Here is a 238,818-nt window from a genome sequence, read left to right as displayed (position 1 = left end):
AACCATTGGATTTATCTTTATGTATGACGATTTTTGAGCCACCCACGATCAACAGTCCAATTTCCAACTAACACTAATGGCGTCATAATTTTGTTCTTGTTTTTGTTTAGCAACCGTATGTGTCATGTCATATGTCTCGAGTTTTCTTGATTAGTAATCATCGACGTGTGATTTTGTCATTTAGATGCAAACTTAAACACCTAGTTGATTAGCAATTATCGACATGTTGCATGCCTTGTCAATCACTTGTAAATTGTAATTTTCTAACATTGTTGAGTCCCTTCTCAACTAATACAAATTTCCCTTAATGTTATTATTCTAATGTAAATCCAGTTAAACAAAGAAAAACAATAAATATATGAGGGTTTCGATCAAGGTGCTTGGTTTGTGATTTCATCTAAATTGAAAAAAATGATTTTCTCACACTTTTTTTTATTTTCAATTTTTAAATTGCATAGATTAAAAGAAAAGAAAAAAAACGTAATGTGTGTAATTCATTTTATTGTAAATATTGAATAAAGTAGTGGATTGGTGGGGTTCGTGAATTATTATTCTTTTATTATAATGATGATAATCTTATTACTCCATCTAAGAATAAGATTCCTCCTTCATGCGAGTGCTAGTACTGATAAAAATACAAATTATGCTCACAATAGATAAATCACGATAGAAAATATGTAATTACTAATCTTTTGAAGTGTGAGAGATTAACTTAGTGTGGATGACATCAGCACAGTAATAAAAGGATTATATGGACAAACTAGAGTCATTGACTCCAAAATAATGGAACCTAATCTTACACAATGTTGGTAGAGCAGTGAAATTTTTTTTTTGAGTGTGATATCCACACACTCCTTTTTATTTCTCTCACACCTTTTTTATTTTCGGCAGTCGGATCGGATGAATTGAAGAAGATCAACGGACAAAAATTAACAAGGGGTGTGTGAGAAGTAAAAAGGGATGTGTGGATAGCACATCCCTCTTTTTTGTAAGATTCTCTCTTTTTTTTTTTCTTTTTTTTTCCATCCCTTCCTATTTGAACAATCATAGTTAAGTAGGGATGGCAATTCTAATCGTTTTAGTGGATAACCGCCTGAATGGATTGGATTGGGGTATGAAAATTCGGGTATATTTTGGATATGGGAAAAAACCGTGAATATTATTCGGTTATGGTTTTGGATATGGTTATAGAGGTCTCCAATCCGTATTCGTTTTCGAATCCGAACCGAATATATAATATAATAGTATTATATATATATATATATATTCATTATTTACCGAACTCATTACTTTAAGAATACAAAAGTTGCATTTTGTGGAAAAGTTCAAAAGTTTTGATATGAATCAAAATCTATGAGAATTCAATGGTATATCAAACACAATCACAACATTATCAATGTTTAGCTCTAATTTTTATGCTTCACAAGATCCATTCATTAAATCATCCTATACATCAAATATTTAATAGCGAAATTAATATTTACTAAATTATTATGCGTCAATTGAACAAATAATTTTTTTGTATTGATGAAGATGGATATAATCATTAACCGATGGGAAATCCGTTACCCTGTGGGTATGATTATAGATAATACCCGATGGTTAATTTATGGTTATGGATATGATTAATTTGCGTGGTTATGGGGATGTATATAGTATTTCCGTCCCCAAACCGAACTATTGACATCCCTACGGTTAAGTCACGTCAACATCTTATGTAATTTTTTTATAAAGAGAAAGGTAAAATAAAGAGTGAGAGGAGGATAGGGAAGGGAAAGGGGGAAAATCCAAGTTCGAGATTTTTAGGCCCTTTGCAAGTTGCAAAACTTGGGTCATCAAACCACTTCACTAGCTGACTTGGTCCAATCACTCAATGAAATGGTGATACGTCTTTAGTTTTTTGAGGCTTACACTTTTATTGACAACACATTGATTATGTTGTGCATGGCAGCAAGATATACTGAGGACACGTTGATGATCAATAACGTGTCAATATGCTTTTGAAATTAGATGGTGTAAGTTGTAACCCAATTCTCTTCCTTCTACGAGTCCATTGGGGAGGGTGGGTAGGTAGCATTGTTGGAATTTAGATTATTAGTTTTTAAATAAGTTGTCTTGCGGGCCAAGGATTAATCACTTGCTCATTAAAGTTTAAATTACTTTCTTGTTTTAGTCTAGGGTTTGCTTTAGGTTTTCACTATTTAAAGGACTCTTTGTATTTGGTTTTATTTATCTATCAATAAAACAATGTTTTACCGTAGGGTTTAGGTGCCGTATACTGTTCAACATGGTATCAAGAGCAGGTTCCCTGGACCTGTCTCGGTGCCGTCAGCCTGAGTGATTTGTGAACCCGTACCAGATCAGTCTCCACCACCAGCACCAGATCGCCCCTGCACCACTGCACCTATATGGACGCTTCCGACTGTAACCTGCCTGCACCGGCTTGAATTCTCACCTGCTTGAATCGCTGCAATCATCGCAGCCAACTGGACCACCGCACACCGCTTCGCCGCCCTGCACCTTTGTATTCTCGAGTTCGTACTTGCATCACTTGACTTGCAGCTTGACACGCAGCCTGTCATCCCTCGTGCGCATAAGCCTTGAAACCCTCGCACCCACACCCATTGAATCTGCATCGGCTTGAACTTGCATCAGTCTGCACCAGTACCAGATCAAAACCCGTACCCGTTTGTTTAAGTCGCCTGCTTGCTATCAGGTATTTTTTTTTTTTTTTTTACGGAGTGTTGTCATGGCATCTGCAAAGGATGATTCCCTACAAGCCATTGGTGTGAAATTAAATGGAAATAATTATGTGTATTGGGCGTATGTGATGAAGAATTTTTTGATTGGAAAAGGATTGTGGGGCTATGTTTCTGGAATGGTTTCTATTCCGAATAACCCTAAAGATGAGAATCATGTTGAATTGTTTGCTGCATAGGAGATGAATAATTCAAAGATTATTACTTGGATTAATAATTCTGTTGATTTGACTATTGGAATGCAACTTGCTAAGTTCTCAACATGTAAGGAAGTTTGGGATCACTTAGCAAAGTTGTATACCAAGGCCAATTTTGCTAAGAGGTATCAACTAGAAATGGAGATTCGTGCAATCCAGCAGGGTGATAAGAGTATTCAAGTTTTTTATAATGAAATGACCAATCTTTGGGATCAACTTGCATTGACTGAACCTAAAGGACTTGGCATCGTCGAGCTTTATTGTCAATATAGAGAAGAACAACGTCTTGTTCAGTTTCTAATGCCTCTTCGGGATGAGTTCGAGACACTCCGTAGCTCCATCCTACATCGAACTCATCTTCCATCTGTTGATTCTGTTCTTAATGAGTTACAAGTCGAAGAAGTCTGTGTGCAGTTGCATAGGCTCTCTTCGTCGTTGTCAAACACTTCAGCATTGGCTGCGGCAATTGGGCCAAGACCTCGTAATAAAACTGGTGTTGCTATGGATGAGTGTTCTTATTGTAAAGGGAAAGGGCATTGGAAATCCCAATGTCCCGAGTTATCTCAAAAACATGGATTTCCACATAAACCACCACATGTAGCCGCAGTTGTGCCTTCTGTTTTGCATATTGCAAATGATTCGGAATCTGAATCTAGAAAGGATGATTGGGCATGGTAGCTTGAACTTGGATTGGAAGTTTGCACTAGCATTAGTATTTATCTTGCACCGGCACTGGCACTGGCATTGGTTGGAATCTTGCACTGGTACTGGCACTAGCATTGGAATCTTGCACTGGCACTGGCACTGGAATCTGGGATCTTGCACTTGCACCGATGGAATTTCGTATTGGAATTGGCATCGGAAGATAGTATAATGGAGCTTGCATCCTCATCACTTTGGCAAACCCATGTCGTGTACCGCCATGAGTTTGACGAGGGGTGTTGGAATTTAGATTATTAGTTTTTAAATTAGTTGTCTTGCGGGCCAAGGATTAATCACTTGCTCATTAAAGTTTAAATTACTTTCTTGTTTTAGTCTAGGGTTTGCTTTAGGTTTTCACTATTTAAAGGACTCTTTGTATTTGGTTTTATTTATCTACCAATAAAACAATGTTTTACCGTAGGGTTTAGGTGCCGTATACTGTTCAACAAGCATAACAATCAGAAGAACAAGCAAACATACACAGAGCAAAGGGAAGAAGATTAAAAAGTTGATATCTTCTCTTCTCGTTAGGGAGGCAGCATATGTATAAATCAATTTATATATTTCATTTCATCCCATGAAGCTGCTGCATCTGCAAGTCTGCATGCACGTTTAGTTTGTTAGTGCTGTGATTATTATTATCTTCATCGAATAAATGGGATATACAAAAGAAGGACAGACATGAAACGACCAATCATTCACAAGAATAGTGTCTCTCTCTATCTCTCTCTCTCTCTCTCTCTCTATACATTATCAAAGGTAAACCTTACTTAATATTATTATTATATATTTAAGATGATGGATTTTTCTGCAAATGGGAAATGTCCCAGCAAATGGAAACCTCTCTGATTTGAAGTACAGATCAGCATGCGCACAAAAATGGAGAAGATAAAGAGACTATATAATATCTTGCTACTAACTCCTCCTACGTAGAGTCAGACATAAAACAGAGGCCAACATATCACTACTCACTTTATTCTAACCTCATTGGATAATTCGATAATTGGATTCCAGTTTCACTCTTTCTTTCTACGAATTTTACAATATATGTGGCCTCTAAACAGATAATTACCACACAAATTGTTTGTTTTCCTAATATCACATCACATATGTATATATAATTATGGGACACTTTGGATGCGGTCCCTATCTATCAATATTCTTTGATTGAAACCTTGTTAGTTTTTAGTTTTTGATTAAGGTCCCTGATATTAATGTAATAATGTAAGTTACTATATTTTTTAATTAAAAATTAAAAATTGAAATTTGTAATTGTTTATATTAATGAGATTTTAAATAAAACCCATAATTTATGGGATTAAAAATAATAAAATATAAATTATTCTCTCTATTATATTGTGTGTGTGTGTGTGTGTGTGTGTACATACATATATGTATGGGTATATTAACCAAAATTAACAAAAAAAGTTATTGTACCAAAATATGGATACATTCTCAAATCAACGAAAAAGAATGTACCCATATAAGTTTAAACATGGATTAAAAAATTTGAATGGATTTTATATTAAAAAAAGGGTACATTTTACATATAACGAATTGATATATTTGAGAATGGGTACATTTAAGATTAAAAAAATTGAAAAATTATATGAATGGGTACATTTAAGATTAAAAAATTGAGAATCTTTTTATATATAAAAAAAAACTAATAGGTACAAACTTAATTTAATTTAATTTTTTATTATTTTGAAAATGTTTGAATTGAAAATTAATTAGAAGTTTAATAGAGGTGTGAGTATTAAACCCTAAATTAATTACTAATTTTTATATTAAAAAAATTATATAATAAACATGTAAATTCATTATCACATTAATGCTAGGGACTTGAATCAAAATTTGAGAACTAATAAGGTGTTAGTCAATGAACAGTAAAAACTAGGGACCGGATACTAATTTTTCCTATAATTATTATAGGGGACAGATCATGTCACCACACTTTTTATACAATTTTTGACACGTATGTTCATGGACCTACTTAAAAATATTATTTAAACGATCTGAATTATTTATTTTTTAAGTCTTCTTTCAAATATCATATATGCCAAAATCACTCAAATCTAAAATCATATGACCGTTTTTTTTTGTAGAACTATATTCGTCTATTTTCTTCACTACAAATGAATGTCTTAGTAGTTATGGATTTGTCTAACTTTTTGCAAGTATGCTCTATGAATGATATTATAAAAGATAGACAATTCAGATCGTTAACAAAACGGGCTCCACACGTACGTGTGTTAAAAGCTGTGTAAAAAAGATAGTGCCATGGATCCACGTATTATATATACGTGCTTATATTCTATTTCTCTATTGGTTTTTTTTCTTTCCTGAGTTGGGTAGATAACTAATAAAATTGGAATCGCTTATATCCTAACCAAATCCTGTATCCAGTGGATTCAGAAGGCTTTTGCACCTTCACAAAGGTGTTCCTCAGATTATTTTTTTGGGAAATACCCACAACTAGGACAATTTCTTAATCTTGTGACAAAAATAGGACATTTCAAATATGCACATGTCATGCACAACAATTGGACAGAAATAAGAATTTTCCTACACCTTGAAATGACCAAATTGTCCTCCCATATAAATGGGTTATCCAGAAATTCCAACTCTCATTCTCATTTTGTAGAGAGAAACAGAGATGACCTAATTATAGTTCAAAGCTCTAACCCACTCATCTTCTTCATCCAAGAGCTCTCTCTAACCCACCCATATTCTTCATCCAAGCTCTCTCTCTCCTCTCTCTACATTTTGAATAAGCACAAGAGCTCTCTCCCTCTAACCCACTTATCTTCTTTGATTTTTACCTTTTCATTTGTAGGTTTTGTGACTTGGGTTTGCTTAATTTTACTTTTTGATTGATGAATTTTTGGAGTTGAAGTTGATTGGTTTGATGTTTCTTGGAGGAGACCCAAATCCTTCAATTTTAATTTTTTAATTTTTTTTTATCATTTCTCTTATTTATATGTGGGTTTTCATTTTTTTCGTCTTCTCCCTCCCTCAGCTCCCTCTCTCGATCCAAATTTACAAGCACTAAAATAAGGTTTGACTTTTGCTGCAATTAAATGAAAAAACGTATTAAGGGTAAGTTGCCTTTTGGAGAAGAGAAAAAATTGAAGGAAAAAAGAGAAATCAGAGTGGAAAGAAGAAAGAGAGAAAGATATGGACAAAATTGTTTCGCATACTCGTTCTCTCTCTTCATATTAAGCTCAATCATACACTGTATGTACACGATATGCACATGACATGCACATGTTATGCTCACATATCTGAGCTCAACCCAAAAACTCATAACTCACAACTCTTTCTTCGAAATCAGAAAAATGATCCTAAACTTTATATGAAGAATCGAAGATTCATTAATTTGAATTTGGTATCAAATTTGATTGGATTTAAATATTTAAAGGATTTGAAAAAATTGCAGTTTTAATGGGCATGAAAGAACCTAACTAAATCAAAGGAAATTGTTTCATGAACTCGTTTGTTTTTTTTTTCGTATTTGCAGGGTATGCCTCTGAATCAAAGGAAAAAGTAGAAAACTACGTTACAACAACAACAACAAAGCATTTTCCCACTAAGTGGGGTCGGCTATATGAATCCTAGAACGCCATTGCGCTCGGTTTTGTGTCATGTCCTCCGTTAGATCCAAGTACTCTAAGTCTTTTCTTAGAGTCTCTTCCAAAGTTTTCCTAGGTCTTCCTCTACCCCTTCGGCCCTGAACCTCTGTCCCGTAGTCACATCTTCGAACCGGAGCGTCAGTCGGCCTTCTTTGCACATGTCCAAATCACCGGAGCCGATTTTCTCTCATCTTTCCTACAATTTCGGCTACTCCTACTTTACCTCGGATATCCTCATTCCCAATCTTATCCTTTCTCGTGTGCCCACACATCCCACGAAGCATCCTCATCTCCGCTACACCCATTTTGTGTACGTGTTGATACTTCACCGCCCAACATTCTGTGCCATACAACATCGCTGGCCTTATTGCCGTCCTATAAAATTTTCCCTTGAGCTTCAGTGGCCTACGACGGTCACACAACACGCCGGATGCGCTCTTACACTTCATCCATCCAGCTCGTATTCTATGGTTGAGATCTCCATCTAATTCTCCGTTCTCTTGCAAGATAGATCCTAGGTAGCGAAAACGGTCGCTTTTTGTGATCTTCGCTAGATTGCTCCGGTCATTAGTGTGGATAAGTATATAAATGGATAGAGATAGGAAAGCAAACACAAGATGTACGTGGTTCACCCAGATTGGCTACGTCCACGGAATAGAAGAGTTCTCATTAATTGTGAAGGGTTTACACAAGTACATAGGTTCAAGCTCTCCTTTAGTGAGTACAAGTGAATGATTTAGTACAAATGACATTAGGAAATATTGTGGGAGAATGATCTCGTAATCACGAAACTTCTAAGTATCGGAGTGTGGTGTCGTCTTGACTTGCCTTAATAGTCTCATAGGTAGATGTGGCATCTTCTCTGGAAGTACTTTTCCTCCATCCAGGGGTGGTATCTTTAACTGGTGGAGATGCACAAGGTAATGTATCAATTTCACTTGAAGCTTACTTGTAGTTTCAGGCTTGGTCAAGCGCGATACAAACCATGTAGTAGGAGTCCCCCAAGTCGCCGAGCTAGGGGGTCTGCTGAAAGAGGTGACAGACAAGGTAAGCAATCAGAGCTCCGACTGATTGTTCACCTTCTCCCCATCTTGCAACAGCATGAAGGATAAATAGAAGAAAAATGAGAAGAGATGATATGAGATACTTTTGCTTTTGAAGAAGTAACTTTCCACAAGCTTATTCTTGAACTGAGCTGGAGGGTTTTCTGGTTTCTTCCAGAGTATAAGGCCGACTGAAGAATTTGAGGGTCAAAACAAGTCCATCAAATCTAGAGTACGTTCCACCCTGCTGATATGGGATACTTTTGCTTTTGACAGAGTAATGGATGTATCGGCACGTGTGCTGTTACGCTTGTCTCCACATGCTTCCTTGTATCCTTCGCACTTGCCCTATCTGTTCCTCAAGCAGATGCGGAATCTTCCCTGGAAACATAAGATGTTGAAGATGAGTACTCGAGAGCAATGCCAGGTAAGTAATCAGGTAAGGGGTTCCAGGCAGTCAGTTCCTGGCTGGAAGCTTGATTCCAAGTGCTGACTGATTGCTCTCTTTCTCCTTGTCTTACAGGTAAAAACAAGGCCAAAGGAAAAGACAGGGAAAAAGCATGATATGGGATACTCTTGCTTTTAACCCTGATGATATGAGATATTCTTGCTCTAGTATAGCTTGTTTGCAGAGGTATTATCGGGGGGAAAGAAAGCTGAATATTTCGAAAGGCTTCGTTGGGAGTGCCCTCTCAGATATGATGAAGGGTTGAGCATTTTTGTAGGTCTGCCTGTCCGTTGGGGATGAAGGTCGACATATATAGGAGTCTCCCTAACAACAAGTAGTAATGCTATTCCTTTACCCTGCTTGGCCATAGCACGGTAGTGGGAGCTGTCAGTTTCACATGTTTTAACTCTGTCAGAGCACTTTGAAAAAGTGGTCTGTGGTATCTGGCTCTCGAGATTCGGAGAACGATGCCTCTTCGATTTTTGAGAAAGCAATCATGCTGGGGGTCTGGCTCTCGAGATTCGGAGAGCAGTGTCTCTTCGATTTTTGAGGAAGTAATCATGTTGGGAGTCTGGCTCTCGAGATTCGGAGGGCGGTGCCTCTTCGATTTTGGAGCAAGCAATCTTGTTGGGAGTGTTGTCTCGAATGTGAGTAAAGGTTGGGCATGTTTGCTAGTCTACCTTACCACGAAGCACAAAGGTTGACACACAGGGACTTTCCAATTATCCAGCAATGGTACTGTTCCTTTACCCTCTCTTCGATTTTGAGAAAGTAGTCATGTTGGGAGTCTGGCTCTCGAGATTCGGAGGACGGTGCCTCTTCGATTTTGGAGCAAGCAATATTGTTGTGAGTGTTTTCTCGAATGTGAGTAAAGGTTGGGCATGTTTGCTAGTCTACCTTGCCACGAAGCAGAGAGGTTGACACACAGGGACTTTCCAATTATCCAGCAGTGGTACTGTTCCTTTACCCTTGTGGGTAATAATATGGTAGCTAGACCTTCAAAATTTATGTGTCTAAACTTTGTTAGTGCTGTTTCTTTGCTATTTTTTACCTTTCTTGGTCAGAGCGATTTAGTGGGAGCTGCAAGCTTCACGTGCTCAACTTTGGCAGAGAACTTTGGCAAAGTTATCTGTGGTACCCATGAGCTATTGTTGCGTGTGGGAAGTGGGTAATTGAACAGTAAGATTCATGTGCTTTCTACTTCACCAGAAATCTTCGACAGAATGCCCATAATTTCTGCAAAGCCGAGTGTGCGTGTGACAGGTGCTGACAAGGCTAGAAAAGTAGGTGCCTCTTCGATTTCTGAGATCGGCCCTCGTGGTCTCTGAGCAGCCCAGCTTTTGAGAAAGCGAGCGCCTCTTCGATTGATTCGGAGAACGATGCCTCATCGATTTTTGAGAAAGCAATCAGGCTGGGGGTCTGGCTCTCGAAGATTCGGGGAGCAGTGTCTCTTCGATTTTTGAGAAAGTAATCATGTTGGGAGTCTGGCTCTCGAGATTCGGAAGGCGGTGCCTCTTCGATTTTGGAGCAAGCAATCTTGTTGGGAGTGTTTTCTCGAATGTGAGTAAAGGTTGGGCATGTTTGCTAGTCTACCTTGCCACGAAGCACAGAGGTTGACACACAGGGACTTTCCAATTATCCAGCAATGGTACTGTTCCTTTACCCTCTCTTCGATTTTTAATAAAGTAGTCATGTTGGGAGTCTGGCTCTCGAGATTCGGAGGACGGTGCCTCTTCGATTTTGGAGCAAGCAATCTTATTGGGAGTGTTTTCTCGAATGTGGGTAAAGGTTGGGCATGTTTGCTAGTCTACCTTGCCACGAAGCACAGAGGTTGACACACAGGGACTTTCCAATTATCCAACAGTGGTACTGTTCTTTTACCCTTGTGGGTAATAATATGGTAGCTAGACCTTCAAAATTTATGGGTCTAAACTTTGTTAGTGCTGTTTCTTTGCTATTCTTTTACCCTTCTTGGTCAGAGCGATGTAGTGGGAGCTGCAAGCTTCACGTGCTCAACCTTGGCAGAGAACTTTGGCAAAGTTATCTGTGGTACCCATGAGCTATTGTTGCGTGTGGGAAGTGGGTGATTGAACAGTAAGATTCATGTGTTTTCTACTTCCCCAGAAGTCTTCGACAGAATGCCCATAATTTCCGCAAAGCTGAGTGTGCGTGTGACAGGTGCTGACAAGGCTGGAAAAGTAGGTGCCTCTTCGATTTTTGAGATCGGCCCTCGTGATCTCTGGGGAGCCCAGCTTTTGAGAAAGCGAGCGCCTCTTCGATTTCTGAGATCGGCCTTCGTGGTCTTTGAGCAACCCAACTTTTGAGAAAGCAAACGCCTCTTCGATTTCTGAGATCAACCCTCGTGATCTCTAAGCAGCTCAGCTTTTGAGAAAGCAAACGCCTCTTCGATTTCTGAGCAGGCGCCTCTTCGATTTCTGAAGCTCCGTCGAGTGCAGATTTTTATAGGGGCTGGCATTAAGTTCCAAAGCACACTTGAATCTCCACCAGTAGAAGCTTCATTCTTGCACTTCTAAGATCTTGATTTGTCCGACCTCTTCTCTCTTCAACACCTTTGAAAATGTCTGGCCCCTCCGACCGTCGTTTTGACTTGAACCTTGTTGAAGAGGCAGCCCCGCCTTCTCCAGACAACATATGGCGCCCATCCTTCGTCTCCCCTACTGGTCCTCTTACTGTTGGGGATTCCGTGATGAAGAATGATATGACCGCTGCGGTGGTGGCTAGGAACCTTCTCACTCCCAAAGATAACAGACTACTTTCCAAACGGTCTGATGAGTTAGCTGTTAAGGATTCGCTGGCTCTCAGTGTTCAGTGTGCAGGTTCTGTGTCTAATATGGCCCAACGCCTATTTGCTCGAACCCGCCAAGTTGAATCATTGGCGGCTGAAGTGATGAGTCTCAAACAGGAGATTAGAGGGCTCAAGCATGAGAATAAACAGTTGCACCGGCTCGCACATGACTATGCTACAAACATGAAGAGGAAGCTTGACCAGATGAAGGAAACTGATGGTCAGGTTTTACTTGATCATCAGAGATTTGTGGGTTTGTTCCAAAGGCATTTATTGCCTTCGTCTTCTGGGGCTGTACCGCGTAATGAAGCTCCAAATGATCAACCTCTGATGCCTCCTCCTTCTAGGGTTCTGTCCAGTACTGAGGCTCCAAATGATCCCCCTCCGGTGCCTTCTGTTTCTGGGGCTCTACCGACTGCTGAGACTTCTCCTAAGCAACCTTTGTGAAGGCTCCCTCTTGTGTGTTTATTTTGACTCATGTATATGTACATATTTGTAGCTTATCGGGGATATCAATAAATAAGCTTTCCTTCATTTCAACGTATTGTGTTAAATACACCAAAGCCTTCTTCGCTAAGTTCTTTGAATTTTCTTTTGTTGAAGCTTGTACGTTGAAGCTTTCTGAGTGGAGCATGTAGGTTGGGGTAGTGTTCCCTTAATTTCCCGAGTGAGGAAAACTTCTCAGTTGGAGACTTGGAAAATCCAAGTCACTGAGTGGGATCGGCTATATGAATCTTAGAACGCCATTGTGCTCGATCCTGTGTCATGTCCTTCGTTAGATCCAAGTACTCTAAGTCTTTTCTTAGAGTCTCTTCCAAAGTTTTCCTAGGTCTTCCTCTACCCCTTCGGCCCTGAACCTCTGTCCCATAGTCGCATCTTCTAATCGGAGCGTCAGTAGGCCTTCTTTGCACATGTCCAAACCACCGTAACCGATTTTCTCTCATCTTTCCTTCAATTTCGGCTACTCCTACTTTACCCCGGATATCCTCATTCCTAATCTTATCCTTTCTCGTGTGCCCACACATCCAACGAAGCATCCTCATCTCCGCTACACCCATTTTGTGTACGTGTTGATGTTTCACCGCCCAACATTCTGTGCCATACAGCATCGCCGGCCTTATTGCCGTCCTATAAAATTTTCCCTTGAGCTTCAGTGGCATACGGCGGTCACACAACACGCCGGATGCACTCTTCCACTTCATCCATCCAGCTTGTATTCTATGGTTGAGATCTCCATCTAATTCTCCGTTCTTTTGCAAGATAGATCCTAGGTAACGAAAACGGTCGCTCTTTGGTATTTCTTGATCTCCGATCCTCACCCCTAACTCGTTTTGGCCTCCATTTGCACTGAACTTGCACTCCATATATTCTGTCTTTGATCGGCTTAGGCGAAGACCTTTAGATTCCAACACTTCTCTCCAAAGGTTAAGCTTTGCATTTACCCCTTCCTGAGTTTCATCTATCAACACTATATCGTCTGCGAAAAGCATACACATAATATGTACAATACATGCACATGATATGCACAGAACGAGATAAACTTAATGACAATGTATTGGTACAGTGGATACAATTAAAACATAATTGTTGTGTATATAAAGTTGCAGTAACAGTTTAAAAAATCTTATTACGTATATCAAGCACCGCTTAACCGTGCACGTGGAAAACTTGATACTCGTTGTCGTTATTTCATGGACACGTATAACCCTTAACATCATCTAAGTTTTTTCTTAATTTTGTTTTTCGTCAATGTCAACTAGGTTGTGGTTATACTCATTAAATTCTGAGGCACAACATACGTACATCATAACTAGTGAACGTTCCCACTTCTCATATTAAGATGTAACCATGCACACCACATGCACATTACGGAAAAAATTTCACAAATTTCTGCAATTGGACACTTGAACCAGAAATTGTTCAATCCCAGTTTTGTAGCACGTCAAACAAAACTTGAAACTTATTCCACAACCCATATGCCCCAACACGAAACACAAACTTTAATTTAACTTGTAAGTATTAATTCATCTTACAAACAACCCATTTATTCCATAAATCATTGATGAAGGAACTTGGAACTAAACACCCTACCTTACTATGTCTGCAATCGTCAGAAAAATGGAACTTTCCGACCAAAACATAAAATATGGTACAAAACCTAGCTCACTCTTCTCACCTTTCTCTCCATCCATTTGTTCGAAATCAGGTATGAGGTGAACCCAAAACCGAGTTCACTCTTCTCGCCTCTCTTGGGATCTCTTCGAAATTGAAGCTCAGAGATCTGAGGAAGGGAGAAAGAGTAGAGAGAGAAAGTGAGAGAATAGAGAGAGGAAGGGGGAGAGAGTAGAGAGAGAAAAATTAGAAAATGGGAGAGGGAAAGTGAGGAATAACTCATTTATACGTGGGTATTTTAGTAATTTGACTTTGTGCATGGTGTGGATGGCTTGTGCATGACTGGTTTGTTCTATTTAATCCCAAGATTAAGAAATTGTCCCATTTTGGGATATTTCACTATTTTTTTAGTTGTTTTCTTTTAAGAAAAAGCACCCATTGTATTGTATAAACCCATGACTCACAGTACAAAAGATTTGAGGAATCTTTAAGTCTTTGTTTTTTTCTTTTGTTGATTCTCCAAGGAAGTCAAGGCCTAATTCAATGTAAAGAAACTATAGTATGGACTACACTTGCAACAACTAGAATTGTGAACTTGTCAATGTAATGGAAGTGCTCAGTTTAATCGTAAATAAAACTAACCTGCTAAAAATCCAGCTATCATATCGCCAAAGAGACAAAGGGGAAGGTTGAATAATGCACCCATGAATCCATCTGCTTCACCAGAAGTCTGCACAATTGCAAATTCCATCCTTGAAATGATGAAACCAACTCACGTCTCTTGCAGTTATTTCTCTCTTTGTAAAAAGATCAGTGATCATGAACTTTATGGCAACATGGTAATCACCACAAACCCGCAAATTCTTGGTAACTAAGATCGATTTGCCCGGGCTCAGACTAAGAATTGCATAAGCAATGGCTAGTTTCTCACAGTGGTAATGGAGGATTCTTTCTTTCTCCTTTTACTCAACACCTTGGAGAACAAAAACTATTTTCTGCACGGTATCCCAGCTGTTTCATATCACAAAAACTATTTTCTGCACGGTATCCCGGCTGTTTCATATCTACTAGTAGTTCTTCTACCTTTTCATGTATCTGAGCTGATTGAGGATGAGACAGATCTGCACCTAAAAATCCATGGATAACACCATTGATCTCAACCCAATTGCATCCTGGACTCTTCTTAAGGCCTTGGTCCTTCTACTTGATTCTGACATCGGCTGCATCATCCCGCCTCCCAATAACAGCGTATAAGTTAAAGGACCAAATTTCCAGTACCTGTAAATCCTTTCCCTTGAATTTTCTTGGATACTTTTTCCCGAGTTCCATATTATTATATGGACTCTGCATGCATCATGCAAGCAATGCGCTGCACACATGATCATCATCCTAAAACGGCATTGTTTGGATGAAACTTTGTGCCCCATCCAAAAGTCTAGCCCGGGCGAGAGACACCACGCATATGTACAATGTTCCATCCATGGGGTTATGTTGAACTCTTGACTCATTGCACTAAACCAGTGTTTGCCTTCAATTACAAGCCCCGAATGGCTGCAAGCAGATAAGAGGCCAATGAAAGTCACATCATCGGGCTTAATACCAGATGCCTGCATATGATGAAACTGTAAAATTGCTTCCGTGCATGCTTCCATCCTAAGGCCATGATTCCCATAACCAACTATCATTGCATTCCATGAAATAATGTCACGCGCAACCATTTTATCAAAACTTAACATCTCCCTCATCGTTCTCTACTTTCACCTAATCACTACGACTCTCAAACTGTAAACACAAGTTAAATTGGCTTTTGGACAAATTAAGGAATAAGGTTTCAACCAATAGTAAGGTATGTATAATTAAAAAAAAAAAACTTTAGGTGGCATTTGCTGTGGACAACCACATCATTTGAATTAATCAGATTTTTAAATTTAGTTCATTATTTAATAAACTAATAAATAAGAAAAATTAGTTAATTAAATGATGATTGTGGTATACGAGGAGTCTTTTTCCTTCATTTCCTTGGATTTTGCAAAATTTTCAAATGATGTGGTTGTGCACATCAGATGCCACTTAAGGTGGTATAGAAATGTGGTATAAAAACATGGTATGAATAGCATTACCTAAAATAAATTTTGGCCCACAGATTATGTGCTTAGTTTTGGGGGGAGAGATGATAAGATTTTTGGTTGTTAAAGAAGGATTGGATTGGTTTCTTGGCATTATCAAGGTACGAAATATGTGGTCAAATTAAAATTTTGGTCTTGCTAACATTACCCTTCTATAAGGTATAGTTGTGATCAATTTAGAGATAATTTTGCTCATGCTATTTTAGTAGATGAAAATAGGTAGTATGAGACTTACTCTTCTCATGCAAATAATCCTTATGTTTATTTATAACGTCTAACATACAAAAGTTATATAATACAAAGTGGTAACCATACACCACAAAGATCCACAATAAGCCAATAAATCTGATCCAGTAGTTAGACTCTATAAATAATTCTAGATAAATAGATGTGTGTGTTGTTTAGAAACTCGTATGTATTTATAAAGAATTGGATATCTTATACTTTGGAAGTAGTTTTGTCATTCCACCTTAAAAACGAGGGGGAGGGCCGGGCACATGTCCCTTGGTCCTTCTTCAGCTTCGTCCTGATACGTGAGTATAAACACATGTATACGTGTATTATAACATCTAATTGATAATTGGAGAGATGGTCTTATAACTTATGAATGAAGCCAATCATGTTTTAGTAAACTGTGTCTTGTGAAACTCATGACATCACACGATCTATGTCTAAAGTTTGATATATAGATTTTGTAGTGACTAATAGCTGGTAAAAGTAGAAGAGAAACAATCAAAGACAATAAAAATATACTATTTAAAGGTGAATGGAGATGTCAAATATATAATAGCCTTGTTTTGTGTTTTGTCCAGTAGTAGAGTATAACTTTAGCTAATTTAGTAACAACTCAACTCATTGTCAAGATCTGATAAGAGAATATTGTAACTGTAACTTATAAAAGGGCCTTCGGCCAGAAAGGGATAAGGGGATTGAGGCTTGAAAAAACAAAAGTGAAATTAAGCTACCAAATTAATTAACAAAATATATGATCGTTTTGTAATAACGAGTGACACATTACACTGTGATGTGGCGAATGTTTGAATATATATGACTCAAATTCAGTCTAACAACAATGTATTTGACATAAAATCATAACAGGAGAATATATATATATATATATATATATATATATATATTTTGACAAGATCTTAACATGAGAATATATATAACATGTATGAACACACACACACACACACACACACACACATATATATATATATATATGATTTTTGTTAACAAATTAAACAAAATTGAAAGATAATAAGCAAAATTTAAAAATATTCAGTAAGGCAGAGAAGTGTCAATAGGAAGAAGGTTTTGTCTGAGAATCTGGAAAAGGAAAAGTGAGGTCCTGATGAGGAGTGAGGAAAGACCTTAATACAAGGGACTTTCGGTCCTTTTTATACCTCTATATATAACATGATCATGATGCCATAAATCACTAGCTAGCTAGCTAGGAGGAGGAGGAGGAGAAGGACGATCGATCGGTCGCAAGGAAACAATCAGTGACAAAAAAAACTAGCTAGCTTGCGCCGTGCGTTCATATCAATTATATGGCGCCAGTGGGATTACCTCCCGGTTTTAGGTTCCACCCGACGGACGAGGAGCTGGTGAATTATTATCTCAAGAGGAAAATCAACGGCCAAGAGATTGAGCTCGACATCATTCCTGAAGTTGATCTCTACAAATGCGAGCCTTGGGAATTAGCAGGTCGTTCATCGAACATCATTTGAGTACTCTTACAAATCAACATCATTATTATTCAAGCAGTATACCAATCATGATACTTAACTTACTCGTTAGCGTTTGAGCGCTATATGTAGGATACATACAATGCAAATTATGTCATCTATATTTACATGTATAGTTGTATACAATTACATATTTGATTGGTGCATCAATCAATGCAGAAAAATCGTTTTTGCCAAGTAGAGACCCGGAGTGGTACTTCTTTGGACCGCGGGATCGAAAATACCCTAATGGCTTCAGAACAAACAGAGCAACGAGAGCAGGATATTGGAAGTCGACTGGAAAAGACAGGAGAGTGACGTGCCAGAATCGAGCGATCGGAATGAAGAAAACGCTGGTTTACTACAGAGGCCGAGCTCCTCAGGGCATTCGGACTGACTGGGTCATGCACGAGTATCGCCTCGACGACAAGGACTACTACTGCTCCTCCGACCCCGACACCTCCTCCTCATCTGCCGCAATTCAGGTACTTTGTTCTCCATCAATTTATACACGCATTGTTCGTGCTCTAAATTAATTAATAATGCATACATATGTATTATTATAATGGGGTGTGATATCCACACACTTCTTTTTACTTTTCACACACCTTTTTAATTTTCAACCATCTGATTGAATGAACTAATGACGATCAAATGACATAATTACATAAGAGGTGTGTCGGAAGTAATTAGGGGTGTGTGGATAGCACACCCGATTATATATATAATGTCCACATGTTAATTAGTCAGTTAGGAGGATTAAGGGTTATTCTCTTTGTATCTGTAGCTCATTTTATTTGTCCCAAATGATTCTCATCATTAAATTGTTGAGTATGGTGGGATTCAATCAATATTAAGTGCCACTGGGACTTATAAATTTAAGATGATCACTCTCACTATTTTATTGAATAGAACTAATTAAGATGATCACTCTCATTAATTTATTGATTAGGACTAATTATGTGGTGATCAAGAAGGAACTCACTGTTACTGATTAGCTGATGAAAAAAAAAAGATGATTAGAATAATTATTGTGAGTTTTAGTTGAGGGAAGTATAACTTCACTTGGTGCGATGGCAAGTGCCTTCGCCCATGAGCGGTAGGTCTCGGATTCGAGACTTGGGAGCAGCCTCTCCATAAATGGGGGTAAGGCTAGCCGACATTCACCTCTTCCAGACCCTGCGTAAAGCGGAAGCCTTGTGCACTGGGTACGACCTTTTTATTATCTCTACCAAAATCGCACAGAAAGGAAACCATAAGACCATTGTTTCAGAGATTAATCTTTTTTTCGAATCAGCAGACTATATTTGACCTAAAAAGCATGAAGTTCGATGCTTGAGGCAGGGAGAAAAGCATTTCCTTTTTTTTCTCGTACTTTTTTATTTTAATTTCTACCTCTTTTGCCCTAAACTTAATTAACACTCCAATTATAAATTAAAGGATTAATTATAGAACATAATGACCATAAGCTATCGTGTATAATAATGAAAAGTAAAACTATCAACGTGAAACTTGCATGAGTTTGGAATTGCATGCATGTAATTTACGATATTATACTTTCGCAATATATAAATACTGGAATAAATAAACACATAGCTGACATATATTCGTTGCTTGCACTGGATCGCTTAAATCTCCTTTTCCTTTTTATAATCAGACAAAAGTACAATCCTCCACAAGATTCAGATATGAATTAATATCCCTTAATTAACTCCAGCTTAATTAAGAACTAAGGATTATTATACTCTACTTATGTTTGATCATATAACAAAGGCTTTCAAACTAAAATGATATCTGGCATAACTCCACACTTGTAGAAGTGGTCCATGATTTTGTCCACTGTAAATCACTTTAGTCATTCCATAAAAATCTATCAATATCTTACTAAATTGTCACGTGAACAATCACATGACCAACCTTTTATATATATTTTTGTCAAACAACCCCCCTATTTAACAAGGAGATTTTTCATCTCGGAATGATGGATAACCGTGCTTGCCACCAGTTATCCCCCTTGAAAAAGAAAAAAAAACAAGAAGATTTTTCACGAATAACTAAAATGTTTACCGTAAATAAACTTAAAGATAACTTTTATCGATTTTTATTTTTTGAGAGATCAAAATAAGAAATTATTCTAATCTCAAGACCAGCCTACCACTAATTATAAAGCAGCCTAACTACACATCGATCACTTTCATTTGTGTAAGAAGGTGTCGGGGACTTTTTACTTTATTCCAAAGTCCAAAATAATTAATACGCATATATTGTTATCAATTATATAATATTTTATTCCAACTCCTTTTACACTTTGACTAGATAAATTAATTAACTAGTATGAATTTATATGCAGGATTCTTTTGCATTGTGTCGCGTGTTTAAGAAAAATGGCATTTGCTCGGAGATTGAAGAGCAGCAAGGCCAATCAAGTCATTTAACACTAAACAATATTCATGAAAGATCACAGGGTGTAAACAATGATCACTGTGATCAAACCCTGTCACCGGAGAATCCGATGGCATCGTCATCGTCAATCTCATGCCCGCAGGAGGAAGATGACAAAGACGATTCGTGGATGCAGTTCATCACAGATGATACGTGGATGCAGTGTTCTTCTAACGCTGGTGTCAGTGGTGAAGATCAGCTCTCTCATGTGGCCTTCACAAACTAACTGATCAATGGAGATGAGTATATGGATGGTTACCGGAATATTGATGTTGGCGGTAAATAACCTGAAAATGCATGTATGGACGGATGTAACTTTCAAACAATAAAATACAACATATATACACGATTTCATGAAGAACACGAGACAAAGTTTGTAAGGCTTGTCATCATACCTTCATTAATTGGTAGATTAATTATCTTTAATTGGCTTTAGTCATTTTATGACGGTTTGGTTTGGTTTGGTTTAGTTTTGTTGGCTGATTCTCTAGTGAGTCAATATCTCAGATGACCAGTCTAGAGATTTTGTTATTAAACTCTTTCCTGAGGTGATTTGGGTGTTACTTGTGGAATAAAGCTATATATATACATTTTTAACAAATCGAATTTGATGTTGTACCTCTTGAATGGCATGTTAATCTTCACAGTTTCCACTGCTTGAATTCTGCAGAGCCTAACATGAAGGAACTAGCATTTCGATGCCCACCGCCTCCAAATTCCTGAGAAGAAAATGCAAAACGCGTTTTAGCTTTTTCCAAATTACTACATATATGTGCCAGTTAATTCCATGTTTAACAGGCAGAAAGAAAATCCATGTGATGACAGAACAACCTGTGAGATGAGTGTTGTGTCTTCGGTGTCCACACTCCTAAGGCTTATTTTTAGCATTTGGTCATTTTCAAGCTCAGGCACTCTGTATACAACAGCACCAATGCCCCTACAAAGAATTTAAAAGAAACAAAAAACATAACTAAAGTGTAAAATGGAAGGATGGCACTGATTAAAATACATCTCAAACAAGTTACCAAATGTGCATTGGATTTCCAGATGGGTGGAACAGTTTGAATTGAGCTCAATAAAACCATGCTTGGAAGAGAACAACCTCAATAAACAGGCATAAAAAACCGATTCCACAGAAAACAAACAAAATAACATGAATATAGTTCTGAAAAATGAAGATGACAGGATATAACCCTTTTCTACTGAGTTTATCCACATCGATTTCAAACAGAAAAACAAGATGAAATAATGAATTGCCAGAATAGTGCATTCAAGGAGTCTAACAAGGGTCTATACTAACCAGACTTTTTACCGAGTTTTAACAGGAGCAAAAATAGCCCCAACGGTTCAACATGCTTCAGCGTTCAGTCCTAACATCAGTTTGGATATAGTGCGATTATTTTTACATCACATGGTTTCTCCCTTGAAACTTTCACATTTTCTTTCTACAATTCTTTCATAAAATTATTTTAATTGCAAATTGGTTTGCAAGCCTACTTCCTCAATACACTTCCTTCACCAAAAATATCATCATCATGAATCCAGCTCTTGAAAAGATTACTGTGTCAGTAGTTGAGATTCAAATTTTGAGCGAATCACTTGGTCCTCCTAATCAGACATGATTTGCAACCCCTTCAAAGAGAATGGATAGAAAGGTATGGATTGCGATTCTAAGAAACGTGCAGTTTCTGGAGGATGGGATTCAACAATTGAGTAGTCTCTCCTCTTAGTCCTCTATGAGGCCCGCAACCAATGATAAAACTGAATTCAAACTAAAAAAGCCCAAGACTTCTAATCTTGAAGCATTGCAGTAATGGAAAGAGCAGCAACATGAAGCGTGCCCTGAACGCTAATTCCGACAAATGTCATTTCAAGACCATGAGTAAAGAAACAGAATGCCACATACCTTAAACTTAGACTACGGCTTTTAGTAGCTAATTGATGTCCGAGTTCACTCCTCAACTCGGAGATAGAATCGGCATTGACAGCCTACAAGCAGAAAAGATAAGATTATGCATTTCCTATCAATTTTATTTCTTTCTTATGTTGTTCAGACACACACACAGAGCAGCAGCAGCCGTCCAATAGAAAGCAGAAAAGAAGTACACTAATAAGTAATAATACCAGGCAATGTCCAAAGGCTCCACCGCCAAGTGCAATTTCATAAGACGAACTGAGCGTTTCATCTATTAATTTCTGCTTTTCCGATAAGCTCGCCATTCCTTCATTAATCAAAGACTCCAAATCCAAAGAAAGCAGCTGCTCATTCAAACCAAATATCAATAAAGCACACAACTTTTCAGTAAATTCAACAACATCAATTAATAAGGCAAGCAAATTTGAAATTACCTGTTGGAACAAAGATGGGTTCAACCCGACGTCGTATTCAAGGTTCAAATCTTTGAAACCACTACTGAAAGCTTTACTCTTTGGAAGCATCCACCTCCACAGATCCCCATCCTCGATATACTCGAACAGCCTCCTCACTGCGTCAAACCGAGCAACCGCCGCCTTGTTGTCGGCGTCAATTTTGTCCCTGAAGTAATCGAAAGCGATGGTGGCGCCGCTCCTGTTCATGTCTACGACGCCGGCCACGTTTCCGCCTATGGGGGTTCCAATGGCAGTCTTGTGATGGTCCAAGACCACGACGTTCGGGACCGCGGAGGAGATCTTCTGGACGAAACCAGAGGGGCCCACGAAGTCGAGGAGGTAAAGGTGGTCGATATCGGCGAGAGGGAGGTGTTGGGGGGTGATGGGGCTGTAAACGGTGTTGGGGAAGAAGAGGGGCTCGACGGAGACGGCGGAGAAGTAGAGGTGTGCCGCCAAAGCAGCAAACGCGCCGTCCGGGCAAGGGTAATGGTACAGCACTGCCGGTCTCGTGTTAATTACCATATTCATGTTCGCAGCCCTGCCGGACGCCTACTGCAACCACTGCTGCCTAACTCAGCTTTGCCGCCCCGCCGCTCTGCCTCCTGTGACTAATAATTGTTTTTCTTTTTTAAGTTAATTATAAATTTGCCCCCTGAGTTTTGTGATTATTTCACTTCGGGTTTTAAAAGAAAAAGTTTATTAAAGTTTGGTCCCTAAATCATCAAGTTTGGCCCCACTGGCACTCACCACGCCCCATAGGGCAGACGTACCTAAAACGCTCTCCCCACAACTTTATAGACTCGTGGAAGCAGAGTGTAGACTGACTGACGGCAAATGGCAACGGCCTTTGTTATCCTGAGGAGCCCTGCAAATCCATGGCCTTCCAGTTCGAGCAACAGACTCAAACAACAGAAAACATCTTCTCAGGTGGTCGGCGGCTGCTGCACCCTCACTTTCACCTCCTCAATTGCCTGCCGTGCTTGGCGGAATAAGCAGTCCCTTTCCTCCTCTCCCACACACAAAAACCGCACCTTCTCGCCATCAGCGTCTCTTTCTCCTTCTTCTTCTTCTCCCTCCACCTCCACCAAGCTCTACGTCAGCGGTTAGCTTTTCTCTCTTTCCCAATTTCCCTTCATATATATATATATTTATATTGATTGATAAATTCATTTGGTTTTACTTTAACATGGAATTGCAATTGTATGATTGAAAGGTGAAAACTTTTTCAATTTGCATTTGTAAAGCACCAAACTTGATGGGGTCTCTGTTGGAGGCTTGAATGATGGACAATTTATGCATTTGGGTCCTCCAAATTAAGGATGCTTTGTCAATTGTCAATTGTCATGCAGGGCTTTCGTTTCGTACCACTGAAGAGAGCTTACGAAATGCTTTCCAAAATTTTGGACAACTTGTAGAAGGTGAGAGCATCAAAGATTTTGGCATGTTTCTTTTCTTAGTTGAGCTGCGATTAGCCTCTGTCAGCTGTTTTTCTGTCGATTTTAACTTTGTTTTGGGTTTCGAAATTAATTCCATTTCAATTTGTAGTCAATTTGGTGATGGATAGAATTGCAAATAGGCCAAGAGGCTTTGCTTTTCTCCGCTATGAAACTGAAGAGCAATCTCAAAAGGCTATCGAGGGAATGCACGGAAAGGTACGTGCTGCCCAGGAGGCTCCATTTTTCCTTTTCGAAAAGAAGATAAATAATTATGAAAGAAATTACACTGCTTGAGAGTCTCATACTACTGCTTTATGTTTGTGTTCGTGAGTATTCTAGATGCCCCAAATTTGTCCTAGCAATGCTTCCTACTTTGTTATTATCCATATTCAATTAGTTGGCCTATTTGTTCATCAAATGTCTACTTGTACAAAACATGCACCAAAGCAGCAGTTCAAGAGCATTTGAACTGTTTTCAAAGCTGAGATACTCTCTCAGACTTTCGGGCTTTACTATTATAAGATAACATTCGCCATCAAGTGAAGCAACAATATATCAAGGAGAGTGTCATAGGAGAATAGAGTTTCGTAGTAATTTGATATAATCTTATTGCACAAGAGAGATCTTGGAGACTTGGATTTTGGCTTGCTTCTATCAGGGACCCCTATGTTTTACGGGTACCTTGATGGCAGTGTGAAAAGGTTTCTACACCTTGTAATGATCATCTAAACCAATGGTGGTGCGTAAACTTAGCATAAACGTGAAACATATGATATCACGAGAAGTGTAGGCATAGTCATGCTCTGCTCTAACGTTATGCCATCATTTTCAGCTGTGCTGCCCCGATTGTGACTCATTATTTTCAGAAACATGCATTAACCTCATAAATCAAATCCCCTCAAGGATTTGCATGCTAGGGCCTTAAAGTATGTTGGTTTAGTGAAGTAGTACATAGTTTCGTAGTCCATGACTGCTCTCAGATGTGTTGCCGTTAGAAGGGAAACCACAACTAGGTGTAATCTTGTGTAACATCCCACATCGCCCAGGGGAGTGATTCTTAATTGTATATTTTCATCCCTACCTAGCACGAGGCCTTTTGGGAGCTCACTGGCTTCGGGTTCCATCGGAACTCCGAAGTTAAGCGAGTAGCGCGCGAAAGCACTTCCATGATGGGTGACCTACTGGGAAGTTCTCGTGTGAGTTCCCAGAAACAAAACCGTGAGGGCGTGGTTGGGGCCTAAAGCGGACAATATCGTGCTAAGGTGGTGGAGCGAGCCCGGGACGTGGTGGACTCCGGGCCGGGATGTGACATCTTGTCTTAAAAGTTGTACATGCTTTCAATTGGAAATCTTCACTTATTGACGTGTAGGTCAATGACTATAGTCTTTTATACCTGTTCTAGAGTCTAGACAGTCAATTGTTTTTGAGCTTGATGAAACATTGAGTTAGTTGTTTGATGGAGTTTGTGTCCTATGTGACTTGAGAAGATATACATAATGAACTGATGGCCTTTTGAACCTTGAATTTTTTTCTCGTTTCTAATGATGGCTGCGCACACCAGCACTCGTTTCCAATGTCTTCGGTAGCTTTTGCTTATATTGGCTCGTCCACAATGACGTAACAGATACTGAGTTTTTCTTTGCTTCTTGTTTTGTTTTTCAGTTTTTGGATGGGAGGGTGATATTTGTTGAAGTTGCAAAGCCGAGATCAGAGCTTCGTCAAGGCCCCAAACAAAACCCAAGACGGTATTGAAATGTCGGCCGTAGCCATTGATTGTTGTTTACACAAAAGTCATCCATGCGTTCACTCGGAGACTGTCTAGTATCCACTTAATTAGAATTCTCATTTTTGTGTGCTCTGTTTCTCTCTGTCTGCAATTGTGACGATGCGTTAAAGGGTAGCGATTTTCAGTCCCCTTTTTGTCAAGGCAAGAAAGAATTGAAATGATTACGTACTGGCGACGCGACCAAGAAAATTGTCAAATGAAACGAATGCGTATGCAATTGAAGCCTAATAATTTCGTTTAAAGAATACATCCAGAAAGGAAGTTTACTATTATTGCTTGTTGCATAAATGCAGCATCATCGGACTGGACCGTATCGAATTGTAAACTTCCAACCAAAGCGGGTATTGCTAAATACTTGAAAACAGAACGTCTAGAATGCAAAACTATGAGCAGACGCGAGCCCGTCGCCTGTCCCTCATGTTTTCAGAAACTATGGCAGATGAGTTCTTATTTACATCTGCTAAACATCTTTTGTACGGCACAAACCCCTTCCGTGAACTGCAGGGAGCCGAACGAGTTTCTTCGCGTAACGAACTGACAGACTCTACGTGCTTCTCTCCTAAACTTTCCACTGCACCACCAAATGATCTTTCCGTCTGTTTAATTGTTTCGTCCGCACAAGAATCTACACGTATTTGTATTTGAGCTGAGTTTTGGTTACACGATCTGATGTGGAAGCACGGTAGACCATGATACATATCCCACCATGGCAGAGGAGCTTCAGGATTAGGGCTATGTTTTTGGTGTTCCCAAGTAGTTGTACCACCACATGCCGATGGATACAAATTACCAACAATCCCACCAAGTGTCAAACTCGTATCTAACAGATCTGATCTTGGTGTTTGAACAAGCTCATCATTCTCCCTCTCACAATTGTCTTGTTCCACCTTTGATGTCGGCGTCTTAGAATCCTTGGCACCAGTTGGAGATTGTTTCTCCGAGTCTAGTACCGAAACTGTCCTTCCAAAGAGCTTAATGCTCGTAGAAGCTCCTGAATTGCCAGCATCTTCTTCAGTACTCACAGTGTGCTTGGAACCTGATCTGTAATTCTGGAAATCCAGATCATGTCAGAAGCCAACCAAAACAGAGTACAGGAATCTAATCGAAATAAAAAAAGAGTTCACCATACCACGGACGGAAATTTTTCCAAGACTGAGTCAGCAGATAACTGGACTGATGGCGAGGACCCTTGCACTTCTTCAGCAGATGAGCTGAACGTCATAGAATCATTCTCCTTTTCAAAATGGGATGGGCCCGTTGAGTGCATGTCAGTGGTACATGAAGTCGGGGTTGAAGATCTGTTATGCTGGTCCAAAGCTGCAGACCCCAGTAAATCTGAACCCTGTGCAGATAATACTGAAGGAGGAGATTGTTGATCTTTCCCTTGAGCCGAAAATTGTGGGGACGGTGACCTTTCTGGTGTTCCATTGAGACAATCCACTGATTTTCGTGGATAAGGATGAACAGGCTTCCGCTTAGGCCTCGGAGGAGGAATCTCAATAGGCCTGATGGAGCCTTCGCTAGGTCCACATGACTCCTTAGATACCTGGAAGCAAGAAAAACCACATATCAATACAGTGAAGGATACATGCTAATAAAAAATACGGCCAAAGGACGATTTAATGGGGGTCTTGAATATCTAACTCAAGAAACTTTAGCATCCTGTACATACTACAAAAGGAAATAGGTACTAAAGTCGAATAGGCATTAAACCTTAGAGAAGAACTTTTGAGCATGACTTCGAATTTGAACTGCAGTTTTGGTGCCTACATGTTCTGCATAAAGATGAGTTTTACTTCATCGTCAGATGGTGTGTAAGGAAGTTACTCTAGAATCTAGACAAAGTTACGAGGCACTGAGCTTATACCTTCTATTTGACGCCAACCTCGGCCGTACAATTTCAAGGCTTCCAGGAACTTCTGATGCTCCTCCTCTGTCCATTTTGCTCTTTGTTTTGTAATCGTATACGGTTTCCTAACCTGAAGAAAGAAAACAAAGAACCGTTGAGCGAAAATTTAAGCAGGTACATAAATTTTAGGCAAAAGGAGACCCCTCCGTGACGAGGGCAATGAAAAGAAGGTGACCTTGGGTGCATGGTCACTGCCAAATGAACAAATCTCCGCATTAGATTGCGCATCACCATTTGAACTGCAATTTCCAACCGCAACAGAGGCGTTGGACCCTGTGGCTTCAATCTTATCCTATGTCCAAACACAAAGTCGAGTTGATACTTTTGATTCCAACATAGTAAAAAACAAGCGAAAAAGCGTTCTTCATTAGTACACAACTCGGTTCGAAAACACACAACAAAATAACTCTGCACGAGCTTGAAAGCATCGCAATACTAATCCACTACAGAGTAAGTAATCAGGTAAATTGCTTGAAATAGTTAACAGAAACACAACCAATCCACAGAAACAGACGACGAAATATTTCATCAATTAATCATAAACTTAATTTAACCACTGCCTCAAAACCCCATCTTGATCTGAGACATCTATCTAAGTATGCATCGAATCGACACTCAAATTCCTCGACTTTTGGAACAAATTGTACCAAGAAAGTATTCACTGACATGCCATCATCAGATCCGGCCAAAACAATGGATTAAAAAGACAGAAAATTGAAACATAGTAAGACAAATTGCTTTTGCATACCTCAACTGCCATTGCTGCTCAAATCAAACAGAACAAGTCCGACACGTTTACTCCAAAGTAAACCTTAAATCTGCAAAATTGATTCACAACAAATCAAAAACACAGAATTTCATCGATTGGATATTCCGCTGAATCTAAATAATAAAGAAATACTTTATTTATGAACAAAAAAGGTCAAATAAGAACAAAAATCAAACTTTATCAATTTTTTTTTTCAAAAAAAGAAAAGAAAATATTTTTATGGGAAAATAAAGCAGATCAATCAGAAGCTTACCTCAAATGGTCTTTGAAATATTGAAAACAAACTTTTTCTCGACAGTTTTGTAACTGGGAGAGAAGAAGGGAAAATAAACTCCCCTCGGACTTTCCCGAGAAACAAACAAACAGATTCCGGCGTCGGATTCCCGGAAAAAGCAAAAAGAATACAGAAATCCAAATCCAAATCCAGAGAAGAAGAGGAAGGAGGATGTAAAGAGAGAAGAAATGTGAGAGTAGAGAAGAAGCGCACAAGGAAATTGAGAGTTATATGGAGGAGGAACAAAATAAAAGCAGGATCGGCCACGTCAGAGTCGGACTGGAGAGTTTTAATTTTAATTTATTTTTTGAGAAAATAAAAAAGGTCGAGTGGGAAAATTCTGGAAGGGAGTTTGGGCGATGGACAAATCTTGTGGCTGAGGACGCAGGGGACCCTCAGACACCCGGCACTTTCTGGTGAGTTGTAACCTGTCTCCCACCTTTTCGGCTTTTCTCCCATGTTAAGAAAACTCCAAAAATCCCCATTTTTTTTATTTTCTTGATATTTTTGTGGAAGATATTTAATCTTCCCAATACTCCAACCGAGATTTGGATAATTACTGCAAGACCCAGTCTTTTATCACCAATTAGATATTTTCATTTATTTCCAAAATTAGACTCCTTCAAATCTCATGTTTTTTATTACTTTTTGCGAGCTATTATTGACATTTTAAATTAATATTTGCATATTTATTTAAAAGACAATTTATTATATTTGTGTAATATTAAAATAAAATTATACAACGATATAGTTATATTAAAATATAAAAATTTAGAACTAACTAGTTATAATAGGATTTGGATCCTCTCCTGAGCCCAAGAAGAGGATCCTCTTGACCAAAAAGTGTGGACCGTTGGATTTTCATTTAACGACTATAAACATGAGGTCCTTTTAAAGTTATAATAATTATAACTGTTAGATGAAAATTCAACGACCCACACTTCTTAATCAATAATCAATAAGATCATTTCCTTAGGCTCAGAAGATGATCCAAATCTGTTATAATAGGTGGAACAAAATAATATCATCCCAAATAATTTGAGAAAAAAAGAACAAGAGTTAAATAGAAAGGGTGATAATTGAATAATAAAATGAAGAAAATATCTAAGCCACAAGAAACAAGGAGAGACAAAAGCCAAGTCCCTTTCACTTCTCAGTGCAAAGTGCAAGTGGTGTCCCTTCAACCATCAATCTTGATCATATAATAAAGATTCGACACATAATATATATGGCAGATCCCTGCCATATATTTTTTTATCTAATTTTTTGACAATAGAATTTATTTTGTAATGTATATAAACAATCCGTCTATTTTTCTATGTTTTTTTTCTCAAAAATCATATCAACCCAAAATTACTAAAATTGATTGTTGAATTAAGAGTCTAGAATTTATTTATAGAATTGTATTTGTCCATTTTTTTCTACAAATAAATGTCTTAGTAATTTTGAATTTGTCTAATTTTTACAAGAATAATCTATAAATGATTTTTTTTAAAGATAAATAGTTCAAATTATCAAAAAAACCGTGTATCAAAAAAAAAAAAATATATATATATATATATATATATATATAATGTCACCGATGTTTCCCAATTAATATATATCAAACATATATCTAAATATCATGTGAATGTGATTTTTTGGGTAAGTCTACTGAAAAATAGAGAGAAAATGTGGGGGATGTGGGAGAGAGACGAACTGAGGTGGTCCCCACCCCACCATTATCTGCGCTTTTTTTTTTGAGAACCATTATCTGCGCTTTTTGACACATCAGCTGACCTTTATTTCGTGTCTTCCTTATTTAAACGCCACTGTCGCAGGCCCCGCTGGCCCCACCATTGTGACCGTCACTCTCTTTCCATTCGTCCAACCAAAACAACTATATTCATATATTGACCACAAAAAACCAATGATTTCTATTCTTTGAATATCTATATATATTGGGCCAAGAGGTTATTATCCGAACAATTTATCTTAATAATTTGGTTCCCGTTTTTGACTGATATCATCCGAATAAATGTACACCGTTTGAGTTGGGTTTTTCAGCTTTATGTTTTTTATTTTTGTTTTTCACTCAAAATTGTGAAAAAAAACTGAAATTGAATGTTTACTAAACATAACAAAGCTCTCAGCTTTTTTTTTATACCCATTTTTTTCAAAAACACCTTAGTACCAAACCAGGGCTAAGATACACTTTAGGGCTGGTTTAGTATTGTTGTGTTTTAAAAAAAAACTGTTTTTGCTGTGTTGTGAGAATAAGCTTATTTTTGGTACTTCACGTTTTCAGCTTTTTTTTACCCAAAACTGTGAAAATAAGTTGTTTTTAAGTGTTTACCAAACATCTTTTTGAACTCAACTTTTTTTTTATATCCATTTTTTATAAAAGCACATCAGTACCAAACAAACCCTTAATAAGTTTCAATCTAGAGAAATGCTAGCTATCTTTTTTATTTGTTTTTCGTCTTTTTTCTTTTTAACTCAACTCTTGCTGTGTGGACTCCATTTATATATCAAAATTAAAGAAATTATTTCGTTAAAACACAATTTTTTTTTTTCACACATACCCTTAATTACAACCCTACACATAAGAAACGAAAAATCAATACAATCTTGAACCCCGCCACCTATCTCTCTTACTTTTCCTCACCCTATTCATGTTCATCTCTCCATAGACAGCAACATACCAGCAGTTATGGAATTTTTAATACATTCGATATTATCTACATTATATAGTGGGATTTGATTAAATTTAACGATGAACTAGTTAGAATGGTCTAGTTCAAATTCATTTTTTGCCAAAATTAAACATAAACCTCTACTTTAAAAGTGACAAAATATGACGTTATACTGATTAGAATTTAGGCTATTCTCCAGGCGAAGTAGACTAATGGAACCCACCTAATAGAATTTAGGCCAAAAACATAAGTAAATAAAGAAATGGAAATTTTGCAACCACAAGTTTGTAGGTTTCAAGTATGTGCTGTAATGGAGGATAGTTGGGCAAGATTTCCTACTCTTTACTTTATATTTTCTTGGTTAGTTGGGGATCAAGTTTGGGCTCCAACAGACAATTGACACGTGCCCTGCAAACCCATTCACATTTTATAAAGACAAATAACCATTACCCAATCCATAGCTAGATCTTTGTTTTTCAAAATGTCCTTTTCCATTTCCTTGCTTTCTCTTCACTCTCTCTATTTAATTTTGAGAAAACTAATGAAAAGCATTTGAAAACTTTGAGTTTTAAAGATAAAGATGAAATAAAGGGTAAAGTGAATAGTACCAGAATCGATTTTTTAGTATAAAAATGTGGTTTTTCGTTAAGATGAACAGTACCGGAAAATTTTCGTTAAAGTTTACTTTAATTTTTTTGTATTTTAACTTTTAGTTTAATCTAGATATTTTAATTTTATTTAGAAAAAAAAACATTTAATTTACAGTTTATGGTTTTAAATAATTAAATAAAAGGTTTGTAACTCACCATAAGTGGGTTTTTTAAACTTAATTTGCCCTTATTTAATAAATTGTAATTTTTATAAGTTGTAGAAGGGAGAGGCATTAGTGGTATTATGTATGATTCCCAAAATGGCCTTCTCCCAAGAGAATCAGAGATTCATGTTGTTTCCACGCTTCCGAAAATTCATGTTAAAAGCCCACTTCAGCTTTAGGAGTTTGGGCATTGTTATATGTTCATAATGGGCTGAGTGGTGTTGGTGAGAAGCCCATAAAACATAGGCTTGCCAGTTTGCCAACTCTCTTATGAGACTCAGACCAATCTTCTAAACCAAACATTAAGCAATGTATGCGTGTGTGCGTGTGCGTGTGTGTGTGTATATACATATAGGAATCCCTTAACAAGAGGGATCTTCATTTAAAAAAAAAAAATGGGAACACCCTCTTGACCGTTAGATTTGGCTTTAATGAAATTGTATGGTTGTGATTGTGTGACATGTGATATAATCTCAACCACACAATTTCATTAAAGTCAATCCAACGGTCAAGAGGGTGTCCCCATTTTTTTTTGAAAAATAGAGATCCCTCTTGTTATATATATATATATATATATATATATATATATATGTATGTGTATATATATAAAATTGGCCTAAAATGCTCATATGTTAAATCTCAATGATTTAATTGATTAAAAGTAAATATTAATTATATTACAATTAAATAACAATGATACAACGACCATAAATCGACGACATGCTTAAAATTGATAGCTTTATTAATTGAAATTTGAAAAATAAGGTCTAGAGTCTAGGCTAGTTGGGTTATTGTAATTGGAGAAATGTCAATGTCTGCCTTCATAATTTCCTCTTTTCTGATCGGAACCCTACCATCAAGATCATTTAATAAAGGGAGTTTTAACGGAAAGCTCACGGTACAGTTCACTTTAACGAAAAACCACATTTTTACACTAAAAAGTCAAACTTGGTACTATTCACTTTACTCTTTATTTTGTCCTTATCATTAAAACTCAAAGTTTTCAAGTCATTTTCATTAGTTTTTCTTTTAATAAAACCCTACATAGTACTAATGAAGTAAACCTGTGCAGACAACCATATGGTAGGTTGTATAGTATATCATATAATACAAATCAAATTAGATGGATTTAATTAATAAAATACTTTTGTCTTTTGTGATTTGAGAGAAATTCTTTAATCCAGACGGCCCGTGTACATGCACCAAACATAAGGAGATGAGATAATAATGGCTAAAAACAAGTAGCGTGTAAGATAGATGTTTTCTATCTGCAATTAAACAAACACGCAATGTGATCATCCACACCTAATAATTTTTATTGGGGGAGGGGGGTTATGATCATGTCAAAGAAACATAACCGGCAGTTCAACCCGAAGAGGTAACAAAGCAAAGGTAGGTACTGTACTTAATAGGTTTACCGAGTAGAGTGGTGGAAAGCTAGGGTTGCATGGTGAATGATGATGGATGGAGGGTGTGGGAAGTGGGAAGCTCATAGCTAGCTGTAGAGATAGAGTTACATGATGCATTGATGGTGTTTTAAGACCCTGTCTTTATGGCTGACTATACTATACTGGTTTTGTTGCAGCACCTTTGGTTCTCACTTGCTCAGTTTCCTCACAAACATCAAACTAATATAAAGTTGTGCTTTGTGCTGATCAATAGGCATTAGGCAATAACAAACCAAGTCCAATTTATTATCTTGTGTGCTGCTAACTTTGATGAACCCCATATTTATGAATTATGACTGACTGATTCTGTAAAAGCATGGCTTAAGATGTAAGCTAGGGTTGATGATGATATTCCCTTCTTCTTCCACTTCTCCCGTGACTCTAGCAAACACCGATTTTAACGCTCCTTGTTTAACAAGTGATTTTAACACTCTTCATTGTCAAACTTTTTGATGTTCCAAACGTGACTCTAAAAATGATGTAAATATTTAGTTTGAAGGGCAAAACCTTAGTTTTAATTAGTAGTACCTATTGGTTGCCATTTAATTTGACAAAGAAAGTTCCAAAGGTTTCAAAAGTCCTAGATTGATTGATGGCCCCAAGCTTATGGGGGGATCTACCTTTATTCAACAAATTGACCATCCAACTCAAACTCAAAGAAATTGGTTAAATGACGTAATAAGTGGACAGTTGGTCAGTCAGGGTCATATCAATCAAAGTTCATCAAGGAAATGCTTTTTCCCTCCGGAAAATGCCGAGGCATAACAATTGAGATCTTTAAGCTCAATTTCCACGTTTCCAGTCTCAAGGAAAAGCATGGAATGGAACCCCACAAATTGAAGCCAAGGATCCCCTCCAATGGTCAACGTGTTGGCCCTACTTTCATTACACTCAACTCTTGGCTATTTAATATTTACCGTTCCTCATCGTATAACCAAAAATTAAGTAAGAATGTTTGATCACATCATTCGTAAAGTATATTATAAATTATGTATTTTAATTTTTGCCCATACTAGTCTGTTCAATTTGAACAATTAAAAAATTTTCCTAATCAGACAACTTTGTTTCCCTCCGCTCACTAAACGGAAAAATATACACAAATTAATCAAGGCACTTTTGATTTGTCAAGAAGGAAAAGTTGAGAGGAAATTCAAATATGGTTTAAACTAAGATACATAAGTTGCTGAACAAGAAGTCAATGCCCGAACCATACAACCTTTTTTCTTGCTGGAGAGAGATGGACGGAGAGAAATTCAGCAAGAAAGAAGACGGGTATGGTGCGTTCTTGACTCCCTCTTTTAATGCTCTACTTTTCCAAAACGAAATTTGCAAAATAACAAAAACAACTCAAAAACAAAGGCTAGTGATTTTAACACTCCTCTTCTAACCACGCGCACTCCCATACCTAAGGAGTACATGAGGTCAAAAGACGAGCATTAAAATTTTTTACGCACTCACAGAAGGAGCACATGAGGTTAAAAGACGAGCGTTAAAATCACTGGCCAGAACAAAAACCTACCCCACCCAAAAAAAAAAAAAAATTTGTAGTTGGTGTAAATTGTGATGAACCTTGGAAGCAAAAACACAGCTCTTCTGAACCATCAGCAGCAGCAGTGGAAGTAAATGAACAGCTTCAGATCTTTGATGAGAGGGCATTCAAAGTTTTCAACTAACGCAGATGATCTGTCCCACATTGAATACCTCTGATAATTTCTGATCAGAAATATTTAAGATCAATGGTAGACAAGGAAAAACAGTTGTGTAGCAGAAAGTGATCATCATCAGGAACTATTGCAATTCAAGGCTGTCTTAATTTGCTGCACAGTGTTTCCGATTAGGGTATTAACGGTATTTACCGACTCCAAGTTCAGTTTAGTGGACGGCAAGCTGCTCACCAGAATTTGAAATGCCACTGTGATTAGTGATCCGCTTCCAGTTGCATTGCAAGAACTTGATGAGGCGCAGTCCCCTTGATCTGCCTGCCCGTCGGGAGAAATGGAGAACCCTGAGGGCAGCAGAGGAATGTAAGAAGGATCCTCGCCGCTCATTGCGATGTTTATGGATGGTAGGTCAACAGGGGAGTACACAACAAGTGAGCCTGATGAGTCTATGCAGCTCTGTTGGAGTATCAACATGTTGTTCTGGCTAGTGTTGAATGCCTATACAGTACAAGGAAAATAAGTTGCACTGTGATTAATTAAGTAGTCCTTAAAATAATTTGTGTTTCACAATAAAATACGAAGAGAGCTGCTATATGCACTCCAAAAAGGTCATTTTACATTTCTTCCTAACGTAAAAATAAAGTCGGGGAGGGGAACATAAAGACTTTTTTCGAGTGCTAATGCGAAAAACAGAATAACTTGTTTCGCAAATATAGAGTTGTCTTACTCGAAGAACAGATATGCAGTTCCCTGGATGTGAGCCATTTGCTATATGGGCAACATCTTGCACTGCATTGCCATTTGAAAGCACATCCCACTTGAGGAAAAATTCAAAACCAATTTATAAGTTGCAGCTAATTTAATCTGATTAGTAAGTTACAAGATTTGAAAAACATTTTCTAGCAAGCATAAATGTACCTGAGGTCGAGTTCTTTCATCCTTGAAAAAATTGAAGACATTCTGCGGTGATAAGGGGAGCCAAATAGTAGTAGCTGCACTAAGAACCACACCATTGGGCTGGCCAGGATCAGTGATCTTATGGATAGTGACTCGCACTCCAATCTCGTTCGTCCCAGAAAGGGTGGTCCATCTATGTCCGTTGGATGCGCTAATGCTTGCGCAGAAGTTGTTCACCATCCTTTGAGCTAGTTTCATCATGCTCCTCTTTCCTTCAGGGGATGGAATCACTGATTGATTCACAACAAAAAGAAAATAATGTTGAAATTAAGCTTCTAGGGGAGAATGCTAAATGATCATTGAATAACTTTGGTGTTGAAAATTGTAGCTACCTCCTTCAAGATCTCTAGTAGAAGTTCCTGAAACCATTAGACAAGCAAATCTTTCACACATTCTCTGCAGAGCAGCAAGCCATCGTTCAGCTCCAAATGCTAATCCGCTGTGAATAAGATCTCTATAAATCCGATGAGTTGGAACTTTGTCTTCTATTTCCACATGTTCCACCCACGTAACCTATTTTTTAACACAATGATAGAAGAAGTAAGCGAAGTTATACCATTACATTTTAGATTTTACATACAGAAAAAATACTTTTTGTTTGTGAAACAAACCTTGGAATATCCATTAGGCATGTCTTGAATCAAGCACCCGGAAGGAAGCCTACGAGATCGACACTGGTTTGTAAACTGGTTATCTTGTGGAAAATCGTAAGAAACATCAACAATTATCCACAGGCCTTGCTCGATTTGCTGACAATAACGAAGGAAGTAGAACTCCCGAGTTGGTACCAATGGCGAAAGCACTTGCAACTCGTTGTACATCTAAATAACATCCTTCAAGTGATAAGAACTTATCCAAGCATAATTCCAGCAAAAGACTAGACAAAGCAAAATAGAAGTGCAATAAAATTTTAAGCCACATACCAACTGCAAAGGGCCACTATGACTTCCCAACATTCCAGATGATATTACTTCGATTGTTCTTGCCATTGAGACAATTGTTGGAAATAGCTCTCCAAATTTGTTCTGCAAACTTAAAATTGTGAAACTCTTGGATGTAAACAGTTAAGCTACAATTCAGGTTTGGGAATCGCAAGTTATAAGAAAATACAGAGAGAACCAGGAGGAGGAGAGAATTACCGGGTCCATAAACATGTCTACTAATGCTAAACCGTTCATGATAACCACACCAGAATCTCTTGATGCTTCAATTCTAACATTGGGGGTTTTCAAATGACTATTAGCCCTCGGAAAAATCCTCTCGTAGGTTTCGAGATTAAGAACATCCCTCCCATCAGTAGAAGACTTCATCCACAAGGGTTCATTGGTCCGCAAAAGCCCAAGCAACTCTTCCATGGCATTTGCAGCAATGTCAGTCATGAGGGACTTATCCATGTCCGAAAACCCATTAGGCTGGTAAGGTAAATTGGGCATGGAAGATGCAGCACTCCCAGGTAGAAGATCAAGATCAAGCGAAGGTCCGGCCATCCCATGGCCCCCAAAACTTGCTATTGATAAGTCCAAAGACGAAATATGAATAGGCTGAACTGGTGGGAGCTGGGAAATTGGCCTCCCAATGTATTTTGCAGCAATACTAGACACTCTATCTAACTGCAAATGAATGAAAGAGTGAAAATTTGAATATCCAAAGAATAGATAAACACAGTAACTGAAGAGAAAATTGCATCAAGCTTGAAACTCTAGTACAAAAGCGAAATGGAAAATCGAGTAAAAACCTCTTCTTTCAATTGGGCATTCTCCATTCGCAATTTATGTTCGTCAAAGTAGGAATCTTCGTTGAGTGGAGGGACACCGCAAGAGGGGCAAATCACATTCTTGAGGGCCTCTCTGATTGCAATGTTTTCGCATCGGATCTTGTCGTTCTCTCCTCGAAGCGCGCAGTTATCCGCTCTTTCGTTTTGCGCCTGCCATTAGTAGTACAGCAGTGAGGCACAAAAGTAACGAAGACAAAAGTGCAGTAACTTTCAAGCAGAAGAGCGAGCGAGTGAGAGAGAATTTACCTTCATCTGGGTCCTGCGGTTTTGAAACCAAAATTTGATCTGGCGAGGAGCCAAACCCAACTCTCTGCTCAACTGCATCCTCTGCTTTTCATCTGGGTGAGGGCACTCCTTATACATTCTTCATATCAAACACATGCAACCAAATTACTCGCTTTTTCCAACCGAACAAACCCATAAAAAAGCAGAGCAAAAGTCGTAGACTTTAGACTTACCCTTCAAGTCTCTGAATCTGGTGAGTAGTGTGGCGGTGGTAGCGCTTCTTCCTTCTCTGAGAGCCGGAGGCCTCGTCGTGGTGGTCTCCGCTACCAGAGCCACCGCCTCCGCTGCCGTACTCCATTTTTTACTCCTCGGATTAATTCGTCGCACTCACACTATAGCTCGCCCTTGTGTTTGGAAGGAGATAGAAGAAAGTACTAAATGGTTTAATGATCAGCAGAAGAAGCCAAGTCCCACGAGAGAGACAGCAAGCAAACAACAACACTGACTGATATTTTATATGGGTTTTTGACTTTGTGGTGTTGTGTGTGGGTTGTATAATATTAATATATATACACACGCATACGTGTATGGGATATGGAAAACTGGGTTGTGGAGGGTTTAAGGAGGAAATGTGAGCATCAGTTACATTATGTTTGAGTGAAAAAATTTAGGAAGTTTTAACAAAAAGCTCACGATATTGTTCATTTTAACGAAAAATCATATTTTTACACTAAAAAGTCAAACCTGGTACTATTCACTTTACTCTTTATTTTGTCCTTATCATTAAAACTCAAAGTTTTCAAGCCATTTTCATTAGTTTTTCTAAAAATTTAAGATTATTAAGGAATTTTAAAATGATAAAAATTGAAATGACATGATTTTATTTTCTAGAATTTATGAATTTTGTTGTTTGGTTAACCTAAAAAAACAATGTAATTGAAAACGGAATTTGTTAATTTTAATCTCACAATCATAGAAATTGGGAAATGATACCCATTTACATGAAATTTAAACTTGGAAATTGGAGGCCCCAAATTCCAAGTTTTTTTCCATACGGAAATTCTAAATTTCTATGTTATAAATCCAAACAAGAGAATTGATGTATGTCAATTTACAAATTCTGACTTTTATCTAAATTCCAAGTTTATTTTTCTCATCCAAACATAGTGTTAAGAAAGTTTCAATGCACCAAAAATTTCATACACGGCTATCTAAGAGATTATCAAAGATATCGGCTTGATTTTGGAAGATTAAATCTTGACCCATGATTGACTTTTACCCCAACAAAATCACTGCCAAGAGATTATAATTTTACTTGTGGGTGATTGTTTTGTTAGGTAAAAGTTAATCACGGTCCAAGATTTAATCTATTCTAAAATCAAGTCGAAATCTTTGGTAATCTCTTGACTGCCGTTTATAAAAAATTTGGTGTACTAATGGCTGTGTGCTTGGCTTCCTTAACTGATGCTCTTTCCCTATATATTTTTCAGAACCACCGCATTTCCTCCTTAAACCTCCACAACCCGGTTTTAACAAAATCACTATATCCCCGCTTCTACTGATTTCTGTGGTTTTCGTAACTGATTATTTTAAAAGCGTTTGCTTTTCTACTAACACCACCTGACGGTCAGAGAGAGAGAAGCAAATGGGCAAAGCAATTAAATTCTCTCAACACACCCCTTTGGAGGGCCTAATATTTTTCTGGTTTTTTTTTCTCTGTGGAGAAATGCTAAGGAGATGCTCTTAAAAGTGAGACTCTCCGCCACCTCATATTTTTTGGCACATTTATCATGCAACCATTATAAGATATTGCGTAAAAAACATGAGGCGACGGATAATTCATGAAGGGTAACACTTTGAAAGGGTTTACTTAGTATTTTTTGTTTGTTTTCTGTGTGTGGTGGCACAAATATAGAAGTGGGTATTCTCAGGGCCAGGTGGGCAGTCGTTGAGCGTTTAATACCAGCTCCCTAAACCTTACTACTTGCTAGTCCTACCCACCGGTGGACAACACTTTTCATTTCCCGGCTGCCTCATGCAACTCCCCACTCCCTTGTAATGACAAATATACCCTTTTTCTCCTTCCCCAGTTTCCACCACAATTTTTACGTTTGACCTTTATTGTTTTATAACTTTCCTTCCTTCGTTTTAATTCCGGTAAATTCTTTCATGGACATGGATCCTTCCGGATCCATTGGTCTTAATCTTTCAAGTTTCATGATCCGGACCCTTGAAATTTGATATAACAGCTATAAATAGAGGTCACTTTAAAAATTATAAGAATTTTAATCGTTGGATCAAATTTCAATTGCTTGGATTACGATATTTGATAGATTAGGACCAATGGATCCGAAGATGATTCATGTCCTTCCTTCATGGTTGTAACTTGTAACGTATAAGAGTTTTTTTCACACTGACTACCACGTGTGTCGAAAAGTTAAACATGATTCCACTTTGCGAGAGAGATTTTTTAAATTTATCAGACATGAAGTGTAATAATACAATTATTTATAATGATTTGTATTATAACACTTATTGTACTGAGATATGTTACTGACACACTGAAAAATTTCTACTTTGAGACTGCAATTCTCTCAACACAAGTCAAACCCACCTTCCATTTCAACCATTCCATTTATTTTTACTTATACTCCTACACCAGTAGTTTCACTTAAAAGCAGTCAGTACCAAGTATTAGAAGCCTTGTGTTAAGTACTTATATTAAAAGCAATTATGCCTTCTTGTTTTAATTACAAGGTCTCAATGAATTTGTTTCACTAATTAAAGAGAGATTAATTTGCACTATACTTGTTTCATTTAGTGGTTCAATTACTTATATGGAGATTTAATTTAGTTGGTGAGTTTAATTAACTTAATTGTTCCATAAAAAATAAAAGATCCATAAATTACAATGCATGTTAAGTACTTATATCAATATGTCGAATATATATGTCTGGTAGTACGTAGCTTGTGCCTAAAATATTAATTATAGTTGGAAAATTGTTTGATGAGTACTGTATAGTCCAATTAAGGGAAGACATGCATGTATGCATATGCAGGAAGGGGTGCTCGTAAATCTTGTAGGGGTTGTGTTTGTTCATTTGTGCGAATTTGCGTAACAGCTACAAGGGAATAAGAATGATTACAAGATAAAATAGATCTCCTTGAATCCATTTATTACGATTTTTTTTTTGAACAAACAATATTATCTATACTAAGGAGTGGGAGGTTGGGTTAAGCCTCATAATAAGCTAGCAATAATCTGGTTTAAATTCGACTTTGACAAGAATAGAACCGAAAACCTCTTACTTATAAGTAAAAATAGATACCACTAGATTATGTACGAAGTGGATAACGAGACGTTGCAGTCGGTTGTATCCTGTTTTCTCTAAGAAAGTCTTAACCTTTCCGCGAATAGTAATGAGTCTTCACGAGAGATCAAAGCTCAAATCTCAAAGCCTCAAAGGCATATTAAAAGGTGTTGAATATTTTCATAATTTTCATCCTTATTAGTGCTCGATCGATACATGCATTTATCCTTCGTCGGATAATATCTTATGGTGGTTTTTGAGCTGATTTCCCAGAGTAAGATGAGAAATGGAATTCAATTGAAATTTTTTGGGTGCGTAATTCAAGGGTATTCAACGATCAAAATAATAAATAATAAATTATTTAGGTATTCCATTAATGAAAGTAAAATACTATATTTGAATTAATTACATATGTGAATCTGTCAGGATATCAAGTTACAATAAAATTTTAAATATATTTAGATTTTGTTAGATTAATCACCGATTGGGTTCGAACCCACGCCAACATGCAACTCCTTTCTACCAATGTGGTAAAATGCCACTTGCTTAAAATATATTTTTGTTTGAAAATTTAAAATATTTAGTAAATATTTGTGTTAATGATATATCAGAATTACCTCTAATATTCAAGCCTAAATCCTGCTGCAGTTACATTTTTAACGGTAATAGTGCAGCGGTTCCAAATTAAAAAAATTTACCAGGCTTAAATGAGAGAGGATTGTAAATAATTAGGGATCAAGACAAGAATTTGAAAATCAATCCAAACTCCTTTCAAATTCGTAGTCTCGAGGGAGTAGGAGGATGTGATCAAGATCCAATAAATTAAGAATTAGGGTTTCATATATATATAACTATTATTAGCACTCAAAAAATCTAATTATATACCCCTCACAAGTGTATTTTTCTTTATAATTATAGAAAGTTTGGAGCGCCAAATTAAAATTTTAAAATGCTAATAACAATTCCCTATATATACAATTATATATACACATGTACACATAATATATATATATATATATATATATATATATATTATATATCGCTTCTGTTGATGTTGTTGTGGTAGTATACTACTACGTACCTACTCATCAAGTCTGAGCAAACAGTTTCTAAACTTCCAATATTGTTCTTGAGTAGTCTAGCTCCCTAGCTAGCTGGAGGAAATTATGTCGTCATACACGATCCATCCTCGTATCATACATAAACTTATATGGTTCGTCATGAAGCTAACTGAATGATACATCAACTTGTTAGGTTTGCTTTGTCTGGTGTTGGTTATTTTGTTTGGTTTGAGGTGCCCTGATATTTATTATTGATGTCTTATCTATTTAAAGACTGAATTGGAAATATGCATGTTCTAGTCCACCTCGCTTATTCTTTGTCTTGATCAATAAAACTCCTCGTATCGTTTATTCCTCGTCTATTTTTCGTTTTTTATATATAATTTTTTAATATGGACACATATGCACTTTGTTCCCTCCCCATATAGACATGCATATATATTTTTCTAATGATCTGAAGAACGGTCATTCTCTAATTGACGAATGATCTGTATGTATATTGCAATTCCGGTCAAGCCCTAGCTTATATGAGACACACACGTACGTGCAGACACAAAATTAACCTTATTAATGGACAGTTTCTCGATCCTTAAGTTTCTGAATTCAGCTGATTCAAGGCACTATATATCATAGCCTTATTATACTAATAGCTATATATATATATATATTATATTATATCCAATTAATGGTTTCATTATTTCTCAAATTATCATATCACGCGTGTTCATTTAAGAAGCCATTTGGAATGACGAGGACCGAGCAAATTAAACGAGTTAATCAAATTGATATATGAATTAGTAGAAGTAATATTAAAGGATCTTAATAGTCTGTTGCAGCAAGTTATTGCTATTAAATTATGGAAGGTTTCGTGGCAGGGAAAATACGTAATATTGGGTAGCAGCTGCATCTGCATCTGTTTTTTCAAGAGCCATTTAAAGAGATTATTTAATACCTCTACTAGAAAATTGAAATGTATAGTGACAAAAACAATCAAACAATTCTCCCTTCAACATATGAAAATGGAGAATACCTAAAATCACAACTTGCATGATTGAGATTAAAAGTTCGGGTGTAATGGAGGTTATCAACATTAAACACTGGTTAATATTGTTAATTTAATTTAGAAAAAGGTTGCTTTTCTTTATATCTATATGCAGTGGCAGAGTCAGAATTTCATGTGAGGGGGGGCCTCACAACATGAAGTTGGAGTAAATTGCACAAATATCGAAATACCTATCAAATTCAATACAAAGAACTAAAAACATTGTACAAACTCAAACACTTGAATGTGAGGTAAAGAGTTATGGCAAGAAAATTAAAAAATATTACCAAAGGACTAAAGAAAATACAAAGAAAATTTGATGACAAAAAAAGGATGCAAGAGAGATGGAGCGAAAGAAGGCGGCGTAAAGGAAGAGAGAGTTTGGACTGAGAAGGGACGCACTTGAATTTTACTAGTATTCGACTGATAAAGTAGCATAAAAAAGGCATGATGGGGCCATAACTATTTTGGTCCCTTAGTGGCTCGGCCTCTGTTTATCTGTAGCTTCCTATAATCATCCCATTTCCTTGCTTGCAAAGACAACCATTGCATCAATGGATACAGTGGTGAAGCTACATAGGGACAAGGAGGGGCGACCGCCCCTCCCCTCGCCGGAAATGAAGCCCAGGAGTGAGTATCCGTCCCTCATCTCGCCGGAAATGAACCCCTGCTTTCTGCTGCTGCTGCGCAGGCACTGCGCGCGGCAGTTCAGTTTTCTGAAAACCCCAAGCCAAACGGTGTCGTGTTGGACGTAGAAAAAAGAAAACCCCCTTAGGTAGAACGGTGTCGTTTGTATTCATTGGAAAATGTAAATAAATAAGACTGACATATGGGGACCACTCATCCAAATTAACCTTATTGGAGCCCCCACGAACCAGCTCGAGAAGACAAGCCAACCTTCAAGCCACTGCCCAGATTCCCCCTTCGCGCCTTAGCCCTTCCGCTCCAAGTTCCAGCCTTCAAGCCAAGCCACTGCGCAGCTTCAAAGGCTTTCATAGCTTACCTGAATTCCTCTCCAAAACTTGACGACAACAATATATAAGCTTATAGCTTACTTGAATTCCTCCAAGCTGGCTCCTTCATCTTGATTGAACCTCCAAATGACACAAGTCAAGAACACTTGAAACATGAGATTAAAGTCTAGTTTGTATAAAATCCCGAATTAAAAAAAAAATTCCAAACCTGATTGCATGTCCAAATCCTTTACCTAAACTTGTTTGGCTCGACTCACTAAATCCGTAGGCGAAAACATTTTGTCAAATTGACGAGCAAAAAGAAAGTTACGAATTTTCAATGATTTTTTTATAGGGAAAACGGAGGGAGGCTGAGCTTTCCGGAGAAGTCGAGATTGATGAGAATAAGAACTAAATAGCATTCTGGTTTAAAATTAAACCCACGTGGCTGACTAAACTTGTATCTTTTGGGACTTTGTAATGTGGTGAAACTAGATTTCACCTCATAAGCAATTATGAAGATGCATAGTAATTTTTCATCAAAAAAAAAATATAGTGATAATTTTGATGAATTTCGAGAGTTGTGAAAGCTATAAGTTAGTGTATAAGCTTCTTACATTGGTTTTGGTATTACCGGTTGCAACCGCTTCAGTGGAAAGAGTATTTTCTACTATAACTATTGTGAAAACACAATTGCGTAACAAAATGGGAGATCAATGGTTGAAGGATAGCATGGTTGTTTACATTGAGAGATATTTTTGCTTTTATTGATAATGAGCCTATTATACGATATTTTCACAACAGGAGACGTTGTCAATAACAATTGTAATTTATTTGTATTCATAAATTATGATCGACATTAATAGTGTCTACTATATATCCAAAGGGATTTAGTTGTCTACATTTTTGCACCTCTTACCCTTTTATATTTCGCCCCTCCCCTCAACAATTCCTGACTTCGCCACTGAATGCACAACAAGTCGATTGTATGTGCAGATAAATTTTTATGAGTACGTAAGTTACATGGTGTTTGATCTTACTTGTGAAGTTATTACGCATACAAAATTAAAGTGAAAGAAATTCAACTAATTAATATTCAAAGAAATTTCCCAACCAGGACTAATGAAATGAGAAATTAAGCTGATATCAGATTTCAAACTCAGTACTACAAAATCTGAAACTTGTTGAAGTATAGTTAGCTAGAAAATGCAAATCAAGGCAGAAGAAGGCATGCAGGGAGGTTGCAGTGACCGTGTGGTTTTTAATGTGGTATTTATCCGATTGGATGCATGGTTGTGGCTTCTTAATTAATTTGCGAGTCGTGCCGTACTTATTTTGCTAGATTTGCCATAAATATATACCTAAGCTAAGTACACTGTATCGTATACGCATGTCACACCCACGTATACAAATTTAGGGAAAACCTAGAAGCCAAAGGCCCAAAATGGAGAAACCCAAGCTGACGCGGGAGCCAAGGCTTAAAAAAAAAAAAACAAAATGAAAACTTCTCTTGGCATTGGAAATTCAAATAATAAAGGCATTGTAATTTATTTTAGGGAGCTTTAATTAAAAAAGCTTGGACCAACAAATATTTAACCAAAAACCATCCTAAAATGTTATTTAACCAAAAAGACTCAAAATTTAATAAAAAACCATCCAAAACTATTATCCACAGTCCAAACTTACAAGCCCAACCCACTATAAATCTACATTTCCGTAAATACCCCTAAATGATTCGATATTGTCCCGACTCTTCACTAACCTCAAACCAGCACAAAACTGCCATAATAACTCCCTGTCTTCCTATCAATCGAATTCCCCAATTTCAAAAATCACCAAATCAAAGTTCAAATTAAAGTTGAAAAATGAAGCATTCATCGGAATAAAGCCACCGAAACAAGTTCAAAGAAATTCAATGGTAGAAACAAGTTCAAACAAACCGGCGAAAAAGTGGTGCAAAACGTACCAGAACCGCCGTCGGAACAAACCCGCGAAAAAGATGTGGTAAACGTACTAGAACCTTCATGTGAACAAACTGGAGAAAAAGAAGTGCAAAACGCACCAGAACCATCGTCAAAACAAATCAAAGAAAAACTAACACTGTTTATGGAAAAAAAAACTAACACTGTCTCTGGAAATAAAAAACCTAAACATAAAACTGTTTTTGAAAAAACATAACACTATTTCTAGAAAAATCAAAACATAACACTGTTTCTGGAAACAAAAAAAAATAACACTGTTTCAGGAAAAAAATCAGATACAATGTGTAAAAACTAACACTGTCTCTGGAAAACTAAAACTGTTTATGGAAAAAAATCAGTACCATCATTGGAACAAATCGGCGAAAAACTAACACTGTTTCTAGAAAAAAAAAACCAAAATATAAAACTGTTTCTGGAAAAACAAAAAAAATAACACTGTTTCTGAAAAAAAAAACCAAAACATAAAACTATTTTTGGAAAAAAAAAAATAACATTTAAAAAAAAAACTAACACTGTCTTTGGAAAAAAAAAGAAACCAAAACATAAAATTGTTTTGGAAAAACTCAAAACATAACATTGTTTTCAGGAAAAATAATCTGATACAGTGTTTGTTTTGTTTGTGTACAAACAAACACTGTATTTGAAAAAAAAAAAACCAAAATATAACACTGTTTCTAGAAAAAATTGTTGGTAAAACTGTATCTGGAAAAAAAAAATACTTGTATCTGAAAAAAAAAACTGAACAAAAAGCTAACAAATCTCAAATTTATTTTCTGGAGAAACAAACGATGAACTACACTAAAGAAGAAAAATTGAAAAACAGTACCTCGAATACACTATGAGAAATTGAAAAACAGTACCTCGAATTCTTCTTTTCTTCTTCATCAAATTGAAAGGTTAATAATCAAATGAATGAGGAGGGAATGACAGATATTCACATTTGACTTTTTTGCCGATGTTGGTGAAAGTGCAGATCCCTTGCTCATCTTTATAGAGAAGAGAGAGAGTGAGAAATTTTGGGAGGGAGGGAGAGAGAGAGAGAGTGACAAAATCATACCGTTTTGCTTGTAAGAGATCGTTTCCGATTTTCACAGAGATGGAGACGGCTCAAAATTAGGTTTGGGGTCGAAGTTGTGGTTTTTACATAGTGATAGAAATGGAGTTGCTATGCGAGATTAGAAAGAAAAAATGGAAGGTTTTGAATGTCAGGAAAAAATGGGAGAGAGAATATGAGAGAGATCCATAATGAAGAGAAATTAACGGACAAAAGCTTGCCGTTAGGGATAAAATCGTAAACTCAATATTTGGGCCATTTTAATTAGACTGATTTAGTATTGGGCTTTGTCCTAACCATTAAATAAAGTTATTACATGGTTTTTTGTTAAAACTCAAAGTTTTCAAACAATTTTCATTAGTTTTCCTTTTATTTTAATGACATAGGAACTTGTTAAGTCATTTTTAGAGAGTTTCTTATGAAGTTGTGGTCTATTTATGCTTCTTTATCTTTAGTTCCTTTAAATATTGATGTATTAGAAGCCATTGATGAAGTTGAATGAATTAAAATATATTTTGCTTTGTGCAATTGAAGTGAGTGATTTCTCCTTCCCCAATCAAGCATTTGACTTGGTCATGTGAGCGAATCCACGATTAGTGATATGATCTAGCTCTGTTGTCCCTGGTTGAGTGATTCCCAAATTATCTATCCCTCGTCTCCTCGAGAACTCTTGGCTTCTCCTGCATCACAAGCAGAACAACTGTAGGAGGTTTCCAAATTTCAATCCAAAATAGTTCGAAATCAAACTGTCTTTCCACCGTCGAAATTTTTGGGATTGATTTTGTCTCAAAATTTTCGGAACAAGATTCAAACTACATATATTTTTTCAAAATTTTCAAAAAAATAAGTGTACGAAAATTATTTCCTTTTTTTGTTTTTGTTTTTTTGCATTTGTTTTCAAGCGATTTGATTAGCTATAGTTGTCTACTTTTATATCTCCAACACCATCCATGAAATCACATATGCATAGATGGACTTCCTTGAAAATGGAGGTACAATAATTAATACACAAAGATTCGGGCCTATTAGTGTACAAAAAGTGCTACTACACAGGGCCCTGATTCAGAAAGACCCTTAAATTTTCTTTATATGTATACAAATACGTGGATGATACTAAATATGGTTTTAGCGCTAGTGGTTTAGTCCTTGTGCCTTTGGAGATAAGGAAACAGTCCTGGCCAATCAAACAAACTTATTTTTGTTGCACATATGAACAAATTAAGTTCACTAATTAGCTTATAACAGTGCATGATTGAATTGGGATTGGGATTGAGATTGAGAGTGAGATTGAGACTGAGAGGAGTCTGCTTGCTGTAGGCATTTTTTCCTGTATCTCCATGCTACTTGAATGTATCTTGCTGCAAGGCCTCTCCAGTAAGGTGACTCATACCTGCCAACAAAACCAAACTTCAACACCCATGTTCGTCGTAAACTATATTGCCACATGCATCCTAGACGATTTCTTGCTGACCATGTATGCATATGTCACCAGTCTTCAATCATGCATTTCGATAGAAATAATTCTCAAGCATATGCATACATGAGATATGAATAGCTTTCAAAAAAAACCTTATGGCTCCTTGAACACGCGGGTTGCGCAAGAATCTGGAGAAAACACTGGTGACTTCTTGAATGTCAGCTGCTCGGAGTGAAAATGCTTCAACGTTTGTTAAGCATCTTACCATCCTGTTGCTAAGCAACCGCTGTCCAGGAATCCTGATCCTTTTAACATCTGCAACAGAAACCACATTGATAAATTGATGTTTTTTGAAAAGTTTGAAGAATGCTCGAGACTGATACCTTTGTTTACCGAAGAATGCTCAAGACACCACGTGAGAAGTTCCTCACCACAAACATCTCCTTCAGATAACGGAATTCTAATCCCATCTTCTCCAATGCTCTCCATTTTCCCCCTCACTATAAAAACCATCTTCTCGATGAGACCACCACGGTACAAAACTTTACTTTCCTTGATGTATGTCGTTTGCCTTAGTCTTCCAAAAATGGAATCTAAGATGCGTTCATCCATCAGGGAAAAAATTCGTACCTGCAGAATTTTCGGAATTTAAAACATGCATTATGAGTTAATATGCGCCAAGCTGATAACTTCGAACCTTGGACAACTAATACTTCTAAGGAAACAAAAAGATCATCATTCAGGCAGAAAGCAGAAAATCCGATATTTGGATCATTATAAGTTTATCAGTTTATGGATTAAAAATCTTAGATATATTATTATTCCGTGATACTAAGATACTCACTTTCTTAATAAACTTGAAGAGATGGCGTCTTATATTTATCTGAATGTTTTCAGGCAGGATTCCCAAAAGCATTTCTTCATTTACTCCTCTGGTTGCTGCATAGGTGTACCGCTCAGCTTCTCGCACCCGCCTTCGGAGCACAATACATGAGGCTTTAATGATCAATTTTTAACATAACAGAATTATCGATTTATGAAGGGATAGTTCTTTTCATAAAGCATTGATTTATTTCTTTTACAATGGATATTATAGCCTAATGCATGAGGAATTGCAATTGCAAAAAAAAAGACGTTATGAATATATACATCATACCTTCTAAGTTCCTCTGGCAAGCGTCTATGCCTCATCCACTGCTCAACATCACGACGTCTAAAGGAAATTTCTAACCGTCTGTACAGAGAAACATATTTTCCTTTTCTTAAATCATAGCAGAAGTCAACTCGGAAAGCTAACTGGCGTTATCTATTCCTCTATTTGAACAGTTGGATGATGTTGAAAAAATAGAGGAACTTACAAGGAAGAAACACTGAAAAACCAAAGATCTACAGCTTCAGTAATGTAAAACCCCAGAAATATATATTTAGTTACAGGGAGCTAGCAAATGTTTAGATGGTTTAAAGTGAGTGTGTAAAAAAAGAAAAAAGAAAAGTGACAAAAGGAATGGAGTACACGTGTGTGTAAGATGATCCCTTCATCTTTTGGTGTTTCGGTGCACTGTTTCCAAAAGGGCAGAAAGGAAGAGTAACAGCCATGGGTTCTCTTTAGGTGTCGAAGAAAGAAAAATGTGTAGGTTAATTTCTAGACATCAAAACTGCAATCCGTTTTCACCTCTATGATCACAACGTCGAGCTCTACGAACGAAGGTAAGAGTTCAAAGCTTATTTGCAGATTCGAAATTATATTTTGGTTGGGGATTTCATGTTAATAACTTTGAAAAAATTCATGTTTGAAGTGCTATATGGTTGAATTGAGAGTTTTGGAAGTCTCAAGGCTGGTCAAACAGTATTATTGAAGAAGACAGAGGTAAAATTTTACTTGATTTGGAGTTATGGAATTCAATTGTGCATTGGTTGTTAGATGGCATTTGATATATGGCTCCTGAATGGATTTCATGGAAATGTTGATTAAACTGCGATTCATGTGAATAAATTTTGGATTTGGTTATTTTGGGGATGTACATGCACTGTGCAGATGGAATTGAGATGGGTTAGTTTAGGTTGGTGCATGTGAACTGTGTATTGATATGTTCATTTTCAGATTAGGCACTTTCTTGGCTTAAGCAAGATCAAGAGATAAGAGTGAACAATTGCGGAAAGAGTTAGTACCTGAAGCTTGGAATATCAGGTAGGGGGACTCACACCTTGGTTAGTGGTTTTCGGTATGTATTATGTATGTAAATATAGATGTGTGCAAGCTATGCATTGGATTTTGTTGTTGTTAGAACTGCATGTTAGGAAAAAGGAGTTTGATTTTTCTAGCATGTGATTTATGTTATTCTAAATTGTAATGACAACCTGAGAGTGAAGTGGGCTGTGTGACTACCTTGGGCTTCGATCCCTTAAACCTCCGGAGGGTCCTATACAAACGGACTCGTACCATTAACCGTAAGGGGAAGGTACTTGTGTATGTGGTATAGGTTATAAGTGGACAATCTCACTACCCTACCTTGTGTTGATATTACTTGAGAATTTTATTTTAGGTACGGTAGTTGCCCGCGTGTTTGGTTGTCAGGACAAAAAGAATGCAAGGATCCCACTATAGTTAATTATGAGCATGAAATAAATTTTAACTCATGCCAAAGCATTTTGTTGTGGAAATTATTTCCTTTATACGTAGTACAAAGATATATCTAATTTCAAACCTAGCTAGGGTGCCTCCCAAGGCGGGGCAAATGATTGTATGTGATGCTCACCCCTACATTTTTAGGTGCTATGCGAGAAATAATGGAAGAGTTGGACTAAGGTGTGCTGTTGTAGCTCGTCAACCTCAAAGCTTCGAGTCAGAAAATCAGCTTTTGAAATGTAAATATTGATTTTCTGGGTTTAGTGAAAACTGTCTGTGTATAGCCTTTTTTGCTTATGTATATATTTATCAAACCCATCACTCATTTGGTTTTGTAATCTGAACTTTTGGGATTTCTGTTGTAAAATGGTTGCTTATGAAATGGTTTGAATGTTATGAATTTTACTTGAACTCTGATATTTATCTTGATATTAATTTTTGAGGCCTTGCGTATCTTAAAGACACAGGAGAATTGTCATGTTCTAAGAATAAAGCATACAACTCTCACGTGTTTATAGGATTCGCGACCCTGTCACAATACATTTTTGGGTCATGACAGATAAAATATAGTGATATTTTTGTTGGCTATCCCACATCGGTGGGGAAAAGAAAAATAATGAGTTTATGTGAAACCCCGTCCCAATTTAAGTGTAATTTTCATATTAACGGATTTATGAGCTACCGAATTACCCTTGAGTTGACTTTGTTTGACCGCCTCGTCAAAATGCGTAGTTTGAATTCTACTAATTTATTCTTAACGTACTTATCGCCACGAATGCGTAGGCGCGAACGGATTCGATTTCGAATTTATAACGAAGATTCTACGTTCGAAACGTCAAACGTTTTCAGATATTTTTGTGTTTCGTTCTATACGTTCTTAAACTACAAACCAAGGGGACCCACTTGGAATTTTTGTCCCCCTTATCCTTGCCCAATTCGGATCCCCCCTAACCTTTTGGGATTTTCTTATCCCTTTTATTATTTTATAACTCTCTCTCTCTCTCTTTCTTCCTCACTTTTCTCCCTCTCTCAAAACTCCCGCACTCTCTCTTTCTCTACAAACCCTCCCTCTCACCTTTGAGCTTCACCTGAGAGGCAACAAAACCACCACCACACCTGGACTGTGATCTCGAAAACCCCAACCCTAGGGAGTGCTCCACCTTGGCAGTCACGATTCTTAATCCCCCGACGAACTCCAACGACATATTGCTGTCTTCGGCGAAGGTAAGCTTCGAGACTCCTTTGATCTTCCTTCCCCGTAGTTTACATTACTTGGTTAGTGATTAAAAATGGCTTTGGTGAAGGTTTTAGCACGAAAAACAACTTGAGGGGCATGGGCATTTCCAAAAATTTGGAAACTTAAAAAACCGTGGTCGTTTGGCCATGTTTAAAGCCATTTTCGGCCAACGCCGGCCACCAATCTATCCTCACTTGGTATGAATCTCTTTTCCACATTCCTAACTACATTTTGGCTTTTGAATCACTCAATTTGGTTAAGAAACGAAAAAGTTACGAAGCTTTGAAAATTGCCCAAACTTTCGGTCAAAAACCCAGTTTTCCGACGAGCACTGCTCCTTTCGAGGTGTTTTCCAGCCAAACCACGGTAATTTGGCTAGCGTGCAAGGTATCAATCTCTTCATCTCATTGAGTAATACAACTTTCATTTTTCTTTCACTTGATTTTGTTGAGTAATGAAGAAGTTATGGACGTTTGAAGTGGTGCCCAAAAACCGACCAATTCATTGGCTTGAAAACGGGTCAACCCGACCCAAGTCCTTTGAAACTAGCCCAAAACCCTTGAGCCTCCAACCTAAATAGTGACCCTTTTAAGCCCAAACCAAATTATTTACCTCAGACCCTTTTATCAATCCAATTCCAAACCCATTAATCTAAACCCATTAACTCTTTACCCTAAGCCCAACCTACCTAGAACTAACCTTAACCCAAGTCCAAAACCCTTAACCCAGAACCCCTCATAGACTAATTTCAACATCCTGAATCCATTTCCGACATTCGTTTTTCCAAATTCAATTGTTATGATATAGTTTTATTAATTGTACCCTTTATGTGCTTAGGGGCAATTATTTGTGACGTTTTTGTCTTCACTGCGTGGCTCTTTGGCGGCAAAGTATTTGTGAGTGGACCCTTTCTAAAATGCATGTTTTAATAATAGAAATGCATACATGAAAAGCATGATTTACTGAATACGTTTTATGAGAAATTGATTATCATGCTATATCGAGCTTATTTTGGAATACCATATTTTCTAGCAAATCTATGTTGTTGTAAGATATCTGATGGATGACGATATACTATTTAGAACAGGTTTTTATAACACTTCTTTATACTATATATGATGAATGAATTTATACTATAAAGATGATTTTGAGATATATGTACCTATGTTTTAGAAAGATTACGTTCAACGTTTTGTACGTACCTAGTGGTCACTATATGCATGTGTGGCAAACGATACTGATATGCCCGTTTAACAAATGATATTGTTTGGACCCGAAATGTTATTATGAGCCAAGCTCAGAAATATTCTCGGCCCAATGATGCTTATTTCGAATCTTGTCATGGGCCGGCCCTGGTTGGCCGAATCCTGTTACGAAGAGGATTATTTCGGATAAAGGTGAAATAGTGGAATCCTTGCATAATAAAGAATCTCAAAGCTAAAGTACTTGGGATTAGGAGATGAACCTGGTTTGTTTAAAGGTTTGGTTCAGATTCCTATGGAGATTAAGATTGGTCGAAGTTTAATCAGACGAGTTTGAGGAGTTCTAGTCATAATATATTTCTAGTTCGTTCATAGGGGTTCTCACTGCTATAAATAAAGGAGGGAGTGCATCATTCAAGCCTTCTCCAATTTAACACACAAACTGCCCTGCGCAAACTCTTACTCTACGCAAAACCTCTCAACAACCTTGAGATTTTTATTTTCTTTTTCCGCCAACATATCTTCAGTTAGGATAAACAACATTGTGAAGGCAACCAATGACATCTTCATTTTGGATAAACAGCACTAGAGCCATAAAATCAACCGACCGAGGAACACCTTTAGTTTGGATAAACAACACTGCTTCGAGACCAACTGGTTACCTATCCACGTCTCGGTCGACAAGGATTTTCAAGTCCTTGTTGGTAAAAGTCATCTCATCAGCCTTCTTGGCGAAGTGAAGTGTTACTAGGTTACTACATTCGGCACACTGAAAGTCAAATTTGATATTGAACTTCGTAGAACTAGCAGCCTTGTCTTCAGGCTCTAAAATCGAAAGGCTGAGACGTGTTCCTTCCTCGGTCGTAGTCGCAAGATCAAGAGGTCAGCTCGAATACATCAACACATTTTACTCCTCGGCCGAGCTTGGCCTACGAGTTAGCACGCCTTGCACATAACAAAATAACCTAGTTAGTTTATTAATTACTTGGCATGCGAGCCACGTAGGTTTGGTAGTTTTTAGGATTAACATTTTGGCATGCCTAGTGGGACCCAGTGCTAAAGCTACGAAGTTCATGACCATTGAGACATGAATAGTAAAAAAGAAAACAGGAATGGGTAAATCAACAACTAACCTTCCACCTACGGTCTAAAACCTAGATCATGATGGCCTGTCACAGGCACATAATCCTCAAGCTTCCGTCACACCGGAAAACACAAGTGCGACACGCCGAGAAAAAAACAATCAATCTCAGCGGACAGGCTTGTGATGCGGAGATCACCATCAGACCGACAAAAGGAATTTTTGTCAAATGAATAATAGAGGATTGTGACGAGGATGGTGGTGAAGCATCTGATCTACCAACTAGGTCATTTTTTTTAAGACGACTTGAGGAGCAATCTCGATAGTTTGAGCAAACGTTTAACCAAGAAATAAAAGGAATACTTGAAGAAGTACGTGGTTATAGCGCCGTCTATACTAGATTGCTCGAGGTTTTGGTTAGCAATACCCAGAATATTAGGCATGCCGATCGAGCTAGACAGCTTATTCCAAAAAACAATCCAATATCAACATTACCGGCTGAGACATGATCTGCTTGGCTTAAAATGATTGATCTGGAAAAAATGGGTGGATTAAGCAGAAAAGTGAAGGAATTCGACCGAAGAGCCGAAACGACATCTATCAATATAGTTGAGGTTCAAAAAATGATCAATTCGACTTTGAAAAAGGGGCCGCAGTTTCCAAAATTCATCCATTTGTACCCAGCTTATGTAGAAAAGTTTGAATATCCTAAAGGCTTTAAGATCCCTGATTTCAGCCTTTTTGTTGGAGAATCGTCTCTGTCCTCGTTAGAACATGTAACTTGGTTCACCATACAATGCAGAGATGTTAACAGTGATTTCCATAAACTGCGATTATTCAACTTCTCGTTGATAGGCTTGGCATTCGCGTGGTACATCAACCTCCCACCTAATTCCATCCAAAGTTGGGAGGAACTAGTCAAAAAATTTCATGAGCAATTTTATCGGCTGAGAATGGAAATGTCAGTTTCTTCATTGGCCACGATGAATCAAGCATCTGACGAGTCACCAATGGATTATCTTACAAGGTTTAAATCGGCCAGAAATTGGTGCCGAGTACCTCTCCCTGAAGTCGAATTTGTCAGGCTCGTCTTGAATAGGCTAGACATGGAATACAAAAAGAAGTTCTTGAGGGCAAACTTTCGAGATATGTATGAGCTGGCTCAACACGTCGAACAATATGATTATTTGCTCCGAGAAGAAAAGACCTCGAAGTCCTCATCTCGAGGGACGATTTATAAGAACCCTGCAGTCAGTTATGCATTGGTCGAAGTTGAAGAACCCCAATGTGTTAACATAGACGCGGCCAAGATAGTAATTAACAAACCTTATGTATGCAAGGTATTGGCTCACGCCAACTCCAAAGATATCAAAACCCGTTCGGCCAGTGTAGAAGCAGTCATTAAAACATCGAAGGTCTATACCATAGACATAACAAAGGCCGATGCCAACTTCAACCAGTTACTGATCGCGAAAATTATCAATCTTCGACCAGGACATAATATTCCAAAGGCCGATGACTTAAAAGGGAAAATTTATTGAAAATACCACAACTCAAAGAAACATACGATGAACAACTGCGTTGTGTTTCGAGATGCCATCCAAAGCTGGATCGACAATGGTAAACTCAAGTTTCCAGAAAAGAAAATGGGCGTCAACATTGACCTATTTCCTACGGCGACAATAAACATGGTAGATGCTCATCTGCCTAGGGATAAAGGAAAGGCAAAGACCGAGTTCCTCCCAATGCAATTCATCTCGAAACAGAACTCTAGGCCACAAGTAAAAATTGATTTATTCACAAACGAGCCACCTCAAGATTTAACTGAACCTGCTGTTGTCGAATCAATGTTAAGCTCTAGCGTCGAGGAAATTGAAGAGTTGGTCATCCTATTAGTCAGTACAAAGCGAACGTCGAGCCGAAAGAAAAGCTGCATCAGATAAGAATACCACAACGAATGCCCATTGCTGCACCGACGCCCTAAAAAGTGCTTGGCACATGCCAACGCCATCATGTTTTTGATAGGCTTGGTCCTCAAGTCCAAGATACTAAACCATCTTCTGCAAAAAGATGCTTTGATTTCAACACGTCATTTTATAATGAAAATTATTATGCATGTAGCTCTAGGAGCTCAAGTTCACTCTTAAACCATTGCATCTTCAGACCTCCTGAGCCGCGCGATCAGCGTTGGTATACCTATAATTCCTCCAATGGTGTGTACACAGCGCTATCCAAATCATAGAAACGTTGTCGCCAAAGAATAGACTGTATGGCCCGCCAACGAGCAACCCAGAATAACTCGGCCCTCAAATGGCAGCCGAAAGTAATGACCAACAATGAAGGAGAACGACAGCCTCCGACGATTATGATCGAATTGCTCCAGGGAAAACAGGTAGTCGATCGTGACTTTGAAACCACGATTGAGGAATTCGAAAAGCAAATCAAACTCCTTTTCTAGCCCGGAGAGATGAAAGCTCGCCTCGAGTACTTCCGGAAAAAGGCCGAGAGCAAACTTCATCCGCTACCCATACAAGAACAGTTAATCAAATTCAGACGAAATCTACGTCCACCGTTCGTCTGGGAGGCTTTAAAGTACATGAGGGAGCTTCATAAAAAGCATTCGGCTAACGACTTATAAGGTTTACCGAAAGCATACCAAGATATTATTGATCTCGTTTTGGCATGCCTAGATGCTGAACGAATCATCCAAAAAACTTCAGACACGAGGTTGAAAGTGTAAGATCCCACATTGCCCAGGGGAGTGATCCTTAAATGTATATTCCCATCCCTACTTAGCACGAGGCTTTTTGGGAGCTCACTGGCTTCCCGTTCCGTAAGAACTTTGAAGTTAAGCGAGTAGCGCACGAGAGCAATCCCATGATGGGTGACCCACTGGGAAGTTCTCGTGTGAGTTCCTAGAAACAAAACCGTGAGGGCATAGTCGGGGCCCAAAACGGACAATATTATGCTATGGTGGTAGAGTGGGCTTGGGATGTGGTGGACCCCAGGTCGAGATGTGACAGAAAGCTAGGTTCCAACATATACGTGAAGCTCGAGTCATCGATTTCGATGTAAGTTCCCTTCTCTGTCGAGGACCTCCAATATTTGTGGTACCATTTCGAAATCTTTTAAGCCGTCTCCCTTTTCGGCCTTACGGCCTACGAGACAGAACGCATCGCATGATTAGATGCTTACCTTGACCTATGAAATGCTTGAATCACATATCAAGAGTAAGCTCGTGCCATGACATAAGTCCCGGACCCAATTTCATTTTTCGACGAACCCAAGGCCAATGGATAAACCGAGAAGGCTTATATGGACATATCGCAGGAACATACCCCAGTGCCAGCCGCAGAAGACCAAGCCAACATTATCCATACGAATGACACGTCGCCAGAATGTCCGGAAGTAGATCGTGACCCAATGAGTTATTCGGTCCTTGATAACATGGAAATCAACATGGTTCATGTATTACCCGCTAAGTTCCAGCCAATCGTGTCCCAACCAAATTTCCTGGATGACGACGTGGTTGCCGAAGAAGCCACACAAGTTGATTTTGTGGCCACTGAAGAGATTGAGCTGACCACAAAGGAAGACAAACTCAAAGCAGCTCTTGTGAAGTTGTTTCCTTGTTCTTCTTCGGCCAACCTTCATCATTTGAAGCCGTTGTATGTTTCAACTTACATCGAATGATATCCAGTTTCCAAAATCTGTGTTGACTGCAGAGCAACGGTCAACATCATGCTTGTTTTCATCATGAAAGCACTACGTCGTTCTAGCGACGAACTTATTCCATCAGGAATCACCATAAGTAGCTTCGTCAGTGATAAGTCCCAAAGCAAAGGGGCATACCATCTTAAAGACTGAACCGGTCTAATTCACAACTACCAATCAATGGGAAATTTTTAAAGAAATACTATGCAATTACTTGGGAGATGCAAGAATAAAAAGTTCACTTCATTAATTTTGCAAAAAGGTGTACATGTGAAGTTACAAAAGATTCATACAGTTGATTACTAAACTTAAAATCCTAAGGTGTCGAAGGAATGAAGGCTTTAAGAGCGGCCTTCAGTTCTAACCACCTTACTTCACCCATTGTGATTTCGGCTTGTCTTGTTTTGTTATTAAGCTGAAGTTGCTGTATCTGCTTTGCGCCAGCCATGAAGTCTGTTAGTCAAGCCCTATTCGCTTCAAATTCCTTTTCGAGTTCTGAAGCAAAAGCTGACCTTTGTCGTTGAAGTTCGGCAATTTGATGATCAAGGCCGGCCATCCATGTTTTCTTTGCTTTTATGGCCTTAACCTCCGGCCGACGGGCTTCATGAGCTATCTTTGCAGCCTTTAGTTTATCCTCGCCCCACTTTCAAAAGTAGTAAAGTACTGCCGAGTTTACTCAAGGATATTGGATAAATGGACGACATTTTTGGTGATCAGCAAGCCACCGGTGCAAGATCGTTCAGGCACTCTCCTACAGAGTTGAGGCCTTTACATTGAAGGACTTGTAAGGTCAAAATGGATAGAAGTTCCTGCAACTTGGCGAAGACATTGGATTCGACCGCTGGCGTGGAAGGCTCGGCCGACGTGGCAGATGGCCCAGCTACTGTAGAAGTACTTGAGAGGAGAATGTCGAGCTCGACTTCCCATGAATGCTGCGCATGAAAAGATTTTAGGAAAAAGGAAACTCATAAAGAAGATAACAGAGAAAATTTGTTTTAGACCTGCCGAGATGAGACTTCGGCCATGTCCCCTAGTTCATTGCTCGAACCTAGAGAGCTTAATGGCCGAGCCCAATGTTTAAGATTGCTTCTCAATTCATGCAACCGTTGAAGGTTATCTATGTTCGCGGCTACTGAGGTGGCCAGGAAATATAGATAACACCATTTGGCGCATAGAATTTTCGATGAAACGAGTAATTAGGTACTTGACATTTAATATTTTTTGGTTTAGAATTCTAAAGCAGGAAGTTAATAGAATGATAATGAAGGTTCTTACAAAGGCCGAAGTAACCTTCTGTGGAGTAATGCTGAGATTCTGATCTTGGGGATGAATCGGCGTTTCTGCTGTCACTTCCGTCTCGACAGTAGGTACCGCTTCATGCCCCGCGTTTGCTTTGACAGCAGGAGAGTTGACTTGGCCAGCCATTTCGATCACCAGCTAAGGAATGGTGGGTGGCAGTTCGGCCAGTTGGGGGCACTTCACCAACAAAGGTTATTTGCTCTCGTCCTTCTAGACAAAAAAATGTTGTTCATTAGTTGGGAGGTCCAATTAAATAGAAAAATTACTAACAAAAATGGTCGTACCTTTTCTTTGACGACGATTATTGGTTTCTTTTTTAGATTTGGGGATGGGTTATTCTTAGCCAGAGTGGCCACCTTCCCACAGCAACAGCTATTGAGCCAACTGCAGGAGTAACAATCGGTCCTTGAATTGCAGGACCCTCGACCAATGGAACGACGACTGGTTCGACCACGGATGGAACAGTAGGGGGAACTTAAGTCGTTTGGTCCATCAGAGAGCAGTTGCCCTTGTTGTTTGACTTGAAATCACAAGAATACCTCGATCCCCCTTCTTTGGTTTCTTTTTTATGCGTTTTTTGGGTGGGGCAACGTTACCAACCGCTCCTATCTCTGGTTGAGGTCGTTTGCTTGGTGTGATTGGTATAGTAGTGGCCGCCATTGGAGTATGAGAGGCCGTAGGAGCTTGAACAGTTGCAGCTTTCTTTGGAGGGGCATGCTTCTTTTTCGCTGCAACCGTCGTGGCCGTGTTGGCATGCTTTATTGGACAACTCACTGAAAATAAACTCAAGTTAGGATGAAAGTTTTTGAGCAAGAAATAGAAATAAATAAATGACGTATACCTTGGGCTGTTTCTTTGGATTTTGGGGTGGGAGCTTCCTTTGGATGATCGTCGAAGACCTTTTAGACAATATCTTCGACCGGCATGCTAAAGAACTCTTGGATGTATGTGTCCCACCAATCAGCAAATGTGCTAGTGCTGTGAGTTTCAGGGACGTTCGGCCAAAGGTGGAATTTCATGCACCTTTCTTGAAATTCTCGCTCGGCCTCTTTACATTATTTCTCTGACAAACCAGAGATGCGTTCTCGACTTAGAAGAGAGTGGGAAGTAAGTAGAGGTACAGGGCAGCCTTAGAGGTAGCCAAGTTGTCGAGCGGTAAAGTGGGGGTGGTAGATTTCTCAACTCTCTTGCCGAGCATCACAACCAAGATGAAGGTCACGAGTTAGCATGATCGCCCTCTATTTTTGTCGAAGATCAGTGTCTTCGGTCTCATCCTATGCTGAGGATGGAAGCTTGATGGAGGAAGGGTACTCATGACGATGACAGATGAGGAATTCAGCGTTAGAAAGATCTTCTAGGCCGATGAAGTACTTGAAAACTTCCTCGGCCGAGTGAGGAAAAGTTGGTCTAAAGACCAATTGAAGACCTAACGCTTCAGAAGACTTGAAGCTGGGGATTTATGGCCTCAAAGAGGCGAAGTAAACTTGCAACTAGAGCTGGAAAACCCAGAGTGGGCCGTTTTGGTGCGGATCAATTTTGGCAACGATCGCTTCGGCCAGGCAGCGCATGAGGTTGGCGAGGATGACCGAACTAAGAGCTAGGGTGTGAACACTGGCCAGGGCTTCGGCCACTTGCATGTTTTCAATCAAACACTTATTTGACTTAGTACAAATAATAAATTGGTTGTACCAATAAAATTGGAAGGCTTTATGTTCTCCATTTCGTAGATCTTCCTCCCCTCGGTCAGCAAAGTGTTGGATAATAGTGTTATGGTTGAATAAGTTCTTATGCATCTTCTGAACTTCTTCTTTTGGGGCTTCTTGGTCATTCTTCTTTAAGGCTTCGACGGCACGTTCGTCGAATAATGATTTAAGGTTCAAGTCAAATTGATATCCAGGAAGAACAACATCAACTGGAAACCATATGGAGAAGTGCCAAGGATGGCTGATATGTCGAGCATGGTCAGGCCAATGGGGCCGAAGGGAAGTACCATTGTGTTGGTGGCCAAGCACCAAAAACTCAAGGCTGCCATGAGAAGCTGTCGGTCTATGACAATTTCAACAGTCGAGAGCTTGATGGCATCATAAATGCCAAGAGTTTTCCACTTCGTGCTAAAAAACTTTTCCATTCGTTCGACCCAAGCTGCCCATGCTGCTGTGGTCGAAGGCCAAGCTCCTTGAGGCCTGGTCGAATCCCACTTCGACCACTCATACCCCTGGAGTAAGGGTTTCAAGCAGTGGGTCTTGAGCATTTCGGTAATGGCCTTTTGAACGACGTCCTTGAAAAGCGGTCCTAAGATCTGATGGGTGGCTTCTGAGTCACTTGCAAACCGTAGGGTCTTGATGGCATTTTGATCGATGAAGTCATCGCATTTGGCGCACTCCTTAGAAAGCTTAGTAATAAAGGTGTTGGAGACCATTGTTGAATATTCGAGAAATTTTTTGGGACTAGGAAGTTTTCTGGATTTCGAAATCTTCTGGGCTGTGAGAACAAATGGCAATAAGGATTCGAGAATTTTGAAATCGTAAAGTTTGAATGAAGGAGAGTTGGGTATTTATAGGCATTTTTGGAGGAAGATCAACATTTTTGTTTTGAAATGGGGATGAAATCGATCGGATGATTTGGAAATCATGATGGATATTCAACGAATCCAAGTGAAAGAACCGGAAAATTCACGGATCGAGATTGCACGATGGCATGTGACGGCGACTTAATGGTGAAAAGACATTTGAGTGTCCGCATGTCTTAAAAAGGCCAAAAACTCGCAAATCAAGGTTGCAATGATGATGTATGGTAGAAAGTTTATTTATAAGGGGGCGTTTTAGTATCAAATGTCATCATTCAAGACAAACATGCCAAGGAGATGCCGAGTGGCAGGAAGTCTGACGAGTTTGAGATTGTGTAGTCATACCTCATAAATGTGTATGAGTGGTTGGGATTTTCAAGGTTTTTTAGGGATATACTGAAAGATTTGTTTCACTTTTTCAAGGTTGATGCTCAGCCATGTGTTTTAGGTTGAAGAAGTGAAACAAAGGGGCAATGTTTGGACCCAAAATGTTATTTTCGGTCGAGCTCAGAAATATTCTCGGCCCAATGATGCTTATTTCAAATTTTATCATGGGCTGGCCCTGTCGAGATTGGCCGAATCCTGTTATGAATGGGATTATTTCGGATAAAGGTGAAGTAGTCGAATCCTTGTATAATAAGGAGTCTCAAAGCTAAAGTACTTGGGATTAGGAGATGAACTTGGTTTGTTTAAAGGTTTGGTTCAAAGTCCTATGGAGATTAGGATTGGTCGAAGTTTAACCAAACGGGTTTGAAGAGTTCTGGTCATAATATATTTCTAGTTCAGCCATAGGGGCTATCACTGCTATAAATAGAGGAGGGAGTGCATCATTCAAGCCCTCTCCAATTCAACACACAAACTGTCATGCTCAAACTCTCGCTCTACGTGAAACCTCTCAACAACCTTGATATTTTTATTTTATTTTTCTACCAACACATCTTTAGTTTGGATAAACAGCATTATGAAGGCAACCAGTGACATCTTCAGTTTGGATAAACATCACTGGAGCCGTAGAATCAGCAGATCGATGAACACCTTCAGTTTGTATAAACAACACTTCTTCGAGACCAACTGGTTACCTATCCAAGTCTCGGTCGACAAGGATTTTCGAGTCCTTGTTGGTAGATGTCATCTCATCAGCCTTCTCGGCGAAGTGAGATGTTACTAGGTTACTACATTCGGCACACTAAGAGTCGAATTTGATATTGAATTTCGCAGAACTAGCAGCATTGTCTTCAGGCTCTAGAACTCAAAGGCCAATACGTGTTCCTTCCTCGGCCGCAGTCACAAGATTAAGAAGTCAGCAGCGAGCTTAACGCAATATCAACACATTTTACTCCTTAGCCGAGCTTGGCCGACGAGTTGGCACACCCCGCACACAACAAAAGGACATAGTTAGTTTATTAATTACTCGGCCTGCATGCCATATAGGCTTGATAGTTTTTAGGATCAACAGATACTGATATGCCTGTTTGACAAATGATATACATGCATGTTTGGCAAATGATACTATTATGCCTATTTGGCAAGTGATATATATGCTTGTTTGGCAAATGAAGAGTTTTGATACTGTTACTGATACTGATACAACTAGTTAGCACTTTATACGACATATGTTTTATGAAAGGTTTTATGGGATGCTATGGTTTTCGAAAAAACCTATTACATATTAGACTATTGATGTTTTCATAAAATTTTGGGGGTTAGTATGTTGGTAACTATTTCAGTGTGTGTGTGTGTGTATATATATATATATCAACTTGGTCCACTCATGTTTGTTTTGCGCTCCCTTAGGATTTAGATTTGAGACGTATGATCCCAACATCAAAACACTTCCGTATCGGCATCTTCGAGTCCTCTCGGTGTAGGACCCATTCCTTGTTCATTCAATTTTTATATTATTTCTTTTAGTGTTCTAGATTAGATATGTGCTTTGAACACGTTCCTCTTGACATATTAATTATATTTAAATTTATAAAGTCCTATTTAATTCTTGTTCTCATGCATTCTAAATTGCTTGCGTCACATTCGGGTATCGGCCAGCACGTGACCAACCCGATATCTCGAGGACATTGGGACTGGAGCGTGTCAGTTTAAATATGATTACCCTGTGGACAGTATGAGGGTCGTTAGAATGGGGCCCCGAGCCCGTCAATCCAAAATTCCAACAATTTCAATTAGCCTATGTTCAATACTTACTCAGTAAGATATGTCACGATCAAATGACTATAAATGTGTAGGAATATTTAAGAAGAATAAATCTTAGGATAAAAGTTGTACCTCCGGTCAAGAGCCTGCACCAAGTTCTTCATATTTCCAACTAGAAGAGCGAAAGCCAAGACACCTAGGGCAATGCAGCCAATTATAAAAAGGACTTCCCAACCAAAATAGCTCGGAACTAGATTTCCAGCCACGGTACCGAGTGTCTGCTTAATGTAAATGACATGGTTATTTTCAATCAGCTTTGTAATGAGACCATGCCAAAACAAGATTATGATGGACAATTAACTTAACTGAGTATAAAGTAAGAATTGTACAGTTATTTTAAATGATTTGTGGCCAAAAGAAGGGACAAATGGAAGCGATACCTGGAATCCCCAAAACAATCCGTACACATATCTAGTGACTATACTCTTTTGTGTTGTAAGAGAGGCAGTTTGGTAGTAAACTCCGTAAGTATAGCCACTTGAAGTTAAACACGCACTAGCATTCGCATTGTTTATCCAGCTATCACGTGATGGATTATCTACTCCAGAATCTCCAAATTCATTTCCACGCCCACAATCTATGAAGCTCAGACACCCATTAATTCCAGATATACCGCAGGCATCTCGAAAACATTGATTAACCCTCTGGGACAAGAAAGAGGGTAAGTAAGTGAATGATTGATTAACCCTCGACATTATTTGAAAGTCACGATATTATCCATTACAAATACAACAATGAAAAAAAAGAACTATCATATTAAAAGATCCTTTAATAAGAGGGATTCTTATTTTTTTTTTTTAATGGGGATTAGGTGTGGGGCCCACTCCACATCGAATTTCAACGATCCGAACGCCGATTTTGCTAGTCTCGATTGATAGATCATCTTTGCAAAAATTCAATTCAATCCGAAACCATTTGCCTATTTAATTATCAATATCAAATTTCATTGTTTCTTATATAACAAAGTATTCGTTCATTTCTTTAAACCCAATTAGATGTCTTAAACATTTCCGATTTGGCTAATATTTTGCAAGGATGATCTATGAGGTACAACTTGAAAAATAAACAGTTCGAATCATTAAAGTTCGATGTGGTGTGGACTCTACAACTAATCCTCATTTTTATAAAAAAATGACCATCCTTTCCCATAAAGATTTCCATCATATTAAATCATAATATTGCAAGTTTAAGCAAATAGATAAAGATGCAATTTTTCCCATTTTCGCAGGCATGAAAAGTTATCACCAAGTCTGCTTCCTTGCTTGACAAAAAGGTGAGAAGAGATTGTATATGGACCTTGAATAATTCTGGACATGCAAAATGAAGACACACGAGGAACATAAACATGTATATCGCAGGAAACTTCCGAGAGTTAAGAATAAAACCTTTTCCACCCACCTGTAGCCCCATGAGGTACCAGCACGATCCAACAATGTGGCTAGCCAACACAAAAATGAGAATATTTATTACAAAATTTGCCCCCGCTGACTCAAATATGAAGCCACTTGGAGTCTGACCAGCGAGCAGAGGCAGAAACCTAAATAACCTGGGAATATACTGAACAAGAACTGAAGCACGTAAAAGATTTTTTGCATAATTTGCTCTTAATCCCAAGTTGTCTGGTAGAACTAACAGTATTATGATCTGCAAACAATATAAAGAACAACTTACCACATGGGAAGCAAAGATGTGCTTACATTAGACAGAAAAAGTCGCAATGTCATGTTAGTGTATTAATAGATATATTGACAGATGCATACAATTTAGGGTAGATTGAGAGGGCAGCAGGCAGGGGTTATCACCCTCCCTCGGCAAAGCCACTGAAAAACAGTTTTCTTCCATGGCAAAGAGCAATGAGAAACTTGTTGAATTCTAATCTAGTCTTGGGACGAGTCCAGCCCATGTTGAAAAGGCAATACAAAAAGATTCATACAAATGCTAGATAATCTAGCAAGAAGCATGTCGGTGAATACATAGGAAATGCTAGAGAATTCTAGCACCAAAGTCGGTGCATCATGCATGCATATTAATATGCTAGACAATTCTAGCATTTTAGATTATTAAGTCGGCAAGGATGTTTGATGAATTGTTATAGAAAACTCTAGAATAATTAAAACTTGTGGCTAGGAGGAACTTAGTCCAATTGCACCGACTTGGTGAGTCGGTTATTGCTTACCTATAAATTTAGGTGTGTGTGTGTGTGTTGCAATGTAGCAAGAAGAAGTGAGAGCAAGTAAGAGAGCAAGAAGTGTGAGAGTGTGAGAGTGTTTGAGTGTTTCCTCTTGTACTAAGTTTGTGAGTGAATAAAAATCTCGTGTAATACATTGAGTGTTCTTTCTTTCTCTTGCCTATTAATTCCGCTGCATTACATTCTTCTTTGTGAGATAAACATCTCCAAAGTAGTGAAGTCTTTTTAAGCCCCAACAAAGTGGTATCAGAGCTATGGCTGGCAACGCTATGGCAGCCTTCCAAATTCCAGTGCTCGACAACAACAACTTCGATAATTGGAGTATCAAAATGAAAGCCCTTTTGGGAGCACACGATGTATGGGAAGTCGTGGAGAAATGCTACACTGAGCCAGAAGATGAAGCTACTCTGTCCCAACCCCAGAAGGAAAGTTTGAAAGATTCAAGAAAGAGAGACGAGAAGGCTCTCTACCTCATCTACCAAACATTAGATGACAATGGCTTTGAGAAGGTCTCGAGTGCAACCTCTGCCAAGCAAGCATGGGAGAAGCTTCAAACCTCTTACAAAGGAGCCGAACAAGTGAAAAAGGTTCGTCTTCAAGTACTAAGAGGTGAGTTCGAATCTCTACAAATGAAAGGGTCTGAATCAATCTCTGATTATTTTTCAAGAGTCTTAGCCGTTTCCAATCAATTAAAAAGAAACGGAGAAAAGTTAGAAGATGTTAGAATTATGGAGAAGATACTACGCTCGTTGGACCCCAAGTTCGAGCACATTGTCGCGACGATTGAAGAAACAAAAAACTTGGAAGAAATTAGTATAGAGCAATTAATGAGTTCGTTACAAGCATATGAAGAGAAACATAAGAAGAGGTAAGGGAATGATGAGCATCTCCTCAAGACACATGTCCAGCCAAAGAAGAAAGAAGAAAGCTTGGACAATGAGAGAAACCAGTACGAAAGAAGTCGTGGTTGAGGTCGCGGACGTGGACGTGGTTGGAACTTCAACAACCATAGCAACTACGAAAGAGGAGAAAGCTCAATAAAAGGTCGTGGAAGAGGGCGCTCAAACTTGAGGTATGCAAAATCTCAAGTTCAATGCTACAACTGTCAAAAGTTTGGGCATTATGCTTGGGAATGTTGAGCTTTAAGCAACAAGCCTGATGAGAAAGTCAATTATGTGAAAGAAGAGAAAGAAGATAATGGCATTGTGCTACTAGCATGCAAGAACAATGATGGAGACCAAGACTATACATGGTACCTTGACACCGGCGCTAGCAACCACATGTGCGGAAGAAGAAGCATGTTCGTAGAGCTCAATGAATCGGTGAGTGGCAACGTTTCTTTTGGAGACGAATCCAAAATACCCGTCAAAGGAAAAGGTAACATCCTTATTCCCCTAAAAAATGGCGGTCACCAATTAATTTCAAATGTCTACTACGTGCCTAATATGAAAAGCAACATTTTGAGCTTGGGATAACTCTTAGAAAAAGGTTATGAAATTCACATGAAAAATTATAGCATTTTTCTTAGATATGACAAAGGAAGATTAATTGCCAAGGTGAAAATGTCAAAGAATAGGATGTTTCCTATGAACATTCAAAACGATGTTGCAAAGTGTCTCAAGATATGTTACAAAGACACATCCTGGCTTTGGCATCTTCATTTTGTGCATCTTAACTTTGGGGGACTGGAGTTATTATCCAAGAACAAGATGGTGAGAGGCTTACCGTGCATCAGTCGCCCTGATCAAGCTTGCGAAGGATGTTTACTTGGGAAACAGTTCAGGAAAAGCTTTCCAAAGGAGTCGACCACAAAAGCCTAGAAGCCACTCGAGCTCATTCACACCGATGTGTGCGGTCCAATAAAACCAAGCTCTTTGGGTAAAAATAATTATTTCCTTATCTTCATTGATGATTTTTCAAGGAAAACCTGGGTGTATTTCTTAAAGCAGAAATCAGAGGTATTTGGAGCATTCAAGAAGTTCAAAGCTGCTGTAGAGAAAGAAAGTGGTTGCAAGATCAAAGTCATGAGATCTGATCAAGGAGGAGAATTCACTTCAAAGGAGTTTCAAGAATTCTGTGAAGCAAATGGAATTCATCGACCTTTGACAGTTCCAAGATCCCCTCAACAAAATGGTGTGGCGGAAAGAAAAAATCGAACCATCCTCGACATGGCTCAAAGCATGCTCAAAAGCAAGAGATTGCCTAAGGAGTTGTGGGCAGAAGCGGTAGCATGTGCTATCTACCTATCCAATCGGTCTCCAACAAGAAGTGTGTGGGGAAAGACTCCACAAGAAGCATGGAGTGGAAGAAAACCAGGTATCTCTCATCTAAGAATTTTTGGAAGCATAGCCCATGTACATGTACCAGACGAGAGGAGAACCAAACTCGACGACAAAAGTGAGAAGTTCATCTTCATCGGCTACGATTTAAATTCAAAAGGCTATAAACTGTATAATCCAAACATTGGGAAAATGGTGACCAGTCGAGACGTGACGTTCGATAAAGAAGGAGAATGAAATTTTTGCTCTCATGCAGATGATCTTCACTTCTTTCCTCAGCTTGAAGAAGAGAATGAACAAGGGATGATGGAGCAAGCAAGAGAGGTTCAACAAGAATCCACTACTCCACCTGCTTCACCAACATCAACCAATCATGGTAATTCACCAGCATCAGCATCATCAAGTGAAAGTCTAAATGAAAGAGAAGTATCACGTACAAGAAGTCTACGAGATCTTTATGAGGTAGCTGAAAGACTCGATAATCCTACACTTTTCTGTCTCTCTGATTGTGAACTAGTTGACTTCCAAGAAGCAATTGAAGATACTAAGTGGAGGAAAGCAATGGATGAAGAAATTAAAGCAATCCAGAAGAACGATACATGGGAACTCGCTATTCTTCCGAAATGACATAAAGTCATCGGAGTCAAGTGGGTGTATAAGACAAAGAAGAATGCCAATGGAGAGGTTGAAAGATACAAGGCGAGACTCGTGGCGAAGGGCTATAGTCAAAGAGCCAGAATCGACTATGATGAGGTATTTGCACCCGTTGCTCGGTTGGAAACTATACGATTACTAATTTCTTTGGCAGCTCAAAACAAATGGAAGATTCAACAAATGGATGTGAAATCCGCTTTCCTAAATGGAGTCCTTAAAGAAGAAGTCTACATTCAGCAATCACCAGGCTATGAAATCAAAGAGCATAAAGACAAAGTTTTGAAGCTGAAGTAAGCCCTCTATGGGTTAAAACAAGCTCCACGAGCATGGAATAGTCGCATTGACAAGTACTTCCAAGAAAACAACTTCACCAAGTGCCCTCATGAACATGCTCTCTACGTCAAAGTCAAAGATGGAGATATTCTAATTGTGTGCTTATATGTGGATGATCTAATCTTCACCGGAAGTAATCCAAGCATGTATGAAGAGTTCAAAAGAGTGATGACCAAAGAATTCGAGATGACCGACATCGGGATGATGGCATACTACCTAGGCATTGAAGTCAAGCAGAACAAAGAAGGCATTTTCATCTCCCAAGAAAGCTACACAAAGGAGATACTGAAAAAGTTCAAAATGGACGACTGCAAGCCCATAAGCACACCAGTGGAGTGTGGAGTCAAACTAACCAAGCATGACGAAGGAGAAAGTGTAGATCTAACATTTTCAAGAGTTTAGTTGGAAGCTTGCGCTACTTGACTTGCACAAGACCAGATATTCTCTATGCCGTCGGATTAGTCAGTTGCTACATGGAGAATCCCACAACTACACATTTGAAGACAGCTAAAAGAATTCTTCGATACCTTAAAGGTACTGTTAACTTTGGCTTGTTCTATTTAAGTTCTAGTAACTACAAACTTGTTGGATATAGCGACAGTGATTGGGCAGGAGATTCCGACGACAGAAAAAACACTACTGGATTTGTGTTCTTCATGGGAGACACTGCATTCACATGGATGTCAAAGAAGCAACCGATTGTCACTCTCTCTACCTGCGAAGCTGAATACGTAGCTGCTACCTCTTGTGTCTGTCATGCAATCTGGCTAAGAAACTTGCTGAAAGAATTAAGCATGCCACAAGAAGAGCCAACAGAGATTTATGTCGATAACAAGTCTGCAATAGCTCTAGCAAAGAATTCAGTATTCCATGACAGGAGCAAACACATAGATACCCGCTATCATTACATAAGAGAGTGTATTGCAAGAAAGGATGTGCAAGTGGAATACGTGAAGTCTCAAGACCAAGTCGCCGACATATTCACCAAGCCACTCAAACAAGAAGACTTTGTCAGATTAAGAAACTCAATCGGCATCACAAGACAAGATTAAGGGGGGGATGTTGAATTCTAATCTAGTCTTGGGACGAGTCCAGCCCATGTTGAAAAGGCAATACAAGATTCATACAAATGCTAGATAATTCTAGCAAGAAGCATGTTGGTGAATACATAGGAAATGCTAGAGAATTCTAGCACCAAAGTCGGTGCATCATGCATGCATATTAATATGCTAGACAATTCTAGCATTTTAGATTATTAAGTCGGCAAGGATGTTTGATGAATTGTTATAGAAACTCTAGAATAATTAAAACTTGTGGCTAGGAGGAACTTAGTCCAATTGCACCGACTTGGTGAGTCGGTTATTGCTTGCCTATAAATTTAGGTGTGTGTGTGTGTGTTGCAATGTAGCAAGAAGAAGTGAGAGCAAGTAAGAGAGCAAGAAGTGTGAGAGTGTGAGAGTGTTTGAGTGTTTCCTCTTGTACTAAGTTTGTGAGTGAATAAAAATCTTGTGTAATACATTGAGTGTTCTTTCTTTCTCTTGCCTATTAATTCCGCTGCATTACATTCTTCTTTGTGAGATAAACGTCTCCAAAGTAGTGAAGTCTTTTTAAGCCCCAACAAAACTTGCTTGAACTATTAAATGGATGTAAAAAAATACCACTAAAGCAAGGGAAACCAATAATACAGAATATCATGCTCGTGTTTGTGTGTATGTGTGTGTGTGTGTGTGAGAGAGAGAGAGAGAGAGAGAGAGAGAGAGAGAGAGAGAGAGAGAGAGAGAGAGAGAGAGAGAGAGAGAGAGAGAGGGAGAGAGAGAGTTTACCTGAGGCAGCGGTAATACAGCAAAAAAGTCTAGTAGCAAATATCCTTGAAGGTAATTCAGAGCGATTTTCTTCGGATGGTCAACTAAATCGCCAGCACCAACCCCCCTAGACTCAGGACCCACATAAGCCAATCTAAACTGCGGAGAGAGGGGGAGAGAGATTCATTTATCTGTCAAGGGTTGAGACTAATCAACCTACCTCATCCACAACATTTATTTAACTTCTAAATGCGATCTGAATGTATGAGAGGGAAGGAAATCTTACCTGAAGGAGTATGTGCATTAGGTATATGAAATCAGTCATGCTTCTGAAAATCACAAGTCTTGTCGTCAAAGGCCAATCAAGAACTATACAGTTCTTATCCTGCATTCAAAGACGGGGAAATCAAGCTCAAAGGGAAGCAACATCACAACGAAGTGAACTAAAAAAATATCTCATCTTCTCCATAGAAATCTATCATTACAAATAAATACCTAAAGTGTGTAAATTGGAAAACCAAACTAGTTCTCGGCTAACTGATAGTTCCAAACTAAATCATAAAATGACAAGGAAGAACCAAGGAAATACCTGGTCAACGAGCAGCAGGAAGAAAAACAGTGGGTCTACAAAAATTGATATTATGCAAGAAATGACGAAAAACGTATCCCATTGTTGCACCACTTTAGCATGAGGGTTCATAACTCCAGGTATATATGGACGCAGAAAAGAGAAGAAACTCCTTGCACTGCCTTTGGCATCCCCATACAGAGCACTATAAAACTACAAACAGTTGACGATAAAAGAAATATGCATAAGTTTCTTGGAGTGCTTATATCTTGTCATTCCAAAAAAATAAAAGAAATAGGGAAGGAAGCAGTGACGAGAAAGAAAAAGATATACAATGCAGCTTGAGAGGAACTACTGCTTTGTAAGTGCTTTTGCACACAGAGAATGTAAGTACAGATATTATTTCATGCTCTCCAGAATCTCTCTTAATTGCATTGTTAACACAAAAAATAGTCATGTTCTCTTGCCCTTCGTCAACTCTTTTTTTTATTGTCAAACGATATATTTTATTAGATTAGATGTTAGATTAGTCACTGATGGTGTACAAACCCATGTCGTTATGCAAGGGCTCAACTTTTCCTTTCCACCACTAAAGGGCCACTTGCGCCCGTCAACTTATCAAGTAGTGTAATATACTACATGAGCTTTTACCATGCAGCAATATCCTAATCATTTGACAGGATTAGATGCAGAACTAGACATATTTACTACGTGGCAATAATGCATAGCATTTAATAAAAGACAGCACCTAAATGTCTACAAATAATGTACACAAGTTAAAAGAAAATTCCTTTGATTAGGGGGAGAAAAACACCTTGGAATCAAATATCTCTGAAGTCCTTCGATGAGCAGCCTTGGGATTGTATGTTGGGCAAGTTGTGCAGTAAGGATCATTGCACAGCCCCAGCTGGCCAGATCTCAGCAAGTGTTCATTTTTACCCGCATAGTTTTCATCCGTCCATTCGTTCTGGTTTGTTGCATTGGTACAAGGAAAAGTTTCTCCTGCAGGTTCCACCGCTTCTTGCCCTGCTGTTAGAGCTTGAGCTGCCCGGAAAATGCTATCAGGCCTGTCGTTAGTGTATAATGGACCACTCACAGGTCCGAAAAGAGGTTTGCTTTGGCTCCCTAATGGACCAGTATGACCTTCAAGTCTATGTTCCCCTTCATATGACGTGTCCGAGTCCATAGAGCTCATGGGAATGGAAACTGATGCCTTTCGGTTTTGGGACACAAATGTGTCGAACAGTAGCTGGCCATTATCTTCTGAGTATTGCGGAAGAGTGTTTGGTAGGATGGGTACCTCAGTTCCATTATAACCAGCAGCCATTTCTCACAAATCGAACCTAAAAACGAAGATTGTGATTTTCGAGTAGAATTACTATACGATTAGTACAATGTTAGAATTACATAAGTGTGTTGGTCGTGAGTCCTTTATTAGGGAGGTTTTGTTTATAAAGTTAATTATTTGTTTCCTTATTCAATAAGGATTGTATAGGATTGTATATGTATATATTTCAAAGAAAGTAATAGGAGATATTTTATTCTTGTCAAATTCTATTTGGTATCACGAGCCTAGCCGTAACCCTAGTTCCTCCCGTAACCTTTGTTTTCCCGTAACCCTACTTTTTCCTTTCCTCCCACCGGACTAGTTCTGCCCTTCTTCCCGCAGACCTCAGTTCGCTTGAGTGGGGGTAGTAGTGTCGTGTGTATTGCAGTGTGGTGGGACACTGTTTTTCAACGTGCAGTTTTCTCTGATTTGTTCCCGAAGGTAATATGGCATCTGCGGAAGGTAGTGGTGTTTTGAAATTGGAAGGAAGTGCTCGTACCGTGAATCCTGTTGTTCTTCAGCATGATGTATCTGCTGTACCCAACACCGTGATATTGAATGGATCAAATTATCCGCTTTGGTCCAAGGTTTTAGAGATGCACATCGCTGGAAGAGGTAGGAAGGGTTTTGTGACTGGGAGTATCAAGGAGCCTGCTGAGGAGAGTGCTGACTATGAGACATGGGAGACAGGGAATGCAATCGTAAAAGGGTGGTTGATCAATTCCATGGAACCTGCTATCATGGGATTTTTTATCCACCTGCGTACTGCTAAAGAAGTTTGGGAAGAGGTGGCTCGGACCTATTATGATGGTTCGGATATTTCCCAAATTTATGAATTGAAGGTTAAATCTTTCCGACTTCGTCAAGAAGGTCGGCAAGTTGGTGTGTATTATGCGGATCTCAAGTCCGTTTGGCAGGAGTTAGATCAAAGGAGACCCATCAAGATGGAATGTGCTGTGGATTTCAAAACCCTTTGGGAAGAAATTCAACTTGACCGTGTGTATGTTTTTTTTGCGGGTTTGGATGATGTCTTTGATAAAGTGCGTAGTGATATTTTACGTACTCAGCCACTACCATCTGTTGGGGAGGTGTTTTCTGTTGTTCGGCGTGAAGCTCAACGACATGCCACTATGATGGGTGGTAGTAACAATCAAGGAGGGGTGCCGTCCCTGGCTATGATTTCTCGGCCAGCTGGTGCTTCTCGCTCTAATAATTCTTCTAATCAATCTTTAAATTCTCGTGCTTTCAACCGAGAAAATAAAGATGATTTGAAGTGTACTTTCTGTGGACAAACTCGTCATACTGAGGATATGTGCTTTACTAAGCATGGAGTGCCTGATTGGTTTCCGGAATTAAAGAAAAAATTACGTGCCAAAGAGCGTGGAGCAGTGGGTTCCAGTGGAGGCCGTGCCTCCCTTGCTGCGGCAACACCAACAGCCCAGGAGGTCGTGCCTTGTTCTAGTGATCCTCGTCACAACTTATTGACTCGTACTAGGGGTGACTCGTCTTCAGACACAGGTACCGTGGGACGTGTTCTCTTAGCCTCCGAAACTCAGCACCATACAGGTTGGATTCTAGACTCTGGGGCAACGGATCACATGACATATGATAAAAATATATTCCAATATATGACTACATCTCACCAGAAAAATATATCAACTGCCAATGGTACTCTGGCACCTGTGTGTGGTGCTGGCACTGTGCATCTCACTCCGTCACTTCCCTTACATCATTGCTTGCTTGTTCCTTCTTTATCCCATCATCTGTTATCCATACCACAGGTTACTGAACAATTGGATTGTGTTGTTATAATGTATCTGTCCTTTTGTCTACTTCAGGATATTCAGACCAAGGAGATAATTGGGCGTGGCACTAAGAGAGAGGGGTTGTACTATGTGGACGACGTCGCTACTAGCAGAGCTCATGCTGTTCGCGCGTCACAATCTAGTAATTTACAAGAAGTGTGGTTGTTGCATCGTCGGTTAGGACATGCATCTTTTGGGTATTTACGGCATTTGTTACCTAGTCTCTTTAGTGGAATAAATGAATCAGACTTACATTGTGAAGTATGTATTCTTGCTAAAAGCCATCGTGCTTCGTTTCCTCCTAGTATGAATAAAAGAGCTTTACTGTTTGAACTTGTGCACTCTGATGTTTGGGGCCCCTCTCCTATTGTTCCCTCTTCTGGAATTCGGTGGTTTGTTACGTTTGTTGATGATTGCACCCGTATGACGTGGTTATATGTCTTAAAAAATAAAAGTGATGTGAGTATGGTTTTCCGATCGTTTTCTCAGATGATTTGGACTCAATATTCATCTGTAATTAAAGTTCTCCGTTCTGATAATGGTGGTGAGTATATTAATCGTGAGTTGTCGGAGTTTCTTTGTGATCAAGGCATTCTCCATGAAACGACCTGTTCCCATACTCCCCAGCAAAATGGGGTGGCTGAACGGAAAAATCACCATATCCTAGAAACAGCTCGTGCTCTCCTTCTGGGCGCCTCTGTTCCTAAGGTTTTTTGGCCAGCTGCTGTTACTTATGCTGTTTATGTAATAAATCGTATGCCCTCTCGGGTGATTGATTTTCAAACTCCTCTTCAAGTCCTCACTCAACACGTACCAATGGTGTCTACTCTTACTCTCATCCCCCGGGTATTTGGGTGTGTGGTATATGTGCATATTCACAAGATTCATCGTACTAAGTTGGATCCATGTGCCCTCCGATGTGTCTTTGTTGGTTTTTCGTCTCACCAAAAAGGGTATTAGTGTTATCATCCCGAGACTCGCCATCTGTATGTTACTATGGATGTGACATTTTCTGAGTCAGAATTGTTTTATGCTCCCGTATCTTCATCTTCCGATCACCAGGGGGAGAACACTTGTGGTGATCTTGGATGGTTGGACCTAGAGAGAAATACTATGGTAGAGCCGCCACTTCCTCCCGAAGTACATGCTGTCGAGCTTCATGAGACTCAGGAACATACTACTATTGGAGAAACTGCTGCAGTACCTTCAGCAACCCCACGGCAGGAACATACTACTATAGTCGTTCCTTACCGATTCTGCTACTACTACCGTACCCCCCCTCTCTCTAGCTATACTGTGCTGCCCAATGAATCTTCTCTGGATATACTTGAGGTAAGTATTGTGGATGATTATGTAACTGATGCAAGTAATGATGTAAATACATATATACTGCCACCGAGACACAATCGGGGTGTACCACCTGATAGGTTTTCTCCGGAAGGTAAAGTGAAGTATCCAATAGCCAACTATGTCTCATGCAATGGTCTTGCATCAGAGCGCAAGATTTTGGTGGACAATATGGATGCTATTCAGGTACCAACCCGTGTGGAGGAGGCTCTAAAGGATCTGAAGTGGGCAAATGCAATGGATGAAGAAATGTTGGCATTACAGAAGAATAATACCTGGGAGGTGACGTCATTACCAGAAAGGAAGAAAACAGTTGGATGTCGGTGGGTGTTTACTGTCAAATACCAAGCTGATGGATCAATAGATAGGTACAAAGCAAGGTTGGTAGCTAAAGGATACACCCAAACTTATGGTGTAGATTATCAGGAAACGTTCTCACCGGTTGCTAAGATGAATACGGTACGTGTTCTGATATCTTTAGCTGCTAATATGGACTGGCCATTAAAACAGTTTGATGTGAAAAATGCTTTTCTCCATGGGAACTTGGAGGAAGAAGTATATATGGATTTTCCTCCTGGGTACAGTGTTGGTAGAAATACCGGAGTATGTCGGTTGCGTAAGTCTCTTTATGGACTTAAGCAATCACCTCATGCATGGTTTGATAGGTTTACTCAAGTTATGAAAAGGATTGGATATTATCAGAGTCATTCTGATCATACATTGTTTGTTAAACGAAGACAGGAAAAAGTGACAGCTTTAATCATCTATGTAGATGACATGATTATTACTGGAGATGATTTTGATGAGATTTCAAAGTTGCAGAGTAACCTTGCGGCTGAGTTTGAAATGAAGAGTCTGGGAGATTTGAAGTATTTTCTTGGAGTTGAAGTTGCTCGATCTTCGAAAGGTATTTTCTTGTCACAACGTAAGTATGTTTTGGATTTGTTAAAAGAAACCGGTATGCTAGGATGTAAGCCAGTAGATACTCCTATTGTTGAAAAACATCATCTATGTTTGGATCCGAATCAGGAATCAGTTGATAAAGGGAGATATCAGAGACTTGTAGGGAGACTAATTTACTTGGCTCACACACGACCAGATATTGCATATGCAGTGAGTGTAGTAAGTCAATTTATGCATTCACCAAGTGTAGATCATATGGCTACTGTTATGCGTATCTTAGCATATTTGAAGTCTGCACCTGGAAAAGGGGTTTTATATCAGAAGCATGGACATTTGAATGTTGAGGGGTTCACAGATGCTGATTGGGCAGGAAATGTGAGTGACCGACGGTCTACTTCGGGATATTTTACTTTTGTAGGCGGGAATTTGGTTACATGGCGAAGTAAGAAACAGAAGGTGGTATCGAGATCGTCAGCCGAGGCCGAGTATAGAGGTATGGCCCACGGCATTTGTGAAATTCTTTGGCTTCGGAAACTTCTTGAAGGGCTTGGGTTCAAGCCAAAGGAGATCATGAGATTATATTGTGATAATCAATCAGCGAGAGATATAGCCGATAACCCGGTACAGCATGATAGAACAAAACATGTGGAGGTTGATCGACATTTTATTAAAGAGAAACTTGAGAGAAAAATTGTGTCAATACCGTTTGTGAAATCGGAGGAGCAACTTGCAGACGTTCTCACGCATGTTGTGTGTAGTCGAAAGTTTGAAGACTCACTTGTCAAGTTGGGCATGTGTGACATCTATGCACCAACTTGAGGGGGAGTGTTGGTCGTGAGTCCTTTATTAGGGAGGTTTTGTTTATAAAGTTAATTATTTGTTTCCTTATTCAATAAGGATTGTATAGGATTGTATATGTATATATTTCAAAGAAAGTAATAGGAGATATTTTATTCTTGTCAAATTCTATTAAGTGATCATGCTAGTTAGCTCCATTTGGGTTCAAAAAGTCTTTGTTTTCTGCAGGGAACAAAGCTTAAAGATATCAAAAAACAATATAAGACAAAACCTACTGCAACTTACAGCTTCCAAATTTTTTTAATTTCTAGTTTGAAGGCATAAATTTGCATTTATAATTATAAAAACAAAAGAATAGAGAGAGCAAAAAAGCATACATTGTAATTTGAGTTGGAGTTCAAAAATCCTGAAAAAAAGGTGTGAAACTTACCTGAATAATTCGAAAAGACAAGCAGAGCTTAATAGGGGTTTGAAGTTGAACGAGAAACCCAAGAATATTAACTCATTTGATTAATTAGCGTACTAGCTAAAGAAAGATACATTCTCATCACCGGGAGGGAGGGAGGAAGAAGAAAAGGAAAAGGGGGGGGGGGGGGCAAGTATAAAAGAGCTGCAAAGGACTTGAGGGCTAAATAAAGAGGGCAGCTTGGAAATTCCAAGGGAACGCAGGCAAAGGGGTGTTTGACTGTTTGTTATTGGATTTTTGAGGAGCTTGAAATTTCCCGTGGGAGCAAGGAGGGCGGACCGGACACGATTATCCTTGTTTTCATTTGTTTTTGCTACCGGTCAATACAATATTTTACACAAAAATAAAAGAAGCTTGCTAGTTGCTGCTGCATATTTATTTGTTTAATACGACAACTTGAGATCAAATTTAGAACAGGACAGAAGACTCCTTGGGATGTAAATAAATGGGGGGGGGGTCGGAGCTGAACAGTCTGTGTCCTCCTTGTTTACTTTTGTTCTTGTACATTAGTGGGTTAGGTTTGAATCGTTCCGTAGTTAATACCTCTCCAGTTAACATAGAGTGATGTAACTACATGACAAGGGTAGGAGAAGTTGGACTGACCTCCATCCAATCCTAAACACTTAATATTTGAAGTTGAATAAGCCGCGCCCATATATTCCTTATAGTAAAACTCATTCTATATTGGACCACTTCGAAATTCGAGTGCACCAACGTAGACATATTTTTGTTTTTTGGTCAACTTGGACTTACATGAGAAATCAGGTCCGCATTGGACATTTTTTGGCCTAGATTTGGGCCAAACTTTGTTCGTTGCCCAATTTATAGAAGGACAAGGATTGTCTGTCCTCCTACTTCCGATGCCCTTCTGTACCCTCCTGTTTTGTATGGTCACGGTTAAGCCACGTTAACATTTTATATTATTTTTTTATAGAGATAATAAGACAAAAATAAATAGTAATATAAAATGTTGACGTTGCTTAAACGTGACTATACAAACATGATGGCATGGGAGGGCACCGGAAGTGGAAGGGCAGACAATCCTTGTCCTTTATAAAAACATGACTACCCGGCTGGAATACTACAATGGGAAGAAAAAGCGGAAATTACATATTATATAAAAATAAAACTAACGAAAATCTGAAAAAAAAAAACTTTAGTTTTAATGAAAAATGATAAATAAACGTGTAGTGAATAGTACTAGAGAAATGTAAAAATGTGGTTTTTCATTAAAAGTGAACAGTACCGAGAGTGTTTCGTTAAAACTCTCTATTATATAACACAGTAACACTCAGTGTTTACACGCTTTAGCCCCTGTTTTGTTGTTCTTTTGCTCTTTTATTTTCAATCTTAATAGTAAAATGACAGTTTTATCTATGTAGTACGCGCGTGAGTATAATACATCCTTGAGTTCCAGCTATCGTTCTTTAATAATCTAGGGCTAAAAATTTAACCCACAAAGGTTGAAGGAGAAAAACAATTTCTGGATTAAAACTTAAATTTTCTAGGCTAAAAAATTTAGGTTTTAACTCAAAGGTGGAGATGGTCTAAACACTTCATAGTTGAAGTTGAATAAGCCGCGACCATATATTCCTTATAGTAAAACTCATTCTATATTGGACCACTTCAAAATTCAAGTGCACCAATGTAGACATATTTTTGTTAAGTGTTCACTTCTGATCAATTTGGATTTACATGAGAAATCAGGTTCGCATTGGACATCTTTCAGCCTAGATTTGGGTCAAACTTTATTCGTTGCCCAATTTCTGAAAACATGAGTACCCCTGACTAGAAGATTACTACAATGAGAAGAAAAGAACGGAAATTACGTATTATATAACACAGTAATATTCAGTGTTTTCACGTTTTATCCCCTGTTTTGCTATTCTTTTGCTCTTTTTTTTTTCAATCTTAATAGTAAAATGACAGTTTTATCTATGTGCTACGAGTGTGTGGGTATAATGCGTCCTTGAGTTCCAGCTATTGTTCTCCTTTCTCTAAATGGTAAACCCACGTGTTGGTCATCGCGGAAAGCTCTTCTACTGCTTCCAATACAGATCTCTCAATCTCTCCAGCTCTCTCTCAAAAACCAGGAACAAAAAATCTCTTCAGTTCTCTCGGCCAACCAATGCTCTCCCATTTGGGCTTCCACTCCCATCCAACCAAACCCCCAATAACAATCACAACAATCGATAGAGGGGTTATCAACATCATCAACTCCCCCAGCACCTCAACTATCGTGGGTCATCTCAGAATCTCCATAAAAGCCGACGCCAATGGCATCGTTGAGCAGAAAAAGCACAGAAAAAAACCCAAAAGTTAAAAAAAAGAAAGAGAAAAACCCTCGATTGAATCGGATACTTGTATGATCCAAAAGTTTAAAATTCTAGTTTTTCATCTCAGATTGTAGTTTTTCTTTGTTGCATTTGTCAGTTGCCTTCAACAATCGTGGGATTAAAATTATCTTTAACAGGATATTCTTCACTTGTTCTTTTTCAAGCAAAATTGTATATTGTATATTGAAACACCAAATAATGGGACTCAGTCAAATTATTTATGTGTTGGAAAATTCAAACATAAGTAGCTTTTGATTTCAAGTGTCAACTTATTCATAATTTGTAGTTTTTCTTTGTTGCATTTGTCAGTTGCCCTCAACAATCGTGGGATTAAAGTTATCTTTAACCGGATATTCTTCACTTGTTCTTTTTCAAGCAAAACTGTATATTGTATATTGAAACACCAAATAATGGGACTCAGTCAAATTATTTATGTGTTGGAAAATTCAAACATAAGTAGCTTTTGATTTCAAGTGTCAACTTATTCATAATTTGTAGTTTTTCTTTGTTGCATTTGTCAGTTGCCCTCAACAATCGTGGGATTAAAGTTATCTTTAACCGGATATTCTTCACTTGTTCTTTTTCAAGCAAAACTGTATATTGTATATTGAAACACCAAATAATAGGACTCAATCAAATTATTTACGTGCTGGGAAATTCAAACATTAAGTAACTTCTGATTTCAAGTGTCAAAGTATTCATAATTTATAGTTTTAATTCCGGCTATCTTAATTGAGATCGATTTGATTAGTTACTGAAAACACCTATATATGCATGTTTTAGTTTTACCATTAATAATAAATGTTAATCCAAGACCAGTTCAGTTAATGTTAAATTATTATCCAGTTCAATCAATTCGTAATTACAACCAAGTCTTTACGTGGTTCTAGAATTAATCCGAATCTTTAACTGCTTCGATTATCGAGAGGGAATATCCAAGACCAGTTCATCATCAGTGTCTCTTGCTAATCCATAAATACAGTAGCGTCCCCATACATAATTTTCATCCATCTCAAAGCAACTGATCATCTAGCAGCTACTACTACCACTTTAATTACACGGTATATATTGTTGGAAATTATATATTATAATTAATATTATAATATTTAATTTTTTTTACGAATGAAAAATAAGAATCATGTGTCATAGTTGAATTCAAATTCATGAGTTATATCTGTTCATTGAAACTTTAGGCAACAGTCATAATGTTTCAAAAATGGTGCCTTGAGTTCTATATAAACTCAAGCATCCCACCTGTCTAATAGAATTAAAAATAAATAAGAGTTTTCTCCAATGTCCTAGTAGAAATCTGAGTCGTGTCTTGAGAGTACAGAATATATGAAGTTCACCAAAGTCCGAAGATTGAAGTGCTCTAACTTCGGATTATACATTGTTGAATCCTGGGAGACAGACGCGTATCGAACTACAAACACAAGAGTAAGGGTGAAATTCTGTCTTTAGGACATTGTATTTATGCAAGCCTCCATCTCCAAGTTTATCAGTTTTTCTAACTTTATCTCTAGTTGTTTATATTAATCTCATATGTAATTGATGTTGTGAATTTCTTTATGATTATTATCATTAGAATTATATTGTTATTTTTCATATTTTCTAATATTACTCCAACAATCTAAAGACATAAATTTTTATCTCTATGGAACAATCAGAAATATAAATGTTCGCGATTCTCCTATTGAGAGTTTAAGGTTGTGGCCTTAAAAGTCTTGGACAACATATGGTGTTGTATTTGACGTGAAGCTTAGAATTGATGCAATTAAGACTTTAATGTCTGATTGGGTTGGATGATGTTGTGGTATTATCCATGTGGAGCGTGTCAATCAACCGCTTGTTTCTTTTTGAAAAGATAAAATTTAAAATTATAACTTTCTGGGCAATGCATCACTTGATGAAAGACGTGAGCAGTTTACTTGGGTAATTTGGATCTGGTATGTATATGCATGCTTACATCTATATATGTCTGCAAGTTATCTTGAAAGCATGAATTGCATGACTTGTGTGATATGTCTTATGGATAAATTTCTTAATTTCAAAGATCAATAATAAATATTTATATCCTAAATGCACTAGAGGTTACTTATCACAAGTCGTAGGCGTAGAAATGAAATATAATGTTTACCTGGAAATTCATTCCCATTCGACCAATGTGTGTGTGATACATATATATATATATATATATATATATATATATGGATTGATTTATTCATATGAGTATGATGCATCTCATTAACTGGGCATATTTTTCTGCGATTAAAGTTTTCGTATCTTCTTGTTGAGTATTGGTAAGGATTGCAACCCTTAAGTCTATATGTAAGAACGACTTAACTACTTTGGCAATGCGCATAATGTAGTTGGGCAGAATCAATAACTGCTTATGGGTTTATGAGTTTGGTTCTGCAAAGTAGCACAAAAAACGAGTTGCATTTTAAATTGAGGAAGTAAGTCTCTGTTAGCGGTTGTGTAGCCTCTTTCTTTGTGAAAGATAAGGTTTTTCTTATGTTAGTATACATATGGCACAGAACTTGTGGTTGTATACTGCAGAATGTGAGGGCTTCAAAGCCATAGTGATACGGAAACATGAATGTTTGAGTTTTTGTCTCCCAATTAGCTACAAGATCATAATGCAATCTTTAATGTTGTGGCTGGGCATCTAAGGATATAGGCTATATGATCTGCAAACTCATTGATTGAATTAGCACATTTTTAGAATGATGAGCACTTCCTGATAAAAGAGTAACATGTGAAGGCACTACAAAAATGAGTTTTGCTCATAAGCCATGTTAGTCATGGATAAAACAATAGAATTTTACGGCTTAATTTTCATTGTATTGCATAATAGACAATATATACAAGATACAATCCTTGTTCTATAAGGAAACAATAAAAGACACACAACTAACCTTCCTAATAAAGAATTCTAATATTTACAATATAATTACATACCCTTTTTAATACCACTCACGTTAACACTCCCCCTCAAGTTGGAGCATAGATATCACACATGCCCAACTTGACAAGTGAGTCACCAAAAGATCTACTACACACGGCATGTGTGAGGATATCCGCAAGTTGCTCTTCCGAGTTCACAAACGGTATCGAAACAATTTTCTTCTCCAGCTTCTCCTTAATAAAATGACGATCAACCTCCACATGCTTTGTTCTGCCATGTTGTACCAGATTCTCTGCAATCTCCCGTGCGGATTTATTATTACAATACAAACTTGTCGCCTCTTTTGCTTTGAAACCTAGACCATCAAGTAACTTACGTAACCAAAGGACTTCACATATTCCATGTGCCATACCTCTGAATTCGGCCTCAGCTGACAATCTTGACACCACGTTTTGCTTCTTGCTCCTCCAAGTAACTAGATTTCCTCCAACAAACGTAAAGTATCCAGAAATAGAGCGTCTATCAGTTACATCACCTGCCCAATTAGCATCAGTAAATCCTTCAATCCTCAGATGACCAGAATTTTTATACAAAATTCCTTTTCCTGGAGCCGACTTCAAATAAGCTAAAATCCGCATAACAGCTGCCATATGATCCACACTTGGCGAGTGCATAAACTGACTCACCACACTTACTGCATAGGCTATATCTGGACGGGTATGAGCTAAATAAATTAGTCTTCCTACCAGTCTCTGATATCTGCCTTTATCCACTGGTTCTTGATTCGGATAAATTCCCAAGTAATGTTTCTCCACAATGGGAGTATCCACGGGTTTACACCCAAGCATCCCTGTTTCCTTCAATAAATCCAGAACATATTTACGTTGAGACAAGAAAATACCTCTAGATGACCGAGCAACTTCCACATCAAGAAAATATTTCAAATCTCCCAAATTCTTCATCTCGAACTCGGTGGCAAGGTTTTGTTCTAGCTTCATCATCTCTTCCGAATCATCACCTGTTATTATCATGTCATCCACATAAATAATTAAGGCTGTCACTTTACCACTTCCTCGTTTCACAAATAATGTATGATCTGAGTGACTTTGATAATACCCAATCCGCCTCATAACTTGGGTAAATCTACCAAACCACGCACGAGGCGATTGCTTAAGTCCGTAGAGTGACTTTCGCAACCTACATACTCCGGTTTTCCCTCCGTCATCGTACCCCGGAGGAAAATCCATATATACTTCTTCTTCCAAGTGCCCATGAAGAAAAGCATTTTTCACATCAAACTGTTTTAGTGGCCAATTCAAATTTGCAGCTAAAGAAATCAGAACTCGTACTGTATTCATCTTCGCTACTGGAGAAAATGTTTCTTGATAATCAACACCATAAGTTTGAGTATAACCTTTTGCTACTAACCTTGCTTTATACCTGTCTACCGATCCGTCTGCCTTGTATTTGATCGTAAAGACCCATCTACACCTAACTGGTTTCTTTCCTTTAGGTAGCTCTGTTACCTCCCATGTATCATTCTTATGTAGTGCCATCATTTCCTCATCCATCGCAGTAGCCCATTTAGGATCCTTCAAGGCCTCATCAACTCGGGTTGGTGCTTGGATTGCTTCCACATTGTTTACCCAGGCTTGACGTTCTGGTGCAAGGTTTGAGCATGACACATAATTAGCTATTGGATACTTCACTTTTCCTTCAGGAGAAAACCTGTCAGGAGGAACACCACGATTTTGCCTTGGCGGCAACTTATATGTACTCATAACATTATCTGGATTAGTTACATGAGTATCAGTAGTACTTACCTCAGGAATATTCAGAGAAGACATATTGGGTGGCACTATTGAGCTTAAGAGAGAGAGGATTGCAGGTTCGGTAGCTAATGGTTGCTGGAGCGGTGAAACTGGTTCGGCAACTCCCTGCTGACACTCTGCATCATACTCGGCAACACATTGCCTAGAAGACTCAACTGGTTCAGTGCTACTTGGCTAAATGATACTCACATTCTCGGCAGTGTCTTGCCGAGAGCTTTCACAACTTTTTTTGTCAATAAATACTCCCCCTGAGCTACATATTTCCAACCACCCAAGATCACCACTCATATTCTCCCCCGGGTGATCGGAAGGTGATGGAGTCGAAGCATAAAAGAACTCGGATTCGGAAAAGGTAACATCCATAGTTACATACATATGACGAGTTTCAGGGTGGTAGCACTTATACCCTTTCTGTTGAGGAGCAAATCCCAGAAAAACACACCGGTGAGCACATGGATCGAGCTTACTACGATGAATCTTGTGAATATGAAGATAGGCTACACACCCAAATACACGAGGAGAGAGAGTATTGGTTGACACTACTGGAACAAATTCTATCAATACTTGGAGAGGTGTACGAAAACCCACAACCCGGGATGGCATACGGTTAATCACATACACGGCATAAGTGACAGCTTCAAGCCATAACCGTTTAGGTACAGATGCACCAATGAGCAAGGCACGGGCAGTTTCTAGGATATGATGGTTCTTTCTTTCAGCAACCCCATTTTGTTGTGGGGTATGAGGGCAAGTAGTCTCATGTAGAATTCCTTGATCCCGAAGAAAGTTGGACAACTTTGAACCAATATACTCACCTCCATTATCAGAGCGAAGAACCTTAATAACAGAGGAATATTGTGTTACAACCATTTGAGAGAATGATCGAAACACCATACCCACATCACTTTTATTCTTCATCACATAAATCCAAGTCATACGAGTGCAATCATCAACGAAGGTAACAAACCATTTAATTCCAGACAAAGTACTAACAGGAGAGGGACCCCAAACATCAGAGTGCACAAGTTCAAAAGGAAACAATCTTTTATGCATACTAGGAGGAAACGAAACGCGATGACTCTTCGCGAGAATACATACCTCACAATGTAAGTCTGATTCTTTTATTTCATGAAATAAACTAGGCAACATACGCCTCAAATAACCAAACGAATCATGTCCTAACCGACGATGCAATAACCAAACTTCCTGTAAATTATTGGTACGAGATGCTCGAACTGCATTAGCTCTGCCAGAAACAACGTCATCCACATAATATAACCCATCTCTCTTAGTGCCACGCCCAATGATCTCCTTTGTCTGAATATCCTAAAGTAAGCAAAATGAAGGATACATTAATACAACACAATCCAATTGTTCAGTGACTTGAGGTACATACAATAAGTGATGGGACAATGATGGAACCAATAAACAATTATGTAAGGGAAGAGATGGTGTAAGAGATACTGTTCCTGCTCCAACAACAGCAGCAGTAGAACCATTGACAGTTGCCACACACTTTCTATGAGGGTCTTTCATGGATTGAAACAAAGTTCTATCATACGTCATATGATTCGTTGCACCGGAATCTAAAATCCAGCCTGTATTGGTCATTATAATCACACACACGATAATAATACACGGCATTTATAGTACCAAACAAATTACAGAACCACACGCTGCAAGAAAACACACAGAGTTCTCGTTCCAAAATTGCAATTCACACGGCAGAGTAGCAGACTATCCTCAAATTGCTTAAGTACAGCAATAATTCATGTCAAAAAGAGAAACAAAAAAAAAATTGAAAGTAAGAAGTCAAGGCAACAATTGAAAGCTTCAATTGCCACCAAGAATCCACGCTGCAATCCAGACAAAAGGCACAAAATCCAAGGTGCTACAATCCACACGACATAGCCAGAAGCTAATACATGGCACGACAAAATTGTTACGGCAACTGAACACAGTACACCATACATGGAACAATTGCAAAAGCACACAGCACCACACACGACAGCAGCAAGATCTCACTGCTGCAAATCCAATATACACGGCACAATTCACAGCACCCACGGTTTTTGATAAAACACAACTTACGGCAGCAGCAAAACAAAGCTGCTGCAATTTGAATAGGCACGGCAGCAGCAAAACAAAGCCTGCTATAATTCCAACAGTCACGGCCCAACTGATTTCTGCAAGAGGCAGCGCAGGAACAAGTCGGACAAGCACATCAACGGAAGAAAAATATCGTTTTACAGTTTCTAGGGTTACGGCAACTTGGCTCTGATGCCAAATAGAATTTTACGGCTTAATTTTCATTGTATTGCATAATAGACAATATATACAAGATACAATCCTTGTTCTATAAGGAAACAATAAAAGACACACAAGTAACCTTCCTAATAAAGGATTCTAATATTTACAATATAATTACATACCCTTTTTAATATCACTCACGTTAACAAAAACCAAAGCCAATTCCTTTGCGAAGTATTCACTGAAAGTGTGGGGGTCTTCGTAAAAGGAATGATGAGGCACTGAAATTGATGCTTATTGAGCAAGCATACACAATTAAACTAGACATGATGATGCTTATTAAGCAAGAATATGAATGGACATGTTATGAATTCAATGATGTTGGCTAATTGAATTTGATAATTTAAAGTCAAAGTACATATAGGTGGATATGCAAAGGCATAATCTATAATGGAAATTGAATACAGCCTTAAGGCTAGAGAAATGTACTTTGTGATAATTTAGCCGAGTAAGGGCTAAACACGATGTCCAAATTGTAAAGAGTAATTTGTTTATTAAAAAAGAGAGAATAAAAAGCAGTTATCTCTTATAATGATTAACTTTAAGGTATGAAGGGTTAGAGACCTTCCTACAAATACCTTAAATGTGGGGGAAGTCTACTTCCTAGTGTTAGCAAATTACTTACAAAAGTCCCAACATATATATACTTTTGAGGACTTGAAATTGAGAAACAATTACTCTCATATGAAATATAATTTCATCATATGGATTGTGCACACCATTAAAATAGTCAACCTAGTAGTGGATCTAATCATTAAAGGTTAGACTAGAGAGTAAGTTGATCATCGATGGGAATGAGGCTAAAGCCAACATAACTAATGAATCAGCCGGACAGAAACCTAATTTAGTTAATTGGAGATCCCATAGTCTAAGTTCAATAGGCAAACTGGTTGGGCATGATTTAAAGAAGTTAACACACTATATGCCTCATTCCTATGATGGAAGAAGTGTGTTGCCTGCAAAAGTTTTAGGGTGTCTATTTATACTTAATTACAGTGATATCTTATAAATAAGAGAAATAGAGCAGACTATTCTTAATCAGTGGTCACCTATGTGAGAGTAGAAGTGGGTCGCTTCTATGAGAATGAGATGACTAAATTCTTTAAAGCTCTCATGAATCCAAGATTTGTTCAGGACCAAAATGAATACAACCGTATGAACTGGAATATATTAGGATTAGTGATGTCTGTTGCTTATTGTCTCGGTTTACTACTACAGTGAACAGTTCAAGATTCCATATCCACTGCGTTACCAAGTAAATCCGATAAGTATTCACTAGGGTAGGTTCAAGTCCAAAAGACACATCTCTCGATGCATCTCTTGTCCGCCTGTACTCTCAAATTCTTCCTAATTTTTCATTCATGTGAAGGATTGTTGGAAATTATATAATATAATTAATATTATAATTTTTTTTTATGAATGAAAAATAAGAGTCATGAGTCATAGTTGATGACACGCCCCGACCCTGATATTCTCCGAATACCAGGATAGACATGTGCTGGCCGACACCCGAGGGTGACGAAAGCCATTAATTGATACAAAAGCTAAGAATAAGAAATAAATAAGGGTTATGAAATTTAAAAACGATGAGTTAATAATTTAAGAACGTGTTCAGAACATACAACTAAACCTAATCACTAAAAAGACTTGAGATAAAATTGAATGAATAAAGAAGTGGGTCCTACATCGAGAGGACTCAAATATGCTGCTGCGGAAGTGCCTTCACGCCGGGATTAGGTGCCTTGATTCTAAGTCATGGATGGGGGCGCAAAACAAAGGTGAGTGGACCAAGTTTATATATAATAATAATAATAAAACAGTTATCAATGTACTAACCCCCAAAGTTTATATAATGAAAACTACTAGCATAATAAGTGATGGATTTAATAAAAATCCTAGCATGCCAAAATATCTCAAATGTCACATATAGCGGAATATCATCGCAGAAATCAAAACAATAAACGTCTCATAAATCGTCTCGTAAACGCGGTGTGCTGCTAGTAAGATCACCGAATAAATATAACTCCCGGCCCAATGCCTCTTCATTGTCTCTGCGCCCGTAGCCAGAGATTACCAACTCCCGGCCCAATGCCTCTTCATGTCCCTCAGCCCGTAGCTAGGGATTATTTCTCCCGGCCTAAATGCCAACACTAGATCCTCGCCCCAGGCGGCATAGTGTCTACTAGGTATGCACAAATATTTACGCCTCTCATAAATAACCACTTCATAGTATAAAGTCATCCATCGTTTATACTATAAAGAGAGGTTTCTAAAACATGTTCTAGCATCCTATCGTCATCCATCGGATAGTCTACCAGTTCATGGTTTTTATAGAAAATATGATATATAGAAATATAGCTCAGAATAGGCTAACAATTTATTTCCTCACCAAAACACGAGACGAAATCAATAAATTCAGTAAACAGGATTGATATAAATCAATTCACAAAATTCGTAGGCATGCTAATCATTTATGCAATTACTATAAAATCATGCAATTTTAGAAGGGGTCCACTCACAGTACTTAGTTGCCAAAAGTTGCGCCACTAGCGAATACGGAAACGTCACAATAATTGCCCCTAAGCACATAAATAGCACATTTAGTCAAACTCTACTTAAACGACTGAATTTGGGAAAACGGACATTGGAAATGGGTTCAGAACGTCGAAATTAGCTTAAGAGGGATTTTGAGCAAAAACCCGAAAAGTCAACCTTAAAGGTCAACGTTGACCGGGGGTCAACGGTCAAATTAGGTCTAACGGGTTTTAGGCTTGAAATCCGGATTAGGGTTTAGGTTAAATAGAATTAGGACCTATTGGGTTTTGAACTAAATAAAATAGGGAACTTTAACGAAAAGCACCTGGTACTATTCACTTTAACGAAAAACCACATTTTTACACTAAAAAGTCAATCATGGTACTATTCATTTTACCCTTTATTTTGTCCTTATCATTAAAACTCAAAGTTTTCAAGCCCTTTTCATTAGTTTTCCTAATAAAATAAGGGAATTGGGTTGGATGGGTTAGGCCCTAATAGATTTTAGGAACCTAGGGTTTTTGGGTTAAAAGGGTTTAGGATGGAAAAATTGGGGTTTGGGCTTTAGCCCAAACACACACACTAAAAACATACACACACATGCACGGCATGCATGTGCAAGCATAAACACACACACACATGCCTAAGCATACCCACACACACACGGGCACAAGGCCCTAAGGCCTCACAAGGGCAGGGCTTTAAGCCCCTTAAACCAAAACCGGCCCAAGGCCATTTTAAATAAGGCCCGAGCCCTTATTGGGTTTTAAAAGAACAAGAACAAAATTAAAAGAAAAGGGGCTGGGGTCTAATGGACTTAGGGCTGGTTTGGTATTGCTGTGCTTTGAAAAAAAGCTGCTGTGAGAATAAGCGGCTGTGCTGTGAGAATAAGCGGCTGTGAAATAAATCAGCAGAGTGTTTGGTAAACTTTTTTGTAAAAGTGCTTTTGAAAAAAAAAAACAGTCTGATAGTGGATCTTTTCATTAAAGGAGCACTGTAGTTCTATGTGCTTTGAAAAAAAGCCAGTTTTCCAAAGCTACAAATTGCAGCTTCAGCTTTTTCCTTTGATTTCAGCTTATTCTCACAGCAGCTTCCACAATAAGCCCTTTTTTTTAAGTTTACCAAACACCAAAAACACTCCCAGCTTTTTTTCATAGGAGTTTTTTTTAAAATCACCTCAACCCCAAACTGGGGCTTAAGGCCCGAGGGAAGGGAAAGGGAAAGGCCGGATGGCCTGGTTTTGCCGAGAAAGAGAAGGCCGGAGATTCGGCCGGAAAACCACCCAACTTTAAACGGCCATAACTTTGTCACTACTCAACGAAATCAAGCGAGAAAAAAAACGAAAGTTGTAGCCCTTGAAGAGACGAAGAGAATGGTACCTCACACGACGTCTAACTCACCGTTTTTTTGCCGGAAATTTCCTCGAAAGCCTCGGAGGTCGCCTGAAACTGGGTAAGATTCAAATGAGTATAACTTCTTCAATACTCAATGAAATTGAGTGAAACAAAAAGGAAAGTTATAGTACTCGACGAGACGAAGAGATTGATACCTTGCACGCCGGCCAACTAGCCGTGGTTTGGCCGGAAATGACCTCGAAAGCCGTCGGACTCGCCGGAGGTTATTTTCTTGGTTTCGCCGAGTTGCGCAGAGGCAAGAGGAAGAGGAAAGGGACGAGGTTTAGATGGTGATTGTGTCTTCCTCGAGCAGGGAGTGCAGCTGGGTGTGAGTGTGGTCATAGAGAAGAGAGGAATAGAAGTATACGGGAAAGGGAAGAAGGAGAGGAAGAAAGAGAGAAGAGGGCTCGGGGACAAAATCAAGGGGGGGGGGTCCCTTGGCTCACCATTTAAGACCAAAAACAAATTTTAAAAGGAAGATAAATTCCCAAACTTGATAAAAATACCATTTATGTACAGTAAATCCCGGGACGAGTTGTTACAGTTGAATTCAAATTCATGAGTTATATCTGTTTATTAGAACTTTAGGCAACAGTCATAATGTTTCAAAAATGGTGCCTTGAGTTCTATATAAACTCAAGCATCCCACCTGTCTAATAGAATTAAAAATAGAGAAGAGTTTTCTCCAATGTCTTAGTAGAAATCCGAGTCGTGTCTTGAGAGTACGGAATATATGAAGTTCGCCAGAGTCCAAAGATTAAAGTGCTTTAACTTCGGATTATAGATTGTTGAATCCTGGGAAACAGACGCCTACCGAACTATAAGTACAAGAGTAAGGGCGAAATTCTGTCTTTAGGACATTGCATTTGTGCAAGCCTCAATCTCCAAGTTTGTCAGTTTTTCCAACTTTCTCTCTAGTTGTTTATATTAATCTCATATATAATTGATGTTATGAAATTCTTTATGATTATTATCATTGGAATTATATTGTTATTTTTCATATTTTCTAATATTGCTCCAACATAAATCATAGATTGACGGGTTCGGAGGTGTGGGATTTTCTAATATTATTCATCATCCATGCAAGTACAACCCGTATGTGTTGAAATTTTTTTTTATAGATCGATGGGTTCGGAGGTGTGAGATTTTAATACAAAAAACCTCGATATTAGTTAGAGTAGGATAATCATAATTAAAACCACCCTTGTTGACTTTCCCCACTGATGTGGGATTGCCAACACGCGTGTAACTTTATATAGTGGTTCACACATGGAGATCCACACATCGACAGTCCAAACTTGTTTTCAATCTTTTCAAAAAGTGCCTCTTAAGAACTCAGAGGCCGGCTTTATGAATCCAAGACTCCAAGCTTGTTTTCAAGTCCACGCTTGCTTGTGGCAAGCCTCAGGGGTTCGTAACCATGGGTTTTGATACCATGTTGAAATTTTTTTTGGATCGACGGGCTTGGGAAGCCCACTCTAACGACACAGTCTCCAACTTTACCACATGCCTAATTCGTCAGGTATGAAGTTTTACCACAAAAAATCTCGATATCAATTAAAGTAGGGTAATCATATTTAAAACCACTCTCGTTGATTGCTCTCACCAACGTGGGACTGCCTACAGTACGTACATAAAAAGATTAATTTGTTTGTGTGTTTCATTGCTAGGAGTATTTGTGAACGGGAAAGTTCTGCAAGGACCCAAAACTTGCATCAGCAGATGATTTTTTCTCTGACAAGCTCCAGTACCCCCGAAACACATCGACTCCGGTTGGTTCAATTGTTACGGCGGCAAACGTAGACGATATACCCGGACTCAACACTCTCGGCATATCCTTTGCTCGCGTAGACTTTGCACCAAATGGCCTCAATCCTCCTCACACTCACCCTCGTGCCACGGAGATACTCATCGTCTTGGAAGGCTCACTCTCGTCGGATTCGTCACATCCAATGGCGACGGCAATCGGCTGTTCACCAAAGTGTTGTACAAGGGCGATGTGTTTGTGTTCCCAGTCGGTCTCATTCACTTCCAACTCAATGTCGGAAAAACCAACGCTTTGGCCATCGCGGGTCTCAGCTGCCAGAACCCGGGAGTGATCACCACTGCGAATGCAGTCTTCGGATCCAACCCTCCCATCAACCCTTATCTCTAAATTTCTTATCGAAAACTGCACAAGAAGAACCGAGCCGACCCCCAAATGCAGCAGCCACAAGTCTTATCGAAAACAAAATCTGCTCGGCCTAAAAAATTTATGCTCTGTTAGACCACATCTGCTCTTCCTACCAACCATCAAATTCAAAGGAGAGTTTAAATTTCTTGTAACACCGAGATCATGATAAAATCATTAGACACCTCAAACAAAATGATCTGCTCGACTCGTCCAAAACAACAAACAATCTGCTTCTCCAATCCACTTCAAACAAGCCATGAGTTCCTCCAAACCACCTCGCCCCAAAATTGATCAGGGCACCTAAATTTCTCCTTTGCGTCAGCCTACTGCCAATATCCACTGCCACCACGTTATTAATATGTCGTCTGAGCCATTCATTTGGGTGTGATCAGAAAATAAGGAGAAGGACGATGAAAGATGCAGCACAATTACTAGTTGAAAATAAAAGGTTCAGGATAAAGTTACAATTCTCTTCAATCTTAAAATTTTCAAATACAACTTCAATACTTTATTCTTCTCCATAAGAAGATATTTACAAGACTATAGAGGAGCAATACTAAGAAATAAATAAAAAATCATTTGTCCACAAGACAAGGAAACTTATATCAAGTCAAATCATATCAAATTCCCAATTAAATCAAATCTCTAAAATATTTTCCACCACCCCCTCAAACTCATAATGTGAAATCGTGAGTTTGCCAAGAAGAAAATAAGATCTAATTTGGAACTTTGTTAATTCAACACCTCCCCTCACATGGGACCCTCACATGGGACCACGCGTTAAGTGAGCCACAAGTATTGAAAATCTGCATTGATATGCTAAAACTAACGTCAATCTTTCCAAAAGCTCAGTAGATCACAATCCGTCAGAGCTAATGTCTCTTTTCGAATGCCCAACTCAAACTAGCGCCAAATTCAAAAGCCCAACTAGAACAAACGCCTCTTTTCGAAAGCCCGACTAACAAATCATGATCCTCAGAACTAACTCCTATTTTCGAAAGTCCAACTGGAACTAACACTTATCTCTTCTGAAAGCCTAATTGGAACTACGTCTTTTTTCGAAAACCTGATCAATAAATCTGTTGATATGTTGGAACAAACGCTTCTTCTCAAAAGTCTAGTTAGAATAAACACTAATATTTTCGAAAGCCCAACGGAAACTAACGCCTCTTTTCAAAAGTCCAGTGAGAACAATTGCTAACCTTTTCGAAAGCCCAAATGAAACTAACATCTCACCAAATCTTTTTTTTTTCTTTTTAAATTTTTTTATCCTTTTTTTTTCCTTCCTCAAACAAAAAAACAAACTGTTTTCACAAGAAAAATAAAATAAAATAAAAAACAACATTATAGGAAACCGATCCTACCACGAAATTTATTTATTTAGTTTTTTCCGAATCTCTTCTCCAAGGCAGCGAAGGCACAACCTTTTTTTTCTTTTTTCTTCTTCTTCATGGTAGTGAAAATTTATCTTCTTCTAACAATTGTAGACAATCTTCACCCTCAGGTTCATGACACGTGGGTGCACGAAGAAAATTAGCTTCCAGCACAAGGAAGCGCTCACAGCAAAGTTCAACCAAGAATTGAATTCTGCTCTGATACCAAGTTGAAAATAAAGAGCTTAGAGTAAATTTATAATTTTCTACAATCTCACAGTTCTCAAAAACAACTTCAATACATTATTCTTCCCCATAAGAAGGTATTTATAAAACTACAGAGGAGCAATACTATGAAATAAATCAAAAAAATCATTTGTCCACAAGACAAAAGACCTATATCAAATTTCTTTTTTTTGAACAAGACTTATTCTGCTATTCTACTTGAACTAAAAGAGAGAAAACTTGTTCTTAGCTAGGAGAAACTCTTATCGTTTGGAGACTTCAGCCGAGATGAATGAACAAGGAGAGTGGTGGAGTGACCCGACCCATTATTTTTGGGGAAACTTGGAGGATCAGAGCTCCAAGTCTCAATGATGGCGTCTCTGGTCTGACTGAGATGGTTAGTGGCAGGCTATATTAATATTGAAAAATATATTGGAAAATATTTTAGAGATTTGACTTAATTAAAAAAAAATGAATAGCAGAATAAGTCAGATACTGTTGTGCTAGGACAGCACCAAACCTTATGGAACCAACTCAAGCTAACCCACAGGAAATTTATCAAATGAAAATGCAAGAACAAAATATTAAAGAACACCAAGATTTTAACGAGGTTCCTCAACAGTCAGTGTAACTGGAGTACGTCCTCGGAGCAGTAGGAGCTCACCCAATAATCCACTATCAACCAAATGGGAGTTTACAAAGTGTTGGCAATCTCACAACCCAAATAACCCAATACACCCAATAGCTCTCACACACCACAGAAACAAATAGAGAAAGAAATATAATGAATAATTTCTTCTCTATACATGTAGCTCAAAGCTATTACAACAATAACTATGATGGATGATTGCTAACCAAAAAAAAGAGCACCTTCTTCTTCTTTTCTGCTCTCAGTTTTCTGCTCTCTGCAGCTCTCTTTGCTCTCTCAAAGATGGACTACTAAAACAGAAAATGGTGCACACTCCTTCCTCTCTCTTTCTCACTTCCGTATCCTCACTTCATCAATACAAAAGCACCCAATAAAAAACTCAAAAACATCATCATGACCATCAATTTTTCTTTTCAACAAACATAATCATGATGCCTCCTCATCATGATGTCTTTCACCTTTTTTTATTTTGGTTTGTTTATTAGCCGAAAGTTGTTTTGTTTTGTTGTCCACTTGGCCACTTGGCCACAATTCAACAATCTCCACCTTGGCCAAGTTCCGAAAAACGCCATGATAAGCCAACCAACACAATTAACACACAACATCACTCCCAAACACTAGCAAGAGAACAACTCATGCCGAGCCAAATGCTCCAAAACTCCTACTGCTCAACGCCTTCTTTATATAGGCAAAATGTGAGCCAAGTTCAAGCAATGAACAAACTTGGCTACACCAACAACCTTAGTCAACATATCAGCGGGGTTGTCTTTAGTTGGAATCTTCTGGAGAATGATTTCCCCTTCACCAACAATTTCACGAACAAAGTGATAACGCACATCTATGTGCTTGGTCCTCGCATGATGAACCTGATACTTAGCCAAATAAATGGCACTCTGACTATCACAATGTACCTCCACCTGCTTCTGATCAACCCCCAAATCCCTAATCAGCCCATGTATCCAAACGGCCTCCTTTATAGCTTCAGCAACTGCCATATATTCAGCCTCTGTAGTAGACAAGGCAACAGACGACTGCAAAATAGACCTCCAACAAACTGGTCCTTTAGCCATAGTAAACACATAGCCTGTAGTAGACTTCCTTCCATCCAGATCACCTGCATAATCTGAATCAACATAACTAACTGCAAAATGACCAATACCAGAGTCATCCCTCTCAAAGCATAAACCAACATCTCGAGTACCATGGAGATATCTCAATATCCACTTAGCTGCTTGCCAATGCTCTTTACCTGGATTATGCATATATCGACTCACCATGCCAATTGCATGAGCAATATCCGGTCTAGAGCATACCATTGCATACATCAAACTACCAACCAAATTTGCATATGGTATATTTTTCATTTGCAGCTTCTCTTTATCATTTTTAGGACATTGTAGAGAACTCAATTTAAAATGAGGAGCCAAAGGGGTACTAACCGGTTTGGTTGAATCATGAACTCCAAACTTCCGAATCAACTTCTCAAGGTATTGTCTTTGATTCAAACTGACCAAACCCTTCTCTCTATCTCTAGTGATCTCCATGCCAAGGATCTTCTTCGCTTCACCAAGATCCTTCATCTCAAACTCATTCTTCATTTGCTTCTTCAATTTTTCAATCTCTTCAACATTCTTTGAGGCAATCAACATATCATCAACATATATCAACAAATAAATGAAAGACCCATCTTGCAACTTCTTGAAGTACACACAATGATCATATTGACTTCTAGAATAATTTTGGCCTCTCATAAATTTATCAAACCTCAAATACCATTGCCTTGGAGATTGCTTCAAGCCATAAAGTGATTTCTTCAATTTGCAAAACAAATTTTCCTTCCCTTTCACTATATACCCATCCGGTTGACACATATAAATCTCTTCATTCAAATCACCATGTAGGAAAGCCGTCTTCACATCAAGTTGCACAAGCTCAAGATCATAATGTGCAACAAGAGCTAACATAATGCGAATTGAGGAGTGTTTCACAACCGGAGAAAAGATTTCATTGTAGTCAATGTCCTCCTTTTGTGCATACCCTTTAGCAACTAATCTTGCTTTGAATCTCACATTGCTTTTCTCATCAGCATCTTCCTTTTTGGCATACACCCATTTGCAACCGATAGCTTTCTTGCCCTTAGGCAATTTAGCTAACTCCCAAGTCTTGTTCTTCAAGAGAGAATTCATCTCATCACCCATGGCATTGCACCACCTCTCCTTCTCCTCACTCTCAATGGCTTCCTCAAAATTGGATGGAATCTCATCAGTGATAATAGGAAGAGCAAAAGAAACATAGTCATTATACCGAGCTGGCTTGGTAATTTGTCTCTTTCCTCTGTTCTTGGCAATAGACTCTTGAGGTGAAACTTGCTCTTCAACTTGAATAGAATCTTCAAGTTCAACTTCTTCAACATCCTCATGGTCTCCAACTTCTACACTTGTAGTGGTTTCGACATCAGCGGAAATAGGATTTGAAGTATCAGAGGCAACTTTCTCAAGCTCCACCTGTTGGACATCTTTCACATTCTTCTCAGAGACTTTGTACATACTTTCTTCATCAAATGTCACATCTCTGCTGATTAAAAGTTTTTTCATCTCTGGACACCACAACCTGTAACCTTTGACACCACTACTAAAACCAAGAAAGATAGCCTTTTTGGCTCTAGGATCAAGTTTATTTTCAGTCACATGAAAATAAGCAGGTGAACCAAAAATACGGATATAGTCATAATCAGAAGAAGGTTTTCCAGTCCATACCTCCATTGGTGTCTTACCCTGAACAGCAGCTGAGGTTAACCGGTTGATGATGTGACATGCATAATTAACTGCTTCTGCCCAAAATGACTTGCTTAAACCTGACTGAGACAACATACATCTAACCTTCTCAAGCAAGGTTCGATTCAATCTTTCTGCAACTCCATTTTGTTGTGGAGTTCCCCGAACACTAAAATGTCTCACAATTCCTTCCTCTTTGCAAACTTTAAAGAAAGGGTCGGATGTGTATTCACCACCATTATCCGATCTCAAAATCTTAATCTTTCTCCCAGTCTGGTTCTTAACCATTTTCTTCCAACTCAAGAAAATGCTCAATACCTCACTTTTGTGCTTCATAGTGTAAACCCAAGACCTTCTTGAATAATCATCAACAAAGGTCACGAACCAATGTCTACCACTCAAAGATGGAGTCTTTGTAGGACCCCAAACATCCGAATGCACATAATCAAGAATGCCCTTCGTCTGATGTACAGCAGTACCAAACTTCACTCTAGTTTGCTTCCCCAAGACACAATGCTCGCAGAAATCAAGCTTACAAGTCGTGGCACCTTTTAGAAGACCTTTTTTCACAAGCCCTTGTAGAGCTTTCTCACCGGCATGGCCTAATCTCATATGCCACAGTCTAGTAGTATCAGAATCAGATGTGCCCATATTTTCTGAGACTACAGATGCTTCACCTGTCACAGTGCTTCCTTGCAATAAGTACAAATGGCCATTTCGAGGAGCTTTCATCACAACAAGTGCACCATAAGTAACTTTCAATGTCTGTCCATCTGAATGAAACCTGAAGCCCTTAGATTCCAAAGTACCCAAAGAAATAAGATTTTTCTTCAAATTCGGTACATACCGAACACCTGTCAACTCTTTAACCATGCCATCATGCAACTTCAAACGAACTGTACCAATCCCTTTTGTTGTGCAAGGATTGTCATCTCCCATGAACACAACGCCACCATCAAACTCTTTCAAGCTTGAAAACCAATCATTCTGAGGAGTCATATGATGAGTACAACCCGTATCCAACACCCACTTAGTAGCACAATCAAATGATGAGGAAGTGGTTAAAGCAAAATCAGAAAAATCTGTTTCAACCTCAGCAACATTAGCTTCAGAACTTTCTTTGCCTTTGGTCTTCAATTTAGGACAATCTTTCTTCCAATGGCCTTTATTACGACAAAAGGCACATTCATCTCTTTCCAAAGGTTTTCTACCTTTAGAGTTTCCTCTAGGTCGAGACTGTGATTTTTTCCTACTAAAAGATGATCTTCTCTCCGATGATCTACCTCTAACAAATAAAGCTTCAGAGGTACTATCATGATTTTTATCTCTATGCCTCATTTCATAATTCATCAAGGCATTTGACACATCTTCAAATTTCACAGTTTCTTTACCATGCATAATAGTGGTAACAAAATGCTCATAAGAGTCCGGCAAGGAATTCAACAATATTAAGGCCTTATCTTCATCCTTAATATCCTCATCTAAATTTAACAAGTCGGCAATCAACTTATTAAAAGCATCAAGGTGTCTAATCATTTTTGTACCTTCTTTGTATTGAAAGCGGTAGAGCTTTTTCTTCAAGTGTAGCCGGTTCTCTGCACTCTTCGTCATATACTTATCTTCCAATTTTTGCCACAACACACTTGCTACTGTCTCCCGCATCACAAAATATTTCTGAGTTTTTGCAAGGCACAACCGAATTGAAGAGCAAGCCCACAAATTTAATTTCTCCCATTCCGGCTTCGACATAGCTTCCGGCTTCTCTCCCAAAGCGGCAAGTAGATCTTGTTGAGCCAACACATCTTTGACCTCACATTGCCACATCCCGAAGTTGTTTGTGCCATCAAACTTTTCCACTTCGAACTTTGCATTTTGCACCGTAGTTCTTGCAAACCCGGAGCTGCTTCCAAAAGGATTCTCATCTTGCCCGTCTGACATCTTTGGCAACTAGACAGTACCCAAGAGCAACCAGTGCTCTGATACCAATTGTTGTGCTAGGACAGCACCAAACCTTATGGAACCAACTCAAGCTAACCCACAGGAAATTTATCAAATGAAAATGCAAGAACAAAATATTAAAGAACACCAAGATTTTAACGAGGTTCCTCAACAGTCAGTGTAACTGGAGTACGTCCTCGGAGCAGTAGGAGCTCACCCAATAATCCACTATCAACCAAATGGGAGTTTACAAAGTGTTGGCAATCTCACAACCCAAATAACCCAATACACCCAATAGCTCTCACACACCACAGAAACAAATAGAGAAAGAAATATAATGAATAATTTCTTCTCTATACATGTAGCTCAAAGCTATTACAACAATAACTATGATGGATGATTGCTAACCAAAAAAAAGAGCACCTTCTTCTTCTTTTCTGCTCTCAGTTTTCTGCTCTCTGCAGCTCTCTTTGCTCTCTCAAAGATGGACTACTAAAACAGAAAATGGTGCACACTCCTTCCTCTCTCTTTCTCACTTCCGTATCCTCACTTCATCAATACAAAAGCACCCAATAAAAAACTCAAAAACATCATCATGACCATCAATTTTTCTTTTCAACAAACATAATCATGATGCCTCCTCATCATGATGTCTTTCACCTTTTTTTATTTTGGTTTGTTTATTAGCCGAAAGTTGTTTTGTTTTGTTGTCCACTTGGCCACTTGGCCACTTGGCCACAATTCAACAGATACGCCTCCTAGCTAAGAACAAAGTCTATTAACCAATTACATGAAATTGAAGCGGACCAAGCCATTTACAAATACACTTAAACTTGGCTATTCATACTACCATGCTCAATCATTTTTAGCCTCATAAGGTCAACCAAAACGAGGCCATCCATGATGAGGTCGCCTAGATCATTTTTCGAGCTCAAGCTAGGTGAACATTTTAGGTGGTGATCGGGGAGGACCGTAGTTGATATGCGACAAGCAGATGATGGGTCGACAGCTGAAACTACCAACTTATGAGTGTTGCTTTTGGTACTCGGTTCTCATTATCTCGGCTATATATTCCAGTTTGCAACTTTGGACAGAGCAGACTATAGGCCGGATCTGGGAATCCGAGGGGTCGTTAGTCCTGATTAAGTCGGCAATTTGTATAAATTTGTGTTTTCATGGTCAATTTTAATAGAGGTGCTCCGGACTTGTAGTGTTGTCTTTGGGCGTCAGTCAACATCTCGAGCCTCGGATCCTCGAGTCTGGCGGCTGCTTGGATCTTCTGCTCGGCAGGGGGCTTTTCTCCAACACTCTTCTTCTCTCCCCAATCTCTCTGTCGAAAGGCTCTCAACCCTATACTATAGATTTCTCCGATGTAATATACACGTACATACTCAAACATAACACATACTACAGCCCGATTATGGGTGAACCGCTCAAATATATAAATATAACGAAATGAAAGTTCATATAAAAAAAATCAAGAATGAAATTTGTATTAGTAACTACATCCAATCTTCAAACTCAGCACTATTTACAGATTAATGCTACGACCAAAATTACATACACATTTGCGTAACCAAAACACAAAAGCAGAGAGGAAAGCTATATAATACACAATATATATTTAGTTGGGGCGGTTCAAATCAGGGTAAGCGAAAAACACAAGGTCAGGGAAAGGTAGGGAAAGGTTGGTAAGGTAACTCTTTATCCCTAGCTGATGTTAAATATGCTTAATCGGGAATTGAAAACTACTCAACGAGTCGTTAAATTTAATTAATTAAGAATTTGGAATCGATGTTATTTCAAAATATTTGGGACAAGATTCAAATCTCCTACATTGTTTGGAAATTTTCAAAAAATAAGTTTGCGAAAATTATTTCCTTTCTTTTGTTTGTTCTGCATATGTTTTCAATCGATTTAATTAGCTATACTTGTATACTTTTGTTTCTCCAACACTATCCAACATATTACATATATATAGATGGACTTCCTTGAAAATGAAGGTACAACAACTAGTACACATGCATCTGTAAGTAAACAAATTAAGTTCACTAGTTAGCTTATAACAGTGCATGATTGAATTGGGATCGGCATAGGGATTGAGATTGAGATTGAGAATGAGAGGAATCTGCTCGCTGTAGGCATTTTTTCCTGTATCTCCATGCTACTTGAATGTATCTTGCTGCAAGGCCTCTCCAGTAAGGTGACTCATACCTGCCAAAAAAAACCAAACTTCAACACCAATGTTCGTCGTAAACTACTGCCACAAGCAACCTAGACGATTTCTTGCAGACTGTCTATGCATATGTCACCAGTCTTCTATCATGCATTTCGATAGAAATAATTCTCAAACATATGCATACACGAGATATGAATAGCTTTAAAAAAAAAAAAAAAAAAAAACCTTATGGCTCCTTGAACACGTGGGTTGCGCAAAAATCTGGAGAAAACACTGGTGACTTCTTGAATGTCAGCTGCTCGGAGTGAAAATGCTTCAACGTTTGTTAAACATCTTACCATCCTGTTGCTAAGCAACCGCTGTCCAGGAATCCTGATCCTTTTATTATCTGCAACAGAAACCACATTGATAAATTGACATTGTTTTTTTTTTTCAACTTTTGAAGAATGCTCAAGACTGATACCTTTGTTTACTGAAGAATGCTCTAGACACCATGTGAGAAGCTCCTCACCACAAACATCTCCTTCAGATAACGAAATTATAATCCCATCTTCTCCAATGCTCTCCATTTTCCCCCTCACTATAAAAACCATCTTCTCGATGAGACCACTAGGGTAAAAAATTTTACTTCCCCTGATGTATGTCTTTTGCCTTAGTCTTGTACAAATAGAATCTAAGACGGGTTCGTCCATCAGGGAAAAAATTCGTACCTGCAGAATTTTCAGAATTTAAAACATGCATTATGAGTTAATATGCACCAACCTGATAACTTTGAACCATAGCCATCTAATAATTCTAAGGCAAAAAGAAGACCATCATTCATGCAGAAAGCAGAAAATCCAATATTTGGATCATTATAAGTTTCAGTTTATGGATTAAAAATCTTAGATATATTATTATTCCGTGATACTAAGATGCTCACTTTCTTAATAAATTTGAAGAGATGGCGTCTTATATCAGTCTGAAGGTCTTCGGGCAGGAATCCCAAAAGCATTTCTTCATTTACTCCTCTGGTTGCTGCCCAAGTGTACCGCTCAGCTTCTCGCACTTGCCTTCAGAGCACAATAGATGAGGCTTTAATAGTCAATTTTTAACAGTACGGAATTATCGATTTATGAAGGGATAGTTCTTTTCATAAAGGTCGTACCCAGTGCACAAGGCTCCCGCTTTACGCAGGGTCTGGGAGAGGTGAATGTCGGCTAGCCTTACCCCCATTTATGGAGAGGCTGCTCCCAAGTCTCGAACCCGAGACCTACCGCTCATGGGCGAAGGCACTTGCCATCACACCAAGTGCGACCTCTAAGGGATAGTTCTTTTCATAAAGCACTAATTTATTTCTTTTACAATAAATAGTATAACTTAATGCATGAGGAAATTCAGTTGTAAAAAAAAGGTTATGGATACACCATACCTTCTAAGTTCCTCTGGCAAGCGTCTATGGCTCATCCACTGCTCAACGTCACGAAGTCTAAGGGACATTTCTAACCGTCTGTACAGAGAAACAGATTTTCCATTTTTTAAATCATAGCAGAAGTCAACTCGGAAAACTAACTGCTGTTATCTATTGCTCTCTTACGTTGAGACTTAAATCAAAAGCAGACATAAAACTTCGAATTTCAGACAACAGGAGAGAGTTACTAACATTTATACAGTTGGATGATTATGAAACCGAGAGGAACTTACAAGGAAGAAAACATAGAAAAACCAAAGATCTACAGCTTCGATAAAAAAGTAGTGATATTTCCATTTATATGTCACGATCAAGTGACTCTAAATGTAGGAATATTTAAGAAGATAAATCTTAGGATAAAAATTGTACCTCCGGCCAAGAGCCTGCAGAAAGTTCTGCATATTTCCAATGAGAAGAGCGAAAAGCAAGAGACCTACGGCAATGCTGCCCATTACAAATAGGACTTCCCAAACATAATAGCTTGGAACTAGATTTCCAGCCAGGGTACTGATTTGCTGCATAATGTAAATGACATGGTTATTTTCAATTAGATTTGCAATGAGACCATGCCAAAACAACCCGTACGCCAGGAGATAAAGAAACGTAAATTTTTTCTTGAAAATATTTTTCGGTCAAACACTGATGCCATCAACTTTGAGTTTTCATTTCAGAATAAAAAGATTCAGAACCAACTCAGTTCAATTTGAACTAGGTAGGACAATAGTCACAGTACAGAGGAGGGTCAAGTATTGTATCCCCTACAGTTTAAGCTTTTAGGGTAGAAGGGTAGTCAATCACAAGATTATGATGGACAATTAACTTAACTGAGTATAAAGTAAGAATTATACAGTTATTTTAAATGATTCGGCTTTGGCCAAAAGAAGGGACAAATGGAAGCGATACCTGGAATCCCCAAAACAATGCGTACATGTATCTAGTGACTACACTCTTTTTTGTTGAAAGAGCGGCAGTTTGGTAGAAAACTCCGTAAGTATAACCAGTTGGAGTTAAACACGCACTAGCATTCGCATTGTTTTTCCAGCTATCAAGTGATGGATTATCTACTCCAGAATCTCCAAATTCATTTCCATGCTCACAATCTATGAAGCTTATACACCCATTAATTCCAGAGATACCGCATGCATCTTCAAAACATTGATTAATCCTCTGGGACAAGAAAGAGGGGACGTAAGTGAATGATTGATTAACCCTCTACATTATTTAAAATTCATGATATTATTCATTACAAATACAATAATGAAAAAAAGAACTATCAAATTGAATCATAATATTGCAAGTTTAAACAAATAGATAAACATGCAAATTTTCCCATTTTCGCAGGCCTGAAAAGGTATCACCAAGTCTGCTTCCTTGTTTGACAAAAAGGTGAGAAGAGATTGTATACGAATCTTGAATAATTCTGGACATGCAAAATGAAGACACACGAGGAACATAAACATGTCTATCGCAGGAAACTTCCGAGAGTTAAGAATTAAACCTTTTCCACCCACCTGTAGCCCCATGAGGTAATAGCACGATCCAACAACGTGGCCAGCCAACACAAAAGTGAGAGAATTTATTACAAAAATTGTCCATGCTGACTCAAATATGAAGCTACTTGGATTCTGACCAGCGAACAGAGGCAGAAACCTAAATAACCTGGGAATATACTGAACGAGAACTGAAGCACGTAAAAGATTTTTTGCAGAGCTTGCTCCTCTTAATCCAAAGTTGCTTGGTAGAAATAACAACGTTATGATCTGCGAACAATTGGAAGAACAACTTACCACATGGGAAAAAATGATGTGTAAACATCAGACAGAACAAGTTACAATGTCATGTTAGCGTATGAGTAGATATATTGACAGATGCATGCAACTTAGGGTAGATTGAGAGGGTAACAAGCGGGGTTTATCACCCTCCCTCGGCAAAGCCACTTAAAAACAGTTTTCTTCCATGGCAAAAAGCAATGAGAAACTTGCATGAATTATTAAAGGGGTGTAAAAAATGCCAATAAAGCAAAGGAAACCAAGAATACAGAATATCACGCGCGTGTTTGTGTGTGTGTGGGGGGGGGGGGGGGGGGGGGAGGGGGGGGGGGGGGGGGGGGGAGGGGGGGGGGGATGAGAGAGAGAGAGATGTTTACCTGAGGCAGCGGTAAAACATTAAAAAAGTCTAGTAGAAAATATCCTTGAAGGTAATTCAGAGCGATTTTCTTCGGATGGTCAACTAAAACGCCAGCACCAACCACCCTAGACTCAGGACCCACATAAGCCAATCTAAACTGCAGAGAGAGGGAGAGAGAGATTAATTTATCTGTCAAGGGTTGAGACTAATCAACCTACCTCATCCATAACATTTATTTAACTTCTAAATATGATCTGAATGTTTGAGAGGGAAGGAAATCTTACCTGAAGGAGTATGTGCATTAGATATATGAAATCAGTCATGCTTCTGAAAATCACAAGTCTTGTCGTCAAAGGCCAATCAAGAACTATACAGTTATTATCCTGCATTCAAAGACGGGAAATCAAGTTCAAAGGAAAGCAACATCACAACGAAATGAAACAAAAAAGTTCTCATCTTCTCCATAGAAATCTATCATTACAAATAAATACCTAAAGTGTGTAAATTGGAAAACCAAACTAGGTCTCGGTTAACTGATAGTTCCAAACTAAATCATAAAAATGACAAGGAAGAACCAAGGAAATACCTGGTCAACGAGCAGCAGGAAGAAAAACAGTGGGTCTACAAAAATTGTTATTAAGCAAGAAATGACGAAAAACTTGTTCCATTGTTGCACAACTTTAGCATGAGGGTTCATAACTCCTGGTATATATGGACGCAGAAAAGAGAAAAAACTCCTTGCACTGCCTTTGGCATCCCCATACAGAGCACTATGGAACTACAAACAGTTGATGATAAAAGAAATATGCATAAGTTTCTTGGAGTGCTTATATCTTGTCATTCCAAAAAAAATAAAAGAAATAGGGAAGGAAGCAGTGACGATAATATATTAATAATGGACATATTGTTGCTAAATCTCAAGCAATAGTCATAACAACGAAATAAAAAAGGAAACACACGAGAAAGAAAAGGATACACAATGCAGCTTGAGAGGAACTATTGCTTTGTAAATGCTTTTGCACAAAGAGAATGTAATTACAGATATTATTTCATGCTCTCCAGAATCTCCACTGCTATTAATTACATTGTTAAAACAAAAAATATTCATGTTCTCTTGCCCTTCGTCAACTTTTTTTTTTTCTTTGTCAAACGATAGATTTTGTTATATTAGGTATTAGATTAGCTACCAACAGGATTCAAACCCACACCGTTATGCAAGAAGTCAACTTTTTTTCACCATTGTGGTAAAGGGCCACTGGCGCCCTTTGTCAACTTATCAAGTAGTGCAATATACTACGTGTGCTTCTACCATCAGCATTATCCTAATCATTTGACAGGATTAGATGCAAAACTAGACGTATTTACTACGTGGCAATAATGCATAGCATTTAATAAAAGACAGCACCTAAATGTCTACAAATATGTACACAATTTAAAAGAAAAATCTTTGATAGGTAGAGAAAAACACCTTGGAATCAAATGTATCTGAAATCCTTCGATGAGGAGCCTTGGGATTGTATGTTGGGCAAGTTGTGCAGTAAGGATCATCGCACAGCCCCAGTCGGCCAGATCTCAGCAAGTGGTCATTTTTACCCACATAGTTTTCATCCGTCCATTCGTTCTGGTTTGTTGCATTGGTAAAAGGAAAAATTTCTCCTGCGGGTTCCACCGCTTCTTGCCCTGCTGTTAGAGCTTGAGCTGCCCGGAAAATGCTATCAGGCCTGTGGTTAGCATACAACGGACCACTCATAGGTACAAAAAGAGGTTTGCTTTGACTCCCTAATGGACCAATATGACCTTCAAGTCTAGGTTCCCCATCATCTGACGAGTCCGAGTCTATATAGCTCATAGGAATGGAAAGTGGTGCCTTTCGGGTTTGGGTCACAAATATGTCGAACAGTAGCTGCGCATTATCTTCTGAGTATTGCGGAAGAGTGTTTGGTAGGATGGGAACCTCAGTTCCATTATAACCAGCAGCCATTTCTCACAAATCGAACCTAAAAACGAAGATTGTGACTTTCGAGTAGAATTGCTACACAATTAGTACAATGTTAGAATTACACAAGTGATCATGCTAGCTAGCTCCATTTGCATTTATAATTATAAAAACAAACGAATAGAGAGAGCCAAAAGCATACATTATAAGTTGAGTTGGAGTTCAAAAACCCTGAAAAAAAGATGTGAAACTTACCTGAATAATTCGAAAAGACAAGCAGAGCTTAATAGGGGATTGAAGTTGAACGAGAAACCCAAGAATATTAACTCATTTGATTAATTAGCGTACTAGCTAAAGAAAGATACATTCTCATCACCGGGAGGGAGGGAGGAAGAAGAAGAAAAGAGGGGGGGGGGGGGATGGTGCAATTATAAAAGAGCTGCAAAGGACTTGAGGGCTAAATAAAGGAGGGCAGCTTGGAAAATCCAATGGAACGCAGGCAAAGGGGTGGTTTGACTGTGTGTTATTGGATTTTTGAGGAGCTTGAAATTTCCCGTGGGAGCAAGGGCGGACCGGACACGATCATCCTTGTTTTCATTTGTTTTTGCTACCGGTCAATACAATATTTTACACAAAAATAAAAGAATCTTGCTAGTTGCTGCTGCATATTTATTTGTTTAATAAGACAACTTGAGATCAAGTTTAGAACAGGACAGAAGACTCCTTGGGATGTAAATAAATGGGGAGGGTCGGAGCTGAACAGTCTGTGTCCTCCTTGTTTACTTTTGTTCTTGGTACATTAGTGGGTTAGGTTTGAATCGTTCCGTAGTTGATACATCTCCAGTTAACATATAGTGATGTAACCACATGACCAGGGTAGGAGAAGTTGAACTGACCTCCATTCAATCCTAAACTTTGTTCGTTGCCCAATTTATAAAAACATGACTACCCCTGACTGGAATACTACAACCGGAAGAAAAAGCGGAAATTACATATTATATAAAAAAAACTAACGAAAATCTCAGACAAATTTTTTTTTAGTTTTAATGAAAAATAACAAATAAAAGTGTAGTGAATAGTTCCAGAGAAAAGTAAAAATGTGGTTTTTCATTAAAAGTGAACAGTATCAGAAGTGTTATGTTAAAACTCCCTATTATATAGCATGGTAACACTCAGTGTTTTCATGCTTTAGCCCCTGTTTTGTTATTCTTTTGCTCTTTTATTTTCATTCTTGATAGTAAAATGATAGTTTTATCTATGTAGTACGCGTGTGAGTATAATGCATCTTTAAGTTCCAGCTGTCGTTTCCTTTCTCAAAAGGGTAAACCCACGTGTTGATCATCGTAGAAAGCTCTTCTACTGCTTCCAATACAGATCTCTCGATCTCTCCAGCTCTCTCTCTCAAAAACTAGGAACCAAAAATCTCTTAAGTTCTCTCGGCCAACCAAGCTTGCCCATTTGGGCTTCCTCTCCCATCCAACCATACCCCCAATAACAATCACAACAATCCAGAGAGGGTGTTTGACTGTTTGTTATTGGATTTTGAGGAGCTTGATATTTCCTGAAGGAGCCAGGAGAGCAGACCGGACATGATAATCCTACGACTACCGGATAATACTATCCAATGTCCGTCCTCCTTGTTTATATCTGTTTTGCTACTTGGTAGGTTGGTAGGTTTGACAGTTAATACCTCTCCGGTTAACTTGTCTCTGGACAATATTTTACATAAAAATAAAAGAACCTTGCTAGTTGGTGCCGCATATTTATTTGTTTAATATGACAACAACTTGGGATGAAATTTAGAACAGGAGAGAAGATTACTTGGGATGTAAATACATGAGGAGGGTTGGAGCTGAACAGTCTCTGTCCTCCTTGTACTTTTGTTCTTGGTACGGTAGTGGGTTAGGTTTTAATTGTTCGGTAGTTGACACCTCTCCAGTTAACATATAGTGATGTAACTACGTGACGAGGGTAGGAGAAGTTGAATTGACCTCCATCCAATCCTAAACACTTGGAAAACACACTAACCCACCCAGCCTCAATTTGATGGCAGTGGCGTAACCAAAGTAAAATCAAGTGGCTAGCTACAGTCAATTGTCTCCTCAACTTTAGAATAGATAATAATGCGCCGAGCAGATGTTGGGTTCGACAGCTGAAACTACCAAGTTGTGAGTGTTGCTTTTGGTAAACGGTTCTCATTATTTCGGCTATATATTCTAGTTTGCAACTTTAGACGGAGCAGAATATGGGAAGGATCTGGGAATCCGAGGGTTTGTCAGTCGTGATTAAGTCCGAAAGTCGTACAAATTTGTGTTTTCATGGTCAATTTTAATATAATAGAGGTGCTCTGGGCTTGTGGGTGCTGTCTTAGTCTCTGGGCGTCAATCATCATCTCGAGCCTCGGATCCTCGAGTCTGGCGGCTGCTCGGCAGGGGGCTTTCCTCCTACACTCTTCTCTCCCCAATCTCTCTGTAGAAGGGCTCTCAATCCTTTACTGTAGCTTTCTCCTATGTAATATGTATGTATATATGTACATGAAATCTTTAAAGGATGGGATCATTATTTTTTTTTTTAAATGGGGATCAGTTGTGGAGTCTACCCTATATCGAATTTTAACGATCCGAACCATCTATTTTTCAAGTTGCTTCTCATGGATCATCTTTGCAAATATTAAGATATCTAATTGAATTCAAAGAAATTAACATATATTTTGATATATAAGAAACAATAAAATTTGATCTTGATAATTAAATAAGCAAATGATTTCAGATTGAATTGAATTTTTGCAAGAATGATTTATAAATCGAGATTTACAAAATAGATTGTTCGGATCGTTGAAATTTGATGTGGAGTGAACCTCATACCTAATCCTCATTTTTTTCAAAAAAGTTAGGATCCGCATAAAGGGCCTGTATCTGTACATACTCAAATATAACACAAATACTATAGCCCGATTATGGAACCGCTCAAATATATAAACATAATGAAATGAAAGGTTATATAAAACATGCAGAATGAAATTTGTTTAAGTAACTACATCCAATCTTCAAACTCAGCACCATTTACATATTAATGCTACGATCAAAATTGTATACACACATTTGCGTAACCAAAACACAAAAACAGAGAGGAAAGCTATATATACACAATACTTATGTTTTTTGAGTGGGGGTGTCCAATCAGGGTAAGTGAAAAACACAAGGTCAGGAAAAAAGTTGGTAAGGTAACTCTTTATCCCTATCTGATGTTAAATATGCTTAATCGGGAATCACAAACTCTACTCAACGAGTTGTTAAAATTAATTAATTAAGATTTTACGAAGTCCTCCTCCAGCGTCGCCTAGAGAGGAAGAACTCATAGTCCGGATGCCTGTTTACAGATGTCGTACTTCCTTTGTTCACAACAGCTCTTGCCATAAGCGATGCTGTCTCCTCAAGTGTCCTCAAACGCTCCTCTAGTACTCCACAAGGGTTTAAGCCCGATGCTGTTATTGTTGTCTGCATCGGTGCTGAAGGCCTTAGCTTGAACCAGCATTCAGCCTGTGCAAGCACGAAACAATATATATTAAATAATAAGCGCAGCAAATTTTACAATATGCCTTATATGCCACAGCTGCGCGATATTTGTGCAATCCATGCACTATTAGCCATGACTACCTGAGCATTGTAGCTTTGCAGACCCACAACTGGAGATACAATACAAGCATCCAAGTTATGAGGCTCAAACTTGGCACTTCTACGTACCAAATGACCGAGTGAATGGTAAGTCAGAAATGCTGCACGGAAGTTACCATCAGGTATCCTGTAAATTGGATACCATGCCACTGAGTACCTGAAAATCACATGGCACATGAAAATTATGTACTAGTTAGAATTCACTCGGCGTCAGTTGTATTACTAATAATTTTGCTTTGTTTTGCGAAACTAATAATGTGCTATTACAAACACATACTTTAAATTTTAAAGAGATTGAAGCGAGTTTTATTACTAACCAGGATCTGGGATGCAGATCATTCAGATTCATATATTCTAGTTTTGTTGGGTCTCCATATGCTTTAGAATGTGACAGTCCATCACCTCGTACCAGCTCTTTTATCCTGAAACGAAGGGCAACAGATATAGGATCATCAAAAAATACATAGATCTTTGAAGAGCAGCAAAATAAATACTACAGGGATTTAAAATGATAACTTTAGTAAAAATATAAAAAGATACATACTTATTATATAAAGGTCGTCTCTCGTGCGGTTGTTCTGATTCAAAATATTCGAACAATAGCTCTAAATCACCGGTCCCTGTTGTGTCAGTCAATCGAACAGATGCATCTTTGGCAGAAGCAGAAGATTGTTCTGAAATACAAAATTGATTTACAAGCGGTTGGGTGATCGCATCTTCCTTATGATCAGATTGAGGAAGAAGTACCGAAAATATTGGCATACTACCAATGCTAGAGGATTTTTTGGATGTCTCAGTATCCGGGCTTGAGCTAGACGCATCAGAAACACGAAACCAAGTGTTAGTATCTACATAATCAGCATTTCCATTCTTGAATAGCTGAATTCCTGACAAATAAGGGACAAAATAAGCACGAAATGCAAAGCAATCAGCACCCAATCTCTTTGAATTTCCAAGTTCCTCGGCCCTTATTTCCAGACCATAGCTACCATATTTCTCATACCACTGCCATAGGCATCCTAAAGTGATGTCAGGTGTCTCATGTCTGCACAATGGCACACCTCCAACCTGATCAACCAGGTTCCTTGAGCAGCAAGTATGACAATTTAAGGAATTAGGTGATTGATGAATAGCCGGGGATGAATGATAAAGAAGTCTTTCGAATTCACCAATTGGATGACCCGTGGCCATTTGAACAGCCTCAGATGCCAGTTGTGCCCTACAAGCATTATTTACTGCTTCTAGTATTCTGTTTGAATCAGCTTCAAATGTATTTACATCTCTAGGTATGTCAGATTTTTTTATGTGGTTAGCTGCATTGAGCTTGTTATTGATCAGTTTATCAGTTGTACTTGGTTTCGGAAGCCTTCCCTCAAATCCGTTGGAAGAACATGTTAAGTCTCTAGAACTTTGACATGTGGACACCACTGCAACATCAGAAACAGGATTGTGAGTATTGAAAGCCGCGTTCCCTTTAGCAGTGTCTTTAAGAGTCCTCCTAGAAGTTGCCTCATCAGAATGTTCAAGTGATGAACTGCCAGATCTAGTAGAGTTTGTCAACCCGGGATTCTTCAACCCAACTGGCATCCACTTGTGGGTAAAAGATCCAGAAGTACTAAATTTTTGCCTGCAGCTTTCCGCAAGAGAGGTTTCTTTTTGTACTTCTTGACTTGTTGCATTACAAAGTAGATGAGGAAGGTAGGCTGGAGACTGTATTGTGCTATTCTCATTGTGAGATACGCTATTACCAACACTTTCAAGATGATCCATTTCATTTGGACAGAGTCGTATGGTGGGAACTGATTCACAGGTCATGCATTCTACTTTGCTGCTCTGAAATCCAGTGCTTGGACAGCTAGGCGGAGAACAAGATCTTGTAGCAAGATCTAATCCTTTGTTTCCCTTCGCGTGATATGATATATCATTTTGTTCTATCATATCCTTCACACAACCATCTAAGCTGGAGATGCTGCCATAAGACTCCTCCCTGGAATAACAATTGTATTCTTGTTTCAAAGCCAGACCACCTTTTCTTTTCAATTTCTTCAAAACCTTATCTTTTTGCCGTTTTCTATCCTCACTCTTTGGAAAGGCATTTACATCAGCAGCGTTACAGGGTATTTTAAGCAAAGGAGACTCTCTCAAAGGGAGATCGTTACATGAGTAAACAGAACATGCTTTCTTCAACTCACCAGTGCAGTCGCTGGATTCATTTTTCTTGACCTTTTGCCAGACAGACTGATTGTTTCCCTTCCCTGTACGAGCATGCAGATTTCCAAAACTTCCAAATTTAGAGACATTTGAATTTCGAGGAGCTACTATGTTTTCTTTACTTCTCTTGTTATGCGCAACGAGTTGCACATCACTATTGCTACGACCCTGAATACCATGCCTTGTTCCCTCAGTGTGGTTGTAGGAATCCATGGCATCATTTAACAAGCTTTGACAAGAGAAATATCCCTTTCTTGAACTCAAACTTGGCGGTTCAGAAATATATATATTGTGAGTTTCCGTCTCAGCATGTTTTTCATCACGATCAGCAGTAGTACTAATGTCACTGCTTGAACCAAATGAAACTGAATCCAAATTGAATGAGTCATGGATATCAGAGTAACGTTTGGTATACAAATCATTGTAACACCTCGCCTGTATATGAATACTTTCCACACCGTTGAAGATGGAAAACCCAGAGTCTTTGAGTAGAACCTGATTTCCAAAATTACCGACAGCAGGTATACCCGCCTCATCACTTGAAGAGGTGCATGTATTTGGTGTTTCAGAATTCTTGGTTCCACCATCTGGCAATGAATTATCTGGTGCAGTTGAAGATGACAGTGGTCTGTCTCCATCATTGTTACCACAGGTTTCAGAAGCTGAACTTCCATTGGGATATCCCGCATACAGCACTTCCGGTTCATTAGAGCCAGTGTTGATTGAAAACTTCTTGTTCTGCCTTCCCTTCTTTCGATTCTTCTTTCTCGAACTTCTTTTTGCGGTGTTGTCTATTTTTTGGTTACTGATACTCATAGTTGATGAGTTAATAGCATTAGAACCATTTGGGATGGTACATGCGGAATCACTGCAGGTTAAAGAGTTGTGAGAAGATTTCCTGGGAACTTCATTCCACTTAGTACCTTTATTTGTCAAGGTCTTATTTCGTGGTTGGTGTCGCACGCTTGAACCAGTGAAGCTTCTGTTTGTAAATGACTTGACGGAATAAGTGACGTCAAGGGGAGGCATTTTGTGAACCCTTTGTCGAGTAACCTTGAATGGGTTCATTGGTGGCGGGTAAAGCAGATGTAGATTATCCATATTCACCAGAGAATCAACTACCAAGTGATTTATATTGTAAGGACATTGTGCTGGTAGTTCCACGATTCTCCGTTGTCCACCAGTTTCAAGGGAAAGGAATGTAAGGATACCACACCTGAAATGTTAAAATTAAAAGTCATTCCTCAGCAATAACAGAAGAGAACCAGAAAATAAATGGTATAAAAGCAATGATAATCTTAGCAATGTCCTACAAACGCTGATCTACTGTCAGTGACCCGGTTTATTACTTCAGTCATACAAAGTATCAAATTTCTTGGACAGTCCGCATCAATCAGGAATTGCAGGCATAATATGATCTACTTACGCATACACATTTTGTTATGTATTAGATGTATATATGATGATTAAGAAACACACAAAACCATCAAAGGAATAGAGGTCGGGTTATACATTGCTTAATACTTAACAACTAATTCAAAAGACAGAAGAAAGCATACGAACTCAATTTAGTTGATCAGTTTCACCATACATCTGTGAAAAACAAGCAATTAGGCAATGGCAATCGAAACAGTCTTACCTACGATCAGAGTTCCTCCATGCAACAGAAGGCACTTCACAATCCTGAGCAAGATAGTAATCGGCAGAAAACTAGTCAGATGTATGGTGAAAAGTGAAGTAGATCCAAATTGATTTGTAAAATAGACATATATTACCGCTAAAGATGTTCTAGAACTTTCTTGTTTCCTTAATAACGAATCTCTTCTTGTGTCTGAAATTTTCTGGATACCACTGGTTGTCCTTGAAGGGCACAATGCATCTTTTGCCGTGCCTGCCCACGTCTTCAACACAAATAAAACAGTTAGTGATGTTCTAATACAAAATTATAAGGTGCTAATGTATTCAAAATCTAAAGACTTCACAGCATCAGCAAGTTAGATTTTACAATTGTAGTGCATTAAGAAGAACAACTCCGCCGTGTAAGTTTATCTTATATTGCCGGTCCCAAGCCCGGATAAAGGAGGAGGGGGAGGGCATCAGGTAGTCGACAGCCGGCACTCCATGATCACGTCGAATCTTTATGAAAATGAATCCAGAACGAAATCGCGCTAAAGCTAGGGCGTCACCCGTAAGTGGCGCGCTGTGTGGCCCGAGCACAGTGATAAGTGAGCAAGGGTCGTTGTATCTCCATCGGCACCCGGATGCAGTGTTAAATGAGCAAGGGGGCTATAGAAACTTCTTTTCGAACGACTCCACTCAAAGTTGTTTGGGAGCATATGCTCCTATCAACTTTACACGGGACACACAAAAGAAGTACTTTGATCCTATTAGACGGGGAAGGGTGAAGAAGCTAGGACAGAAGGGTAGAGTTCAAGAGAGCAAAATGCGTTTAGGAACGTGGAATATAGGAACCTTGACGGGAAAATCTATGGAAGTAGTAGAAGTTATGGTGAGGAGAAGGATAAATATTATGTGCCTACAAGAAACTAAGTGGGTTGGTCGTAAGGCAAAGGATCTAGAAAACTCAGGGTTTAAACTATGGTATTCGGGCACAAATAAAACGAGAAACGGTGTTGGCATCATCGTGGACAAGACCTTGACACAAGATGTTGTAGATGTCAAGAGGGTAGGAGATAGAATCGTGGCAATCAAGATTGTAATAGGACAAGAACTTATCAATGTGATTAGTGCGTACGCACCTCAAGTAGGATTGGATACAAGTTCGAAGGAGAAATTTTGGGAAGACCTTGGAGACTTGGTGCAAGGAATTGCTCAGACGGAGAAGTTATTTATAGGAGGAGATTTAAATGGACACGTGGGCAGGGAGACAGGCAACTATGGAGGTTTTCATGGTGGCCATGGTTTTGGGGAGAGAAACGAGGATGGGGAAGCTATCTTGGATTTTGCAATGGCATATGATCTCTTCTTAGCCAACACATTCTTTAAGAAGAGAGAAGAACATGTGATCACCTACAAGAGTGGGTCGTCAAAAACACAAATAGATTTTCTTCTAATGAGAAAAGGGGATCGTATAACTTGTAAGGATTGCAAAGTTATACCGGGAGAGAGCGTGGCTAATCAACATCGCTTGTTGGTGATGGATGTACATATCAAAAGAGTGAGAAAAAAGAACAAGACTTGGAAGTGCCCAAGGACTAGATGGTGGAATCTAAAAGAAGAAAAACAAGCCATTTTCAAAGAGAAAGTAATCACCCAGTATGTGTGGGATAGAGAGGGGGAAGCTAACCAAATGTGGGATTCCATGGCTAGTTGTATCCGAAAAGTAGCAAAAGAGGTATTAGGAGAGTCCAAGGGCTTTGCCCCACACCAAAAGGAATCTTGGTGGTGGAATGAGGAGGTACAAACAAAGGTGAAGGCTAAGAAGGAATGTTGTAAAGCCTTATACAAGGATAGGACCGATGAAAATGGTGAAAGGTATAGAAAAGCGAAGCAAGAGGCGAAGAAAGCTGTGAGAGAAGCTAAGTTAGCGGCTTATGACGATATGTATAAGCGACTAGATACCAAAGAAGGAGAGTTGGATATCTATAAACTAGCTAGAGCAAAGGAAAAGAAGACAAGGGACCTAAACCAAGTGAGGTGCATCAAGGATGAGGATGGAAAGGTTCTTGCTACAGAGAACGCGGTTAAAGACAGATGGAAATGTTATTTTTATAAACTTTTCAATGAAGGACATGAAAGAAGTGCTTCTTTAGGGGAGTTGAGTAACTCAGAAGAGTGTAGAAACTACTCTTTTTATCGTAGAATTCGGAAGGAAGAAGTGGTTGTAGCTTTGAAGAAGATGAAGCATAGAAAAGCAGTAGGCCCAGACGATATACCAATCGAAGTGTGGAAAGTTTTGGGAGAGACAGGTATAACATGGCTCACTGACCTTTTCAATAGGATTCTGAAAACGAAGAAGATGCCAAATGAGTGGCGAACGAGCACTTTGGTGCCTATCTACAAGAATAAGGGCGATGTACAAAATTGCATGAACTATAGGGGTATTAAGCTAATGAGTCATACAATGAAGCTCTGGGAGAGAGTCATTGAGCATAGATTGAGGCAAGAGACACGGGTTTCGGACAACCAATTCGGGTTCATGCCAGGGCGCTCAACCATGGAGGCAATCTATCTCTTACGAAGATTGATGGAAAGATATAGAGATGGGAAAAAGGATTTACACATGGTCTTTATAGATTTGGAAAAAGCGTATGATAGGGTCCCAAGAGACATTCTTTGGAGGATTTTAGAGAAGAAAGGAGTACGAGTAGCATATATCCAAGCTACACAGGATATGTATGAAGGAGCAAAGACTGCCGTAAGAACTCATGAAGGACAAACCGAAAGCTTTCCCATAACTGTAGGATTACATCAAGGTTCATCCTTAAGTCCTTACCTTTTTGCGTTGGTAATGGATGAGTTAACAGGACATATTCAAAATGATATTCCTTGGTGTATGCTTTTCGCAGACGATATAGTGTTCATAGATGAAACTCAGGAAGGGGTAAATGCAAAGCTTAACCTTTGGAGAGAAGTGTTGGAATCTAAAGGTCTTCGCCTAAGCCGATCAAAGACAGAATATATGGAGTGCAAGTTCAGTGCAAATGGAGGCCAAAACGAGTTAGGGGTGAGGATCGGAGATCAAGAAATAACAAAGAGTGACCGTTTTCGTTACCTAGGATCTATCTTGCAAAAGAACGGAGAATTAGATGGAGATCTCAACCATAGAATACAAGCTGGATGGATGAAGTGGAAGAGTGCATCAGGCGTGTTGTGTGACCGTCGTATGCCACTAAAGCTCAAGGGAAAATTTTATAGGACGGCAATAAGGCCGGCGATGCTGTATGGCACAGAATGTTGGGCGGTGAAGCATCAACACGTACACAAAATAGGTGTAGCGGAGATGAGGATGCTTCGTTGGATGTGTGGGCACACGAGAAAGGATAAGATTAGGAATGAGGATATCCGGGGTAAAGTAGGAGTAGCCGAAATTGAAGGAAAGATGAGAGAAAATCGGTTACGGTGGTTTGGACATGTGCAAAGAAGGCCTACTGACGCTCCGATTAGAAGATGCGACTATGGGACAGAGGTTCAGGGCCGAAAGGGTAGAGGAAGACCTAGGAAAACTTTGGAAGAGACCCTAAGAAAAGACTTAGAATACTTGGATCTAACGGAGGACATGACACATGACAGAACACAATGGCGTTCTAAGATTCATATAGCCGATCCCACTCAGTGACTTGGATTTTCCAAGTCTCCAACCGAGAAGTTTTCCTCACTTGGGAAATTAAGGGAACACTACCTCAACCTACATGCTCCACTCACAAAGCTTCAACATACAAGCTTCAACAAAAGAAAATTCAAAGAACTTAGCGAAGAAGGCTTTGGTGTATTTAACACAATACGTTGAAATGAAGGAAAGCTTATTTATTGATATCCCCGATAAGTTACAAATATGTACATATACTTGAGTCAAAATAAACAAACAAGAGGGAGCCTTCACAAAGGTTGCTTAGGAGAAGTCTCAGCAGTCGGTAGAGCCCCAGAAAGAGAAGGCACCGGAGGGGGATCATTCGGAGCCTCAGTACTGGACAGAACCCTAGAAGGAGGAGGCATCAGAGGTTGATCATTTGGAGCTTCATTAAGCGGTACAGCCCCAGAAGATGAAGGCAATAAATGCCTTTGGAACAAACCCACAAATCTTTGATGATCAAGTAAAACCTGACCATCAGATTCCTGCATCTGGTCAAGCTTCCTCTTCATGTTTGTAGCATAGTCATGTGCGAGTCGGTGCAACTGTTTATTCTCATGCTTGAGCCCTCTAATCTCCTGTTTGAGACTCATCACTTCAGCCGCCAATGATTCAACTTGGCGGGTTCGAGCAAATAGGCGTTGGGCCATATTAGACACAGAACCTGCACACTGAACACTGAGAGCCAGAGAATCCTTAACAGCCAACTCATCAGACCGTTTGGAAAGTAGTCTGTTATCTTTGGGAGTGAGAAGGTTCCTGGCCACTACCGCAGCGGTCATATCATTCTTCATCATGGAATCCCCAACGGTAAGAGGACCAGTAGGGGAGACGAATGATGGGCGCCATATGTTGTCTGGAGAAGGCGAGGCTGCCTCTTCAACAAGGTTCAAGTCAAAACGACGGTCGGAGGGGCCAGACATTTTCAAAGGTGTTGAAGAGAGAAGAGGTCGGACAAATCAAGATCTTAGAAGTGCAAGAATGGAGCTTCTACTGGTGGATATTCAAGTGTGCTTTGGAACTTAATGTCAGCCCCTATAAAAATCTGCACTCGACGAAGCTTCAGAAATCGAAGAGGCGCCTGCTCAGAAATCGAAGAGGCGTTTGCTTTCTCAAAAACTGGGCTGCTCAGAGACCACGAGGGTCGATCTCAGAAATCGAAGAGGCGTTTGCTTTCTCAAAAGCTGGGCTGCTCAAAGACCACGAAGGCCGATCTCAGAAATCGAAGAGGCTTGCTTTCTCAAAAGCTGGGCTGCTCAGAGACCACGAGGGCCAATCTCAGAAATCGAAGAGGCACCTACTTTTCCAGCCTTGTCAGCACCTGTCACACGCACACTCAGCTTTGCGGAAATTATGGGTATTCTGTCGAAGATTTCTGGCAAAGTAGAAAGCACATGAATCGTACTGTTCAATCACCCACTTCCCACACGCAACAGTAGCTCATGGGTACCACATATAACTTTGCCAAATTCTCTGACAAAGTTGAGACACGTGAAGCTTCCAGCTCCCACTACATCGCTCTGACCAAGAAGGGTAAAAGAATAGCAAAGAAACAACACTAACAAAGTTTAGCCACATAAATTTTGAAGGTCTAGCTACCATATTATTACCCACAAGGGTAAAGGAACAGTACCACTGCTGGATAATTGGAAAGTCCCGGTGTGTCAACCTCTGTGCTTCATGGCAAGGTAGACTAGCAAACATGCCCAACCTTTACTCACATTCGAGAAAACATTCCCAACAAGATTGCTTGCTCCAAAATCAAAGAGGCACCGCCCTCCGAATCTCGAGAGCCAGACTCCCAACATGATTACTTTCTAAAAAAATCGAAGAGAGGGTAAAGGAACAGTACCACTGCTGGATAATTGGAAAGTCCCTGTGTGTCAACCTCTGTGCTTCGTGCCAAGGTAGACTAGCAAACATGCCCAACCTTTACTCACATTCGAGAAAACACTCCCAACAAGATTGCTTGCTCCAAAATCGAAGAGGCACCGCCCTCCAAATCTCGAGAGCCAGACTCCCAACATGATTACTTTCTCAAAAATCGAAGAGACACCGCTCTCCGAATCTCGAGAGCCAGACCCCCAGCAAGGTTGCTTTCTCAAAAATCGAAGAGGCATCGTTCTCCGAATCTCGAGAGCCAGATCCCCGACAGGATTGCTTGTTTAAAAACCGAAGAGGCATCACTTTCCCAACTTTAAGAGCTGGATCTCCTTGGATAAAGCTTGTCTGTAATCTTCACACGCAACATCAGCTTTCCAGATACCACAGACCACTTTTTCAAAGTGCTCTGACAGAGTTAAAACATGTGAAGCTAGCAGCTCCCACTACCGTGCTATGACCAAGCAGGGTAAAGGAATAGCATTATTACTTAATGTTAGGGAGACTCCTATATATGTCGACCTCCATCCCCAACGAACAGGCAGACCTGCAAACATGCTCAACCGTTCCTCTTATCTGAGAGGGCACTCCCAACGAAGCCTTTCGAAATATTCAGCTTTCTTTCCCCCCGATAACACCTCTGTAAACAAGCTATACTAGAGCAAGAATATCTCATATCATCAGGGTTAAAAGCAAGAGTATCCCATATCATGCTTTTTCCCTGTCTTTTCCTTTGGCTTTGTTCTTACCTGCAAGACAAGGAGAATGAGAGCAATCAGTTAGCACTTGGAATCAAGCTTCCAGCCAGGAACTGACTGCCTGGAACCCCTTACCTGATTACTTACCTGGCATTGCTCTCGAGTACTCATCTTCAACATCTTATGCTTCTAGGGAAGATACCGCATCTGCTTGAGGAACAGATATGGCAAGTGAGAAGGATACAAGGAAGCATGTGGAGACAAGCGTAACAGCACACGTGCCGATACATCCACTACTCTGTCAAAAGCAAAAGTATCCCATATCAGTAGGGTCGAACGTACTCTAGATTTGATGGACTTGTTTTGACCCTCAAATTCTTCAGTCGGCCTTATACTCTGGAGGAAACCAGAAAACCCTCCAGCCCAGTTCAAGAATAAGCCTGTGGAAAGTTACTTCTTCAAAAGAAAAAGTATCCCATATCATCTCTTCTCATTTTTCTTCTCTTTATCCTTCATGCTGCCTGCAAGATAGGGAGAATGTGAACAATCAGCCGGAGCTCTGATTGCTTACCTTGTCTGTCACCTCTTCCAGCAGATCCCCTAGCTCGGCGACTTGGGAGACTCCTACTACATGGTTTGTATCGCGCTTGACCAAGCCTGAAACTACAAGTAAGCTTCAAGTGAAATTGATACATTACCTTGTGCATCTCCACCAGTTACAGATACCACCCCTGGATGGAGGAAGAGTACTTCCAGAGAAGATGCCACATCTACCTATGAGACAGATAAGGCAAGTCAAGACGATACCACACTCCGGTACTTAGAAGTTTCGTGGTTACGAGATCATTCTCCCACAATATTTCCTAATGTCATTTGTACTAAATCATTCACTTGTACTCACTAAAGGAGAGCTTGAACCTATGTACTTGTGTAAACCCTTCACAATTAATGAGAACTCATCTATTCCGTGGACGTAGCCAATCTGGGTGAACCACGTACATCTTGTGTTTGCTTTCCTATCTCTATCCATTTATATACTTATCCACACTAATGACAGGAGCAATCTAGCGAAGATCACAAAAAGTGACCGTTTTCGCTACCTAGGATCTATCTTGCAAGAGAACGGAGACTTAGATGGAGATCTCAACCATAGAATACAAGCTGGATGGATGAAGTGTAAGAGTGCATCCGGCGTGTTTGTGTGACCGTCGTAGGCCACTGAAGCTCAAGGGAAAATTGTATAGGACGGCAATGAGGCCGCGATGTTGTATGGCACAGAATGTTGGGCGGTGAAGCATCAACACGTACACAAAATGGGTGTAGCGGAGATGAGGATGCTTCGTGGGAGGTATGGGCACACGAGAAAGGATAAGATTGAGAATGAGGATACCCGAGGTAAAGTAGGAGTAGCCAAAATTGAAGGAAATATGAGAGAAAATCGGTTCCGGTGGTTTGGACTTGTGGAAAGAAGGCCTACTGACGCTCCGGTTCGAAAATGTGACTACGGGACAGAGGTTCAGAGCCGAAGGGGTAGAGGAAGACCTAGGAAAACTTTGGAATAGACCCTAGGAAAAGACTTGAGTACTTGGATCTAACGGATGACATGACACAAAACCGAGCGCAATGGCGCTCTAGGATTCATATAGCCGACCCCACTTAGTGGGAAAAGGCTTTGTTGTTGTTGTTGTTGTAGTGCATTAAGAAGAACCTCAATTTTTAGCACTTTTTCACAAGCAGCACATAGTTTTGTTAGTTTGCAACCCAGAACCTTATAGTGATAACAAACAAAACAAAACCAAGCAGTAGCATCTTCTCTCTATCCTAGAATCCAAACCAATTGGCAACCCAGAAACATCACTTTATTATGACATTCTCAGAAGAGTTGTGTTAGGCTGTTAGCTAGCGGCTTTACCTGTCCCGTAGTCATATATTGATTGCATCCAAAATTCTTATTGCAACTTGAACATGGCTTATTGACACCTTCGCCCTGCAACCTTGGTTTGTCGAAAAGCCTGGTTCTCTATTGGATGGCTTTCGCTTTGGTTTACAAATTGCATTTGTCTACAAAAACTCTCAAACACTAACTAAGACAACAATTACGAAGGTAATACCAAAACAACAATAATGCCTTAACCTTACTTCAATCAAATGAGAAAACGATACCATGTCAATCCACTCGACTCAAGTAAATTAATCGTGTAACCAAAACAACAATTCCGAAAATAAAAGAACATTCTTTTTTCCAAGCATTCATAATCTGCAGATAAAAGAACATGGGATTGAAGGCAAAGTACCTCATAGGTGTTCAAGATGAACGTTGAAACATGAACAAATCCTTATTCGCTTTTATCCTCAAACAAGTAGAAGGCATTGCTTTCATAACACACAAGTTGGCAACCAAACATTCACCACTTCTGCAAATTACCCTTTTTAACAAAAAGGATTGAAGCTGAAAGCAGAAATGCAAACATGTAGATAAAAAGGAAGAAAAACAGAGAATATAGAAACGAAAAATGGTTTGCTCACAATCCTCAGACTAAAATTGTATCTACAACCCACTCATTAAATTTAGACAGAAACCCAGCTAAATTTATCCCAAAAATATGAGGAAAAAAGAAGAATTTACCTGAGAAATTCCCTAAAAATAATTAATTCAAAAGAAATGGATTGACTAACTTGAAACATTGATGAGGAATCCAGTACTAAATTTGACTGCAACCCATGAATCAAATCTTGGAAAAGAAGTGTCTAAAAATGTAAATAAAAGATTGCACTGTAGTTGCAGAGAAAGCTCCCCAAATATAGGTGTGAGGTGGAGAATATCTAGTGCTAAAATTACTCAGCTGATTTCCCCAAACCAAATCTCACCCAATCTCCAATTTCTTATTTAGGCTCATGCTACAAGATATCAAATTTTCACTTGTATGCACATATTATAGTTTTGCCTATAAATACTTAAATACTTATAAACACTTGAATGGCAAACTTCAAAACTACTCCAAATTTATTGTAGGGGAACAATTTTCATTCTTTTCGTGCTATCTTCAATCATGTTCGTCGAGAAGCAAATATAATTTGATAAATGACATTAGCTTTCGAGATTAATGTAATTTGAAACGTACTACTATTTTCTTTCTTTTGAACGTGTTAAAAAGGGTCAACAAAGTTTCGATGAGGCCACATTTTACATCCTATTATGTACAACTCATATTCCCTTAATATTGTACTTCTCCCACATAATGTAATTAGTCTCATATTCTCTTAATATTGCCTCTTGAACTACTGCAGGTTCTCGTGGACCAAGATCCTGGACTGACCGGCAATCTCCTGGTTGAGCGTTTAGGTGGAGCTCATGTTGATTTAGTTAAAAAAGAAGAGTATGTCATTGGATTCCTTTCTGTAGATAATCAATTCGCAACTGGGCTATGCAGTTACCACCTCTGAGGAGATTAATTTTGTCAAGGAGATTGCTGCGACCACTGGGATTGTTCTTGATCCAGTTTACAGGTCCGTAACAGTATTAGTTTCCACCTTGTTATTACAAAAAATCTTGAGCATACATATATTTCCAATCAACGATTTATCAAATTTTAATTCGTTCCTCATTCAGTGGCAAAGCTGCTTATGGAATGATGATAGACATGGCTGAGAATCCAATTGGGAAGGAAGAAAGGTTCTCTTCATGCACACAGGCTGGCTATTTGGGTTGGACGACAAGGTAGAACAGATGGCTCCATTGTAGGGTAATTGGCATCGGATGGATGTCAACGAATCTGTTCCTCGGATCGATGGTATCAGGAAAATGTTCTAAGGCTAGAGATAAATCAAAGTAAAGAGTGTAGTGCTCTGTTTATAGGGGTGAGATCAAAATCCTCATTCAAAGTGTATGCTGTACTGAAGGATGCATAAGAAATTATCTCATATTAAATTAGAGTAGTTGTATTGGAGATCTGTAATTCCTTGTGATGCATGTTTGTTAATTGAAGTATGGTTGTTGTTTGTGGTGTGTGTTGGAAAATATTAGTATTTAGGTTTATTTTAGTATTTGGGTTTTGCTTGTTAGTTTAGGATTTAGGTCTAACCCATCCGAGTTAGGGATTCTTAGGTTTAGTTCTCTATATATATTGCTTGTAATTTAGTTTGAGAAATAAGTCAGTTACAATGTAGTCTCTTAGGGTTTTGTAGCCATTTTGGCATTCTCATTTGTTTAATAATATTTCTATTATTTTGCTAGTCTCATTCGTTGTGTACTCTGATATTCAACTTGGTATTAATGCGGGTTTGATCCTTAAGGTTCAATCCGTTCTCGTTGGTATCAATTTGTTTGCCTTTGTTGTCGTTCGTTTTAGATTTGTTAGTTGGTATTGATTGTTTGCAAGGAAAAAGTCAATCTGACTAATCCACCACACCACTGCTATATAGTTGTTTAAGAAGGTGTGATGTTGCACTTGTTCGCCCAAAAGAAGAGAGAAAAAAGAAGGAAAAAGAATAAAATTGTTTGGAGTTTTTGAGGCCCCCACACGGCAAAGAAAAAATATATTTTATTGTTTGTTTGCTCAGGTTTGTTTGGAAACTCACAATTGGCATCGGCATTGGCATTGGCATCGGCATTGGAATTGGCATCGGTACTGGCACTGGAATTTGGAGTCTTGCATCCACATCTACTTTGGCAAACCCATGTTGTGTACCGCCATGAGTATGACAGGGGGTGTTGGAAAATATTAGTATTTAGGTTTATTTTAGTATTTGGGTTTTGCTTGTTAGTTTAGGATTTAGGCCTAACCCATCCGAGTTAGGGTTTTTTAGGTTTAGTTCTCTATAAATATTGCTTGTAATTTAGTTTGAGAAATAAGTCAGTCACAATGTAGTCTCTTTGTAGCCGTTTCGGCATTCTCGTTTGTTTAATAATATTTCTATTATTTTATTAGTCTCGTTCATTACGCACTCTGATATTCATATGTGTGTACATCTCTGTATCTAATGTTGTGAATTCCACTTTTACTAATGTTGTGAATTGCACTTTTACGTGTTGCTTAAGAATCCGCCATCGAATAGTGTTTTCTGTTTTGGACAAGAAGTTTGCTAAAGAGAACCAGAAAAATAAAAGTGGAAAAAGAAACTTAATCAAACTTGAAAGGAAAATGGAGAACTTGGATTAATATCATTCCTACTCCGATTTCAGAAAATTTTAATAAACAGCTCTCCCAAATGATTATGACTCCTCTCCATTCCACTCCGTTCTAATTCAATTCTTCTCATTTTGATTACGTATTAGTAAAGTAACTATATATTTTTTTAATTGAAAGTGGGAAAACTATACATGGTTGATTGTCCTTGTTGTTGGCTTTGTTGTGTTTGGCTCATACATTTGTGAGTAATTATGAGTCATGTGTTAACAATAATGAAGTGACCTGTGTTTGCTTTCGGTGGAAATATCACATGGTGTGGGTTGCATGAAAGTTGCAGACAAAGTAAAAGCAAAAGTTTGGTGGACATCATCATGAGTAAAGATATAATGATGATGCTTGCTTTTACTTTAATGATGATGTTTGTTTTTTGCTTTAATGATGATGCAAGACACAATGATGATGGCTATGATGGCTTGGCCTTATATTGATAAGGCTTGCCGAGTTAGGGAGAGAGAGAGAGAGATTTGGCTCTCTCCTGAGAAGGCATCAGAGAGCATCCAAAGGGAGAGAGCATTCGGCTCTCCCATGGGAAAGCATGGGCACGGGTGAGAGAAAATCAAGAGAGCTAGAGTGAAAAGTATTCTAGTGAAAGAACTCTTGGGGTAGAGTGAGGCTCTTGGGAAAATTCTATGAGTGGGTGTGCAAAGGGATTTGGGATTGGGTTATGTTGATTTAACTCATGTGTACTTGTACTGTTATTCTCATAGTGAAGAGCAATATCTCTCCGGGGACGTAGGCAGGTTTTTGCCGAACCTCGTAAATTTCTCGGTGTCTTTATTTCTTGTATTTTATTCTGTTCAACTGAGTGTGATTATGTTGAGGTTGTAATCTGAATCTCGTTTCCGCACTAATGAACGGGCCAAGGCACAACAATTGGTATCAGAGCATCGTTGGACGCTTGGTTCGTTGGAGGTCCAGATTTGTTGTTCACCATGGAATTTTCAGTTGAGCAGTTTAATGGGAGATGCGGTTTTACTCTTGGTAAAGGAGAGTAATGGAAGCCTGAAGAAATGGAAGTCGTGTTCAGGGATGCTTGGATTAACTGCGAAAGTTGATGTTGAGAAAGAAGAAAAAGACCTCTTTCTTCTTACCTTACTTTCAGATTCGCACGAGAACCTTGTGAAACTTTACTGCATGGAAAGATACAGTAAGTTTGGAGCAGGTGCAAGCTTCTTTGGTGTGGAATGATACACAAAGGAGACCATGGATGATGGTGGGCATGAGATTGCTTTAGCTATTCAAGGTTGGAATCGTGGAAGAAAATTGGAAAAAGGATTTGAGAGAGAGCAGGTTCAGATCCTGTTCCGGAGGCAAGGGTCCACAGTGCTACGGTGCAAGGCCGGGTTGTAGCAAGTTTGTGGCATAAGGCTTCGAGTATGCCCTCTAGGTACTCGAAGCAACACTTCTCCTGGTGATGTTTAGTCTCAAGTGTTGCAGGTGTTTTGCAGCAGGTGGAGCTATGGGATTCACAGGTGATGAGATGGTCCTGAGGTAGAAGAAAGTGTGGGAATTTTTTCTGGCTCGATGGGTTGTTGCTAGAAACGGGTGCGCTGACGAGTTTCCAGGTTGCAGACAATGAAGAGGAGGAAAACCTGCTGGAGGAGACAAGGATGTGTCGAGATCCTGTCTGAAGCTAAATTGTGATTTTTAGCTTGCAGTAGCTGCACATGCATTGGCAGTGACTGAATCAGAACAGGACCAATGAGGTGGATTCAGAGTGTGCATGCTGGTACGTAAGGCCAATGGACTTTGGTGATGGGTGCAAGGATTTTTGCATGGTGTATTCGCCAAGGTGGAGATTGTTGTGTTTGGCTCATACATTTGTGAGTAATTATGAGTCATGTGTTAACAATAATGAAGTGACCTGTGTTTGCTTTCGGTGGAAATATCACATGGTGTGGGTTGCATGAAAGTTGCAGACAAAGTAAAAGCAAAAGTTTGGTGGACATCATCATGAGTAAAGATATAATGATGATGCTTGCTTTTACTTTAATGATGATGTTTGTTTTTTGCTTTAATGATGATGCAAGACACAATGATGATGGCTATGATGGCTTGGCCTTATATTGAGAAGGCTTGCCGAGTTAGGGAGAGAGAGAGAGAGAGATTTGGCTCTCTACTGAGAAGGCATCAGAGAGCATCCAAAGGGGGAGAGCATTCGGCTCTCCCATGGGAAAGCATGGGCACGGGTGAGAGAAAATCAAGAGAGCTAGAGTGAAAAGTATTCTAGTGAAAGAACTCTTGGGGTAGAATGAGGCTCTTGGGAAAATTCTATGAGTGGGTGTGCAAAGGGATTTGGGATTTGGGATTGGGTTATGTTGATTTAACTCATGTGTACTTGTACTGTTATTCTCATAGTGAAGAGCAATATCTCTTCGGGGACGTAGGCAGGTTTTTGCCGAACCTCGTAAATTTCTCGGTGTCTTTATTTCTTGTATTTTATTCTGTTCAACTGAGTGTGATTATGTTGAGGTTGTAATCTGAATCTCGTTTCCGCACCAATGAACGGGCCAAGGCACAACAGGCTTGGAACTCGATGTCTCTTACTGCATGCCATCTCCTTTGGCTTGTTCACGTGGGAATTGAAGTTGCATGGCATCTTAACGTTACCTTGGTCTTCACCTTCACGTGGATGGTGCCTTGCAGTAGCAGACAAAGGTCTTTGTTTCCAATGCTTCCAAATTCCAAAGCTGCATGAAAATATTTCCAAAGCTGCAGAAGATTGTTTCAGACTTTCAGTCTCATTAGATTCACAGAAATGGAAGTGGCGGTCAACACCAAGAACAGCTACGATACGGCAGCGAAGGCGGTGGCGATGGACTTCCTGACGAAAAAGGCCTACACTCCTCCTCCGTGGGCATCGCATATCGACTCCATCCCTTCCCACACCGTCTCTCTTGGACAAGTAAAACCTATTTCACTTCTTCCTCCTTGCCTCATATATATTTCTCTATATATGCGATTACATATTACTGTTTATTTATATAATTTCCTTGACTAGAAATTTAACAGTTGCTTAATTAGTGTTTGTTAATTGTCATCAATAATCACTTGTCAGTTTCCAACTCCAATTCATAAATGGAATCTTCCCAATTTGCCACCCAACACCGGGGTCTGGTTAAAGGTATCTGGTTTTGCTTTTTCCTCATTGGTATTTGATTTCCTACAGAAGCTTCCCGTTTGGGTTTTGCCGGGTCGAACAGACTTGAATGGCTAAAAGTGTTTTCAAACACCCAAAAACCGCTTCTAACTGTTAACTACATTGGAGAAGTAGCAGAGATGAACAATTATAAAATCAAGAAATGAAGTTTTACAAAGAGAAGATAAATATGCGAGAGAAATGAATGAAGCTTTTGTATTAAACTCAATGAACTCACTTTACTATCTGTTTACAATAGCTATATATAGCTGACTAGAGGACTAACTAACTATTTCAACTAACTATTACATCATCTAATCCTTTACAACTGTTTTGATGAGCTGGCAGAGATGAGTTGGCAGTGATATATTCAACACTAAGGGGTGGTTTGGGAGTGAGGTGCTTAAAAAAAAGGAAGTTTTAACGAAAAGCTCACGGTACTGTTCACTTTAACGAAAAACCACATTTTTACACTAAAAAGTCAAACCTGGTACTATTCACTTTACTCTTTATTTTGTCCTTATCATTAAAACTCAAAGTTTTCAAGCCCTTTTCATTAGTTTTCCTTAAAAAAAAGCACCCATGAAAAAAAACTATGAGGGTTTTAGGTGTTTGGTAAACTGAAAAAAAAGGCTTATTTTGAAAGCTGCTGTGAGAATAAGCTGAAATCAAAGGAAAAAGCTGAAGCTGCTATTTGCAGCTTTGGAAAACTGGCTTTTTTTTCAAAGCACACGGAGCTACAGTGCTCCTTTAATGAAAATACCCACTATCAGACTGTTTTTTTTTTTTTTTCCAAAAGCACTTTTACAAAAAAGTTTACCAAACACTCTGCTGATTTATTTTACAACCGCTTATTCTCACAGCAGTACCAAACCAGCCCTAACTAGGTTTGGCATACAAACTTTACCTTAAGATCCTCCTAATCAAATGGAGATTTCGAATGCGAATGAGTGAATAGGCTGCCCTTTGTATGCAAGTTTCTAAATAAAATCTAAAACCTTAATAAGTTTTTTATCGAAGCGTAATTGCATTGATTTTGTTGTAAATCTCTAGCGTGATGACCTTTCGGGAATGCAAGTGGGCGGTAACAAAATCAGAAAATTGGAATTCTTGATAGCGGATGCCGTGGCAAAGGGTGCTGACTGTGTCATTACGATAGGGGGCATCCAAAGCAACCATTGTTGTGCAACTGCAGTGGCTGCCAAGTATCTCAACCTTGACTCTTATCTCATGCTAGCTACCCCTAAGGTCAATTTCCATCTCCTAGTTTTGCTACTGTTTTGAAAAGTAACAATCTTCCTTGTAATCAAATAAGTTATCCCGCGCACTCTCTGCTTAATTGCCTTGCCTCTTTCTGTAATGCAGGCTCTCTTGGATAAAAATCCTGGACTGACAGGCAATCTCCTCATCGATCATTTAGTTGGAGCTCATGTTGTATTGATTGCAAAAGAAGACTGGATAAAATTCGGCCAAGAAGTGCGTTTGTTTTTCCTTTCTCGACAACAATTAAGCACTCATTTTATTATAGCTTATATATAAAATGTAATTCTTTGAGAGTTGTTAGCAAATGTTACCGTCTCTCTGTCGAAGTTTGAAGTTGAAACACTCATCCCTGGCTATAAGTAATTCTGCGTAAGACGCACTTGTTATGAACTGCATTTTAATTAACATTTGCATGACTCAATGGATAGGAGGAAAAAGAGCGTACCAGCTATATGTCTTACTGCTGTACCGAGATGTATTTCTGTTAACAATCAACTAATATATTTTTCGTTCGTTGCAAATAGTGTAGTTATTTGGTTTTTTGTATAAATTTTGTGCAGGCTGTAACTAATCCTTTAAAGGAAAAACTGCTTAAAGAAGGAAGAAGGCCATATGTTATTCCTGCCGGTGGGTCAAACGCTCTAGGAACCTGGTCAGATTGCGGCCTTTCCGATGTACCATATCGTTTTAAATATTTATTTTGGATGAGAAGGGAGAAGGGTGCTGGGTGAGGCTTGTGAGGTTTCAGTTTCTCATAATGGTTTTGAGTTGATTGATTCAGGGGCTATATTGAAGCGATTCGAGAGATTGAGCAGCAGCTTCAGAGCCTGCCAGGAAAGTTTAAGCTTGATGATATAGTTGCTGCTTGTGGCAGGTTCTTCTCCACCCAGGGGTCGAATAATGAATATTATCTTACATGTTTTCTACATTGAGTATATCTAATACTGTAACGCAGTAGAATATGAGTAGTGTTACAACTTCCATCTGTTTAACATTTTGATTTTACTGGTTTCTAGTGGGGGTACAATTGCCGGATTGTCATTGGGCTCTTGGTTGAGTTCGTTGAAGGCAAAAGTATGTCGTTGGATTCCTTTCTGTAGATTAACAACTTTCCGTTCTTGACATCTTGTCCTGTAATATTTGTTCCTTCTGACCTGCAGGTTCATGCATTTGCTGTGGCTAGCAACCCTGATAACTTCTACAACTTTGTTCAGGGCATATTCAATGGAGCTGGGGCAGGCGTTGATTCGCACGATATTCTTGACGTTCAAGATGTAAGTACTGTCAAAACAGATTAGAATAGCCGTAATGTAGACACTGCGCGTCCTCTACAAAACATGGAGTAATTGTATATTGTGGTTTGATAGGCGAAAGGTCTAGGCTATGCAATTACCACCCCTGAGGAGCTTAATTTTGTCAAGGAGATTGCTGCGACCACTGGGGTTGTTCTTGATCCAGTTTACACGTCCGTATCAGCAATACTTTTGAATTTGTTTTTCCAATCAACGATTCAATAAATTTAATTTTGTTCCTGTTTTCAGTGGCAAAGCTGCTTATGGAATGATGAAAGACATGGCTGAGAATCCAAAGAAGTGGGAAGGAAGAAATATCCTGTTCATACACTCGGGCGGGTTACTTGGGTTGTACGACAAGGTAGAGCAGATGGCTCCATTGTTGGGAAATTGGCGTCGGATGGATGTCAACGAATATGTTCCCCGGGGGGTTGATGATATTGGGAAAATGTTCTAAGGCTCGAGATAAATCAACCGACAGAGGGAGGAGATCAAAATCCTCAATCAAAATGTATGTTATGTTACACAAGACTAGTTATGGGCTTGTGCTTTGATGGTGTATTGCTTGTTAATGGAAGTATAACTGGTATTTGTCGCATGTATAAAGTGAATGGATGTTTAGATTAGGATAATGGCTAAATTTGTAGACAAAATTTTGTAAACTAAATAACATGAAAGTTGACGATTGGAACATGCTCAGTTAGTTTGTATTATAAATTGAGTTTACCTAGCATTGCCCTTTAGATTATGAATTTATACAGTTTAGGGATGGACATATTTCTCCTTGTACTACTTATTTTTTCTTCAAATGCCAATTAGCACTCCCCATTTTGAATAAAGTGAATAAATTGACTAAATTCCCTTTAAATAAATAGTTATTTTAAAAAAACTTTTTAATTGATTTGCTCCTCAAACTATCAATTATTTAATCTTATTTTACTCTTTAAATTGATTTTGTCTCGCTTTGTCCCTTAAAACTATTATTTTTGTCTTATTTAATCTTAGTTCACCAATTTTATCCATTCCGTCAAATAGAAGTTAAATTAAAGAGTAATTATAGAGTTTTGTATGGATGTTTGAACAAATATATGGGTATTTATAGAGTTTTTTGGTGAATTAGCTATTGGATTTAAATTTGGGCCGTTAGATTTTTTTTTTTACCGTTAGATTTGATTATATTTGATCTTAGCTGTTGGATTCAATGTATTTTAAAATAACATTTAAAAAATAATAATAAATTTTGAATCTGGACCGTTGGATCAACCAACGGTCTTTAAATTCTTGCCATTGGATGCGGAAAAGAGCCGTTGGGCTCGGAGATATGGCCAACAACGGCCCTGACAATAGGCCCCCCACTGTCGGGTGCTGAAGGCACGCGAGCCTCGTGGGGCGGGTCGGCGAGTGAGCGGGTTAAGACTGGGCCTTTTTTGGGTGAGTCCACGCGTGTGTAGGGGGAATCTGGGGGGGTATTTGGCCCAGCTTTAGCATTTGACTTGGGTTGGATGGTGTTTGGAGAAAGGAATAAATTGGTTATTTTGGTATTTAGTCCAGAGTTGGAGGGAGTCTTAGGATATTTTATTTTTAACACAATTCTTTACCTCCAACTTGCACACTAAAGCAATACCGATTTCAATTACTTTAATTCAAATCTTCGTCTATCTTGCAGGTTGGTGTAGCTGCCACACTCTTTTTTAAAAGTGAAAAATTCAAATCGTAATAATATTGGCGGGAGGTTTTTTTTTTTTTTTGGAGCCAAATTGAAATATTTCGTTAGTGGGTCGGGCCCACACTTTCAAAAATGAGTTAATAAAATTTGCTGTAGTTCGCTGCCCGCCTGATTTCAAAGCGAGGAGCCACATTTTCGTTTCCAAATATTACCCAAGAAAAGAAACCAAGAGAAAACGAAGAGCCGCTGTCGATCCATATCCGGTAAGTGCTAGTTCCTCCTCCCTTTTTATCCATTCAAAGCCCTGAATTTATAGAATTCCACAGATTTAATTCCTCTTTGTTTTCTTTTGGAACTTGATTCCATCTGCGTTATTAATCCTATTAATTATTAATGCCTTTATATTTTATAGTTTTGGAGATGATTGTTCTCTATTAATGCTAGGGGTTTTAGATTTAAACTAATTCTGTTGTACATACCATGATAGTTCATTTGTTAGAAAAAAAAAAAGAAAAACACCATTAATTAGCGGTTGTTCGGTATCCTTCTTGCATCCAATTTTTTTGTTTTGGAAACTGATGAGTGTTAAATAGTTTAGCTACATTATCGTTTCTTAAAACAAGAAATCAAATTCAAGAAGGATATCAAACATGCAAATTTCCATTAATTTTGCATTCGTATAGACGTGCGTTAGGCCCTCTGGTCTGGACAGTTTGCATGCACTTCTAGAGAAATTCGAATCTGCGTAGATTAGAGTAGTTTATATTGTCGCACCGTAAATAAAATCGAATATTTCATTATAGCTGCTCTGGATTAGTTTCTAATTAATGCCATTGTTGTGCTTGTGTTTCTTTGAATTAAAGAAGGGTGGAACTAGCAATGGTACTTAAGAGCACTATCCCGGGTTCAGTTGAAGCGGGCAAAAACGACGTTTGCATCCCAATACTTCAAAGTTACGAGATCAAGAATGTTCCCCTTAGAAAAACTCGTTCCCCTCAAGTTTTGGGAATTGACATTAGCCTTGGTGGAGATGTTCAGTCGTGTAAGCGTTGTCGTCGTTCTGAAAGTATATCGAATATGCTAATTTGTGATCGTTGCGAAGAAGCGTTTCATGTAAAATGCTGCAAGCCCCGAGTGGTTTTTCCAGTTGACGATTGGTTTTGCGGTTCCTGTTCCAAAATTATGTCCGAAAAGTTGCAGAACGATTCTTTCCTGAAATCTCCTAGTAGCATGGGTTTGAGGTTTGGCTTAACGTGTAAATTTGAGCTGGGTCCAATAGCAGTTATGTTGAAGTACCCGGAGCCATTTACGTCTAAAGTTCGGATTGGTGAAGCCTATCAAGTAGAAGTTCCTGACTGGTGCCATCAAATTCCTAAGTATGTTATGCTGATAGCATTAGTCTGCTCAATTTATTCTTGTTTTGTTCGTCTGTCGTGTTAGCTAGTACTATCTGTTTAATTGAGTTCTTATAAATCGAGTATAATGTTACAGGACTCCACTGTCTGAAGTTGAAAACGATGACGGGGATTGTTCTCTTGCTGCTGTTTTGGACCCATCTCATTCTGATTGTGCTGATCGTCCTCCTCTGGTAATATAAAATCTTCAACTGGTTGCTATTTTTCTGTATCACAAAGTTACCCTTAATTACCGTTACTTTGTTAGTCCAACAATTGCACTGGACAAGTACATTTTGCATGTCCATTGTATGAGATTTCAGAATAACATAGGTCAAACCAGAACACATAAAGAATAGCTTATTTAGCAATCAAGAAAGTTAAGAGGAAGATTTATGCACGCCTTTTTTCTTCTTTTGCAAAATCCTATTAATTTCTGTTCGTTGATTCTCTTTTGTTTTATTCAATCAAAAGATGCATGGGAGAGAAGGGTCGTGCAGGGGTCACTTCCTAAGTTGAAACCATGAAACAATAGTTTGCTTGCTTGATTGGTTTTGAAGTTCGAACAGAACAATTTGTTGATAAATACTAGTCCAGATGATCTTGCATCTTCTTCAAGTAGTAACTTTTCCTGTTTTACTTTGTTCAAGTGGATTTAACAATTGCTTATTTGTACTTGCCTTGTTTGCATTGCTGTGTGTAGATGGGATCAGAAAATGGCATTGCTTCTAGAAAGAGGAAACTAGAAATGGTGGAAAGCCCCTAAAATTAGAAGTCAGGTGAGTATATATACACAGATACAACTTTTTCCACTTAAGGGGTGCTCAATAGGTACTAAAACATGTCTTAGCGTCTCTTCAGTGCCTGTTTAGCGCGCTTTTAATTCAAGATTTGCAAAAGGTTCCCTTTTGTGTATTTCCTATTAGAAATAAGACAATTTCTGATGTGCAGAACTTCTTGTTTGTCCAGTTTTTGACACACTACTCATATACCGAACAGACGTTAAAGGAAGAAACTAGAAAGTCTATGTATCTGTATGCCTACATGCCTCCAAACTGCAAAGTCCAAATTACGAATACAAAGTGGTGGTAAGTAATTTTATTTGAGATCACGAGTGAAAACCTTGTACTTTTGTTTTTAAGCCATAGGAATTAGAACAGCACAATGTCTTTTAGTACTATTAGTTAGCAAATAGCAAAGCATTCCTCCATTTTTTTATTTCTCCTTTGAAATTAGTTTCAATTTTTGGTTGGTGGTAATGCGTCACAGAGTTACTGATGAAGCAAAAGTTTGTGTGTATTCAAAGTTATGATAATGTGATAAGAGAGAATTAAGGAGTATACTTTTCATTACACGATAAAGTGCTATGTGGAAATTTTGCTCATCTATAATTATGATATTTGAAAATTTGATCGATGGATTGGTTTGGCACTACTTTTGCTAGATGAGAAATTTTTTAATATGTCGGAAACATGGTCCGGCATACTAAATGTCATATTTCAATTTTTTTAAGTTTTCAATTAATTCTGTTATTACATTTGTTATACCAGGCCGTGTGCACGGCACGTAAAAAAATTTCTCTTATTGGACAAGTATGCTATGCATGAACAATATCATGTTTGCAAGAGAAATTTTGGTAGGGCTATTAGTAGTACAACTCATATAGGAGAAGAAATTAGGACAATATCTGATGAAACCTGTTTGTACAATACTTAGGGCTTTCGTATTTAGACATCGTACAAATATTCGAGGGACTCAAATATAATTATGTAATAAATAAAGAGGCAAATATATAATAAGCGATGAGTCATTATTCTATAAAAGGATTTCTCACTCTCCTTATTAAGGAGGTCAAGTTGTAGGCCATGGGAAGAGAGCACACATAAAATAGGCTAGAGAGCACACTGTCTCTAGTCTTATTGTATATTCACCATTCAGAGTGAAACAATATCAACATTAGTATGGACGTAGCCTAAACATTGGGGTGAACCATGATACATCTTGTGTTCTTTACTTTTTGGTCGGATTTACATTGTCTCAAGATCTTCTGGTTTTGTGCATCAACATTTGACGTCGTCTGTGGGAATTGACACGAAAAGTTATGTTGGTTCTCTTTCATTTTTTCACTTCCACCGTGAATCTACAAAAACCCAAGAGACAACTAAAACTCTCTTTGCCTTTTCTCTTGCTTCTGATCTCTTTCACCTTTTCAAACAAAGCACCAATCTCTCTCTCTCTCTCTCTCTTTGTGACAACTGACCCGTGAGGCCACTCCCATTAAACATCTTTAAACTTTGTTTGATTCCCAATACGAAAAGCCAGCATAAGCTCTTTCTTCACCATTAGTACTTTTCTCCCTTTCCCACATCAAAATTCCCACTTCTGATTGTCGCTCGGCTCTGTTACAGAATTAAAGCTTTCCTAATTCAAGACCTTTTATTTCTCTCTTCGATGGCTTCGAAGACGATTCCAGATTCGAGTTGGAGATCGAGTCCGATAGCCACTCGTTGTCAGCTTCCGACTTCACCGTCAAGCTGATCGTTTCCAAGCCCGCGAACAACGCTGTTATGCCCAGCAAGAAGATTGCTTCGGCGAAGCCTGCTGTAGCGCCCAATTTTGGGTCGAAGCGACCGACGGAGACCGAGCCCAGCCCGAAAAATTCCAAGAAGAAGAAGGTCGGCGATGACGATGAGGATACGAAAAAGAGGCAGTGTTTTTGGAGCGAGGATGAGATAACAATTCTAAAGTGCATTATAGAGTTCGAAAGCAAGAAAGGTGTAGAGGCGAGTTCGAATGTGGCCCCATTCCTTGAGTTCATCAAGAATGATTTGCAGGTCGATTTGAGCACCGACCAATGGCTGAGAAGTTGACTGATAAGATCAGGAAATTAAAGAAGAAGTACCAGGCTGGAGAGGATAGCGAGGACTCGGTGTTTTCGAAGCCCCATGAGCTTAAGTGCTTTGAGCTGTGCAAAAAGATTTGGGGTTCTGAGGCCAATGGACTCGATAGCAATGTGAAGGGTGGTAAGAGGAAGCCGCCGAGGAAGAATAATAAGGTTAACAACTATACAGTTCTGGCCTTGCCGGTTTCAGGCGTGTTTGTAAAGAAAGAGGTGCAGAATAATGTGACTTGCCGGTTTCAAACAGTTCTGGCCAAGCAGCTGTCACTTTAGAGAAAGGAATATTGCCCTTAATCATGTCATCAAGCGACATATCTAAAACAGAAAGCAGAAAGAAAAGAAAGTAAAAGCAGAAAGAAAAGAAGGTAAAAACAGAAAGCAAAAGTAGAAAGCAAAAGCAGAAAGCAAAAGAAGATAAAAAGAAGCAGACATAATTGCGGTGATGATGGCATGCAGAAAAGGGAATTATGGGCGTGACCCATTGAGCAGAGGGTCGGATTTATTTTTAAATGATGTGATTTATTTTTCTTATCTTTCGAAGACATCTGTATAATTCCATCAAAGGGTAATAATAAAAATTAAAAACAAACGGCAAACCCAAAATAATGGGCTGGAATGTTATGTGGAGGGCGAAAGCTCATATGCCCAAAAGAGCCAGACTCTATGGCTTCAAACTTCAACCTTCATCCCTCCATTTAAAGGTTCATTCTTTATTATCACCAACCAGGTGATCAAAAGTACGTTCAGTACTTCAAAATTATTCGGCAGCCTGTCGCTATTATCACTAACCGGGTGATCAAAAGTACACTCAGCACTCTAAAATTATTCGGCAGTCTGCCGCTCATATCACCCACTAGGTGATCAAAAGTACGTCCAGTACTTCAAAATTATACATGAGCATCACTCATGTCAATCATACATAAACATTCATGACCATCATTCATATCAACATTCATGAGCATCACTCATGTCAATCAACATAAACATTCATGAGCATCACTTATGTCAATCAGCTTCGAAAACTTCATTTATATAACTCTAGCGTCAAAGTTTCACCTACAAAGCTTCAGTGCATGGTATACAAAGATCGCATCCGAACAAACCACCATTTTAGCCCATACATGGATTGAATTTGAAGTCTCCAGCCAACAGCCTCTATTGACTGAAGACTTGGGGGACTACACGATGTATCATATATTAGGCTTCCGCAACTGGGCCTCATGAAAAATATTAGGGGGACTTAGCCCATTATTTATGTATTAAGGAGCGAACATTTATTCTATAAAAGAGACTCATTCACTTTCATTAGAGAGCATCCATTATTCATGTATTGATGAGCGAACCCTTATTTTATAAAAAGGACTCCCTCACCATCATTAGAGAGCATCGCCACCAACTGAGCAACCGCCTCGCTGTGAGCATCACTCCTAACCCATCACTTATGTATTGAGGAGCAAACCCTTATTCTATAAAAGCGACTCCTTCACCATCATTAGAAAGCATTACCGCCAACTGAGCAACCGTCTCACCGCGAACATCAACTCTAGCCCACCATTTATGTATTGAGGAATGAACCCTTGTTCTATAAAAGGGACTCACTCACCTTTAAACGCCACAAGCCGAGCCAACCAAGGCAACATAAGCCATAAGCCGAGCAGTCTTGCAACATGTGTTACTTCTAGTTGAGCATCATTTCATATTGAGCATTGCCTCATATCGAGTATCAGTTTCAGATGACATCTAGTTACTTCAGCCCACACATGGATTGAATTTCAAGTCTTCAGCCAAAAGACTCTTTTGACTAAAGACTTGGGGGACTACTGTTTGTACCATACTTAGGGCTTCCGTATTTAGATCTCGTATAAATACTCGAATGACTCAAATGTAATTATGTAATAAATGAATGGACAAATATGTAATAAGTGATGAACCCTTATATAAAATGACTCCTCACTCTCTTCATTAAGGAAGTCAAGTTTTAGGCCACGGGAAGATAGCACACAGAAAATAGGCTAGAGAGCACACTGCCTCTAGCCTTCTTGTATATTCACCATTCAGAGTGAAATATCAATATCAGTGTGGGCGTAGCCCAAATATTGGGGTGAACCATAATACATCTTGTGTTTTTTACTTTCTTGCTGATTTACGGTCGGATTTATGTTGTCCCAAGACCTTTTGGTTTTGTGCATCAACAAAACCAAAATTATAAAATTTACAATTTTATGAAAAGTGTTTCATAGATAACATGATCGAGTATTCTTACTCGAGCGAAGTGTTGATTTAGTCTTTGAATTATCATCTTAGTGAAAATTAGGTTCTTGAAATATTTTTTGGGTAAAATAAGTTTCTAAATTCATTAAAAATTACTAATTCCATCCATACTATCTAATTTTTCCGTCAACTTACGATATTTGACACACTTTAAAGTGTATACTATTATTTTCTCGTTTATAAGCTCTTAACATTTGATATAGGCTGTGAAGCTAACGTCTAATTTCCCCTTCAAAATTAACTTCATACACTATTTTTTATGAAAATTATCAATCTACCTTCTAATATGTAGTTTCGAATATAAAATTAAAGATGTAATTGACAATTTTTTATAATTTAAAGAATAATTTGTTCTTAAAAAAAGAATTTAAAATTTTAATTTTTACTCAGATAATAATTCATAAACTAAATTAGCAGTTCACCCGTTTTATTCAAAATTTTGTTTTGTTGTACGAAGTTTCGGTGGAACGAGGAGAGAAGCCAACCCCATCTTCCTGCCCAGTGTCCACCACCACCAGTCAGTCATCTTCACTGCCAACGATAATTTCTTCCTTTTGTTTCTTCTTTGCTTCCTTCCTTTCTTTCACTTTCAACCGAAAATCATTTTCCTTTGTGTAGAAAGACGATTGATTGCATAGTTTCTGGTTCATCCGATCCGATTTGGGGACCATATGCCGTTACTCCATTTCCGTTACAGGACCAAATTACTTCAAAGTTCCAAATCATTGGCCACATCCTTAAAGCTAACTAGTTCTTGTAATTTAGAGTTTAACTACAAATGTGAATGGTTTAATACCCCAAATACTGAGAAAAGCTTCAGTAAGACAGAGAGACCCCTTGACTCACTCCAATCACAAATATTTTTTCAAACGTGAGAAACTTTTATTGGACGACAATACAAGTTTAACCACGGATGGTTAATAGAAATGCACGCGTAACCATTAATGGGTCCACATGGGGTTCACTGTCATAAAAAGAATTTAACCCAATGATGGACTCCAGGTGTGCTTAAAGACTTTCTGATCTTTCCTACCCACCGAAAGGTGGACAGAAATCAAAACAAGGGGAGGATAGCACATAGTGAGTCGGTCAGAAATTTTTAGTTGTGATGGGAACACGGATGATATATCACGTATTTTTATATAATTAGTAAAATTTTTTAATTTTTAAGTTATTAACATTTTAACACACATAACCTATTATTTATATAAAGACATAATGTTTCATCTTGTATGACGATCATACATAAAAATCTCTCGTGAGTCGGTAGCGATGCTTTAAAATAACTCAGGGTAAAATGGGCAATTTGGCCAAACTTTTTCAGTACGTGTCCTTAATTCTGCCTTACGTTATGCTTTTATTATTCGGCTAGCCTTTCTTTTCTCTCATAAAGTTTTGAGAGAATAGTATAAACGCAAATAGCATCAACTTCTCCTCGGTTCCTCAACTGCAACCGGCACCATATTTTTGTTTCCTATTTTCTTCTTCTTTCTTCCTAAAATTCAATAGTTTATTAAGATGGCGATCTCAACGACATCCGGTGACCGTCTTGGAGAGCTGGTGAACTGTACCTTTGCTTCCAGATATGTGCGTAACGACCTCCCTAAGTATGTTCTTAATACCCCTTTTCTTTTTAATATTTATAAATACTAAATAATATTAGTGAAAAGGTACCGAGTTTTTATCAAGAATTAAGCAATGCGTACGTGTAATTGTGTAGGTTTCAGATGCCGGCGACGTCGATACCAAAGGACGCGGCGTATCAGATAATAAACGACGAGCTCATGCTGGACGGGAATCCGCGGCTGAACTTGGCGTCGTTCGTGACGACGTGGATGGAGCCCGAATGCGATCGGCTGATGATGGCTTCCATGAACAAAAACTACGTCGACATGGATGAGTACCCTGTCACCACTGAACTCCAGGTTAGCTCATCCATCTATCATTTCTTATACTTATACGGTAAAAATTTTGCGTTATCGGTTGTATATTGCATTTGTCTTTTCTATATATCTTTCGTCGAAAGTAAAAAATATATACAACTGGTTGCATATAGAGTCTCTCGCACGTATTTCTTCACTACTCGCTATGTAAATATTAATTATAATAAAGTTAACTTAATTTGCAAACAAATTTAGACGCCATCGAGATCTATGAAGTATTGGAGGATGCAAGTCAAACATTAGCGTTACGTATATCTATGGGTGAGAGGATTAGGACTGGGGATAGGATAACAATTTATCATGTATTGACAGCAACCTTCAACTTTGACTGCAGAAATTAGCGTATGGCTGCACCGTGTGCAGACCCTGACTTCGTGGCTTAATATTAGAACATCCACCGAGAGTGGATTGCATCAATAACACCAGTAACAGTATATTTTATTAGTAGTCCTTATCTTTTAAGAAATTAAACTCTTAATTTGGAGAGATTTTTCAGTGTGACCGTCATACGTTACACTACGTGTCCTTATATAAATGGTAGGTTATGTGTGTTAAAATGTTAATAACTTAAAAATTAAAATTTTCCACCACTTACATAAAAACACGTAGAATACCATCCATGTTCCCGTCACAACTAAAAATTTCTCCTTAATTTGGATCCATATGTTTGGGTTATTTTCATTTTCCAATGCACATGCACACTATTTCATATTGGATAATGTTATTGCGATAAAAAATTTAAATCATATTTCTAAAACTAAATGATGGGTTACTAATAAAAAATAGTCATGATAATCAACATTCATGTAATAATCCAATCATTAACAATCACATTATTTGGTTTACTAAATTTGATTTAAAATTTTGGTCTCCTTAACGTTACCTTTCATATATATCGCTTGTTTTTTTATCAAAATTATTCTTGTATATTCATTGCGTCTTCAATTGAAATTTTAAAAGATTGTTGATGCTAAGTGGACAAAATAAAAATTTATTAGAACTTTAATTCAGAACATAATAACTCCTCGCTGTAAAACCACCATATTCTCCAAAAGAAATATGCTTTTAAACATTACAATAATTTATAAACCTAATAATTCTAAGTTTAAAGTTGCAGGATGATAAGATTATTCTTATATATTGTCCCAATTCATACTTGACATGCTTGTTAATCTTGACATTTCTTTCTATTTCTCTTTAAATGTAGAATCGGTGTGTGAATATGATCGCAAATCTGTTTAATGCACCCATTGGAGACGGCGAAACTGCCGTTGGTGTGTCAACAGTAGGTTCTTCAGAGGCAATAATGTTGGCGGGTCTAGCTTTCAAGAGGAAGTGGCAACACAAGAGAAAACTAGAGGGAAAGCCCTCTGATAAGCCCAACATAGTCACCGGAGCTAATGTGCAGGTCAGAATTCTTTCTCAGATGACTTGCATTTACGACCTGTATCCAATTGAGATTTAAAGGGTTATTGACGCATGCCTACTGTTATTTCTCGATCAAAATATGTTTTGCAGGTTTGTTGGGAAAAATTCGCGAGGTATTTTGAAGTTGAGCTGAAGGAGGTGAAGCTGTCGGAGGGATACTATGTGATGGACCCTACGAAAGCAATTGAGATGGTTGATGAGAATACTATCTGTGTTGCTGCTATTCTAGGCTCAACCCTAACAGGAGAGTTCGAAGACGTGAAGCTCCTTAATGATCTCCTTGCTGAAAAGAATAAGCAGACGGGATGGGATACTCCCATTCATGTCGATGCTGCCAGCGGAGGCTTTATTGCTCCGTTTCTGTATCCTGAGCTCGAGTGGGATTTCCGCTTGCCATTAGTCAAGAGCATCAATGTGAGTGGTCACAAGTATGGCCTTGTATATGCCGGTGTTGGATGGGTTGTGTGGAGGAGTAAGGAGGACTTGCCGGACGAGCTTGTGTTTCACATCAATTACCTTGGATCTGATCAGCCCACTTTCACCCTCAACTTTTCTAAAGGTATTGAATTATACTTTTATCTATCAATGGGTACACATTTGCTAATAAAGATTGATTAATTAGTTTGCCTTTGGGTCACAAAAACACTTTCTCGAGATGCGCCTATGCGCTACTTGAGGAAATATTTTCATGTGCTTCCTATGGAAGCACAGTGCTTATATCTCTGTATTCCAAGCTGAATCTTATGAACAAAAGTGCTTCCTATACAATCAGTCCCTAAAAGATCCCTTAACTTTCCCCACATATTGTAATTCTTCCATCATATGTTGTACTGCATGCAGGTTCTAGCCAGATAATTGCTCAGTATTATCAGTTCATTCGACTAGGTTTTGAGGTAAACTTTGCTACCATTTCATACATAACCTACGTTAGCCAAAATGTTCTCCGGTTTGATTTTACACAAAATGATGTTTTATTGTCTGAGTAATTTGTTTCTCTTTCCCTAAATATATTAGGGTTACAAAAATGTGATGATAAACTGCGTGGAGAATACAAGATTGCTGAGAGAAGGACTAGAGAAAACAGGGCGGTTTGAAATACTCTCCAAAGACATAGGAGTGCCCCTCGTGGCATTTTCTCTAAAAGACAGCAGCAAGCACACTGTGTTCGAGGTAGCCGATAGTTTGAGAAAGTTCGGATGGATAGTTCCAGCCTACACGATGCCAGCCAATGCAGAACATGTAGCTGTTCTTCGCGTGGTTATTAGGGAGGATTTCAGCCGGGGTTTGGCGGAGAGGCTCGTCTCAGACATTGACAAAGTTATGAGGGAAATAGACACACTCCCGAGCCACGTGTCTAGCAAAGCCGCCCATGTCACGGCTACTGTCGATGAAGTAGTTCGCGGCAGCGAGGGGGTTGTGAAGCCTATTGTTCATAAGAGTGCAACAGAGATTGAGCAAGAGGTAGTGTCGCGCTGGAAGGAGCTTGTGAATGGGAGGAAAACAGGCGTATGCTAGGCAATATTTTAAGGTGTGATCGTGTTTGGTTTCTTCAATAATTGAGGACTTATTTGATTTGCCTGTGTAATCGTAAGGACGGTACTGGCTTGTTCTCAACTTTTTCACGACTCTGTAAAATTATGCATGTATAAGAGGATCTGCTTTCCCTCTATGCTCTACTACTGTAGGTTTCCCAGAAACTCTGTTTGGAACCCACTATTCTAAGTTGATTTTGGTATTTTTAATGAGTAATACTAGAGAAATTAAAAATTTTAAACTAAATTTGCAAATTAAATTATGTGGTTGGAGATGATTAGGTTATTAATTAAGTGTTGATTAACATACTTGCTTCTTATTAGTGACATATAATTTGATTTGTAAATTTGATCTTTTAGCATTATCTATTTTTTTATGATTAAGGACGATTAAGGGCAAACTTGTCTTTGAGTGGTGAAAAGTCATGTGGTATGTGAGGCAATATAAAAAAGAAGATATTTTGGTGAGGACGACGAAGGCTAGCGTTTATAGTGGAAGAGTATGAGAAAAGAGAGAGGGCACTCAATCTCTCAAAACCAACTGTTGCAATCTTTCATTTTCAAATTAAAGCTTTATTTTATTTGGCAACCTTTTATTTCAAAGCTTTACTCAATAGTGTAAGTTCTCTCATCATAGTTGTGTTGTCTTTATAAGTATTCGTAATTAAATTTCTCTCTCTCCCTCTCCCTCTCTCTTGTAATAGTTACTAGCATTTCAATAAAAGATCTCTTTTTGATTTATCATTGTTATTTTAATACAAAACACTTAAGCAATTTCTCTTTCTATTTGAATCAGGGCTTGAGCTCTTGTGATTTAATTATATACATGAGTAAAATTCTTAATAAGCAAGGCAACAAAAGAACTTAAAGTTGAGGCACTCCCGCTCAACGCCACAATCTTTTGATTAGAAGTCAATTAAGGGCAATCTCTATCACTCAAAATCTTGTCTTCCAGCGATAACTAATAGTGGCGCGCTTGCAATCTCCAATTTCATATTTAAGTAAATTTCCGGCCTACCAGCAAGGCTCATGGCTAATTTAGGGAGAGAACATTTTAGCGTGCCTAGTGGGATACTTATGTGGAGTTAGAAGTTAGATCATGGACAATCCTAATGCTTATGACTTCGCTCAACATGCTTTCGATGACTACGTCTTGGAGTATGAAATGGATGACGATGGTGATGAATGGTCTAGCTATGGCTATGACCAAAATTACATAGAGCCAACCTATGAGATGCCAACTTATGGCTATTTGGATGGCGGGCTCTCAAGTCACACATAATATGATGGTTGACCTACTTATGGCTATAATCAAAATTGTTATCAACAAGATATTGGATAATAATAGTCTTAGAAATTAGAGTACAAATGTGTATGAGGAAAGTTATTATTTGATAACAATTTCATTCATGAAAACTATGATAGGCCAACAAATGGCTTTCAAAATGCTTCCAATAATTAGATAGAGCCAACTTATGAAAGGCTAACTTATGGTCATGGGCTCTACAACGAGACTATTATGGCTAACTAAAGGAGTTGTCCAAACTCCATGTAGAAAACAAGGAGTTTGGTGAAGAGATGGCTAAGTTTTGTGAAACTATACAAAAGTTTAAACATCTGATATATCAAATGTGGGGCCAAAAATATTCACTAGGCGACATGTGGACTTTTGGACAAAAGATGACAAAAATACCCTCGAGGCATACCGGGATTCCTACGCGCGAGCAGCGGGCAATCATCTTTCAACTAAGTCAAAAGTGCCCAAAATAGGTAACAATTTAAAGCCTCTTTCATCAAATCCTTTCTATAAGGTATTTCCCAAAACCTAGTATTTTCTATTTCATTATTTAGCTAATCAATTAGCTAAATAATATATACCTACCATATCTCCTAAAATCATCCTTAATAGTCAATAAAATCACCCAAATTAATAGTCAAAGCCGGCCACCACCATTCCCATCCTCACCTTTCCCATTTTCCTTATTAAAATAGTCATTCATTTTTATAACCACCCATTTATTCTTTTCATATTTAATTAGCCAATAAATTGGCTAATTAAACATGAAATTTAACCCCACAAAAAACCTTTAGTGGCTGGTTACTTTTATTCAAAATTGGGCAAGGCCTAACTCTATAAATAGGCACCTATTCTCACCAAAAATTCATTTCAATCCTCCTGCAAAAAATCCTAAACACTCTAAACACTTTTTTTCTCTAAAATTCTAACTTTGGCATCGGAGGTTCTTCGGCCAAAGCCCCCCCATTCATCGTGGGCGCGTGAGGCTTTTGGCCTTAACCTAAGGTGCTAGTTGTTTTGTAGGTGCAAAATTGTCCAAGATCGAGGAGGAGAAAATTTGCATCCACATCAAATTTCCTATTCAAAACAAATTCATCCTACCACGACTAAAGAGGAACAATCCTGCACATTGGTGAAGGCTTAAATGTGGCCACAATCAATGATAATTAATTATGTGAAAAAGGATATGGTTGTAGGAGATTAAGCCGATTTGTCTAAACCGATTACGGCTAAAATGTAAAGCTCATGGCCATCATAGGCCAAACAAGCATCTCGTATAAACCCCGAAGAAAAAAAAGCTCATACATCATCCCCAACCGACAAAAGTATGTCATTCATGCTATGATTTCAAAGATAATAAGGCTTCGGGTGAAACATGAACGACCTTCTCCTATGTCATTAGTCTCCAAAACTACACTTTTTTTTCTTCTCGTACACAAGTGTATATAATTATTTTTGTTGTTTTCATTTTTATTCAATATGATGACAATAATTGAAAAAGATAATGTATGAGAGGTTAAAAACATATATATGCATGTTTTTCAATCGATTTTGAGAACTTTTTACAAGATTCATTATAAGCCAAAATTTGAATCATTTTAGTTGCACCACATGTTTCCTAAAATTAATTTAGGACATTCCAAAGATTTTTGACACCTGTAAATCTCTTTGGGGGCCTCACTATTAGTTTATATAATTTTTCTATTTTTTCAACTTTAAAAATCAATAAAAAAATAGTTCCGAGACCTAATAAATGGTAGGATCACATCTAAGGGTCTTGCAACATTTTCGTTCACTCATAGGCAAAATATTTCCTAAAACTAAAAATTTCAATTTTTTTCACAACTGTGAGTTATAACTCACGTTTTCCGATGATTTTTGATGATTTTTACAAGATTTAATATAACCCAAAATTTGAGTCATTTTAGTCGTACCACACCTTTAATAAAATTAATTTAGAACACTCTTAAGAATTTCGACACCTACAAATCTCCTTGGGGGCCTACTACTAGTTTATATTCTTTTTTCTAATTTTCAATTTTGAAAATCAATAAAAAATAGTTTTAGAATCTAAAAAACGTTAAAATCACATCCAAAAGTCTTGCGACATTTTCCTTAATTCTCATGCAAAATATTTCCCTAAAGTCTTTCTTAGTGGATGCGAAAGATCGATTTTTGTGCATGCGAAGCGAAGCAGACACTACGTATGCAGAACGAGACAAACATGATGCATATAAAATGAAACGGACTCTTTGCACACAAAACGAAAACGGGTTCCTCTCATAGAAAACTAGACAGATTTTTAGCGTGGAAAACGAGACGAGCGCGCTCCACAAAAAATGTGACACGCAAAACTCTCTCTCTCACTGAGTCACCGTCCAGTGCCCACGGCAAAACGCCCATCTGCTACTGAAGAGTAAATACTCTCTCTGTTTCTCTGCAAATCCTTCCCCCCTCTCCACTTCCCTCTCAAAAATTGGCACTGGGTTTTTGTGTTTATCACTATCCAACTGACTCATTAGCTCTGGGTCTAAACCAGCGCGCCTAAAGAGAACAAGTGGCAGAGCTGCCATCGTTCCTAATCTTCTCCCTTTCCTTTTCTCAAATGGCTCTTGTAAATTAAAACCATTACTCCCACATATAATAACCATATAGTCATACTGATTCATGTAACTATATTGGTTAGTTTGAGTTAGTTAGAAGAAAGTTGTTAGAAAGGGTAATTGAGTCATTTTGTATTGAGACATTAGCTATTATAAATAGCTGTTGTAGCTGTCATTTGTGATAGATTGCATTTCATATGTTCTTCGAAATATACAGAGCTTTCTTCTTCTTCTTTTCATCATTCTTTCTACCATTGTTCTATAATCTTAGTATATCATAATATTCTAGGTTAATATGGTATCAGAGCTGGAGAAGGCTCGCTGCCGTTTCTGATCCTAAGGGTTTCTTCCGCTACTCTGGTTCAGTTTCTTGGTGGTTCATCCAAGGGTTTCTTTTGCTAATCTGATATGGATTCTTGATGTTTCATCTGAGGGCTCTTTGGTCGTTTGGGCTACTGAAGTTTACAATGGTGTTCAAAGGATTGATCATGAGTCGTGTTTGAAGAATTGATCCATTTCAGGTGATATTGTTCATGTTTCTTCGTCTGGGTTTTTGTCTTGAATGTTGATTTCGTTTTTTAAGAATAATGGAGTTTGAGAGTCTGTCATGATTCTTGTGAATTGGGGATTCTGTTATGTTTTCTCCTGGATTAATGAATGAATTCTGATATAGTAGTTGTGATTTTTAATGGAGTTTGAGATTCTGTTATGATTTCTTCTGAATTGATGAATGAATTCTGTTTGTACCATACTTGATCAATCCCGAAACTACTGAGCACCGGTCAACGTTATACCGTCAAAGATCCAGAAGATTTTCCCTTCAACCAGGAGGCCAATCACAATGTGACACGTGTCAACATCGGAAGCCAATCACAACACGACACGTGTCAATGTCATAACAAAACTAGAAACTCTATTCTATAAATAGGGATCATTCTCCCACAATAATCTCTAATGTCATTTTGTACTAAACTATTCACTAGAACTCACAAAATGAGAGCTTGAACCTATGTATTTGTGTAAACCCTTCACAATTAATGAGAACTCCCCTACTCCGTGGACGTAGCCAATCTGGGTGAACCACGTATATCTTGTGTTTGCTTCTCTGTCTCAATTCATTTACATACTTATCCTCACTAGTGACCAAAACAACCAAGCGAAGGTCACAAAACCTGACACTTTTTGTTGTACCAAAGTCCTCACTGATTTTATGCATCAACATTTGGCGCCGTCTGTGGGAACGACACTTATTCCCACTCTCTTCAGCTTTGTCAAGCTGGTTTCCACCGCTCGTACACTCTCTTTTGGCCAAGCATCTCTCTCCGACATGGGGAGCGAAAGAAGCTATAGCACACAGAATGACACTCCCCTTGGACCTAGTATGAAGCAACGAAAGCATGAAGGAAATAGAGTTACTCTTCAAGCTAAAGTCGATGAGCTAGAGGTTCAGAACAACAAAATAGCGATGAAGAATAAGGTCCTCCAGGAATAATATGAAAAACTTTTCGAGATGCTTCACGAGGCTAGGCATGCTCAAACACACAAGCTCGTCGCCCCTGTTGAGGTCAACAATCATCTGAATGCCCCCAACATGGAGGGTCACCGATATCCAACATGGACATCCCTGATAGGGATCGAGCTACACATCAATGTGATAATCAACAGGAGACTTCTCTCAACCCAGCTGTTTCAACCCGAAGCAGAAGAAGTAGAGGAAAGCACCTCCTCACAGAGGGAGTGGAAGGATCAAAAGTCGTCTATCGCGATTATCGAGACTTCCTAAAGCAACGTCGAGAGAATCTCATCCACATAAGCTCGAAGATCAATGACTCAAGAGTTTCTGAAAGACTCGGTCCTCTTCCACGACCCAGGACAGCAGCCAATCTAGGGAATGGGCAACAGGTCCCAGAAGAACATGAAGGTACAGGGGACTCGGAAATATTCCGACATACTCACTTTAGGAGTCAGTGTGGCGAGTCCAAGGAAAAATCACGCTATCTTGATCAAACTTTCCTACTTCCAAGAGGCGATGGGGACTTACGGAAGAAAACTTCAGTGGTGCACGACTCCACTCAGGACCCCCTTGTCCTACAGCTCCTGGAGGAAGTAAACAAGTTGAAGGCTGAACGTCAAGCCAAGATACCTGACTGGAACCAACCCAGGCCTAGCCCCCTCACAAGAAGGATCATCAACACCCCCCTCCAAGCGAAGACAAAGCAGAAGCTTGACTTACAACTCTATACTGGAAGGGAAGACCCGATTGAACACCTTAACCTCTTTGAGTCCACCATGGTATACCGGAGACACACCGACGAAGAACGGTGCCTTCTCTTCCCCTCCACCCTCTCTGGCGGAGCTTTAAACTGGTATTGTCGTCTTTCACCTGAGACAGTAGACTCATTTGAAGAGTTAAGGAAGCTATTTGTCTCTCAACACATCTTCTAGACCGATCGCTTGCATTCCGCAGATGACTTGTACACTATTCACCAGAAGCTGGACAAGTCATTACGAAAGTATGATGGCCGCTTCAGCCATGAGTATTCTCGTTGCGCTGAGGCAGATGAACAACTTTCACGAAGGAAATGTTTCTATTTAAGCGACGGAAGTTAGAGTGTTGAAGCTCCAAACATGACGGTTAAATTTCTGCAAGCTTCAAAGCTGCTGCGGTGTTTCGAAGATCTGGAAATATTCAACCGTTAGTTTGTTCAGAATTTTTGATATGTTATGGAAGAGATGATGAGGAACAACTTCAATGAAGAAAGTATGTTGATCTGAACAAGAGAAAATGAAGTTTCGAAGCTCACAATAAGTCTGACGGGTTAACAGAAAAATGATGAACAGCTACTCATCATACCTGACTTTCTGAATTTGTACTGCTCCGACGGATCTCAAATTTGGATATGTTGTAGTTCACACGGTGAGGAACAACTTCGATGAAGAAAGTATGTTGATCTGAACAAGAGAACATAAAGTTTCGAAGCTCACAATAAGTCTAACGGGTTAACAGAAAAATGATGAACAGTCACTCATCATACCTGAATATCTGGAGTTGTACTACTCCGATGGATCTCAAATTTGGATATGTTGTAGTTCACAAGCTAAGGAACAATTTTCATGAAGACAACCTTGCGATTTGAGCTACAGAGAATGGTGTTATATTGAAGAGCTACCGCTCCCTCTACGTTAACTTCCCCCTTCACTTCCTTGGCTCCAACACCCACATTTCCTTCAACATGGCTTTGGAATAATTCAGATTTTTAGTGGAAATGAAAACCTTTCCAGCAAAAAAAGGAAAATGCAAAGCAAAAGAAAAGCTAAAGGCCACAAAAAGTGACGGACAAAATGAATAAATGAGCAGTTTTGGGCTACACAAAAATTTTGGGCCCTCACAAAGCTAAAACCAGCTTGAAATATTTTTGGATAAGGCATATATGAAGGTGTGACATCAAAACAAGGCTTCGTTACTTTGACAAATTAGTAGCAAGCAATACACCTCATTCGGCAACTCTCCTCGCCTGAAGACTTGGGGGACTACCACCATATGCTACTGCACCTTGATACTCGGAAGTCTCACAACCACTCAGTGACTTGGATTTTTCAAGTCTCCAACCAAGAAGTTTTCCTCACTCGGAAAATTAAGGGAACACTACCTCAAACTACATGTTTCACTCACAAAGCTTCAACAATACAAGTTTCAACAAAAGAAAAAATTCAGAGAACTTTCTGAAGAAGGCTTTGGTGTATTTAACGCAATACGTTGAAATGAAGCAAATCTTATTTATTAATATTTCCGATAAGCTACAAATATGTACATATACATGAGTCAAAATAAACAAACAAGAGGGAGCCTTCATAAAGGTTGCTTAGGGGAAGTCTCAGCAGTCGGTAGAGCCCCAGAAGGAGAAAGCACCGGATGGTGGTTATCCAGAGCCTCAGTACTGGACAGAACCCCAGAAGAATGAGGCATTGGAGGTTGATCATTTGGAGCTTCATTATGTGGTACAGCCCCAGAAGACGAAGGCAATGAATGCCTTTGGAACAAACCCACAAACCTTTGATGATCAAGTAAAGCCTGACCATCAGATTCCTGCATCTGGTCAAGCTTCCTCTTCATGTTTGTAGCATAGTCATGCGCGAGCTTATGCAACTGTTTATTCTCATGCTTGAGCCCTCTAATCTCCTGTTTGAGACTTATCACTTCAGCCGCCAATGATTCAACTTGGCAGGTTCTAGCAAATAGGTGTTGGGCCATATTAGACACAGAACCTGCACACTGAACACTGAGAGCCAGAGAATCCTTAACAGCCAACTCATCAGACCGTTTGGAAAGTAGTCTGTTATCTTTGGGAGTGAGAATGTTCCTGGCCACCACCGCAGCGATCATATCATTCTTCATCACGGAGTCCCCAACGGTAAGAGGACCAGTAGGGGATAAGAAAGAACGGCGTCATATGTTGTCTTGAGAAGGCATCCGTGCCTCCTCACCAAAGTTCAAGTCAAAACAACGGTCGGATGGGCCAGACATTCTCAGAAATGATGAAGGAGAATGAGGTGCAATAAATCTCTGAAGTAAGGGGAAAATTCCTATAAGCAATAACTCTCTTAATGTACTTCTTACACACAATTGGTGCCCTTATAAAACGAAGGGCAACAGGGTCGTTGGTTCAAAAAATCGAAGAAGTACTACTCTCCGGATTCCGAAGAGGCACCACTCTTTACACGCAACATCAACTCTTCGGGTACCACATATAACTTTGCCAAAGATCTCTGACAAAGTTTAGGCACGAGAATTTCGAAGTTCTAGCTACCCTACTATTACCCACAAGGGTAAAGGAACAGCACCACTGCTTGACAATTGGAAAGTCCCTATGTGTGTCGACCTCCATGTTCCGTGGTAAGACAGACTGGCGAGAATGTCCAACCTTTACTCACATTCGAGAAAAGACTCCCAACATAATTACTTTCTTAAAAACCGAAGCGGCACAGCTCTTCGAATCTCGAGAGCTAGACTCCCAACAGGATTACTTTCTTAAAAACCGAAGCGGCACCGCTTTCCAAATCTCGAGAGCTAGATCCCCGACGGGATTGCTTGTTCGAAAACCAAAGAAGCATAGCTCTCAGAACTTCGAGAGCCAGATTTCCTTAGATAAAGCTTGTCTGTAATCTTCACACGCAACATCAGCTTTCTAGATACCACATACCACTTTTTCAAAGTGCTCTGACAAAGTTAAAACACGTGAAGCTGGCAGCTCCCACTACATTGTTGTGATCAAGAAGGGTAAAGGAATAGCATTACTACTTGCTATTGGGAAATCCCTATATATGTCGACCTCCCTCCTCCACAAACAGGTAAACCTGCAAAAATGCTCAACCCTTTCTCGCATTCGAGAATACACCCTCAACATAACCTCTCGAAATACTCAGCTTCATTTCCTCCCGATAATACCTCAGCATATAAGCCACACCAAGAACAAGAGTATCTCATATCATCAGGGTCGAAAGCAAGAGTATCCCATATCATGCTTTCTCCATGTCCTTGTCTTTGTCCTTATCCACACCTGCAGGACAAGGAGAAAGAGAGCAGTCAGTCGGAACCTGAAATCAAACCTCCAATCTGGAACTGACTGCCTGGAACCCTTGCCTGGTTGCTTACTTAGCATTGCTCTCGAGTACTCATCCTCAACTGTTGTCAAGGTCATGAATTCCTCCGGTAAATACCTCATGACAGTTGATCAGATATTGGCTCTTTACACTGAAGCTGCCAAGCGTGGATGAGTCACTATGAAGGAATTTTCTAAAGGACCATTTAAATGCAAAGGTTGCATACCACTTCTGCCATGCAAAAGATTGAAGCAGAAGGTTCAACAATGAGCTGAAACAGATCACTACAGCACGACACCTTTCCATACCACATTCACTATTCTGTCAACAGCAAGAGTATCCCATATCATCAGGGTTGATCATACTCTAGATTTGATGGACTTGTTTTGAACCTCAAATTCTTAAGTCGACTCACTAAGGCGTTGTGAACTGCACGTGCCGATTCACCACTCTTGAATCAAATCCTTAAAGATCAAGCCACCAACGGTCCTTGAAGATATCACAAGCCCGATTCAAGATCAAGTGTCCACTATCCTGAATCAAATCCAGTTCAAGAATAAACCTGTGGAAAGTTACTTCTTCAAGAGTAAAAGTATCTCATATCATCTCTTCTCATTTTTCTTCCCTTTATCCTTCATGCTGCTTGCAAGATAGGGAGAATGAGAACAATCAGCCAGAACTCGAAATCACATATCTGATCTGGGACTGATTGCTTGGAGCTCTGATTGTTTACCTTGTCTGTCACCTCTTTCGGCAGATCTCCTAGCTCGGCGACTTGGGGGACTCCTACTACATGGTTTGTATTGCGTTTGACCAAGCTTAAAACTACAAGTAAGCTTCAAGTGAAAATGATACATTACCTTGTGCATCTCCACCGCTTAAAGACACCACCTCTGAATGGAGGAAGCGTACTTCCAGAGAATATGCCACATCTACCTATGAGAAAGATAAGGCAAGTGAAGACGATACCACACCTCGGTACTTAGAAGTTTCGTGATTACTCAGCGGCTTGGATTTTGCAAGTCCCCAACCGAGGAGCTTCCCTTACTCGGGAACTTAGGGGAGCAATGTTTGTACCATACTTGACCAATCCCGAAACTACTGAGCACCGGTCAACGTTATACCGTCAAGGACCCAGAAGAGCTTCCCTTCAACCAGGAGGCCAATCACAATGCGACACGTGTCGACATTAGAAGCCAATCACAGCGCGACACATGTCAACATCAGAAGCCAATCACAACACGACACATGTCAATGTCATAACAAAACTAGAAACTCTTTTCTATAAATAGGGATCATTCTCCCACAATAATCTCTAATGTCATTTTGTACTAAACTATTCACTAGAACTCACAAAATGAGAGCTTGAACCTATGTATTTGTGTAAACCCTTCACAATTAATGAGAACTCCCCTACTCCATGGACGTAGCCAATCTGGGTGAACCACGTATATCTTGTGTTTGCTTCTCTGTCTCTATTCATTTACATACTTATCCTCACTAGTGACCGAAGCAACCAAGCGAAGGTCACAAAACCTGACACTTTATGTTGTACCAAAGTCCTCACTGATTTTGTGCATCAACAAAGTCTGATATAGTGTTTGTGAGATAGTTAATTGAAGGGTTGATAGCTATATTGTGAATTGGTATATCAGTTTCAAGAAAGTGTTAGTCTTTCTTTGTTTCAAGATCTACTTGCAAGAAAGTGTCAATCTTTCTTGAGTTGTCTAGAGTGTTATTCTCTAGGGTGTTATTCTCTGTGGTTAGCTGATTTGATATGTGGAAGTGTCCATTTTTCTCTCATGGCTGCGTCTTCGTTTAAAGTTGAAGGTGTTTTAGGAATGCTTACTATCAAGCTTAGGGATGATAATTTTTCCAAGTGGGCATTTCAGTTTCAGTCGGTGTTAAGAGGATATAAGCTGTTTGGTCACTTTGATGGTACAACTCCTTATCCATCAAAGTTTGTTGTTGATTCAAATAATGGGATTACAAGGGAGATCACAGAAGCATATACTGAACGGGAAACAACTGATATGGCTTTGTTAAGCCTCTTGCTTGCCACTCTTACTGATGAGGCTATGGAGTATGTGATTGGGTGTCGAACGGCGTATGAAGCTTGGACTAATCTGGTTGATCGATATGCCACTGTGTCTAAATCCAGAATCAATCATTTGAAAACTGAATTACACACAATTCAAAAAGGGTCAGATACGATTGATAAATATCTGTTGAGGCTTAAGCATATTAGAGAACAACTTAGTGTTGCAGGTGAATCCATCTCAGATAATGATCCTATGATTGCTGGTCTTGCTGGATTACCTTGGGAGTATGGTTTTATTCGTACTGTTATATTGGCCAGGGAGTCTACACTCACTTTGAAGGAGTTCAGAGCACTGTTACTTAGTACTAAGAGGGAAATTGAAGGTGAAATGAATACACTTACTCAGAATCTGTCAGCACTCTATGTTCAAGGGTCAAGTTCTGGTTCAAACACTGATTCTGGCTCTTCTGCTTCATCTTCCAATTCTCATAGTCATGCTCATATTCCAGCTATCACTGCTGTACCTTATGCTTCACAACCATCCCTACCACCACCTCAAGTTCAACAGCCATATTATTCCCTACCACCACCTCAGTTTCCAAATGACTCTTTTGGTTACGGTTTCTCTGCAAATTATAGTGGTCAAAATGCACCTAGACCACAGTCGTTGAATGCACAATCTGGATCTTTTGGGAATAACTATAGAGGTAACAACAACTATAGAGGTGGAAACAATTACAGAAATAATAATGGCTTCAGAGGAAGAGGGTATAGTTCTGGAAATTCATGGGGTTCAAGACAATCTGGGAATGGAAATAATAATTGGTTAAGCATGGTTGATACTAGAACTACAGTGCTGATTGAATGTCAGATTTGCAACAAACGATGACACACTGCAGTTAATTGCTTTCACAGGAATTCAAATGTACCAACCACATGTGTTGTAGTAGAGTGTCAAGTATGTGGGAAGAGGGATCACTCAGCCTTGGATTGCTATCAAAGGGGAAACTATGCTTATCAAGGACAACCTCCACCTCCATCACTGTCTGTAATGAATGCACAACAGACTTCACAATTTCTTCATCAAGATGCTTAGATTGTTGATTCTGGTGCGTCACATCATATAACTTCTGATATCAGTGCTATCTCTCAAGTAATACCTTTTGAGGGATCTGAGAAGATAACAATTAGGAATGGTACAGGTCTACCAATTAAAAATATTGGTTCAACTATGCTTCAAACTCCTACACGTTCCCTGATTCTTAATAAAGTTTTACATGTGCCTAATATTGCTAGGAGTTTACTCTCTGTGGAACAGTTATGTGCAGATAACAAAAGTTGGTTTATCTGTGATAATTCTAAATTCTTTATGCAGGACAAGAAGACAAAGGAGATAGTGTACCACGGAAAGAATAGCCCTGAGGAATTGTTCCAGATCCCTATAGTCACAAGTGCAAAGGGTTCTCAGTTCATAACGAAGTATCCAGCAGCTTATTTGGGCAAAGCAGTGAAGAATAATGTCTGGCATAAGAGATTTGGACATCCAGCTCATGATGTGATGACTACAATGTTGAAACAGTCAAATATTCCAGTACAAACAGATGATAATCATAGTACTTGTATCTCTTGTATTCAAGGCAAGATGTCCAGGATTCCATTTCCTGTTAGAACTGATAGGTGTACATCTCATTTTCAGAAAGTGCATACTGATGTCTGGGGTCCATCACCTGTAAGATCCATAGAGGGATATAGGTATTATGTAACATTTGTTTATGAATATACAAGATTTGTTTGGATATTTCCCATAAGCAATAAATCTGATGTGTTTACAATCTTTGTTAAGTTCTACAAGTTTATTCTTAATCAATTTGGTACAACAATCAAGTCACTGCAAACAGATGGGGGAGGGGAATATACAAGCAAGAGTTTTACTTCATTTCTAGCTGACAAAGGTATCTTGCAGCTCATATCTTTCCCGTATACTCCTCAACAGAACGGAGTGGCAGAAAGGAAACATAGACATATTTTAGAAACTGCAATCACTCTTCTTAGTGCTTCTGGTTTACCTTCTGAGCTATGGTACTTGCTTGTGCTTATTCGGTTCTGTTAATCAATAACATGCCTTGCAAAAGTTTGTCTTTCAGTTCTCCATACTTGACTTTGTATAAGAAGGTACCTGATATACAATCTCTTAAGATTTTTGGCTCTGCTGTATTCCCATGGCCGAGACCCTACAACATTAATAAGTTACAACCACGATCAGTGATGTGTGCATTCTTAGGCTATTCACAAGGGTACAAATGAGTGATTTGTTATAACTTGCAGACTAAGAAGTTTATCCTTTCCAGACATGTCTATTTTGATGAATCTTTATTTCCTGTGAAAATGGTTCAACACACAAGTCCTGCACGGTTAGATAGACATGAGGAACAGGAACAACCAAGGGATGTACCTGTTATTGTATCTATACCAGTGTCACATGCAAGGAGACCTACTGATCATGCAGAATCACAGAACTCTTTATCTCAATCAGGCACATAAATATTTTCTCCAAATACTACTACATCAGAAGATCATGTCTCAACAGAATCAGAAAATCAGGGGTCTGGAACACCTTATGCTCATTCCTCTTCACCGAACACTACTCATTTGCTTCCTGTCATTGATCCTGCACAACTCTAGGTAGTTCTTCCTTTTACCTCACCTTCACATCATAATAATTCAGTCATCACATATGTCAATCAGAATTGTATCCAAACCAGGTTAAAAATTGGTACCATTGTTAAGAAGAGTTATATGGGATATCTTGCTTTTCTACCTCAATTGCATTCCTTACATCTTGATGTGTTATTCTCTGCTGATTTCTCTACCAACTTCAATGCACATTTGTCTGAGGGTTTTTCATTTCTTAATGACATCACAGATGGGGAAGAACCTAGAAATTTTAAAGCTGCATCATTGAAACCAGAATGGCAAATTGCCATGCAAGAGGAATTTAATGCACTGAAAACTCAAGGCACTTGGATACTTGTTCCACCTCCATCACATTGATCTGTTATTGGAAGTAAGTGGGTGTATAAGGTAAAGAAAAATCCAGATGGTAGCATATCTAGGTTCAAAGCCCGGTTGGTGGCACAAAGGTATTCTCAGGAGCACGACTTGGATTACTCAGAGACATTCAGTCCAGTGGTTAGACATACCACTGTAAGACTTATCTTAGCCTTAGCAGCTCAGTTCAGTTGGCAATTAAGGCAACTTGATATCAAAAATGTTTTTCTTCATGGAGACTTGGAAGAAGAGGTTTATATGCAACAACCACAAGGGTTTGTGGATGCTACATGTCCTGATCATGTCTGCAAATTGATCAAATCCCTTTATGGGTTAAAACAGGCTCCTCAAGCTTGGAATTTGAAATTTACTAGCTTTCTTCCCGCTATTGGATTTAAATCATCTCTTTCATATACTAGTCTATTTGTCAAAGTTGATGGTGGAGACATAATCCTTTTATTGTTGTATGTTGATGACATAATTCTCACTGGTTCAAACTCAGTTAAAATACAGTCTGTCATCGATGATCTTGCTGGTGTGTTTGATCTCAAAGATATGGGGAGGTTAACATACTTTTTGGGGCTACATATATAGTATCGAGATGACGGTTCCTTGTTTATATCACAGACTAAATATGCCAAAGATGTGTTACAAAAGGCAGGCATGGAGAACTGCAAGTTTACTTCAACACCATCTAAGCCTCATACTCAAATTCTTGCTGGTGAAGGAACACCGTTATCAGATCCGAGTCACTATAGAAGCATAGTTGGGGCTCTTCAATACCTAACTTTTACTCGGCCTGATATAGCCCATTCGGTGAACATGGTTTGTCAATTCATGGCACAACCAACTGATTTACATATGTTTCTGGTCAAAAGAATCTTGAGATATATACAAGGCACTATTGGCTATGGCTTACAATATACAAAAAGCAAGGAATTCAATATAACTGCTTATTCTGACTCGGATTGGGCAGCCGATATCAACACCAGAAGATCAATTACAGGTTTTGTTGTGTATCTTGGGACAAATCCAATTTCTTGGCAGTCTAAAAAGCAATCCACAGTCTCTAGAAGCTCTACAGAGGCAGAGTACAAGGCATTAGCACATTGTGTAGCTGATGTGTTTTGGATCCGCTCAGTATTTAAGGATATTCATCAATACATATTAGTCCCACCATCCTTATATTGTGATAACCTCTCAGCATTGGCTTTAAGCTCAAATCCGGTTTTTCACTCTAAGATCAAACACCTTGACACAGATTATCACTTTGTGCGTGAGAAGGTTCAGAAAAGAGATCTTTTGGTTCACTATATTCCGACAGAGGATCAGATAGCTGATGTATTCACCAAGGGATTGCATAGTCCAATATTTCAAAAACATTGCAGAACCCTTGGCTTGGGAGTTGGTTCTGCAGCAAACTCAGCTTCGGTAGCTCAGCTTAGTTTGAGGGGGGAGTAATAACCATATAGTCATACTGATTCATGTAACTATATTGGTTAGTTTGAGTTACTTAAAAGAAAGTTGTTAGAAAGGGTAATTGAATCATTTTGTATTGAGACATTAGCTATTATAAATAGCTGTTGTAGCTGTCATTTGTGATAGATTGCATTTCATATGTTCTTCAAAATATTCAGAGCTTTCTTCTTCTTCTTTTCATCATTCTTTCTATCATTGTTCTATAATCTTAGTATATCATAATATTCTAGGTTAATATACGAACAAAATGCTGTACCAGTCTCTCAAAACTTCAATTTCTTCCACGTGAGGCCTATATTTTTATCAATTTATTCACTTTCAAGAACCACTCATTGTCCCTCTGCACTTCTAATGCTAATTTCTTTAGATATTTGAGATCCCCGGTTGAACCCAAATCAAATTTTCGAAATGACATGCTCTCTGCGTGTTCATGTTATCATTTCATGCCATTTCTAGGGACCCCTTGTTTGAATTTTGTGAAATTATCGCAACCCATGAATGTTCTTGCTGGATTTAAGGTCAATGTGCGTCCCTTTTGTTCAGAAATTGTTCTAGTGGGTCAAAGTTTGGATTTTGATGGGGTTGGTGACGAAGGAAATTTATTAGAAAGTGATGTCGATAAGTTGTACAAGGCGATTATGGATAACTCTCACTCGTATTGTGATATGGAGAAAGCTCTCAACATTGTGTTTCTGCCTTGGTTCCAATGATAATTGATATACAGGTCCGAGATGGAGAACTTGCGTATGGGCAGCCGGCACCCCTCTCACAATGGAACCAGAGGTGGGTCTCGGTCACAATAATACAAGGACGTATCGGTCCTGTGTTGCCGGACGGACAAGTGATCCGGCTGCTAGACACGAGATTTTCCCCTAATGGAGGGAAGTTAATGTTAAGGGGAGCTTGTTTACCCTTTGGCCCTTGTTTGTATCTAATTTTAATGAAAAAAAAACCCACAAAGTTTAAGACCTTGAACTATAAAACTAAACTGTTTTTTTTTTTTTTTTTTTGCAAAAAATGAAATTGTTTTTTTGGAACTTAAACAAAAAGCTGCCGGTACTGTTCACTTTAATGAAAAATCACATTTTTATACTAAAAAGTCAATCATGATATTATTCACTTTACCTTTTATTTTGTTCTTATCATTAAAATTCAAACTTTTTAAATTATTTTCATTAATTTTACTATTTTTTTTTTATTGTTGAGATTCGAACTTATATTATGTTCAAATATTGAGACGAAAATTACTACTCACTGTCAATAATTAATTAGTTGGAAAAACAAAACTTCAAAGGATTCGATAGAACTTCAAACACTATTCCATTGGCAAATCTCATTAAATTAAAGTTGACAACGTTCCCAAACATATAATTTGCAACAAATAATAAAGATTAATTAAGTAGATCTAGATGAGACAATTTAAATTTAAATCTATGTATCATGTTTTTAAATTTAAAGCGATTGTGAACAAAACAGGGGCATAATGGGAACTTCGCATAAGTAGATGACACATTTTCCCGCCTCATGTGGAAAAAGAGGGAAGAATGACATTTTCCCGCCCAAAACAAGCAAAACCCCCAAACGCCGCCGAAACCCCGTACCTTTAGGTTTAGCTCTTACCAATCTGAAGAGAGAGAGAGAGAGAGAGAAAGAGAAATGAGCAGCTCGGGGAGGAAGAAGGTGCAGAGGAAGTGCAAGATCAGAGGGTACACGCTTGACCCGGACGCCGTCGACGAGATCCTCTCCTTCGCGTCCAATTTCGACGACTCTGCTCCCGACGACGATGCCATCGATCTCCTCCTCGACTTCCTCGAGACCCAACCCCGTAATCCCCCCATTTTTTCTTCCAATTTTCACCATTTCTTCATCATTTTCAATTTCCTCTTTTTCTTCCTAAACAAAAGATTGCGTCTTTTTTCTTGGGGATTGCAGGAAAAGACAAGGAGACGGTGCACCGCCTCGTTACCAAACTGTCGCGTGCTGATGCGGCCGTCTACGACGGCGATGATGACGGTGGTGGTGGTACCTCGGAACCTGATTGGCACATAATTGATGCCTTCAAGGTCCCAAAGTTCCGATACGATCCCATCAAGAAAAGTTTCTACAGGTATGTTTCTTTTTGGCCAACCAATTCATTAATTCTTTGTAAAGTGAATGTGTTCAGGGCTAATGTGTTTTTCTTTTCGTTTTTCGGGTTGATTTTAGGCATACTGGGAGATTATCTATTCATGGCGAAGCATCGGCTAAATCGGCTCTGTACAGGGATAGGTTTCTCTTGCTCTCCCAGATTATCTCTCGCCAAAAGGAGTTTTCCAGACCGGCATTTGGTTCTAAATCGTCGGATGCAGGTCGCCGCGAGGTTGGTACTCACATTTTCTTTCTTTGTGTAACTTTGATTAGGGTCCTTTAAGCGGCACGGTTGAATTAAATAACTTTATATATATATATATGATATGCTGGTCAGATATCTCCAATTCAGTCCCTGATTGGGCAAACCGGAAGGAGATGGGTGATGGGTCTGATATCTCAGTTGGAGGATGGCCATTTTTACTTGGAAGACCTTTCTTCGTCTGTGGAAATCGACTTATCGAATGCAATATCCTTTACGCACTCTAATCATTGATAACCTCAGTGTTGATTTTATGACCCTCATTGATTCCATGTCTTTTTTTATAGAGACTCAGTTGTGGCATGAGTTATGGCTATGCCTGAATCGTAAACTCCGAAGTTGAGGTTCAGTCAAATGACAAGTGTTAAATAATCATTTTCTTTGACAATGCGTACCAGATAACCGCAGGGTTTTTCGTGGAGAACACAATAGTTGTTGCAGAAGGTGAGATGCTTTTAGAGGGTGTCTTTCAGGTTAGCTAACATCCTTTTCTTCTCTACACTCTTAATAAAAACGGCACATACTTTTACTAGAATTTAGTTTTCAAAATACCAGTACTTAATATCTTGTAATTCCCAAGGTAGAACATTTATTAGCTTCTCCTCGGAACTACTTATTCTCACCTGCTGTGAGGCTGAATTTTCATATCATAATGTGGTAATCGATTTAGCTAATCACTTATTTTTTTGAGAAGGTGATTACTTGTGGATTTCCTCCGCTTGAGCCCAGAGACGAGTCCCTCCAATTTATTGCAGGGAATGACTTTTTTGGTAGTAGTTCTCTAACAGAAGAGGAGACTGTATCCTAAAATTGCTGTAGTCTTTTGGAATTGTTCAAAATTTTGTAAACATAGCTGGTATATGATTGTTGAGCTTTATAGACTAGCCAAAGGATATTATGGATATATAGTTTCCTTTACACTTCAAACAGCTTAGACTTGCAAAGTTGGATAGGACAGTAGCTAATGACAATGTCGTCATACTATCTGACATTTGGCTCGACGATGAAGAGGTGACTAACATTCTTTTTCTTATGAAATATGCTAATGACATATTTTCGCAGAGTTTCTCAACATTACGTTGATAATTCTTTTCTTATTTGACAAGGCTATGGGAAAGCTAGAGACAGTATTCAGTGCCTTTGAGGATGAAGAATTTGTACCATGCTTATTTGTACTCATGGGGAATTTTTGCTCTCGCCCGTGTAATCTTGCTTTTCATTCTTTCTCCAGTCTCAGGTCAGGAATATTTTGATAAGATTTATTTTGTTACTCTGGATAGTCTTTTCTTTCTCACGTCAGTGCCCTAGACCTGCAGGTTGCAGTTTGGCAAGCTAGGGAAGATGATTGCAGCCCATCCACGGCTAGTAGAGGGTAGTTGTTTTCTATTTATCCCAGGTCCTGATGATGCAGGTATACGACGCTTGTTTTATTATGCTGCTCCAAAGATTAGAAAAATCTTTCTTAAAAAATGTGCTTAGAGTCTAGGTACATACTTGATTAATCTCTGCTTTTTGATAATTTCAGGCCCTTCGACAGCTCTGCCCAGGAATGCTTTACCAAAATATTTAACGGAAGAGCTTCAAACTCACATTCCAAATGCCATATTTTCCAGTAATCCTTGCAGGTATGTGTTTTCTGAGCACTGATTCAGTTGGCTACAATAAATTCCAAGACAAAAGAATTTATCTCTCACCAGGGAACCTTGTGGTTCCTGAGATACAAAGTTTCTTCTGTGCTTGTATTTTCAGTTGTCCTGCTGATCAATGACTTCCCATTCTTGAATGCAGATTAAAGTTGGGTACCAAGGAGGTTGTATTTTTCCGTCAAGATCTGCTCTACAGAATGCGTCGTTCCTGTCTGGTTCCCCCTTGTACAGTAGAAACTGATGATCACTTCGAGCATGTAACATCTCTCCATCTCAATCTATCTAACTATTGTCAATATCTTGTTGACTAATGTGCATGATCACCAAGGAAACTTAACGGGTTCTCGATTTTTCATTTTGTCACAGCTTGTTGCCACCATAACCCATCAATGTCATCTCTGCCCACTCCCTCTTATTGTACAACCCATCATTTGGAATTACGATCACTCGCTTTACCTCTATCCAACTCCCGACACGGTAATTCTAAGATTCAATCTGGCTTTTCATTTTTGTTTTTGTTTTTTTTTCAGTTTTGATTTAGCTTAGGTGCTCTAAATTTTGGGAGGTCTAAGATTTCTTTTATCCTTTGATCTTGCTGTGCAGATAGTTTTAGGTGACAGAAGTGACCAGAAGGCTTTCAAATACACAGGAATCACTTGTTTTAATCCTGGTTCCTTCTCAAGTGATAGTACCTTTGTGGTATTCCGTCCCTGCACCCAGGAAGTCGAATTGTCGTCCTTGTAGTCACAATTCATCTGTTGAATGGCGAAATTAGCATTTGGAATTAATAACACAATGTCATGTGTTTTTAAATTTCTCACTTAGCATCGCTTGATTTGTAACATCCCACATCGTTCAGGAGAGTGATCCTTAAATGTATATTCCCATCCTTACCTAGCACGAGTTTTTTTGGGAGCTCACTGGCTTTGGAGTACATCGTAACTCGGAAGTTAAGCGAGTAGCGCACGAGAGCACTCCATGATAGGTGACCCACTAGGAAGTTCTTGTGTGAGTTCCCAGAAACAAAACCGTGAGGGTGTGGTCGGGACTCAAAACGGATAATATCGTGCTACGGTAAAGTAGAGCTCGGGAAGTGGTCCCGTCCGGGCCGGGATGTGACATGATTAATTTAGAAACTGCTGACTTGGCATGTCCACTTCATGTGAGCCGTCCTGATTTAGAGTTAAAAGTTACCACTTTATTTGTATTTACCATAATGAATAATGATGTTTTGACTGGAACATCAAAATCAGAGGTAGCAGGGTTTTACAAATAATTACATTCTTTGTGGAAGTACAACGTGGCAAAGAGCTCAATATTTCAAACATGCACCTAACTTGAGCATTTACTGCTGCTGTAAACTTAGTGGCCTCAGCTATTTTCTTTGAATTTAGAGCTAATTATACTCTTATGTTTTAGGTGAATTCTGAAAAGGAATATGAAGTTACATCACGAGATACTAAAATTATGTGAATTTATGCCTGTTCGTCATCTAACCATATGACCTTTTGTTAAATTGATGATGTGAGACGTTTTCAGACGGTGTAGAGGCCACACTTATACTATTAGGACCAAAATGTGTGATGAATTGTTTTGGAATAAGAAAAATTGACTTCAAAACTTTATAACACAATGTGAAAAGAAAAATTAAAACAACGTGATCTATTTTAAAAGTTACTTCAAACTTGAAAGTTCTAAAAACTGATGCTGTACCCTTGAGTAAACCTAAAGATTCCTAATTTCCTAGTGGTAATATTTCTGTAAATGAAAGATTAAGGAGGATGTCCATTAGTCAAATTTCAACATGAAAAATGTCGGAATCATGTTGGACTTGTGAGCTGATTGCGTCAATCAACACTTCAGCCGAAAGAAATGGTATCCCTAGTGCATTTTTTTTCATTGAGCACTAGCCACTTATATAATTTCCAACTAAACTATGTACTAAAGTTTTCTTCAACAACAATTCTAATACAAAAGTGGAAGCTCCATTTATAAACTTAAGTCAAGAATTGGCCACAACTACTCGTGTTTTTCAAACATAAGTGTTATTGTCAGTGTCGGGGTCAGGATTTCATGTGAGGGGAGGCCTCACATAAATATTAAAAATAAATAAATAAATATAAACAAATAGTATTTACAAAACTATTAGGGTAAATTACACAAAACTACCTCAACTATAGGTCGAACGACACTTTCATATCTCATCTTTTTAAAATGACAATGTCATACCTCATCTTAAGAATTTGTAACAATGTCAGACCTTCGTCAGTTTTTCTGTTAATTTTTCTGTTAAATACTGACGTGGCCAAAGACATGACCCACTCACTAACCCAACTGGATTAAAAATAATTAAATATATTTTTAATAATTAAATATTCAAAAATTAAAAAAATTAAAAATTAAAAAAAAATGGCCTAAGGGATCCGGCCTTCCCTTCCACCCGCAGTACTAACCCTTTTCCTCTTTCTCTCATATCTTTCACGCCTTTCTCTCTTTTCTTTCTCTGGACACCTGCATCCCCAAAACCCATAAACCCTTCCCACCCTTCCCCCCCCCCCCCCAACCTTCCTCCACCACCCTCTATCTCTCTCTCTCATCTCTCTCTCATCTCTCTCTCTTCTCTCTTCTCTCTTTCTGGACACCTGCATCCCTAAAACCCAGAAACCCTTCCCACTCTTCCCACCCGTCCCCCCCAACCTTCCTCCACCACCGAGACGCGAGGATGACACTGGAGCCGAAATTGGCCCTTGACCTGAGCAGAATTCTGTCATCGATGCCAAGCTCGCCGTTGGGAAACTCTATCCGGCAAGTGGTGGGGTGACGCTAGATTGGTCGAGATGTCACCAATCTTGTTGAAAATGAAGGAGGAGGGAGTCAGAGAGAATTGCAGATTGTAGGGAGGGGGATGGGGGAAGAGCTGCAGGTAGCCCAGATAGAGAGAGGGGAGAGAAAGGGTGGTGGAGGAAGAATGGGGGGACGGATGGGGAGGACGGGTGGGGAAGGTTAGGGGGACTAGTGAGGAAGGTTGGGGTTTTCTGTTTGAAAATGGGGAATTAGGGTTAGGGTTTAGGTTTGAAAGGGACGGGAAGAGGTGGGGGATGGGGGTGGGTTGTGGAAGGTTGGAGGGACGTGGAAGAGTTTGGTGGCTGTCGAAGAGAAGAAGAAGGTTGGTGCGGGTAGAGAAAAGGGGAGGCCCGCACCCTTAAGCCATTTTATTTTCTTTTTTGTTTTTTTATTCTTAATTTTTGAATTTTTGAATATTTAATTATTTTTTTAATCCAGTTGGATTAATGAGTGGGTCCTGTCTCTGGCCACGTCAGCATTTAATAGAAAAATTGACGGAGGTATGACATTGTCACAAATTCGTAAGATGAGGTATGAAAGTGTCGTTCGACCCATAGTGAAGTAGTTTTGTGTAATTTACCCAAACTATTAACCAAAACATCATAATAAATTTTTTACGATATAAGTAACCAAACAATCATTCATCTACAAATCACTCGTATATTCAAGTGATATTACTATTATATTAGTTCAAGTTATGATATAAAATATATTATAAAGATTATATAGTATTATATAATATTTATAATGTATAATAAAATAATTAAAAATATTTTAATTATAAAAAATTTGATTGCTTAAGTTGTTCTTCACAATATTGAGCAGAAAGAGATTTTACAAACCTTATATGTGTTTGTTGAATTAGTTTGAAATTAGGAATTTGACAAAATATATTATTCAAGAAATGGGAAGGATAATAGGCTGAATAGTTTTGGAGTTTGGGGTCTCTGTTGCTGCTGGGCTGCTTCTAGGTAAAAAGAGATAAAAAAAAAAAAAAGGTTTTCTTTTCCTATACAAATTGAACGGTGGGTAGTTAATGAAGGATTTTATAACAAAAGTGAGGATGGCCCCGGACCCATCCTCGTCCCTTCTTCCCTCCGTCCCTGGTTATTGACCCTCTAAGGCCATTTTCAATCGAGGGCTGGTCAGATGGTTCGTTTTAGCTCTCTGACTCTTCAAGATATTAATATTTTAATTAACAGTACAATGCCATATTTGCATCCATCTCCAACCGAGGGCCAAAGGGCCAAACATAATTTATTATTTAAATTTAAAAACTACAACAACTTAAATTTAAATCCAACAACTTAAATTTAAAAACGACGAATTAAATTTAAAAACTACAAATTAAATTTAAAAACAACATTAACTTGAATTTAAAAACTACAAATTAAATTTAAAAACAATATTAACTGAAATTTAAAAACGACGAGGCCACTTGAAAATTATTGAAAAAATTGAAGGATAGATTTTTGAAAGAGGAAAGAAAATATGAGAATTGAAATGGTGTAGGAATGGTGAAAATTTTGTGAGGAATGGTGAATGAATGGTTTAGGTATTTATATGAAAAAAAATTAGAATTTTTGAGAATTAAAAAAAAAGGCCCAAAAAACCTAAAATATATATATATATATATATATATTTGAATCCAACGGTAACTGGCACCAGCTAGCCGTTGGATTCAAATTTCTTTTTAAGCATTCCTGTCGGTTATAACCGACATGATTAATGGTTTTTCTGGCCAGTCCCCAGCCCTCCAGCCCTTTGGCCCTTTCAGATTCCGTGGGGCCCTCTCATATTCCACGAGCCCTCTGGCCTAGCCCTCAGTTGGAGACGGTTTTTGGACTATTTTCGGCCATCTGGCTCTCTGGACCCTTCGGTTGGAGATGGCCTAAAAGATCATCATCTATCCATTTTTATAAAACACCAAAGAACGATATATTTCATTTCAAGGAGTGCATCATCTTTTTATGAAGTGCTGGTAACAATTATTTAGTATCATTGTCAAATATCCGCTTTTTACTTTTTAATTTATATAGTGATTCAATATTTTCTTATGATTAATCATAGTCCTATTGCTAGAAATGCAGTCGCTTCTCAGTTGGACAACCGACAGTGTGAAGTTAGTTAACTAATTAATTAAAGGTGCACAATTTGGTCCTAATTGTGCCAAACATTGAAATGTAGCCCAGCCAGGGACTGGATTAGAAAATGCAAAGGTGCTATATAACATCAAGGTTAGTACAAGTACATATCCATTTTAAAGGAATGTATATATATATCCTAGCTAAGCTAGCCAAACAATGACATGCATGAGAGTTCACATGTATCCCTGTCCTCTACCTAATAATACCCTAGAATTAACTCAAAAAAAAGTGAATTGCACTCAACGAGCACCTGCAATTTATTTCCACATATATAGTTTTATAAATATATATATATATATATATATATATATATATTTGGGTGTTGTGATCAGCCTTAAGCATAAAACCTTGTTTATATTCTAAATTAATTATTCATTGAGTCAAGACTTGTTGAGAGCTGATTCTTGACCTTGACATTTGTACAACAAACAATAAGGAAGTTTAACTGTAATATTAAAATAGAGAAAAGAAGTTATAGTAGTATAATATATATATATATATATATATATATATATATGTATGTATGTATGTAGTTTGGTAGGTAGGTGTACTCTTCATTGATCGTGATTAGTGGATAGCTCGGTCAAGAAACAAAAGAAATCCCTTGGAATGGTTCATAAGTTGGGTTTGGGCAGTTTTACAGATGGGAAGTTTATGTTACTTCTGGAACCAGAAACCCTAACTTTATCCCGTCTTAGTTAGGTGAGTGTCAAATCCTTACTTCTTAAGATCAGTTAAGGGGACTAATTAACGGCCTTAATCAGGATTTGGTTAAACTTTGCAGAAACAGGCTTTGAGTGAGAGAGACAGACAGATAGCTAGAATCACAGAACAAGACAAAGTTATAGAGAATGCTGCCAGCTACCTACCATATTATATATATATATACACACACACACATATATATGTCTATCTATATTTATATATATATGGTAAGGTGGACACAAGACCACTTTGAGCTATGGTCTGTGTGCGTTAAAAGTTCTTCACAACATTCCTTCAAAGCGGAATTTATGTATCCCCTATATTTTTACCCTAAGAAGAGCAAGAAATATATCATTATTCTTACCAGTCCCAACAGTTACATGGATGGTCAAGGATCATGTCTTCATTCCTTTATGTACATCTATGTATAATGTATGATATCGAGTTCGATGGATTTCATTTATAGGGTAACTTTTTTTACAGCAAGCATTAGGCTTCAAGGATTAGGATTTCTTTAAAAGTAGGTTAATTACATTTTACTATACAATACTTGTGGAACAAGAAATCCTAACAAGTTTATTTTATCACTAATGAACAAAAAGAATAAACTTCAGGGTTACAAGGGACTTTAACAATAACAAGCAATCGATATCGCTCATGATTTTATGTTAAACTCTTGCTAACGTGTAAAGTGTAAAAGAGATAGAAGTTCCGTTAAGCAGCAAGTAAATAGTAATAAAACAACTCTTGGAATGAGTTTCATACCATTGTTCACTGCCATAAGAAAAGTAGGTGAAACTGGTGAACAGTGTGAAGAACTCTACAATTGATGAATTTTAATCAGCTTGGATTTTTAATTAACAAATTATATATATGGACACTTGTATGCAATGAATTGCGTTATGATTTGGGGAAATGAATCTAGATAGCATGCATCTTCAAAATTCCTCATGGATGATCCATATATTCAAAATTTAAGTACTCCATAAATTAATTAACTGATCTGTCAACAATACTTAATTTGCAGCAGATATACACCGTTAATTCAACAAATCTTTGTGCATATATCAGTGTGTGTGTGTATGTGTGTGTGTGAGACAGAGAGAGAGAGAGAGAGAGAGAGCTAGGTAGGTGATGAAGAAACAGCAAGCTGAGCTACTGGTGAGATTTTCCAATGTCAAGCGCAGTGTAAGTTGGGTGAAGATGGAGGATGTGTTTCCTGGCCCTCACTTTTTTTACAAGCAATTTAGATGATCTCCTACTTGGGAGAATGGTTAGGCCAACGGTCATAAGAATGGCTCCTGTCCTTATAAATTAATATCAGGAAAACTAATTAGTTTCCTTGATTCTTTGCAGTTTGGATGTTGGGTCACACCAACATGATCAATAATTATTTTTTTTTGGAAAATGCTAGGGAGACCATCTTTTTAGATTATATTTTGTAAACCACATGATATGGTGGTTGATGGCTGATTTATTTTTTAACGAGTTAAAAAAGAAATTCCAACCATCAACTATCATATCATGTCGTGTACAAAATATGTCCTAAAAAACTCTCTTTTAACATCTATTTTTTTTAAGTTGGGGGATCTACACTAGCATGCTCATACTTTAATTACATATAGGTATATGGCTACAATAGGAGAGAGATGTCTTCCATTTCATTGGTTGTAACTTGTAACTCATGCAGGTTCTTAATTAGTGTGTACACACACACACACACACACATTAACCTTCATGTGTTAAGAATGATTACAAAAAATTATACCATCTATTAAATAACAATCACAACATGCAAGCGTGAATTCAAACATAATTGACGTACGACACAGATCGATGGTTAAATTTAGGAAAGTACCTTCAACCATTCACACACCCATTTTTACTTTTTATGTACGCACACATTCTTGTTAATTTTTTTGTTATTGATCTTCTTTACTTCATTCGATCTGACGGTTGAAATTTGAGAAAGGTGTGTGAGAAGTAAAAATGGGTATGTAGATAACGCTACCTAATATTTTAATGGAAAATACTATGGTGCCCTTCTTTTCTTAAGGGTATTGTACTCTGTGTAAGATTATATGACAACATTTATTTTTCAACGTAATATGATAATGGTGAGGTTACAAAATGATATTGTTATTACATTAATTAACAATATTGTTTGTACATCATGGATGTCTTGTTATAATATAGACATGAGATATCATATTATGAGTGGACGCAAAATTAACCATACATTGTTATTCACTTTAGATCTCCCAACCTTCACGTTAATAGTATTAAAACATAATGTTAAGTTCTTACATGATTCAACGTCTAAACTACAAGAAACAAGGTTACATTATAATCATTAAAGTTTATTGTCCAAGTGATTACATATACAATATTGACAAAGTTACAGAATGACATTATTATTACTGCAATGACGTTGATTATTACATTGTGGACATCCTATTACATTGATAAATGTAAGCTATTACACAGCTACACGGCCGGAGATGAGAAACAGATCAAGCAGTTTGAGTTAGTTTGACTCAAAAAGAAGTAGTTAATATTATTATTTTGTAATAATGATGTCCGATTCTCCACGTGCAGTTGAAGTCGTGAGGTTTGTAAGCTAAAATTGTTAGTTAGGTCTGAAAGGTGAACAAAACCTAATTCAACTCCCATATTCCTGAGTACACCACCACAGATACCAAACCAACCCTCACCTTTTTTTTCTGGTCTTTAACAATAAAATTAATGATTTCTTCTCGTAATTAGGATAAGGTTTAATTAATTGAATTAGGGTTAGCTGTATGGGTACGTAATCATCTGGTCTATGCAATCTATTACAACTTCTGTTTAGTGATACATATTTATGTTAATGTGATCATTGCTTAAATAATTTTTTCATATACGTACAAAAATTAATAAATAAAAGAAAATGAGAGTAAGATGGCTAGGTGGGTTATAAGTAGACGTTGTAGGTTAGAAATTTGGAAAGACGTTGAAAGAGGAACCATACTTCACCCCACCAAGCAACCCATCTCTCTCTCTCTCATGTTCTCATGTCATATTTTCATCTTATAATATTATAATAAAACTTGGTGGGATGATGATGATATAATTGTGGTTTTTTTTTTGTTAGCCAAGACGTTGCATCAATCGCAGGTGTAAGGTCTGTCCAAACTCTCCCACTCTCTAACGGAAAATACTTTTCATCTCTCTTCCCCTCTCCCTTATATAATAATCCATTTAGCTAATTCAAAGGATCTCCAAGCTCTCTAGCTTCGCTCCTCCCTTATCTATTGATCTCTCCTGCCGTACCTTAGTTATAATTGTCTCGGTTATTATTGCCTTGCCCCCGCGCTGGGCATCGTCGACGTCGTCGTCTTCTTCTTCTTCTTCGCTCTCTACAAATCTAGATAGTATTTGTCGATCTATTCGATCACGAAGGGAGAACATCAGGCATCCATGGTCGTTGTAGAATTAGCTCTAGATATAGGTTGTTAGGCAGCTTTAATTCCAATTTATTAATTTGTTCTTTTTGTGTTTATTTATAAAAAAAAACACTTGAAGATCATAAACACATATAATTAAGATGTGCACTAGAGGCCATTGGAGGCCAGCTGAAGACGAGAAGCTTAGGGAGTTGGTGGAACGATATGGACCTCATAACTGGAACGCAATAGCAGAAAAGCTCCAAGGAAGATCAGGTATACTATTTCTAGTTTTCTATTTCTTTTCGTTTTCTGATTGATATGTTTGCATTTGTTGAAATTGTTGGAAACTGCTTATACTAACATGCCCAAAATTATATATGCTGCAGCTAGCTAGGGCAAATATATTTGTACGCAATTAATTAAATTAATTAAATATTCAATTACTCAACTAATTAAGACATGCATATGTGTGTGTGTGTGTGTGGGGGGGGGGGAAGAGAGTAGTTAATTGATTAGGGTTAATTGAACGTGTTTTTGTAATGTAATCATGTCCACGAATAATTAATTCACAATGAATTGAATGATGCAGGAAAAAGCTGTAGGTTGAGATGGTTCAATCAGTTGGATTCAAGAATCAATAGGAACCCTTTTACAGAAGAGGAAGAAGAGCGTCTCCTAGCTTCTCACCGCATCCATGGAAATAGATGGGCTGTTATTGCAAGGCTTTTCCCTGGACGTACCGATAACGCAGTCAAGAACCATTGGCATGTCATCATGGCACGCAGGTGCAGAGAAAGATCTAGGCTTAATCACGCCAAATTAATAAGGAATACGTCTAGTGTTACTGCTGCTACTACGGCTCAAACCCCGTTCATGAGTATCAATACTAACAATAATGAACCAAAATCCTCTTCAAAACAAGACCATCCCCTGCAGATCAATTGCAATATCGGCACGTGGAACCTTGATTCATATAATTATATTGGGAAATATTACTCATGCAACGACAGAAATCATCATCAGTATCGGCCAGCTTTCACTCATGACCCTCATCCTCTCTTTCCAAAGGAGTTCTATCCCAATACCTGCAGTGTCACAATGCACCAAGGTGATTATCCTCTAGTACCAATTAATTCTCATGACTACTCATAGTGTTCCATGCATGCATCTTCCTAGCGACAGAATTACATATATGCAATATATATATATTTGATGATGATGCATGCCCTTATCAGTTACAACGACCATTGATCAATATTCTCATGCATGCATGGACCTAACTATATGTATTTATTATATCTATGTTGTAGATCATAATAAAGATCAGCCAATTGAGTTTTACGATTTTCTTCAAGTAAATACTGAGTCTAATGGGAGTGAAGTGATAGATAACGCAAGAAAGGATGAGGAGGAGGTGGATCAGGAAGGTACGGGACAACAGAACATAAGCAACGTAGCCGGTCTTCCTTTTATCGATTTCTTATCTGTTAATAATGGAACTTCTTCATAATATTGGTGTCTTGATGAAGATGATCAATGACATCTCAGCAGTGTAAAACTATCGCTAATGACATACAAACGGCACAACTTACCAGTTAGATGCTTGTTACTGCATCAATCCACAGAAAATCATATTTAATGAGATACTGATCGATGATCCGTATATCATATTGTAGCTTGCTAGCTAGGCATGTATTGTAGAAAGGAAGATGATGTAATGCAAGTGTTAATGTAAAATTATATTCTGAAGTAGAGAAGGTGAGCGCGTTTACCATGGTCATGGCTTTAATTTGCATGCATGATTCATCTGACATTATGTAAGTGGATATTTAGTTTGATTATTTGGTTGAAATTGAAATCCATAAATGGAACGGTGGAATGCGAGCATAGAATTCACAAGCATATTTGTTGTGCCTTAATTTTTTGTTTATGTGTACTTCATCACTCTCCCTTCTATATATATACACATAAGCAATTACAAAGTATCATTTCTAGTGCATGCATGACTATATATAGTGAAGGGAGTTATGCTTTATCCTAAATAACCAACTTCTTATAAGCCTTTGTAATACCTACGAGAAAATTTGTGATATGCTTGTTGCCTAGTGTTTTAAAAAAGTGTTATTCACACATCCATTTTTATCTCTCACACACTCTTGTTAGTTTTTTACCATTGATATTCTTCAATTCATTCGATCCGACGACCGCAAATTGAGATGAGTATGTAAAAAATCAAAAAAATGAATGTGGGAATAGCACTCAAATTCGATTTGGGTGCATGTGAATCACAGTCGTTGCCGCGGTGGTTGCCATTGGGAGGTAGCGAATAGTTATATGCAAGATTGAATTCCTTTCTTGTTGTGTAAACCAAATAGAAAGGAGATAGAATAGTTATACTCTTTTGAGACTTCACCCCTATTCTATCTCTATTTTAAATTTTCAATCTCTCTATTTTAGTGGATGTGTGAATCAAGTTCTAAAAGATTGCAATTTAAGGTAATCTCATTCAATAAATTTATATTTATATGAAACTTATCATATCCTACCTACCTTTGATCAATCATGTCACAACAAAGTTTTGAATGGCGTAGTTATGTTAATATGAAAAAGGATTTGGTAGAAAAACTTGATTCTATTCTTGCTTTTTCTAAGTCATTATGACTATTGTGATTGTTTATCAATAAGTACAAACTATATATATGAATGTGAAACATATTGGAGGGCTTGAGAACTTAGGTTAAGACTTCATGTCTCTTAATTTATTATCATTATATTCACAACAATGTATGGAGTGGATATAATCACAAGGGAAAGAAAAATTACAAGTAGGATGTAGATCATATTGGATATGCCCAAATGACTGAGCATGTCGTGAGGATGTGAAGAAATGTTACATATCGCTATATTAAATTATCAAAATGACTTTGTAGTGCTCATAAAGATTTGATTACTCTCCATATTGCTAATTGATTTTAGCTAATGTATGAGAGCATGTTGACTTACCTAAACTGCCACACATGCTCTACGTCACCAAATTTGTGTTGTTCACGTATGTGGGAGGTTTAAAAATTTATCACACATACAAGGCCGTTTGAGCATGTAAAGAAATATCCCACATATCATAAATTTAATTACTAAATAAACTTTATAAGTTCTTAAACGAAATCAAACTACATTTTATATTACCAATTAATTTTGTTTGTCCACGTACACTAACATTTTATATTACTAATTAATTTTGTTTGTCCACGTACACTATATATTGAAAGTGGTTAGTTATCACAAATTCATGATACTTGTACAATGTAAAAGGACAAACATTTGAAAGGAAAAAAACACTAAATCATGACCATGTTGCCTAGGCTATATATAGTGCAATACCGACCGATATTCAATTATGTTTTAAATAAAGTATGTACAGTACATGAACTTAAGTACAAACAACAACAACAACAACAACAAAGCCTTTTCCCACTAAGTGGGGTCGGCTATATGAATCCTAGAACACCATTGCGCTCGGTTTTGTGTCATGTCCTCCGTTAGATCCAAGTAATCAAGTCTTTTCTTAGGGTCTCTTCCAAAGTTTTCCTAGGTCTTCCTCTACCCCTTCGGCCCTGAACTTCTGTCCCGTAGTCACATTTTCGAACCGGAACGTCAGTAGGCCTTCTTTGCACATGTCCAAACCACCGGAACCGATTTTCTCTCATATTTCCTTCAATTTTGGCTACTCCTACTTTACCTTGGATATCCTCATTCCCAATCTTATCCTTTCTCGTGTGCCCATACATCCCACGAAGCATCCTCATCTCCGCTACACCCATTTTGTGTACGTGTTGATGCTTCACCGCCCAACATTCTGTGCCATACAACATCGTTGGCCTTATTGCCGTCCTATAAAATTTTTCCTTGAGCTTCAGTGGCCTACGACGATCACACAACACGCCGGATACACTCTTACACTTCATCCATCCAACTTGTATTCTATGGTTGAGATCTCCAGCTAATTCTCCGTTCTCTTGCAAGATAGATCCTAGGTAGCGAAAACGGTCACTTTTTGTGATCTTCGCTAGATTGCTCCGGTCATTAGTGTGGATAAGTATATAAATGGATAGAGATAGGAAAGCAAACACAAGATGTACGTGATTCACCCAGATTGGCTACGTCCACGGAATAGAGGAGTTCTCATTAATTGTGAAGGGTTTACACAAGTACATAGGTTCAAGCTCTCCTTTAGGGAGTACAAGTGAATGATTTAGTACAAATGACTTTAGGAAATATTGTGGGAGAATGATCTCGTAACCACCAAACTTCTAAGTCCCGGAGTGTGGTATCGGCTTGACTTTCCTTATCTGTCTCATAGGTAGATGTGAAATCTTCTCTGGAAGTACTCTTCTTCCATCCAGGGGTGGTATCTGTAACTGGTGGAGATGCACAAGGTAATGTATCAATGTCACTTGAAGCTTACTTGTAGTTTCAGGCTTGGTCAAGCGCGATACAAACCATGTAGTAGGAGTCCCCCAAGTCGCCGAGCTAGGGGATCTGCTGAAAGAGGTAACAGACAAGGTAAGCAATCAGAGCTCCGGCTGATTGTTCACATTCTCCCTATCTTGCAGGCAGCATGAAGGATAAAGAGAAGAAAAATGAGAAGAGATGATATGGGATACTTTTGCTTTTGAAGAAGTAACTTTCCACAGGCTTATTCTTGAACTGGGCTGGAGGGTTTTCTGGTTTCCTCCAAAGTATAAGGCCGACTGAAGAATTTGAGGGTCAAAACAAGTCCATCAAATCTAGAGTACGTTCGACCCTGCTGATATGGGATACTTTTGCTTTTGACAGAGTAGTGGATGTATCGGCACGTGTGCTGTTACGCTTGTCTCCACATGCTTCCTTGTATCCTTCTCACTTGCCCTATCTGTTCCTCAGGCAGATGCGGTATCTTCCTTGGGAGCATAAGATGTTGAAGATGAGTACTCGAGAGCAATGCCAGGGTAAGGGGTTCCACGCAGTCAGTTCCTGGCTGGAAGCTTGATTCCAAGTGCTGACTGATTGCTCTTTTTCTCCTTGTCTTGCAGGTAAGAACAAGGCCAAAGGAAAAGACAGGGAAAAAGCATGATATGGGATACTCTTGCTTTTAACCCTGATGATATGAGATATTCTTGCTCTAGTATAGCTTGTTTACAGAGGTATTATCGGGGGGAAAGAAAGCTGAATATTTCGAAAGGCTTCGTTGGGAGTGCCCTCTCAGATAAGAGGAAGGGTTGAGCATTTTTGCAGGTCTGCCTGTCCGTTGGGGATGGAGGTCGACATATATAGAAGTCTCCCTAACATCAAGTAATAATGCTATTCCTTTACCCTGCTTGGTCATAGCACGGTAGTGGGAGCTGCCAGCTTCACAAGTTTTAACTCTGTCAGAGCACTTTGAAAAAGTGGTCTGTGGTATCTGGAAAGCTGATGTTGCGTGTGAAGATTACAGACAAGCTTTATCCAAGGAGATCCGGCTCTTGAAGTTGGGAAAGTGGTGCCTCTTCGGTTTTCGAACAAGCAATCCTGTCGGGGATCTGGCTCTCGAGATTCGGAGAACGATGCCTCTTCGATTTTTGAGAAAGCAATCATGCTGGGGGTCTGGCTCTCGAGATTCGGAGAACGGTGTCTTCGATTTTTGAGAAAGTAATCATGTTGGGAGTTGGGAGTGTTTTCTCGAATATGAGTAAAGGTTGGGCATGTTTGCTAGTCTACCTTGCCACGAAGCACAGAGGTTGACACACATGGACTTTCCAATTATCCAGCAGTGGTACTGTTCATTTACCCTCTCTTCGATTTTTGAGAAAGTAATCATGTTAGGAGTCTGGCTCTCGAGATTCGGAGGGTGTTTTCTCGAATGTGAGTAAAGGTTGGGCATGTTTGCTAGTCTACCTTGCCACGAAGCACAGAGGATGACACACAGGGACTTTCAAATTATCCAGCAGTGGTACTGTTCCTTTACCCTCTCTTCGATTTTTGAGAAAGTAATCATGTTGGGAGTCTGGCTCTCGAGATTCGGAGGGCGATGCCTCTTCGATTTTGGGGCAAGCAATCTTGTTGGGAGTGTTTTCTCGAATGTGAGTAAAGGTTGGGCATGTTTGCTAGTCTACCTTGCCATGAAGCACAGAGGTTGACACACCGGGACTTTCCAATTATCCAACAGTGGTACTGTTCCTTTACCCTTGTGGGTAATAATATGGTAGCTAGGCCGTCAAAATTTATGTGTCTAAACTTTGTTAGTGTTGTTTCTTTGCTATTCTTTTACCCTTCTTGGTCAGAGCGATGTAGTGAGAGTTGCAAGCTTCACGTGTCTCGACTTTGTCAGAGAACTTTGGCAAAGTTATATGTGGTACCCATGAGCTACTGTTGCGTGTGGGAAGTGGGTGATTGAACAGTACGATTCCTGTGCTTTCAACTTCGCCAGAAATCTTCGATAGAATGCCCATAATTTCCGCAAAGCTGAGTGTGCGTGTGACAGGTGCTGACAAGGCTGGAAAAGTAGTCTCAACTTTGTCAGAGAACTTTGGCAAAGTTATATGTGGTACCCATGAGCTACTGTTGCGTGTGGGAAGTGGGTGATTGAACAGTACGATTCATGTGCTTTCTACTTCGCCAGAAATCTTCGACAGAATGCCCATAATTTCCGCAAAACTGAGTGTGCGTGTGACAGGTGCTGACAAGGCTGGAAAAGTAGGTGCCTCTTCGATTTCTGAGATTGACCCTCGTGGTCTCTGAGCAGCCCAGCTTTTGAGAAAGCAAACCTCTTCGATTTCTGAGATCGGCCCTCGTGGTCTCTGAGCAGCCCAGCTTTTGAGAAAGCAAACCTCTTCGATTTCTGAGATCGGCCCTCGTGGTCTCTGAGCAGCCCAGCTTTTGAGAAAGCAAACCTCTTCAATTTCTAAGATCGGCCTTCGTGGTCTTTGAGCAGCCCAGCTTTTGAGAAAGCAAACGCCTCTTCGATTTCTGAGATCGACCCTCGTGGTCTCTGAGCAGCCCAGCTTTTGAGAAAGCAAACGCCTCTTCGATTTCTGAAGCTTCGTCGAGTGCAGATTTTTATAGAGGCTGACATTAAGTTCTAAAGCACACTTGAATATCCACCAGTAGAAGCTCCATTCTTGCACTTCTAAGATCTTGATTTGTCCGACCTCTTCTCTTTTCTACACCTCTGAAAATGTCTGGCCCCTCCGACCGTCGTTTTGACTTGAACCTTGTTGAAGAGGCAGCCCCGCCTTCTCCAGACAACATATGGCGCCCATCCTTCGTCTCCCCTACTGGTCCTCTTACCGTTGGGGATTCCGTGATGAAGAATGATATGACCGCTGCGGTAGTGGCCAGGAACCTTCTCACTCCCAAAGATAACAGACTACTTTCCAAACGGTCTGATGAGTTGGCTGTTAAGGATTCTCTGGCTCTTAGTGTTCAGTGTGCAGGTTCTGTGTCTAATATGGCCCAACGCCTATTTGCTCGAACCCGCCAAGTTGAATCATTGGCGGCTGAAATGATGAGTCTCAAACAGGAGATTAGAGGGCTCAAGCATGAGAATAAACAGTTGCACCGGCTCGCACATGACTATGCTACAAACATGAAGAGGAAGCTTGACCAGATGAAGGAATCTGATGGTCAGGTTTTACTTGATCATCAGAGATTTGTAGGTTTGTTCCAAAGGCATTTATTGCCTTCGTCTTCTGGGGCTGTACCGCGTAATGAAGCTCCAAATGATCAACCTCTGATGCCTCCTCCTTCTAGGGTTCTGTCCAGTACTGAGGCTCCGAATGATCCCCCTTCGGTGCCTTCTCTTTCTGGGGCTCTACCGACTGCCGAGACTTCTCCTAAGCAACCTTTGTGAAGGCTCCCTCTTGTTTGTTTATTTTGACTCAAGTATATGTACATATTTGTAATTTATCGGGGATATCAATAAATAAGCTTTCCTTCATTTCAGCGTATTGTGTTAAATCACCAAAGCCTTTTTCGCTAAGTTCTTTGAATTTTCTTTTGTTGAAGCTTGTATGTTGGAGCTTTGTGAGTGGAGCATGTAGGTTGAGGTAGTGTTCCCTTAATTTCCCGAGCGAGGACAACTTCTCGGTTGGAGACTTGGAAAATCCAAGTCACTGAGTGGGATCGGCTATATGAATCTTAGAACGCCATTGTGTTCTGTCCTGTGTCATGTCCTCCGTTAGATCCAAGTACTCTAAGTCTTTTCTTAGGGTCTCTCTCAAAGTTTTCCTGGGTCTTCCTCTACCCCTTCGGCCCTGAACCTCTGTCCCATAGTCGCATCTTCTAATCGGAGCGTCAGTAAGCCTTCTTTGCACATGTCCAAACCACCGTAACCGATTTTCTCTCATCTTTCCTTCAATTTGGGCTACTCCTACTTTACCCCGGATATCCTCATTCCTAATCTTATCCTTTCTCGTGTGCCCACACATCCAACGAAGCATCCTCATCTCCGCTACACCCATTTTGTGTACGTGTTGATGCTTCACCGCCCAACATTCTGTGCCATACAGCATCGCCGGCCTTATTGCCGTCCTATAAAATTTTCCCTTGAGCTTCAGTGGCATACGGCGGTCACACAACACGCCGGATGCACTCTTCCACTTCATCCATCCAGCTTGTATTCTATGGTTGAGATCTCCATCTAATTCTCCGTTCTTTTGCAAGATAGATCCTAGGTAACGAAAACGGTCGCTCTTTGGTATTTCTTGATCTCCGATCCTCACCCCTAACTCGTTTTGGCCTCCATTTGCACTGAACTTGCACTCCATATATTCTGTCTTTGATCGGCTTAGGCGAAGACCTTTAGATTCCAACACTTCTCTCCAAAGGTTAAGCTTTGCATTTACCCCTTCTTGAGTTTCATCTATCAACACTATATCGTCTGCGAAAAGCATACACCAAGGAATATCATCTTGAATATGTCCTGTTAACTCATCCATTACCAACGCAAAAAGGTAAGGACTTAAGGATGAGCCTTGATGTAATCCTACAGTTATGGGAAAGCTTTCGGTTTGTCCTTCATGAGTTCTTACGGCAGTCTTTGCTCCTTCATACATATCCTGTATAGCTTGGATATATGCTACTCGTACTCCTTTCTTCTCTAAAATCCTCCAAAGAATGTCTCTTGGGACCCTATCATACGCTTTTTCCAAATCTATAAAGACCATGTGTAAATCCTTTTTCCCATCTCTATATCTTTCCATCAATCTTCGTAAAAGATAGATTGCCTCCATGGTTGAGCGCCCTGGCATGAACCCGAATTGGTTGTCCGAAACCCGTGTCTCTTGCCTCAATCTATGCTCAATGACTCTCTCCCAGAGCTTCATTGTATGACTCATTAGCTTAATACCCCTATAGTTCATGCAATTTTGTACATCGCCCTTATTCTTGTAGATAGGCACCAAAGTGCTCGTTCGCCACTCATTTGGCATCTTCTTCGTTTTCAAAATCCTATTGAAAAGGTCAGTGAGCCATGTTATACCCGTCTCTCCCAAAACTTTCCACACTTCGATTGGTATATCGTCTGGGCCTACTGCTTTTCTATGCTTCATCTTCTTCAAAGCTACAACCACTTCTTCCTTCCGGATTCTGCGATAAAAAGAGTAGTTTCTACACTCTTCTGAGTTACTCAACTCCCCTAAAGAAGCACTCCTTTCATGTCCTTCATTGAAAAGATTATGAAAATAACCTTTCCATCTGTCTTTAACCGCGTTCTCTGTAGCAAGAACATTTCCATCCTCATCCTTGATGCACCTCACTTGGTTTAGGTCCCTTGTCTTCTTTTCCCTTGCTCTAGCTAGTTTATAGATATCCAACTCTCCTTCTTTGGTATCTAGTCGTTTATACATATCGTCATAAGCCGCTAACTTAGCTTCTCTCACAGCTTTCTTCGCCTCTTGCTTCGCTTTTCTATACCTTTCACCATTTTCATCGGTCCTATCCTTGTATAAGGCTTTACAACATTCCTTCTTAACCTTCACCTTTGTTTGTACCTCCTCATTCCACCACCAAGATTCCTTTTGGTGTGGGGCAAAGCCCTTGGACTCTCCTAATACCTCTTTTGCTACTTTTCGGATACAACTAGCCATGGAATCCCACATTTGGTTAGTTTCCCCCTCTCTATCCCACACACACTGGGTGGTTATTTTCTCTTTGAAAATGGCTTGTTTTTCTTCTTTTAGATTCCACCATCTAGTCCTTGGGCACTTCCAAGTCTTGTTCTTTTTTCTCACTCTTTTGATATGTACATCCATCACCAACAAGCGATGTTGATTAGCCACGCTCTCTCCTGGTATAACTTTGCAATCCTTACAAGTTATACGATCCCTTTTCCTCATTAGAAGAAAATCTATTTGTGTTTTTGACGACCCACTCTTGTAGGTGATCACATGTTCTTCCCGCTTCTTAAAGAAGGTGTTGGCTAAGAAGAGATCATATGCCATTGCAAAATCCAAGATAGCTTCCCCATCCTCGTTTCTCTCCCCAAAACCATGGCCACCATGAAAACCTCCATAGTTGCCTGTCTCCCTGCCCACGTGTCCATTTAAATCTCCTCCTATAAATAACTTCTCCGTCTGAGCAATTCCTTGCACCAAGTCTCCAAGGTCTTCCCAAAATTTCTCCTTCGAACTCGTATCCAACCCTACTTGAGGTGCGTACGCACTAATCACATTGATAAGTTCTTGTCCTATTACAATCTTGATTGCCATGATTCTATCTCCTACCCTCTTGACATCTACAACATCTTGTGTCAAGGTCTTGTCCACGATGATGCCAACACCGTTTCTCGTTCTATTTGTGCCCGAATACCATAGTTTAAACCCTGAGTTTTCTAGATCCTTTGCCTTACGCCCAACCCACTTAGTTTCTTGTAGGCATATAATATTTATCCTTCTCCTCACCATAACTTCTACTACTTCCATAGATTTTCCCGTCAAGGTTCCTATATTCCACGTTCCTAAACGCATTTTGCTCTCTTGAACTCTACCCTTCTGTCCTAGCTTCTTCACCCTTCCCCGTCTAATAGGATCAAAGTACTTCTTTTGTGTGTCCCGTGTAAAGTTGATAGGAGCATATGCTCCCAAACAACTTTGAGTGGAGTCGTTCGAAAAGAAGTTTCTATAGCCCCCTTGCTCATTTAACACTGCATCCGGGTGCCGATGGAGATACAGCGACCCTTGCTCACTTATCACTGTGCTCGGGCCACACAGCGCGCCACTTACGGGTGACGCCCTAGCTTTAGTGCGATTTCGTTCTGGATTCATTTTCATAAGGATTCGACGTGATCATGGAGTGCCGGCTGTCGACTACCTGACGCCCTCCCCCTCCTCCTTTATCCGGGCTTGGGACCGGCAATGTAAGATAAACTTACACGGCGGAGTTACATGAACTTAAGTAACCCAAAGTTAATCCTATTTAAAAATGTTAATAATCCTTATGACTAAGAATATATATATATGTGTGTGTGTATTTTGCGTGCCGATCATGATTAGCGGACACCCCACGTGCTGATCATGATTAGCTGACACTCCAATTAACAACATAAAAATGATTATCAGCTGAAGACTGAGGGAACTTCAAAAAATACTTCATAATTAATAAAAGGTGATAACTTTCATTATGTTTAATTACTTGGTCAAATTTTGCAAGGGAAAAATATGAATGTTCCTGGCTAATTAACAGATTCGTAACGTACTGTCAAAGCCACTATATAATAAAGTGCTCATTTAACAACAGAATTGTTGCAATCAATTGAAAATAATGGCTAACCTCGTTCCATTACTACAACTTGTCAATTATTTCGTAGCTCTCTCTTCGCTGCCAGCAATAATATTGTTGGTCACAAATATTCCTTCCCATGCCGATGCACTGTTCATAAGCATCTACTGTGGATGGAATGGTTCCTCTTCTTACAGAGACGAAAATTCAATAGTTTGGACCCGCGATGATGCCTACGTTCATAACAAGGATGAGTCCCAAGTGTTCCAACAGTACTACTATTCCAACACCGAAGGTTGGACCAACACTGTAAGAGTTTTCCCAACCTAGAAGAAAAACTGTTACACAATCCCAGTTGACAAAGCTGGGGAGAGGCTTCTTGTTCGAGCAAATTTCAGTTATTTTAATTATAATACTAGTATTGATTCTCCAGCCCCGACCTTTGAGCTCCAGTTTGACGGCAACTTTTGGGCCACGGTTGTCACCGAACTGTATAATATTGTTTCTTATGAGGCCATCTATGTTTCCAAGGCAAATACAACAAGCATTTGTCTTGCCCAAATTAAAGATGATCAGCTGCCCTTCATATCCGCACTCGAATTGCGGAGCTTGGATTTTGAGATGTACAGCCGTGTCGATTCCAATCACGCTCTGCTGTTGGGAATTAGGGTCACTGCAGGTGAAAACCATACTGTAAGGTAATGCTTAAGCTATGACTTTTTGCTTAATCAATAACGTCTTGTTTAATATTGGTACTTAATTATATATATGGACTGGCATGTTATACATGCCTTAATTATACAAAAATTCTTTGTGCGGGACATATGTCATATTTATAGATTGATATTGTCTTATATGTACATTTGTTGGCAACAATGACATCGACTCCTTATCATTTTGCATGTATACGCTGAATTAGGTATCCAGATGAAGCATATGATCGAATTTGGGAACCGAGGGGTGGTTTTATATTTACGAAGAGTGTCACCAGTAATGCTGCGAGCATTAATACTACAAGATAATCCGCCAGTAGCTGTGTTGCAAAATGCAGTGACAACCACGAGCACTATTTGGGCACTAGTTCTAGACACTGAACTTCCACATGACAATAGAAAAGTGGATCTACATGACAACCTACTTCTCTGAAGTGATTCGGATGAATTCAACAGACAAAAGATCAGTACAAATTTTCATAAACGAAAATCCTTTAACAAGCCCCATCGTCCCACCTTTTGGAAGTGTATCCAGTCTATATTACCAACACCACTGTTTCTTCTAACACTAATTTCTCTGTACACGCATCTGATGATTCCACTCTGCCTCCTGTCGTCAATGCCTATGAATTATATACTATCACTGGACCTCTAACCCAAGGAACCAACACTAAAGATGGTTAATTATTTTTCTACTCCTTAATCCCGTTTCATTTAATCAATTAACACGTGTATTTGTATCTTCGACATTCATTATTTCATTTTTGTGCCTCATAATTGATTCAGTGGAAGGGCTAGAAGCACTGCAAAGAGGATTTGAGATACTAGAGAAATGGAGTGGTGATCCTTGTCTTCCATCCTCGTTTGCATGGGAATGGGTTGAATGTACTAATACTACTGCCATTCCTCGTATAATATCATTGTAAGTAGTGTATATATAAACTTTTCTCCATCTTTCTTTGTTTCATTACTACTCAATATTTCTAAATGTATAGTATATCAGGTAAGATCCAAGTTTTATCATGTCGAAACGAAACAGTTTTGATCAACACATATGCAGTTACTTATATACATATAATTGAACTTCTGATCATGTCGAAAATGAAAAAACATACAGGAATCTCAGCGGCTTTGGCTTGTTTGGCCCACTTCCAGACTTTAGTTCCATGGTTATATATTCAAATGTTCCGTAAACAATTGCATTGATCTAATAATTAATTTTTAAGATTCTAATGAATTTCTCTCTTTCGATTTATAGTGATTTTCACAAGAACAGCTTGGATGGACCTATTCCGGATTTCCTTGGCTCCTTCTCTAATCTAAAACTACTGTGAGTTTCATGATTTAGACCTAGTTTGGGAGTGAGGTGCTTAAAAAAAAAGCACCCATGAAAAAAAGCTGTGAGGGTTTTAGGTGTTTGGTAAACTGAAAAAAAAGGGCTTATTTTGGAAGCTGCTGTGATAATAAGCTGAAATCAAAGGAAAAAGCTGAAGCTGCTATTTGCAGCTTTGGAAAAATGGCTTTTTTTCAAAGCACACGGAGCTACAATGCTTCTTTAATGAAAAAACCCACTATTTGACTGCTTTTTTTTCCAAAAGCACTTTTACAAAAAAGTTTACCAAACACTCTGCTGATTTATTTCACAGCCGCTTATTCTCACAGCACAGCCACTTATTTTCACAGCAGCTTTTTTTCAAAGCACAGCAATACCAAACAACCGTAGTAGCTAGCACTATAGGGCCGGATTCGATAACACCTGTCTTTTGTTTTTCAAATTCTTCTCAGGGATTTGTCAGGGAACAGACTCAATGGATCCATACCTACCTCTCTTTCAAATAACAAAAACCTTAAATTAGTGTAAGTGAAACGTTTCTCGACCTACTTCATATGTTTCAGTTCTTTATTTGATCTGATGTTTCTAGAAATCTATTAGTTCCATTATCTTTAAAGTAACGTTTCCTAAAAGGCTCTGTGTTTTTCTTTCAAACTGTTTCGTCAGCACTGGTTTGGTATTGAGATGATTCTGAAAAAAGCTGGTATAAAAAAAAGTTTGGAGTTTTTTTGTGTTTGGTAAACATTCAGCTTCAGCTTTTTTTCATAGTTTTAGATGAAAAAAGCCAAAAACAAGAAGTTGCAAAACCCAGCTTTGAAAACCCGGTTTTTTTTCACATCTGTTTTACATAAAAGTTTACCAAACACTATAATACTGTTTTTTTTTTTTCAAAAGCATTTTTACAAAAAAGTTTACCAAACACTCTACTGCTTTATTTCACAACTGCTTATTCTCACATCACAACAGTTTTTTTACAAAACACAACAATACCAAATCAACCCTCGAGAATTGTCTCTCTAGAATGTCTTGTCCAGCCGCGACTGTACCAGCTTCGGTACCAGCACTGGTACCAGCGGCGGTGCCAGCAGGGCTACAAACACCCCCTTCTCCTTCAGGAGGCAAGGAATGCAGTACTGACAAGCTACAGATGATACTCGGTGGCATAATTCTTTCTTATATGTTCAGTAACTTTTAAAATGTTTGCCAAGTTTGATAGTCAACCGCCATGTTCACTATGAAACTAAATAAATAGTAATCTATATAAGTGCTTCATTCCATTTCTCTTGCAAGAATAAAAGCGGTATAGTGCTATGCCGGGATATTTTGATTTGGTAGACTATTTCAACTTTGCAACACTGTTCTGTTTCTTTTATTTTTTATCATATACCACCATATTTTACATTAAGGCGTTGAGGTCTGGGATTGACTCTTACCGATTCAATCCGCCTTTGAAGCTGATCCACTAGATGCTGCGGAAACGCCCTTTACTACTTTTTTCTGGGTCGACTAAAATTGGAGGATCCTCTCCGGATCCTACCTTTTTGGATCATATGAGGATCTTGAGAATTTTCTAATCACATTTGTTCATCATATATCGTGCGGTTAGAAATTATTATAAATTTTTTTATTTAAAATTAAATATGAATATTACTTGACGAAAACTGACTGTACGATATACGATCAACGGACACGATTGAAGGAACCCCGAATCCTCACAAAGAGGATCCTCATTCTTAAAAAAAAAAAAAAAAGCTAATGCTACGGAGAGTCAAAGACTAAATTTGTAGACTAAATTTTGTAAACTAAATGACATGGAAGTTGATGATTGGATTATTACTTAAACGTTGATAAACGTACTCATTTTTATTGGTGACAAATCATTTAGTCTGTAAATTTAGTCTACAAATTTAGTTTCCCTAACATTATCCAAAATGAAAATATTGCTACTAAACACAATGACCCAATAGTATTAGTCGCAATATTTTTTTTAGGTAATGTTAGAGAGACTAAATTTTGTAGATAAAATTTACAAACTAAATGATATGTCACCAATAAGAAAGGAGCATGTTTATCAACGCTTAAGTAATAATCCAATCATCAATTCTTATGTCATTTAATTTAGAAATTTTGTCTCTCTAACATTACCGTAATAAGAAGCCGTTTTGCTCACTTCTCCTAATCAAATGCGACCTTTATCCTCCTCCAAAACTGTGCCATGTGTCTCCATTACTAACCATGGGTTTTCTCCCTCAAGAATATAAAGAGAAAGATTTAAGTTAATTTAAAAATGTTTCAGTAAGGCGAAAACAACTATATTTAATGATGATTATAGCAAGAGTTTACAAACTGACTAAAAATCGTGAGTGTGTGTAAACTCACATATGTTGTGAAAATACAAATCCTTTATTTTTTGCAGTATAATTTTCTTGAGCATTAAGTGAAATTTTGTAAGGCATTTGGAATTGATTTTACGATTTATGCCACAACTGTATTTTTAATAGAATATTTAAACTAAAAATTAAAAATAAGTGAAGAAAATAGTAGTGATGTCCAAAATAATGCCAAAACAGGTTTACACCAACAAGAAGGAGAATGTGAAAATAAATAGATTGAACGGTGATTTATGTACGAATTTGCAAAACCGACTAAAAACCGTGAGCATCCACGTTTTTCTTTAAAAAATGTAAATTTTTTATTTTCTTGAAATATTTTCCGTGAGCAGTAAGGAAATCTTTATAATGTATTTGGAAGTAGATTTACGATTTATCGAGCAACAAGTGTATATTTAGTAGAATATTTAAGTCGAAATGTAAAAAAAAAATAAGTGAAAATATAGAGATGTTAAAATGTATATTTAGTCTATATTTTTTAAATTACAGATATTAAAGTCACAAGTATGTGAGGCTTAAACAATAAATAGCAAGATGCATTACGATAGGCGATTCTTATGGTCATACATACTTTAGGAGTGATCATGCTTGGTTAATCCGTGATAGGTGATCACGGCCTAACAGTTTCGTAGGTGTGACTCTGCTTGGTTAATCCGCGATAGGGGGTCACTACCTACTTAGTTATCTTGGTCCTGCTTGGTTAATCCGCGATAGGGGACCATATTTTCTATGGATCGTGCTTGGTTAATCCGTGATAGGCGATCCTTATATCTTTGGTATGGCCATACACACACACACTTAAGAGTGATCATTGCCTAACAGATGCGTAGGAGTGGCTCACTTGGTTAATCCGCGATAGGGGGTCACTGCCTACTTGGTTACTGCATGGGTGGTTCTGCTTGGTTAATCCGCGATAGGGGGCCACTTCCTGTTTGGTTACATATGTAGGCTTCGGCCGAACTGCGTTCCTCTAGCCCTAGTTTTTAATGTACATATGAACAATGGTTTTTAAGAATCTTGTGGTTTGAATTAGAAAAACCGTTGGATGTCTGGGTGACTCCTACGGAGTTTTCAGCGACTTGATTATGATTCCATAAAGCCTGATTCTATATTTGATGTTTATAGATTGTGATTGATGGTCTGTTTTAATTGAATATCACATACTTGTATTATTGTCACTCACTCGAGCTTCGTAGCTTACCCGAGTGTCTGATTTGCCCAGTGTGCCATCTCCTTGATGTAGGCATGATTGTACATATGACAGGTCTGGGTAGATTACTAGAAGCAGCTTGGTATTTTAGTTTCATTGAGTGGTCCAGAATCCTTGCTCTTGCTCATTTCCATAAAGTTAATCTAGAACCCTAGATTCGAGTGAATGAGAATTACCCACAATAGACCTTGTGAATATAAATTGGATTTACCATGTTATTGATTGCCTAACATAGTTAAAAGTTAAAATTGTGTATCGTTGATTCATGAAATGATATGTTATTTCATTGATTGATTAACGTAGTTAGACGTTAATATCGTTCGTCTTTGATTCATGGAAATGATTAATTGAAGTGATTGTGGAATGATGTGGGATGTGAATGTTATTATTATGAATAGATTAGTAGGTCAACGTGGCTTGAGAATAATACTATGCTTCATTGGTTCTTTGATACGTTACATGCTATGGATTAAGGTATCATGTTGAACCATAGTGATTTATATGATTGATGAAATGGAAATCTTGAATATCGTGTGGTTTGTTATGTAGCCCTGAAATCTAATGATTCACGCATGTCGAATTCCATGAAGTGTTTATGCAATTTTGTATTTCTTTTGTTAGATAGCCATGAGGGGTTTGGAAACTTAAAAAGTGTAGACTTCGGTTGAACTATGCCATCTTAGTCTTATAATTTTATATTAAGTGGTTTGAGTTCTTGTGATTGATGGCATGATATTTGATTGAATAACAAAATTTAAAGTAGATATATTCTTGTACTGGTAGGATGAAGGAATTTAATAAGAGTTACAGGGTTCGACTAAACGTGAAATTCATTGATGGGCTTGCAACGGTGTTTGGGGTAACGTAATGTGTAACTTTAACGGGATGCGACTTAACCGTTTGATCTTGTTGGTTTGAAGCCTTGTGTTGCTTATGTGACATTGCTCTTGGTTGGTATCGATATGTTGAGCTCATCTATTGTGCTAACTTATTCCGAAGCAGAGTTTCTGTCGATGAATGTTGATAGTACGTAGAATAAGCGGTTCAGTTAATTTCTATTTAATCTTAGAAAATGTGATATGAAATTTAGATGCATCATTATTACTTCAAATAGTAGTTAGACTGCCTTTCATATAAATCATGGATATGGATGATTGTGAAATGGTTGTGTTCGTATGATTGAATGGGAGAAGAAAAATTTTAAAATATCATATTTCATGGTATAGCTTCCAAGATGAATGTTTGAGTAAAGTCTCGAATTAATCTTGAATTTGGTTGATATTGTGTTATACGTTATGAAAATTTCGAACATTAAGATGATTGTGAAATTGTGACAAGTAGATGGAAAAGTCGTATTGTACCTGTGCCATTGAGAAATATTGATTCGGGGCGAAAAGGCCGTGGAATGTGAGCAATGGATGAGTGGGCACAAAGACCCAATGTTTCCAGGGAGAAGCTCCATGTGTGAGCTGCAAGAATGAATTATTGAAGTGATAAATGTGTGATGTGTATTGGCCAGGTATATTACAATTTTTTCCAGTCTACTAGTTACTTATGGAGATAAAAGAAAAAGGTGATGAAATCATTGTTTTGCCAATAATGATTATGGCTAAAAATTTTAAAATTGTATGGCCATGATAATTATGGTTGGAAACTATTATTTATGAAAGAAATGATGATGTTATGAATGGGAATGAAATCACAACCCGAGGCTATGATTTGTTTAATATATAGTGGTGAGTAGTTGTGATTTGAAATTCCAATGATTTTGGCCGAAATTTCTGATATTTGATTTGCCAGTTTTGATGGTTTGATTTGAAATTCTGATATTTATTTTGCCAATGAAGGTTACGGCTGGAAAATATAATATTTGTTTTGCTAATGATAAATATGGCGAAAATTTTCTGATGTTGGTATCGCCAATGTGTATGGCTGGAATTTCTGATATTTACATATGAGTGATATGAGCATATTTATGCGATTGAGTTAGCTTGTTCTCATGCATTTATGTTGTTATTTCTTAGTTAATTATGTATTTTAAGCTATTTTCGTGTGTTTGTAGATCTATAGGCCTTATAAAGCAATAAGGTACATTTTGGTGCATTTTGGAGCAGTTTTGGACTTGGAATGGATAGCACATGCATGGAGCAAGGTGGATGGACGAAATTGAAGACTAAAGAGGCTTGGAATGTGTTAAAAATAAAGAAGAATTAATGTAAAATGACAAAGAGCTCAGCAACCAAAGAAGAAACATGAGTCAAGATTACCTTATCATCATCCATGTTCCCTCCTTGCACTTAATTGCTACACCATTCCTTGTTCCCTCCATCATTTCAGATTTCATGCATCATTACTTTGAATCATTTCATCACCACTCTATTTTACCCATGCTTTGCATCATTACTCCACTTTCACCTTTGAATCATTTCAACACCACTCAATTTTACCCATGTTTTGCCTTGCACTTCCTCTATAAAAGGAAGTGTGTGTAACATAAATGGAGTTGATATTTTTTTAGATCATTCACTCATATTTCAATACAACCTTCATCCAAACACATCCATTCATATTTACATCCATTCCTCCATACAAACAAACATTCAAACACTCACCAACACCTTGTGCCGTAGCAAAGGAAGGAAAAGAAAGTGTTTGGACGTGCGTGCTGTCAACTTGGATCGTTGGAGCGTTTAGGTGTTTTCTTTCTTTTGTTTCCAATGTTAAATTCATTTTCTGATTTTGTTGCTATTATGAGTGGCTAAACCCCTATTTAGTTAGGGGAAAGTTTGAAGCCATGAACATGCTTGAGATATGAATTGATTTCTTCCAATTGTTATTTGATAAGTTGTGATTGCAATTCAATTATCTATTTTATTCACAACTGATTCTTGTATGTTTATTAAGGATGCATACTTAATTTTCATGCATGAATTAGATGCTAGAATATAAATGAGTTTCACCTAATCGTTACAAGTTTATATTCATGAGTAGTGAAGGTTGTTTATCACAATCGCGTTAATTGAATTCTTGGCAATTGTATCATGCATTCATAGTTATAATTGTCTCGTCAACACTTATGATTTTCATTGAACGTAATGATCTCTGATTGTATCTCTATTATGCATTCATATAGGGGACTTTTAGAGAATGATTTGGGCTGTCGCATGCATTCATCCAATTCAATGAGTAAAGGAAAATCTGAGGGTTAATTTGTGCATCACGGTTAATCTGGGGTGTTGAGCATAATAGTTTATTGAAAAGCAATTGGAAATCGATTCATGTACAAGCGTGTCATGTGTGAAGAACGGACCTCTAACTAATCCATCCAAAACAACCAATTTCGTGCAAATCTGTTTAGTTCTAGTTTCTGTTTTGTTTTACTTTATTTTCGTCCAAAACCCAATCCCCTTTACTTTAGTGTGTCTAATTAGTTAGAATTTGTTTTAGTTTGTGTTTTTAAGTGTTTTGAGTCTATAGAATCTAGTTAAGTGTTTTTAAGTTTCTTTTTGTAAGTCAGATTAGTTTAGATTAGCAATCCCTCCTAATCCCTAGTCCAGAACGATCCTTACTTATACATATACTACAATTGTCAAAAGAGGGTTTAATTTGAGTGCTTAACTTTCATCGCATCAAATTTTGGCGCCGTTGCCGGGGATTAGCAATTTTGCTAACCCCTTGTTATTTCTTTTTGTTTATTTTCATGTTTTTTTGTTTTAGTTACTGACTTTGTTTCTATATGTGTCTCTTATTTTTACTTATGATATTTGATTTAGTTTTGTTTCCTTGATTTCAAGTACTAGAGAAGTAAGACATGAATTTTGCTACTATTCAAGCTCAATTGGCGAAACTTACTTCTCAATTGTCACAATATGCCGAAAGGACCACAATGCAAAGTGTCCCTACATATGGTGTGTCCTATGGGCAAGGATATCCAACTCATCAATGTTCTCAATTCGCTACGAATGAAGATGCTTGGGGTTACCGAGGTTATAGCTAATCAGGGGACAACATATTTTCCAACGCTTACAATTCGGATTAGAGAGATTATTCAGATTACATGTGTGGAGAACCGCAACAATTCCAACAAGATGGATATTGGCAGCAAGAAAAGGAGTTCTATCACTGGCCATATGAACCATCGCAGCCACCACAACCTCATATACAATATGCCCAATCAAACTCAGACTCGTCAATAGATTACAATCAAATTCTTAATGAATTAAACTCTTTGGTGCATGGCTCACAACAAGAAGAATATCTGCCGCCATCAGAGAAGTTCTATCACTGGCCATATGAACCGTCACAGTCACCACAACAATCTGCCCAATTCAATTCAGGTACGTCTTTGGATGATGATATGTTTAATAAGTTACTCACCTCTTTGAATCAGAAAGTAGAAAATCAAAACAAAAAGATACAAAATCAAGCCAAGAAGACGAGTGAATTAGAGAAGCAAACTGGGCAGATTATGGAGTTCATGGCACAAATTCAAAAGCAAAGTGAACTCCCCAACTTAACTATTGAAAATTCGAAGGAAGATTTTGAAATCCATGATGCTATCACTTTGAGAAGTGCTATGGAGGTTGGAGCTAACCTAAAAACATCCAAACATAGCCTAGAAGTGGATGAGGAGCTGCTGATTGAGGAGGAGGAAGAAGACATACACACGGAAAGGGTAGAACAACCCTTGTCGCAGCCCCTTAAGCCCTCTAAACCACCCACCACAAGTAAAGACGTCCCAATTTCATTTCATTCTAATGTTATTCCTCCGAACGTCCTTTTTCCTCGTAGGTTTTTGATTCCCAAGAAAGAAGAGAGTGAAAAATACATCGTGGAAGCCCTCCCAAATGTGCCAAATGGGGTAGATAAAATATGAAATTGTGGTGTAAGGTAGATGATAATGAGAAGGTATTTATAGAAAAGTAAAAACAATTTTTTTTTTAAATTTTTCAGATTTTTTACAATTTTTTTTAAATTTTTATTCAACTAATTAATCTCTACCGTTGGATTTTAAAAAATTTGAATTCCAACACTCCAGATTGTACCACGTGGCACAATGGTAACTTTTCATAATTTTAAATCTATTTTTTATTTTTAAATTTATAAAGCAGAATAATATCAACCGTTGATCTCAGATCCAACTGTTGATATTAAATAAGATTTATTTTTATTTTTATTACCATTGCAAATCGGACGGTCCAATTTAAAGAGCCATTGAGATCGAGCGGACTGTGGGAAGCCACATGGCTTCCCAACGGTAACCTCGGCAGACTGTGACGCGGGCCCATCCTCTGAAAATCTGTCGGCTGACGCGCCCCTACGTGCGGGTGAGGCTCATGCGCCTGATAGAAAAATATATAAAATAAGGCTGACACTAGGATGACATCAGCCCTTGCGTCATATCCACCCATGCTTTCGGGCTGGCAACTCCTCATAGGCCCGCAGCTCCGACCCAGCCTGTCCCTCGGACTGCCACACGGTGGAGCAGTTCAATCGGGCAATCTGGCCCTATTTGATCGCCTTTCCCTAGAGCACCAGCCCACGCTGGAGTTACTCTGAAAGAGAGAGGTCGGTGCCTTCCTTCCTGCCTCGAATAAATATCAAACAAAATCAATTATATACTTTTACACGCCAATGGCCTTTTTATCTTCCGACTAGACTACTTACTGACTAGACTACTCACCACTCATCAGATGGAGTTTTGAAATTCAAACACAAAGGAAGATGGACAGACAAACAGACAAAGATGGTAAACTCCAAGCTACGTATGTTTACCTAGTTAGTTGTCACATCCCATCATCACATGTGCTTGCACGAAAACCCTCCTAAGCTTTTCCATTAACTTTTCATCCATAATCAAACTAAAGTAGATTGGTCAAGATCACAAGTACGTCGTTCAATTCAATCATGCGTGCACCAAAACAAAGATAAAAAGAATATAATTTTAATGAAAAACTTACGATACTGTTTATTTTGACAAAAAATTATTTTTTTACATTAAAAAGTCAATTCTGGTACTATTCATTTCATCATTTATTTTGTAATTTTCGTTAAAACATAAAGTTTTCAAGTCATTTTCATTAGTTTTCTCTAAAAGAGAATTATAGAGAATGGCTTAAATGATATGAATTTGTATGCATTTTAATTCAATAATACAACATTTTCATTTGTAAATTATTTTCATGCAACATTGTATTATTCAACTAAACGCCAAATGATGGTCCCTTTTTATGCAAGTTGTTCTCCAGGTCTATGAGTAAAAGTTGAAGGGAGAAGAAAAATGATTCAAATGAAAATGTTCCTACCGTCAAGGATGGGCAAGAGCCATGGGGGTTTCCGATTCATGATGGACTTGTTGCTGCTGCTTGAACTACTTCTTGGACTTGGAGGAGCCGACGACTTAACTGAAGGAGGAGGAGGAGGATTTGATGAAGCTGATGATGTTGTTATTTGTTTCTTCTCCGCTGTCGGTCTCATCGACATGTCTCGAGACTCTCAAGCCTCCTACAGCACCTTCATAAAAGTGAGTAAATTAAATTAATAAAAGAAAAGCAAAATACAGACATTGGTTCGCTGTTCATGAACAGTATAAACTTTGTGGAAACAGAAAAAGTAGGAGTAAGGTTTCATTTCTGAAACGCATTTAAGATGGAGACCGTACGTACACCTTTTTGTACAAGACATTAAAGCGCAGATGAGATAGCAGAAGCAGCACCACCACACAATCCTATTTCTTCGCCTTGTAGTACAAGACATTAATTAAAGCGCAGATCTGGAGGAAGAGGAAGAAGAGCAATGAATTCGAAAAATAATAAGTACAAGGATTGTCTGCCCTGTTCTCGTGTCTTTCCATGTCCTTTGTTTGTGTGGTCACGGTTAAATCACGTTAATATTTTATATTACTATTTATTTTTTTTCCTTATTATTTTTATAAAAAAAACAATATAAAATGTTGACATGGCTTAACCGTGATCGTACAAAACAGGAGGATACAGAAAGATACAGGAACAAGAAGGGCAGACCATCCTTGTCCAAATAATAATGTCCTTTTTGGTTTACAAAACGATGAGTATCAACACTGTTCATTTCACATATGTGTGTGTATCCCAAGGCGTTGCCCACCAAACCACCAGATTCCTCACTCCTACAAAGCCCCCCAATCACGTGCCACCACGTAGACAGAGAAAGAAAGAAGAAATGGAAAAAGAGAAGCGTGAGACGCACCCTACGGCATAAGGTAGGTACCAAAGCGTCGATAAGGCATCAAACATCTCACGACGTGGTGAGGCACCCCCGTCTCCGTCACCTTTGTTCACCTATTTTTTGTTTCACATTAAAACAAAACAAATTATTTCCACATTAACTAATAATTATTTTGTTTGAATATTAATGAAATGTTTATTTACCGGTATTGTGATTCAATAATTTCAATTCAATTCAGTTTATAATTTTTTCCTATCGATATTAATACACTAAGTTGAAGTTGAAGGTTCTGACCGCCACGCCACTAATTACATAATTTTTTAAGTATTAAATTACTAATTACATTGTGTAAGTGAAAATTTTCTTTATTTTGTGCGTGCAAGAAAAAAAATCAAAACAAACATGTTTATTACAATTACGTGCTTTAAATGAGAGACGTTATAAATCAGAGAAGATACAAAAGAAAATGTTACATTTTCTTAATTTCATGTCAAAGACAACCTTGTCACCACAAGCCTGCAATTGATATGTTTCATAATTTTCAAGCATTTGGTTACAAATTATAATATTAAAAACGTGTTTTTTTTGGTAACTTTTTCTTTTTGCATGTTCTTTTCTATTTATGATTGTCAAGTTGAATAAATAGAACAAATATTGTACACAGATTAAGTGTACAAAATAATATGTGATTATTAATTCTCTGCCTTCTAATTTTGTTAGTAAATAAGCATACAATATAGAAAAAAAATTCCAAGTCTATAAATCTTAACACATTTGATTAATTAAAAGGAAAACTAATGAAAATGGCTTGAAAACTTTGAGTTTTAATGATAAGGACAAAATAAAAGGTAAAGTGAATAGTAACAAGATTGATTTTTTAGTGTAAAAATGTGATTTTTCGTTAAAATGAACAGTACGGGTGCTTTTCGTTAAAGTTCCGTTGATTAAATGACAACATTAATATTTCATTAAACCAAAAATAAATACATAAGCCAAAGACCCAAACCAGACCCAGGAAATCAAATCAAATATATATACTGAACAAGGTTGTCTTGTCTTTCCAGAGATTAGAGAGAGAGAGAATGGGGAAGACCATGGCGGTGGGAGTACACTGCATCATCGCCTTGCTAATTCTGTCCGGTGCGGATCTAGTCAGGTCCGACGGGTCCGATCATCGGTACAAGGAAGGAGATTTTGTCCCTCTGTATGCCAACAAGGTCGGCCCGTTTCACAACCCCAGGTAAAACCCCAACACTCCACCCTGCTCGATCTCAAAGGTCCATGCTTTCTTAGCTCAATTCAGCTTCTGGGTTTGTTGTTCATTTCACTGTTAATTGTTATGGATCTGAGTTTATTCCCACCCATTTGTTTGGTTACTGAGAAAATTTGCATGATTTACAAGTTCTGGTTCAACTGGTATAAGCTAGACACTGTGATTTGGAAATTGAATTTTCATTGGCTATGTGTAAATATCAGAGCTTGATCTGTTTTTTAAAAGATTTGATTTGGGTTCTTAAGTCATTTGCCATCAAGTTCTTTTCGTCGAAATAGCATGTGTATTGTTCTTCGAAGCTTAACTCTGTTTTTGCTAAACTAGATAATAAATTGTACGTTAGTTTGATTCTGGTGGAAATTTGGTGTTCCTGTTGGTCTAAATTTTTGTTCTTTTTGTATTTTTTGGGTGCTTCCAGTGAAACGTACCGATACTTTGATCTCCCATTCTGCTCACCAGGTTTGTATCAAATCGATTCGTTTCTTTCATATTTACTTCCTTCACAATACGTGTTCATGTTCTCCGACGAATTGAATTTACCTAATTATTTGGATCCTAATTGCAGATGCGGTGAAAGAGAAAAGGGAAGCTCTTGGTGAAGCATTGAATGGGGATCGTTTAGTCAGTGCCCCTTACAAACTTGAGTTCCTAAGGCATAAAGATACCGAAGTAGCTTGCAAGAAAACACTCACAAAGGAAGAAGTAGCCCGGTTCAGATCTGCTGTCAACAAGGACTATTACTTCCAGATGTATTATGATGACTTGCCCACTTGGGGTTTCATAGGGAAGGTTGACAAGGAAGGCAAAGACCCGAGCGAGTACAAGACCTACCTTTATGAGCACATTCATTTTGATCTCTATTATAACAAAGAACGCGTGATTGAAGTCAATATTCGAACAGATCCAAATGCACTGGTTGACCTTACTGAGGATAAAGAAGTTGATGTTGAATTCATGTATACTGTGGAGTGGAAGGAAACAACCACTCCTTTCGATAAGAGGATGGATAAGTATTCTCAGTCCTCATCCTTGCCTCCTCTCGTCAATGCCTATGAATTATATACTATCACTAGACCTCTAATCACCAACCCTAAAGATGGTTAATTATTTTTCTACTCCTTAATCCCATTTCATTTAATCAATTAACATGTGTATTTGTATCTTCGACATTCATTATTTCATCTGATATATAATATTTTTGTGCCTCATAATTGATTCAGTGGAAGGGCTAGAAAAACTGGGAAGTGTATTTGAAGGACTGGAAAGAGGATATGATACGCAAGATAAACTTAATGGTGATCCTTGGTCTTTCAGCCTCGTTAGTAGTGAACTGGTATGAATGTACTAATTTTACTACCGGTCGTCGTGTAACATCATCGTAAGTAGTGTATATATAAACTTTTCTCCATCTTTCTTTGTTTACTACCCAATTTTTCTAAATGTATAGTTTATCAGGTAAAATCCAAGTTTTATCATGTCGAAATGAAACAGTTTTGATCAATACATATGCAGTTACTTATATACATATAATTGAACTTCTGATCATGTCGAAAATGAAAAAACATACAGGAATCTCAGCAGCCAACGCTTGTCTGGCCCAATTCCAGACTTTGGATCCATGGATGCGCTGCTGGAAATGTGAGTTGTATGTAATTATATATTCAAATGTTCCGTAAACAATTGCATTGATCTAATAATTAATTTTTAAGATTCTAATGAATTTCTCTCTTTCGATTTATAGTGATTTTCACAACAACAGCTTGAATGGACCTATTCCGGATTTCCTTGGCTCCTTACCTAATCTAGAACTACTGTGAGTTTCATGATTTAAATGATTTAAACAACCGTAGTAGCTAGCACTATAGGGCCGGATTCGATAACACCTGTCTTTTGTTTTTCAAATTCTTCTCAGGGATTTGTCAGGGAACAGACTCACTGGATCCACACCTACCTCTCTTTCAAATAACGAAAACCTTACGTTAGAGTAAGTGAAACGTTTCTCGACCTACTTCATATGTTTCAGTTCTTTATTTGATTTGATGTTTCTAGAAATCTGTTAGTTCCATTATCTTTAACGTAACGTTTCCTAAAAGGCTATGGCCTTGTTTGGCAGCTCGAACTGTACTGTTTATTTCTATCAGATAGGATAAATAGCCACCAGATAGTACTAACTAAATTAGTCGGGCGTTTGGTGCAGTATCGGATTAATAACCGTATTATTTATAGTGTGTTTGGTATTATACCGGATATGAGGAATTCAAACAAAATATTCCTTTATTTAAATAAAATAAAATAAAATTAAAATTTAAAAAAAAAAATCATCATTTTTGTTCCCCATCTCTCCGCCGCACCCCCCAAACTCCCTCCCTCTCTCCCTTCTTCTTCTTCTTCCCCTGCAATTTCAGTCAAGAACCTCTGCAAATACTCCATGTTTCTTTGCAAGACCCAATTGCAGAAGAAATGAAATCATCTCTTTTGTTCCCCAGATCTCTCCGCCGCAACCCCAAAATCCGTCCCGCCCTCTTCCTTCTTCTTCTTCCCTTACAATTTCAGTCAAGAATCTCTCCCCAGTTGTAGAAGAAGCCCAAAGGAAGATGTGTGATGGCTAGGACTCAGAGCCTTCGACGCGCTACGGCTAGGCCTCGGGGCTCTTGTAGCAGAGGAGGACGTGGCGGTCATAGGTGTTTGCGGTGCCGACAAGAACGAAGACGGGGAGAACAACGTCGGTGAGAGGAGGTGTCTTGGAGAACGAAGTGCGAAAGAGAGGGAAGGGAACCAGACTAATAATCCACTCCTTTTGGAAGGGTTTATTATGCAGGTGTATACCCTACTAAATAGGCAGACTGACTAAATTAATCCGGTGACTATTTAATACAGGAGGGCACCAAACAACCGGTGCTCTATACGGTGTGCCAAACGAGGCGTTTTTTTTTCAAACTGTTTCGTCAGCGTGACCGAGAATGCAGGGCTACTACCCCCTTCTCCTTCAGGAGGCAAGGAATGCGGTACTGACAAGCTACAGATGATACTCGGTGGCATAATTCTTTTTTATATGTTCGGTACCTATTAAAAAGTTTGCCTAGTTTGATAGTCAACCGCCATGCTCACTATGAAACTAAATAAATTGTAGTTTGTATAGGTGCTTCATTCCATTTCTCTTGCAAGAAGAATTAAAGCGGTATGGTGCCATCGCCATGCCGGGATATTGTGATTTGGTAGACTAATTCAACTTTGCAACACTCTTCTGTTTATTTTATTTTTTTTATCATATATCACCATATTTTACATTAAAGCGTTGGGGTCTGGGATTGACTCCTATGAACGAGGATCCTCTCCGGATCCTACCTCTCTGGATCTTATGAGAATTTTGGAAATCCTTCAATTAGATCCGTTTATCGTATATTGTGCAGTTAAAAATCATTGTAAATTTTTTAATATAAGATATAGAAGATACATATACATATACATGTGTGTGTATATATATATATATATATAGATAGATAAGATATACTGAACGTGGTTGTCTTGTCTCTCCAGAGATTAGGGAGAGAAAGAGAGAGAATGGGGAAGACCATGGCGGTGGGAGTACATTGCATCATCGCCTTGCAAATTCTGTCCGGTGCGGATCTAGTCAGGTCCGACGGGTCGGATCATCGGTACAAGGAAGGAGATTTTGTCCCTCTGTATGCCAACAAGGTCGGCCCGTTTCACAACCCCAGGTAAAACCCCAGCACTCCACCCTGCTCGATCTCAAAGTTCCATGCTTTCTTAGCTCAGTTCAGCTTCTGGGTTTGTTCATTTCACTGTTAATCGTTATGTATCTGAGTTTATTCCCACCCATTTGTTTGGTTACTGAGAAAATTTGCATGCTTTACAAGTTCTGGTTCAACTCGTATAAGCTAGACATTGTGATTTGGAAATTGAATTTTCATTGGCTATGCGTAAATATCAGAGCTTGATCTGTTTTTGAAAGATTTGATTTGGGTTCTTAGTCATTTGCCATCAAGTTCTTTAGTCAACCTGTGTTTTGTTTTCGTTGAAATTGCATGTGTATTGTTCTTCGAAGCTTAACTCTGTTTTTGCTAGACTAGATAATAAAATTGGAAACTTTCTTCGGTCAGTTTTCTAATACATATAATAAGAAATGTCAAAAACAAATACATATACTGATCTAAAAATTTAAGTACGCCATGAAGAGATAAATAAAAATTACGATTTACAAATGTCAAAGCAAACATACGAGGAGAAAGTACTCTTCAAATTGCTAATCTCACATATTACTCTAAGCTAACCACAATAAACTCTTCTACCACAACTCTTAGCCTGCAAATATGAATAAAGGTTAGAATTCACGTCTTATTGCAAACATAAATATACTCTCATTCTGCTGAATTGTGAACTGAGAAACAAATGCATGGATGTAGGAAAAGATTTATAAGATCTTTAAAAATGTATTAAAAAAAAGGGTAATCGTCCTTTTATAAATGCTTTATTATACTTTGTACCTCATATTTTCAATACAAATTTAACTATTGGTCTCAAATCTTTCATTGGCAACCTTTTTTTTTTCAAAGGTTGTACTACAGTATTGTATTTCAAAATATCTTGCAATTTGCCAATTAGCTTTGTAAGATTTCTTTAAAATGTTTAAAAACTGTTGATAAGCACATATCGTCAATAAATTATAATCTATTTCTTGGACGGTAGCTTGGATCGCATCTTTCTTTCTACATGATTGAATGAAGAAGGAAAAAGTTAGTAACAAATAGATTATTAAGTTAAAAGATTGGCGTCATGTTTGAGATTTGCTTATAAAATGACTAAAAAGTTTTTTCCATCACCTAAAAGCAATTCTAACATTGTTTCACATAAATTACTAAGAAAACCCGACCAGTTAAAGTTAGCTTTAAAATTATTTATTAAAAAAATTAAATTGCATTGGAGTAACGGAAGATTTATAATATCCTAACTTGAAAGGCTCATTGTCCTTTAAAAAGCGATTCCGGAGACATATTTCGGCCAAACTGGAATCCTTTGTTTCAGAAACAGAAAAACACAAAAAAATATTCTTAACAAAAATAATTACCTGAGGTTCCATTTAGCGCAAACATAAGGGCCAATCTGGAGATTAACAAATAGGCCTGCTTGTTACACCAGCATGATGAATTTGACCAAATTATATCCGTCCTCAAAATAATACTGCAAATTTGAAAAACAGAGCAAAACCAATAAAATAAAATAACCAGAGGCAAAGTAATGAGAGACAGCAGGCCAACCTAGAGTTTGAGTTAGAATAACAGTAAAAAAAAAAAAAACTAATGAAAAAAGTTTGGAAACTTTGAGTTTTAATAATAAAGATAAAATAAAAGATAAAGTGAATAGTATCATGATTGACTTTTAGTGTAAAAATGTGGTTTTTCGTTAAAATGAACAGTATCGCAAATTTTTCGTTAAAATTTTTTTAAAAAAAAATCACGGCTTCTCACAATTGTTAATAATTGTTTTTGCATGTATTCAATTTTTTTATAATTTTTTATTGTTTGCTGTGCCACAAACATGTGGCCTGGTTTAACTCTTATTTTTTAAATATTTTTTTTGTCCATCCCGTCAGTTTTTCAATTATTGTTTCATCTTTTCTGCCCCACAAATGCTGCATGTGAGTTTAAAAAACCAAGAACACAAGATGAACATTGCTTCCCCACCCCCCCCCAACATCACATTTATTATCTCTTTTTCGAATGGCCCTTCGTTGCTTCCATCACGCAACTGTGGCATCCCTCTTGTCCTCTATCTTTTTGAGGAATGGATCTTCGCATTTATTATCTCTGTTCGAGGAATGGGTCTTCGCATTTTTTCTTTTGGTTGTTTTTTCATAGGCTTCGAATGTAGCACAGAGGGCAGTACATTCTGACGAGAGACAGAGGACAAAACGGATTTTTGATTGTAGCAAAGTGTGAACGGTACGGGACCCAAGCAGAAACCAAAGGCGGTTCCGTCCTTTCACTGTTGGTAAACGGTGTGCTCTCTCACATGATGAACAGTGCCATTCCACTGGGTTTTATATATATAAAATATACTGAACGTGGTTGTCTTGTCTCTCCAGAAATATGTGGACTGTTTTGCACTGTGCACTTTTCCATTGGCTTTATATATATATAAGATAGGTATGTAGATAGATAAGATATACTGAACGTGGTTGTCTTGTCTCTCCAGAGATTAGAGAGAGAGAGAATGGGGAAGACCATGGCGGTGGGAGTACATTGCATCATCGCCTTGCTAATTCTGTCCGGTGCGGATCTAGTCAGGTCCGACGGGTCGGATCATCGGTACAAGGAAGGAGATTTTGTCCCTCTGTATGCCAACAAGGTTGGCCCGTTTCACAACCCCAGGTAAAACCCCAGCACTCCACCCCAGATAATAAATTGTATGTTAGTTTGATTGTGGTGGAAATTTGGTGTTCCTGATTGTCTAAATTTTTGTTCTTTTTGTTTTTTGTTTTTTTGGGGTGCTTCCAGTGAAGCGTACGGATACTTTGATCTCCCATTCTGCTCACCAGGTTTGTATCAACAAATCGATTCGTTTCTTTCATATTTACTTCCTTCACAATACGTGTTCATGTTCTCCGACGAATTGAATTTACCTAATTATTTGGATCCTAATTGCAGATGCGGTGACAGAGAAGGGGGAAGCTCTTGGTGAAGTATTGAATGGGGATCGTTTAGTCAGTGCTCCTTACAAACTTGAGTTCCTAAGGCATAAAGATCCCGAAGTAGCTTGCAAGAAAACACTCACAAAGGAAGAAGTAGGCCGGTTCAGATCTGCTGTCAACAAGGACTATTACTTCCAGATGTATTATGATGACTTGCCCATTTGGGGTTTCATAGGGAAGGTTGACAAGGAAGGCAAAGACCCCCCGAGCGAGTACAAGACCTACCTTTATAAGCACATTCATTTTGATCTCTATTATAACAAGGACCGCGTGATTGAAGTCAATGTTCGAACAGATCCAAATGCACTGGCTGACCTTTCAGAGGATAAAGAAGTTGATGTTGAATTCATGTATACTGTGGAGTGGAAGGAAACAACCACTCCTTTCGATAAGAGGATGGATAAGTATGCTCAGTCCTCATCCTTGCCTCCTCTCGTCGATGCCTATGAATTATATACTACCACTCGGCGTCTACTCCCAAACCTTGAATATGGTTAATTATTTTTCTACTCCTTAATCCCATTTCATTTAATCAATTAACACGTGTATTTGTATCTTCGACATTCATTATTTCATCTGGTATATAATACTTTTGTGCGTCATAATTGATTCAGCGAAAAAGCTAGCTGAACTGCTAAAAGAACTAGTGCAAGAAGGACTAAAACGCTTGAAAGGTGATCCTTCTGACGGTAACTGGTGTAAACGTAACGGGGACTGGTATAACTGTAGTAATCTTCCTACCGGTCGTCTTGTAACATCATTGTAAGTAGTGTGTATATAAACTTTTCTCCATCTCTCTTTGTTTCATTACTACTCAATTTTTCGAAATGTATAGTTTATCAGGTAAGATCCAAGTTTTAACATGTCGAAATGAAACAGTTTTGATCAATACATATGCAGTTACTTGTATACATATAATTGAACTTCTGATCATGTCGAAAATGAAAAAAACAAACAGGAATCTCAGCAGCCGACGCTTGACTGGCCAATTTCCGGGCGCCATTAGGTCCATGGATGAGCTGCAGAAAATGTGAGTTGTATGTAATTATATATTCAAATGTTCCGTAAACAGTTGCATTGATCTAATAATTAATTTTCAAGATTCTAATGAATTTCTCTCTTTCGATTTGTAGTGATTTTCACAACAACTGCATGTATGGAACTATTCCGGATTTCCTTGGCTCCTTGCCTAATCTAAAACTACTGTGAGTTTCATGATTTAATGATTTAAACAACCGTAGTAGCTAGCAATTTCTTCTCAGGAATTTGATAACACCTGTCTTTTGTTTTTCAATTTCTTCTCAGGAATTTGTCAAGGAACAGACTCACTGGATCCATACCTACCTCTCTTTTAAACAACAAAAACCTTACTTTGGAGTAAGCGAAACGTTTCTCGACCCACTTCATATGTTTCAGTTCTTTATTTGATCTGATGTTGCTAGAAATCTGTTGGTTCCATTATCTTTAACGTAACGTTTCCTAAAAGGCTATATGTTTTTCTTTCAAACTGTTTCGTCAGCGTGAGAGAGAATTGTCTCGATGGAATGCCTTGCCGAGCAACGTCCTGTCCAGCCGTGAGAGCCGCGCGACAAACACCCCCTTCTCCTCCACCCCCTTCTCCTCCACCCCCTTCTCGTTCAGGAGGCAAGGAATGCAGTACTCACAAGCTACAGATGATACTCGGTGGCATATTTCTTTTTTATATCTTCAGTAACCAATAAAAAGTTTGCCGAGTTTGATGGTCAACCGCCATGTTCACTATGAAACTAAATAAATTCTAGTCTATGTAAGTGCTTCATTCCATTTCTCTTGCAAGAAGAATTAAAGCGGTATGGTGCCATCGCCATGCCGGGATATTTTGATTTGGTAGACTTAATTCAACTTTGCAACACTCTTTTGTTTATTTTATTTTTTTATCATATATCACCATATTTTACAGTAAAGCGTTGGGGTCTGGGATTGACTCCTATGAACGAGGATCCTCTCCGGATCCTACCTCTCTGGATCTTATGAGAATTTTGAAAATCTTCCAAACATATCCGTTATATCGTGCGGTTAAAAATCATTGTAAATTTTTTTATTTAAAATTAAATATGATTAGTACCTGATGAAAACTGATTGTATGATGTATGATCAACGGACACGATTGGAGGATCCGGAGAGGATTCTCATTCTTAAAAAAAAAAAAAAAAAGCTAATGTTACTTAGAGTTAGGGACTAAATTTGTAAACTAAATAACATAAAAGTTGATTTGTTTATTACTTAAACGTTGGTAAACGTGCTTATTTTTATTGGTGACACATAGTTTAGTTTGTAAATTTTGTATACAAATTTGATCTCTCTAGTATTATTCAAAAAAAAAATGTTGTGACTAAACACAATGAGCCAATATTATTAGTTGCAGTATCTTTTTCAAGGTAATGTTAGAAAGACTAAATTTTGTAAATAAAATATACAAAATTAAATGATATGTCATCAATAAAAAATTAGCACGTTTATCAATAATTCAATTATCAATTTTTATGTCATTTAATTTACAAATTTTGCTTCTCTAACATTACCCTAGTAAGAATCCGTTTTGCTCACTTCTCCTAATCAAATGCGACCTTTATCCTCCTCCATAACTGTGCCATGTGTCTCCATTGCTAACAATGGGTTTACACCCTCAAGAATGTAACGAGAAAGCCTTAAATTAATTTAAAAATGTTACGGTAAGGCAAAAACAGCCATATTTAATGATTATAGCAAGAGTTTACAAACTGATTAAAAATCGTGAGTGTGTATAAACTTACATATGTTGTGAAAAATACAAATCCTTTATTTTTTGCAATATGATTTTCTTGAGCATTAAGTGAAAGTTTGTAAGGCATTTGGAATTGATTTTACGGTTTATTATGCCACAACAGTACTTTTAATAAAATATTTAAATTTCAAATTAAAAATAAGTGAAGAAAATAGTAGTGATATCCAAAATAATGCCAAAACGGTTACACCCACAAGAATATAAACAGAAAGCCTTAACTAATTTTAAAAACATCATGGTTAGAGGAAGGTGAAAACAAATAGAGATAATGATAATTTTTGTACGAGTTTTCAAAATTGACTAAAAAGTATGGCTATCAGTCCACATTTTTGTGAAACCGACATAAAATAGTGAGTGTTAATCCACGTTTTTTTGTAAAAAATATAAATTTTTTATTTTCTCGAAATATTTTCTATGAGTGTTAAGGAAATCTTTATAATGTATTTGAAAGCGGATTTACGATTTATTGAGCAACAAGTGTATATTAGTAAAATATTTAAGCCGAAAAGTAAAAAAAATAAGTGAAAATATAGAGAAGTTAAAATGTATATTTAGTTTATACTTTTTTATTAAAAATAGAGATGTCAAAATCACTTGTAGGTGAGGCTTAAACAACAAATATAAAAAATTTGTTTGGTTAAATAGTATTTAACCCTCTTTTGGTTGACAAAGAGTGTTCTATTAATATGTAGTTTATATATAGATAAAAGAAAAATTAACAAAAAAAAAGGTTCAAATATTTTTAAATTTAAGTTTTAAATCGTTGATTACAAGTGTTTAAATACAAATTATAATAGATTTTGCACAGAAAAGTATTGTTCAAATATCTTTAAATTTAGGTTTGAAATTGTTAATTACTAGTGTTTAAATACGAATTATAATAGATTTTGCACAGAAAAGTATATTTTGAAGAGTATGAATATGATAGTTTGTTGTGGTGGAATGAGAAATAAAAGAAAAATTAACAAAAATGATTCAAACTTTTTGCCACCCCTAAGAATTTTGAATCATTTTTGCACATTTTTCTTTCATTTCTCTTACCATTACAACAAACTATCATATTTACGTTCTTTGTGTGCCATGGTTTACCTCGTTCTGCGTGAGCTGAGTCCACCTTGTTTTACGTGCATCGAGCCCGCCTAACACCCATATTTTTTTGACAAAAATGCAAACTTTTTATTTTCGCAAAATATTTTACCTAAGAATTAAGTTAAACTGTTTGAGAAATTTGGAAGCAGATTTATAGTTTATTGAGCAACAAATGTATATTTAGTCGAATATTTGGGTCAAAAACTACAAAAAAAATTGAAAAACATATTACTGAGGCCTAGAGCATTGCCAAATGGTGATCTATACTCAAGAATCTCAACGGAAAGTCTCCCTTATTTTCAAAACTTTACAGTGAGGCGAAGGTGAAAATAAATAGATTGAACGGTGATTTATGTATGAATTTGCAAAACCGACTAAAAACCGTAAGTGTTAGTCCACGTTTTTCTTTAAAAAATGCAAATTTTTTATTTTCTTGAAATATTTTCCTTGAGCATTAAGGAAATTTTTATAATGTATTTGGAAGCAGATTTACGATTTATCGAGCAACAAGTTTATATTTAGTAGAATATTTAAGTTGAAATGTAAAAAAAATATGTGAAAATATAGAGATGTTAAAATGTATATTTAGTCTATATATATATATATTTTTTTTTTAATTAGAGATATTAAAATCACAAGCACGTAAGGCTTAAACAATAAATAGCAAAATTTTGTTTTGTTAAATAGTCTTTCACCCTCTTATTGTTGACAAAGATGGTTCTATTAATATGTAGTTTTGATTTAGATAAAAGAAAAATTAACCAAAAAAGAGGATAAATATCTTTAAATTTAGGTTTTAAACCGTTGATTACAAGTGCCTAATTATGAATTATAATAGATTTTGCACAGAAAAATATATTTTGAAGAGCATAAATATGATAATTTTTTGTTGTGGTAAGAGAAGTAAAAGAAAAATTAACAAAAATGTACAAATTGATTCAAATTCTTCGGGTAGCAGAAAGTCACCGTGTGACTTCGTGGCAGCCAGCAAGTGCCACCCCAAAAATTTTGAATTATTTTTGTACAATTTTCTTTTATTTCTCCTAACATTACAACAAACTATCATAACCAAAACTGAAAACTGAAAACAAAGCCATACGGATCAAAACTTATACAAAGCAGCGGTAGCGTGGCAAGGCTAAAGCAAAACTGGACAGTGAGTATTTCACAAGATAACTACTAAATTACCTAAAAGAATATCACACAATCATGTACAAGAAGATTTCAAGATGATCCTCTGCCTCCACCGGACCAAACAAAGCGAAGAAAGAACCTATAGAATACAGTGCGTGCAAAATTACATTCTTGGATTACAGCTAATTTTGGAATACAACTTTGGTGGGGGGAGGAACGAAAGGTATTTCCAACAAAAACCAAACACACCTTTCAAAGCACCGTGCAGCAACGTGAAGGGCCGAAATCTATCCATATAAATAACTAGTTCCATTGAGGAATCAACTGTTGGCCCCTTCATAAGTTAAGACGCCCAGAACTCCAAATTGCAAGCGCAACTGCACTATGTTGTCTTTCCCAAGAGAATTTCAGACCGTGGGAGCGTTCAAGATGATATAGGTTCATAAGGATATGATAGCCACGGGTGCTTCAGAGCGTCAGATGCAGAAGGGCGCTTCTTCGGGTTTATCTCAAGCAGATGAGCAATGAAGTCAATGAAGCCTTGGTCCCCCATTGGAAGCCTGTGCCTCAAGGATGTCTTCTTTGGTATCAGGTATTCCAGTCTGTTAGTTTCCTGAAGAACAGAGGAGAATAGCATTGTTTACGAGATAGATAAATAAATACATGAATACCTTGTAAACTAGTTACCAGTGTTTGTACATACACTACCCTACAGAATTGGGGAAAGCAGGTTCGTGAATTTACGAAGATTTATGAAATGGAGTAAATCTGTATGGCTTACCTGATTCCGTTCATAAAGCATGTGATTTTTTGTGAAGTATTTGTATGTATCACGCCCTTTCGCTAGCATGCCTTGATCAATAGGGGAAATGATTCCCATCACCCGTGCAAGTAAAGTTGCAGGTGAATCATTCTGGAAGAGTACCTACACAAAGTAAGTTCATTTCAACATTTAGCACCATTATCATGATTTTGTTTACTTTCCAGAAAAGTTGTAGTAGTTTCAAATGGCAATAAAATCACACATCCCTAATCCTCGTTGCCAAAAAATAATGACAACTAAATATTATACACTATTGCCTACACTTGATTTGTCTAAATGACAGTTTTAAATGCTTTCGGCCAGCCACTCGGATAGTATGTACTTTTTCCCATGAGAAGTGAACTATAACATTGTTTATCTATAGGGCTTTTACATATACTTGTACTAAGAAAGATTTCTGTTCAGTATATGTACTTTATTCTATGTATAGCTGAAGCTCTGAATGAAGAACCGAATCAGATATACTGACACAATGTTATACACCATTTCTTGCATGTGGTTCAGGTATAATTTTCTTAGTTCTTTTAATTGATTTTATAGGCATCAAAGCGTTCGTAACACAACAAAAATTCATAGCAACATCAGTGAGTAGACAAGTCTGCACAACAATATGTGAAAAAAACACTTGTTTTGCTTTGTCATTTATCTCATGAATCCATGTTAAGGTTTTCATCTCCGCATCTACTAGAAATTCGAATGGATTTACGGATGAACCACAGAACTTACCAGAGACATCATACAGAATGATAACAATAATAATCATGACTCTATGTACACAGACAGCCACAAACACGTAAATAAGTCAGTATTCTTACAGAGCTGAGATTTACTTCAACTACCAGTCAGGTTAGAGCTTAACATTAGGATATTAACAGATCTCAAGTACCCGATAACTGAATATTTTGCTTATAGCAAAAAAGTCAATATTTAGTTACCTTGTTTGTAATAAGTACATTAGAAAATTAAAAATCTAATGATAAGCATACAAGGATGCATAGCACTTACATTGCCAGTACAAAGTTCGGCCAAGATGCAGCCAAGTGACCATATATCTATCTTCTTATCATATGGAAGTCCCAAGATAACCTCAGGAGCACGATAGGATCTGGACTGAACATAGGAGCAGAGATGATCCGTCTCAAAGCAACTACTCCCAAGATCAATGACTTTGACCTCACATCTACTGTAGCTTTTTACCAGTATATTCTCAGGTTTCAAGTCACAATGTATCATGCCAAGGCCATGCAAAAACTGAAGCGCTTCTAGACACTGAATCGTAATTGACTGCATAATGTTCAATAAATTTAAACCACCAGCATAAAAAGAAAAAAAAACTAAACGGTTGTCAAATAGAAAATGGGACCAAACAAACCTGCAGTCGTGGCATTGTGAAGTAGACCTCCCCTCCTGACTCCCGATTAAACTTATGAAATTCATACAAGTTTGCTTTGAGAAGTTCACATACTATTAACAAATGTTCCTACCACACAAAGTCAAATTCTAATTAACATTCATTGAGACAAATATGTAACTTATAAATGCACAAACAAGACCAATGCACTAACAGGAGGCGCAAGATGGGAATACAAATGACTGTAAAAAACCTGCCCCCAAAGGATTCTCAATCTTAACATAATTAACCACAGAATAGATATACAACAATTTCAAGTTTTTCCCTCCCCATGCTAACATAAAGGCACTGCCCCCAAGCATAGGAGTCCCAGGTACACAAGACAATGAAAGACAAGTCATACAAATCTAGCAAATAAATGTGCACATATGAAACAATTATTTATCTCAAAGTTTTATAAAAGCTACCAAATAAGATAAAGTAAATATCAAACTGTGCATTTACTTACTCGATAGTAGAAGTAATCGTACAAACGAAGAATGTGGTACTTGTCACCAGGATCATGCTTATTGACGTATTTGAGAAGCTTTATCTCATCAAGGCTCTGATCAAAGAAGTCTTTGTTGTTCTTTATAATTTTCACACATACATCCATGCCTGTATGTAGATCATGAGCTTGAATAGCTTTGCTGAATGCAGCTGATCCAAGATATTCGGTGACATGATAGCGGCCAGCTAACACAGAATTCAAAACAACATGAAAATTTTTGTCCTCCTCAAAGCCAGTTCTGCAGAACAAAAACATGGGGTTCAAGTCAGAATCAAGTTAAGTAGCCAATGATAAAATAGATAGCAATGAAGAGCTTCACATCAGCAAAAGCAGAAAGACTAAGGTCCATCACAAGAGTACATGTCTCAACAAAGGAAATCACACAAGAAAGCTGTTTCAAGTTTAGGCGGATTGTGTTGTCATGATGTTGTTTATGTTGTACAGAAAAGAAAAATAAAGGAAACAGAGAGAGAGAGAGAGACAGACAGACAGACAGGCAGAGAGAGAGAGAGAGAGACAGATAGACGGGAGTAATTAAGGTATTATTCTTCTTTCTTGAAGAAAGGTCTAATGCTACAGTTTCAAAAGTTTCCAGAGCTTTTTAAAATGTATTATTGGTTTAAACAGAAAAATCCAACACCCGAAACACAATTCTCCTGTAATGAACCATGATCAATTAATTTACATTTGAGACTGGTGAATAGGTGAAGACGTGCCTGTTTTTCCTGTGCACAATCTTGAGGTTGAAGGTCTCAAACTCTTCCTCTTGAGCCTTTATTTGCCTTACTTGCTCTTGCACAGCAGCCGCCTCTTCATCCTCAAGTGATGCCCCCCTATCTTCCTCCCTAACAGCAGCAATTTTCTCATCTTCTTCTTGCTTGGCATGCTCTCTTTCAGCATAAGCATAATTAGAGAGCGTTGAGGGAGTCGAGTTTGTGGATCTAACAGCATTAGCATTATTTTCATCCCTAGAACTCATTCTAGGTGAGGACTCGTTACTTTTCTCCCTCCACGAAGCAAGCATTTTATCATCATCAGGTTCTTCAGTTACAACAGCATTGCAGTTGTTCGACCATAAAGGTTTACTAGAGCTTGCCTGCACCAATTGCCCATCTCTCAGTGGTGGGGGGAATGAAAATCCCCCTTCTGAATGAATTTTCTTCTGTCTAAAAGCACCATCATTGTTCTCAACTGTATATTTATTTGCCTCATGTTTACTAGTTTTCTTCTTGTCCTTCTCAAGTCTATCAATATGTTTCTTATCTGAGTCCTGATGATTCTTCCGTGGCCCACCAATTCCTACATCATGGTCCTGAAAGTATTCTAGATCCCCTTCACTACTGCCTCCAATCAAACTTTCCCGTACTTCACTGCCGATATCAGCAGCTTCGCTATTGATTCCCACACCTATTGATCTTACTGAACCAAGCTGGTCGTCATCCACACAAACCTCTTCCAGACATGGCCTTCCATTCTCATTCACATCTTTCCCATCCCCTAACATGATGAGTTCATTGGTCTGAGTGACAAAGCCCTGCCAGACAGGTTCTGAACGCATTAAATTAAGCTCCTCTTCATCCATCAACTGTCCATCATATTGAGCTATCAGATCATTCTCATCGGTTCTCCCATACAATTCAGTCACTGATAATCCCATAGGATCATCTGAAGTTATAATTGGTTCAACATTTTTCGCTTGAAAGTATCGCTCACCAGATAAATAAGAATCCTCCTCAGCAAAAGATTGATCATCATCCTCCTCTTTGGTTGGGCCCCTTTCCTGTGGATCTGGAACACTCCCATGACCTGTTCCCTTTTCATTGTCACTAGGATAATCAATTTCATGGGCCAGAAACCATGCCTCATCTTCAATAGGTTGTCTCATGTATCCAACATCATCATCATCATCATATTCATCAGAGTCCCAATAGGGGTAGTCAATCGTTTCACTCAATCCATCACCAACGGTAGCAAAACCAGAAACCAGATCAGATGCGTCCTCTGTGATCCCCTGACTTACAGACAGCCAACTGCCTCCTACAGGTCTTTTTCCACCTGAACCATAATCTTTAAAGAAGAAATTAAAGACTAGAGATATCAAAACAACCAAGACAATGTGACAAGAAATTTGACTCTGAACAACTTCAGAAATCCAAAAATTTGAGGAATGGTCAATACAAACTCTACTTATCTAAGCAAACAAAGGAATGAGTACAAATGACCATTGAGGAAGAGAGCTTCCAAGCATATAAGAATGAAAAGGTCTGCAATGATTTTAAGTCTTGAAAGCCTAGAAAATAAAAATAAACTGACGACTACAATAGCTACTTAAAACAAAACAAAGAGTATCAACAACTAACCTGAAGAGTTGATTTCTTGTCCAATAGGTACATCCAAATATGACCCAATAAGAAGAGCATTGTCAGCAGAGCTGAGTTTTGGGCCAGGTCCGTCTCGCTCAAACTTTTCCTCCCAATTAACATTCAATGGTTTGTCCTCTGACTTGAGTTTGACTGGTGGCAGCCTAGGGAACTCTTCCTTTTGATTCTCAGACAAAATAGGAAAAATTAAATTACTAATGGTCTTTTGCTCAGAACTCCCTTGTGACTGGCTTAAGTATAAAGCTCTTCCCACCTCATCAACCTGCTCCTTTATTGTTGCCCTAATATCAGTCAACTCATTTTTTCTCTTTCCTTCTTTTTTGTCAGAACCAGAAGCACTATCATAACTCGTTAACACATCACCCTTGGAGAAAGGAAACACGGTCTTGACAGAACAATCTTTCCACATCTCTGAAGGTGGATTTGTTGGTTCTTCGATTCTTGGCCAAGGATTCTCTGCTGCATTTTCTTTGAAGAATGTGGTACTCGTCTTAAGTTGTTGGTCAAGTTCCTTAGGTTCACTTGTTTGGGTTCTGTCATACTTGAATTCCACACTAGGTTTGCTAGTACTTCCAGACCAAGAGGTTTTCTTTTCACCAGAAAAGCAAAACTCTTCTGCATTTTCTTTGAAGAACGCGGTACTCGTCTTAAGTTGTCGGTCAAGTTCCTTAGGTTCGCTTGTTTGGGTTCTGTCATACTTGAATTCCACACTAGGTTTGCTAGTACTTCCAGACCATGAGGTTTTCTTTTCACCAGAAAAGCTGATCTCTTCTCCATATTTCAAAATGGCTTTACCTGAATTGGGAACTTCAGTTGTATGATTCTTTGATTGCTGGGATATTTGAGGCTCTGGGAAGTTGCTGATAATACCACCACCATCACTTTGATAAGGTTCTGCGGGTCCATTGCTCGGACTGGACTGCCAAGAATATAAATCAAGCACGGTCTCCTCTAAACCTTTAGAGAATGCAAAGCTCTTGTGATTTGTCCCAGCCACATCAACTGATTTATTCCACTCCCCAATAGAAGTAGCATTTTTCCATTTGCTTTCAGACCCATTTCTACCAGTTCCACACTCAATCTCTTTCACTATAAGTTCCTGAGAAACTTCATCACCATTCCGAGATCCCAAGCCTTGATTTTCCACCACTAGCTTGTCCCTGTTTTCAGCTTCCGACGAATGACTAGAATCCTTATCCTCAAAAGTAAGCTTCTGAAGGAAACCATTCAAATCAGGACGATTACCAAGCTCACTTCGAAGAGCTGCCTCTGCCCTTGAAAACCTATTCTTCCGCAGAAAGTCCAGAATAACGTCAACGGACTTTGAGTCGGCCATTTTCAGCCTCCTAAAACCTACAAGCATGCATCAAAAAACAAGCACCCACCAATCCTGAGAACACACCATTAACAAAAGCTCATCCTAAACAAAAGTTCAAAAACCCATCTTCCAGTTTGCCCCACTTTGCTAAGAAAGTGAAAAAACATAACAGATTTTCTAAAAATTAAATGAAGGAAACGAACTTGACATTCCTTCCTTCCAAATAAAGTTAAGAAGTTACCTTGTATTAAGCTCAACGACTGGTGCCATTTTGTCTTCTACTGTCCTGAACAATGAAAAAAATGGAACATTCAGAATATCAAAAAAATTCTTTTCCTTTCTCCCACATTTTCCGAGCAACCAAACAAAGCAAAACAATTTAACTTTTCCCAGAAAAAATTCAAAACCCAAGTTGTAAAAATGCATCACATGAGAGTACAGGCACGATTTTCCATCCCGTAACCGCGCATTCTCAACGTGGATCCGGCATTTACAGGCAGACTGCGATTCCCAAATCCCACAAATCAAAATTTACAAACCCTTAAAATCCCAACAGATTTACAAGTTCGCGGGGTGGGATTCAAATCCCACGAAACTTTCATAGCCGTTGCAACAAAACACTAGACTATTTCTCGGCCAGAGAAAATCAAGATCTGATTTTTAATTTAAACCCGTGATTTTTTGGGGGAAAATGATTTCTGGGCATCGGAGAAGGGGACAAAAAAAGGTTGAAACTTGCAATTAGAAAAAAGAAACGGTTGTTGGATAAATAAGAGAGCGGCGGAGGAAGAGAAGAAAGGCACCTGGTGGGAATGGGAGTGACCGGTTGCTGCCGGCGCCGCTGCTTCTTTTGTTTCTCGTCTTTGTAGGCTTTTGGGAGGAGGGAGGCGTAGTCTCCTGAATCGAGGTGGAGGTGGTCCAAATACCAAAAGCTTCGTTTAGTTTTAGATTTTGATGCTCATGGGAATAACTTGAATATATTCCACTCACTACTCTCATTTTTATGACCATAAAAAGTATTAATATGTCACTATTCTCGTTTATTGTTATTTTTCTTATGCGATCATTTGATAACAAAATACAACTTTTGTCATATAAATTTTTGTTGCATAAATTATTAAGAATAAGAATTTTATACTAATTTATATATAGTAGAGGGTTAGATTTTTGTTGTTAGTAAATCGCAAAATAGTGATCAGGGGAGGCTAAAATGCTTTTGTGAGTCTTTCCAACCGCCGGAATGGTGAACTGCAATAACGAAGCCACTAAATAGTCCTTTTTTTTTTTTAGAATATGGTGGGTTATAGAGGAAGACACAAATTGTTTGAAAGTATTTTTAAAATGATTAAAAGTGTTTTTTGTTTAAGATTTGCAAGTAGTCATTTTAAAACACTTTAAGTTATTTTAAAAGCGTTTTCAATAATTTTAAACACAATTTAATGAGCTATTGTTAAAAGTATAATTATCAAACAAACAATAAAATAATTATAGTAAATTCATACAAAACTTCCTAGTGAATTACATGAAAGAGAAAAAAAAGTGGGTAATAACTATTTTGAAAAAGAAAAAAAAAGTATTTTGAATTACTAAATAATAATAGTAATTTTGAATGCATAGTATTTATACGGCAGTATCTAAGTTGTCTATTGTAATGACCCGTTCCTAATTTTTACGGTTTATATAATTTTAATAAGTGAATTTACGAAAATGCCCTTTGAGGCAAATGCGTTGACTCTTGTTGATTGCCTTGTCATTTCATGTCAGACTCATTTTCTTGGCATATCCTCGTAGTACTCATTGCTACAAACGCGTGGATGCAAACCGAACGCAATTTGGAGTTATAACGAAGGAGATATTAATGTTTAAAGTCGGGGCATTTTAGTAAATTAATTATTTCTAGAAAGCTCTAGACTTTTTTAGCTTAATCTAGAAAGTCATGTGTGGCCCATATTTAAGGGCATAAAGGATGGGCAGTGGAGATGGAGTATAAAGGAGAGAAATGAGGGAGGGACCGGACTAATTAGAAAAGAAGAGATGAGCGGTGACCAATTAGAGAATAGAGAAAGGGGAAATGAGGGAAGGGAGAAGGAGAGAACCGACCAAACCCGGTTTCTCCACCTGACCTGCCAACTTGATCCTCTCATATCTCCTTCGTACAAACCCTGTTTTGGGTGATCTTGGTGTCCATGGAAAGCCCTTGATGAGCCTTACATCTTTGTAGTGTTAGATTCCCAAATTTCTTACCCAAATTCACAAATTGAAGCCACAAACCCACGGGGGCATCCTGCAGTTTTAACCTTTTTTCTGGTGACTCCGGCGAGTTTCACCGTCGATGATCAACACTAAAAGACTCCTCTCAACCCCAGGAGCAAAGCCCAAGCTTTGGCGAAGGCGTCGGAGTTCGTTTTGGTGGAAAATCAACAACTACCCAATTTTAAGGGTTTCCAGCGGGTTTTCATGAAATTGAGGCTTTTGCCGGCCAAATTGGCCTTAGTCATAGGTATGAAAGTTGCTCCACTCATTGAGATATTCATTCTTATAAAATTTGGTAATTTTTAGAAATAGTTGAATTTTCCGGTAAGTCATGACAGCTGACCGCCACTTGTGGTGACGCGTGGCCAGTGGGCCACCGATGCTATTTTTACACTAAATTGATATCCTGATTTCATATTTGATATCCATATGATGTGATTTGAGTATTGTGAATCTAGTTTGATTAAGGTGTGTTACTTGATAATTCTATAAATCGACGATTCAACCGTTTAATCATCACCCAACTTTGATACATTATAATACATAATATTTGAGGATATTAGAAACTTACAGATTGGGAATCCGACGTACGGATCTTCCCGAATAGGATACGTAAGTTATATGTTCTATTGATAAGAATTCTAAGACATGATTTGATAATTGTTCTAGGCGCCGATCGTTCGTGACGCCTTGATATTTGTGCTAGGGAGTTGTAACGCATACTCCAAGTGACTGGGCTTTTGGTTTTCTATATATACGTATATATGTTTTCTATTTTCCCAAAAAATTGTTTTAAATGGATTTACGTTTTTAAATGTCATGTCAATTGCATTATATTTTAGTATATACATTAGTATAGATATGCTTATTATTGCATGATGTTGTGGACGCCTAGGTAAGATTCATGTGAGTACAGATAGATGATAATGATTGCAATGTGTATGGTTATGTTTAGATGCATTTAGTGCTTATTATACTGCACCCTGGTGTTAGTACTCCACCCGAGGCTAGGGCCAACCTTCATGTGATTGTTCACCTTCCGCACTGTATGCTCACCTTGGATCCAAAATAGGTGACAGTCTGTCGTACAGACCACATTAGGTGGTTCCAATTCGTATGTGACTTGCGATACTTCGCACAGCCTTCACGTGATCGTAGCACTTAAGCGTATTTATTTACACCCAGCATGTCATATAGACAACATTAGGTGGTTATAACTCGTGTGCAAGAATTGGTTAATGAGCTATAGGTTCAGCCGTACAGGTCACATTATGTGACTCCGCCTGGCATATCATTTTACATTGATTTATTTTACTTGTCTTACTTGTTTCATTGCATACTTGACATGGCATATACTTGGTTTTCACTACTCTCGAGCATGATTTCTATATACCTATGTATTATTATTTTTTGGGAAATTATACGGGTTTTACAGCAAGAGGTTATAACGTTTTCAAAAGGTTTTTATTAAAAACTTTATTTTCAGGCCCACTCACTCTTGTTTTTGCGCCCATCCAGTTTTTAGTTGCTAAAAGTTCGTATCGACAAGGATTCTTGGCAAATCTCAGTATAGGTGGTTACTTATGAGGGTATGATCCTTATCCACACTACTGTACTTTACTTATGCTCTGATGTCACGTGTGAAATGAGTTCATCCTCGCTCACATCGCACTCTTGTCTTTAGGTACTTTTAGGTTTAAATTTATTCACATTTTCCACATCATTATACTTATGGCTTCGTCACCTTCCCGGTGTTGGTCAGCACAGCTCAATTTGGAGTCCCAGTGGACATTCCGGGTCAGGGTGTGCCACTATGGTTTGGTATCTCCTAGGAGTATTAAAATTATAATTTTAGTCTATCTCGGGTCACCGTTATGTGATTCACTAGTGTTAGAAATCAAACTTAGAACGTGTCGTGTAAAATGCAAGTTTGAAATTATTCTCCAACCACTGAACCATCCCCTGATGGTTGTAGGTGACCCTATTTCAATTATTTGAGACACAATATGAGTACATCATGCATTCCATCCATTTTGGCTCTTAATTTGTTGTGCGGCCTCCAATGTACACGGAATTACCTAAAGTACAATTTGAAAGGAATTTAGGCTTCTCATTTTCCCTTCAGACAAAATTGGGCCCTCCAACGTTGGAAGAAATGTGAGCTCATAATCCTTCGTTAGGCCTGGAGTGTAGTGTGAGAGACTTTTCAATGTGACAAGAACACATGATGATATATCACGTGTTACTACAAATTATGAGATATGTATGTTAAAAATTTAATAACTTAAAAAATAAAATTTTCCACCATTATATAAAAACACGTGATGCACCCGGATTTTGGTCATAATAGAAACTTTCTCATGTAGCGTTATTTTTGTGATCAACGCTAAATTGCTAGAAAGTGGACCCACATTGCTACGTGCCCAAGTGGGGAATTCAGATCCGAATAGGGAGGGAGGAAGCCAAGGAATCATCCCAAGGCGTTGACTACCAAACCACCAGATTCCTCACTCCCGCAAAGCCCCCCAATCACGTGCCACCACGTAGACAGAGAAAGAACGAAGAAATTAAATTAAAAAAAAAGCGTGTAGGGGTGGGCATGGTTTGGTTCGGTGCAGTTTTGAGTGAAACCAAAACCGAAACCAAAGTTTTTTGCGGTTTGGTTCGGTATGGTTTTGAAGCCAAAACCGAAATGAAACCAAACCGTTTGGTTCGATTCGGTGCGGTTTCAAACGGTTTCAGTTTGATTTTTAAGAAAAAATGTAAATTTGCAATTTAACATATTAATAAGCATTTCCCAGTAGCAATAGGAAAAAGACATTTGTTATATAAACAATTAGCATGTTGCATGCAGTTGTGATGTTAAAATATGTTTGTGCAACAAAGGGTGTCCCGTACAAGGTATAACATAAAACAAGTTGAATAACTTTGAATTCATTAAACATGAACGAAACTTTCATACTATAATATGTGATATGATGCTTCAAATGAGTGGACTTCATTAGATCATTGTTTGACTCTTGATAACAAGATTAGTCCACCCTTGTACATATATGTGTGTGTGTGATGTTATAAAATAACAAAGGTCCTTCAAGTTAATGAACGAAAGAAAGTGATGAATGATGATATTCTAGTGTGGTTGTGTCCATACTAAGTGCATGGATTCTAACAAACAACCAATTAAAACATGAAATTTAATATGGACATTTAATTAAATGTTTATTAATATTTGCGGTGCAGTTCGGTTTCGGTGCGGTTTTCAAAAGCCAAAACCGAAACCAAACCGTTTTCTATGTTGCGGTTCGGTTTCAAAACCGAAACCGTTCCAAAACCGCAAAACCAAACCGTTCGGTGTGGTTCGATTTGGTTCGTGTTTCGGCTTCGGTTTTCGGTTCTAAGTGCCCACTCCTAGAAGCGTGAGACGCACCCTACGGCATAACGTAGGTACCAAAACGTCAGTAAGGCATCAAACATCTCATGACGTGGTGAGGCACTCCGTCTCCGTCACCTTTGTTCGCCTCTTTTTTGTTTCACATTAAAACAAAACAAATTATTTCCACATTAACTAATAATTATTTTGTTTGAATATTAATAAAATGTTTATTTACTGGTAATGTGATTTAATAATTTCAATTCAATTGAGTTTATAATTTTGTTCCTATCCATATTATTACACTAAGTTGAAGTTGAAGGTCATGACCACCACGCCACTAATTACATAATTTTTTAAGTATTGAATTACTAATTACGTTGTGGAAGTGAAAATTTTCTTGATTTTGTGTGTGCAAGAAAAAAAATCAACACAAACATGTTTATTACAAATACGTTCTTTAAATGAGAGAATTCATAAATCATAAAAGATACAAAAGAAAAATTTACATTATCTTAATTTCATGTCAAAGACAACCTTGCCACCACAAGCCCCCAATTGATATGTTTCATAATTTTCAAGCATTTGATTACAAATTATAATATTAAAAACGTGTTTTTTATGGTTATTTTTTTTGTATATTCTTTTTTATTTATAGTTATCGAATTGAATAAATAAATTAAATTTTGTACACATATTAAATGTACAAAATAGTGTGTGATTATTAATTCTCTGCCTTCTAATTTTTTAGTAAATAAACATACAACATAGAAAAAAATTCCAAGTCTATAAGCTTAACACATTTAATTAAAGGGTGTATTAACAAAACACTTCCGGTACTGTTTATTTTTAACGAAAAATCACATTTTTACCTTTTTCTGATACTATTTACCACACATTTGTTTATCATTTTTTATTAAAACTAATTTTTTTTTTGAATTTTTCGTTAGTTTTTATTTAATTAAATGACAATATTAATATTAATATTTAATTAAACCCCAAATAAATATATAAGCCAATGACCCAAACCAGACCCAGGAAATCAAATCAAATATATATATGTATATACTGAACGTGGTTGTCTTTTCTCTCCAGAGATTAGAGAGAGAGAGAATGAGGAAGACCATGGCGGTGGGAGTACACTGCATCGTCGCCTTGCTAATTCTTTCCGGTGCGGATCTAGTCAGGTCCGACGGGTCGGATCATCGGTACAAGGAAGGAGATTTTGTCCCTCTGTATGCCAACAAGGTCGGCCCGTTTCACAACCCCAGGTAAAACCCCAACACTCCACCCTGCTCGATCTCAAAGTTCCATGCTTTCTTAGCTCCATTCAGCTTCTGGGTTTGTTCATTTCACTGTTAATTGTTATGGATCTGGGTTTATTCCCACCCATTTGTTTGGTTACTGAGAAAATTTGCATGATTTACAAGTTCTGGTTCAGCTGGTATAAGCTAGACATTGTGATTTGGAAATTGAATTTTCATTGGCTATGTGTAAATATCCGAGCTTGATCTGTTTTTGAAAGATTTGATTTGGGTTCTTAGTCATTTGCCATCAAGTTCTTTAGTCAACCTGTGTTTTCGTTTTCGTCGAAATTGCATGTGTATTGTTCTTCGAAGCTTAACTCTGTTTTTGCTAAACTAGATAATAAATTGTATGTTAGTTTGATTGTGGTGGAAATTTGGTGTTCCTGATGGTCTAAATTTTTGTTCTTTTTGTTTTTTTTGGGTGCTTCCAGTGAAACGTACCGATACTTTGATCTCCCATTCTGCTCACGAGGTTTGTATCAAATCGATTCGTTCCTTTCATATTTACTTCCTTCACAATACGTGTTCATGTTCTCCGATGAATTGAATTTACCTAATTATTTGGATCCTAATTGCAGATGCGGTGAAAGAGAAAAGGGAAGCTCTTGGTGAAGTATTGAATGGAGATCGTTTAGTCAGTGCCCCTTACAAACTTGAGTTCCTAAGGCATAAAGATACCGAAGTAGCTTGCAAGAAATCACTCACAAAGGAAGAAGTAGCCCGGTTCAGATCTGCTGTCAACAAGGACTATTACTTCCAGATGTATTATGATGACTTGCCCATTTGGGGTTTCATAGGGAAGGTTGACAAGGAAGGCAAAGACCCGAGCGAGTACAAGACCTACCTTTATAAGCACATTCATTTTGATCTCTATTATAACAAGGACCGCGTGATTGAAGTGAATGTTCGAACAGATCCAAATGCACTGGTTGACCTTACAAAGGATAGAGAAGTTGATGTTGAATTCATGTATACTGTGGAGTGGAAGGAAACAACCACTCCTTTCGATAAGAGGATGGATAAGTATTCTCAGTCCTCATCCTTGCCTCATCATTTGGAGATCCATTGGTTCTCAATTATAAATTCATGCGTGACAGTTCTCCTCTTGACCGGGTTTCTTGCTACAATTCTCATGCGAGTACTTAAGAATGATTTTGTCAAGTAAGCATATTTGGTAATCCTTTTGCCCCTGTTTTATGTGTGCCGGTTCACCCGTTCTTACATTTACGTTTCTTTTTCTGTATAAAAGATATGCCCATGATGAAGAAGCAGCTGAAGACCAGGAAGAGACTGGATGGAAATACATCCACGGAGATGTATTTAGGTTCCCCAAATACAAGTCCCTGTTTGCAGCAGCTCTAGGTTCAGGAACCCAACTATTTACTCTGTAAGCGCTCATTTATCCAGCTATAGGTGTAGCACCACCACCTCTTTGTTTACAAAGCTTCTCATGTTTTTTCCATTCCATGCAGTACGGTGTTCATTTTCATACTCGCACTTGTTGGTGTGTTTTATCCATACAACCGAGGGGCTTTATTTACTGCTCTGGTTGTCATTTATGCACTCACTTCAGGAATTGCGGGCTATACTGCTACGTCATTTTATTGTCAGCTAGAGGGATCAAACTGGGTGTGTACTGATAGATTATCCCTGCTATGGATTTGGTATTATTGATTGAAGTTGATGTTTTAATAATTAAAGGTTCAAACTTTCTGGTATGACAGGTTAGGAATCTATTGTTGACGGGTTGCCTCTTCTGTGGACCTCTGTTCCTCACATTCTGCTTTTTGAATACTGTTGCAATTGCTTATACGGCCACTGCTGCCCTTCCATTCGGCACAATTGTGGTTATAGTTCTGATATGGACACTTGTAACATCACCTTTACTGGTGTTAGGTGGGATTGCTGGGAAGAACAGCAAAGCTGAGTTCCAAGCCCCTGTTCGCACCACTAAATATCCCAGAGAGATTCCACCTTTACCTTGGTACCGGGCAACAATCCCTCAAATGGCAATGGCCGGTTTTCTGCCTTTCAGTGCTATATACATTGAACTGTACTACATATTTGCCAGTGTATGGGGTCACAGGATTTACACCATTTACAGCATCTTGTTTATTGTGTTTATCATTCTTCTGATCGTTACTGCTTTCATTACTGTGGCATTGACATATTTCCAACTTGCTGCCGAGGACCATGAGTGGTGGTGGAGGTAAGTAGCTTATTATCGGTGCATTCTAATTTGGTTAGGGTATGCAAGTTACTATGCCTTTTATTCTTGTGTATGCGTTCCAAAGAACGAAAAAATTCAAGTCATATGTTTGCTGCTACTGGCTCTCCTTTGTTAACTGCTGTCGAATCCATTAAATAACTAGTGGCTTCAGAATTTAAAGTTAAGGATGCACAAAGTTAAAAGAAAAGCTGCAGGATTTTCCAGGCATTTGGTTTTCAGGAATTTCGGTAGTCTTCATGTGTTTTTTTTTTAATTAATTTTAGTGTCCGCAGTGCATTGGTTGATCATTAGTGTGGTCTTAGTATTATGTGTTCCATAATATCTGATTAAGTTTAGTTTGAAAATGTTACATTTATATGTCAATTTGTAAACCAGTTTTAACTTCAGAAGACGTAAGACATACCGCGACTGATGTATTGTTGGTTTCGTTACAGGTCTTTCCTCTGTGGTGGGTCTACTGGACTATTTATCTATGCCTATTGTTTGTATTACTACTACGCACGCTCGGATATGTCAGGATTCATGCAAACATCATTCTTCTTTGGTTACATGGCATGCATCTGCTACGGTTTCTTCCTCATGCTGGGGACTGTAGGCTTCCGTGCAGCTTTGCTCTTTGTCCGTCACATATACCGGTCCATCAAGTGTGAATAGTAGCCTGTTCCCCAAGAATCATCGGACGTGGTTTCTCGTGTTTTTCGACGCACAGGCACCTTTGTAGAGAAGTTTGGTCAAATTAATTTTGTAAGTGCCTCGTGTACTAAAGCTGTAGTCATGACATATGTATGCATCCGGAGCAATATGTTAGATCACAATTTGGGCGACTATATTCACAGTGACAAGTTTGTATCACTACATTTGAATCTTTTTGCAATACATTCTTTAAATATATTCTCTCCTCATATACCCAGTTACTCTCTCTCCCTCTCTCTCAGTATTTGTGGAAGCAAGAAGCTTTTGACGCAAAAGTGCTTCTTCCAAAATCCCATGAATCACCTTTCTATAAAGAAGTTACATGGAACTTGTGGAGTTTGCTTTTGAGCGGGGAAACGTCGAAGATCTTCAAATTATATTAATATTACGTATCATTGCATAATATGAGAATAATTAGTTGAATTTGAAAAATAAAGATCTAAACAGTTGTGAAAATCAAGTCTAGTTCAGTTGTAAACTAAAATTTAACGATTATTTTAATATAAGCGATGATATATGCTAAATTAATCTAATCTAATCTAAACTGCGTCAGGAGATTCGAATTCGAGTAGGGGTAGATGTTCAAAACTGCGAAACCGAAATCGAAACCGAAACTGTACATATACGGTTCCTAACCGAACCGGGTCGGTCCGGTTTTATTCATCCAGCAATTTATAAAAATTAACAGAAAAATGAGGGTAAAAGATAAAAGAAAGGCCTGGAAAGTGAGTCGATGGTAGTTAGAAAAAGGTAGTCAGTTGAGCATCGTACAATCTCTGCAATTCCCACAACTCGAAAAGCGAACACTTGAAGCGAATGAGGCCCGGAGTTCTACATCTCTGGTAGCACTTTCACTCTCTCAGCAGCCGCTTTGCAGCAACGGAGTGCGGTGAGATATGTCCACTGCCTCATCAGCTCTGGCGCTCCACCTCCCCTTTGCTCCCCCAATCACCGCCGCCGCCACCAAACTCACTTACCCAGTAAGCCTTCTTCTTCTATTATCATAACCCAGTTACTAAATTTGTTGCCTTTGCTAACAATTGCAATCGTAATTAACAGATACGCAGCTCACGGTGGTCTGCAACTGGTGTGAGGCTCGTGGGTTGTGCTCGTGCTGCAATTTCAGGAAGAGGGCATGGTACACTTGGTTTATTGCTTTTGGTTTTAGATTTGTGGATTGTTTCGAATTTTAGAATTTCGTATTCGAAATTGGGTTTCTGTTAAAAAAAATTCAGGTACATTTGATCCTGAACTCCGTTCTGTGCTTGAACTCGCCACCGATTCCGAGTTATATGAGCTTGAAAGAATCCTTTTTGGCCCTAGGTAACTTCAAAATCGATACTTTCTGTTTCATTAGTGTGAAACTTTGGACAAGAAAAGAAAAACCGTGTCTTGCATTTTACACTCTTTCGTTTTTTCAGTAAAGGGGTAGTGTCAATTGTCAATCAAACTTGAGGATGTAATTAAACTTCAAATTTCGTAGTGTGATGACTACGTTATTTTTATCTTTGGATGGAGTCAATGTCCAGCTACTTCAGCCCGTTGCTGAAGTCTATAATGAGTAGAACCAATGTCGACCATTCAATGGTTGAAGAGGATCTCGATGAACGAGAGGAGTTTTTAGCAGTATTAGAGTCTCGATTCTTATTCCTCGCAGCCGATGCACGGTCTACGATAAGGTTTTTCCTCAACTCATCTAATTTAAATTTCACCTCATTAGTTAACTTGTTTGGCGGCAATGTTACTCAAGTTTTAGAGGTTGACTTGCCATTGAATTGTATGTGAAGGATCCTGGCAATGCAAAGTTGTTTCAACTCTGTGTATTTCTTTATTAAACTAACTGCTAGTGACATAATTGTCGGCGAGTTTCATCTTGACTATCAAATTGGCGTGTGTGGAATTCTTGGTAGGGGTTGGAGGCCATCATATAGGAATGTCTTGCTTGCAGTGCGAAAAGAGTTAAACGTTCCTTGCTCAAGCAAATTGTCAACTGAAGACCTTGAAGCAGAGATTTTTCTTCATCTGTTGCGAGACTATTCAAGGCATGTTTTCTATATATAGTTATATATTTCTCTAGTATTTAGACCTCGTTGTTTATTAGTTTCTGAAGTAGAAATAACTTCATTTTTTGATCTCTTTGTACTTATGCAATAGTAAGGAGGGAGGGATTGAAAGAACACTACCTTTAGGTATGAAAGTGAATAGACGAAAATTTGTGTGGTGAACGTGTAAGGAAGGGTAGAAAGCAAAGCATAGAAGAGACTATATCTTGAACGAGTTGGTGCATACATTGATGAGTTGATAGTTTGTCAGTGCTATTTGATTTTGGCAGCTTAATGTTTTGGTGGATCATTGTATTATAGAAAAGGGTTCACTTTCTTTTATTTTAAGTGTGTGTTGTAATGACTTAAAATGATTCACTTCCTTCATATAGTGAAGAATCAGGAAATTTTGAGGGCTTGTTGGAGTTCCCTGAACTGTCTGATGGTCAACAAAGTCTTCAACTTGGACTCAGTCAATGGAAGGTACAGGCCCTTAGTGCTTTAAAAGTTGGGGCAGCAGAGCTCCGATCAATGTTTTTGAAGGTAATGTAGCTTTACTACAAAGAATTTATGCACAATCAATTCTTTCCAACTTGAGTTCATGTTTTTTAATTTTGTTGGTTTATGATTTTCTCTGAAGGGTGGTGGTATCTTTACTTTGGCGAAGATTTATCAGTTGGTAAGTAAGAATAAAGTCAAACTGATTATTTCATTTCTTCTTTGTATACCTTTAATTATTTTTTCTCTGTGGTAGGTAGCTAGAAAGTTATCTGGAAAGGTGTTCCTAGAAGCCGCCAACTATCAGCTAAAAAGGGATTTTGTTAGAAAGGTAAATCTTTGACTTCACAGCTATAAAGGAACCATAAGTGAGTAAATTGTTTGGTCACCAGTCGTATGGGTGTACATTACTGTGTTCCTCCTGTGTCCGATATTTTTCAAGGTTTTTTCCTTGCTTTCATGTCATGTGATCTCTCATGTCCGTGTCTGTTTAACTCTTTCTATCTTTATCCTAGTTTTTCTTTCATTATCATACTTAGTGTTTCTCTTTGTGATGTTAATGACTTTTCTATTGTTTATCTAGTCACCCTTTATTTTTGAAATATAATTCCGTAATTTTTTTTAATTTTCAGGGTGGACAATTAGCTGCTATGAATCTCGAGTCCAGAGCAGCCTTTCTTGCGGCAAAACAGGTAATTATATTCTGCAGATGATTCAATTTGTTGCCACTGTTTTTTAACGACTTCTTTATGTGATAGGGGAATTTTTGTATGTATGTAGAAAAACTATTGTTTGAGCTAGTGGCTTTTTTATTTGTTTAGGTCTGAGTATTATTTCGACGAAGCTCTGAATTAGTTGTAGCTTTGTATCACATGCTGATATCAAGGAAACCTCTTTCGTTGTTGTGGTTCAAATATTGTTTCATGTCCCTCCCGTCCCCCGTCCTCTCATTTCTGGATTTCTGGATTTCTAATATTTGTCATTTTGGACAGGGTTTTGCAGGCGCTGCATCAAGATATCTTGGTTTAAGAAGCATGATGGCTTTGCTTGGCCCAGTGTATTGACTTTTCCTATACTTTCTAAACATTATTATTTCAAGCTTCCCTATGTTTGCTTGTTTGGTTCGTTTGCGACTTTATTTCACACACACCCTCCCACACATGGGCATGCAGGCACACGCACACAAATGTGTATGTTTAAGTATCATTTTCCTTGTGTTTAAGGTATTTCGAATTTTTAAGAAGGTAGAATAAGGAGGAAAGTTTAGGTAGGTACAGCTGATGCCAGCATAAAAGATAGTCACTTCTCACTAACCAAGAGTTATTTTTGGTTAAAACGGCTTGTGTTACTGACTCAATTCATTGGGATTAAGTTGTAGGTTAGACTGCACCTACTGAGACGAGTATCATACAGAGAATGCGACTAATCACTGCCCTTTTTTAATTGGTTTTTGTTGGATTTATTTCTCACATGGAAGAGCTTTGAGGCTGTAGCCTGTAGGCCTGTAACTGAAAATGTACCTTCCAAAATTTCATTGGCTTCATTGTCTGCTTGGTTGGAAAATCCTCTGAGAGCATAGATTTTGATGATACAAGTAGAATGTTGCTTCAAATTTTGATGATTAAGCCAATCATTTATTTCTTTTGCAATTTTATGCAGGCTTTGGGGAACATTTCTGGCAGACGTTGTTATTCAAATGCTCGGAACTGATTATGCAAGAATCTTGCGAGCTATTTATGCTTTTGCGCAGGTACTGATGTTTTCTAGTTTTCTTTTTTTTTTTCGCCTTCAGGTTTAACACATTAAACACTGGTCTTTCCTATGATACTTAATTGTGAGGAGTATTATTCATTTTGTTCTGATTTTGGTTTCATTGCTTTTGCTTCAGATCCGCATCACTCGCACATATAGGCTACCGCCTGATTATTGAAAAGCTTTCTGTTTTGAGAAGATGCGTTTATCAAATCGTTCCAGAGCTTGAAATGGATCCCAAGCAGCATTCATACTGAAGGTAAATGTGGATGGCCTGTCATCACGTTAACAAGAGATTTGCGTTCAAGATTAATTACACTGTACATACAGAACACCTCCCACAGCCCATTCTGCTATTCATTTTCACTGTTTCGTACCTAACTGTGGAAGCCGAAAAGATTATCGTCTTCGTGGGAGTTTATGCATGCCTTTTAACATTGAGAATTAATCTTAGAAAAAGAAGGCATAAGATGCATATAGATCATTATGCATGGAACTTGAAATGAAGTTAGTTTCGGGTAGCATAGAACTAAGGGGTCGACATCCCAGAGTTGGTCTAAGGTCGGGCTTCGGAAACAAAGAACTCCCCGGACTACAGCCTGCGCTGGGGAATTTGCTTCTTCTTGTTCGTTTCATCTTCACTTAATTCCCAAACAAATATGTCAAGGTTCAGCTTCATCCTCTCCATGTTGAAACTCGTCGGAGTCACACTTGCTCCTTGCTGGGCGATGGATTTCAGTATAATTTGCATGAACATAATCAAGTTAATCTGTCTTAATTTCTGTATTTCAACTAATTAACCGAAACAAGTACTACCTGCGGCAGAGTCTTCCCTTTGGCAGCAGCGAGGTCCTCGAGAACGGTATAATCTAACCCGGCATTGTTACACTGAGGAGCTCTGTAAACTACCAAGGGAGGGTCATGCGGTCACCTGAATTCCTCTCATTACTGAAGTCTCGCAGTTTTCGTTTCTGCCACGGCGGGTTCATTTCAACCTGGTTAACCGCCGGGGGATGGCGGCGTTGTGTAGGATTTGAGAAAGCTTGGTGCCAAAATTGCAAACGCCCATAGACGTGGCTAAGCCTAACCTGGAACATTCTTCCATGGCCGGCAGTTTCCCCGTTACCTGAAGGGTTCCTTGGTTCAGCCTCACGGGCCAAAGAATCAGGCATAGATCCACACTTCAGCCCCAGCTTCCTTCATTTGTAGAGAATTCATGTGAACTCAAAATTCGGATAGATACGAAAATTGAATTTGAGACATCTTCTAACACTGGAAAGAAAAATACCACTAGTTAACATCCTATTAACCAAATTACACCAATATTTATAACTTTTTAGCCACGGTCACTGCCTACGATTGACTTTTGGTTTTGATTTCGCTAGATTTACAGTATGTTGAAGTAAGAAACGAATGTCAACTTTTAAATTTTGTTTTTGATTAATCGTGAAGGAAACATATCTCTTCCGATTAATCTATGTACCTTCAACTTGAACAAAAAATTTAGAAATTTAATTAGCCTCAGTTTTTTCTGTCAACGTATTTTTAAACTAGTAAATTATCCAATCTAACCAAAAGCATGAGATGTGGCCTATATACACGTGTGTATATATATATAGGTATGTGTGTGTATGTGTGTAGGTATGTATAGATAGACTACTTACTGGAGTGTGGTTTTGAGGGCTGGGGGCACACCATCAGGATGAGCGTATCAGTACACCACAGCTTGGAAGCGATGAACATGTCATCCCGGCTCTTGATAGGACCTCGCTGAATTGTTCGAACCACGGGTCAACCTCTCACACGTATGTTGTGCATATTTCTTATTAATTCCATGTCGTTTATCTCTAGGTTTTGTTCAAGAATTGGTCCAAAAGAGCCTTATTACTTTCTTTATCTCAATTTCACCTAATTTGCGGACTTATGACAATTTTTGATGTAAGGCCAATTGAAGGAGAAAGCTAAGAGGCTAAAGATCGATGTGTCCAACTTTAATAATTTTTCTTGGAGTCACTCATTCCAGTTTTGCAAGTTAATTATGCAAAGTTGCATTTCCGTTGATTTGAAACTCGCATTCGCTCAATGTGTTGACGACTTCATCAACTGAACTTATTTCATCGTTGAAGACCTAATGCTCAATTTACTTGAGTATTTACAAACTCAAGGGGGAGCATTACAATCATAATTATGTTAGGAATGTTATTGTGTAAATTCTAAGAAATCCTTATGGGATTCTACTATATGTTTTAGATAATATCTTATTTAATATGTAATCCTATTGCCACTTAATATTACAGTCTAGTGTTATTCCTCTACACTTGTAAGTTAGAGATCTTAGATTCGATTCTCGTCAAATGCGAGTTTGAATCACATTATTGCTAGCCCATTATGAGGCTAATCCCACCACTATTTCCTTTAGAGTAGATAATATCATTTGTTAAAAAAAAAAAAAATAGGAAACTTCATTTTAATCCTTGGCAAATATGACTTAGACTAAAACCATGAAGATCAAAATCTAATTTTAATCCCTTGATAAATTAATCACCTCATTTATTAATTATATTTTTTTTATGTTTTAATTATTTCTCTTTTTCTTCCTAATTTTAATGTATTAATTTTATTTCATTATAATTATAATTTTCATTTCATTCATCGTAATATATTTTGTTGTAAACATTTAGATAAACTAATTTTTATTTTACAATATATTTCGATATACTTTATCTTCTTCATTTAGGTACATTAAATTCATAATAATACATTTTGGTGCATACATTTGTATACATACATTTCAGTACATACATTTTGATACAAACATTTAGGTACATTAATTCAATATAATACATTTCAATACATACATTTTGGTACATTAGTTTAATATAATACATTTCGGTACATACATTTGGTGTGATGACCCGTCCCTAATTTTACATTTTTATTAATTTTAAAAGCATGAATTTACAAAAATGCCTTAGAGGTAAGGACTTTGACTTTCGTTTACCATCGTCTATAGGAGTGTATGACTTATTGTTTTAGTGTATCTTCGTGGTACTCATTGGTATGAACGCATAGGTGAAAGCTGTTTGCGAGTCCGGATTATAACTGTATAGTTACGGACGTTCAAAATTGGTTATTCAAAGTTTAGTTTTAATTAAATTAAACTCCCACCTTGTGGGAAGACTGACCAATCAAGTTAAAAGGTTAAAGGACCAATCAAATTAAAGGACAAGCAACCAATTAAATTTGGAGAAAGAAGGCAACATCCAATCAACAAAAGAGGGATTTCTCCCCTTCATTCCCGTCAGCCTTTCAACCCAAAACAACATGCGTGATCACCCATTTTTCAAGGCCGATTTCGACCAACTCAGGTAGAGTTTTTCGACGCCACCACCACCATCTTGAAGCTCTCATTCCCCTCTACAAAACCCACCCCATAACCACCTTGATTAACCACAGTATGTGGTGGTTTGAGGCCACGATAGTTGACGGCTCTCGCGGTGCTCCAACCACCCTTTTCAATTTTCCAGTGAATCGACAAAGCGATGGCCGATGCCACCACTTGGGCTTTGTAACCCATCATCCCAGGAGCAAATCCTAACCAACCTTGACCCCGTTGGATCACTGTAAACGACGAATCAACGCCGGGGAGCTTTAGGCACCCGCCAGCTTTGTGGGAAAAATTGACCATCTTCCATCCATTTTTGGACTTCATGGAATGTATGAAAGTTGTTCCTTTCTTTGAGATCTTCATTCCTGTAAATTTTTGGTAATTTTTAGAAATAATTGAATTTTTCTACAAGTCGGGGAGGTCGACAGCCGTGTGCAGCGGCGTGTGAGCTGGGTCACCCCCTCACCTTCCTAAGCTAAGTTTGACACCTCAATTCAATATGTGTAGTCCGATTGTTGAAATCTCATCGTTTGAACATAGTTTGGTTAAAGACTGCTACTTGAACATTATGTGAATTAACGACCCAACCGTTGGATCGTCACCAAACTTTAATACATTATAGTACGTAATAAAAACTACGAATTGGGATTCTGACGTACAGATCTTCCCAAATTGGATTTATAAGTTTGTAAAATATAACGTTGACCTCCCCTTGAATCGGCAATTGGCGGAGATCCAACTGTTGGATCGTAATGAAACTTTAGTATGATGCCCTAGAAGTATAATGTGGATC

General features: G+C 38.3%; 19 protein-coding genes, 4 long non-coding RNA genes and 1 pseudogene across 36 annotated transcripts; 15 read left to right on the top strand and 9 right to left on the bottom strand.

Moving 5' to 3' along the window:
- The first annotated feature begins 2,941 nt into the window (after positions 1-2,941).
- On the top strand, positions 2,942-3,634 carry LOC139196955 (uncharacterized). The gene has a single exon (XM_070823323.1). The coding sequence runs from the start codon at positions 2,942-2,944 to the stop codon at positions 3,632-3,634; it is 693 nt and encodes a 230-aa protein (XP_070679424.1).
- Positions 3,635-17,268: 13,634 nt separating this feature from the next.
- On the top strand, positions 17,269-20,606 carry LOC103455686 (NAC domain-containing protein 54). The gene is made up of 3 exons (XM_008395266.4): positions 17,269-17,538; positions 17,739-18,043; positions 19,909-20,606. Exons 1-3 carry the CDS (start codon positions 17,382-17,384, stop codon positions 20,224-20,226), a joined length of 780 nt encoding a protein of 259 aa, XP_008393488.3. The 5' UTR covers positions 17,269-17,381; the 3' UTR covers positions 20,227-20,606.
- Positions 19,823-22,898, bottom strand: LOC103455736 (uncharacterized). 2 transcript variants are annotated; one of them, XR_011582280.1, is made up of 6 exons: positions 22,350-22,898; positions 22,125-22,259; positions 21,026-21,989; positions 20,832-20,937; positions 20,620-20,719; positions 19,823-20,287 (listed from the first exon to the last, which is right to left on the bottom strand). XR_011582280.1 is itself a non-coding variant. In XM_029104131.2 (6 exons), the coding sequence occupies exons 1-5, from the start codon at positions 22,896-22,898 to the stop codon at positions 20,642-20,644; spliced, it is 951 nt and encodes a 316-aa protein (XP_028959964.1). In that variant the 3' UTR covers positions 19,823-20,287; positions 20,620-20,641. The 2 variants fall into 2 exon arrangements, 1 of the variants encoding a protein (XP_028959964.1); XM_029104131.2 differs by having other exon boundaries at positions 21,907-21,989.
- A 203-nt stretch (positions 22,899-23,101) lies between these two features.
- On the top strand, positions 23,102-25,794 carry LOC114825427 (organelle RRM domain-containing protein 6, chloroplastic). Its single transcript, XM_029104132.2, has 4 exons — positions 23,102-23,472; positions 23,720-23,788; positions 23,916-24,022; positions 25,469-25,794. Exons 1-4 carry the CDS (start codon positions 23,205-23,207, stop codon positions 25,556-25,558), a joined length of 534 nt encoding a protein of 177 aa, XP_028959965.1. The 5' UTR covers positions 23,102-23,204; the 3' UTR covers positions 25,559-25,794.
- LOC103455685 (protein REVEILLE 7) lies at positions 25,782-28,841 on the bottom strand. The gene is made up of 7 exons (XM_008395264.4): positions 28,524-28,841; positions 28,250-28,319; positions 27,677-27,793; positions 27,460-27,571; positions 27,306-27,367; positions 26,722-27,138; positions 25,782-26,641 (listed from the first exon to the last, which is right to left on the bottom strand). Exons 2-7 carry the CDS (start codon positions 28,259-28,261, stop codon positions 25,976-25,978), a joined length of 1,386 nt encoding a protein of 461 aa, XP_008393486.2. The 5' UTR covers positions 28,262-28,319; positions 28,524-28,841; the 3' UTR covers positions 25,782-25,975.
- A 5,778-nt stretch (positions 28,842-34,619) lies between these two features.
- Positions 34,620-38,641, bottom strand: LOC103438280 (homeobox-leucine zipper protein HDG11-like). Its single transcript, XM_008376819.4, has 10 exons — positions 38,332-38,641; positions 38,120-38,237; positions 37,835-38,023; positions 37,239-37,709; positions 37,023-37,124; positions 36,711-36,920; positions 36,432-36,612; positions 36,061-36,329; positions 35,870-35,959; positions 34,620-35,640 (listed from the first exon to the last, which is right to left on the bottom strand). Exons 1-10 carry the CDS (start codon positions 38,454-38,456, stop codon positions 35,263-35,265), a joined length of 2,133 nt encoding a protein of 710 aa, XP_008375041.1. The 5' UTR covers positions 38,457-38,641; the 3' UTR covers positions 34,620-35,262.
- A 9,807-nt stretch (positions 38,642-48,448) lies between these two features.
- Positions 48,449-79,456, bottom strand: LOC103438334 (probable cyclic nucleotide-gated ion channel 20, chloroplastic). Its single transcript, XM_029104129.2, has 13 exons — positions 79,286-79,456; positions 73,490-74,018; positions 72,697-72,888; positions 72,394-72,492; positions 72,129-72,266; positions 66,250-66,495; positions 65,232-65,495; positions 64,924-65,069; positions 50,075-50,152; positions 49,763-49,892; positions 49,302-49,548; positions 49,071-49,233; positions 48,449-48,891 (listed from the first exon to the last, which is right to left on the bottom strand). The coding sequence occupies exons 2-13, from the start codon at positions 74,000-74,002 to the stop codon at positions 48,738-48,740; spliced, it is 2,370 nt and encodes a 789-aa protein (XP_028959962.1). The 5' UTR covers positions 74,003-74,018; positions 79,286-79,456; the 3' UTR covers positions 48,449-48,737.
- LOC103438278 (uncharacterized) lies at positions 50,491-51,955 on the top strand. Its single transcript, XR_529760.4, has 4 exons — positions 50,491-50,625; positions 50,715-50,785; positions 51,020-51,106; positions 51,689-51,955. It is a non-coding gene; the product is annotated as an uncharacterized lncRNA (long non-coding RNA).
- On the bottom strand, positions 59,001-64,122 carry LOC139196732 (uncharacterized). Its single transcript, XR_011581844.1, has 3 exons — positions 60,919-64,122; positions 60,054-60,850; positions 59,001-59,710 (listed from the first exon to the last, which is right to left on the bottom strand). It is a non-coding gene; the product is annotated as an uncharacterized lncRNA (long non-coding RNA).
- Positions 79,457-94,142: 14,686 nt separating the features above from the next.
- On the top strand, positions 94,143-94,791 carry LOC108173577 (germin-like protein subfamily 1 member 7; annotated as a pseudogene).
- Positions 94,792-103,671: 8,880 nt separating this feature from the next.
- Positions 103,672-110,010, bottom strand: LOC103438333 (probable cyclic nucleotide-gated ion channel 20, chloroplastic). 2 transcript variants are annotated; one of them, XM_070823872.1, is made up of 13 exons: positions 109,716-110,010; positions 108,993-109,556; positions 108,111-108,302; positions 107,809-107,907; positions 107,544-107,681; positions 106,909-107,157; positions 106,301-106,564; positions 105,767-105,912; positions 105,359-105,436; positions 104,870-104,999; positions 104,411-104,657; positions 104,173-104,335; positions 103,672-103,982 (listed from the first exon to the last, which is right to left on the bottom strand). In XM_070823872.1, exons 2-13 carry the CDS (start codon positions 109,503-109,505, stop codon positions 103,829-103,831), a joined length of 2,373 nt encoding a protein of 790 aa, XP_070679973.1. In that variant the 5' UTR covers positions 109,506-109,556; positions 109,716-110,010; the 3' UTR covers positions 103,672-103,828. The 2 variants fall into 2 exon arrangements, with proteins under 2 accessions (XP_070679973.1, XP_070679974.1); XM_070823873.1 differs by having other exon boundaries at positions 108,993-109,521.
- A 2,495-nt stretch (positions 110,011-112,505) lies between these two features.
- Positions 112,506-125,684, bottom strand: LOC114825425 (uncharacterized). 2 transcript variants are annotated; one of them, XM_029104127.2, is made up of 7 exons: positions 125,530-125,684; positions 117,121-117,246; positions 116,985-117,028; positions 113,679-116,561; positions 113,452-113,556; positions 113,117-113,291; positions 112,506-112,999 (listed from the first exon to the last, which is right to left on the bottom strand). In XM_029104127.2, the coding sequence occupies exons 4-7, from the start codon at positions 116,444-116,446 to the stop codon at positions 112,775-112,777; spliced, it is 3,273 nt and encodes a 1,090-aa protein (XP_028959960.1). In that variant the 5' UTR covers positions 116,447-116,561; positions 116,985-117,028; positions 117,121-117,246; positions 125,530-125,684; the 3' UTR covers positions 112,506-112,774. The 2 variants fall into 2 exon arrangements, with proteins under 2 accessions (XP_028959960.1, XP_070679972.1); XM_070823871.1 differs by lacking the exon at positions 125,530-125,684 and adding an exon at positions 125,148-125,300.
- Positions 125,685-126,193: 509 nt separating this feature from the next.
- LOC139197146 (D-cysteine desulfhydrase 1, mitochondrial-like) lies at positions 126,194-127,186 on the top strand. 2 transcript variants are annotated; one of them, XM_070823869.1, is made up of 4 exons: positions 126,194-126,341; positions 126,524-126,578; positions 126,667-126,742; positions 126,846-127,186. In XM_070823869.1, exons 1-4 carry the CDS (start codon positions 126,318-126,320, stop codon positions 126,955-126,957), a joined length of 267 nt encoding a protein of 88 aa, XP_070679970.1. In that variant the 5' UTR covers positions 126,194-126,317; the 3' UTR covers positions 126,958-127,186. The 2 variants fall into 2 exon arrangements, with proteins under 2 accessions (XP_070679970.1, XP_070679969.1); XM_070823868.1 differs by having other exon boundaries at positions 126,279-126,433.
- Positions 127,187-128,237: 1,051 nt separating this feature from the next.
- Positions 128,238-134,816, top strand: LOC114825426 (D-cysteine desulfhydrase 1, mitochondrial-like). 2 transcript variants are annotated; one of them, XM_029104128.2, is made up of 11 exons: positions 128,238-128,578; positions 130,949-131,329; positions 131,483-131,548; positions 132,617-132,811; positions 132,929-133,039; positions 133,387-133,478; positions 133,608-133,700; positions 133,843-133,900; positions 133,987-134,100; positions 134,194-134,291; positions 134,368-134,816. In XM_029104128.2, the coding sequence occupies exons 2-11, from the start codon at positions 131,183-131,185 to the stop codon at positions 134,573-134,575; spliced, it is 1,182 nt and encodes a 393-aa protein (XP_028959961.1). In that variant the 5' UTR covers positions 128,238-128,578; positions 130,949-131,182; the 3' UTR covers positions 134,576-134,816. The 2 variants fall into 2 exon arrangements, with proteins under 2 accessions (XP_028959961.1, XP_070679968.1); XM_070823867.1 differs by lacking the exons at positions 128,238-128,578; positions 131,483-131,548 and having other exon boundaries at positions 131,079-131,329.
- A 1,140-nt stretch (positions 134,817-135,956) lies between these two features.
- LOC114825424 (uncharacterized) lies at positions 135,957-138,594 on the top strand. The gene is made up of 5 exons (XM_070823870.1): positions 135,957-136,047; positions 136,648-137,160; positions 137,276-137,372; positions 137,882-137,957; positions 138,130-138,594. The coding sequence occupies exons 2-4, from the start codon at positions 136,664-136,666 to the stop codon at positions 137,942-137,944; spliced, it is 657 nt and encodes a 218-aa protein (XP_070679971.1). The 5' UTR covers positions 135,957-136,047; positions 136,648-136,663; the 3' UTR covers positions 137,945-137,957; positions 138,130-138,594.
- A 4,991-nt stretch (positions 138,595-143,585) lies between these two features.
- On the top strand, positions 143,586-147,498 carry LOC114825422 (glutamate decarboxylase 4-like). Its single transcript, XM_029104124.2, has 6 exons — positions 143,586-143,955; positions 144,069-144,273; positions 145,499-145,699; positions 145,810-146,278; positions 146,560-146,612; positions 146,734-147,498. Exons 1-6 carry the CDS (start codon positions 143,867-143,869, stop codon positions 147,232-147,234), a joined length of 1,518 nt encoding a protein of 505 aa, XP_028959957.1. The 5' UTR covers positions 143,586-143,866; the 3' UTR covers positions 147,235-147,498.
- A 17,394-nt stretch (positions 147,499-164,892) lies between these two features.
- Positions 164,893-168,631, top strand: LOC103438276 (DNA polymerase epsilon subunit B). Its single transcript, XM_008376815.4, has 13 exons — positions 164,893-165,145; positions 165,253-165,427; positions 165,526-165,679; positions 165,785-165,916; positions 166,105-166,182; positions 166,404-166,508; positions 166,640-166,720; positions 166,816-166,946; positions 167,026-167,120; positions 167,235-167,334; positions 167,498-167,612; positions 167,722-167,832; positions 167,959-168,631. The coding sequence occupies exons 1-13, from the start codon at positions 164,977-164,979 to the stop codon at positions 168,097-168,099; spliced, it is 1,587 nt and encodes a 528-aa protein (XP_008375037.1). The 5' UTR covers positions 164,893-164,976; the 3' UTR covers positions 168,100-168,631.
- A 7,674-nt stretch (positions 168,632-176,305) lies between these two features.
- LOC103438277 (transcription factor MYB54-like) lies at positions 176,306-178,381 on the top strand. Its single transcript, XM_008376817.4, has 3 exons — positions 176,306-176,752; positions 177,069-177,587; positions 177,790-178,381. The coding sequence occupies exons 1-3, from the start codon at positions 176,638-176,640 to the stop codon at positions 177,987-177,989; spliced, it is 834 nt and encodes a 277-aa protein (XP_008375039.1). The 5' UTR covers positions 176,306-176,637; the 3' UTR covers positions 177,990-178,381.
- A 21,736-nt stretch (positions 178,382-200,117) lies between these two features.
- LOC139196730 (uncharacterized) lies at positions 200,118-200,682 on the bottom strand. Its single transcript, XR_011581842.1, has 2 exons — positions 200,520-200,682; positions 200,118-200,371 (listed from the first exon to the last, which is right to left on the bottom strand). It is a non-coding gene; the product is annotated as an uncharacterized lncRNA (long non-coding RNA).
- LOC139196731 (uncharacterized) lies at positions 200,248-201,269 on the top strand. The gene is made up of 2 exons (XR_011581843.1): positions 200,248-200,381; positions 200,466-201,269. It is a non-coding gene; the product is annotated as an uncharacterized lncRNA (long non-coding RNA).
- Positions 201,270-202,077: 808 nt separating this feature from the next.
- LOC103420425 (transmembrane 9 superfamily member 3-like) lies at positions 202,078-203,545 on the top strand. The gene is made up of 3 exons (XM_029104123.2): positions 202,078-202,301; positions 202,753-202,793; positions 202,900-203,545. The coding sequence occupies exons 1-3, from the start codon at positions 202,144-202,146 to the stop codon at positions 203,436-203,438; spliced, it is 738 nt and encodes a 245-aa protein (XP_028959956.2). The 5' UTR covers positions 202,078-202,143; the 3' UTR covers positions 203,439-203,545.
- Positions 203,546-204,070: 525 nt separating this feature from the next.
- Positions 204,071-230,554, top strand: LOC103438274 (transmembrane 9 superfamily member 3-like). 5 transcript variants are annotated; one of them, XM_070824235.1, is made up of 11 exons: positions 204,071-204,147; positions 204,247-204,318; positions 205,872-206,053; positions 208,548-208,723; positions 227,211-227,386; positions 227,854-227,894; positions 228,001-228,583; positions 228,672-228,809; positions 228,895-229,051; positions 229,147-229,631; positions 230,087-230,554. In XM_070824235.1, the coding sequence occupies exons 3-11, from the start codon at positions 206,020-206,022 to the stop codon at positions 230,304-230,306; spliced, it is 2,010 nt and encodes a 669-aa protein (XP_070680336.1). In that variant the 5' UTR covers positions 204,071-204,147; positions 204,247-204,318; positions 205,872-206,019; the 3' UTR covers positions 230,307-230,554. The 5 variants fall into 5 exon arrangements, with proteins under 5 accessions (XP_070680336.1, XP_070680337.1, XP_070680338.1 ...); XM_070824236.1 differs by lacking the exons at positions 227,211-227,386; positions 227,854-227,894 and adding exons at positions 208,211-208,350; positions 208,850-208,890; XM_070824237.1 differs by lacking the exons at positions 227,211-227,386; positions 227,854-227,894 and adding an exon at positions 208,850-208,890.
- Positions 214,099-221,476, bottom strand: LOC103420426 (uncharacterized). 2 transcript variants are annotated; one of them, XM_029104118.2, is made up of 9 exons: positions 221,296-221,476; positions 220,734-220,778; positions 219,154-220,527; positions 217,510-218,860; positions 216,752-217,031; positions 216,265-216,372; positions 215,898-216,176; positions 214,851-214,994; positions 214,099-214,682 (listed from the first exon to the last, which is right to left on the bottom strand). In XM_029104118.2, the coding sequence occupies exons 3-9, from the start codon at positions 220,508-220,510 to the stop codon at positions 214,494-214,496; spliced, it is 3,708 nt and encodes a 1,235-aa protein (XP_028959951.1). In that variant the 5' UTR covers positions 220,511-220,527; positions 220,734-220,778; positions 221,296-221,476; the 3' UTR covers positions 214,099-214,493. The 2 variants fall into 2 exon arrangements, with proteins under 2 accessions (XP_028959951.1, XP_028959952.1); XM_029104119.2 differs by having other exon boundaries at positions 217,510-218,848.
- Positions 230,555-230,997: 443 nt separating the features above from the next.
- LOC103438275 (uncharacterized) lies at positions 230,998-235,907 on the top strand. 4 transcript variants are annotated; one of them, XR_011582461.1, is made up of 13 exons: positions 230,998-231,325; positions 231,405-231,483; positions 231,581-231,668; positions 231,875-232,024; positions 232,256-232,387; positions 232,780-232,930; positions 233,028-233,066; positions 233,142-233,216; positions 233,518-233,577; positions 233,878-233,942; positions 234,545-234,635; positions 234,774-234,896; positions 235,463-235,907. XR_011582461.1 is itself a non-coding variant. In XM_017333062.3 (12 exons), the coding sequence occupies exons 1-12, from the start codon at positions 231,242-231,244 to the stop codon at positions 234,813-234,815; spliced, it is 1,056 nt and encodes a 351-aa protein (XP_017188551.1). In that variant the 5' UTR covers positions 230,998-231,241; the 3' UTR covers positions 234,816-235,081. The 4 variants fall into 4 exon arrangements, 3 of the variants coding, with proteins under 3 accessions (XP_017188551.1, XP_070680340.1, XP_028959954.1); XM_017333062.3 differs by lacking the exon at positions 235,463-235,907 and having other exon boundaries at positions 234,774-235,081; XM_070824239.1 differs by lacking the exon at positions 235,463-235,907 and having other exon boundaries at positions 231,073-231,325; positions 231,829-232,024; positions 234,774-235,081.
- The last annotated feature ends 2,911 nt before the right edge of the window (positions 235,908-238,818 follow it).

This window comes from Malus domestica, chromosome 06 (assembly GCF_042453785.1).
Source record: "Malus domestica chromosome 06, GDT2T_hap1".
Lineage (NCBI taxonomy): Eukaryota > Viridiplantae > Streptophyta > Magnoliopsida > Rosales > Rosaceae > Malus > Malus domestica.
This window is presented reverse-complemented; position numbering and strand designations above follow the sequence as displayed.

Bases quoted from the DNA above. Each gene is read 5' to 3' on its own strand.
- LOC139196955 (XM_070823323.1), top strand. From the start codon at position 2,942: ATGAATAATTCAAAGATTATTACTTGGATTAATAATTCTGTTGATTTG.
- LOC114825424 (XM_070823870.1), top strand. From the start codon at position 136,664: ATGGTACTTAAGAGCACTATCCCGGGTTCAGTTGAAGCGGGCAAAAAC. The intron at 137,161-137,275 runs GTATGTTATGCT...ATAATGTTACAG, and splicing joins TGGTGCCATCAAATTCCTAA to GACTCCACTGTCTGAAGTTG. The intron at 137,373-137,881 runs GTAATATAAAAT...TGCTGTGTGTAG, and splicing joins GTGCTGATCGTCCTCCTCTG to ATGGGATCAGAAAATGGCAT.
- LOC103438280 (XM_008376819.4), bottom strand. From the start codon at position 38,456: ATGGAGTACGGCAGCGGAGGCGGTGGCTCTGGTAGCGGAGACCACCAC. The intron at 36,921-37,022 runs GTATGTGGCTTA...GATGTTATTTAG, and splicing joins ATAGTGGCCCTTTGCAGTTG to ATGTACAACGAGTTGCAAGT. The intron at 36,330-36,431 runs GTAGCTACAATT...TGAATCAATCAG, and splicing joins TACTAGAGATCTTGAAGGAG to TGATTCCATCCCCTGAAGGA.
- LOC103438333 (XM_070823872.1), bottom strand. From the start codon at position 109,505: ATGGCTGCTGGTTATAATGGAACTGAGGTTCCCATCCTACCAAACACT. The intron at 105,000-105,358 runs GTATGGTGTATC...TGTGCTCTGAAG, and splicing joins TTGCCAGAGGAACTTAGAAG to GCAAGTGCGAGAAGCTGAGC. The intron at 104,658-104,869 runs GTGAGCATCTTA...AAAATTCTGCAG, and splicing joins TCTTCAAATTTATTAAGAAA to GTACGAATTTTTTCCCTGAT.
- LOC103455736 (XM_029104131.2), bottom strand. From the start codon at position 22,898: ATGAATATGGTAATTAACACGAGACCGGCAGTGCTGTACCATTACCCT. The intron at 21,990-22,124 runs GTATTATTACTT...TTCTGCTTGTAG, and splicing joins GAGCCTTTGGACATTGCCTG to GCTGTCAATGCCGATTCTAT. The intron at 20,720-20,831 runs GTTGTTCTGTCA...TTTTCTTCTCAG, and splicing joins ACACAACACTCATCTCACAG to GAATTTGGAGGCGGTGGGCA.
- LOC114825427 (XM_029104132.2), top strand. From the start codon at position 23,205: ATGGCAACGGCCTTTGTTATCCTGAGGAGCCCTGCAAATCCATGGCCT. The intron at 23,473-23,719 runs GTTAGCTTTTCT...ATTGTCATGCAG, and splicing joins CACCAAGCTCTACGTCAGCG to GGCTTTCGTTTCGTACCACT. The intron at 23,789-23,915 runs GTGAGAGCATCA...TTCAATTTGTAG, and splicing joins TTTTGGACAACTTGTAGAAG to TCAATTTGGTGATGGATAGA.
- LOC103455686 (XM_008395266.4), top strand. From the start codon at position 17,382: ATGGCGCCAGTGGGATTACCTCCCGGTTTTAGGTTCCACCCGACGGAC. The intron at 17,539-17,738 runs GTCGTTCATCGA...CAATCAATGCAG, and splicing joins CGAGCCTTGGGAATTAGCAG to AAAAATCGTTTTTGCCAAGT. The intron at 18,044-19,908 runs GTACTTTGTTCT...ATTTATATGCAG, and splicing joins CCTCATCTGCCGCAATTCAG to GATTCTTTTGCATTGTGTCG.
- LOC103420426 (XM_029104118.2), bottom strand. From the start codon at position 220,510: ATGGCCGACTCAAAGTCCGTTGACGTTATTCTGGACTTTCTGCGGAAG. The intron at 217,032-217,509 runs GCACGTCTTCAC...TTTGTTCTGCAG, and splicing joins ATTGTGCACAGGAAAAACAG to AACTGGCTTTGAGGAGGACA. The intron at 216,177-216,264 runs GTTTGTTTGGTC...AACATTATGCAG, and splicing joins TCACAATGCCACGACTGCAG to TCAATTACGATTCAGTGTCT.
- LOC103438334 (XM_029104129.2), bottom strand. From the start codon at position 74,002: ATGGCTGCTGGTTATAATGGAACTGAGGTACCCATCCTACCAAACACT. The intron at 72,889-73,489 runs GTGTTTTTCTCC...AACTGTTTGTAG, and splicing joins CAGAGATATTTGATTCCAAG to TTTTATAGTGCTCTGTATGG. The intron at 65,496-66,249 runs GTGGGTGGAAAA...TTCTTGTCCCAG, and splicing joins GGTACCTCATGGGGCTACAG to AGGGTTAATCAATGTTTTCG.
- LOC114825425 (XM_070823871.1), bottom strand. The intron at 116,562-116,984 runs GTAAGACTGTTT...TTAACATTTCAG, and splicing joins TGGAGGAACTCTGATCGTAG to GTGTGGTATCCTTACATTCC. The intron at 113,000-113,116 runs GTAGTCATGGCT...GTGCTTGCACAG, and splicing joins TGCAAAGCTACAATGCTCAG to GCTGAATGCTGGTTCAAGCT.
- LOC114825422 (XM_029104124.2), top strand. From the start codon at position 143,867: ATGGCGATCTCAACGACATCCGGTGACCGTCTTGGAGAGCTGGTGAAC. The intron at 146,279-146,559 runs GTATTGAATTAT...TACTGCATGCAG, and splicing joins CACCCTCAACTTTTCTAAAG to GTTCTAGCCAGATAATTGCT. The intron at 146,613-146,733 runs GTAAACTTTGCT...TAAATATATTAG, and splicing joins TCATTCGACTAGGTTTTGAG to GGTTACAAAAATGTGATGAT.
- LOC103438275 (XM_017333062.3), top strand. From the start codon at position 231,242: ATGTCCACTGCCTCATCAGCTCTGGCGCTCCACCTCCCCTTTGCTCCC. The intron at 233,067-233,141 runs GTAAGTAAGAAT...TCTCTGTGGTAG, and splicing joins TGGCGAAGATTTATCAGTTG to GTAGCTAGAAAGTTATCTGG. The intron at 234,636-234,773 runs GTACTGATGTTT...CTTTTGCTTCAG, and splicing joins CTATTTATGCTTTTGCGCAG to ATCCGCATCACTCGCACATA.
- LOC114825426 (XM_029104128.2), top strand. From the start codon at position 131,183: ATGGAAGTGGCGGTCAACACCAAGAACAGCTACGATACGGCAGCGAAG. The intron at 131,549-132,616 runs GTATCTGGTTTT...GTAAATCTCTAG, and splicing joins ACACCGGGGTCTGGTTAAAG to CGTGATGACCTTTCGGGAAT. The intron at 133,479-133,607 runs GTCAGATTGCGG...TGATTGATTCAG, and splicing joins TCAAACGCTCTAGGAACCTG to GGGCTATATTGAAGCGATTC.
- LOC103455685 (XM_008395264.4), bottom strand. The intron at 27,572-27,676 runs GTCACCTTCTTT...TTCTTTCTTCAG, and splicing joins GCAGTGACCATGCACCCAAG to GTTAGGAAACCGTATACGAT. The intron at 27,368-27,459 runs GTATAAGCTCAG...ATCTTTATGCAG, and splicing joins AGGTTGGCGTCAAATAGAAG to AACATGTAGGCACCAAAACT.
- LOC103438276 (XM_008376815.4), top strand. From the start codon at position 164,977: ATGAGCAGCTCGGGGAGGAAGAAGGTGCAGAGGAAGTGCAAGATCAGA. The intron at 165,146-165,252 runs GTAATCCCCCCA...TGGGGATTGCAG, and splicing joins CTTCCTCGAGACCCAACCCC to GAAAAGACAAGGAGACGGTG. The intron at 167,121-167,234 runs GTATACGACGCT...TGATAATTTCAG, and splicing joins CCCAGGTCCTGATGATGCAG to GCCCTTCGACAGCTCTGCCC.
- LOC139197146 (XM_070823868.1), top strand. From the start codon at position 126,407: ATGAGGCCACATTTTACATCCTATTAT. The intron at 126,434-126,523 runs GTACAACTCATA...GAACTACTGCAG, and splicing joins CACATTTTACATCCTATTAT to GTTCTCGTGGACCAAGATCC. The intron at 126,743-126,845 runs GTCCGTAACAGT...TTCCTCATTCAG, and splicing joins GTTCTTGATCCAGTTTACAG to TGGCAAAGCTGCTTATGGAA.
- LOC103420425 (XM_029104123.2), top strand. From the start codon at position 202,144: ATGGGGAAGACCATGGCGGTGGGAGTACACTGCATCATCGCCTTGCTA. The intron at 202,302-202,752 runs GTAAAACCCCAA...GGGTGCTTCCAG, and splicing joins GGCCCGTTTCACAACCCCAG to TGAAACGTACCGATACTTTG. The intron at 202,794-202,899 runs GTTTGTATCAAA...TCCTAATTGCAG, and splicing joins TCTCCCATTCTGCTCACCAG to ATGCGGTGAAAGAGAAAAGG.
- LOC103438277 (XM_008376817.4), top strand. From the start codon at position 176,638: ATGTGCACTAGAGGCCATTGGAGGCCAGCTGAAGACGAGAAGCTTAGG. The intron at 176,753-177,068 runs GTATACTATTTC...TGAATGATGCAG, and splicing joins AAAGCTCCAAGGAAGATCAG to GAAAAAGCTGTAGGTTGAGA. The intron at 177,588-177,789 runs GTGATTATCCTC...TCTATGTTGTAG, and splicing joins CAGTGTCACAATGCACCAAG to ATCATAATAAAGATCAGCCA.
- LOC103438274 (XM_070824235.1), top strand. From the start codon at position 206,020: ATGCCAACAAGGTCGGCCCGTTTCACAACCCCAG. The intron at 208,724-227,210 runs GTAAAACCCCAG...TTTTCTCTCCAG, and splicing joins GGCCCGTTTCACAACCCCAG to AGATTAGAGAGAGAGAGAAT. The intron at 228,584-228,671 runs GTAAGCATATTT...TCTGTATAAAAG, and splicing joins CTTAAGAATGATTTTGTCAA to ATATGCCCATGATGAAGAAG.